The sequence below is a fragment of the Tachysurus vachellii genome, chromosome 16 (genome assembly GCF_030014155.1).
Source record: "Tachysurus vachellii isolate PV-2020 chromosome 16, HZAU_Pvac_v1, whole genome shotgun sequence".
In the NCBI taxonomy this organism is placed as follows: Eukaryota; Metazoa; Chordata; class Actinopteri; order Siluriformes; family Bagridae; genus Tachysurus; species Tachysurus vachellii.
In genome coordinates, this window is record NC_083475.1 from 12121824 (window position 1) to 12410181 (window position 288358).

General features: G+C 37.4%; 7 protein-coding genes and 1 non-coding gene across 13 annotated transcripts; 4 read left to right on the forward strand and 4 right to left on the reverse strand.

Annotated features, from left to right (window-relative positions):
• Positions 1-25500: 25500 nt before the first annotated feature.
• LOC132859275 (rho GTPase-activating protein 8-like) lies at positions 25501-38807 on the forward strand. The gene is made up of 13 exons (XM_060889967.1): positions 25501-25807; positions 28728-28810; positions 31022-31150; positions 31441-31528; positions 31630-31761; positions 32065-32151; positions 32234-32332; positions 33100-33210; positions 33426-33499; positions 33770-33847; positions 35640-35768; positions 36233-36336; positions 37474-38807. The coding sequence occupies exons 2-13, from the start codon at positions 28762-28764 to the stop codon at positions 37669-37671; spliced, it is 1278 nt and encodes a 425-aa protein (XP_060745950.1). The 5' UTR covers positions 25501-25807; positions 28728-28761; the 3' UTR covers positions 37672-38807.
• A 183-nt stretch (positions 38808-38990) lies between these two features.
• Positions 38991-103266, reverse strand: phf21b (PHD finger protein 21B). 3 transcript variants are annotated; one of them, XM_060889960.1, is made up of 14 exons: positions 102812-103266; positions 101943-102008; positions 58782-59015; positions 49497-49589; positions 47609-47935; positions 46472-46606; positions 46135-46186; positions 45967-46040; positions 45117-45171; positions 44346-44368; positions 43002-43160; positions 42826-42892; positions 42629-42732; positions 38991-41902 (listed from the first exon to the last, which is right to left on the reverse strand). In XM_060889960.1, exons 1-14 carry the CDS (start codon positions 102863-102865, stop codon positions 41627-41629), a joined length of 1719 nt encoding a protein of 572 aa, XP_060745943.1. In that variant the 5' UTR covers positions 102866-103266; the 3' UTR covers positions 38991-41626. The 3 variants fall into 3 exon arrangements, with proteins under 3 accessions (XP_060745943.1, XP_060745944.1, XP_060745945.1); XM_060889961.1 differs by lacking the exon at positions 102812-103266 and adding an exon at positions 102296-102505; XM_060889962.1 differs by lacking the exons at positions 101943-102008; positions 102812-103266 and adding an exon at positions 85293-85513.
• A 12617-nt stretch (positions 103267-115883) lies between these two features.
• On the forward strand, positions 115884-125135 carry nup50 (nucleoporin 50). Of its 2 annotated transcripts, XM_060889584.1 has the most exons (8): positions 115884-116038; positions 116738-116813; positions 118952-119035; positions 119428-119623; positions 120723-121349; positions 122738-122825; positions 122935-123053; positions 123896-125135. In XM_060889584.1, the coding sequence occupies exons 2-8, from the start codon at positions 116745-116747 to the stop codon at positions 124093-124095; spliced, it is 1383 nt and encodes a 460-aa protein (XP_060745567.1). In that variant the 5' UTR covers positions 115884-116038; positions 116738-116744; the 3' UTR covers positions 124096-125135. The 2 variants fall into 2 exon arrangements, with proteins under 2 accessions (XP_060745567.1, XP_060745568.1); XM_060889585.1 differs by lacking the exon at positions 118952-119035.
• Positions 125136-130546: 5411 nt separating this feature from the next.
• kiaa0930 lies at positions 130547-161217 on the reverse strand. The gene is made up of 10 exons (XM_060889594.1): positions 160853-161217; positions 147399-147547; positions 138726-138830; positions 137929-138006; positions 136648-136749; positions 134200-134340; positions 133909-134097; positions 133413-133572; positions 132842-132997; positions 130547-131764 (listed from the first exon to the last, which is right to left on the reverse strand). Exons 1-10 carry the CDS (start codon positions 160995-160997, stop codon positions 131724-131726), a joined length of 1266 nt encoding a protein of 421 aa, XP_060745577.1. The 5' UTR covers positions 160998-161217; the 3' UTR covers positions 130547-131723.
• LOC132859335 (microfibril-associated glycoprotein 4-like) lies at positions 143643-146588 on the forward strand. 2 transcript variants are annotated; one of them, XM_060890055.1, is made up of 5 exons: positions 143643-143761; positions 143984-144172; positions 144742-144820; positions 145014-145196; positions 145298-146588. In XM_060890055.1, the coding sequence occupies exons 1-5, from the start codon at positions 143756-143758 to the stop codon at positions 145585-145587; spliced, it is 747 nt and encodes a 248-aa protein (XP_060746038.1). In that variant the 5' UTR covers positions 143643-143755; the 3' UTR covers positions 145588-146588. The 2 variants fall into 2 exon arrangements, with proteins under 2 accessions (XP_060746038.1, XP_060746037.1); XM_060890054.1 differs by having other exon boundaries at positions 144742-144838; positions 145298-146572.
• Positions 161218-162830: 1613 nt separating the features above from the next.
• On the reverse strand, positions 162831-162903 carry trnar-ccg (transfer RNA arginine (anticodon CCG)). The gene has a single exon. It is a non-coding gene; the product is annotated as a tRNA-Arg (tRNA).
• A 4132-nt stretch (positions 162904-167035) lies between these two features.
• LOC132859278 (stimulated by retinoic acid gene 8 protein-like) lies at positions 167036-175889 on the forward strand. The gene is made up of 8 exons (XM_060889969.1): positions 167036-167224; positions 168245-168320; positions 168526-168604; positions 168867-169019; positions 170672-170921; positions 171608-171669; positions 174390-174510; positions 175818-175889. Exons 1-8 carry the CDS (start codon positions 167036-167038, stop codon positions 175887-175889), a joined length of 1002 nt encoding a protein of 333 aa, XP_060745952.1.
• Positions 175890-176367: 478 nt separating this feature from the next.
• LOC132859251 (xylosyl- and glucuronyltransferase LARGE1) lies at positions 176368-237088 on the reverse strand. Of its 2 annotated transcripts, none has more exons than XM_060889919.1 (15): positions 236900-237088; positions 231959-232150; positions 213386-213678; positions 210492-210574; positions 207054-207177; positions 206699-206870; positions 198458-198562; positions 196252-196364; positions 193649-193774; positions 191197-191352; positions 184412-184575; positions 181266-181544; positions 180507-180653; positions 180225-180420; positions 176368-178568 (listed from the first exon to the last, which is right to left on the reverse strand). In XM_060889919.1, exons 2-15 carry the CDS (start codon positions 232062-232064, stop codon positions 178371-178373), a joined length of 2262 nt encoding a protein of 753 aa, XP_060745902.1. In that variant the 5' UTR covers positions 232065-232150; positions 236900-237088; the 3' UTR covers positions 176368-178370. The 2 variants fall into 2 exon arrangements, with proteins under 2 accessions (XP_060745902.1, XP_060745903.1); XM_060889920.1 differs by lacking the exon at positions 236900-237088 and adding an exon at positions 236469-236498.
• Between the last annotated feature and the right edge of the window lie 51270 nt (positions 237089-288358).

The following is a 288358-nucleotide window of genomic DNA, read 5'->3' on the forward strand; positions in this document are numbered from 1 at the left end:
TGGCTGAGACTCCGTTATAATTTAGCAAATGTGTCAAGTCCTTTTTAGATGTATTTGATCCAAGGTGAAGATTTTCAGCATTAAACTACATGCAATAACACTCTGGTGTGGGTGTGAAAAAAAAATACTTTCCAACACAGAGAATACTAAGAAATAAAGAATACTAGAAAACAATACAAAACAGAAATTATTTCTAGTTACTTTTTATTACTGAGACTGTTTGTTGTTTGTCTTTTACAGCGCCATGATCAGGATTTGGACAAACCCTTAAAAAAAAAAAAAAAAAAAAAAACAAGCTGGGGAAGTAATATGCATTAATTATTTAACTGAACACATTTATATGAAATGAGTCACTGAAGAGACAGTAAACATTACTGTGGGCAAACAAATGTGATATCATCATGATTGACAGCGATGTTGCGTCCTCATGTTTTTATTTGCTAACGAAAGCAGCACAATTTTTGCCTGAAAGTGGATAGATTATACGTCTGACAATATTAGGTTTCTGACAGTATTAACGCTGATATTATCTGATACTACAATTTATTTATGCTTGTCTGCAATATTACTCAGTACAGCACCTCTTTGCATATTAATACTGCATACTTTAAACAGGAGTTTTCTAATATTGTTCACCTCTCGCCTGTGGTGTACATATTTGAAATAATGTTGAACGTGTACATTATTTAACTTTTCTGTTATGGCACTTTATATGTAGATCTCCACAGAACACAAGCCTTTTAGACTTTTCTTTGAACTGTTCTATTGATGACGCCTTACCATTTATATGTAGTCTGATTTCACTGGTGGAATTGTATGGCTTTTTATAGCAGTGCATTCACTGTTATGCAATGCGCATTGTTGGCACCTTCCCTAATCTTATCCCAGTGGATCAGTCTGTGGATCATAGTGCTTCATTTTCAGTAAGAATGTGTAAAATAGATTATTGGCTGTTAACTAAAGGGCAAGGGCAAGAATATGAAAAGAAGAAGAGTTACAATGCCAACTGATCAAATCTCCAAATGTTGCCAAAGGTCCTTTTATGGAGGAGTAAATCATTTTGAGCACAGGGGACGCTGTTTAATTCAGTGGTTGTCCTTGACAATAGTGTATTTACTCCTGACAAGATAAGGGAAAGCCCACCAAGATGTGGACACACACACACAAACACAGTCATAATTAAATGCCCTCCAGGACCGTTGTGTCTAACCTTCATGACTAGCTGGTGAACTTGTCAGTGTAGACAGATTTTATTGCTAATATTTTCCTCTATACATTTAATCACACTGAATCACTGAGACATGGATATATGAAATGGATCCAGGATGATTTATAAAGGCTTTCTCATGATGGACATCATTTTCATAATGTAGGTCGCTCACATACAATCAATATGTCACACACAGCTGAGCTACTAGACAGGCATCTGGTTCAGCAGCAGGTCATACAGCATTCTTTGGTTATACATTAGGGTTTGTTTTTGCTTTTTGGTTTTCTGCACCAGTTTCTCACCAATCCAAGATATGGTCCGTATGATATGGAACAAAGTGAAAAATAATTCACAACCCAAGTCATTTCCTGGTATTGCCAGCATGTCAGTGTTAAACACTATAATATAGAATAAATCACATAACACATAACCACTAATAACAGCCTCTTTAATATTTTAATTATATATATGTATTGACCGTCAACAGATGATACAGTCACCAGTTTGACCAGACTGGTTACACAACAAGGGGGGCACGGTGGCTTAGTGGTTAGCATGTTCGCCTCACACCTCCAGGGTAGGGGGTTCGATTCCTGCCTCCGCCTTGTGTGTGTGGAGTTTGCATGTTCTCCCCGTGCCTCGGGGGTTTCCTCCGGGTGCTCCGGTTTCCTCCCCCGGTTCAAAGACATGCATGGTAGGTTGATTGGCATCTGTGGAAAATTTTAACTAGTGTGTAATTGCGTGAGTGAATGAGTGTGTGTATGCCCTGCGATGGGTTGGCACTCCGTCCAGGGTGTATCCTGCCTTGATGCCCAATGACACCTGAGATAGGCACAGGCTCTCTGTGACCCAAGGTAGTTCGGATAAGCGGTAGAAAATGAGTGAGTGAGAGTGGTTACACAACATGCTAGCTAGCTGAATATTTTATCAGTCAATGCTTCCTAATGGGCCACATACTGCAAATATTACAAGAGGTTTTAAGAACTAATACTTTATACAGTTATAAGGGTACTCTTCACAGAGCTACAAGGAACCTAAGCTAATTTCAAAAACATACTGTACACATAACACTTACAATATAGTGTCTTAAAATTGTCATACACATTCAAAAAAGAATTGGGGGGATGTGTTGTTACAGTGTTATAACACAAGCTTGTGTCAGACAAATAATTGTCACCTGATTCTATATCCCCTCTAGATGCATCTTGAAATTAGTCTTTATTCATTTTTTATGTATCTTTACGTCAGTTCTCATGCAGTGTTTTATGTTGCTATCATGTAGCTGCATGAATACTGCTGTTAAGTGTAACCTTTTCATGCTAACATATCAACCTGAAAGCCACTTCCATAATAACACATTGTGTAATGTGTCTGTGAATGTGTTTTCTCATCAGCCTTTGTAACAGTATTAGTTGTTCAGTCAGGTGCTATGCTGGAATTGAGGGTAGATATCTAACACCTATAAATTTTTCCAGGGTTACATATCTGCTGATCCTGTAAAACCTTTCAATCCTCATCAAGTGTCCAAATTCTTAAATAACAGTACATATGCTACTAGCATGTACGTCCTATAAACAAGCACATTGTTCTGAGTTTTTGATTAAATAGGTCCATAAGCCAGTGTTTTTTCACATACTGTTTCACATTGACCAGTGTTTTGCATTGGTTTTTAGTGACCCAATAACAAAACATATGTATTATTAATTCTAGCAGGATAAAGGTCAGTGGGGAACTGCTGGGGTTTTTAACATATAAGGGTAAAAGCTGACCTTTTATAGAGAAAAGGATGGTATGGCTTATTTGAACTGTTTACGCCAAAAGATGGCATTTAGTAATGCGTAGGATGTCATGGCCAAATGTCAGTTGTTTCCTTGTGTGAGTCTGGGAGAAAAACACATAAAGAGCAACACCTTGTCTTATAAAAGCAGAACATCCTTGAAATTCACTTGTTGCAATATGTTCATACGTCCCACGTGGCATTATTATCAAGTAAATGGGGCTTCAAAACGAGTTGTGATTCTGACGAGCAGCCAAAATGCTCGCGAATGTGGGCAGACAGATTTATATGAACGCCTTTGTGTCTGTTGACAGCAGTGACACAATGGTAAGCCTGCTCCGGCTCTCCTCCTGCTGCTAGCTTACAGTGATAAATTAGCACTGTAGAGACGCAGATTAAACTTCCTGTCTCTCCTCGCCCAGCTTGGTGGGAATATTTTCCTTTGATGTCCTTCAGCGAGGCTGAACTGAGGAGCACTAAGGCTCCGTAGCAAACAAGTGTGCCAAGTGATAATTACTTGACTAGTATATATGACAGCATTTTGTTTTGAGCTTAATTCTAAAGAAATCATGGTGTGTGTGTATAGCCCTATTTGGACGGGACTAGTTTTCCAAACGACGTTTGAGTTAGAATTTTTTTCAGCCGACGTCTGTCATTTAATGTATGGATTCGGACGGGACTAACATTTCTGTGTTTATTACGGAGGTAGGAGTGTATGTGTTTTACATGTGGGCGTTGCACAAGACCACATGTCCAGGATGCGTGGATTGCGTATGGTCATATGACCAATCAATAGTAAAATGGCGGCGAAAAAATAATAAAAAAAAAAACAAATGTAAAAAATGTTTAACATCATAAGGTTTTATATAGAACTTCTTATAAACCCACTGGAATAAATACGTTTTTATATAATTTTCACGTTATGTAATTGACTATAGAAATGAAAGTACTCTTACCTGAAACTGATATTACAGTAGCCAGTCTTAACAATTTACGTGATTTGGCTCTTCTTGTTGATTTCATTTTTTTATTTCTTTGCAGGGTAGCAAACACATTTACATCCATTATTGGTGTGCAGAAAGCAGAAACTTGAATACCGGTGCGCAAGGGTTAATACGGTAGTTCACGTTGACCAAAACAGACAAGAAAACGCGTTTTGGAAAAAACATTTTCGGCAATCACAGACATTCGCATTCAGGCGGGATTAGATTTCTCAGAGGAGCGCTGATTTTGCTGAAAAACTGTAGGTAATTTGCTCTGGAATTTTTACACAGGTCGTGTGAGAAAAAGACAGACATGGCAGATTCGGACGGGATTAAAATCACAAAGTACGTCTGTGAAACTGAAATTTCTCTAACGACCCCCTGTAAAACTAGTCCCGTCCGAATAGGGCTTATGAGTGACATACCAGTGGTTCAGCCACCTCAGCTATGCACAGTGATATCCACAATAATAACCAGTTTAATGTAAAAACCATCATACTTGTTTGTCCAGCACTTTCCACAGATGCTCAAGCTTACTGAAATCTGTGGAATTTAGAGGTCAAGTCAATACCTTAAACTCAAGGGCTTGTTCCTAAAACTATCCCTTTAACAATTTTTGCAGTGTGGCAGACAGTATTCTCCTGCTGCATTGAGGCCACTGCCATTAGGGAATATTGTTGACATAAAAGGGTGTACTTGGTCTACAGCAATGATTAGGTAGGTAGTACGAGGCAAAGTAACATCCACAAGAATACCATGACCCAGGTTTTCCCAACAGAACAGAGCATCACACTGCCTGCATCAGCTTGCCTTCTTCCTGTAATCCATCCTGGTGTCATATCTCCCCCAGGTAAGTGACCTTCCATGGACCACTTTTAGTAGGTACTAACCCCTGCATGCCAGGAAGCTCCAACAATCGACCTTTCATCAAAATGTGCTCTTCCATAATGTGGGCCCAGGCTTCATGCAATTCGGGTTAATAAAAATGAATAATAATGTAAATAAAAACCTCCAATCAAAAACAGCATTTATTTCTCACACTCAAACCAAAGCCCAAAACTCATTCATTCATTCATTCATTTTCTACCGCTTATCCGAACTACCTCGGGTCACTACCTCGGGTCACCTATCTCAGGCTTCATCGGGCATCAAGGCAGGATACACCCTGGACAGAGTGCCAACCCATCGCAGGGCACACACACACTCATTCACTCACACAATCACACACTACGGACAATTTTCCAGAGATGCCAATCAACCTACCATGCATGTCTTTGGACCGGGGGAGGAAACTGGAGTACCCGGAGGAAACCCCCGAGGCACGGGGAGAACATGCAAACTCCACACACACAAGGCGGAGGCGGGAATCGAACCCCCAACCCTGGAGGTGTGAGGCGAACGTGCTAACCACTAAGCCACCGTGCCCCCCCAGCCCCAAAACTCACTCCATTTGAAGCAGAATAAATGTTCATGCCTTTCACTGACAATAGGCTTTAAAAAGAATTTAGAAAAAGAGTTTAGGATATACAGTGGAAATTTAAGAGCGATGAAAAGATGGAAACATGGAAAAACAAGAGCATTTCTTATTTCTAAACTCATGCAAAAGCTGCAAAAGTAGAATTATGAATCTAATTAAAAATCTAATTGTGAGATGGAAATCTGTAAAGGATGAGGTTGTTAATTTGTTTTTCATAAATAGGCATCACTGAATATTTAACTTTTCTAATGAGCAAGCAGTGGGCAACAGTGGCAAGGAAAAACTCTCGCAGACGATATCTGGAAGAAACCTTGAGGGGAACCAGGCTAAGAAGTGAACCCATCCTCATATGGGTGACACTGGACAGTAAATAACGTAAATGTAAATAATGTCCTCTCTACAACAGTTTGTAATTGAGTGAAATTAAGCAACCGAGAGCTCCTGAGGAACTAATGGGTCAGTGCAATTTAAGAGTTCACCACAGACCCAACTGTACTTCCTTCCTGCCAAAGTTTTCAAATGATCGTTGAGGAAAATCCGACCATAAAGCTGAGTGACGCAAAAGTAGTTCAAAGAAGGCATGACAGTCTCCGGTCGGCCCCATCCACAGCAATCCCATGAGTCACTGGCTGTCCATGCTGATCAATCCCCAGCAGAGTGCGTGCAAGGAGACTCTAAATTCCTGAAACATTACATTTTAACATGGGTAACAACAAGAATTAAATCATTTTAATCTGCCTGTTACTATATAATGTTTCTTCTTTGTATTTATCAATTTTGTATCGTGACAGTTAGAAATTAGCATTGGGCTCATTTGTATGATCAGAGTTTTAGCAAATTGGAGTTGACACTTTCCTACTTTACCTTGACTTAAGTTTTTGTTTTTGTAATTTTCCCTTTTCCAGATTATTGATTTAAGTCAGTAACTGAATTTCAGTACTTTTACCACCTCCGGCTAAACGTTTGCAGTTGCTAATATTGTATGTTGCAATGCATAACTGTGCGGAAAGAAAGTGATAAAGAATTATAGCTCCTCGTCCCTATCTTTTCCTCCCACGAACAGCATTGACAGCTGTTCATGTCTAAACACAATGCTTTGTAAACCCTTTTTACTACACTGTAATACCACAAATAAATCTGAAGTTCTTTGTGGAGACTGACTCATGCATCATTCACAAGCATTCGCACGGTATGAAAGCTTTTGGGTGGTCTCACTGCCTCCATGAATGAATGTGAATAAATGTGAGGATCACACTGAGGATTACAGTGCCATTGAGGAATCTTTAAAGCCATGATTCAGGCTTGAGGTTCAGCAGTGTGTGTGGCTATCCATGATGCCCAGGGTAAAGTAGTAAGTGTTTCCTGCTTTGTATTCTCCTGCTTTGGGCAGACAGGAAGAATCCTGAACTCACATTTACCCTCCCACATTGTGCTCCTGACTTATTATTCCTGAATGTCAGCGGGTGAGACCTTAAACAAGTTAGGTCATGCGTGCAGTGTGCAGTTAACATGCATTTTAGCTATGAAATAAAACAGAAGGGTGAGATTTAAGGAATGGGAAATTTACTGTATACGTGAGGAAAACTCTGGGTTTACTGTGAATGATGTCAGCGATATTTACATACTTTTTCCACTGAGAAATTAAGACCATAATGTTTGTCTGAATTTACAGTTTGGCTACAGTTACATGAAAAATTTACAAGTTTACTTTTAAATGCACTTGTTCCCTAAAACACCTGCAGATGCACTTTGATTTCTTGGGCAATTGTTTTTAGATTCCTTCCAGTTTCACTTCAATTAATGCACCAAATATGAAGTAAATCCCCATTTCCACTAATTATAGTCATCCCGTCCTTCATTTGTCTTTGACCACTCTGCCAACACTGGAGGATGACAATGATACATTTTCATAAATTCTGAAACTTCTCAATCATGTCACATGAAAATCTAGGACCATATATGAAATTAACTCCGGGCTGGTTTGAATACATCAGACTGTTTACATCGTTATCCATGGCGTTATGACAAAAAAACTGATTTGTGTCACTTCAAAAAGTTAGTGTGAGAATGTGAAATTATGGATATGTGTTTAGAATTCTTAAAACTGCACATTGTTTTCTTGTAAACTAAATGAATAACCATTATGGCTAATGGCTATGATTTAAATAAAAATCAATTAAAATAAACATGTTTATTGTTTATTAAATAGATTAATTTTTGTACTGTTTTTGTATTCTTAGAACTCTGTGTGTGTGTGTGTGTGTGTGTGTGAGAGAGAGAGAGAGAGAGAGAGAGAGAGAGAGAGAGAGAGAGAGAGAGAGAATGAATAGGAGAAAGTCAGCGCAATATGAATATTACATTTCTTGACCTGGCTTTAATAAGAGTCCATGTTGACCTGCAGTTCAGTGTGTTTTTTCGTGTTAGGACAAGTGAGTAGCAGAGTTCAGCCTCTGCTGTGTGATAATAAATTAACATACTGAGGAGCAGAGAGAAATGTGTGCATTGTGTGCCTACTATCTAGTTATGGAAGTGACTGGATATTTACCAGGTCTGGAGTGAACAATTCTTTTGCCCCAAATCATGTTATTTATTAAGCACCCAGAGATAATATTAGGTTGCGTCATTGTGCTAAGCAATTGTCTTTAGTTTAAGAACCATCTCTTATTCTCCGGAAACTTAATGTTTAATGAAAGTTGATGGCCAGAGTGCTTTCAAACCAAACAATTTATTGCAACACTTAGTGGCAAGTGCGCAAATCACAGCACTGTCTCAATCGTCCACCTCAGAGGTTTCAGTCTGGCTTCCCGTCTCCCCAACTGAGCACATTACCATTCTGCACTTACTGAAAAACACAAACGCAACCAGTGTCAGGATTATGCCAAAGCCTATAATACTGGGCAGCATGGAGAGGCAAACTGTTTCAGTGCAGAAGGAAACATTTTTTGCTAATCACATTGCACAGTGCCCAGATTTATGCTGTGTCCTGGGGAGCTCATGGTGCTCAGATATAGCAGTGCTAGACAAAGTCAAACAGTACATTTTTTTAATCCAGCCTTGTAATTGGAGCAGTGAGAGAAAGGCTGGAGCAGTCAGATAAACAGATGTTCTCTCTTTTGCATGGAGATACACTCCAGCACGCACATTCCCACTGAATCAAAACACTTTTTCCAGGAAGACCAAGGCTTCAGCTCATATGATAGCATACCTTTAAGTTTCAGAACTGCAATTGGCTCAGAACAGGAAAATCACCTGTATGCCTCCAAGATTCACAATTTGTTAATATGTAAATCACACTAAGCCAAAACATGTTTACTATCACGCTTGCCAAGACTTAATTAAGTGTAATTTATGCACACCTGGGTAGCACAGTAATGCAGAAGTTAGCGTTAGCATTCATGTCTCACAGCATCAGGCTCCTGTTAGCTCCTGAGCTCAGATAACTGTGTGTTCTTCGGAGTTCACAGGTTTCAACTCACTTCCTAAAAACATACCTGTATGTGGACTGGCTATGCCAAATTGGCTCTGTGTGTATGATACCTGACAATGAAATGTTGTCCCAGCCATTATGCATTCCCACCTCATGCCCAGTGCTCCCTGGATGGCCTCCAGATCATCTGTGAAATTTATCAGGATAAAGTGGCTACTGAAGAACTGAATGAATTGATGTTTTGAATCCCAAACTGAGTTGACCGGAGAAATAGTTTTAATAAATGACTTACTCAAGTAAAAGTCTTTTAATTATCTATTGAAAATTAAATAATCTTTAAACTTAAAAAATAAAGTTGCAAAATCTTTACATATGTTAAAGCAGAATAAAGTATGAAAGCAAGAAAAGTATGAAAATGGTCACCTAATTAACAAAACTAGTAGTAATTTTCACAACCATTTACCTGACAAAAACTGATGTCAATGGACAAACATTAACAAAAGCTAAGTAATGACAGAGAATCTTTATGTAATTATGTAACAAAAGCTAAGTAATGACAGAGAATCTTTATGCAATTAAGTGTTGGCTTGCATGATAGCAGAACAAATAGCCCTTTAATAGGATATTTTTATAATAGCCATAAACTGATGGTTCAACTCTTGTTCAACAAATCAAGGTAAAGTGAGAGAATCCACTTCTCAGTTTCTTCGACCAAACTACAATCTCATATTTTAGACAACACACTAATTGCTCTGATTATACTACTTAGTTTATATGCTAACAGGGCATAAATCTAGAGATTTGTCTTTGTTCCTTTTCCACATATGCAGTATACAACCACCCTTATGCATGAAGCCATAGTCTTAAACTAGTTGGACTCATTTCCAAGTATGTTCCACACCCAGAGTGTGTGTTCACCCATAATGATTCAGTATTTATTAGGGAAGAGCTTGCAGACACACAGTGTGAGAGTGAACACGTTATATCTTTCAGAAAATCCAACTCCTAGTTATTAGCAAACAGGAAACAGAGGCCTATCCTTTCGTGCCATGCTCACATAGAAAGTGAAATTGGCAATGATTAGAAATAATGAAGCCTAATTGCTGCTTGGATTTATTTTCAGTGTATCCTTATTTAACATGAATGGCAGCATCTGTGAACACAACCCATATGACCAGGATCTGATGAGTTGTACCAAAAACAAACCTGACTGGAAAGGGTGAGAAAGTTGTTTGTTCACGAGCCCAGTAAACATACTGCCCAACCTGGCAGGGAGACTACAGTTGCTTCAGTGTCGAGCCTTCTGTTTACCTTCAATATTTCCACTCATTTTTATAAGTACTCTTTAGTTATTTTAGACAAGTAATGGTCACTCCTGAGCACTATTTCCCTCCACTTCCCAGTGTTAATGCAGGTCGTCCTCATGGCATTGTTTGATGCTAGAGGTGCTAAAACAATATGGCCTGTGTTATATTTTGTCAGTAATGTCCAATGCCAGTAATGAGGTCCCATATCCATGGCATCCAGCCATCATGCAGAACAAATGTCAAGCTGTTCATTTTCCGCTTGTGTGCTAGGAATTAAATCAGTGTGTGTGTGTGTGTGTGTGTGTGTGTGTGAGAGGGAGAAAGAGTTGATTGAGCCACTTTCATTAAGGATGATTCTTTAAAACCGGCAACCTGTTGCGGGAATGTAATACGAATGCAGAAATGTCATCATTCCACTTCTAAAAAATTCCCAGCTATCGTTTTGATTTACAAAATGTCATGCTCAAATTCTTAGTCCAGCTTACATCACACACTACTTTTTCACTGTCCTTTTACTCAAATGAGTTTGTACTCAAGTTGCAGAGCAATTCCTTCCTCTCACTTGTTATGCTTCATCTTTGCGTTCCGAATGCACTCCTCTACTCCATCCGGCAAAAGCCTAAGGGATGCATCGTAATTGAAGGGAGCTTTCAGAAGGCTTTCAGAGTCAAATGGGCTTGAATTTGTCTCCATTACAACTTCAAAGGAGCTGCATCCTTAATGTGAAGAAACAGTCCACCTGGGGGATTTACTGTTAGAGAGAAACAAAGTCAGAGGTCATCTTCTGAGATGATACAGGGGCAGAAAACTATATGAATGATGGACCACAAAGTTCAACAGATTCCTGTGCAATTGTTACTCTGGTATATAGACGTTTAGGGTTTCAATCAATTCCCCACTGTGAGACGTGTACTTGACTCTTCCTAAGGACATGCATTAAATATTCACACCAGTAATGCTAGTCGGCTTGACTTTGAGTAAAGGATTGAGTGGCACAGCTTAACCTTACAGAACGGCAAAACAAACCTTTCTGCTTCACCTTTCTCTTGCCCTATCTACAGGTCTGGAACTCAGACAAGTCGTTTGTTCAACTCTTTTCATTCATACTGATAGATTTTACTGATGGTATGTATTCACCCGAAAAAATGAGAAAAGTAGCCCTTTTTGTGATAAGGAAAATGAATTACAATTTAAAAAGGTTCCCTTTATTCATGGATGTGAGGAAGTGAGGTAGCAGACACGGCAGCTTCGTTCAGTCTCTATTGAAATGCTACACATTCTTTTAAATAAAGGTATATAACAATGGAGAACCATTCAGTGCTTCTGCACTGTGACAGCATCAGAGGAGAACAGCATGCCAATAAGCTTGGCTCTGAAGATCACCTCCAGAAGGTTATATAATTGGCACAGAATACTGTATGGTTTAATTTTTCATCAATTTATAGGTTTAATTAATGAATATTTTGTCTTCTTTGACCTTGTTGAAAAAATTCTGCAGGCTATAAAATAAATGGCAGCCATTTTTGAAACATGGCTACAGTCTGACTTTGAACCCCTTAAAGAAATACACCAGGTCTTTGCAACCTAATCTATATCCACCATGTGTGAAGTGTATTTGTGTTTATTATGGATAAGATTTTTGTCCAATTTTCTGTATTGTATAAAGAAAACAACAACAACACATTTTTGTAGAATGAATTCTGTAATTTGTTAATTACAGTCTATAATTGTATCTTTTCAATTTAGTTCAGCTTTAATATCATTATACCAGTACAGTACGCCATTAAAAAAATTCTCACTGTATCTCTCTGTTAGTACTAAAGATACACTACCAAACATAATGCAAGGCAATATTGATAAAAAAAAAATAAATAAATAAAAAAAGTGCAAGATAATACAGGCTACAATGCTGGAAGTAAGGTTGTACACATAAAGAAAAAAAAATTAAAGACAAAGATATATAGAAATACTGTTTTTGTGATTATGTGACCATGCTTTACCAAAATAGTCAAAGTAAACACTTAAATTATTCTAGTTTCCAAAGCTTTGGAAAGCAATTCTTTAGTTGCAAAAGTCAAAAAAAAATGAAAGAAGAAAAAAACTATACAGTATAAGACATCTTATCCTTAGATTAAAAAAGGTTGTAGTTTTGAATTTGTTCTTTGAAGTCATGTAATTTCTATACAGTGTGTACTGACTAATATGTTTCATACAAAACAGGTTTTCTGGTTGTTTCAGTACAGGGAAATTCTGTATAGAGTGATAATAGTCAGTATAGTGATAATCTCCCATATGCTATAGATGTAGTGGACAACCAGATGTGGTTTACACCATTCTGTATAAAGGCACTGAATGAGATTTTTAATCCGATTATAGCCTAAAGAGAAGCACATGGCTAGGGTTCGGAATACTTTTGTTCTTACGCACTGTAACAGAGCTAGAGGAAATGACTCCAAATCACACCACAGCTCATTGTAAATTAGCATATTATCCCTTTTTCCTTTGCCATATTTTTATTCTGAAGGTGTTTACACCAAAAGGTACAAATGCATTCATAATTCTGAACCATGTCATGCCCCCAAATTCACCTGAAGGCAACTCAAACAGCAGCTTCATATAAAACAGCAAAAGAAAATGCTGTTCATGTTTTTAGTTCTCCTGTTAATATTTCCATAATTAATAGTATGGTAATTAATTCGGAATTTGCAGTCTTTAGCGTGCCATTAAGCTTAGAGAATGCTATCCACATGTACATACATGTGGTCCACATGTACATGCTATCCACATGTACATACATATGGTTCCCACTTACAATTAAGATAATGTCTGGATTTTGTAGTTCTTATGAAAACCAGAGATACTCCTAGATTAGCTACTTCGAGGGAAGAGAACATCATGTGAAGCTGTACAGTAGGTAACAATTGTTCTCAGACACTGAGACACAATAGGTCAGATAGAGCATGGAGAAGGGTTTGGCAGGTTATGTCTTGAAACAAGCAAACCTACATGCCACAAGCCATTTGTCCAAACAAAAAAAAAACATGATATAGAAGAGTTGTGGTGTTAGGAAGAGGTAGAATGATTTGCAAAGGCTCAGAGCCAGTACAGGAAAAAGGGGTGGGAAAGCGTGGAGCATCTGCAACACAGCTGGAAGGAGATGGAAGTATTGGAGATGGAATTTGGTAGGATTTGTTTCATCATCAAAGCCACCTACGGTGTTCCTTCAATTCTTTTGAACCTTAACCAGTGGGTTGGTAAAGACCCATTATGTTCCCTCTGCCTGGCAACAGCAACATTAAGGCAAATCTTTAATGAATGCAAAATTTGCAATCTCCAGAGAATTTTACATGGATGCATAACCACATCTTTTGACAACTAGAAAGCATCTTGCTATGAAGAATTAACATCAATGCCCTTTCGACCAACCTGTGGCTAATCATACACCATGGTTTTTATACCAGCAGGGCAAATCCAAGAAGAGAATAAAGCCCGCAGATCTTACAGCTGAAGCACCACAATGAGGTTGGGACACACGTTACCCATAGATACTGTATTGGCTGCCTCATTAACCACCAGGCTGCTGAAGCGGATGGGGAGTCCAGGGCCCTCTGACAATCAAGTCAAACACTGAGACAGAGATGTATCCCTGGGTATAAAATTATATTAACAGGGCTGCAAGGTGACCCTCTGGCAGCAGGAAGAGGGAGTAAGAGAAGCAGACAGATGTCTGAGAAGTACATTAAGAAGTATGCAATGTCAGTTTTGAGCCTTCTACTCATGTTCAGGTTCTATCAAGAATACACTGAAGAAGAAGAAGATGATGATGATGATGATGATGATGATGATGATGATGATGATGATGATGATGATGAAGAAGACGACACTAGGTAGAACTGCTTTCAGTGTCAGCATAGTCTGTGAATTCTGACAGTTCCCTAAATCTCAGCTATATCACTCAGGTTATAAATGGTCTCAACTAGAGATGGATATGGGACTGTTTTTTTGTTTTTGTTTTTGTTTTTTAATCCCAGTCACACTGTTACTATTTTTGTTTCTATCTGCCTGTGACATTTACCAATGGATTTAGTTGCCTGTGTTTCTCAAAATATAACTAATTATTTAGATTATATCTAAATGTCTTTCAGGATCCTAGTCCCAGTGCACAGCTCAAGTCTCAGTCAGATGCCTAGAAAGACAATTATCTGTTTTTCATTCAATTATCATATCTGTGTGTATATTTTAATGCACTGTTCATGCTGAATAATGTGACTAATGTCCATGTACACAGACCAGGTACTAGCATAGAATTATATTACCAACCTCAAATAGTCTGATGAAGTGTGATGCAGGGTTATGTGACATTACCCATAGAAAGTATGGGTGGAAGGTAACTAAAAGCATTAGCAGCATCATGTTATCACATGCCTCATAAAGGTTCTCCTTGAGGTTTTCACCACCTAGGTGCTGCTGTGAGCATCAATGAGCTCTGCACAATTATTTCCATGGGCTTAATTTTATCAGTGTACCAAGGTCAGGTTTGTTGTGTCATTGCGATGATGGATTGTCCCTCTTTATGTGTTTACAATCTATTCCTAGTAGAGAAAACAAAATGCTTATTCTGTCAAATTCAGGCCGACTTAGAAAAATAAAACTGTACGTTATATTTGTGGCAGTAGGAGATTAAATACAATTAGTACCAGGACAACAACCTATCACTGTAAGCTCTTGAATGTCATTAGGACCTTCAGAAACGCAGAAAAAATCGATTACACCTTCTAATGCATGAAGGCTGGAGACGTGGTGCAGGACGTGCCTCTAAAGAGTGCTTCAAATTGGTTGGCTGAGGCCAGAAAGGGCACTTGTTTGACTTTTAGCAACAATAATTGCTTCCAGCAGAGGTCAGTGCATTCTTCTAACTGTTGTCAGAATACAAATGCAGCTGGATGGGTTATTATTGGTGTGACCATTCAACATGGGCTGGTGCTCATGTGACTAAAGTCGCATTCAGCCTAGGATGTGCCGCCCACCTCATTTTCATGATGCACCAAAGGATCAGGTGTGACTCAGGAGGGTTTATTGTGGATCAAAAGCTAAAGACAGAAATGACACATGACGTGTAGTGTGCCTCCCTAGTGAATGTGGAAACAATAACACAATGTAGTAGAATATTCTGACCTCCATTTTGTGACCAGACAAATGGCAGACAAAAACTGGACATTGTACTTGGCAGGATTTTCCAGGCAATTGCAAACAGGCACACATCATCGTGAGTAGACTGGGGTATAGCCAGGGATTTACTGAAGGGAAAAACTAAGAAATATCCTAAATAAAAATCACTGTGTGGTGTGAACAATTATTAAATTCTAAATTAGCTCTCCTTTTCTTTTTCCTGTGTTTTCATTGAATGTTTATTCAGTGTGGTAAATTATTTCAGAAAGTATAATTATTTTAATCCCACTCATTCCCCACTCCCATCTACAGCTCTCTATGCAAGGGAAGGTGCTTCACATGATCAAGATAAACACTGGTACTGCACCACAATTACCAAAGACATGCTATGTGCAAAATTTGCCTGGCAACACCGTAACTAATCATAATCCTAACTGGTATGCAGGATATGCCACAGTCTAATGATACAGAAGTGATAATCATTACAGTCATCAGAAATGACATAAAGCACATGATAGACATACAGTGATTATCAATCATGCTACTTGAAGTCCCTAGGTCATATGCTGAGGAAAGCATTTCAGTGTAAAATGACCCTTATTCTTGAAGGGAACAAATATGACTATTATGTAAATATGTAAACAAGTTCTTTCACCATATGCTGAAAAAAAGTTGTTGCACATACAACAGAACCATGGCTGTAAGTCTCTGCCATATGGCAACACAATATTGCTAACATGATATCCCATAATACTGATGATATTGTAAAAAAAAGTTAGGTCTTGTCACTCACAATAACAAATGACTGATTATAGTTTAAACGATTTTAAATATAAAGTAACTGCAACCATTTTTCTTCCTTATTTTTGCTAGCCTTTGGTTACAACCATAAAACTCTGCATGTATTTGAGTATAATAATAATAATAATAATAATAATAATAATAATAATAATAATAATAATAATAATAATAATAATGTTTTAGTTTTATCACCCATTCCCTACATGGTAAGATAAAAAGGCAGCATGATACTGACACTTGTGCACTTATACATGCAAGAGCACAGGTTTTTTTTTCTTTTTTCACCAGCCCAAAGAAAGACATCAACATGTGCAACGAGCTCACTAGTCCATCACAGAGGTGGTCTGCTGCAATGTTGACATCTACTGGCTGCTATGATATATTGCAGTCTCATGTTCAACACACATACACACTAAAAACACACAACCTCCCTCTCTACCTCTCTCCCAAACGTGTGGAGGGGGCTTGATTGTGTCACTAGGCAGAATGCTTCAGTCATGACTTCATTCTTTCCATTCACAAAGGACAAAAAACACACCTGCCATACCAGTCAAATAGCCCCAGGCAATGCAAGATATCATGTAATAATGAAGCGTGCAAAAACCCACTTTGGATTTGGCCCAATCTCCCCAACTCCCCCCAATACACCCCCACCCCCACCCCCACACAAACACACACACGCACACATGCTGGTAATACTCCAGATCTATTTATAGCTGCATTCTATTTATAGAATAAAATGACACCCAATAGTGGTGTGAAAGTGTGATAATGAGGAATGAATGCTATGTTTTTGTGCTTAAACATATTTCCTGACAAAAATGTATGTTTTTCCCTGGAAACTTTTTGGTTGATTATATTTTGGTTTGTAGACCTGTTTAATGTTCTCGACGTGACCATTACATTAGGCATGTCAGTAGGTGGAGTGGATGCAATATTGCTCCAAGTATAAATGAGTGAGTGAATGTGAGTGCATGGTGTGATGGACTGGTGTTCATTTCACACTGTACCCAGTGTTCCTGGTTCCAGATCCACCAACACCCTGATTAAGACAGAGAAAATACATGAATGGATTATGCATGGATTATAGAAATTAATTATACAAATAAATCACCTTAACTATGGTGAAAAACAGTGCAAGTTGCAGGATTTCCCAGACACAGTGATGCAAGAGTCAAGGATGCTATTGGGATTTGGTGATTTTTTCGCAATCCCTGTAAGTTAAAGCTGGCCTAATATGAACACCTAAGCAACATGGCAAAAACATATGATGAATTATCACTATGTGAATTCATTGAATCCAACTCTTTTCCAAAGTCTCAGAGCATAGACATCTCAGATTTATCCGGTATCAGGTTTTTCCCATCCTATTCTAATATTTTCCATATCCATGGTATTTATAATCGGCTATGTCACTGTCCCTGAGAGATCGGTGCCTTTTTCACACGGCATTTCTCACAGTGCCAAGAAGCTAACGTGCATATATGCCCTGCTTTGTGTCTATGAATAGCTTCAAATTCTTTACCACTGAGATATGTCATGTGACTTTATTTGAATAATAACTCAGATTAAGGCCCCAACAATATCATTTCTCAGAGAGTGCTGAGATAATCCAGCTGAAGAAAATTCTTGATAGTAGGAAAGAAATTTCCCTAGGGGGGTGGAGTGGGAGCTTTGTGACTCTTGGACCACTAAACGTCTTTTTTTAGCTGATTTAATCTGTGTATATTATGGTCCATTACAGAGTGAAGGAAGAACTTAATAGTTAGAAAAAATACTACTAGAGTTTGCATAGATTAGTTGACTTCTACATTCACTAGTTACTGCTGTGGGGTGATGTCAACTGGATGGAGACGGCATTGCAGACTGGAGATGGTAAAAATATATTCTGTATATAAATGTTACCCTGAAACTATTCTAGAGTATTTAAGGCAAATACTACAGTCAAATGTACAAGATTATATGGGGGAAAGTATTTTTTTCCTTTGCTTTAATCGATTATTAACACTTTTCAATTTGCTAGAAGTGGCAATGTGAGCACTCCTGCCCACTTTTAAAGAAATTCCTTCTACAATTATTTTTGTTGTCCTTTAAAGATAAATAAAATTGCAAATATATTCTTCTAATGTGGCACAATGAATTGTGTTGTGACCAGTGCACTATGAAGAAGTTCATTCAGAGACAGGTTACCATCCAATCCCACTAGTTTAAAGTCTGAGCAGCAGCACAAGATACCTTACAGAGAAATAGATCTGATGCTACTGAATCAGAAAAATATCTTAGATATTGCTGTAAACATTCTAAACACCTTCAGTTTCAAACTCCCTCAGTTTTTATTTTGACAATGGAAAAGGTAACTTTTTTAATTTGTGAAAATTTTATTTTACACCTTAGATTAGATTAGATTTAACTTTATTGTTATTAATCCAATAGACCAATAGTAAAAAAAAAAAAAACATCAAGTGATATTAGGTATAAAGTGCAAAGAGACAGTGAACAGTGGTGCAAGTGAACTGGAGTGGTGCAAGTGAACAAAGAGCAGACTGTGCCTTACCCTGCTAGTATGGCAGCAAATAGGAGAAGAGTGAGCAGGATGGGTTGAGAGATGTCCTTGATGATGCCTTTCACCCTTTGTAGACATCATCTGTGATAGATGCCTGCGATAATGGCTCTGATCAAGGTGTATGGTGTGAAGTGTCAACAAATCACTGGTGCCCAGCAGCCCATCATAACAGGGATTACCAAAACAAAACAGGAATATATAATCAATAAATGTATCTGTCTGTATTCCATTTCTTAATTTTTCTTGCAGGAGAATGTCAGACTAGCCTGTTTACTTCTTTCCCATTAATAGCTCACTACTTATTAAAAATGTTTTTCATTTTGCCAAGCCATTACATTTCTCTTCTCCTGCATTTGTTCCAAACAAGCAATTTCACAGTGCAGTAGAGCGGAGTGTGAGTGATTGGGTGTTCACAGCAGTAAATCCCAACTTGTTATGCCTTTCCAGTTTGGTACACTAGATGAGAATCATTGACATGCATTTGGATCTTCTTACTTTTTCCTGTCCAGCTTACTGTTTGAACAGATGATACTGTTACCTATGAATCGATGCAAAGCACACAACCCTATTTTTACCCCTGAAAGGAAACAACTTGCGTGCTTGGATTTTTTGATAGTGCTGTGAGACTGCTGACCTTAGTATTGAAAACTTTTCAGCAGATGAGTGCTATTTTCAGGTGTCCTGACATAGATATTTGTTTGGCTAAAGCATATGAATCGTCACTTCTGCTTTTTTTTAAATACATGCACTGTTAGTGTCTCAGTGACTCCGTTATATCTGATGAAAAAGCTTTACTTTGGTATGAAAATTAGCAAAGAGCAGTCAAGATGTTTTACAGCTGTTCGTCTTTTCAATAATACATTTCAATAATACCTTTGGCCACAATTCTGTTTTCAAACATCATAATCCTTATTCCCCTTAGTTGAGAAGAATATTATATAAATCAGATTTCATTTAAAAGTATAGTATAATGTGCCTAATTGTTATGAATGATATAAGGCTAGCTTTTGAAACTCACACTTCAAACAAATTCACCTTCTTCACTAAAGCCGTGACCTTAAAGCACAAGCAGATGTGCTGCGTAGGCTCGAAGCACAGCACAATAGGCAAAGCTCTCTGTACGTGACTGACAGGAAGTAGCTTCCTTGTACTGATTGGTTAAATGTTGGTGGTCCACATCGTTTATTTCTTCTTCTCCAGTTTACACAGCCTGGGATGACTCAGAAACTGGAGTATTGCCTCTGAGCAGATATTTTATTGACTGCAAGAATGTGAAGAGAACTTTACCAAATATTTTAAACAATATTTTGTCTTAAACATCACTGAACCCTATAAAAAAAGGTTTGAAACTCTTAAATGTAGTTGTCCTGTTTTTTTAGTGGACAGAACAATTCTCAAAATCGGTGACTCTCAGATAATGTTTCCTTATTCATTAGTATTGCGTGACTACATGGTTCTGTTTCTGTTTATATCAAGCCCTGAGAGAAAACCCAGGCTCTATGTTTCATCCTAACCCTAGAGCAGAAGCAGCAAGGGCCATTAAAGCAGAAGCTGCAGCTCTCCCACCATGATAGTGTTGCCTCACACAATAATTCATCTCTGGATTATTGCATTTGGAACAGGGATCACTGCGTGACTCCAGCGGCATTTTCTAGAAGGTGTGTTTCCCTTGGTACCCTCTCCTATCATTCCTTTAACAACTGGTTAAGAGCCAGGAAAAGATTAGCAACACCAACACTGCCAAGTTTGCGTGTGGGTGTTCTGTCAGCTAGTCTTTATTTGTGGTAGGCTGAAACATTGCTCTGTTTGTTTTATTAAATGTTGCCCCTACAGAATTAAAGCATTTATTTTATTTTCTCCTGTTACATTCTGTAGTTGTGTATTGTATCATTTTTGTGGTACTGTAGCTTTCTACATTTATCTCTATTACAGTGCCTTGCAGATGAATTCACCCTCTTTAAACTTTTCCATATTTTTGCTATGTTACAAAATGGAATTGAAATATTTAAACATAGATGAAACATATTTTTTGGGGGGCACAAACATCAGTACATTAAAAGAATAATAAACTTTTTTTGTTTGTGCAAGTGTACACCCTGCCTATGTCATTACTTGGTATCATTGGTTGTAATTAAAGCTGCAGATGTTCTGGGATATGTCTCTATTAGCTATACACACCTGAATATACACATCTGGATCCTGATATTTTTGCCTGTTTTTATTGGCAACATTGATCAAGCTCTGTTAGATTGAATGTAGACCACTGTTGAAAAGCAATTTTCAGATTTGATCAGATTTTCAGGCTGTGACTTTGTCATTTTAACACATTTAGGTTCTTGGTTTTGATCCAGTCCCATGTTTTTTTCTTATAGTTTTGCTTAGAATTTGGCTTGATGCATCTTGTCATTAATCCTGAACAGTTTCCCAGTCCATGCTAAAAAGCTGTCGTGATTACGCTGTGAAGGGAATGAGACTATTGGGATTCTGACAAATGTAGCGCTTTGCGCTAAGGTCAAGTTTTGCATTCACATTTATGGCATTTGGCAGTTTTGTCTTGGACTTATTAGACCACAGAACCTTTTTTTCATATTCGTCAATGTCATATCAACAGCAGAATTGATAGTAAACCCCAACTCCCAGAGTACACCCGGCCTACAATCACGGCCACAGTCATCATGATCTCTCTCACATTCGCCCAATTACTGATAGCATTCACCTGGACACACACACAGTATTAAAGGTGGGGTCGCCGATTTTTGAAAGCCAATGTTGACATTTGAAATCACCAAAACAAACACGCCCCTAAAACAAACGGGTCCCACCCCTGTATTGATAACTCCGCCCACACATACATACGTAACCCAGGCAACTAATGGAAAGAAATGTGTCTTTTGTCATAGCTAAAGGGAAGAACAATACGATTGCAGATAAACAAACAAGCAAAAATGACATACAAGCATAATCATGCAAAGGACAGCATATATTAGTTCTGTGAAACAAAGCAAAACCAACGTTACTCACCTATCGAGAAGGAAAAAAGCGCGTCTTAAGTAAAGTTGGCTGCATTTTCACAGATTGGAGTTTCCCGAGTCAATAACTCCTGAGCTAAACGCTGTTACTACACAAAACGCTGTTGTAGCTGCGTCTCTACATTACTACGATAGAAAAGATGTGTTATTTGTGTAGTAACAGTGTTTGTCTCAGGAGTTATTGACTCGGAAAACTCCAATCTGTGAATATGTGCCAACTTCCCGCTCCTTCAGTTCTCTTCAGCGCTGGAAAGCTGATCCTATATTAACACGGGTCCTACTTCTGGCCTTATCGTAAGCCTTTCTTCGCTTTCTTTCTTCGTTTTTATCCGCCATGTCAATGTTAAAACCGCTTTCTGCTGATGTCACACATGCGCACTGAACACTCTCTCCGCCACATATTGACAAGACCCGCCACTTTCTGCTCATTGGCTACACGTTTGTTTTGATTTTTGTTTTGATTCTCAGTTTGTGGTCCCGACTCATTTTTCTGAAGCATTTCTCAAAAACGGAGACCCTACCTTTAAAGCACCCTTACTATAGCTTAACACTGGACCGTATATGCTCTGAGTTTATTTTATTTTACTTCATTCATTGCTTTTCTAAGTCTCGCACTGTTGCACAAGGCTGCACACGTTGCACTTTATTTGGCTAAGACTTTAGCCCTTAGCTCTGTGTTGTTTTTGTAGCATCATGGTCCTGGAGAAACGTTGTTTCATTTCAGTGTGCACTGTGTCAGCTGTATATGGTTGAAATGACAATAAAAGCTTCTTTACTCTTGACTCTCCAAGCTGTTGTATTTAGATTTCTGTGTTGGTTTTGACATTTTTTATGGTTTGTGCCTATAGTCTTGCCTTGTTCATGTTGCTTGATTGCCTCACCATTGCCTATACAGTGACCCTGTTCTTGGATTCCATATTTGTTTTTATTGCCAAGTTTAATAAAGTCTTGAAGACCTACAGTCAACATAACAGTCAAACTTCAAATGGTATTTCATGTGTTTTTGTTTTTTTTTCAATAATAGCTTGCTTCTCTCCAAGCTCTATGTAGTGTCTGGGCTAGCACTGATTTGTAAACAACTTCTCCCATTTGAGTTGTGGGTTTTTCCAGCCTTATCAGAGTTGCCACCGGCTCCCTTGTGTAATGCCCTTCTTACAAAGTCACTGCCTTTTGGTATACTGAGGTACTGTACTTAAGAGGTTTTTGTTTTGTTTTTTTCTGTTTTTAACCTGTACATTACTTAAGTCTTTCTTTCAAATAATAATTTTAATTACTCTAATTTAATATATTTAATATATAATTTAATCTAGCTCTAATTTCTACTCACCACATTTTTAAATACAATATTTAAAAAGTACATTTCTCTACAATTATATATTTATAAAACCACAAGTTGACATATCAGTCTTAAAACTTAAAATTTAAAAGAATGAGACCTAATACCTACAACTGTAATTTATCTGCTGTTATGTACACTATCAAACCAGTTTGTATTGTAAGCACTACACTAATAGAAATCAACTTGTTTGTATGGTCAGAGTTATCAATCTATCATTTGACATCAATTTTAGTTAACCTTAGCTACGGCTTTCCCACATTCTTTGATTCTATGATGAAAAAGACAATCATATACCATATCATATATCTTATCCTCTCCACTGTTTCTCTCTTTTTATCCATCCCAAGGCACCCAGAAATTCTACCATCCCCGAATTTCTTCCATGCCATGAAGATTTTGGACCCCGACTGAGATGAGGCCAACCATGTGAGGATCCTGAGGCGTCTAAAGACTTACCAGCTCCAGTTGGACTCTGTATCCAGTTCTGTATTCGGACAAACTAAGAGGAGATACCAGCTACATGTGGTACTTAAGGACAACAAACTCCTCATCAATACAACATTTTTCAGACTGTATATTGAGTTTGCTATATTATAATCACACCCTACAGTGTCCTCCATATGAGGATGGGTTCTCCTATGAGTCTGGTTCCTCTCAAGGTTTCTTTCTTTACCATCCAATGGTGTTTTTCCTCACCAAAGTCGCCTCAGTCACCTCAGACTTGCTCACTGGGGATAAATACAAACATATTTAAATATATCTAATATTAATCTTGAGTTTTTGTATTATATTAATATTTATATTAACTTTTTTGCTTTATGTTTATGTTCTGTAAAGCTGCTTTGAGATAATGTCCATTGTTAAAAGTGGTATAGAAATAAATTTGAATTTGAATTACAATTTAACGCAGCTCGAATGTTTACCACAAGGTGTCAGTCTTTCCACACTTTGAGAATCTCTGTACCAAACAGATTATTACATTTATCCTCTAGTCCTTGATATATTAAGATGTTTAAAGATGGTCTGGTCATTCAACATTGTTTTTACAAACCTGAAAAGATTCCTTTAGTTCTACTGTGACCTCAGGTACTGACATAAACACAGTCTAAAAAAAAGGTACGCACTTCACAATTAGAAATGCAAAATCTATTTGTAGACATCTGTGAAGGAAATTGCACACTGGATTAAAATCTGTTTTATTGACAGCGGGTGGTATTCTGCTGTTGAGACTATTTTTGTCTATTTTTATCTATAAAACATTCTCTCAATCCTGCAGTAATTCTCTGTCATCCATCATTAGATGGTTTACCTGAGCCTGGGGCTGGTATTTAGGCTGGGAAAAGGTTAAAGACCAAAGACAAGAGCAAAGTTGAAAAGATCTGATTGACACTTGCAGCCAATTAGTAGCCATAGCCCAGGCAAGACTGTCTGACAAATCAAAGCAGCACTTCAGTGAGGTCAACTCAGAGATGGCAGAGAATAAAATATAATGCTTATTTCTTTTCTTCTTCTCTGGCTTTGTGTGTTAGTCATGGCTTTGGGATTTTGCCTATGAAAACAAGGAGAATGCAATTCATAGTAAATTTCACTGTCTGTTGCTGTGAATTTATCATAGCAATGGCACCCTTCATTAAAACTTACACAGGGACTTTTTAAGATTTCTAGTGTTAAACTCTAATTAGAAAAGGTTACATCTTTCTTTTTAATTCTTTGGTTTGACTTTCTGGATGAACCTTTCATAACACCATATAACATAGGATTTTCTTTCAAAATATTAGACTCATTATGTGCACTGTAATATTCTGCCTATTTGGAGCTCTAGGGCTTGTTATTTCCTAAACTTTCCAACAAAAGAACACATTAGGCAAAGGTTTTATGGGTCTACTTGTCTTCAGTTATTAAGGCATAAATTCAACAAATTCAGCTAATCTCTGCTGAAAAATCCAGCTTGTTCTCACCAGGTACCAGCCGATAAAACTCAAGGAGCTGCTCATATAGGCTATAAGTTATATTCAGACTTAATTATTACTTGAGTAATCTGATCTATAAATGGTATGTATGACTTTCTAATTGTCTTAGTGTTGTGTTGTAAAATAAGTGTCTATAAGATTGTATTAGTAATTGTAATGTAGAAGCTGTTTTCACTGCTTTTCAGACCCCACATTGAGAACCGCTGCTTAGCTTATCACTGCAGTTCTCATATGATAAATTTGTTTGTTTAGACAGAAAAATGTTAAAAAATGGAGGTGGGCCATTTAACAGTTTTTAACCAGTTTGCCCTGGTTATATACACACACGTGTGTGTGTGTGTGTGTGTGTGTGTGTGTGTGTGTGTGTTATATATAAGATCTGAGTGTGATAAACCTTATCTATGGCTGGGAGTGTATGATTTCCATAACACGCCCATTTCACTTCCGTTTGTGAACAATGTTGGATTTATTCAAGTAGGTATTTTTTCTAGTCTTGCTGTTCACCGGTGTAAACCTGCCAATGCTGAAGCTACTTCAGAAAGTATAATTTCTCCATACTCAGGGCTGCTGGAGCACTATTTTCACACCTTTTGTGATTAGGAGGTAGTTTGGATTTGCGCCCGAACTTAACTTCACTACTTTGAAGAATGTTTGAAAGTTGAACTGTGAAAGAACGCGACGGCAACAGCGCATGCGCAGTGCTAAGCTAGTCTCATACGAAAACTTGTTTTTGTGCACCTGATTCAACACTGACGGTAAAAAAAATTTTACTTTCTTTTTCTTTTTTTTTTTCAAAAGTTTTCAAACTTTTCAAAGGCTTCATGTGCAGGCGAGAACGATATAAGTGGAGTTAGAAAGTTTAGAATTACTTTAGTTCACCACACGACACCAAAAAAAACTTTAAAAATAGGTTTTTCTGAGGTGTATCGGCTCAGGTTTATCAATCGGCTCAGGTGTATCGGCTCAGATGTATCGGCTCTTCACTCCACATAACTGAGGTTTATTAGTTAAAGTTACTCAAGTTTACATCTAGAATATTTTAACTGACTTCAAGATTTATTTGGACAAATTTGAGCTATTCTTAAAACCTGACTGAATGCAGTAAGCTGAATGCTAGTCTAACTTTTCCTGATTTTTTTTCCTCCTTTTTCCCCCTTTTTTTTCTAATACAGGTTGAACATGTATTAGTGAGTGTAAATCAGTTAAACAGATAAAATGTACAGCAGAACTGCAAAGAATTGTGAAATTTGAGTTAAAGTGCCATCTAAAGTATTGTAGGGTTTTAACACTATGAAAATTGACTCTTAAAAATACACTGACTCCAAAAAAAAAAAAAAATCATTTAAACATCCATAAATAATGTGTTTTGGGCCCAGAAATTCAAGGGTTTAAAGTAGACCAGACTGCTAATTTTGTAAACTATTTTAAGGCATGTGTCCCAGTGAAACTATTTTAGATTTTCTTATCACAGTATACAGATATAGTGTTATTTTGTCACACCATGCCATATCTAAATTCCCCATCCTACAGGAACCTCACCTCACTGTCAGCTTTAATGGATCTGTCTGGGAATTTGGAAGATAGCGACAGCTCGTGCTTTCTGAAAGTTTTCTAAAAGGATGAAGGAAAGGACAGTAAATTTCGTCCTCAGATCGAACTACGTGTTTTTAGCTCTGATGTTTTTTTGTTGTTGTTGTTTTTGTAATGACGTTTGGGATTTGATTTGTTTTTGTATTTGAGCAGCACTATGAAACCCCAGCCGAAGAATGTGGATCGGGGTTTAATATCTTTGGTGAAACAAAGCACACGAAAAATGTAATGAGTCTAGAAATGTGCTGCAATTCATTAGGGATTGATATGAAATTGTTAGGGATGGTTAGCCCAAATTCAGTGGTGTTTAATATGAGAAAAATGTAATTTAATATAAAATAGTTTTAAGCAAGTGATAATGGTCATATTTTGGATTTTACCTTTAAATCTAAATTGCATTCTTTCTAGTCTATATTCAGTTCTTAATCCAGCAGTTGTATTGAACAGTTTCACTCTGCCATGTGATTTTCTATATTCTATAAAAGAGTTTCAGACACATCACATTCAAAATATATTTTTATGATCTGTTTCAGGAAAGGTCTTATCACCAGATAAAGTGCACACTTTATGCCATGAAACACTGCGGGTCAATACTGTATGTGTTTAAATTTCACATCCATACAGATGGAATTTAGGACAAGACCGATATATAACAATGTAAAATTTTAGATTGCAGTCACGTTTTTATTTTCATTAGCAGTGCGGCACAGAGCCGTGTCACATGCTTTCACAAACTGAGCAGCATTCCAGGCATTCCAGGTCATGCCTAAGTCTAGCAAATGTCCACGACTCATGACATCGGTTTTTTGGTTATCTTCTAAATATTATTGTGTGGTCACTGAATAATCTGATTTCTCTAAAGCCGAATGGCCAATAAAATGAGATCTCTCACAATATCAGGACAGATGTTGCTGAAAAACATAAGTGTTGGTTAAAAAATGAATAATATACACTTGGGCTCTGATCAGATCTAGCACTGAATTTACAAAGCACTGTTACCATCCCAACAAGTGCTCTGTATAGAGGTTTAGCTTAAAGAAAGCACTTATTTAACCAAAGTAAAGCACTAGGGAGATGGAGAGAAAAGGGAAGGAAGGAACCCAAAAGAAACACCTGGTGAAGCTTGTCCATAAGGTTAATTATTTGTAGATCAGTTTCTGGATTCAGTCACTCACTCACTCACACACACTCACACACTCTCTCTCTCTCTCTCTCTCTCTCTCTCTCTCTCTCTCTCTATCTATCGCTTATCCGAACTACCTTGGGTGTTTCTGGATACTTTATATTTAAATTATGTGTTAAAACAATAGATTCGGTGTGATTTAAGGGTAATTGCCTGGATGGTGGGGTGGGGTGCATTTGGAAATTTAACAGATGGACAGATTTTTCTGATCTATCATTTCTGATCTATCAGCCATTAGAACCACTAAAATATGAAGTGAATTATTATTTGAGAAAAATGAGAACGCCTAAAGATCTGAGACATTTTATGAAGGGCCAGTTTGTGATGGTGAGACGACTGGGTCAGAACATCTAAATAGCAGGTTCCTGGTATCCACTGGTTAGTACCTACCAAAAGTGGTCCAGAAAAGGACAACTGGTGAGGTCCTGCCTCATGCCTTGCAGTATTTAATGAATCACCACCATACCTCAGAAGTGTGTGTGTGTGAGTGTGTGTGAATTAGACACCCTGAAATAATATTAAATAAGAAAAATAACAGTGCCTATTTCATATGTACATATTTCCCCTCACTGTGAACATTAGAGTTGGTTATCTCTGTGCACATTTACTAGGATATTAGTTGACATGCCAATTACAGATTTCAAGAAAGATTGATTGTTTTTGATTGAGTGTTTGGCACAAATTAACACCAATGAAATATGTTCCACAAGCTTTTTAAATCAAAAGAGCATATAGATATATATATATTTTCTGTCAGTGTCAATGTTTAGGAGTAAAAGGATAATATTATTCTGCTGTGTGTCACAGCAGGTTTTTATTTGAGAAACTGTTTGTATTATTTTGTCAGATTAAAAGTTGCTTTTGGCTTGAGGCCAGCAAGTAAATCATTATTCTCTTTGCAGAATGTGACAGAGCTCAGCTGAAAACACCTTTACCATGATCTCAGCTAATGACCTGGAACAGCTGGCAGAGATAGGTGTCTCAGGTTTGAACTGTTTTATCATTACAATATATAGGGTTATTGTGTGTGTGTGTGTGTGTGTTTTAAATAGCGCAGTGGTTTAATGCATGTAACATACTCTATAAATAAGTATACATCAGCGGAAATTTTTTTTTTACACTTTATCTGTTAGATTATTTTAACTCACACAAGTGTAAAGTGGATTTGTAGTATATAAACCAGAAAAATGCACTGTTGTCTCACTTTACATGCGCAAATTACAGCAGTTTTTCCTAACTGAGCGGTCATGCTTGTAACATATGCGTAACGCATGTGTCCTACAGTATAGATTGCTTCCACAGTCGTGATGCGATTCGACCACATTGTATCCGGTGTGTATTCAGTGTAACCTTCAAGCTTGGAGGTATCCCCTTTCTGTCTACAAAGCGCCCCTGACGTTTGGGGTCAGTAAACTCTCTCATGATTCAGCCATGACCTTCCTCAGATGTCTGCAAAGGAATTAGTAATCCAAAATGGCAGTAGTGACTCTTACTCCTGCCTGAGTCAGTTGTTGACTTCATGCTAAGGAAGGAAGTAGGTTGTGTGAAGGATCAAACAGTAAACAGGCCCATTTCTCCGAAACCATGTGCTGAATTCGGCATGCACCATGATGAGGAGTTATATTTACCATCTTGGGAGAGGAACAGTTCACTTTTCAGATAATGATGACTTTTAAAAAATTGTGTGTGTGTGCCAGCGGTGCTCAGATAATTAAACATACAGAAGCCAGTACATACTTTTAGCTTGGAGTCAGTGTGTTTGCTCAGCAATCCAGCAGCTTCCCGAAAACATTTTTACTACCACAAAAAATTTGCAAATATTAACGACTGAAAAATAAGACATACTTTTATTAAATAAAATGTTGACATACAGTGTATAATAGACTTTGTTTCAGATGAACAGCAGGTGTCTTGTTTTGTCCCCAGAAGAGGGTGCTGTAGTAAAATATAATGTCATGCCTTCCCCAAAACTCTTTTTTTTTTTTTTTTATTCTGTTTAAACAAAACCTTTTGTGTTACAGGCAGCGGAAGAAGTAATCTAGTGTTTCTGTCTCCTTCAGTACAGTCAAAGCATAGTCAGAAATGTCAGAGATGTGATTTCATCTTATCTCACAGGCCACCGACCGCCACTGGCCATTTCCTTTTTTTTTTCTTCTTTTTTTAAAAAAAAAAAATAAAAACAGAGACTATATTTATAGCCTGCTTCCTTCCCCAGTCGTTCCAAAAGTAAATACTGATTCAACACAAATAAAAGCAACTGTCAAGTTTCTGAAGCTTAACTACTAGGACTCCATGTGAATTAAAGAGATGTAAACAGCAGAAATATTATCACTTTATGGTTGTAATAGTTATGTCTAGAAAATAAAATGTATTAAAGTTATCTAAACCTTAAGTGTACAGATCCGGCTGCATTTTTTCCCCCTCTTATTAAAAAGCTCAGATCTGATTATTATTCATATTGAAAATGCCCTTGACAGGCTCTAAGCTCCTTTTTTACTAAACCACTGCTGCATGTCTTGTATTGGTTTTGTTCCAGGACTCACAGACAGATAAATTGACACCAGTTAGACCACTACTACAGTTAGCTGTAATTTCTCCTCACACACTTAATGGAATACATTAGTTTATGTCCGTAAACTGGGGGGCACGGTGGCTTAGAGGTTAGCACGTTCGCCTCACACCTCCAGGGTCGGGGTTCGATTCCCGCCTCCACCTTGTGTGTGTGGAGTTTGCATGTTCTCCCCGTGCCTCGGGGGTTTCCTCCGGGTACTCCGGTTTCCTCCCCCGGTCCAAAGACATGCATGGTAGGTTGATTGGCATCTCTGGAAAAATTGTCCCTAGTGTGTGATTGCGTGAGTGTGTGTGAGTGTGTGTGTGCCCTGTGATGGGTTGGCACTCCGTCCAGGGTGTATCCTGCCTTGATGCCCAATGACGCACAGGCTCCCCGTGACCCGAGGTAGTTCAGATAAGCGGTAGAAGATGAATGAATGAATGAATGAATGTCTGTAAACTCAGGTTGTTTGTAATGTGCATTTGTCCTTTTGGGAAGTTACTATACAGGATGCAGTAATATTTGACCAGACAAAAAGTCAAATCTAAGAATATCTTCAGATGATATTACAAGCTAAGGGAGAGTTGCTTCATTCTTTTTATTCATTTATTCATTTATTTATTTATTTATTTATTTATTTTTAAGAGTTGCAGAAGGAGGAGGAGGAGGATGAGGGGAAATTTTGCCCTTTAGCGCCACCTAGTGCCGATGCTTGTCAAGACGCATCACATCCCTATTATGATGTGGCGAGGCACGGCATCCTCCAAGTTACAGGTAACAACTTGTTTTGTTTAAGTTTATTTCTATTGCACTGTTTCCACACGTGCATAACGTCCCAGACATCATGGCCACTCCTTGTTTCTTTTAATGATGAAGGTCAGGGCATTAATGTTTTAAACCGCATGCATCACTATGACTTCTCAGCGGATAAAATGTCTGATGGATGAAGATGTTTGAAAGAAAATGTTTTATTAAGAATCTGAATGCATCAGAGATGACTAAGTTCCATATAACAAAATGTTATAAACAGTAACCATATTTTTGTAACCATTTGTGTGTGTTAGGTGATGATAATTATGGCAGAAAGCTGATCATTTTTAGCAGTAGCTGCATGCCTCCATCACATCAGCTCAATCATCATCGTCTTCTGGAGTGAGTGCGATTAGAGTTCAATTTAACACTATTTGGGTTTTCATTTGTATCTTTATATCTCTGTTGAAAACCGTCATTTTTTTGTACGGTTTTATTTTCAGGTATATCAAGTATACGTTGGATCAGTATGTTGAGATTGACTACACTGTAGTGTACTTTCATTACGGCTTACGCAGCATCAACAAACCCTCCCTGAGCTGGCTTCGAAATGCCTACAGGGAATTCGACAGAAAGTGAGTAACTTAAATGTCTTCACCCACCCGTCTGACTAACTGGTCCCTAGTGGTGTTTTTTTCTCTAACTGTAACACCAGACCAGCTTCACAGAGCACGTCTGAGCAAAGAGTTATGAGTTAATCATTTATTTCCCATAATGAGGAAAATTAGGGGAAATTTCTAAGCGTGGAAATAACTGTCTATTTTAAGAGATTTTGCTAGGAGAGTTATTTTTATTGGGGGTTTCCTTGTTACCATTTTGGTTTTAGTTCTTTCTGTTGCTAAAATGTTTGTCTTTATTTTCCTGTGCATCTATTCCAGGTATAAGAAGAATCTTAAAGCCCTCTATGTCGTCCACCCCACAAATTTTATACGGATCCTATGGAACGTTTTCAAACCTCTTATAAGGTAGAAAGAAATGATATTAACCATCAGGCTTTTCTAATTGTATCCGTGGTGTTTACGTGTCTTTTATCTTCTTTCACCTTAGCCACAAGTTTGGTAAGAAGCTAACTTATGTGAACTACCTGGCAGAGCTAAGAGAACACGTCAACTATGAGCAGCTCATCATCCCACAAGCCGTATTAAGGTCTGATGTAATACGTTAATCAGAAAATAGATTAAAAAAAAAAAAACATGTTTTTACATCTGTTATGTAAAAGTGCACAATGTGTAACGCCTTTTGTCTTTTTACACACTCATGAATATACCGAATATTTATACAATCAGACTCACAGTAGAAAGTTCCTGCTGTAAATCTGGAACAAAAATCTAAGTTGAGTCAGATATTTTTAAACTCTTTTTCGCATGTTGTAATGATAAATACGGTTAAAGCGCCGGGCCCAGTTAAAATGATACTAGCCGATTGTGGGGGTCTGTGAGCTCATGCATGTGGAAGAGGGTGGATAATGCTTGATACAGCATGAGTAGCAGTTAGAAAACTTTAGTTTTGTAGTTTGAAAGTAACACAAGGACAGAGAATGCAGTGCACATTGCTTTGTTCAGCTGTGTTCAGACAATCTGTATTTTAAAGCAATGCTTCATTTTACTCAGCACTTCATTTATCAGCGCTAATCTTTTAATAAAAAAATCAATGAAAATGCTTCCCTTTCTGACCTAAAGTCTTAAGCTCTGTAGTTAATCTCTGATCTAATGAGCTGGCTAGATCATTTACATAAATGTAAAAAAAGTTCATGTTTAAAATTTGGTAACGGAGAAACATTGAATTTCTTTGTTTTTTTATAACTTAAGAGAGGATTTGCTTTAAAGACACGTTCTGTTCTTGTAGGTTTAAGTTGATGCTTAGCCTAAGATCAAAGTCATGACAATTCACTCTCCATTACCTGTTGTGATCAGGCATGACGAAGAGCTCCGGGCTGCTCAGAAAGGTGGATCAGCTCTTCCAGCGAAGGCTGCGCCCCCTAGACCTCCTCTGCCCACACAGCAGTTTGGCGTGAGCTTACAGTAGTGAGTAAATTCATCAGAGATTTATGTTGAGCAAGAAAATTTCACTGCTGTTAAGCTACATTGGACAGAGTGATTTGTAATCAAAAAGTGTTTACAGTATTTTCTTTCACACTCCGTACTGATTTCACCCGATATTTGTGTATTGTTACACAATTTTATTATCTGGTGTGTATGTGGATTACATGCAAGCATTTGTTATTTAATTTCTTTTTCAGCATTCGAGAGAGAAACAATGGTGTATTGATTCCTCCTGTGATGTCTCAAACCGTGTCCTACCTCAAACAGAAAGGTAAGTGCAGAGAAAATAGTGGCCAGCTAATTGGATTCTAAAAACTGGGTATTGGATTTATGTTGTTATTGTTTTGACATCTTCATTTCCCACCTGCATGCTCATATCATTATTCAGACAGATAGAAAAAAATGAACCCCCTTTCAATGGTTCGTTTCAGAACACAACTCTGTCTGTCTGTCTGTCTGTCTGTATCTCTCCCTCTCTCTCTCTCTCTCTCTCTCTCTCTCTCTCTCTCTCTCTCTCTCTCTCTCTCTCCCCCACCCCCAGGGCTGAAAACAGAAGGGATCTTCCGAAGGTCAGTTAGAGTACAGCTCATCAAGGACATCCAGAAACTCTATAACCAGGGTGAGCTCTTCCCCCCTCTCTCTCTCTCTCTTTCTCTCTCTCCTTCCCTCTCCCACCTCCCACAGCCATGAAAAGGAGATCAATAAGGTTCAGTCTCCTCTGATGATTCTCGATAGCATCCCAGGCAGCACGTCGCCTGCACAACTCCCCATTAAGATAGTGTCCGTTTCGACTTTCCACTTCATTAACTCCTCCAATTACCTGTGGAGATTTAACACAAAATTCTGTTAATACCCTTCTCAGCATTGAGGTTATGATTCTACATCTCTCTTTTATTGAGACAATGTAATTGTGTTTAATACAGAAAGAAGACAATAATGAGTCCCTTTTTAATATGTCCAGTAGTTATAAATAGCTAATCGTACAGCGATCCCTTCCAATACCGTATAAAAGAGTTCAGTCCCAGAGGAGAGCTCGATCAGTCAGCCGTATCCTTTCTCATATTTGCGCTTTTACTCATTCTCATTTGTGCTTTCATTGAGCCACCTTTTGTCCTTACAACAATACCTTTCTTGAAGCATATCTCTTCACAAAAAAGCTTACTTAGCACAATATATCACTGCTTAAATGAAGTGTTGATAAGCTGTGGCACTGTTTTGTAAGAAAAGAGGGAAGGAACGCATTCTTTAGGCCAAGCATAAATGGTGTTCTGTTTAATAAAGAACAAAAGGGAAGTGCTGGATATTGCTGGCTTTATGTATAGCAGCTGAGCAGTAATTGCAGTATGATTCATTATACCTGGATATTTCTAAAAGCATATTAAATATATTTCAAGTGAAATATTTGCGATATGTTCAGGGACTCAGGGATTGTGGTGCTAATTTTTCTGTCATATTGATATCAGAAAGGGACAGTGGTGTTGAAGAGAAAAACTTTAACCATAAGTAATAAATAATATTAATATGCATCAACGTAGATGTTATAAATATGCTTCCTTGTAGATATTGTAAATACACCCTGTTTAGTGGTTTGTAGGAAGTCGGTGCCAGTTTTGATTATTCTGTTTATTATTGTTTTTGGTTAGATAGGGAGTGAGGGAAGGACATGTATTTTCTTTTCTTTTCTTTTCTTTTCTTTTCTTTGTATCAGGTTAACTGAGTTGTATTTGTTGAGTTAGAGGGAGTTTTATTTATTATTTTGGCCGTCACCACCTAAAACAGAATAAAACCAAGAAGCGAAACTGTCGTGCCATGTTTCTTTTTCTCTTTTCTTATTTATAGAGTGATTTTTATTTTTACCTGTATGTTACGGTCTGACCTAGACCAGGTCGTAACGGAATTGGGTATATTTTTTCCAGCAGTGTTTAATGAGAAAGTCAATGTAACGTAAGTGACGACAACGCACGTTGGATGGAAAGTTCCTAAATACAACCCAGTTCCTTATAGTTATGGCAGAGGCTCAGCTATAGTATAAAAACTGAAGCTTTGGGAGATAATCTGTAGATCTGTGTATACATTTGAAGAAGTGAGAGAGCTGGAAAATCTAAAGCACTGTTGTGTCACTGTTTATTATACTGTATTATTTCATGGTTTGAAAGTTTAGTAAAAGTGATATGTATAGTATTATGTAGTAACATTATAGTTATGTGTTTCAAATATTTACTGACCACGTTCTCCTCAGTACATTAAAAGGTATTAAAGTTCTTGTCAGTGATGATTACAGATGTCATGGATAGAAATCAGGTCGAAAATCACTTCACTATTCTTTTAACAGAATGAGTCCATTGTATAATCCTTTTCTTTCCCTTCCTCCTCTCTCTCTCCCTTCTCTCTCTCTCTGTGTTTTGCCTCAGGCAAGCCGGTTAACTTTGAGCAGTACTCTGATGTTCATGTTCCTGCTGTGATTTTGAAGACATTTCTTCGTGAGCTTCCAGAGCCTCTCCTCACCTTCACATTATATAACCAGATACAGGATCTTATCAGTGAGTATTAGATCCAGGCCTTAATCTAAGCTCTTTCCTCTTTGTACTACATTTTAAATGACAATTAAGAGATGTAGTTGAGACACAGGGGACACTACAGATCATATCCATGCCACACAAGTACACCTGTTTGATTCAGAAACTGGTCCGTGTTCAACATTCAGTACATTTCAGGGTGCTCCAATTCTCCCAGAGGCTCGATTTAACCACTATTAATAATTAATTGGTCACTCAGACAACTAAATAGCAGATCTGTGGAATATGATGAAGGCAAGAGAATGGAGTTCAAGGAGATAAGTGTCTTTGTACCCTCTGGAGGTATCAGCAATATTCTGGGCTCATTTTACACTGCTAGAAATAACACCGGGCTTCTGTGTATTGTGAATGGTGAAATTATTTATTGATGTATGTTTCAATGGGATTCAATGTCTGGCTTTTGTAAAATAAGGCAGTGTTTTTCCCAGAGGTGGAGAGCAGCTTACGGGTTTCAAGGTGCAAAAGAATTGTGGAGTCGCTTCCAGAGTATAACTTCATCGTGGTGAAGTACCTCATCTGTTTCCTGCATATGGTAAGTGATACACTACAGGTTTGGCCTCATCTTGTGACTGCCAAACAAATAATAAACAAATAAATTGTGCTTCTGGTCTTACATCTAAATCCAGCAATAATAATCTTTCCCCCAAATCCTGAACTATAAATAGGTTTCTCTAGACTACAGGAATGGATATACAGTAGCGGGCTATTTGAATTGAGTCCGTGGCTGAGTTTTTACCTGCAGTCTTGTAATCTGTTAATAAACAGATAGTACTAGCTCATTCTGTACTCCAGGACTGGGGCTAGGAATCTATTCCTTAGCTTTAACCGTTCTGTTGTGAAAGACACCTAGTTTTTCACATATTCCACATATTTCTCTGCACACACGTAGAAGTCATCATTATTTTTAAATCCCTTATACAGATTTATAGTTCATGGCATTTGACATTCACTGTTTGTGACTTCATGTTAATGTGAAGCTGTTTGACCCCCCTGTACAGCAAAATAAAGTAATCTTCTTGCAGGCATTCCCAGGGGCATCGTTACTCACCATGACATGCAGATGTTTAATCAGAGAGAACAGAGTATAATTGCTTACAACAAACCCCTGCACATCTCGGGACTCTTAGCATAAAGCCACCCAAACCAGGCACGTACTATAGTCCTCTGAGCTGCTATTAGTAAAGGGATAATGTACAGGTTACACATTGTATAGACTAAAGTCTTTTACTGAAAGTGCCTGGGTAAAGATTATAGTTATACACAGTTCCAAGTCTGTATCTAATTGCATTATCATACACGATCAAACCGATTCTTGATCATAAATGGCTGTGTAACATGCACAAGCATAAAAGCTGCATATATTCAAAGAACCAGTACATTGTTTTCAAACTAATAAATGATGTGATGTGATCGTTCACTGAGTCTAAACATGATGAAAATCATATGCTCTGGCCTCAGTACAAGCTTAGTAATGTGCTTTTGTTAACAACAAGCTAGTTGGTTAACATTAGTGAATATTTTAGGATGCATGTACTTGCTATACTAATTTGTCTGTATTTATAATAGGAAGTGATTATTACCACAGGCTCTAAGTGATATGAATGTTTTGTTTACTGTACATCTATAGAGTGCGCTCAGTTTGTAAATCTAATCACTTCACACTCTGCAGGTGTCTCAGGAAAGCATCTTTAATAAAATGAGCTCCTCTAACCTGGCATGCGTGTTTGGGGTGAACCTGGTGTGGCCTCGTCATGGCGGTGTGTCTCTGAATGCCATCACACCACTCAACATGTTCACTGAGCTACTTATCGAGCACTACAATGCCATCTTTAGCTCCATTTGCCCTTCACAGCAGGTACTGCCCTGACTGCTTTACACACTCCACAGTGCTTCACACACTCCCACTACAGCTCACAGCAGGAAGCCAAACACCTGGCCTTATTATTATTGCTTGTGCCACTGATATGATGTATCGGCTCTCGGTGACCTGTGGAGTCATGGGGCAAAACGTTTACGCTCCGTAAGCTTATTGTGCTGCAGACCAAACCACTAAGGTTGCACATCGTGTATAATACTTTAACACTAAACCACACTGAAGGTCTTTTGTTATGCTGAATGTATTTACTTATGAGTGTCTCCTAAGTCAGATTTATGCACTGTAGACTGCTACCATCGATCTCTTTGGATTTATTAACGTTAAGACGCATTCTACTACAGGGCCTGCAAACACGTTAATGCTATATACTAGACATTAATATCTTTGCACATATTGCTTCTAAATAGCGTTAATCTTGCCGTTCATCACTCGAACGCTGATGTGCGAAGTACGTGTGGTTTAAAATGTGTCTTTCGACATGCACACCCACGATGACCGTGTAAACACACAAATCAAAGCAAATTTCCCCTAAATTACAACTGCACTCAGGATTACCATGGCAACCATTCGCTGCAGGCAGCAGAGATCACCTTGAAGGCATGAATCGCAGCAGCAGTGAGCTGTTATGAAATGACACTGTTCCATTTTTATGCTTCACTGATCTTTTGTATTAAATATTTGCATTTCACTAATGAGTTATGTAGACCTGATGTGTGTGACCTGATGCCAGATAATCACTGGAAGCTGACTGGGTTCTCAGAAGGAATCTATATCTCTCACCCTTCAATATTTAGTTCATTTTAGTAACACCATCTGCAGTGATATGTCTGTACTGAGGTGAAAGATTCTTTAAACCCTCCTGAAGCCACACAGCCACACAATATGATGCTTGATAAAAAGTTAAATTTGTATATAGGTTTAAAAGTTGATTTTCCTGTAGGGTTTGTTACAAGGCTAAGTGCAATTAGCAACAGCAATGCTAATCTAATTCACTTGTAGCTTATCTGTATATATTTGTCTTTGGTTTTATGCAAAATGAATATAACTGTACAAGTGTCTGGATTGTCAGGGTTTCTGATGATGTGGATTTAGGAAAAGAGAAATATTTAATAAAGCTTCTCATAACAGTTCTTGCATCATTTTTATTTTTTTATTTATTTATTTTTTAGAAATGCTGAAGATTTTTTGTTTCCCTGTTTTGCACCTGAACCTAATGAAAAGGACAGGAGCATAGTAGACACCTGCATTTAAAAAATGTAAATGCACTGTAATAAATGCTTTGTACACACACTTACACAACATACAACACATTTAACAAATACTCCAATTCTCCATGTTTATTATTGATTCAGATTTCAATAAGAACTTGGTACAAAAAAGTGTGACTACTCTTTACCATTTACCAACTTCCATCGATCAACTTTGAATGCATCATAAAGAAAAAAAACTACATTGGCATATGTAAGACAAACACTTTCCTATACATACTATCCACTGGACAGTCCCCTTCCATAATAACAAAGAAAACAACACTATTCTGACAGTCCGAAGACCTCCATCTAACAGTAGCCTTGTTGCCTTTTCAAGTTCAGTTTTATCTTTGCTACCTTTTCCTCATAGCATACAGACACATCACACATTGCAAGCTAAATGCATAATTGGCAAACAATAAAAAATTGTCATGTTCTTTTTGTCTTTTTCTTTCTCACGTTCATTGATAAAAGAATATAAAAAAGTTTCATCTTGTTCAACGTAGTGTCGAGTGTATTAAAATAGATCTGTATAAGCACGGCACAGTTTGTCCCGGAGAATATTCTGGAATATGGGGGAGAGTGGACTGTGAGGGAGGTGGGGACATGTCTCGTATGATGCATGAAGGGCAGAACTCCACTGAACAGAGCTCAGATACGGGCGTTTGCTTTTTTTTTTTCTTTTTCTTTTTTCTTTTTTTTTATTTTATTGTCGACTTTTCTGTTTGCAGGGTGGTTTGATTCTAATCTATATAATGTAGCCTCTGCAGTTTCCTGTGGTCGTCGGTATGATGTGGGGGTCTCACGGACGAGTCGGTGATATGCTTGCAATTACTTACATTCTGATCTGGATGGTGCACACTGGTCTGATTTAACTGTGTAATTTACAGTAATGCTACAGACCATGCTAGGAATCCATGATATGCACTTAAATAATGTTTCCACATCCATAGATCCACATACCTGTTAAGCCCTTACCTAATGATAATAGATAATGATACTGGATGTCTTGTGTTGAGTTGTTTGTCTTTTTATATCTGCCATGGTTATTTAGGAATCTTTGATCTTTGATGGTGATTATAGCTGAACGTAGTTCGAGACCATGTGACCTGCGATTTCTGCTCCACTGGACCGTGATCAGGCTCAGACCCTGCTGACCGGGGTTGAACGCTGATCATTAGCTAAAGACATAAAGCAAAGGCAGGTCAGCTTTTCCTCTGCACGGGCCGTGCCTCACAGGCCGGGTCAGAACTGCGCACCTTAAGAAATCTTTTAGACGAACAGGAAGACAGACTAGCAAAGGTGACACAAAATTGTCCTTTCAAAAAATGAATTCCAGGTAAGTTTTCTCATTTTAATATGATATATTTAATAAACCCTGGCGTTATCTAACCTTGTTCTTGAGGCAGTGTTCATTTAGATCATCTCACAGATTAAGAAAATTAAATAACCAAACAGACACAACTCCAGTCAGATGTGTCCTTGCAAAAATATGTTCAATTGTACATAATGTCAATGTGGCGATTAGGAAATAAGGCATCATTAAAGCAAAAACTACAAATACAGACAAGACAGATAGTAAAGACAATGGTGAAAGATGGGAACGCTCCCAGCTTAAAAACGTAAGGGTTTTTTTGGCATATCTTATATACTGGAGAAAGAAAAGAAAGGGTTTGACAATAGGTGCACATACTCATTGGATCTTGAATGGCCCTTCCTAATGTCCACTTTTGTTGTCATTGCAACAGAAACGGAAAGAAACATCATTGATGAGGCTCTGATTGGAGTAACAATACAGAAGAAAAACCAGAAGGACCTGTTATAACAATACAACATATGTACAACAATCCCCTCTCTCCAATACTTCCATTCACAATTATGAACAGGCATCCGCATGAAAATACTAAATTTTCCACTAGAAATGCTAAATTCTGTAGTCATCTTAAATACTTTGTTCCTTTATCTCAACTCTATTAATACTGAAAAAAAAGTTATTCTCTTTTTTTTTTCCTTTTTTTTTTTTCCTTTTTTTGTGTGTTTGTTTGAAGGCTCTTATGCTCATCGGTACATACACAACAAAAACCACTTTCCCATCTCCTTTTCACCTGAATTTGTATGGCGACTGTTGTTCTGAGGAGAATGAGAACGATTTATTTTCTGACTCCAATAGATCACTGTACAGTCCTCTGTCTCATATGTCTCAATTAACTACCGCTACTCTAATGTTTGCTCTCTCGCTATATGTAGAACAAGTATCCCCCCTTTTAAAAAAGAAAACTGTAATTTAAAAAAAAAAAAAAAAAAGGCTTTAGCCGCATAAAATACTTCATATCTGTATTCATGACGGCATGGTGATCTGCTCGTTTCTCATAAATACATTAAGGCCAAGAACATTTAGTAAATTAAAAACAATAAGTTAAAGAAAACAAAAAACTCTCTTAAGCACTGTAGGTGTTGGGTTTAAAAAATACTTAAGAAATAAGAATATACTGTAGTTAGTATTGATTTTGTTTCCTTTATATTTTCTGATATTTTTTCCTTAAGACAATACAGCTCTTGGGGGAAAACCCACGTTGGCCAGAATTCAGTTTCCAGCTTCCTTTGTGAGTATCTCTTATTAAGCTCAGGAAGGGCTGTGTGGTAAAAGAAAACGCACGCATGTTGTTATGAATAAAGTGTTTTTGCCTGCGATGGGCTCAGTTGTTGCCCTGTGAGTGCAGCATACTCTTGTGCAGCAGTGTAGACGACCCTGCAGGGGATGCTGTGGAGCTGCTGGTGCTGCTGGTGGAGCTTGGTTTGATCCAGGGCAGAGAGAGCAGGGCTGCTCCGCCTGAAGTGGTGGTGGTGGCTGTCATGGTGACCTGGATCATGTGATCACGCTGGATGAGGCGGATTAGGGCTCGGAGACGCTCCAGAGACGCCTGAGTCTCTCTCTGCTGACTCAACAGACGCTCCTTCATGTCTCTGCATTTCTGTAGAGATACACACTGGTTTGTTTACCAGCACTTCATCACAACCTCACAGCATGTTCAACAGATGTGACTACACACGTTTTTTATTAATATCATCTCATTAACATCAACCTCTAGCTGCTACGATGTGTCCATAGCCCCTTGGGTGTGTGAGTCACATTATTTAAAAGTTAAGATTTTGTTGTAAGCACACTTCAATAGAGTACAGATCATTAAGCTTAACTTGTTAACAACTGTACAAATTATAATGAATCCTGTCCATGCATTCACATGTTTAATAACGATCTAGTTACAGATAGAAGATTGATGAAGAAGTGCACACAAAAATGGCTACCTAGTCCCTATCTACAGGTATAAAAATAACACCGTATGCACCCTGTGTATTGCAATACAGTACATTATATAACATACTTCACACATAAGCACAACCTTGGAATGGAATTATTTAAACATCCGCTGTCTGACAGGCCATATACATGGACATAAAATGTAGGAATAAAACATGATGGTATTCACTGTACAGGAAGACAGTCCTATAATATCACAACCCAAAGTATTTTATTCCATTTATTTTATAAGTGGAATATATATACCAGCAATTTAAAATATATATTAATGAAGCACACATTGCTAGATAGAAACATTTATTTCTTTGCCTCTGTGTGTCCCAGTAAAATGCATGGTTTCTGTGCCTCAACAGTTTAAGCAATGGAACATGAACCGTACCAAGAGTGATTTGTTAAGTCTCTGATCTTCTTCTTTCAGGTGTGCACACTCTTTCTTCAGTTCACTGTTCCTCCTCATCAGTCTTCTCTTCTCCTCTTCTCTCACTAAATACACACACACATAAACAGGCATTACACATCATCAGCTACAAACAGACTCTGTATGTAGAGCATCGATGCACATGTAGAGGATCATACCTGTTTTGTGTGTAACATAAGATTGAACAAAATTATGTGGCCAGGATAAATTTTCTTTATTCAGCACCTACATAAAAAAAAGAGAAAGAAACCCTTCAAATTTATGCACATGGCTTTTATAGATGGTTAGTTTCTATAACAGCTGGGTCATATTTTGAATGTGCTGGGAGACTGACCTTCTTCTGGCACTTAGGGCACATCCACACGCCTTTGGGTGGGGATTTGAGCGGAGGGTTTAAACAGTCTAGGTGGTAAGCGCGGGTGCAGCTATGGCACTGCTGAAGGTTCCCTTCCTCTTTGCACATAGCACAATGATCATCATGCTCCAGCTCCTCCTGCAGAAACCATGCACAGAACGTCACACTTTTTACATCCCTGTTATCAACATCCTGCTCGGTACATCTGTATTGCTTCGGGGTTTTTTTTAAAGATAAGCTAGGTGCCGTATCATCCTGACACCTTATTTTAATTCATTTAATCTGGGCTCTAGATAGGGAATGTTTCTTCACATCAGATATAACAGTTCTTTCAGATACACACACTTTCTCATTTATCGGAATCAGAATACATATTAAATTAAGTGGGGTTAGCTCTGTTATTTTAGGACTGGCACGTGCTACAGAGCTGACGACAGTATAGGAATGAATTTAATACACACTTATCCAGAGTGACTAACATTTATGTTATTTAGTGAACTGAGCTTTTGAGGGTTACAGGCCTTGATCGATGACCTTCTAACGGCAGCATATATCAATATCCATCTTCTACTAGGCATAAATCTCACTGCAACAATACTACAAAGAAGTTAACGATAACAGTAACATGAAAAAAAATTGAATAAGCAAATTAACACTAATTTAATATCTTTTTTTAAAAAAATTATTAGGAAAGTAACAAAATTTTCACAAATGTTCATTCAACCAATTGTCCAATTAAGATACACGTCCAAAGATTCAGTTATTGTCCACAGCAAATATCAGTTTGGCGTGTTTTTTAATAGTTAAAAAGGCTTGTTGGAACATTGCAGACTTAATCGTTTTTTTTTTACTCCTGTCAGCCAAGAACAGAATCTGAGGTGATTGTGAACACAGTATTAGACCTGAAAAACATTGCCTGATCTGGCAACCCTGCCATAGTCTGAGTCAACGAGATCACATTTCCTCACCCTTTTGATGTTTTACCTGTCTCTACATATTATTCATAATGCTCCTGCCACTTGATATTCTGAATAACTGCATGAATGAGCAGGTAGACCGGTGTTCCTAATAAAGTGGACAGTGAGTGTAGATTTAGTGTTTTTTCTGTTAGTCAGTATAAAATTACATGCATAATAATTAAATGCATTCATTTATATCCTTACACTTTGTAAGTGATGTAATGTAGCCTTAAATGTGTACAGCACAGCATTTTTTAATTAAAATGTTTTCAAGAACAATAAACAGCCGAATTACAGATCATAACACAAAGCCTTTTGCTCCTCCTCCTCTCCCACATAGAGAATCATGAGAGTGGCTACGTACCTTCCAACACAGATCCTCAGAGTCTGGCGTGCGAATAGGAAGCAGAGAATTAGTTAGTAGCTTGCAGAATGAAGAGACAGGGTTATTCATGGGTTAGATTACACTTATAGCCATGCAACAAAGCTGAGCACACAGAACTAAAGCTTCAGGCACTTCTTTTTATTCCACTGTCTCTATTGGTTTTGAACACCACAGCATGTTTTAGCGAGTTTCCTGTGTAAAGAATCACATTCTCCTGCTCAAAAGAGCTTTCAGTAGAGAACCTTCAATGATTATTTTAAAGTTTTGAAGTCCTGTACTAAAAGATCTATATGTAGTATAGATGTGTATAGTAATAGTGTGTTCTGTTTGTACTGCCCATGGCAACGCAAGCACCTTTATGACCTCAATGATTCAGAAAAGAAAAGCTTAGAGTCTGATAATTAGGTGAGTAGTGAGAATTAAAATGAGTAGTGCAGTGCAACAAGAAACAGTGCTGTGTGTGTGATTGCCTTAAGAAATAAATATCACACTTACACTAGGTGCTCCATTAAAAGCATGAAGAACTAGTTTGATATGTAACCACCATGGCACTGCAGACTTGCACATACAGGTTTTGGATATTCACTCTATATTACACGAGCTCAGATTCTATTTGTGTGTGTGTGTGTGTGTGTGTGTGTGTGTGTGTGTGTGTGTGTGTGTGTGGTAACACATTGCATGAGTGTTCCTCTTCAAATGTCATTTTGTGAGCTCTACCCCAGCTGTTGTGTTAATGGGAAGAGAACTTACCTCTGGCTGACAGGAAGAGGGGGCTGTTCAGGTAATTTGATGCAAGCCTTTTGCGCTGGAAAGCAATAACAGAGAAATATTTTCACAGAGATCATTAGCATAAAATGTATGCAAAATGTCTAATACATTTAAAGAAAACAGGACCTGCTTATTTATGTTAATAGATAATTGGTCTTGAGTAGAGGACATTTGTGTTTACTACTGTAAACCTTATATACAGAATGACATTTCAACATATTTTGTTTTCCTTGTTACCCCTATTCGAAGTGACTCAAGGCTCTAAAAGCATTTTTCCACCACACAAAATACACAACGTTTTACCACCGAAACATTTTTGGATCAAGTTTTGTTTGGTTTTTTTGTTACCTGCTCGACATCGGTACAACAGGAATGAATTATATAGAGAAAAGCACATCACCGTATACACAAACAAACCAGAATTAAATATATAATCTGGATTGTAGGGGCTGCTTTTACAGCTAAAACCAGTATTGACACAAAACACAATACTAGCATACAAGAAAAACACTTCAGATGGTGAATCTTATATATTTCATGTACTGTATATATATACACACTGTATATATTCTGAACACTACAGTCTTTCCTAAACTGAAAATCATCTAGGCATGATTAAAACCTAAATAAAATCAACTCTACTTCTTTGAAGTTAAATATGTTTATGGTAAAAGTTCTATGCAGAAAGGCAGAAAAGACATCAACGTTTCCCAGTCATTTCACAGATTGCCTTCTTTTTATTAAAAGATAAATATTAGCCCTAACCCTAACTATTTGTCAGTTGTCAATGTTTTGCATAAAGGTATGTGGTGTAGGTGAGTTTGAGAGCTACCTCTGGATCAAACAGACTATATGCAGGGTTAGCTGTACTTCTTCTCTTCCTCTCCTGTCGTTTGGTCTGGATTTCTGTCGTAGCAGCAAAAACAGAACAGTTATTGTAGAAGTTTCTAACAGGAATCAGTTACGCTCAGGAAGCAAGATCCCGTGTGCAGCAACTCACCTTCCAAGTGTTCTGTAGTGACGAGGCCGAGCGCTACCATGAAGGCAATTTTCTACAAGGAAGAGAGAAGGACAGTGAGGAACCTAAAAATCACGGCAACAATGCCTCATAGCTAATGATTTGTGCCCATAAATAAAAAGATTTTTATCTTAGGTGTGTTACATAAAAGGCACACTTCTGCAACGGTCCCCAGGACATACTGAGAATCCGATTGTGTAAATATGTTTTCCGACAAGTATTTCCTGGAGGTATCTATGGTTATTTCTTAACACCGAATATTTCTTTTTGTCTGTCAGTCCTTGTTACAGATGTATTGGACTATATAGAGTGAGCATACCTCTGGCTCTTCCTCCTTTTTATTGGGCTTGTGTGAGGGGGAGGGGGCAGGACTGGGCTCCTGAGAGGGTATCTCAGCCTGGGGGCCTGGAGAACCCTGAGAGCTGCTAGGGATCTGTGGCTGGATTATAATCACCTACAAAAGCATAAAATTCGCAAATATTCAAACAAAATTTGCAATGGTGTGTAAACTCATCAGGGATATTTCATTGACAATAAAACAAGTATATTAATAACAGAAAACCTGACTGCTCCATTATTGTTAAATTAGCTTTTAACTCTTCATACAATTTCATTAACACCATGACTTAAAACTGATAAATCTGTTCTTAATCTTTACTCATCTTTACTATATAATCTATGAAGGATGTTACTGCCTTATCTATAGGAGGTAGGAGAAAATTGTAGCCTATGAGAATTGAATGTGGCCAGTGGTCATGCGGACCACCACTCTCTCAACGACAACGTAATGAGCCTCACAAATCTTCCTTGTGTCAGCCATAAGCCATTTTTCATCCCAGCCTGAGATTAATTGCTGCTGCAAAACTCATACGCAGGGATGAGACCCTACTCTGAGACACTTCAAGATTCTAAAAAATTACTTGTCACACTCTAGTGCCCAGGAAGGTTAAGTTGCACAATGAGGGAACGATTTCCCAAAAGTATCAGAGTGTAAAGATCATAAGTATTAAAAATAGTTTCAATCCACACTACAGCATTCTGCCTTTTAGAAGTGTTTGCACAATGCTGCGTTTCTAAACTGTAGAGATTTCAGCTACTTTCTACCTTACAGGTTCAGAAATATGATTATCATAGATGATATATCTGTCTTGGGCTTGTTAGATGCCAGCTCTGTTATAACACTGACTGATTACAAGACCATGTAGTTGGTAGGATGTTGTTTAGGATGTAAAGGCAAACTATAAATAAATATACATACAATATAAATGTGTTTTAAGGGAATGTTTAAATCCTGCACCAAACATATTGATGCATGTACATAAGATATAAGACTACTCTCCACAGTCTGTTTCCTATTCATTTGAAAGGAAGAACAACTGAGCTTTTGGATTAAATGTCTGATAGCTTTCACAGTAGCTGTAAACTGTGCTGATAGCTGATCAGGCTACTGTCTGACCTTGCTGTCTGGGCTGAAGATCAGAGGTTGCACTTTCACTGCTTCGCTCATGGCTGCCACTCCATTGGCTGCGGGTGAGGTGGCGGAAATGATGGCGTACGCGACACCAGGGCTGGCTGTGGCTGTGGAGACACTGGGCACGGGCAGGGGAGGTGGCGTGATCTCACCCTGGCTGCTGGACATCCTCTCTGGACTGAAGGTACCAAGTCCCTGGCGTTTGGGGCTGACCACAGCAGTACCACGTGCCAGGCTCAGCGGCTGGCTGGACTGCTGCTCCTGGCATGGGCTGTGGGGAAGGCTGTCCGGGATTAGAGTCTTTGGCCTAACCTGTTTTCAGCAGAGATTGTGAAGAGAAGGGTCGCTGTCAATCTTGTGTGCGTATCAGTCACACCAGTGCTGTAATCAATTGTATGTGTGTGTGTGTAAACAGACTATAAACAAATCCCTACATATTTTGTTTTATCAGCTTCCACTTAGTGTCTGTGGTTTTGACTGCGTGTGTGAGTTCATGACTCAGGAGTATGGCCTTATCTTGAGCCTGTGCTGCCCCCCTGTGGTCTTCTTGAGACATGAACAAACAAGCTTCATTTGTGTCCTTATCAAACACCATTATTGACATTGATCCATTAAGACAACCAGTGGAAACAAATGAGCTCAACTTGTGTAGGGATTAATTGTGTCCAAAGTCTGAATGGACGGTCTTGCATGACTGGGAGGCTGAGTTTTAAAGATTTATTAGCTATGTGATTAATAATCAGATAATAATCTCCAGCATTTTGTCCTGTACTATAACGGACACTAATCTGTATTTGAGCAGTGAGCTTGTGTGTTATACACCACTGCTGAGCTGCTGTGACTGTTTATCTGTGTTACATATAAACATGTTCTCTACATACAACAGTTCAGTCTGCCAGTGTTCATATTACAGGGCACAAATCTGTATCATTCGATCTTTTTAGATCAGATTGCTGCACATGGCGCTAGATTAAATACACACCATGTTAATATACCCGGTCAGATCTGAGCTCATGTTTCACTCTGCATACATGAGTTCTTTCTAGAATAACTACTTACAGCCAAAAAAAAAAAAAACATTCGTTTTTCATCTGTAATAATCTAACCTTGTCTCTATTGTAAAACGTACTGTACTAGAAAAGTAAAAATATCATTTCACCAATCCAACAGTTAGAATTTTCTTAATATAAAAAGAAAATACAACTAAAAGACCCCTTTAATACCAGTTTGTCAGCATACTTTCTTTTCCCTTTTTTTTCTCATTTATGTACCAACTTAATAATAAACAAAAATATTTATTGTGTTCTGAAAGTGACATTAAATCACTTGGAATCAGTCACTTTTTTTGTGAATAGTGAGAATAAATAAATAATAATTAAAAAAAACAGATTCTGAGATTCGGAAAAAGTTTGAGATTCTGATATGGTCATGTGATTTTCAGTTCATATTTTCAATTTAAAATACATTAAATTATTATTACATTGTGGTCATCAAAGTCTCTTCAAATACAAATTCATATTTTATTTTACCCAAAAACAAAAATGAAAGCAGATCAAATCACTAGGTCAAAGTTCTAATAAAAGAACTCTGACTCGAGCAGACTAAGCTTCTACTGTAGACATTAAGGTTGGGGTGGATCTGAAAGTAAAACAGCAACACTCAGGTGCTTGTGAGAAATAGTTTGCCAAATGTGCACACATAGTTTATGAAGTGTTCGTTTAAAACTAAGTGTAATTATAGCAAGCCCTCAGGTGATCTGGCTAAGGCTGATTTCTGGTGTAGTTTGTCAGACAGTGGATGCAGTCTGTTTTTATGTGACAGGTGAGACCTGAGGAAGAACAGGATTGTGTGATTTTCTGTTTGCGTGTGTTACCTGAGGTAGCACAGTGGACGACTGCCCCGCCAGCCGATGCAGAGAGCTGACCTGAGGCACCTTGATGGGCACTGCTGTGAGTGTTCCCAGCATCTGTGATGGAGGAAAGATGTGCTGTTGTTAGACTTTCTGTAAACAAACTATATGTTTTGAGTAGTTCTGTTAAAGGCTGACAGGAAGAAACTGTTACGACTGGACTGGCAAATTTCATTTCACCACCCACCAAACACAGCCTCAGAATCACATTCCCTTCATTTGTGTACATTTTGCTCTCCAAGCACCTCCAGAGAGGGTGAAGGACTGGATCAATGCTAATAAGTAAGCGAGTAAGAGCAGGAAACATGAATGCATTCTTTAAACTCTCTGCCATGAAAGACGCTCAAAACCAAACGCCCACTTGTTTTCCCCGCTTCAGGAAGTGCTCTCCCCTGAGAAAGTGTACTGAAACACAGGAAACGGTCGAGTTCATTATTCTGCTGTTTTCAAAAGACTATACACAGTGACCCAACACTCAAGGACTTTACTATTCATAGAAAAGCTGCATGTTTTTTTTCTTTTGCTGATTATGGATTTTTAATACATATTGGAGTATGTAACTGAGTATAGGAGAAACATAATAGCTATACCTAGCTTTGACATCCGTTTGGAGGTTGGTGCTGGAAGAAATGTACACTGGTTGTTTTATTAGCAGAGATTTGACCACGCGAAATGGCGAGGAATTTAAATCTTTATGTAATATTTGTTGAATTTGTTTTTATATTCTTAAAACTGTCAATGTAATGACCTGCTCAGAGGTAATGCTCTGGTGTATGTTGCAGCTCAGTAAACTAGAGGGAAAAGAAAAAGATGACATGAACCTCCATCCATCGAGTCAGGACAAAGAATAATATCTACCTGCCTGTCAAGCATGCTGCTTGGCAGTTTAGAGAGTTTGTGCTCCAGTCTAGGTAACACTGAAGTAATGGACTGTATTTGTTTTTAGTTTGAAAACAATCAGCTTCAGCTACGTTCTGCATCAGAGCTTTCACTCACTCTCTCTCTCATTTTCTACCGCTTATCCGAACTACCTCGGTTCACGAGGAGCCTGTGCCTATCTCAGGCGTCATCGGCCATCAAGGCAGGATACACCCTGGACGGAGTGCCAACCCATCACTGGGCACACACACACACTCTCATTCACTCACGCAATCACACACTATGGACAATTTTCCAGAGATGCCAATCAACCTACCATGCATGTCTTTGGACCGGTGGAGGAAACCCCCGAGGCACGGGGAGAACATGCAAACTCCACACACACAAGGCAGATGCGGGAATCGAACCCCCAACCCTGGAGGTGTGAGGTGAACGTGCTAACCACTAAGCCACCGTGCCCCAGCTTTCATCCATGGAATATAAATTATAGTAGTTTGTACACGTTTCTGCCCAAAAACTTCAAAAGCATGAAGGTGGCAATCTGATTGGCTCCACACACTTCAATGTGCCAGTTTCAAATGGGAAGACATTCTGTCACCAACATATTTCACATTTTCATCTTTTTAGAAAACCAAACAGGCATTTAAAAAAATAATAATTCATAGCTGGTTGGCTCAGCAAAGGAGGAAAGGACAAATACATCTGATCCTCAATGGTGGGTTTAAAATGAGTGTTTTTAATAAAATAATAATTTTGTTACTCACTCACTGGACTGTCATGACATGGAAAAAGAATGATCTGCATTCAATTCTCAATGTTTGACACATTTTTAACATTGAATCCTTGTATGTTTCAGCGTGTGAAAGATATCACTAGTGCTGACATGGCATTCTCTTACAGGAGATTTCCCTTGCCTAGTGACTAATGATCTCCAGTGAGGGAAATGAGGTTTTGTGTGTGTGTGTGTGTGTGTGTGTGTGTGTGTGTGTGTGAGAGAGAGAGAGAGAGAGAGAGAGAGAGAGAGAGAGAGTGAGAGTGAGAGAGAGAGAGAGAGAGAGAGAGAGAGAGAGAGATGAGGGAGGGCCAAACAGCCTATAACCCTACAGTAATAATTACTATTTTTTAATTAATACACCATGGGTGGCCTTTCTCTACATTTCAAAGTCATCAACTTGCATAACACAACACCAGGATTTCTTTTTTAAATTCAAAACACAAATTCAGACTATGCTTTACATAAACGCACATGTTGGCCTCAGTGTTATATCAATATACGCTCAGAATGACAGTAAAAAACATCTGATATATATATATATATATATATATATATATATATATATATATATATATATATATATATAGATATAGATAGATAGATAGATAGATAGATAGATAGATAGATAGATAGATGGATAGATAGATATAGATATAGATATATACAAATATATATAAAACCTTTGTTTGTGAGCTTTTGCTTACAGAAACTGCACTTAAGGACACGGTAGCACAGCATGTTTTGTTCGGAAACAGCATCCCATTTCAGCAGTAAAGCTTTCTCCATCTTTGTGTTATTTCCTCCACTGCCAGTTTAAACAATGCTGGTGGACAGGAGCTGATTAGCAGATTAGTAGAGACAACAAACTGCCAGTGCAAGCTGTGAAACATGACACTGCAGTGGGTCTTAAGATGCTGAGGCGAGCCAGCAGACACAGTGCAAATACACGTTCACAAACAGAGACGTAAGAGGAACAGCAGATGTGAGGTGCAGAAGCCTTTCTTTGAGAAATGTATTCGTTTAGCTTTACCAGTAGCAGTGTATCTGAAGGACAGTATTGCAAGCACACTTTCAGCATAATCTGTAACACTGAAAAATGGCACATACAGTAGTAACATTTGGTTATGGAGTTGTTGAGCTAGCTAATTCCTTTTGTATACAAAAATTACACCAAGTCCTTGAGCACACCTGAAACTACATGTACAGTTGTTGGCATGTATGAATGGCTCTTTGACAGGGGCTTCACAATGAAATATAAGGAACAGAATTATGTTTGACCAGTCAATCTGCCCTTCAAGGTCAGCCTTTCATGAGCAGAGAAGAAATACTGCTTTCACGGCCCAGCACACTACGACACTCTCACTCACACTGATAATTTACCTTCAAGCCTAATGTATTGTGTTAAAATATAATATGTGAATCACGGCCCAGCTCTTTACTAAGTTCCTCACGGTGCAGTCTCTGATTACTGATTCTTATGTCTTTTGAAAAACCTATATTTGGAAATGGATTAAATATATTTAGCTTTTTTTTTTTTTTTTTTTTTTTAAGCAAATCTTTCTCAAGATTACAGTTTTGTGTAAAATGATTGGCAAGGCTCGTGCTCTTCTTGAAGCACAGGGAGCTTTGTACTTTCTGTGTCCTCAACAAAGAGAACAAATCAGAAAAGTTGGAGCTCCCCTCCTTTTAAAAACATAATCATTCACACTCGCGCTATAAAATCCCTTCTTTCTATTGTGCCAGAGAAAGTCTAGCGAAAGTGGGGGGAGGGGGTTAAAGGCCTGTTCCCATGGTAACGGCGGGGATGAAAATTCTCCCTTGGTGAGGGCATTCATTTCTGTAATTGTTGCCCCCTGCTCCCCTAAACCTTAGCATCCTTTTCTTAGGCCTCCTCTTGAGTAAGAATATCATAACCTACAAGTTGCTTTATTCCTGTATTTTATTGTAATGAATAAAAAGCAGTGGGGCTGCTGAGGTAGTCCTGGGAGATGTGTGTGTTCCCCACCCCCCAAGCCCCTCTCTAAACTGTCTTCAATCTGAGTGAAGATGTTTGTGTGTGATAGCCAGACAGGGCAGAAAATATATGTCTGGCTCAGTTCCATGCTGGTATGTGGTATTTTTGTAAAACCTATCCAGCTTTGAGCCCTGACACTTCATCCACTGGACCCAAATTCACTGGCTATTTTGAAGAAGACAGATAAAGAAAGGGGAAAAAGAGGATAAGAAGGATAGTTTAAGTGTTTCTTTCAGCTCTGCCTGTCTCATGTCTCCTCCTTCTTGGCTGTCAAGAGGAGAAAAAGAGAAACATTTAGCCTTTATTTTTCCTCTTCCATGCTGAATTGAGAAACCTTTTCAGTAGGCATGCATTTGGCTTTCAGATGCTGACATTTCAGTCTGGCCTTCAGTGTTTCCTTACTTACCCCAAAATACACAGCATAGCTTTAGCCTTTCCTGGTGTAGGATGCTCTTCAAATATTCCAACCCACACAATCAGACTTTTTATTGTTTGTTTGTTTAGATACAGTTTTAAATCATTCGCTTTGTAGCACATAATCCTACATTGTATATTACTATTAATCTGGGTCAGCTAGTGATGCTGAGTTATGTCATGAGCTGTGAAAAAAATTGAGATTAAACCCGAGGACAGAGGTTTGTTTCGTCTGAAAATGAAGAAATGAAGCCAAGGACAGCTGTTTGTCTCCTGTATCTCTGCCATGTTGTCTCATGTTTTCATCACAAGCTCAGAGAAATATGGACGCAGCAGGGAATCAGAAAGGAGAAGAAATTGGAGAGTGAGTGAGAGGAATCAGAGTGCGCACTTTAACGGACACATTTCACTTGTAACCAGGCATTCTCTCATTTCACTTTCGGGATGAAAGGCTCTCTCGACACAGATCCACTGCTATCGCTACCTCGCTACAAACCTATTGTTCTGATTCACTGGGATCATTTTAGAGAAATGAAATGGTAGCTGACATTAAAATAAAAAAGTTTATAATGTGTAGTATGCAAACAGGAATTGCTGCAAAAAAGCCAAATCAAACAACTTCAGACAATAAGCCAAATGAACAGAGCGGAGTGTACACAACCTCCCTTTAGTAATCAGTGTAAAATGAAATAGCATCCCTGTGAAAAATCCCTAAAAATCCATAATGAGCTATGGTGTAAAATACATCATGACAGAATCTCAGCCAGATAAACCATATCTCATTTCTACAGGTTTCCCTCCATGAACATTTTCAGCATTAGAAACTCAATGACATCTTCTGTCAGCAGCAGTTGATGCTCAGCAGCAGCGATGCTGCTACTAAATCTGTTGTGTACAATGGCGCTGATGGCCACTTGGGGGAGATATGAACGACCAAAACTCAATTTTCCACTAAAAGCCTGCATGCTTACACCCTTCCTGGCTTTAGAAGGTGGGTTTGAATGGTAATCACATTGAGTGATGGAAGTTGCCTTAACTGGAGTAAGGACACAGTGTACAGCCTGCTTTTCTGAGTAAATGATTCATTCCATGTGCCCTTAACAGAGAAAAGTATGAAAAAATAATCACTCTATTATAGCTCATGGCACAAAGCTGGTCACAATGCAATACGGACATCTTCTAAATCTAAACACTGCAGCCATCACAGGACGTGTAAGTCATCTGTGTTGTAACTGGACAATTCAAGTAGCTCTGGTTGTACCACTTATATAAAGTAGTCCATTGAGTAGTGTCTATTGAAGCAAGTGCCTACTAGTGGGGCAAACAGACACAGAGGTGGGCATGGTGCCCTTCTCATTCAGTTACTACAAGGCCAGCATTTTAAAGTGGCACCCCAAGGAGACTTTAGCCGTCGCTGCCTGTTTGGTAACTGATGCAGAAAAGCTCAGGTACCACTGCCTCCCAGCTGTGTTTACACACATCCACAGTGACAAGAGAAATCACATGAAAGCCTGCTGAATATGCATGTGTACATATATGCACAAACCTATGTATGTGGATGTGAAAGGAGGCTAATTGAGCAGCAGTGTGATACGTTTTCTGTCAGTGTAATTAAAACTATTCAGCGAAGTGCAGGAAATGGCATCCAATTTTAATGCCATGAGTTGTGCTTGTGTGCTTTGCCATGTGTGTGTCATTCTCAAAGTTGGCTGGCCAACAGACTTGTGTTAGCCTTCTCAAGCTTCAGAAGCTAAACCAATAAAATATTTACCTCTGTTTGGCTCCACAGAATTCCATTTGCTAAAAGTTTTATTGTCTGTTCTAATTCTGTGTATTACCAGTAGGTCAGACACAGATTTTCCTAACCATGACAATGAGTGCCTAATTGATCTCTGAAACTTTGAGTGCATGTTTCTGCAATTCTTTTTTTTTTTTTTTTTGCTAATCTCAATATAATAAGGAAATCTGTACATTTTTAGCCTGCTATTTCTTAATCTTCCTGGAAACAATAAACTTGAGATCATTTCCAATTACTTTCCTGATCCTTCCTAAATTCTGAGAAATTATGTGAGAAACTGAAGGTCATTTGATGGACGTTTGTGTGTGTGTATGTGTGTGTGTGTGTGTATGTGTGTGTGTGTGTGTATGTGTGTGTGTGTATGTGTGTGTGTGTGTCTTTGTGTGTGTGTGTGTGTGTTTGTGTGTATTTGTGTGTGTGTTTGTGTGTGTGTGTGTTTGTGTGTATGTGTGTGTGTGTGTGTGTGTGTTTGTGTGTGTTTGTGTGTGTCTTTGTGTGTGTATGTGTGTGTTTGTGTGTATTTGTGTGTGTGTGTGTGTTTCTAGCTGATTGTAGCTGTTATTTTTAGTTACTTTTGCCTAGAATATAGAACATGTGTGTGTGCGTAATGTAGCTATTGGCTATTGTATCTGGTTATATTTATTTGTTTGTGATTGCTACCATTATTTCTCTGTCACTGTGGCTTATTTAATTCCAATTCGAGGCCCAGAGCTTTGTACTAACAACTGCACCACTGGACCCAAAACAATTTGTAACTATGTTACATAGTGTAGTAATAATAATTATTAATAGTGTAACCGTAGTAATAATAATTATTAATAGTGTAACCGCAATAATAATAATTATTAATAGTGTAATCGTAATAATAATAATTATTAATAGTGTAACCGTAATAATAATAATTATTAATAGTGTAACCGTAATAATAATAATTATTAATAGTGTAACCGTAATAATAATAATTATTAATAATGTAACCGTAATAATAATAATTATTAATAGTGTAACCGTAATAATAATAATTATTAATAGTGTAACCGTAATAATAATAATTATTAATAGTGTAACCGTAATAATTGAAGTTACATGTGCTACAACACAGCCATTGCAAAAAATGAATAACAAATCACTATAAGCAAAGTTATTCTGCTGTCCTTGTCACTTACATTCCTACACTTCCATTTACACAACAGTCAGTTCAGACCATTCAGACTTTTTTGTTTGAAAAGCATTCTAGATTTATGTTATTTGTGATAAAAGCTTTTTTTTTCAGCTGATTTGAATTATTGCGTTGACCACAGGTTGCTAAGCAACATCTAGGTCAAATTACTCCAAGAAACATTAACAAATATAAAATATGATGATGATGATGATGATGATTATTATTATTATTATTAGTATTCTTCTTCTTCTTCTTCTTCTTCTTCTTATTATTATTATTATTATTATGCATGCTTATTCACTGACAGTTTGAAATCTAAAGCCTAAACGTGTCTAAAGCCTAGATTCATAGATTAATACAGAAAATCTGCCAGTATCGTATTACTTTATTTTTTATTTGTATACTCTGTAAAAAAAAAAAAATTCCCAATATCATCTAAAGAAAAAAGTACCCATTATTTGGAACATATGTAAGCTGTAGTCAGTGGTGTGTAGAATCAAGAGATCATATATGTGATACAATTTGTTGGTTGTAATTCCTTCTTTTTCATCATTCATATTAATCCAAAGAGGGAAAAAAGAAATACAGATTAAAAGACTAAGATATTGTTGACTATATTTGCACTGAACTGTTCAGAGTTTGTTTACAGTCTGCTGTTTTGGCAGATGTCACTTTGCGTGTTCTTGTTTCAGTGCTGACCTGAATCAGCCTGCTGTCACCACAAAGCAGCTCTAAAAGTCCCATACGAATTCTTCAAAACACTTGTGCACAGAAACAATGCACCAAATGTGTGCATTCATGCAGTGTCCCACTCCATGCACTTGCGACTCATTATTGATCTCCAAATTAAAAGCCAGGTGGCCTGGACCCAAACCATCAGCCATTACTACTCCTCCAACAAAAACAACCTGGAATTGGCCTGGATTCTTAAAATATGTGTTTTTGAGGTAAAATTGCACTAGCTTGACCCCAGCTTACTAACTAGCTCTGAGCCTTGGCAACTGGGAAAAGTTAAAAGCTGCATTGTGCTAACTCACTAAACACCACAACCACAAAGAGCTGTAAAAATCATCCTGCTGCCTGACCTCTCTCCCTGTTCCCTTTCACTCAATCTGACAGATCTGAGGGGGAAGGGAAGGCCAAGAGACTTGGACAGGGAGACGTAGAGAGACAGGGTATAGGAGGGGGTGATTATTCAGACGAATACCCCCCAGGAAAGGAGTGATGCACTGAGGAAACACTGCTCTTGATGTGAGACTGTTAGGCATCTCTGCTGGATACGTTAAAATAAAAAGCATTCATCTGCAGTCATTTTCACCAGGTCTATAGGCTACAAACCAAAATAATAATAATAATAATTATAATAACAATTGCCATCTGCTCCCTTTGTTAGGATATTCAACTACTGTAATAGTATGGTGTCTTCAGGTTGAATGAGTTTTCCTTAAGAGACAAGCATTAAAATTTGATATATGTTATACATACATGACGCATGCGATGTGAACACGAGGTGTTCGTATAGGTCTTAAAATAGCTTCGCAGAGTAAGGTGCAATTTTTCTAAGGTGTGGTTTCTCTCTTGCTGTGGGTGAGTACAGTTTTAAATCGTGCTTTGAAAACACTTACTCTTTAAAGGACTACAGACGAGACAGCTCCTAGTATTTCCAAAATCAATTGACGGGCTATTCCTGAATGTTTCTACAGTCTAAGGGCAGGGCTACAGAAGTAAAAGCTAGCTATATAATTGATGAAGTTACAATCCATGAATATAATCAATGATGTTTTGTTGTAGCTGTGGGGACTAGGATAAATGGAAGTTGTCTTTTCTACCATCTCATTTAGATTTCATTTTAAAACTAACTGTTATATATCGTTTTACCAGGAGCTTGTAATTCACAGAGGAGGAAATGAGCCTTGGATCCTCCCATGGTTTCTTCTGTTAGAGACCCAAATATTCCATGAAGTTAAGATCATTGTACTGTACATTGCAGAGCGTGTCTTCAATGTAAGTTGTCTTATCTCATACAACTTTTGTTAACGGCTTTAATTAGTTTAAAAAAACACATTAGAGATGCAACTAGGTTAACAGTGAATGAAAGTTTTGGCCTGAAACGCTGAATGTGCCTGATGTTTGACAGCATGCAACTCTTCTGTAACTTTTTTAAGCACCCTTGTGTGTTATGTAGTATTTATGTGTGTGGGGGTTACCTGTGAATGGCACAGCTCCCCCGGTCTGTGTGCTCGGTTGGCCGTTTGAAGGTTGATGGGGGACGTCTGCAGCGTGTCAGAGTTCGCCGCCTTTTGTCCATTAATGTGTGCGGTCACCATGGAAACAGGTGCCTTGGTTGGCACCACAGAGATGGCGATGCTCTGGCTGGGAGGCTTGATGAGGGAGAGCGGCTTGGCCGGCGTCCCCACAGGACAACTTCTTACAGCTAGCTTCTGTCACACACAAAAAGAGGGAGAGAGAGAGAGAGAGAGAGAGAGAGAGAGAGGGCGGTTATGGAAGAAAGGAAAAAGTAACACCCCTGAGTCTCCATATCTGCAACACAACCAAAGGAACAAACAAGAGGCAAGGGTAGAATTAATCTACACTACAGAATTATTTAACTGTTTTACTTCTTAATGCATCAGCTGACATTCTTCAGAAATCTTACAATGCAATATTATGAGTTTACAAGTTAGCATTTGCAATATGAGACCATTTAAGTTTCATAAACAGTTTGAAGAAATAAACATTTGACACATTCAGCAATACCACAGTTTCTAATTTTAAACACATATGAGGTGTGAATTTAAATAAACAGTTCATTCATTTAACAGCGGAGATTATTATAAGAATTTAGGACTCCAACCATTTGAAATGTAAATTCTGGCCTATTTGTATTTGTTTATTTATTCAGCCACTTCAGCCACTTTTCTCTGCCTGTTGTGGAAAACGGAAAATGAAATAGATCGTTCGGCCCTTTTGCTTTGACCTTGAAAACAAAACCAGCACAAACTACATGCATAGTCTGTTGCTTCCCTGAAAGCTTACTTGTCTCACAAGCTACAGATCTCTCCTAATCGTGTCCTTCTCTCCTCCGTATCTCTTTCTTGCTCCGTATGTCTTTCACTCCACCCACTACACTAAATGAACAAAAAAAAAAACAATCCCAACCTGAGATAAGTACAATTCACACTCCCACCACTGAAAGAGAAGGCACACTAAATATTTTATATTCCATTCCACTGCCTGTCTTTCTCTCTTCGCCTTTTATCGTTTTTCTATGAACTGTGTGGACAGGGGGAGGGGAAAAGGGGGCTTTCATATTTAGCCATTTCAACATGGGAGGCCATTTCACTCACTCTCCTGCTCCCCTTTCACTTGGCCAGCCTTGGAAAAATACCCTTAAAGTAAATGAGCATATTCTGCATGTCCTTCGAATGCTGCCTCTCTTTCTGTTGATAATAACACACACTGTCTGAGTTACAAATAAAAAGAGCTTCAGTAATGATGAGGAAGTCACGTTAGGTGTAATGATATTCCGTGGTACATGCGCAATCCAATAGACTCTTCATGTTATTTTAAATGTGTCGCTCCTTTAAAGATATATCATGTTTCTCATGCACTACTCTGCACCAAATTACATCAGGCTCTGAGGCTGGGCTGGGAAAATACTCTGTTTGCATTGAAGCAGAGCAAAAATAAATAAACAAATAGACCAAATTGATTAGATTCAGCTTGCATTTTCTAGTTTTTTGTTTTTTTTTCTGCAGTGTCTGTGCAGCAGGGAGGCTATGCTCAATGCCTTCACAGCTTGGTGGACTCACAATTACCTAGGCTGAGTGCAGAGGGTCTTGTACACGCACACACACACACACACACACACACACACACACACACACACACACACACACACACACACACACACACACACACACACACACACAGACAGCACCGTTCAGTGAAAGAAAATATCAGAATGCTTGAGATTCATTTAGAAGCCTCTGCTTTCCCCCCTGCATGCCTAATCAGGAAAGCAGCCTCTGTTGTGTGTTATAGAGGAGGATCAGGCAGCCTGGGCGGCCCGGTGCACTCTGAATTTAAGGGATCAGGGAACTCGGGCAGTAGAAAGGGGATGTGAGTGGGGGGTGATGAGACTCTGGATGTGACGAGGGAAAGTGATGGTGGAAGTGATGGTGTAGGGGTATTATATGGAGCCGTACAGATCTTCAGATCTCAGAGGAAACTAAATTCTTGCTTTGTGCAAGAATCTGCACTAATCAGCATGACCTACAAGAAGAATAAATCTGAAAGTAACACACCAGGGTACTTTCCTTCCCTCTCCCCTTTCTCAGCTCATTCAACCTCTCATTCTGGCATTCACATTCTGATGCAGTTAAAAGAGGATTGGAAATTAAATGATAAATTACTTTCGGACACGGAAGCCTGTTTGTTATGGTCCTAATTGTGTGTAATGCTATTTTCAATACTATATATATATATATATATATATATATATATATATATATATATATATATATATATATATATATATATATTTTGTTTTGTTTTTTCTTCTTTCTTTTGCATTCAGTAGCTGATTTTAAATTAACAACCATCTGTTTCTTTTCTGTTGAAGATTCTTTTTTTTATATAGTAATAGATAACAATAGAATTGTGGATTATATAAAAAAACGAACATGGACAAAAGAATAAATGTATAAACATTATTTATATTTAAGATATTCATGCACCGGAAGAATATCTCTGCTCTTTGGAGACTGTCTCTGATTCTAGAAACTATTCATAGGGAGATGGTGAACTCTTGACAGAGATGAGCAGTCATTTTCATGCTTCTCTCTAATACTGTACCCAGCTGTGAGCTTGATTTATACACACTCTCCACCTCTTACAGCCTTCTCTAAGTCTGTGCACTGAAGTAGATCTTGCCCTATAATCCTATCACTTTGAATAACAGAATCGACTCCTCTCGTTTTCCTACAACTCTTCACTTCAGATCATTTTCTCCAGTCATGTTGCCTTCTGCTACACCTTAATGAATGCTTATGCACTAGAAACTGTGAGTTCTTTAAAGGACAGCTCCAAGAAAACCTAGCTTTGCTTCCCTACACACTGTAGGGAAGCAAAGTTAGTAGATGGCTAACCACCAGAAGTATATTAACCCAGAATCAGGGCACAGATGAATGAAGATAGAAGGTAGATAAACGTTTTAACAGGGTCTATTAAAAACACTTAATGTCTAAGTGTGTCCTATAAGCAGAAAAATGCCTGCTGTTTGTTGAGTTACGGTGTCAGTAAAAGACTCATTTACTTGGTGTTATTTATTAATGCCCTCACAATGTGTGTGGTAAGTCGTCGTTGTTTCAGTGAATCAATGTAATCCACAGGCAACCTCAGCACCAGCTTGTATCTGGCCTAATGTCCCCATGAGTTCATCCCAGCGCACCTCTGATTGTCTCAAAGGTCACCCATTTCAGTAGCCCTAACTAATACACTAATACACTTGTACACTCTTATGCACCGACATTCTAAACACACAATGTGACTATATGAGATGCAAAAGGGCTAATCCTTCGCTCCATCCTTTTCAGTTGCTTTTGAAGGTGGCCATGTTTAACTTTCATACGATGTGCACTTCACTGTCCTGCTACACTACGAGCTGCAAGCCACGCTGTTTTCTTCATCCATGATCATAGGTGTGTTTGCAAAGGAGAGGCTTAATTGGTCATATTAAGCCATTAGAAGCCCTTCAGTGTGCATAAAGCTGAAAAAGGCCTCGGTTAATGTATACAAAGTGTGAAGTGCAACACCAGACAATAATAACACTGCCTCTGAGGCTATAATTGCCCAGCAGAGCTGTCAGCTTTAAAGTTGATGCAAAACAACAAGTAAATTGCTGTCTTTCGGGAGAACAAATGGCAAAGCTAGATTCTAAGTCAAACATGTCATCATTATTATACTGATGTGGCCGTACAAATAAATCAATCATTTATGCTTGAAATAATTGTACAATACAGTTGGGGTCCCTTAGAGACTAAGCTGGATTAATACAAGTCCACAAAGAGAACAATAACATTCAAAAATCTCATTTTTCTGAGCTATGTGCTGGTGTAACACTTCTTGACAAACCCACTACATAAAAGGACGACTTCCCAGCATGAATGTGGCAGTTGGACCCAATCAAAATGCACACCGCAGGCAGGTGTTGTTATGGTGATCAGTGTGAGGAACAGGCAGTCAGAGTGTGTGTTTGTGTGGAAAGGGGAAGAAAGGGTTACTGTCAATTTCTCTCATAACCCTGTCATTGCTGTGTGTACTTGCAGTATACCAAGAAACGGTGATGATGGATGTCTCTTATTAGGAGAGTGCTTAGGCTAAATTTGGTAACAGCAGTTAGAATTGGTGCCTTAAGGGATCTCAATTCAAAACATGAATCAACCAAACTCCCTATTCCCCTTCTTCAACGGCAATGATGCTGTTGCCTTTTCATTTCGGGGGCTAATGATTAACAGACTGTGTTGATTTAACGGAAGAGGAATACCTCTTCAATGTCAGCCAAATCTGCTGAAAGTGCTCATGCTAACTTCTCTTTGAGTGCCTGATGATTCATTCAAGTTATCCCTGACTCCCATCAGAAGGCGTCAAAAAGCCTGAATATCAGTATTAGCTTGCCATTGAACTCAGAGGTCTGGTTTGAAATGGTCCTTTAAAGTGCATAACATCCCTGATCCTTTAGCCACTCAAAAGTTCGTGGTGACACTGGCAGCATAGATGAGTGATGGCTCAGTAAGGCAGTTCACAGGGTCTTGAGGTGTGTGTAGAATAACTAATACAGCAAGATGAAAAGACAAATTTTCATATGAAGTAAAAATAACTAAAGATTATCTAAAGAAAAAAATGGTGAAAATGCTTAATAATAATAATAATAATAATAATAATAATAATAATAATAATAACAACAACAACAACAATAATAATAATAATATTTTTCCAAGTACCCCAATATAAAATCAATATACTACTCTTACAAGTTCAGTTGTTCAGTTATTTAAATGAATGTAATTGATTAAATGTAGAGGAAAAGTCCATTACCTCAGGTTTGCAGTAATGGACAGAATGGTGAATGATACTCATGACCTTCTCATATTGGTATTAAGGCTGGGGTGAATTTTAACTCAGCCACCCAAGACTCAATACCAAAACTCGCTGCAGTACACAGCATCCTTCACTGCCTCATAGTGACGTGTGTATGAATCATGTCACCTATCAATAACTGCCACAGAAAAGACACGTTATCAGCAAGGCCTCAACATGTCAATCAAATACCACAGGCTACTAGGATGATATGCAAAGTACAGTGCATACCCAGTTTGTCTCTAGTGGAAGCCATCTCTACTGAAGGCACTCTAAAGCAAGGCCTTAAATCAATGTGCTTCCATAAGGGAGCGAGATAATCCAGTTGTGTGTGTGTGTGTATATGTGTGTGTGTGTGTGTGTGTGTGTGTGTGTGTGTGTGTGTGTGTGTGGCTTTGAATGGGCACCAAGATCCATATGCCAAACTCTGGGCTCTAGGCCAGCCTCCCATGCACCCTGGGGTCTGGATGCCAGGGTTTCTTATGGTGGAAATTAATCAACACATGATATAATGTAGCCATAAACAAAACAAAAAAAGTCTGACAATAAGAGAGTTTTTGTGCCATCTTTCACAACTTAAAGAGTATGTTGGTGAAGGGGCCAAAACAAAAGAAGGGTGTTGTATTTAGGTCTGGCATTTAACAGACGCCATATTTCCAGGAAACCTTATCCCAAGTAGGGTGAAGCTGAAACTGCATGCGTAACAACAAGCGCGCCCATCTGGTGTAGGAATAAACCTGACAAGCAACCTTGTATCACAAAAGCCATTTGCTGAGCTGACATCTTATTCCACACGAACGCTTATACGTCTTAATCAAATTTCTGTTAAAAATATTCAAAAACAACTGCATGCATTTGAAAAAACATGTGTTTACACTGGGCTGTAGTGTTTTTATATTATTATAATTGGTGTTGTTGTTGTTGTTGTTATTATTATTATCATCATCAGCACTGCTGCTATGGTAACAATCATTAATCCACCCTGAATCCAGACACACAAAAAAGCTGCACTGGCCAAGAAAATAAAAGACAACAACAGTTTATCTTGAGCATTATGAGTCAATAAAAGAGTGATTATAATTAATATAGTTTCTTTGGCATTGCTTAGATACACATCACACAGATCCTTCATTACAGCACTTCAGAAATAGCAAATGCCTCCTCTGTCCACTAAAGCTTCTGATGCACCCGTCTATGGTAAAAGCTAAATTAAATCCCGACTGCTGATTTCTTTCTACAGAAAACAATTTGATAGTGTGGCCACTGCCTGTCACGCCATCTGTAGACAATAAATCCATTTAAATGCAAATTATACATGCCTGAGGTCTAATTTTCCTTCCTCTGACTATGAACTCATTGGAATGCACCACATTAACGTGTGAGAAAAGGTGTTTTGTTGTTTGGTGAAAGTGGTGCACTAGCAGAACTTTTGGCACAATCAAAATTAATATGTGCTTTTGTTTAATTGTGAGTTAATTCACTGCATTTTGCTGGGATTGTGCTCAAGAGTACAAAGAAATGCTTTTTCGCTGTCTGGCACAAAGCTAGAACAGTTTGTCTCGCTGAAAACTGCTGTCTCTTGCTCAAAAGTGACGATCATATACAAGAAAACATGAGCCGTAGCCCAGAGTAAAGAAAGAATATTCGAACAGGCTAATGGAGTAATCCTCACATTTAAGGATGAATAGTTTCTAGTTATTTTCAGGAAATCTGCAGGGAGTTATTAAATGAGATTACTTGCTTCTTGTCCCATTAATTTCCATGCAAAAGTTCATTATGTTCCAAAGCAAAGCGAATCATGACAAAAATCATGTTGGAAATGGAAACATTCATTATTTTGGGCGTTATTTAACTTTCATAGATAATTACATTTGTTTTTGGGTGTTGTTTAATGAACTTTTTATTATAATTTATTTATTTATTTATCTATCTATCTATCTATTTATTTATTTATTTATTTATTTATTTATTTATTTTTGCCACGATGGGTGGGGGGGTCCTTTCTTTCTTTTGTTGGGGGGTGGGGGTGAGGAGGAGTTAGTAGTGCAATGCCATTAAAGAATGTTAACAGACTTTTACTGCTTTTCCAGCATCTTTAACTCAACAGACCAATATGTGTAAGCAGCATGCTTCAGGCAGGAGGAGAGGAGAATAAAAATGTATCATGTTGTTGCACATTATTCTCATCTCATCCCAGACACTAGTTTCTTAGACTAGAATGATTCAATCTCATGCCTCTAATTCTCCTCACTTCTCAGTGAGATATTCCCCTCTGTTTGTTACGGTCAAATCGTCACATCTCGTATCTGTCGAGCACAGGAGCTTCCATCGCGCGTGCGTGTGTGTGTGCGTGTGTGTGTGCGCGCATGTGGATGTGCAGAGAATGCAAACCATTACTAAAGCGTTTGAAATATAAATAACAAATGTCAATGAGCCAAAATTAAAATTTCAACAGTCCATTAAGCCTTCATGTATTTTTAGCAAACAACTAATAAGCAATAAAACCCGTGCTTTATGTTTAAACCAGTGTCCTTGCATATAAGAACAGAATGCTATAACACTGTTGTCCTTAACTGCTGCATATATTTCTCAAAGCACTTAATGCATGTTCAGTGTAGGACAAGCCAATGTAGTCACTGTGAAGCCTTCCCTGCCGCTTAGTCAGAGCTTCATTACAAGAGACCCCGCCTGCTTCCTGTCATCTCCCATCATCTTCAAGCATAGGAGAGACCACAAAACCAGGAAGTACCACAGTGCACCAGGTGCTGTAAATCCCATGACACACTCAGAGAGGGCTTACTGCTCTAAGAATATATTAACTACTTTAAATCCTCTACAGTGTTGTGCGTTTAAGACAATCACATGCTATATAGGTTTATATTTAGAAACCAGTCGAGGGAAAATGGCACAAAGTTGCATTACTGCTTTTCAAATATAATATCCAAAACTATTCATACCCTAGTTGATTACCTGTGTCTGTATTTCATGACATAACATTACCTGTGAATGGAGGAAGAGGCTAGGATAGAGACTAATGACTGGCATGAGCAGCAAAAACCTACTCATTAATGATTTTTTTGTGACGTAAAATAAAAACAACATGGAAATAGTTTGAACATTAGGATGAATTAATTGAACATTAAGATGTGTGTGATGATGTCAGTCGTCTCCCTCACAGGGTGAAGAATGAGAAAGAGTGAGTTTGTTTGGCTGCAGCAGTAATGACAAGCAATCAAAATGAAGTGTAGCAATCACATATTGTCGCGAAATATATAATAAATGCTGAGTGCAAACGTTTTAAAATAATGTTTAAATATAACTAAAATACAACAAGCTCAAAACTCAAAAGCACAGAAGTAACCCTACCTAGCTAGTGCTTCCTATTATAATAACAACCAAGGCAAATAATATTAACTTTTAATGAAAGAATTTACTGATAATTGCCTTTTAATTAATAATTGCATTTTTATTAATGAATACACTTTTTAAACTGGACTTGTTACTGTATTTGGTTGTATCACAGTGTTTGGTTGCAAAGCAGTTTAAAATGAACCAATAAGACAAATCAGTCCAGCACTTTTATATGTGTTGAGCTGTACAGGACTCTTTATTTGTGTACAGCAGAAAATCCTTGCAATGCAAAAACAGGCATGATGCCAGTGTCATAAATCTTGGGATATGCTGAAACTTGAATGAGTTCAATAAAGACATCAGCAATCCTGCAACAAATTCATAATGTATCTGCACTGAAGGGTGGAGGGTTCCAAATGAACTGAACTGGTCCCTGTGGGCCTGTGGATGTAAGGAGCCTAGAAACGACAGACACGTGCCTATGAAAACATAATCAGGGCTGAACTTGACTTAACTCAGAACAGCTCATAGGAGGTCAGCACCCTCTGTGGCACTGGAAATTGCATCTGGCCAAGCCAGGGTCCACAGACATCCTTTAATGCATGCAAACAAGGTCTGAAGAGCCCTCAGTGTCATCAAACATTCAGCAGCTCTACCTAGTGCATTTTACATTCCTTCCTTTCTCACACAACGCTACACTTTCGCTTCATCCTCCAACTGCTCATCAGGGGCCCAAAAACAAAGACGTAGAAAGAATTGAGGAGCGGAATTTGGAAGCTTTGTCACGGTAATGATTGACAGCAGGATTGTTCCGCTGCTGTACTTTGAGCACTGCATGTGACTGCCAGTATCGACTTAAATTTCTAGCAGGCAAGGTACATTCAAGTCATATTTCCCTGAGCACACAGCTCCTACTCCTTCACTTTTATCCACCCCTCGCTGTCTCCTCTATCCATCTCTCTTTGCCAATACATTAAATGTAGCCTTCAGGCAAATATGAAGAGAGCGTGTGGATGAAGTCTGACTGGATCTCTGAAAAGTCGTTCTCTTTTGGCACCATGTTATTCGATGTACAGCCAGGGCTAATAAAACTGCATCGAGTGTCAAGTTATTTTCCAATATGACATTATATTAAGCAGCTAAAGCCCTCGTCAAAAATATGTTTTTTTTCCTTATCAAAGCCTCAGAACTGTATCATCATCGCAGCAAAAATAAATTGCTGCCCCTTTTATCTGCACAGCCTGTAAAATAAGTGGGAATGGTTCTGTTGCTCTGACTGTGCAGGGGCTTTTACTATCACACTGCAATAGGAGTGACTCTGAAGGGAGCGATATGGAATCTGCAGCCTCTGACATAATGAGGACGTTTATTTGCTCACCTCCGTCCTCGGCAGTCCCGGCCCGGGGAGAATGCAGCCCGCTGGAGCCTATTGACTCACCATGGCAACAATCAGCGACCACAGAAAGGTCAAATTCTCTATATGAAGTAAATGGCATGAGGAGAGTTATAGAGCGATGGAGACACTGATCATTCTTATTGTTGCCTCATAAAGGGAGATAATAATAAAAAGAGAAATGGCAGAGACTGTGCACAGGTCATTACATGTGTATTAATTGTTGTCTGGATAATGTCTATCATTACTGATTCACAGAAGTTCTATCACTCTTCTCTCTCATCTGTTGTGTTTCAATAGTCCTCTTTTTCTTTTCCAACCGAATGCCTGAGCCATGTTTTATGTGTGGTCGCAGTGCAGCAGTATTTCTACTACAAGCCCTGAGGCCTGAGGCTTTTGGGATGGATCTGTGGGCCTGAAGCAATGTAATAATCCCCAGCGTGGTCCAGGCAAATGCCAATATTTTGTTTGTTAACTTGTTTGTTCAGCAAAGACGAAGGGCATCTGCTGAGAATTACGGTAGCTCAGTGCCTAATGCTATATCGCCATCTCCATTGAAATGAAGACTTTTATCATTCCGAAAGCTTTTATTATGGTTTGAATTCATCAGACTCGTGGTAGCTGATTATACATCTAATTTTACAGCACCCTCAGGATACCGTGATCAATACTCACAACTGTCACTTCCACACGCTGAGACGGAACAAGACGAGGGGTTTACAGTAGAAGTCATTAGTAAAAGCTAGGTGAAAGCCCATCCTTTAGATGTACGGACATAAGATTTTGTCTGCTGCTGAACCTTGTAACTCATCCAGTGTTCTAAAAAAAAACGTCAGAGCGTGACTTTCTCGATAGCAGTAAAAGACTTCTGCCAGAGTCTTTTATTGCTGTGTTGTACTGCACGGATCGTCTGCCTCTATCCACTCTATATCGCTGTGTTATGGCTCCTGTGGGAGCAGGGCCTTGAAGGCTTGGGGGAACTGGAAGGACAGGAGAGTTGGTGGAGAATGAGGGTGAGAGAGGTAGAGAGAGAGAGAGGTAGAGAGAGAGAGAGGTAGAGAGAGAGAGAGAGAGAGAGGGAGGGGATCTGGGGGAAATGGGACAGCTGGCACACTCTGATAGGAGGGGGAGGGGAGTTGAGGGGGTTGCCTATGCAAGCAGCAGGCTTTGGGACGCGAGAGAGAGAGAAAGGGAGGGAGAGATCGCTTTTTGTGGTGGAGAGAGGCCAGCAGATGGACTCCTTCAAACAATAGCGCAGGGACAGATGCAGCTACAAAGATGCAGCCACACAGAGGCTAGTGCTTCCCTTACACTTGAGTGTACCAGCACCCAGCAGGACATGATGGAGGTGCTGCAACTCCACACAAACAGCCATTCTTTCTCTAAGAGAGGCATTATTCCTTTAAGAGAGCCAGGAAGGTGGAGCTACTATGCAACGGGGCACCACAAAGAAACAAACAAAAGCGCATGGGTTGTAACTTTCTTATGCCACCCCTAGAGCCCTCATTTATTAACAAAGCCCCACGGACAGCCGGTAAATCCCCAACTAGCTCTTAATCCTGAGCTCCAGCCATCATCTGTCATGAATAAACAACCAGATCAGCAGGCAGTCTGAATTACCTCTAAGCATTAGGCAGTTTCGGTATTACTACAACAGCGGTCAATCTACTTAGGATATCTGGAGGTGTGAATCTTTTCTATTTATTTATTTATTTTTCCCCTCTTTTTAAACAAACCTCGGTAAAGACTTGAGTGAGAATGATAAATTAAGTATCCTCGACAAACAGCCCATTTTTGCTTAAGCAATAGAAAGACATGTCCCATAAAGAGTCATAAAAGGCTTTTTTTTCATAGAAATTATAAAACTTCCTGTGTAAACCCTGAGGTTAGTGGAAACAAAAGGATCCCCTTGCTTCTGTTCCCTGTGCCGGAGGCAGTTAGCTGGTGCCTCCTTTCATTGTAATAGGACAGGTTGGAAGAAGGAGAGACCGAAACCAGCAGCAAACATTAAACGAATGATGTGACAGCTACGCTGCGGACTGAATGTGGCTGAAGTGGACAGTTGAAGTTACACCGCTGCTTGAATTGCTTCTGTATCATCATGCTTTGTATCATCAAATTTTACTTGATGATACTGCTCCTTGGTCAGCTATTTATAGATATATAGAGTGTGTCAAAGTTTCTGAACATGCAACATAATACAATAATAGATATTTCACTGTAATATTCAGAAACAAAAGTCTTCACATTCGAGCAAATTGGAAAGGCTTCCTGCCATATGGCTGGGACACACCAAAATATCCAGACTTGTTTTTTGGGTTCAAGTCTGAGCAAAACTGATACTTTTTGGTTTGCTTGCTGTTTAGCTTGTTTTGGTTTCACACTGCAAATACTGACAAAAAAATAAAAATGGAGAGCAAAAAACATTGTCGGAGTGGTGTGTAGGACTGAAAGCATATTCATAAAACTCACTATTCATATTTGTTAAAAATGTAACAGAAATAAATAAACCTCTACAAAATCAACAGAGCATGGACAACAGAGTGCTCAATAAATTACAAGATAATTGCATATATTTATTTTCTCTTTTTGGTTTGTTAGTTGAAAAATACAGAACACGTGGCATTTCTGCAGTGGTTCACTTAAGTTTAGGATCTGACATGTAAAGAAAAACTCTGCCAAACCCCAAATACAGCATGTTATTCAACTTACTTTGATTCAGAATCACATCATTGTATATTTTATTGTACTATTGAACTTTTTGTTTAGAATTTGTTCAGAACCACAATGAAACCAACTTACTCATGAGGGTTAATCATGCCATGGTGAACCAAACCACACCAAGAGAAAAAAGCACCAGGGTTCCAGGCATCCTGGGAGGATGTGGTAGCCTAGTGGCTAATGTGATGGACTACCAATTGGAAGGTCATGAGCTCAAATCCCAGGTCTACCAAGTTGCTACCACTAGGCCCCTGATCAAGGCCCTTAACCCTCAACTGCTCAGCTGTATAAATAAATGTATACACTTCCATTCAATACTGCACATGACAGATGACAGCACCCTTATATATATATAAGGGTGCTGTCATCTGTCATGTGCAGTACTGAATGGAAGTGTATATATATATATATATATATATATATATATATATATATATATATATAATATATATATATATATAAGGGTGTGTATATTATATATATATATATATATATATATATATATATATATATATATATATATATATATACACTTCCAGGGTGCTGTCATCTGTCATGTATATATATATATATATATATATATATATATATATATATATATATATATATATATATACACACACACACATTTAATTAGTCTGAGCTTGTATCTGATGAGAAGCTTGTAAAATTTTGACAGATGGAAAAATTGGGCCTTGCCTCACTGAACCTAGGAGACGAGACCATACGACATGGTGCCCCAATTGGATTCTCAGTCTTAATTAACCACAAGTCTCCTATGCAGCCTTACATTATCAACAAAGAAGTCTAATGGCTCCCGTAGTAGATGCTTATTCTTTTTTTTTTGTATAGTCTTCACTTTCATTGAAGCACACCTGAGCTAATTGATAACTGTCCAGCTTTTCCCATGTTTGTACTGGGCTCTTCAACAACACCTGCAGTTTTGTTTGGGTGCTGGCAACATCTCTGTGCAACACATTTGGGATGCTGGCAGAGGAGGAAGTGAAATAGTCTTGCTTTTCTCATCAATAGTCTTCCTATTATTAATGTCTGATGGTGAGTTGCCGTGTGGTCTCTCACCCTCTAGAGCGTGACGGCAGCTTTCAATATCAGAGCTCTGAACAGAGCCCATCGGCAAATATTGACACGGAGGATTTGAATGTTCATTTCATTCCTGGCAGAACGGGCGTGATGTGCTTGGATCTGCTGAAGAGGCAGCACATTAGATGAGGGACAGTGTCTGATTCTCACTGTGTTGCAGGGGCTTGCCAGGACCGTGGAGAGGTTATTGGTATCGCAATGTGTAGGTGCAGAAAGAATACACCCCACCCAATTCCCACCCCCACCACCGACCCGCCGCATGCGCACACTACTGGAAAATCATTATTCTGTTGTCTCAGTCCCTCCTGTTGAAACCTGTCCTTCACCGGAGCTTCTGTCAACAATGCATATATGCCACTTTCCAATGAGGAGTATTATTCATAGACATACATACACATATCTCTCTCCTCTGTCACTATTCCTTTTTCTTAGTACATTTCATACAACCATTACCTTGACACAAGGTTAAAGTATTGTGTATAACTATTGCTCTTCATGCTCAATGGTCTATACCTTGTGGGCATAATTTGTTGCTCCATGGGTCACATCTTGGTTACATCCTCGACAGTCTATGTGGCTTTCACCAAACTGACACCAATCTCACAGCAAACACGTAGACATAAGTGAAAGCACACAAGTAGTTTGAGTTTAATCTCTGCCTTCCAGGTAACATGGCCCAACTTTTGCTCACAAACCGACTTCCTAAAGGCTCATCCAGATGCTCTTCTCTCCCTTAACAGGAGGCCTGTAATGCACATGAAAACACCAACTCTTTCTATGCTGCATTATTGCTCATTCACAATCGCTTCAAATGAGATCTCTGAGTCAATAGAATGATTCAATATTTAATTTGCTCATAGCAGGTGGCGATTTAGTACCAGGCATGGCCACCTCTTTCTCAGTGACAAACAGGCACATGGAAGAACAAGGGCCTTCGTGTTGCAGCTTGCCCGGGACAAGGTGAACAGACACTCAATACAAACCAAGGGGGCCACAGAAGCTCCCACAAAGGCTATTAATTGTTGTCAGACAACAGGAACAGAGGAAATCGACATGGAGAAGGACGGGAGGGGCGAGAAAGAGAGAAGGAATTCATAGACGATACAACTAGACAGGCCCTGAGCTTCAGTGAACTAGAGCCATCGTACTTCTCTGCATGCACTCTAGCACGCTCCAGAGAATCGTTTAACAACTTCACTTTGTGCCTTTAGATGACTCTCTATTTATCGTCCTCCTTAGCTGTGCCTAATGACGCCTTTGGGAGGAAACAAAGAAAGGTGTTTCACACTTCAGACGGTCATTACACTGCTCACAAATGATCTCAATAATGCAACAGCAAAGCTTTCTAGGACACACGAGTTTAAACTGACAAAATTACAAACCTGAGGGATTGTGTGTGCAGCAGAACTATATGAATATAAGCTTCTGAAAGCAAAGTCAGTTTAATCATTTACCATCCCTGTTAACCAGCGGGTACAATGACGTGATTCCTAGCATAAAAGAGTAGTGAATCATGCTGCCTAGCGGTGCTAATTCTGTGAAAAATACAAAACCTATATAAGGACATTAGACCTGAAGATGTAGCCACTTAAAATGAGCCAATTCACTAAAACAGTGAGATCCTGGCTTACATGCAAGTTTAGATTTTAAAGCAGGACATGCAAAACATCCTGAAGTTTAACTGCATTCAAAGCTGTAGCTTTTTCTGGAACGCCAAATATCCAGAACCTGAAGTCTAAATCTGGTTGTGTTCTTACATATATTGTGCTCTTATAGTCCTACATCAAAAAAGCATTAGTTACTTTACTTACAATTCACAGAGCAGCCACCACCATTGAGCTCCCCAAAACCTCATTATGCCATCATGTTGTTAAAAGGTTGTCACACTGGGATGCTGAAATGAATCTGAAAAAAAAGCAGTCTGGCTGGCACTGTGCTGTCAGCATGCTAGTCCATAGACAACAACACAAAATGCAAATATATCCATTTACAGGACAACCTGGAACAGGAAACAAAAAAAAAATCGACCTCAATTACACAAACTGATTCACTGCAACAATTATGCGCATATCATGAAGCACACACTTTGTTTTAATTATGCTTTTTTTTTTTTTTTTTAGCTCATCTCGTCTCTCAAACATCTTTGGGTTCGGTTGGGGAATTGTCAAGGCTGGATATATAAACCTGCCACCAAACAAGAGTAGAAATTGACTCGCACCACATAATGAATTGTAGCTCCTGCTGAAATTACACTGACACGTAATGAATTGAAGACCTAATGAATTGCCTTTTTCCACCATTCCTTTGTCACACCTTTTGAAAGCAGCACAGAAGCCATTTACACATCTAACATTTTCCTGATCTACCGAACACTTCCCGTCATGTCAATTCCGTCAGAGACAGATTGCTAACTGGTTTTATAACCTTGCAGCATAATCGACAAATATCATTTTTGCTGCTAGAATATTCTATTTCGATCTCAGCTTCGTAAAATAGAGCTGGTATTTACATTCACTACTTGTTTTGTTGTGTCTCTTTTTCTTTGTCTCTCACTCTCCTCTTGTTTTATGTCTGTCATCACATTACAGACTGACATTTGTCATATTTAAAATCTATCTGTTCATGTACCGTGCTTTTCTCTCACACGCTTGTCTTTACAGCAATGTTTTATACCTGTTGCCATTGTAATCTCATGCCTACATACACATGGCAGTATCCTGGGAGTCATGTGAGAAAAATTGGAAAACGAATATATTGTCACTTGACTCAGGCCTAATGGAATGTGTGTATATTTACTGTGCGTGTGTGTGTGTTTGTGTGTGTGTGTTCATGTGAGAGAGAGAGAGCGGAGGAGGAGGAGGAGGAGAAAAGAGGGATAAATACGACAGCCTTCATTTTGTATGCATTGCTTTCCTCACTAGGGAAATTTATAAGCTGAAATGCTGATAGTTTCCAAATCAGTTAGATTGGAAACAGAGACCTACAGCATCAGAGAGATCACTCTCTTCAAAAGCTGTAGCGTCTTTCAGCAATGATACTGTCTACATCATTCTAAACATACAGCACCTCGGAGTTCAGCTCCAGCCGAGTTTATTTCTACCTGCATTAGTTCATATGATTGTTGCAATTGCTTCGACTTATCGGTGGACTTGATTACACAATTACACAGTGCTGTTGCAGTCACCGAGGACGTACGCTCCATCAGGCTCACTGGACTTATTCACTCTGTTGTCTCATCACATTGCGCTTTGACTCAGATAAAGTCTCACACCAATCAGAACCTCCTGAAGACTTTCTGTGTAAAAAAGATGTACCTGGTCGCTGCTTGTAAAAGGGGCAGCACTGGAACTTAATATTATTAAAGTATAAGGACTAAATATAGTCTATGAACCCCTTAAACTGTGCCAGCAGTTATCAGCAGAGCTCAATCAGTAACTAGTTAGGCAAGAAGGTTTAGCAACCAGAAAAAAAAGACTCCTTACTGTCTAATGTGTTTGACTAAACCTTTATGTCAGTGCTGCAACTAAAGCTTGTGCTTCCGAATGCCTATATACATCGTCTGAGCCACAGCCTCGCTGAGGGTGGAATGATTTTCACTAGACGGATTAACTAATGTGCACTGACTGAATGAGGAACAAGCAGGTACTCGAATGATATATTTTATGAGATTTAAGAAACAAATGTTGACCAAAAACCTGCTGATATTTTGTCGAAGTCAAAAACATTCCGTGCGACTCGTGCTACCCGAGTCATTTCAAATAATTCATAGTAGTACCTGAATAATCGGGTATAAAACTAAGTAACTAACGGGTTAGCAAACCTTAATTTCCGTTTTCAGCTCTGCAGACAGACTTCAGCTCCCATAAGGCACAGGAAACAAACAGACAGACTGCTTCCTCAGTTTTTCTTTTTCATCTCAAAACCTCCAACTGCACTGTAAAGCTCAGCTGTGTGTCTGCGCTCTTAAAACGATCGCACAGGCCGCTGTCTGCAGGGAACACATTTGTAACATTTGGTAAAACGTGCCAGGGCTTTTTCCTGATGAAACCCAACACATGTCTCGGGGGATCCCCGTCTCCCTGCTTGGGAAACTTTTCCAGAGTCTCATAAGGAGGAAAAAACACAGTACATCTCCCAGGTTCATCGTAAATCGTGTCAGCGAGGAGAGAAGAGCTGCCGTAGGTGAGGTGTTATTAGAAAAACTGTAGGCTTGATGTGACATGGATGAAATATGAAAAGGAACCAGGAAGCACAGAGTCGTCCCCCTGTGACAGCCTTTCTGCATGCTACCTAATGCAGCCACAGCATCTAGCATGCCCTAACATGCTCCATGCCAATTAGTGAGTGCAGGAAACTGTGAAAACCCAACCATAGGTGCCTTATTACTGTTCTAATGTTCTCTCAGCCTAGGAAGCTTGTTCCTGTCTATATATATATATATATATATACACTGAGTTTAAAAAAATCATCTTATAACGTATATCAAAAGCTGAATACTTCTTCATTCTTTCCCAAGAAAAAACATATGTTTTGCTTTCACTGCAAGTTGTTCTGATCTTTCTAAATGAACTCCTGCAGTCCTGTCACTCTTCGATGTTAGGCCTCTGGGTGACTGTGCATATTCTGAGCACCTCTATTTTCATCTTCCCGTGGGAGCAGACGAGACGAGACGCCTGTCTCCAGGTTCATGCATCCCACTTCATCTCCAGCCATTTGCACCAGGCCTAAATTGCCATTTCATTAGGAGAGAGCAAATGAAATCTTTTCTCTTTTTTTTTTTTTTTTTTTGCATGCGTGTGCGTAAGGTTTTGCTTGTTATGACAGCCTGGATAACAAATCACAAAAGCAATATCTGCTTGTCGTCTTCTGTCCGCTCAAATACTGTCTGTGTAATCAATGTGGAGAGATGAAGAAACCTTTCTCTGAGGAGTGACATCTATTAAAATAGCGTGACGACCCGTACTGTAGACCCCGTGCTTGTCAGTTCAATATGGCACACTGTCAGAGAGGCCTGTATTAAAAGCAAGCTTTTTCACACTGTTTTTTATAATTCATATGTAAGTGGCTTCTTGTAGTCTTTCATCATTTTCTGCACAATTTCAGAGTACAAAATGTACCAAATACTCCTCCAATTTTCCTAGTGCATTTGCTAGCATCCATTTCCAGTAGAATGACAATTTTTAAAAAATCAATCTCGCTCTGTATTTGATTTATCTTTTACGAAAGACTTTTTGAAAGCGTCCTCTCAATGCCGTGTGTCATTGTAAATGAGAAATAAATTCACAGCACATGAGTGGATTTCTAACACCTCAAACACCTTGAGTCTGTCACAAAGATAAAAATACAAATTGTTCTTCTTTTCATTCTTTATTTTTAAATTCCTTTTTTTGAACATAATCAGTGTAAATGAGAGATCAAAACATTTTCTACTGACTCCAATTTCTCTTTTCAATACTTTCCTTTATAACGAGTTTAAGCTCGAGTGCTCCTTCTTTTGGGAATACTCGCTTTGTGATTGTATATTACTCACAGCCTTCATGGAACATGTCACTGGCTTCACCCCCTCTTTCATTCTCATTTCATCTGGGTCACAGAGGGCTGCCTGGCTCCTCCTGGGTAAAGGAGAACCCTGATATTCTTCTCCTCTCACAGCATGGGGACTAACAGTCATCTCGGCTCACAGCTACCCCTGCCTGTAGTGCATGTTCTGCAGTATTGTAGGATTGAAAGGAGTGTGCCGGAAAGGTGGCGTATTTATAATTTGGGTGTAATGAGTTGTGTTTGATAATGCCTGCTGCCTGGAGTAATTGTTCCTGGGATTAATTACTTTCATTTATCTACAAAAATTGTTTTCTTTCTGAACAAAACTGCAGGCTGGAACACTGCAAAAACACTAGGGAATAAAGCCAGAAAGAGACTTGCTATAATAGTGTATCACGTTTAATCTAGTTAACATTTAAAGGAACTTGGGGTCATGCTGTCCATGAAAATAGAAATCCTGATAATAACAGAGTGGAACAGAATTATTCTGTTTTTTTTTATCCACAGCGCACTAAGCTCATGTTAGAACAGCCACATCAACCTGTGGACAGCCATCCCAAAATAATGTCGTGAACGTTTGAGCTACAGGTCTTTATAACATTAGAGGTTTCATGTTTTTTTACTACACCTATGCAGATGTGGACAAATCAATAAGCCTGGGCACATGGAATAAGCTAGAGAAAACCAGCAGGTTGTGTAGGATGCAAATAAAGCAGTCACCAGCATTTTCTGTTCTCATATTAAAAAAAACCCAACAACTTTATACTGACTTTCACAAAATGTCTTCGTTTGTTACACATAATACACTTTATTGATGCGCGAGACAGTTTAATACTGTGACTACCGACCTGCTGCACTACACACATCAGCTATGACGCTTCACAGCACTAAGTATTTCTATGTAATGGATTTTTCAGCTTACACCAACAGCTGAATATGTATTTGACATCAGGAACAGGAAAGAATGTAGAAACGAGGACAGAATCGAGAAAAATACAAGGAACCATTTTATGTGGTGCGAGACAAAAAAGACGTAGACAGAAAGTCAAACACTCGCTGCTTACTTGTGCTGCTTAAGGACACAAATATGATGTCTGTAGAACAAGAGCATTATCGGGAGACTCGTTCCTTCCAAATACACAAGCGTTCTTCTAAGATATTATTTAAGCACTTGATTAACTTGACAAATTTGCAAGTTAAATCATGGTAGCGAACACTTTTAGGCTAGATAAACAGAAACCAAAGAACTATGGAGGAGGCAAACACACAACAGATATTATTCTTAACCAATGGAGCAGCTAATACATTTAATTTAGCTAAACCTATTTAAACAGTCCTGTGATGGTTTCACCTAAACTGACAGTTTAACAGGCAATAGTAAGTATACAAATGGCATGTGTTCAGTGCAATAAAATAAAAACTGAATCTGCTTTGAGGATCTGAGCAGGTTAATGGTGCAGAAGAAATGCTGATCAATAAGAACAGTTACAGATAAATTCATTCATTCAAATTTTGATCTGAAATTTCATTGATGATTGTCTAGTTGCTCCCAGAGTCTGAAGTGTTCACTGCTCGTAGCTTGTGAAAACCTAGATTAAAAACTAATCCATATGCTAGCAGTGAGGGTTCATATCATTACCATGTAGGCGCTGTTAGCCTTGCCTCTGTCAAAGTGACAAATACGGAGGGTCTCCATCTCTGGGACACGATGCAGTGAGTTCATTCACATGATGAATGCTTTCAACTTTATTTAGACGTGTTTGGGGAAAAAAAAAATAAAGATGCTGCATCCTGTGTTCCCTCGCCTTCTTGGTTCAGGCTCCTCTCCTGCTCAGCCAGGTCACACAATGAAAACAATAGCCAATTAAAATGATACGGCACTTTTCATTAAAGAGGAGCTAAGCAAGGTGGAAACAATGGCCAGAGAGCAAAGCCAGACAAATGGATCATCAAGATTAAAGACACTAATAGAACTAATGTGGTTTAAAACAAGAGTCTGAATAAACCACAGTGTAGCACTGTTTAATAAGACCCAATTAAATTGAAAATTATTATAGAAAATCTGTGCAGTACCATCAGCGCCTAATTGTTTTATTATGCTCTACTAGCGCATGCTCTTAAGGATATATTAACTAAATTAGAACATTAGCCACGAGCCGAGATTTTTCCATAAGCATTTTATTTATACATACTGTGTTCCTTTTTTTTAAATGAACCTAATTAAATATTTGTATGAAAATGGACAAGGCTACTTTAAGCCAACTTTCTTTATTTCTTTATTCCATTTCTTTAGATGCATTGAATACAGTGTCTTCTGAAATTATTGGCACCAATTATTGGCATGAGAATGATTACAAATGAATATAGAAACAGCAGAACGTATACGATGATTGAATAACATACAATATGTGATATTTTTAAGCTACGCAGGCTTTGTATGGTTTTATAAAAACTTTGTTATAAATCGTGCAGTTTTCTTTACAATACGCTGGCTATAAATGATTAGCTCTCTTACATGTAATGTTTATTGACTGCTCAGGAATGTGTTTCTCTCTGTATCTTATAACAAGCTTAGAAACATCACTGTACCCCTTAGACCCTGAGGGGTGTGTGTGTGTGTGTGTGTGTGTGTGTGTGTGTGTGTGTGTGTGTGTGTGTGTGTGTGTGTCTTTGACAGCACAAACTTTGATTAACGCTATTTTCTAACTGCCATCAGCTCTTTTTTATGTTATGTCTTTTGGCTTTTCCTACAGAAACAGATGACAAATTCATAACCATTTGTTTATTCAATTTCTATTTACTTTATTTTTTACCTTCAATCAAAAACGTATCTTGATGTATTGCTGTTTTGCTAAGACCTGGAACAGACAAAGACAAAAACCACCACATGGCTAGGGAAGTGTGAAGCAGCACTTTATCTCTTTCTCTGAGGCAACATGGGAAGTCCATTTATTTTTAATTGCTTTTTTTCCATCTCTTTCTATCTTTGTTTACATTCCTGGTGCTTTTGATAAGTGAAGCAATAATGGAAATTTAATTTGAGTACTTTTACAGTGGTAAAACGTCAACGTCTGAAAAGTTATCATTGCAGAAACAAATGAAATTGCCCTGAATAAAAGAAAGAAATAAAGAAAGAAATGATAAATGTGGCATGACGTGCGATATTTTTGAATTATTGATTTTTTTCATCTCGGAACATGCTCAAAATTCAGATATATTCAGTTCTTCTGATGTTTTACATTGTAGAGTACGTGATGTTGATGAAAAGGCTCTGAAGCCACTATGACCCTGACCAGGATAAAGCAGTTACTGAAGATGAATGGATGGATAAATTATGATGAAATATTAAAGGCTTAAGTAAAAACAGTGAATATCTTACAAATGCATCGCTATTTATTCTGATTCACATTAAATACAAATACGAATAATAATAGATTCCCATCGAAAATATCAACTCCGGGAGTGAAAATAAAAAACAGGAGACTAGTGCATATTTGTGCCAGATTCGTTCTCTCTTCCTATAGCTGTGGCAAATGATTTCAGGAGTTTAAATTGATTTAAAAGATTTTTTTGATCAATGACTCTAGAAACCTGTCTTGTTGGAACAGGTCTGGATTAGTCAGATCATTTACAAATTCAGTAAAAACACAGCATGAACAGGGGATATACAGGCTGTAAACACTGCTTCATTGCAATGTGTATGCGTGGAGCTCGTGTGTACTGTAACATGACGGCACGTGTCAGAATTCTGCTCAATAATCAGAGGCTTTTGGTTTAACTCACACTGCCCCTTGCCAGTTGGTTGTTTTTACACGCATGTAATTCAAATGAATGCTAATGCCCGGCACTAGACATCTGCAGTCTGCCACCGCTGTGCTAAGTCGGCCATCATAAGCAGCAAATCTCTTCATTCCAGCACATGCACTCCAGTTTTTTAGGCCTGCCATCCAGCAACCTTGCATGAAAGCGAGAGAGTGCATAATTTCGAAAACTGTTTTGAATTTGACCTCCATCTTGACGCTACATGTAGTCATAATCACCTAGTCACCTCTGCCAGGGAAAAACAATGTTTCTATGTACTACACTCAAAAAGCTTCCTGTCCACAGGCAGGCACTGAGTCTAATATTATTCAGCTGTTTGAGTTGTTCTAGACTTACGTATTTGTGTACAGCATTGCTTTAGAATAATAAAAGAACATGAAGAATATTGTGCTTTCATAAATTCGGCTGTAATTTTAAATATGATTAATAATAAGATGATCTGCAATTCTTCTCTTGGTGATTCTTGTTTCATTTCTTGTGACTGAAAAGTTTAAACGTAACCTTTCTGTTTCCAGAGATGTCAAAATCCTAAGTCTTAAGTCTTCTACAGCCAGACATTTATTGCAAAGTGTGAACATTTAGAAAAATGTTTAGAGAACATTTAGTCAACGTTCAATCGTAAAAAGATAGTGGGGTTTCGCCTTTAAGTATGTAAACATTATGAAAATTTAGATATTGGAAATACATTAAGCATTTGCACGATGAATAAAAAAAACATCTAAAAATAGTATTCCTTTGGATCATCAAGTGATCATACTGAGGCAATTCAGTTCCTGCTTTATCCTGATCAGGATCTGTAAGCTATTTCGGGAATAGTGGAAGCGAAGTGGGAACACACTATAGATGTGATGTTAGCTCATCACAGACAAAGAAGGTAACCGGAGCTCAGGGAATCTTGAAGCTGCCCACTGCAACACTGCCAACTGCACCACCCTGCAACCCTAAATCTTAATGTAGCTCTAAATCAAAAATCCAGAGGATTCCTGAGGGACCTATTTTAAACATCCCAGTTAACCTGGACGAGAACTCATTCCTATGTGCCATGCTAATAATCAATTGTTAAATAAGTTCTGCACAATGCTGCTTTGAGTTTATATTCTACCTTGGATAAGAAAATCATTTCTTTCAGCCATCATGAGTTAACTATCCATCTACTACTTAGATTTGAGTAATCTGCTACAGGGAGAGTAGCCATTCATGCCTGCTTGGCTGTTTAAACATGGCTCAAAAATATAGGACCACAAAAGTAGCCTTGCTGCATTAGGCTGACATTTTTAAAGATGGCAGTTGACCGGGACAAGGACGTCGGCACAGTGCCATACAAATAGTTTCCTGCGAGGAGAAAGGTATGGATGTGCTCTTTTAATTTTTGTTCTGACTTATATTTTCCTTCATCTTTCTCTACTCTCCCACCCACTAGCAGTAAATACCTTTCACCCATCACCCATCACTGTGACCTTGTCAGGAAAAACAAATTAAGGGGCCATTCATTATGAAGTGGGATGCTTTGTTAGTGCCCATGTGCCTGAATGACAAGTGCAAGGACGGCTCTCTCACTCCATCTTTCTCTGGCTTAACTCGGCCCCTTCAATCATCCTATAGGCATCTTCAGAGGAAGGTCAAACAAAGCACATACATTCACTTTTAATATATCTTTTTAAAGTCAAATATAGCAGTATTACGCACAGTACATTGTAATCTCACAGTTTTATCAGGAACAAATTCAATTCTTGAAATGATTTTTCCTTCCCAGGCAACTAAGTTAACCAGTGGATGTCCATGCAAAGAATAGTAACAGGCTGAATTCATGTTTATTGATGAAGGTAAATCCTCATCTCTGATATTTGGTCACATATGAAAAAGAAAAACTGCCAAAGGTGTGAAGAAAGCCTTAGTGTGTCTGTGTGTGTCTTAGTGTGAATGAACTACTTTATTATCCTTGCTCTATGTCGTCTTCTAATTTAAAGACTTTATTCACAGTAGTGTATAACCGGATCCAACCTTGCCTTCTTGTATAAAATATATTGTCAAATAGGAAACAAACAAAATGCAAACAACTCCCCAAACACGCCAAGACACTTATTTGCTTGTTTGTGAAAACAAAGATTTGATCACACAGAGAGCGCTGCTGTGACTATTGATTATCGTGGCGTCCGATAAGGAAGTGTGTCTGTTAGTTAAATGTGTCTAATTATGATGTTTTAAGACACTAAACAGAGCATTAGCCTTAGCTGGGAAATCCTGAGCACTGATGCAGTTGGATGCATAAGAGAAATAGGAAAGGAGAATGCTGAGGTCCACAGAGAGCAATGCAACCTGCACTAATGAAAACTATCACTTCCCTTTCAGTTTCTGTCACCCTCTTGCTCCCTTCCTGTAAATCTGGATGAAGCGTTATTGCAATATAAAGATGAATAACTCAAGATGGTCATCTCTCATGCATTTTTAATCAAAAATTATTCACTGCTGATGGTTGATTTAAGAGTGCATTTAGTTCTGAGGGTTTTTTTTCCCAGATTCTGTCGGCTGCTTCACTCGATGAACGTACGTGTAAACGTACGTAACGTACGTGTATAGGATCTACTCATGTTTTATTTTCTGTTCACAATATTTCAAAATACAGTAAATTTGAGCTCAGCCATTGTGCACTGTTTCATGACATGCTGTCAGGGTTTGAAATGTACTTGTCAAGTTCTCAATAGCTAGTGAGATTCCAGACTGAATGTGCAGCAGTAAGAATTCAATGGGTTTTAAATAACCATTGCAGATCTTGTTTTTTTTTAGCTTGTCTCCTCCAACACTCACTATCCAGCCCTTCCACGTCAGGCCACATTCCCATCGAGGAGCAATAGGAAGCTAAACACCTGAGTGCACTCACACAAAAACTCCTTACGTAAAACATCCCTGACAAGAGCCCTGGGCAGTCTGGATTTGTTTAAAAAGATTCAAGCTTGCCAAACTTGCTAAGGCTACAAACCTTGTAACACTAAACCAAGATTGCTTCCTGGTTTATCGGTTTTTCTGGAAGGGTGTCATCTAAGTGCTGTATGTTGATAATATATGATACACCGAACTGTTCAGATTTATTTAAGAGGTTCATCAATTTAGGTCCATCTAACTGGGTACTATGGGTGTGATTTTAAGCACAAAGGTCACCTTCCTGTGTGCCAATTTCCAGTGTGTAATTTGGACAAGCTCAATAGGCATCAAATAAAATAATACGTTTTATGCTCTCTGAAAAGTAGAGATGTTAAAGGAAGCGCACTCTGGAGTGGCAGTTTATTTACTGTGACACTCACTCTCTCGCCGAGGTTAAAGCAGAACCATAGCATGCCTATTAATAGCACGGCTGCCTCCTCTCCAATTCTAGGAGACTGCATACGAACCATGCCATCTTCTGGCTGCTAAGCTGTAGCGTGGAAAGGGAAAGCAGGTCTGGCAGCATAAGTGCATCCTATAGCGCCAGGTCACGGTCCACACGCTCCAAACGTGTCTCAAACAAAATCTGTGCAAACTCACGTGGTTCCACTTTAACATTTAATATAGCATATATATGCAATTCTGTTATAACAAAAAGTTCTGTAATTTCAAAGACTATGTGCTGTTAGAGGCCTGAATTGTTACATTCAATAAAAACTAAAGTACTTACAACGTAATATGATGAGATGGCTTGGGTCCATGGAAAGCCATGGGAGCATCAGATGTTTTGTCGAATAGTCGGTTATATCCGTTCCAGCAGCATGGGGAAATTCCTTGGAAAGTTCCAGATGAAATTGCATCTATTGCCCCACCTGCATCCTGGCTCTTCTCCCTTATTTTTACCATCTTTCCTCCACGCATGGGTCTGGGTAATTATCTTCCTCGCTTACATACAGTTTGATAGCCAAGTGATTTTCACCCAATGCATTCTCTCTAATCTTAGAAACGCCTCATCAAAAAAATTCTCCTTCCTTCTCCTCACACTTTCCTTTCTGCCAACAACATGTGACTCACAGGAAACCAGTGAGGTCACATTAACTCTGATGGGAACAATGATGAATAAAAAGAAAGAAACACATTCTGAGAATAGTGATTCATGTGATAATACTCACGTCTAACATGCTGTTAGTGAGTCATATAGAGAAATTATGAGCTATAGTTCTGAATTCATACTTAAAGCAATCGGTGTGTTTATGAAATAAGTACCTCATTACTCCAGAACATTGTTATAAGATTCATTTTATTTGAGTACCGCTATAGAATTAGACTCGGATTTGATTATCCTTGTAGAATTAAAGAAAGAGCATGCTAATAAGCTGCAGCTCTCCTGGCCATTAAACTTTTACCTAGTGACATTTTAAAATGGCAAATGCTATGTGCATATCAAACTGTTCCTCAAAGTAATAATCAACCTCGTGTGTTTTTCTGTTGCCTAAAAATCTTTCTGGCCTTTCATGCCATATTATTGGCTTCTCTGACTTAATCTCATCCATGTGAAGGACAAAGAAAGAATTTTTCATTTTGTGTTTTTCAGGCTAGTCCTGATTTATATATCCATGCATAGCTTTGGTGAAAAGGGCAAGACGTTCAGTCTGTGGCACTCTGTGCGCTCTCGTATTATTGGTTATTCTTGCGCCTCATTACTTCATCCCAGCAAGTGCGCACCAGGTGCCTGAGCATAAGTCTACGGAAAAAACGATGAAGGCTTCAAAGCCGTTTACGTTTCCCTCCGTGTACTATAGTGAAGAACTGTTAGTGCTGCGTATCCACCCTAAACATCAAAGTTGTTTCTGCGCTAGGACAAAGATGTTTGTGCCTTTGAAGTTCCCTATGAAGTCAAGTGTAGTGCTGTCTGATGGCGGGTGTGGTCCAATCTTTCTGGAGGCTTCTCCATCTTAGTATGAAATCTACATCAAAGGAATATTGCCTTCATGCTGGCCATAAGATTTCTGCTTACCAAAGATTGTTTCAGGAATAGTAGCAGCAAATGTGACTGTGCCTCTTTAGAAAATCTTTGTCATGCATTAGAACAATTCTAGTGATTTTTTTTTAGATAAAGTGAATAGATGTATTATTGAAAAACAGACCAAAAGATATTGAATTAAAAATATTTCTCTACAGCATTTCAATTAACTACAACAGAATACGTAACTAGGCTGAATTAAATAACATGTTACTCTACAGGGTTTTTTTTTACCGCTTCCACACACTGTTGTGCAGAAATATATCAGTGTAGTGTGGATTAATGGTCTAATCACTGGGACATGGATTTCAAGCCCTGATTTATTCAAATTTTGTTGACTCAAACTCAGAGTAAAGTTCAATATCCAATATAGACTCTTTTTTTTTTTAAATCAACTTTCAGCACATTTGATGTGAACCAAATCTGAATGGAAAGACTTGCTATACAACAGATGTTTAAAGTATATAATGTATTCTTCTGGGCCAAAATAAATAGTTTTTATGAGCAGTTATATACATAACTAGCTTTATAAATAATATATCACTTATAAGCTACTTGATTCAAACAATTTCATTAACTGTCATTGCCACAGCACGCTTCATAACACAGACCAACTAACTGATAATACAATTTCTTACCATTTTTTTTTATTTATTTTTTATTATTTAAAAAATAATTGATTATTTTAATAATTATAAAATATCTATACTTTATTTATATTTGAGGTTTATCATTTTATGAATATTATTATTAGTTACATAATTATTATTACATTTTATCATTAGTAGTATGTGGACAAATTCTGTCCACAGCCCACAGATTTAATACACAGTGCATCATCTGAATCTAACGTATCTAAAATAACAGAACATTATCTGGAGGATCCAAAAAAGATCTCATTGTCCTCTAACAGCTGTGCAGATGTCCGATCCTGATAGATATTCTGTACAGCTGACTGACAGTGATAATTGTGTGACACTTTATCACATCCTTCCCAGAAATAAAAGGTATTATTCATATCAAGTGTGGTTCAAATTCAAATTTATTTGTATAGCGCGTTTAACAATGAACATTGTCTCAAAGCAACTTTACAGAACATAAACATAAAACAAAACGTTAATATAAAGATAATATAATACAAAAGTTTAAGATTAGTATTAGACTTATATTTAAATGTGTTTGTATTTATCTCCAATGAGCAAGCCTGGGGTGACTGAAGCGACTGTGGCGAGGAAAAACTCCCTTGTGAAGGATCTATGTTGCTACACAAACTAATTCCTTTCCACTCGATTCTGAACCCTAATGTAGTGTTTCTTAGGCCATTTTTCATGGCACTGTTTATGTCGCTGTAGCTCTGATTAGGAAGGATTTTAAAAGATTATATTTTGGGCGCAAAACTAAAAACGCATTATCTGCATTAAAGCAGCGATGCCTTGAGCGATGGGAGAGATTGGGGAGGAAAATCAGATGGCAGAGGGATGCCAGGATTAGATGAACAGAGGCGCAGCCCTGACAGCTCATCAGAGCTTAACAGAGACCTGATCCCCACCAACACCTCCTTCAGGCCACAAATATCAAAGATCCCAAATCGAAATCTTTAGTCTACCAGACTCCCCTACCAATAGTGCACCAAAGCTAAACGTTTAAGAAAAAACATACACATTCAAGTTACCTTAATGGGCCAACTTCATATAAAATAAGAACAATGATCATGGTTAAAATCTGGCTACTCTGTACCCACTGAAAACCTGTTGCCATTTTTTTCCATTGACCAAATGTGCTGTGTATGCTTCCTGAACCCAGCTCTATGGGAGGCAGCTTTATTTGGCACCGGCTGCTGTGATGTAACAGCCTGGCAAGACAGGAAGTTGTTTTGGCCACAACCAGGAACTCTTTGTCTCCAACATATTATACCTCAGGATATAAATAATCAGGGCATCATGGGATGTGCTTGTCCTCCCGTGTCTGCCATTGCATGCTTTGCCATGGTCTCATCTTGGTGGTGGTACATGATTCATTCAGAGCTCTTGGCAAATCAGGACGACTCCCTCTGGACCTTTTGGTAAACAAGGTCAGTGTAGCACTGGTGCTGCTAGAAATCACCCTCTGCTTTTCATCAGGGACAGGTTTTCTTCTTTGATTCATGACTAGGTAATAGACGACTATAGTGTCCAAGTCCATCTTAGTTCTCAGTTCTTACACAGACCTTCTTCGGCCTACCTAGTAGTCTCAAATCGTATTGCTGTTAATTCTACCATGTCAATTATCCATAAGCATTAACTCTATCTGGATAGTTGGAAGTTAATTTATTTAATTTACATATCATATGTAGTGTTGGGAGACTGAAATATCCCACGGATGTAGCACATAGGGTTAGTACACAGCTCTAGCTCTATTTAGCTGTTTCTGTCTTCTATGGAACCATATTTCTGTTTAATATGACACAGTACGACAACTTTGAAGCGCTAAAGCGTCAAAAGCTCGTTATATAGACTGGACAGTGAAAGCCAGAATTCAGGACTGCAGTGCAGTTTAGCACAGAGAGACTGTGGAAGATTGGATTAATGATTGAGTTGTAGGTCGTGGCAATGAACTAAGCGATCACAGTACGACAGACTTGAATCTGAGGAAAGATGCAGGAATGATACCCTGGAGCTTATCACATTGCTACCTAATAAACCTTCTCAGCAATAGTTTCCTCAGAACAACCACGGCATTCCACGCTAAGTGAGTATAGGAGAGGTTGAATCAGCTCTTTTGTAGAAAAAAAGACCTCAGAGACCAAAGCAAAAGGTATTATGTAGCTTTAGGGGACTATATGTTGTGGGTAAATGCCTGCACAAGTGTGAAATTACAAAACTATAATGCAGTGTTTCATGTACCTTCTGCACCTTTTCGTTTCTACTCCGAGATGAGACGGCAGGTGCAGCTGACCTAATAAAAGATACCAGACTGCCTCGCAAACACTACAGGTCCTGTTCATGTGGAGCACAAACTTTGTATTTGTGTCTGAGGGGGAAAAAAAGGCTCCAGCAAGTCCAATCAATTTTTAAAGAAGCTTTGAAGTCACTCTCCAGTTAAGCACATACAGGATGCTACTTTCTGTTCTTAGCCTTTCTAAAACAAGCAAAATAAAGTCTTAGAAGTTAATGCAAATGAGATGTGTGCCTGCAACATGATAAACCCAACTCTCCTCGCTAACATCATTCCAAGCACAGAACATCCAGTTCAGAATCGCTACAAAGCTTGAATCTAGCTCAGTAAAAACATAACAGAGAGAGTGATTGAGTTTCTCTTATCAGAACATAAATATTGCCCCACATTTAGACCCTTAATAATCAAAACAGGAAATACACCATTAACCTGAATAAGATATCTTTCTTTAGCCCTCTCATCTCTTCTTTTGCTAAATGAAAGAAATGAAATACACATTTCCATGATGTCTGTACAGCAGAGCATTCTATTGTTTGTGGTAGAGGAAAAAATCCTTGACAACTACTTCCTCACCCACACACTCTGAAAGGAAAGAAGTGCAGGGAGAGAGAGAGAGAGAGAGAGAGAGAGAGAGAGAGAGAGAGAGAGAGAGAGGGAGGCAGAGAGAGAGTCAGAGAGAGAGAGTCAGAGAGAGAGAGAGAGAGAGAGAGAGTAAATAAAAGTACACTTGAATGACATTAACGCACTCCACTCTCTCACAGCCTAATTTACTTCTGAGAGGCTTCAACTGTGATCAACTGACCAAATCAAATGCTGAGATGCAATATATATATATATATATATTTGCCTGTTGTACAGCCATAACAAATGAACATTTTGGAAGCATAATAGTTCATTTTATAACTTCATATTCCATCAAAAGTGCTGATTTTGAAACTTGCCTGAGTCGTAGTGAGACCAGATCCTGACAGTCATTAACTTAGCATGAAGATATTAAGGCCTCACTTGAAGCAGGCACTGCTTCTTTTAATTACAGCATGAGGATTTCTCTCTTCTTCCGTAATTGTTTCTTTTTTTTCCCTCAACATCATCCTTCTGCCTTGTTCCTAAACTCTCTGTACATCATGATATTCCAGCAAAACGTGGCCATTCCACTCATGATTATATTTCAATTCAATTGTGCAAGAAATGGATTCCTACCGTTCTGGTCCTCAGAGAGAAAGAGGGAGGGAAGAGAAAGAAGAAGAAAAAAAGAGGTTCCCTTTTGGGAATGAAGGGAAAGAGAAAAGAGAGAGGGAATTGCTGACAGACAGATGAAGTCATCTTTGAAAGTGTTGGCCTGCTCTAATAAAGTAATCCTATAGTTCAACTAACGTGATCTAATCTTGTTACCTTGTTACTCTCCACCCAGCAAAGAAAGCCACCGTCATACAAGGGTTCAAACAATAGAGTGTTGATTCAGGCGTTGGTCTTAAATCAATTTTCGATTTCAGATGTTCACAACGCTACAAAATTACCCCATTTCACTCTGATGAAAGCTTTTGTGTTTCTCGGTGTCAGCTAAATTAAAAAAGGTAAAACTCGACAGTCTCTCACAAAAAAAAGTCAAAAACAGAATCAAATTAGCATCCATAAAATTATCCTTGTGGTCTCAAAGAATGAACAGACAACTTTGTGTATTATAAAGTCACTGGCACAGGTGTCCTTTCACGTATCATTATGCTGTGTCGGCTCTGCTGGCTCTTGTCACGGTGTTACATGCACTACAGTAGTACAGCATTTTCATTTCAGGCCACAATCTGCTGAGCTCAGTGCAGCTACTGCCCGACATCAGCAGGTGAAGTAGGGTACCGGCACAGCAAGCCGTGCATTGAGATCCTGTCTAATTCAATCAGAACTGTAGTGCTTCTAACAGACCCCTTTAATTAAACATGTCTCACACACAGACGCTGTAATGTACAGGGCTTTATTATCTCCCTGCGACAGAAATATGACTTTTGTGAGAGTTCCTTCCATCTTATTAAGGAGGAATTCAGGGTAGTAGTAAGGGGAGAGAAGAAAAATGAATAGCTAATCAGAGAGAAAAGTCAGAGAGATCAATTTGATTAAAGGATTAAGTCAAAAATGGTGAAGGTGTGAAAGTTGTTTTGTGCCGTCGTTAAGAAGGCAACGTTCTTCCGAATGACGCCGCCTTCATTACTGTCAACACAATCTCAGGAACAAATAGGAACCAGCAGGAGAGCAGAATGAGAGAGATGAGGAAATGAGAGCTCCGTGTTTGAGGATAAAGTGTGTTGGCGTGCTGACGGTGCGAGAGTGCTCAATGCTCATGTTAGGGGCTAATCTGCTGACCGCAGGCATCCTATTGGTCTCTGACGGTCAGTGGGCTGCAGGAGCACTGGGTTATCAGCTCAGTACGTGGCTCCAAAATACGATCAAGGAGAAGTCAATATGGTCGCCGTAATCCCACCGCTGTGGCCTTTACTGGCAGGTGATCAGAGCAGCTCCTGATTCTCATCTAAAAACAACACGGATTTAAGTGCTCAGGCACTGCTTTGGTAACAGGACAGAAGATGAGGCTTGTCTTTGAAATGCTTGTGTGTGTGTGTGTGTGTGTGTGTGTGTGTGTGTGTGTGTGTGTGTGTGTGTGTGTGAGTGTGTGTGTTTGCTTGCTTTTGTTGCTACTGTGTTGTGAAGTTTAGGAATAACACCAAGGTTTGTGTGTTCCTGTTCACTGACTGATAAAGCTATCCTTTTGCAAGCTACTTCACTTGTGTACCTCCTTTACTCCTGACCATATGTGCATACAGGAGCAGTCTGTGCTGGCAGAAAATGTGCTAATACTACATAAAGCCTTGAAAAGGAAAAATGGTATTCATCGATTCAGCTGAACTCAGTCATTCTGCTGATGGCATGGTAAATTGGAAGAGAGAAAGGCAGAGCAGAGTTATGCTGTTGAAAATAACTAAAAGAGTGACTGACTTGCTTTGTGTGTGTGGAACCCGCTGTGAGAGAATTCGTTGCTACGAGACTCGGGGTAAGAAAAAGAGGCTTGAGTAAGTTCATTAACTCCAGGCTTCTGAATAAGCCTGTTCTCCATGGGCTCTCTGGTCACCAATCTTTTGTTCCCGTCAGCCTTGGTAATTACTATAATATGTTAACCCATTCAACCAGAACACCTTAAAAGACTCTCAGAAATGGCTGAATTCAGTCCAGGGATCATTATTGCTTTATACTGCACTGATTCAGCATTTTCGAATCTGGCTATCATTTAAGTGCAGAACTGAAAGTGTAAGTGTTCAGTAACACTCCACACACAAAAACTCCAGTTTAGCTCTCTGGTGAATCTGTCATGGGGGAACGTGTGAACTTTAAGCTTAATATCAGCCGCAGTTACCATAGGATACTGCTACTTAATTAAATGTGGAGGATCTTTTGCAAATATCAATTTTGCCAATATAATCGTACATGCACAGATTTTTGTGCAAGTAGAAATCTGAAACAAGCAGTGAAATGTTCTATTCTATTCAATATGACTACTGAGAAAACATCATATTTGTAGCCTAGTTTTGTGTGTTTACTCAAGCTTCAATGCTCGGCTTCAAATGGAAGACAAATATAAAGTAGAAGGTACTCCGGGACAAATTTAAAAATTATTATGGCAATTTCCAAAGCCGTTTGAATATGAAAATCAAAGCCTTTTCTGTCCCTCTAGAGGATAGTTTCTAGCCTAAAGTGAGTGGGGAAATATCTGAATTGTTTGAAGCGTATGCTTACCTCGCTTGCTTGATAACTTAAGGCAGAAAAAGGAAATATTATAAAAAGATTATGCTAATCACACAGCCTCTATACAGCTAAAACATTTCATTATGTGCAGTCTGAAAAACTGTCTACTGCATCAGTATTTTATCTTTTATCCAAATCGTACTGTAACTTTCGCTCCTGTAGTGTGGCTCACTACTGTTACTTCTGCACACTAATATGGTCCACAGAAATGTAATTAATCTTTATGATTTTCTCCTGACAAGCCCGAAGAATTTGAAATCATATTGGATGAGGATGTACCATTGTAAATAACAAGCAATCCACAGATGTCTAGTTATTGCCAGCAACAGCTGTTCTTTCTAGATGAGTTGTTTTGCACTAATGCTCAGCTTTAGTCGGTTTTTAATACTCTTCTCTCTTTCTCTGTTACTTTCCTCTTTTATTTCCAAGATGTCGAGACACAAAAAATCTTGGCCAAGCCTAGATCATCTTAATATTAAGAAGGTTAGCCTTGCCGTCTCGCTGTTTCCTGTGACAGAAATGGCACATCACTGCATCCTGCTCTGCTTCACTGTGTTACGTTTGTTCCTACTGCGAGAACGAGTGTCAGACGTCTAAACTGCAGAAATGTCCTCTCGGTTTCAAATTGTCCTCTCAGTTCCGATTTGGAGCACAGCCCTACACCAAACAGCCGTTTCAGATCCAACCTATTAAGGCACTGGAGAGAAAATGTTTTCTAAATGACATATTGTAATGTTAATGTGATCACAGTACGACGCTTAACATTAGTTAAAGCCCTTTTTATGCGCTAATATTCTCTATGCATGAAGTTGTTTGACTATTAAAACTTTATAAATGAGCAATGAAGACTAATGCGTTGCGGTCCTATTAGCCAGACCGGGTGTTTGCAATAACCATTAGCTTTGACAGCTAAACAATATCACTGATATCACTTGAAGAGCTGTTCTGTTGAGCGTATTTATTGTATTAAATAAAAGTGCTTAATATAACAGCTCTATAAATAACAAACAGATAAATGCACAGAAATAGCACAAGTGTTTACCTTTTCGGGAAATCCAGATTCTAGAAATATGCACATTAGACACGTCTCCAGAACCCGTCACACACCGTTCTCTGGTATCCTGCTTTTTTATTTCCTATTACTAGGAATTCCTTAACAGTTTGCTTGTCAATATCAAGTTTCCAATCAGACATTTCAGAATCAGAATTTTATCAAAGTTAATATAAAGTTCAGAGTGGCTTGTCTAAAAGTAGTCATATGATACATATACATATCTGTTTAGTCATTTGTTCTAACAAAGCTTGACATTGGTAATTGAAATGGTAGAAATACAGCCAAGACATGAAAGCAAGTTCAAGTAATGAAGGGTTGTCATGTGGAACTGAGCTGAAGAACAGAGGTGGAAGGCACTCAGAGGTAAACTTTAATTTGTTTGTTGTTTATTTCCAGCAATTGATAGCTTTAAGCTATTAGAGCTTGTCATCAAAGTTTCTTGTCGTTCTCTTAAAGCCCTATCCTCAGGTAATGATGATGATTAATGTTGGACGTCAAGCTGCAGAAACAAAGGGCTGTCCATTAAACTACCCACATGAGGCTTTCCATACGAATGGAAATAGTAGGTTGTGGTACTAATAAAGCTTCCCCTGAAAATAAAAACAAGCACTGGTTACAGAGTTAGCACTAACTCCCTTTTATGAAGGAAACTAACAAGCTGATAACATTAGCAATCTGCAGCACAGGTTATCTAAGGCTCACACTGAAGCGAACAGGATTTATCAGCATTGTGCCTTGTTTTTAAATGGTTTCTTAACAGATATACATTTCTGTTTGCATGGCTTGCTTGATAGAGAGAAAAAGAGAAAAAGAGAAAGAGCGTTTAGGCTGGCATGGCAGTAGACATGGGTTAATTCACTGTACCCTTTCTCTCCCTCTATTGGCTTGCTAGCAAAGCCACATCAGCACTTTTAATATGATTCCTTGGAAATGCCTGCTGCACAATAATAACCAGGCGCTTGGCAGCTCAGAGAGAAAAGAAGAGAGCAGATCTGTCGTCATTAGAAAAAGAACACTGTGCTAAAGAACAGGTGCCTCGCAACGTGTTTATGACACTGTTCCATAATTAGCTCCTTAAAACTGAGAAAAACACGGCTTTCCAACACATCAGATTCTGGCAACATCTATGTGCACGTGTCTTTCGTTTTGTGACTGCAGTGACCTTTCTGTGGTACTGAAGACATCCTGAAAGTGTCTTTATAGCCTTGCTAATGACTGCCATTTTCTAATATACCAATATGGACACGTGTGTACCCTACAGCGTGTGAAGAAAGTAGAGAACAATGTTGGAGAGAAACATAACACCAGTCTTCCATCTAACATCCAAACCTGCTTTTCTGCTGGCTTGCCCTGAAGAAGTAATGGCAAAGCTCTCACACTGCTCTATTAATTAACTTCAGGAACTGTTTCACATGGCCTTCCCAGGACAGTGATTAAAGGAAATGGCAGACAAAGATGGGATTGGCATGGCTAGGAGAGCTTGGGAACAAAAAGCACTCAGATTTACAGACCTGGGAGAGTTCAGGAAAAGCCTTCCACCATCCACCACACTACATCTCACAGGGTGACATTTGGATGCCCTTTACTGGTTCATGCCTCCCTCTGCACGCATTCAAACTCATATCTAATTCCCAAAGCCGAACACACACATATGTGTGAAATTAAACCAGACCTGAGCATGCCAAACCCTTGCTTGTGTTTTAGTGAAATTCTTAAACAAGTATTTACTTGTACAAACTTCCTTTGATGTTTAAGGCATCTTACTAACATTTAAAAGCTGTAGATTTGGACACACGGTACAACACACACTCAGACATAAGTTTATTTGTTTTGGAGTTTTCTAGCATGTACACTCTTATGATGAATCATGCATTGCATCAGCCTTCTTTTGCTCCAGAGCCCCAAAACCCAAAGAAAGACGGTCTAGAGCCAGCAATAATGAATCTGCAGTTCACAGTATAAAAAAGAATCAGATACAGTTGTGGATTCACTGCCTTTGTGTTCAAAACATGAAGCTGGGAGAATGATGCGGTGGCTTTAACATCCATGCTCCATAAATAAAAACCCTGACATGGCTCTAATGTGAAGAAAAATACAAAAGCCTTCTAATGGGGTGTTTTATGGTTGAAAAACAAAAAGTTCATTGCAAAGTGTAGCATCCTGACATTCTGTGAACCACACAGTTATTTTATTACATACTGTCTACATGTAGTGGACCACTTCCACCCATAATTCCATTACAGCAGATGCAGACACACAAGGATAAAAGGGTACTTTTTTCTGCGAGTCTCTCTTAACTTGCACAGAATCCAATTATCTAGCCAAATTTACACTGACAGATCAGAATAGCAAAACAAGCTAGTGAACTCCAATAACAATTCTTCACAGTAGATTTAAAATGCTGCTTTACGCTTCTTGTCCTCACCATTTAAGGCATAATGATGTTTTAATAACATGCTTCTACTCATTTAAACAGGTCACTAGTACAAACAGTAAACTTTGTCTCAGACCCCCTTCCCCGTGCCTATTCTGAAAAGGTAGCTTGAGAGAGACGCGTTTGTGTTTGCAGACGCTGCCTGATTTCTGTAACCTTTCACCCAGCCCAAGCTGCCACTCACACACAGCATCTGGAAGGGACTCTCAGCTCCCACAGGACTGGGGACCATATTATTCACAGTGCTCGCTCCAATCCACCCCTCCCCAAACTACTAACAGCCTTCCAAAATCCTACCTTTTATCTGAATCTGAAAGAGTTGAACAAGAGGTGAAAATGTAGTACTTGTTCTATTTTGGGATCTATGTTTAATCCTTAACCAAAGCCTGACAACTTTTTAAAAAAATTGTAATATGAAAAAATTGCTGACAAATATCTCAAATTCATTTAAGCAACAATATAATGACTTTGGGTATCTACATGCACCCGACATGCATTGCTTTAGCCCTCAGGCACAATCCCATGACTTAACCCAATACTGTGCAAAATGGCCCCAATCAGCCAGGTGTGATTGCCATAGTCCTGATTTGGCAAGAGGAACCGAGGAGTCACTAAAATTCATCCCTGCTCTTTCCTGTACTCAAATCAGACCAAATCTGTCAGAGCAGCCAATCACATGCTTGCATGTACCAGACCAAATTCAACTTAGAATATATATATCTACGAAAATGACCCCTGACAGAATGCTGAAATATGCCAACTGCTGTGTTTAGACATTCATTTGAATGAATGATTTTTAACAGACTATATATACAGTGTATAATGTAACTGTTATGAATCCACTGTTATAATGAGCCATGAGAAAGAAACCTTAAGAGAAACCAGATTCAAATGAGAATGCACTGTCTCCTGTGGGACACCGGAGTGAGATTAGAAAACAGTCCTATTCTGTTTAAGTTGTCAAAGTTGTTTTGAAAGAACATTCCAAATTTGTATGTGTGTATGATTGTGAATATGTGTGTGTGTGTGTGTGTGTGTGTGTGTGTGTGTGTGTGTGTGTGTGTGTGTGTGTGTGTGTGTGTTGCCCTTCAAGCTTTATAAAGGCCCCTCTCTCCATTCTCATCTGTCCTAGTTTGCTTTGTTTTGTCTTTTACTCTCTTACTATAATGCTCTCACACACATTCCCTGACTGCTTTGTTTAGTTTTGCAGTAAAACTACACAAAAGCAAACAGAGAGACTTTAAAAGCATGACCACAATATGAGCAGCTGTCCTAGTAAAGTAAAGACATTTATATAAGCGGACGCCTCTTATTAACTAAAGTAACATTACCCCTATTCTGAAATACACTGAAAAACACACAACATTTCTCAACAGGGAATCACATTACAGCTTCACAGCCAAAACCTTATCGCCCAAAGAGAAAAAGTTTAAAGTGAAGACGTGAATGAAATCCATCTGAGTTCAACACTGTTGGGAACTTTATTTCTCTGATGCAACAAACTGCAAGAATTCCATATTTTAACCTTCATCTTCTGTTCGCTATTTAATTGTGCTGTTTCCCGTAACTCTATCTCCTTATGTATTAGTGCAATAGGACTGTAACATTTATTTAATCTTATCTTCATCTCAATGATGATCAGTATATACAATCTTGATAGGATAGCAGGTGTGTGTGTGTTGTGTGTGTTGTGTGTGTTTGTGTGTGTGTGTGTGTGTGTGTGTGTGTGTGTGTGTACACAGCTGAAAGAATGAATAAGAGATGGAGAGAATGGGATCTTTTTGTTTCTGAATTACAAATAAACGCCATGTTTTGAGCTAAGATGATCAAAGTGAAATAAGAAACTTGACTTTCAGCTTTTACTGACACTCAATCATGTCATGTATGCAGTGTAAATCTGATTAAGATCTATATTTATTCATCTAAATTTATTAAAATAACTGTACCAGGTGCTTAAGTGCAAAATGCAATTTTTTTAATTAAAAAATATACTGCTGAAAGGAGTTATTCTGACAAATATTCATTTATCAGATTCATCTTCAGTGCTCCCTTTATCCTGGTCAGGGTCACAGTGTCTAACAATTAATATGCATGAACTAATTTTAAATAGCAAATTATTTTCAGACTCTGAAATTAACCTTTAATCTTATAAAAAGTAACAACTTCTCTATTCCAGATGTAGCAGTCTTTTTCCTTTAGTTAACAGACTGGAACATTTGCATGCATGTACAAACATTCACACACACACACACACACACACACACACACACACACACACACACAAACACACACACACAGAGGTATTAGTGGTTATTTAGAGAATCAGCCTTTTTTCTGCTGACTGCATTTCATTTTTGGAGTGAATCTGAAATTAATGGCTACCTGCTGTATGTAAAATAGTTACGCTCTTAAACTGTTTAGGTAAGCACCACTGATCTAAATGTTTCAGGCTGAATTATTTAATAGGTAGGTACTGAGTAGTAATAGTGTTTTATTATAATACTATACTACATACATAATTTACTAGTCAACATTTTATTCCTAGTCAAAAACTTACTTCATCTCATTATATTTCATGTCCATTTTTATGGTAGTTTTTTTTTCTATTGATGCCAGGTCTATCTCCAATGCTTATCAGCCACTACATCGCACTGTACTGAAACAATGCAAGTCAAGACTATTTATATAGCACATTTATAAAACTTTCATGAACAAGGGTGCTGTACAAAAGCCAAAAAATAAATAGAATCATGCTGTAGTAGTAATAATAATAAAATACAAGAGATTAAGAAGTGAGGAGTATAACAGATTAAAAAGGAAGGAGGGACAAACAGCTTATTAGGTGTTTAGGGTACAATTAAGGCTAGCTTTGGGATTTGCTTTTACACAATCACATTTGTGGGAAAACAACTTTTTTTGGTGCTTTTTTTTTTTTTTTATAAATTAATATAAGATAACTTAAAGGCTGTTTAAAAATTCAAGAACCAATGAGAGAAAAAAACAATTTGATTTTTTTTTTAGGACTTTTAACAAATGAAATTGTTATAAACTAGCCATACAGAAATATTTACATTTTAAATTGATTAGTTGATTATGTTGATAAATATCCATAATGAGAAAGCCAGAAGCATCTGTGGTTCTATAACTGTATACTATATGGCCAAAAAGTGCATTTTGAGCTTATAAGCAACTTATGAATATGAGCATCAGAGTTATTTCTGAATGCCTTCGTGGTTTCAAAACTACATGCTATTCTTCATTTTGAATTTATTATTAGCACCATATGCCTTCCCTACATGTTGACCCTTACCCTGGACCCATCTTCTCAGTTGCTGCATAACAGTTTTGTAGATTTTGCTCAGATATGTTCAGATCAACATATTTGCTCAACACAATCCCAAGATGACTGCTGATTTTTAAGACTCTGTAAAATATATGGGTTTAACTGAATGTACAAAAGCTGAAGTACACCATTCTTATTGCTACTTATACAGCGGATACAAACATGTGTTGAAGAATAAACTAGTCACTAGGTCGTAAAATGACCCGTGACCTTGAAAAAAAATGACACTTATATGTGTATGACACACACACTATGGAGGTTTTATATTCATGGGTGAAACTCCAGAATCTGTAACTATTATTATAGGTGAAAGGAAAATAATGGATGGGAATAAGGAGTGCATTCATGCTAGCATACTAAACAGTACGACACAATACCACAGACACACTACTTAGGGCGGTAGTGTGCACTTTTAGAACGTAGCCATAGTAACACTGTATAGTCGAAAACAACTTCCTTCCTGTGTTATAAATATGGGAGAGCCGATAAAAGCTCTCGCACTGTGCTGACTCGCCTTTTCTCTCCATCCCTCTCTCTCTCTCTCTCTCTCTCTCTCTCTCTCTTCCTTTAGCGCCCTTCCCCCTCCTCCTCCAAAAACAGCATCAAAGCCATCAAAATGGTAATGTTGGGTATGAATGAGACCCCCATCCCCCCACACCGCCAAACTCTCTGCTGCAGACTTTTTTTTTGCTCCATGTTAGGAAGAAAACCAACACCGCCACCTCCCCCCCTCTTTTCTCACAAAATGGAAGCTTCCACTATCAAACTGAAACGCTAAAGAAAAAAAACAAGGTACAGCAAAAAGAGACCAAAACACTTCACATACGTCTATAAACTATAAACACACATGAATTTTGGATCTTTCATTAATGATGTTTTGAGTTCGGTATGTCATACACGATTAAATATTGCAGAGGACGGAGGGGGAAAAAGACGAGGCGCTGTTCCAAGTGCTGAAAAACTGCATTCCGTAGGAAACGCGATCGATTAAACTTAGTGGGAAAGAAAACGCTTCACACAACTACACAATTAAACACACATACACACCATTAAACGAGTGCTAATCGAGGGTTGTGTTTAACTTTATCCGAATGTTGACGAAGGCCAAGGTTAACTTTATAAAAGCGGAGGGAGGATAGTCACTTGTGTTGAAGCGCTATTATGGCATCTGTTCGTGGTGCTGAAACAGAGCTCCTGCTTTCAGGCCTGGACAGCTCCACTGTCCATCCGTCAAACAACACCAACAACAGCTATGACTGAAAAGAAATCTTCGTTAATCGTATAACTAACTGTGCTGTTGGATTCGGGATGGTAAAAAAAAAAAAAGAAGTGAAAGTCGAGCTCGAATCAAACGCTACCACGTCGTCATGTGACCAAGGAGGAGAAATGATAAGCTCAAGACCGGCGATAAAAGTGTACAATAAGTACATTTAGGATGTTTAAACTTCATGTTTTACAAACACCACTAATTATTTGTAATACTTTCAGGAATGGTGCGTGAAAAAGTGAACGTTTGATACTTAAAAAGCGACATTTCGAGCAAACTACCAGGCTACTCTCCAGAAACAAGAAACATGTCGACCTGCTCAAAATGGACGCTAAAATTCACATTTCATGTACTTGAAGTAGCCCATACACATTTCTTCCACAATCATTTCTTCTCTTCTAAGCCAACACCACAGTCAATACTGACACTTTTTTAACATTGTGGTGTTTCTGTACACGGAATAAAAAGGCGTGCCTGAGTTTGGTCGCGACATGAAGAAATTCAGTGAAAACTATGGAGGAAATATGAATTGTTCTTACTTGTTTTTCGCTTAGGGCTGTTACTCTGCTTTGCCTTTCGTGTAGTTGTTTCTTAAGATCTCCGTCCTACAATTGAACAGAATGACAAACAATATAAACGGGAAAAATGACAAAAAAAAGGCAAGTGGAACAAAAAGTTAAAATGATATTTTAGCGTGACGTTTTCCAGCAAAGTCACACTAAGGACGTCTGCAGCTGAAAGCCTTGTAACTCTACATGAGCTAACGGCTAACGCAAACAAGGCGAGATTTTAACGGCGATAAAGTTTAACTCACACACACATACACATACACGCACTCCCCTGCCTGCTCTTTATACACATAAGCTGTGGAGATATGGACGTTTTGATTTACCTGCAGCTCTCGCTTCATCTGTGCAACTAGTTTCTAAAACGGAGAAAAGAAACGAAAGATGGTCGAACCGAAAGAGAGGGGGAAAAAAGTGTGTTGAAGTTACAGTGTGTCAGGGAGGAACAAAGCCGTGAGCCGTGGCTCACACAGCGACTCATAAATATTCAAGTCTCGTGCTGATCTGGCTACACAAAAAACACCGCATTATTAGACTAACAGCTAGCCTTAAAGCTAGCTACTACATACGACTGTTGCTTTGAAGAAGAAAAAAACACGACCCCAAGATAACTGTGCATAAAAAGTACATTAACAACCTCAAGTCAAAACTACATGTTATGGCGACACCAGGCACTATAAAGTGTAATGTTAGGGCCACTTGTTTTCTTATTGGACAAAATGTAACCAAACACTCGTTTAATTCAACTGCACACTCGGTCGGAAAAGCCAGTGAGGGTGGAATAACTAACACACATACACACACACACTCAGACACACACACACACTGCGATGTTTCAGTACCTGATGACATTGGATTTCTACTTTCAACGCCTCTTGAAGGCCTTGTAGTTCCATGTTCCGACTTCAAAATCACTTTCCTTCCACTTTCGATGCGTTGAGAAGTTTCCGTACACCGAGCTGGGTTTTTTGGTGTTAAAAAAGCCACATGAACAGTGGGAAAGAAGAACTCCTCGCGCTCCCAAAAGCAAGTTCTCGCTTCTTTACTGGGAAACAAGACTCATCGCTCACTTCACGCCACTACACAAAGTGCTCCGAACGCTGCGCAAACACCTCGCCAATCGGACACAAACACTCCACCAGTGATGATTTGAAGACGTGTTAGATATGTTTTGTCGATATCTTTTCTCTTTCGCTATTTTAGAATTGAAATCAGAGGGACTATATTTTTGTCCGAGTCCGCGGCTGGATTTCACTTTGCCTGGGGAAAAAAAGTTGCGCTTCGGTTGTCAATGCTAATTCGGAAGTTCCCGGATGGAGCAGTGAAAGAAGAGCGGAACTCTCTCCCCCCTTCTCTGTCACACACACACACACGCACACACACACACACACATATTTGTCTTGCAATCCTTGTAAGGACCTTATAATGAATACTATGAACCCTTTGGATCTTCTAATAAAAGCTGTGGTTTGTATAAGTCACCCAAATGTCCCCACAAAGTCAAAACTGTCAAATATTCCTTTCTTTGTGGGGACATAAATACACCCCCCCACCACCACCACCACCACCAAAACACACACACACTAGCATACATTCCAGTCATGCGCAATATTCAGGTGAACCATACAAAATAATGTTACAAGGACAACTCTATAGGGAATATTTTATTTTTCATTTCACGTTTATGGTGTGTTAACACTCTATGCCCAAAGTTTGCCTTTCTGTGACTTTCAAGGACTGGACTATTATTTATCCCTGTTTTGATTAATCAAACTTGAAAAACAAACATTAAAAATATACACCACTTTATCCTTTTGTGAATTTTGATTTGGGTTTAGGCCCATCTGCTTAAGCAGCTTTATCATTCCACCAGCTAATACATGTCAAGCAAAAGTGGTCTGAGTGAATAAGCTAGGCATCACACATCAATATGGGCAGTAAGTGACACACAATGGCCTTTCTGAGCAGGATTAGGTTTGTGGGGAGACATCCCCCTCCCTCGCTACAGCCCACTGTCCTTGGGGCTGTTCATCACTTTTGTCCTGAGTGTTCCCCACCTCCAACCTAAATTAACACCACCCCCTCCTTCAATTATTAAGATGCTAATATATGCACCACTATGCCTTAACTTTACTAGCACACAGTTACATCACAATTCTGGGGGTTGAACACTATTTTTACAACCGTATGTAGTCACTAAAACTTTCTCATTTTTTAATTCTGTGTGTTGTTAAATTTGTTTTAACAATAAGCTACATGTCTTTTGGTTTCATTTGTATATTAGGATTATGTTGAGTTTGAGTTACATAAGCTTTTTTACTATTACTATTTATACTACTGTTGTAATCTACATGAATCGTTGTTGTAATTATAGTGTTTATATAAATAATCCATCTGAATTTATTACTTAATGTGTATCAACAGCTTTATGACCTATAGTAAGGAAGAGAGTATTATTATTATTATTATTATTATTATTATTATTATTATTATTATTATTATTATTACCAAAACTAAATCCACATATCATGTACTGCTCTTCTTATACTTCTATCACTCTCTCACTCCCTGTACTTCGTGTTGAGTCTGTATTTTGCTTATATAAGTTTACTTATTTTGGCACATTATTTAGTAGGATATGTGATTTTGCACGCTATTGTCTCACTCCTCCCACCTCCGCCTACCGCCCGCCTTCGGTCACCGTGGTCGAGTGCTCCAGCCAATCAGGAGTTGCGGCCGCTTCATGACGCGTACAAACCGTAGCTGATGAGAACCAATCAGCTCCTGTGTAACGGCTGGCCAAATAAGGAACTTGATACGAAGCCGTTGTAACCTCAGCAATTGTGTGTTTTCTAACAAAAGCCCCCAGAGTTGAAAAGACACTTGCTGTAATTAAGTGTGTTTAACTCTACACAAATAAACACCGGAAGGGTTTATTCAGCACTGTCTTCATTTAACACTGATTTTGCCAGAATGATTCCACAACTCATCACAACCCAAACAATAAACTAGTAATGTGAAATATAAACACAAATGAGTTTAGAGGAACATGGATTTTTCAAACCGTTTACATTCAAATGTAAGTTAACTGTGCAAAAATAAATATACAGATCAGTACATAACATTATTTTTAAACACAATCCAGTAATTTAAATCTAGGGCTGTTATTAAAATGTGTATAATATTCATTTAGGAATTTAAAATGGAAATTGGATGATTAAATATGCTAAATAATATAACAAATAACAAAAGAAAATGTCAGATCTAGTCAGTCCAATCTAATATCCACGTCAATGCATCCTAAAACAAACTCCAGCACCACGGAGAGCTCCTGAAACCAGTTCCTGTTGTCACTGGAACTGTAGTAACATCTTACAGGTAAAATAACTTTGACCGATTATATATAATAAATCACCAATCTATTTTAATCCTAGCTTACATTTTGTAATCAACATGTGCAGAATCCTGGCATAATATTGCAGAGGTTTTGGAAAGGAAGCCATGACTCGTCAGTGTCAGACAGACTTCCACCCCCATCATGCACAAGGAGGCCTGCTTTTCTGTTGCTGCTTTGCTGCTACATCAGCTGCTACTTTCATTTCACGGCTCAGCAGTGAAACTCTCGAGCTACTCTCAGCAGATGAGCAGCTTTTTTATTTTTTTAGTGCCTACTGTAAGACCATTATCTCTTGGGAGATCACAGGAAAAAAGTTAATATCTGAAATATTATCTCGCCATTTAAAGTAAGCCTTTTATCTCATGGGAATAACAACCAAAGATTTGAATTCCACCTGCTATACCATGCCCTAAGTCAAAGAAAGTTAAATTCATGCAATTTTATTTCTGGGTTGCAAAAGGAATAAACCTTGAATCAAGTGAACTCAAATCGAGGTGGGTCATTGTTAAACCCGGAATGATAGATTAAGCAGGAATTTAATCAGTCTTCCTGTGTGGGGTAAGTCTTGAACTGGCCATAAATCAAATTAATTTGCTTCCTTGCTTCAGTCAAAAAGAAAAAATATAACGCTCTCTTTTTTTTTTTTTATATCAGCAACATTTATAATGATTTAATATAGGTAAGCTGATCCTTTTGGACTTTGTTCTCAAAAACCAAACATGTCACGACCAAAAAAATTAGGATAAATATTCAAATTCATAACCTAAAAAAAGTGGTGTGTACATAATGTATTGACAAGAATCTACAAACTTTATTATCTTAGATAACAATCCGATAGAGAAATATGTTTAAAATATTGAATATTACACAGCTCTATAGTATGTAAGGTCTAAGACCTCACTCTTATACAACCAATATTCCCCCTACTGGAGTAACAGTATGTAAGTCTATTACCTCAGGGACACAGTGACCTTCAAAAGCTTCATCCTTTGACTGGCCTTGTAAGTCAGAACAACCCCAAAAGTTACCAATTACATTTGACATTTAAAATTCAGATATACAAATGGCAAATAAGTCGTTCTCACCTTCCACTCTTTAAACACATTTCCTTGTGGTTTAATTTTATTTTTACTGACTGTTTATCAACACCAGACTTTTTTACGGCACCCTTAATCAATATCTCGTCTCCTTGTTCAATTACAATATATTACTAAGTCAACAATATCATCATTGTTAAATTGATTGCTGTATTCATTCCTGTACTACAAATGTATTAGTGCATACATTATTTGTAGTATAAAACATAAGTTTTATAGGATGAAGAGTTACTGCTGATTCTTTTCAGAGACCTTTCCTCAGAATCTAATGGCTGATTGAGCGAATAACACTGTTTCCTGGAATAGAGCAGTCTCTGTCACTTGTGCTCTGCTGTTACTGTACGCATCATCCATGGCGAGCATGGCTGAGGCGCCCTGGGCTGTGCTTAGCGTATATTATAATCTGCCAAGCTTTCTGCTTCCTCCAGGCTGCTGGGTGAGTAAGCATGTCAGCTAGCCAAGTGGAAAACAGCAGAGACAAAAAAAGAAAGAGACAGGAGGGGAGGTCTGAGGAAGAGAGGTATTGGGACCTACTATAAACCCTGCTATTCCTTAACTTCACAAAATCTGGCATGAAACCTGCTTTGATAAATAGACAAATCAGCATGCTTTGGTGAAGTGTTAACAGCAGTCATCCCTCTTACCAGACACCATTTGAACCAGTCCTGATTATTCTGGAACGCCAAAAAGAAAACCGAGAATTTCTCAGACCTAGCAGTCCACAAGACTCTGACCAAGCTAAAGATTGTGTAAGATCCGCACATAAAGATAGTCAGTGATCATGGTTCTAGCTAGTTTTTGAAAAACTCCGCAAGCCATGGCACTTGCACACATTGGCCTCATTCATCACACAGGACACAAACAAACTGATTTGTTAATAGTCTGCAGGAGCAATTACACAAGAAATGTAATGAAAATGTTCATTTTCCCCAGCATATGTTGTGCCCTAGTAGGTGTAATCATTGATTGGTCAGCAGGGTGTTAAGAAAATGGTTACCAGTTGACATTTTTCTATTAAACTGACCAAAGAAAGAAATAAACTAATTAACTAAATAAACTATTAATGTTCACAAAACATTTTACTTTATATGTGTGTTTAAATGTAATACATGCATTTAATAATAGAAAACACTACCACTACTTGCTACACTACACCCATCAATTAAATATGCATTCCAGACATTGGTAGAAGCTATTTTTTCTTTTAATAACAGCAGAAAAGATTGCAAAATAAAAAAAATAAAATAAAATCTTATACTCCCTATACACAATATGTATAAATGGAATAAAACAGTCATCGGACTTGATAAAAAAATAGTGGTGAAGTGGTACAAGCTATTTTTATTACGTAAATAAAATGAACTTTTCAGATAGCAAACTTGTATTATGAATCACCAACAAGTAGCTAATAGAATGCTGAGAAGAAATGAAAAAAAATGACAGATGAGAAAAATAGAGTACCGACCCACAATAGACGTAGAAACCTACCCACAATCATATCCACAGCACGAATCTGACTACTCACATAATTAGTATTAAGACTTTTGGGCAAATAAGTGGACCTTGGTGGATAAATTTCATTAACTATTTGTTAGGATTAGATTTTTAGGCTTATGAAACAAGACTTGGCAAGCCCAACGTGGCCTGTGTGATAGCTAATAAATTTAATCCTATCTTACATAAACTTCCATCCCCACTTACCTTTTTTTTAGAAGAGGAAAATGTCACTAAATATATCATAAGGTTTTCTGTCTTCAAAATTGCTGAACATTTAGTAAAGCTACGTTTCAAAACCATGCTAATTTTGCTTTTCTGTCTTTTCTCTCGGAATATGATACGCATTTGGATTTGCAATGAGGTGGCATAAAAAAATCTTTTGTTTTGCGCTCTCTTTTGTGTAGGTGGAAAAAAGTGAAATTCACCTTTTAAGTCAGTTCCTAGGATTAATAATAAACATCAAAGCCAGATCATATGGCGTACTGGGATTAATTGTTACACATCCAAAATGCCTGTTTCAGTTACAGAATCGAAAGTACCAATTCTTCACTGTCTGTAAAACCTAAAGCAAGCTTCTGGCATGCAGAGTGTCTGAGTGTTTACGGTCATGCACTTACTGTAATAAATGGAGATAAGTGGAGTACTAAGCCTCAGAGCCAAATGATTATGAAATGTAGCCTCAGTAGTAATCTCAACCCAAGGAAAAATAGTGGCTTTATTTTGCAGCAGGACAACATTTCACTAGCCGAGCCATCTGATAAATGCATGCGTGCCTCCTTGTTTCTTTGTCATTTTGAACACAAGATGCACTGAATACACACTGTGGATTAACTTTGTGCATTTCAACCTTAAGATCACTTCAGACAGTGATGCAGTTTTTTTTTTATCCTATAACTAGAGGTGCTCAATCACTAAAGTGGTGTTCTGTCGTTTTAGTTGCCTCAGTGAATAAGAGCATTGGCATGGAATATTGCACAAAGCCCGAGGTATACATGAGCCAAGCAAGCCTCACTCTGCGTTAATGAAAATACATTAGACTGCTTTCAATATCAATAGGCACTCGGAGCTGACTGTAAACATTACTCACATGAACATCACATGAAGTATCACTGTGTGCCATAATGAAAGGTCATGTGCTGTGTGAGCTTGAAGTTACTTTACTTTTATTAATAGGCAATCAGCACGACACTCTTTCAGTCATTTGTTGCTCTTCTTAGAAGTCGGAACAATATTTCTGCAATTAAATGTAATTTAGAATTCTGTTACATTCCACTCAGACTGTATTTATTGTTTGAAGTAGAAATGGATGGTTTTATTTCAGGTCACCTTGGTACCCAGACTGAGATGATGTTGAATGGGGAAACAAAAAAAAATAATTCACTTGCATATTTATCTTGTTTACAATTTTTTTTTTAACCCATTTTTCACCCAAATTGGTCATCTGTCAAGTTCCACCCACAAGTTTCCCTCCTTCACTGTCAGAAACAAAGGTACTAAACTGAAGTAGTACCTTCATTGATACATGTTTTACATCTTTTGCCCTATAAGATGCATGCAGTGTAGATATATCAGTTGGCCCTAAGTCCAGTACAGTACCTTAAAGAATTTTAAAGGTTCACTATATTTAAATATTATGTAAAATATCTGTAACTATGGTGCACAAATGCAGCTTGGTGACATCAACCCAGTGACAAAGAATGGTACAATGATTTGTTACCTTGATTTATGAGACCCAACCTGAGAGAGAAGAAATCTAACATGTGCTTCATGAGAGACACATGAAGCCGAATGCTGATGCTGCTCACACTTCTGTTCATTTCGGCTTTTACTTAGCTGGAAATGGTGCCACTGCTTTATCCCACATACACAAAAGAGTGAATTAATTCCTTATCATGAAGATGAACTCTCTGCTCTGCTCTGCACAGTTGCAGGATTACCATTTTGCCTACTCAAGTGGAAGAACAAACAAACACTCGTTTATAGGCCATCAGGCTCGTGAGGCATTAGTCATCAGTAGATGAGGAGGATGTTCAGAGAACAAGCAACACTCCAGGGACTGCTGTCAAATCAAGATCTGAGATCAGGTTTAGTGGATTCCAGAGGATAAAATATATCTGGAGTAAAAACTAATGAACAAACGCCCTGGATGTGTACATTGTGCAGCATAGTGGATTTATGTCTATAGTAAAAACAGGTTGTGTAAGTAAGTAGGTCGTGCATTTTACAATGATTGTGGTTGCTGAAGCAGACATGTAACTAGTGAATATTAGTAGTGCCAGGATATGCACGAATACACACTAACATACAGTACATGAGTATATAATTCTGGATCACACTCTGCCTTCCTGCACTCCCAAAAATCATAATACAACCAGCTACCATTAAATTATTACAATTTCGCCACAATGTGCTGAACATGTTTGATTCATTCATTATAACAGCAGCTCTTCCCACTGCACGGCTTATATTAATGTACTAGTTCTAATAAATTATCGTTTCTATAGTAACAGCTTATACAGGGACTCATATGGTTGACTTAAAGAGAGATGTCTTACTAACTTAAAGAGAGAGAAAAGGGAAAATCTGTTGAAGGAAATGTAAGTTTTAGTGTTCATAGATGTTATAAAGCAAGCAACAGGAAGAGTTGGTTTCTTTCACAAGATGTTCCACAACATTAAATGTTTCATCTCATCTTTGTTGTAAGCAGTGGTGTAAGAGGAATAAAACATTGAGAAGGAGCAGGAACAGAAATCACACCCGTATCACAGTTTGTGAAAAGCTGTAAGACACAGTTGAGACTTTTTGTGCATGCTCAACTATGTTAGCTATCTATCAGCTAGCTTAATCATCCTGTTCAATAAATAAATGCTGACATTCTTTTATCTCGTACCATTCAAAGCTTTATTCATCACTAAGTGACTCACACTGATCTCTCCCAGAATGAGTTTTCCCTGTATTATGGGAAAAAAATATTTCTTTTTTAAAAATCACCTTTTGAGTTCAGAAGTGCTTCGGATGTAAATTTTGTTTCTAGAAGTAATACAAAAATGTTAAAATATGATTGAAAAGAAAACAATATTTGCAATATTCTTCATTTCTGCTACTTTTGACTTTTTTCTGGCTATTTTCTTCATCTCCATTCCTCATCAGTACACAGCTACCTATAATTTTCCACAACATGATCACATCTGATGGGGTTGATTGGGAAAGTCTGAAAGTCAATATCAATATCAATCTTCAATATTTGAATTACAACTGCGGATTACTTTGCAGACAGTAGACAATGACAAATAGCTCCTTTAAGACTAAAAACACCACTTGTTATACCAACAACATTAACGTCATGCTTGTAAAGGTAATGTTCGGGGTGAGATAGTCACCATGTCCATGTTAACCCTGCTGAATGCAATCTATTTTAGAGACAGAAACAGTATTTAACGCCTTCAATTAGTTACACTCATACTGTAGTACAGCTTTCTTGTCACCAGACTTTATTATAGCCATTTTAGTACCAAAAGCAGCCACTAGAAGGCATTTGACTGATTTTTGACTGACTACATTAAGACATTTAAGAGAACATGCTGTCTCCAGATTTATCCCATACTTAACTAATTAGAGAAGTCTCTCTATAAGCACACTAATAGATCCATCATATTAACCCATGGAACAAAAATAACAAACAAACAAACACACAAAGAAACAAACAAAATCAGAACTTCAAACTTTTATGTCATTCAATTAACACAGACGAGCTTAAAAGCAAAATAAATTTTATACAAGTAAATTATTTGATTGTTTCCATCCAACTGGTCTTTGAAAATCATTTTGGGGGGGAAAAAAGAAAAAGAAACTCTGTTTTGGAACTGAATTCAAAAATGAGATGTGTGAGTAACCACCAAGCTGCCAAAGATAAAAGGCAAAATAAAGGAAAATATGAATAAACAGCCTTTTGGTCTCACATGTAATTCAGCAGTGTAAGATTATCTGATACAGCTCTTATCATCAATGAGAAAGTAAAGCTCACAACTTGAAAGATTCAAAAGTCCAGAATATTGCAGACGGTTGGTTCTAAAGAACATTTACATTGATATAATTTCAAAGTTTTTACTCTTAATATCATAATGTTCAAGTATTTGGCCATTTATGTTACTCATAATAAAAAAAGAACAGCTGTGAACACATTAAACATTTATCACTGTAAATAAGCCTTCTTTTGTTTTCGACTGTAAAATTGTGTGTGTGTGTGTGTGTGTGTGTGTGTGTGTGTGTGTGTGTGTGTGTGTGTGTGTGTGTGTGTGTGTGTGTAAACTTTTGCATTGTTGACACCCATATAAAATCTATAGCTTTTTAACCATAATGCTAATGTTTGATTAGCATGCAGAAGCTAGCCTAGATTACTAAACAAACGTCTACACTAATAATCTGTATCCTGTACAATGTTTTATAATAGACTGTTTTGTTTTTAGCAAAATGACTGTACTTCTCATTAATTGCCTTATGAAAGAGCTTCAAGGAGTGTGAAAATGATCATAGAGGCTGATCTACACATTTCCCCCTTTGATTATTAAAAGAAAGGAACAATCACGTTTCTATAATGTTTATCATATTAATTATTGGTATTAAATATGGAAAACAAACTGAAACATTTTCAGTGCCAAAGTGCACACACAGAGATAAGGTACATACATTCTGCTTCATTAAGAACGGGCAATTAAATTTCCTCTTAATGTGTCCATTCACTCCTGTAATTACTCCATATGACAGTTAACTAATTGGGCATAATTAGGGTTTCACTTATCTGTGGTGCCTGATTGACATTTAAGCATGTCTTGTGAACAGATCTGCAATTAGAAATGCAGGCAGAAAAAATTATAATCATGGTTCTGTGATTTAATTAATATTAATAAAAAAAAATGAACATGGATGAAGATGTTGCTCCAGTTTCAACTGGATGTGATGGGGAATGAAATTCTGATTTTATTGTCAGTCATAGAAGTAGTTCCCTGTTTAGAATGATAACATCCACAGAAACATGAGCCTGTTCAAATAGGGGCGTAATCGTTGATGGAAAATTCGTGATCAATAGCACCAGTGAGACAGAACAAGTGGACATCTATAGTAGAGTTTTAGGTGAAAAATCTGAAATCAATCTCCTTATATGTAAAGAACATTACAGCTGCAGCTTCTGGGTAATTGTGTGTAAGGTAAAAGAGACTATTAGACTATTACTAATAAGAGACTGCCCATACCCCACATTTTGTCATTCTCCTATTCTTAATGATTCAGGAGTTCAGCTTTGTCGTCCACTGTGTGAATGGAGTCACGCCTCCAATTTGCCACTTTGTTGAAACAGTCTCCATTTTGCTTCATCTGCTCTCTTTTATACAGTGAAACACAATGAAAAATCTCACTGGGGTCACATCAGCCTACATCAGCAAAAAAATGACGTTTATAACTAATAGCAGTGTTTTTCTTAAAATATGTTTAAGACAATGAGATATTGAAAATGTGTTACATCTCTCACGGATGACATCATTCTGCACACAGCATTTAAAAAGATTTATTATATAACATACTGTACACACACACACACATATAAAACATATATATTTAATATATCCATATACATATATATGAATGTATATAATATTCAACACGATTGGGGTACAGTGATATTATTATTATTCTGCTCTCTTTTTTAAATTGATGATTGTTTTTATTTAAAAAATTAGTAATTTAGGATTATAATACTTTTTTTTTAAACTATACTTATCACAAGTCATATTTAAACAGACAGAACAATGTTTTTTCTGTGAACATTTTCTAAAAGTGAGAAACCAGTGTGGGTATATAGATGATTCCTGTGAGAAAAATCCACATGGAAAAATAAAAACCAAACTTTCTGAATGTGAATTATATGTAAATTAAGTGTCAGTTTATTCACATAGTTCATGTGACTATGATGTGATTTCTGAAGGGGTACGTAATATGATAAATACTCATGCTCCTGTGTGCCCATGTTATCTTTTCATTACTTTCTTTTTTATTCTTTCTTTTGTGCTTTATGGAAGACTTGAGCCCTCTCTTCTTTCCTCTGTGCACATTCCTAGCCAGCTGGTCAGACCTCTCCTGTGGTCATCCATGGCCCGGCGCTCACTTCTTACTTTCTACAGCACCTGTTCCAGAGTTGGCACAGCACCAAGGGATCCTGAACATTTGGAACACAGCCATTTGTTATTTAGCGCTATGGCATTTTCGGTGAGATCCCCAAATGTGTTTATAAACCAGACCAGAGGTGAAGTAAAGCCCCACAAACAGGCTGAAAAAAGGAAACTAGTCTACCTCTGCTGTCTGTGTTCAGGTTGCCCTGTAAAAACTATATGTATTTTAAACAGATGTGCAGTAGGATGGAATGTTTTCATTCTATCCTGGCTTGTTAAATGATAGTTTGTACAACCTGAGTTTGTAAATTCATCTTAAAGACACTGCAATATTCCTACTTAAGAATTTTTGCATTTTACCACTATTGTGAAAGCTAACTACTGATAAAGCATATGCACTTTTCCATTATATATTTATATATACGTACATATAATCACACTTAGGTTAAAGTAAGGATGTTTGCATTTAAAACAAACACTGTCTTACTTTCCTCCATAATCAAACAGTAATAGTGAACTAAGATAAAACCATCTATGTTAGCGAGTGGTTTTTATACAGTTTAGTGAAATAATAACAGCCTAATTTGTAACTAGTAGTTTGACAAAACATGTGGATTATATATTAAGTGCTGTTTGGTTGTGAAGGTGCTATTACATACTACGCTTTCAGAAATAGTCACATGAACTATGTGAATTATCAGACACTCCATACTTTGCTGGTTCACATATTAGTTGTGTCAGTCAGCTGTATGGCCTGGTCTTTATCAGCAATCAGGTCTGTGCTGAGCTCAGAGTTTACAATGACCCATTAGTTCCTCAGGAGCTCTTGGTTGCACTATTATAAACTGTTGTAGATAGGATATTATTTACTTTTACACTATTTACTGTAGAGTGTCACCCAAATGAGGATGGGCTCTTTAATGAGCCTGGTTCCTCTCAAGGTTTCTTCCTCATATCGTCTCAGGGAGTTTTCCTTGCCGCCATCGCCTTCGGCTTGGTCATTATGGAAAGGAATAGATATCGTATTTGAAAGTTTAAGTTAAAACTTTTAAATTCATTTAAAACTTTAATTGTATATATTCATTTATTTATTTTTATCCTTCTTCTTCTTCTTCTTCTTCTTCTTCTTATTATTATTATTATTATATTTTTTTCTCTCTCTCTTCTGTTTCCATACTTCTGTAAAGCTGCTTTTAGACAATGGGAAATAGTTAAAAGCGCTATACAAAATAAACTGAATTGAATTTAATATCTTCCACATTCAGATATGGTATATTAGAACTATTTTCCAACAGCTGCAATATGTGCATTTTAACCGCCCTTAATATGGAATAGTAGAATTTTCCCCAAATACTTTTTTCCCCCAAAAACAAACTTATTGATTATGATGTAAAACATAATTGCAAACTAACATAATTTTCGAATTAACTATTTAATATAATTATTAATTATTTAATTTAATTATTATTATTTTGGCGAATTAATTCTCACTCTCACTCATTTTCTACTGCTTATCCGAACTACCTCGGGTCACGGGGCGAATTAATTATTTAATTGTTTAATTATGTGTTATTTCATATTTCCGGGCCCAGTAGCGTGAAGTTCGTTTTATTTGTAAACAAACAAACAAACAAACAAACAAACAAACATTGCCGCCATTTTGAATGTAGGCCATATTGAACGTTATCCAGAACGCTGGATAAGTACTAAAACTTCATTTCCCAGCATTCCCGGCCTTCTTTGCGCATGCGCACTTCTTCTTCACGACGCGCGAATATCTCGTTTTTCTAAAATGGTGGCGTGTGGCTGTGGAAACCGCCGGCTGTTGTTTTAAGACCTGTAATACCACTAAAACTTAGTCCCCGGGTTCTAAACTGCAAGAATATTGATTAAAGTTCTCGCGAATTGTCAGAAAAGGTGTGTATTTGACTTTACGTTCAGTGTTTACAGATACAATATTTCACTTGTTAGTAAGGTTACTGTTTATGTAGCATGTCGCTATAGCTAACATGCTAACATGCTAGTCAGAGAGATAGAATGGAATAACCGGTGGCATTTAATTTGACATTTCCCCCTAAATTACAACAGACGGTACAGATAAAAACACATCACAAAAACACTCGAAATCTAAAATTTTATTATTTATAAATAAATAATAAGGAACAATAAAGAATAATGTTCACAGCTTACCGGTCTTGTAAGTCGGATAGCTTAGCATAGTTAGCTAGCATGCTAAGTGTCTGTGTTAGCTAGCTGTAAAGTGTGAACGAGGAAGTGAATCGAGTAGATCATAAACACATTAACGTAAGTCATTAACACAATTGTGTCAACACAGTGTCATTTTTATGCCCTTTTGCACATCCCTGGTGTTCAGTTGCTCCACTTCTTTAAACTGACTTAAAGATTAGTTTCATTTTAAGGCTTTCTTTCTTTCTATTTAACTGCAGTAGTTAAAATTATCTGAATTATAGTCGTTTGTCCTCAGACTGGTTAATGTGCGAACAATATTCCCTTTAGCATAAAATAACCAGTGCAGTTTAGGATGTTGTTTAAACACCACGTGTTTTAGTGTTGTTTAAATGCCTTTTTATTGGTGTGTTTGAAATCTTGGAGAAGATCTGTGATGGCAAAGCGGATTGCTGAGAAAGAGCTGACAGACAGGAACTGGGATCAGGAAGATGAAGGAGAAGAGGTAAGATCACTGTCATTGTGTTTATTTCTAACAGAACAGAAGTTGTATTAAACAGGTTGTTGAGCTAAGATGTGAGCGATGCACTTTAACTTAATTCATTCCCTTGCTGTTAACACATCTTTTGCTTGTCTGACAATCACACTTAAACAAGTGATTAAAGTGAAACCGGCACGACTGAGAGATCATGAATGTGTAGTTAGAGATCAGGTACAGGCAGGAGGAAGGCTTTAAAATAATTTGTTCAATATATAATTTTTGGTAAAGCTGCTGCACATGCAGAACTCCTGAAAGCTCCTGATTTGTTTGTTTATTTTTCTGATCATTTTTCTTTAGGTTTAGTTTGAATCCTTCCAGAATCTGAGCTGTAATCTTTTTTATAGTATAGTTGCAGTTTGACCAGATCAACAAGGTTGTGTCGGTTATAGAGATTCTATTCGGTTCTGCCATCTTCTGGGGAAAAATAACGTAAATAAAGGATTTTTATTGTTAAAGATTGGTTATGTCAGCTCTGTACCCTTTGTCTTTGCTCCGTCTTGAATTATTTAGAATGAAAAACTAGCATAGACCTTTTATGGTTAAATAAGATCTAAACAGAGAGAGGAAAAAAACCAATATCTTTCTGAATTATAAATGTTCGTGTCCTTGTCTCAAATAATAGTGTATTTCCTCGTTTGCAACACAAGGTGCTATTTGTTATGAGAACAGGAAATAATCTCTCAGATTAGTTGTGTTAAAGTCAAGCGTATAAAAAGAATCATTTGTTCCAGCTCTGTTGTGCAGATCAGACTTTACAGTTCAACACAGAAGTCATACATTCATTCATTCATTTATTTATTATTTAAGTGCTTTCTTACTATAAGTGAGTACATATATTATGCAAAATATTAGTATTAGATATTAATATTATTATTAAATGATTAGTAATTCTAGATGGTTATAAACATGTAGTACCAGTATATACATTCAAGTAATGTGTAATAAACATACACATGTTGAGCAAACACAAATGGAACAGAGACAAAGCAAGTAGTGTTACAGAACAACCTGCTGCTGTTTGGTCAAGTTCAGAACAACATGCTCATTTTCTCTAGTGTGTATTTATGCTGTTATCAAAGAACCAAACATATTTCTTTCTGTATAGCTTATAGCAACAAATAAACAACACTGAGCATCTCTCTGTGGTTGCGGGTGGGTAATTATTTTTATATCATTCTGAATAAGAAACGCACGCTTCATGAGCTAGTTTCTGTCATGAATATCCACTGCACAACAGAGACAATGATCATTATGTAAATAGCAATTTTGCAAATGTTATGACCGTTATGGTTTCAGCACAGAGCAAAAGTAAAAGTAAAAACTAAGGCTATATAAATGTGATGTAAACTTTAACTGCAGACACACAAAACACATTCGATTGCCGTATACCAGTACAAGCATTTGCAGAAGACATTTCTATAATTTTCATAGTCAATTAATCCTCTTACAATCACTTGTTAATAAAATATAGGTCTTGCTTTTAGTCTTCACCAACATGTACAACTGCATGCTTCACACCTAGCATTTTATGGAATGCCAAAGCGGAGGCTTAGTGAAAGCATTGTGCTTTTAACACTAGTCTGGATTATTCTTAGTCACATATTCGCCTGTAAGTGTGTCACAAACACAGTGTCACATTACAGTGGTAAGAAACCTTTGTCACTACAGTGACTGACTTGAATAATTAGAAATGTCAGTGCTAGACATTAAACAATAACAGTTATTGAAAACAATCTTTGAAAATTTTACATGTTCTGTATTTATATTGCAACCTGTAGGGCAGAAACAAGCACGGTTACTTAGAAGAAAGGGAGGAGTTTATTACACGTTAAGGAGGTCTAGACTAAATCTGTATACAGAACAGAACTTAAGCCGGATAGATTTACTGCTAACTCCACAGACTGCTGTTGGTTAATCTTTCTCTGTATTTTTATTGTAATGTGTTCAACATGTCAGCACTGACAGTTCTCGAAACTCCAGCCAGTTATCAAACATTTTTAATTTAATTATCTTTTTTTGCCATATTACACAGCTCTGTGAGATGATAACTTTTGTTTTTATATATATGAATATTATTATTCTCTCCAATTTCTCTCCATTAGGCAGGAATGTTTTCAGTTGCAAGTGAGGAAGTGATGAAAAATCGTGCCATTAAGAAAGCCAAGCGTCGAAATCTTGGCGCAGAGGTAATCAAGATGCTGTGTTTCTGAGACTGATTTAGAGTCTGGGTGTGTATTGTACATTGTACATCTTTAGATAATGGCTGAATAATAAACCAGGAAATAAAGATAAGGTGTAGTAGTGATTTTGCACACTACTGATGGGTCAAGCACAAAAACAGTCAGTGTTTCCAGCTGGAGTTTTGTGTGTATTTAGTAATGTGTGTATTCAGTAATTATTTTCAATAATAAATAATTATTTTTATTTAAACAGGTAAAGAAACGTGTACCATAGTGATATCAGTGTGCTGAAGTCTGTGTTAGTATATGTAATATGTTTAGAGCTGAATGTCGTTCGTTCGGGGCATAGGACTGGAATATAATATTAATTATAAATGAATTTTGTGCTTTTGCCTCAGGGAGAGAGTGCAGGAGCCTTTAAAACCTTTAAGGGTTTTTCTCTGACTGCATCAGCTCCAGCGGCTGGAGCAACCTTCTCCACATTTGGGAATGGGGCTGGATTTAAACCCCTCTCTTCCTTGACCAATGGCAGCGCACCATCTGTCATCCCTTTTAGGGGTTTCAACTCCACTGCCACTGTCAAGACAAACACCGGTGAGGACTTTGTTTGTTTTAACTGATGGTAAAACTTGCACTTTAGTGCATTTTCCGACCATGTAACACATTTTCTCCTGTAGAATTATTCTGCATCCAACATTATTTGTTATTTGGCAATAGAAAGGTCAAAGTCCCCTTGATAGCAAAACTGTTTAATTACATTTCTTACTAGTGAGGCATTGAGTTAGAGAGCTCATTTGTTGAAATTCATTAATGACTTGAATTATCTGACCATATCTGAGTCCAAACAAAAGCATTTTTCTGTTACCTGCACATTTACCCTGTTACCCTTAAAAAGTTTTGGGTCAGCAAATAAATGAAAACACTAAAGAATCCTGTTGAGATTATAAATCCATTTGTTCTATTATATAACTATTATATAACTGCTTCACATCTGACCAGGAGTTTAGACTAAATTAATGCTGTGCGTGATGTTAAAGCATGTGAAATGAATTAGCAATGTTCATTTCTCTATAATTAATACAATATAATTCTGGTTCCCATGATAGTGGCTATATATGTTGTTTCTGAACTCATACTAGTTCTGTCTCTTTTGGTTACCAGGTGTTCCATATATTTCCCTCTGTTAGTAATCGTTAAATAGACATTTGCCTTTTTTTTTTTTAATGTGACATCATTGATATGTCCATTTTGCAACTTCCTCAAGAAAACGTAATGTTGTGACATTGTGAGTGTCTTCTTGGCTATATGGTTCACTTTTTGTCTGAATTATTCAGAAAGTGTTGATGTTGTTTAGAGAAGTGAATATCTCTATCTAAACGTCATTTCTGAATCTGGAAATCTGTCATAGTTAAGGGAAGAGCATTTTGGGCTAATGGAGCTGAATGAACAGTTGGACATGTGTGTTTAAACTGCTATTAAACCAAGCTGAGTGGGTCACAGTGAGGTGATTTTTATGAAAAAAGGCCTTTTCATGTTGGGGAAGCAATGTAAAAAGTCCATCAGAGAGACTGAGAGGAAGATAGGACCAGCATTTACTCCTACTCCCTCTGCCCCCTCCTTGTTCTCCTGCTGTGTGTAAATGCATCACCATTATTCAGTGCACTCATGCTCACTGTGCCTCCTCTTCCCTCAGGCACTTCATCATCCAATGGGTCAGCCTCCTCCTCCTCCTCCTTAGATAGTGGTGACATCATGGCCAACGGCTCCGCCCCCAGCCTGCCCGCGATCTCTGGAGGAGGCAGCAGCAGTAAGGAGTACAACCGGCAGCTCACAGCTCTCAACTGCTCTGTGCGTGACTGGATCACCAAGCATGTGAATGACAACCCGCTGTGCGACCTCAACCCCATCTTCCGCGACTATGAGCGGCACCTTGCCACCATCGAGCGCAAGTACGGTAGTGGTGCAGCAGCGGAAGAGCAGCAGCCAGGAAAACAGGCAAACACCAAAACCAACACAACATCGTCCTCCACCAGCAGTAATGTTACACCAGCCGCTCCTGCTTTGTTCTCCTTCACCAAGAACAAGGACAGTGCTGCTCCTGAGAAAAGCTCCTCCATTCCTGCAGGCGTTTCATTCAACTTTGGCCAGAAGGTGGACAGCTCCGTGCTGAGCTCTCTCAAGTCTGCAGGGGCTTCAGGGTTTCCGTTTTCGCTCAGCACCACCGCCATTCTGTTTGATTCAGAGAGCACCGGCACGTCTACAGGCAACTTCTCTTTCACTGCGGCCAAGACCGAGGCAGCCAGCAACAGCCAGGCAGCAGGTACACACTTTGACAAATGGGGTCCTTCAGGTGCTGGGCAAAACTATACAATGCCAGCTGTCAGTGAAGTGAAATACATCATGCTTCTCGCACAAAGCCCAGACAGAGCCTTGATTTTACAGTAGAGATTTATACTGAAGCCTTACATAGATGTTCAAGAAACGAGATCTATTTATCTATTTATTTTTCTATATAGAAAAGAGATCTATTTTCCAGATAGTTGTGTGGTTTTTTTTTGTTTTTTTCATTATCAGTAAGTCATCAGTAAGTGGAGTAAATCAGCACATTCTAATTGAATTTAATAAGAAGTTACAGTTTACTTAATGTTTAAAATTCTTCTAAAACTTAGATAATGAAAATATTTTTATGTATGTCTACTACTTGTCATAGTATTTAAAATTAATGTGATAGCTTTGAAACGAGGCCAACATAAGCTGTTGATAAAACATATACAGATATATATTTATTTTTATTTATTTATTTAATTTTACTTATTTCGTTTTTTTGTGCCTCGAACACGTATGAAACTGACAGGTGTAACAGATCTTGCGCATGAGCAGGTGTACAGAAGGGTGGAATTGTTGTGACTACAAATGAATACAAAGATATTCTGAATGATCATCTTCATCCTGTGAAAACACACGTTTGTCCTGATGGAAGTGGTGATCCTGTCACCATACACAAGGTCTCACTGAATGGATTAATGGGAGTTAAAATAATATAGATCATGTATCCTTTATAGTCACAAGCTCTCAACCTAATTGAACACTTATAGGAGATCTTAGGCTGATTGTAGGAAACAGGGTATAGCATGTCTATATCTTTTGGAAGGATGTTGTTGCAGTACTAGAGACTTGTAGAGCTTGTGCGAAGGTTGTTATTGTTGCTTTTGTGGTAGTCCAACAATTTACTATGATAGAAAATGCTGTTTTTTCCTTTAATTTGTCACCTATCTATGAATGACATAAAATATATAAAAGTTCTACCAATTTCACAACCACATTTGTGACAATAGTATCAGAAACCAAAAAGGGACTGGTGCATCCCTAGCAACAGATTATTATGTATGTCACTGATTATTATTATTAAAGGGAGCTGACAGAACCAACCAATCTTTCATACAAATAAGTAAATAATGGGTTTCTTATTAATGGTTATTTACTTTTTCGTTCAGATACCGGTCATTGACCCCATGGCAGTGAATGAAGCTTTACTAATGATAGACATTTTGTCAAAGTAAAATTATACTTCACCTTTAACCTAAAGTAATAATTATCTCCCAACACAGTATGACGTTTTGATAAATTAATGAAGGCATACCAAGAAAAGTCCAGCAAAATGAAAACTCTTCTCTTTATGTAATATTTATATATCTTTCTCCGTTGCAGATCAGAATGGAGCTGATGAAGAAACAGATGAGCCACCGGTACCCGTAGTCAGAGAAATCAAGGAAAAAGATGCCTTCTACTCTAAAAAGTAACCTAAAATTCACTTCCCTCTTTAAAATGAACCATTCAAGATGAATTTGTTCATTTTTTTACACATTATATTTCTCCGATATTTACGTTTTATCTACATATTTCAGGTGCAAACTGTTCTATAAAAAGGAAAACGAGTTCAAGGAGAAAGGAGTTGGTACAATGCATTTGAAACTGGTTTCAGACAGCAAGCTGCAGCTCCTGGTGCGCGCAGACACAAACCTGGGTAAAACACCACTGCTCACATAAACACTAAATCCTCTTTTTTAAATTAGAGCACTAGAACAATGGTTATGAAACAGTTTCTTCACATCAAAGATAAAAATGGTCCCAGGACTTTTTTGTTTTCCTTCATGAAGCCAAATTCGGCAGCAGGTTCTCTCATGTTGTTAGAGTAGGTCAGACTGAATGGCACAGATTAATTAAAGTGAGGTCTGTGAGTCCTAAAAAGAAACTGACCAAGAAGCCAGCAGTATAATAATGAAAAAAAGATATTTGTTCATAACTGAGGGAATAAGGCACAGTGTTCTGAGCATGTGTGTGAGGGTGTTAACAGGATTGATCCAGTATTAAGAGACATTAAAAGTCATTCCCCCTGGTGGACATTAAAAGAAATGCAGTCACTTTTAACCTCTCAGATTCTTATTACACAATTATTTCTTTCTGTTTAAGAAATTCTGACCAACACTTAACCCAAGATTTTCCCAACAGGATGCATGCTAGGACAGTATGAGTGTTTATTTAGGGGCAAAAATGTCTTTCCCCATCGAACGCCTTGTAGATTAGAAACAAATGTTCCGTGTTTAGTTACCCAACTATAGTTTATTGAAACACTATTAAAGTCCACAGTTGAAGAAAAATCAAATCAAGCAGTATATTCAAAAGAAAACAATTTCTGATTAGTTTTTAATAGTTTTAATTGACAAGACAATTGCTAAAAATAGATTAAAAAAAATATGACTTGCATTATGCCAGTTACATCGTCACTGATCAGTCATTGATTATTTAAAACCAGGATGCTTTAATGAACATTCTTTCCCATGTCTAACTGGCCAAATTTCTCTCTAGGTAACATCCTGTTGAATATCATGGTTCACTCCTCCATGCCGTGCACACGGACAGGGAAAAACAACGTCATGGTGGTGTGTGTGCCAAATCCCCCAGTGGATGACAAGAACCCCAGCACCCCAGTACCGATGCTGATCCGTGTTAAAACAGCAGAGGACGCTGATGAACTGCACAAACTTCTGCAGGAGAAGAAAGCGTGAGCTCCCTCCTCCCTGTTACAGACTCTCCATCTCCCCTCCCAATACCTTACATGTCATGTATTGCCTGAATGTGGTTTGCACGGCTGTATGACCTCACACACACATCACACACACCTGACTCATATTTTTCCTTGTCCATTTGAGCAGTCTTGACAGTCTTGACACCCTTCGTGAGCGTTGGCAACAAATCGGTTCAGATACTGTGAAATCCTTTGTGTAAAATGCTGGCTGAATTTGATGGTTGTGTTTGATTTTGAACAGTACATACTGATAACACCCTAAAGTAAAGTGAAGATACAGGTTTTAAAAAGCTTGCATTCTGAACATTCCATCAGGGTTTCATTTTGCTGCTATTATTAAACAGATAAGGGTGAAGCTGAGGAACTCTTTTTATTCATCTATGAATGTGTGCAGATTGAATAAATTAGATTTAAATTGTGAATTGGAGTTCAGCTTTGTACTTGGACCTTCCTGCTAAAAGGGGAAGTTGATTTAGGGAGGAATTAAAAAGTATTTGACTGGCTTAATGCCTCCTCTTCCCAGAAAGAGAATAAACATGTGGGAAATTTATAAACTACAAAGAAACCTTTATTTTCTTAACGTTTTAACTATTTTTTTTGCCAGTTATTTGATTGGAGGCATGCAGGCAGTTCGATGTTAATGTTTTAACTTGTTTGAGGCCTGAATAAAGTATTTGTTTTTATGTTTTACTCAAGGTGTTTGCTGTAATTGGTATTTATTCTGAGCGAGGTCTCTGCTCACGTAGAGTGCTTTGTGTAAATGAGTCCTGTAAACTTCTCTCCATTAACACCAAAACAACATCTACAGCGTTAAGATTGCAAGTAAACGATCTTCCTAGTGCATCTGTCTTAAGTGGATTTAGGTTAAAGTTGTTTTTATGGTTTTAATTGATTGTTTTTTTGTTTTGTTTTTTTTTCTAAGTGACCTTTGTAACGCCTTAGAACACGAGGCATGCATTTAACAGCACCAAATACATTTTGTAGCTTTGTTAACTGGCAAATAAATCAAGCTGAAAAATACTTAAAGCTGTCCTTGTCACATAAGGTTGTGTTACTGTGCACCTGTAGCTTTTACTGCCCTTTTAAAAATGTGGTATGATACAAAACTTTTGGCACCCTCTGAAATGGACACTGTATTAGTAATGTATCAGTAACTGCAACATGTTCAACAGGTATTAGCACTTAATTTGTGTAAAAAAATTTTAGAGAGCTAATGTTCGCTTGCTGAATTTTATGCCTAAGGATTGGAATGCTGTGCTGAAGAGGCTCTATGTCGGCGTCTCTATTTTATACAACCGGAACTAACCACTAAATGCCTTGAGCAGCAAAATGCAATACATTGTTTTACCTCCAAGTTTTACTGAAAAAGTGAAACCTAGTGTTAATCATGCAATTCATGAAGTAGGATTACTTAAATGGAAATTTATCAGTGCTTAGTTTTGTGGTTCGGTATATTGTACATGTACCTGAATTATAATGCCTAAAGATTTGAATAAATTAATGTTATTAATTTAGTAGTCAATGTAGTTAACGTGGGCAAACAAAGCCTGAGATGAAGAACAATCTGGACTTTTGTCAAGACCTGGCTGGAATAAAAAAAAAACAACTATTCTTTGTTTCTTTCTTTCATTAACACTCATTATATAGACTAGGAATTTTCATATGGTCTTAAAAAAATTTTTTTTAAGCCTTAGGAAGCTGTTGTATTTTATTATTTGCATGTAGAGATCCTTTGAACTCAGCCACTGAAGATGCCAACTATGATCCAAATACTAATCATTAAAACAGTTTTTGTTTAGAAGCAGATCTCTAATAAGGAAATCTGTAGCTAAACTAATTGTTTGCTGTTTTGTTTTTCATACATATAAAAAAAATTGTACAAACTCTTACAGATCATTCTGACTCCAAATATAATAACACTTTTCTATTTATATATATATAATCAGATAAATCTAATTAAACACTAAATAAACGTATTGTGGAACACTATATGCTGCTGGACTCGGTGAACCTCAGACTCCTGGTGTATTTGTTCTGTATATTGTCAGATTTTCAGACCTTCCGGTTGTTGATTTGAATTTCCATGATACAGTTTGAAATCTAATCGAGATCTAGTCCGCCATGCAGTGGTTTTCTCCATGCTGGATTCCAGTTTGTTATTGGAAGTGCAGGAACTTGTGATTCATGAGTTATGACAACACTGTTGGCTCAGTCATGTAACAGCACAGTGAGATAGCGGAGGTTGCACGTACTGGAATTTCCCACAAGCATCACAGCCGAAAAATCAATTCCATTTTATTTGCATTGCACATTAACACCAGATGTGCAGTGTCGAAGAATTCCTGATATAGATTTAAGCCAGAAGCAACAGCAGCAAGGAAAATCCTGCCACTGAGATTATGTGAAGAAGAAATTTTGATAATAAGCAGACTCCAAAGAAACCTTTACACTTTCACAATTGTATATTTAAGTACATAAATCGCAGTGTTGAAATGATGTTGAAATAAATATTTAGTATGAGCATATTTTTAGTAAGAGTCCTGTGGTCAATGATTATGATTACAGCAGCAGTTCTGAACGAAAGCTCTTTGCTAAATGGAATATGAAGCACACAATTAGCAGACAGAATCATAACACAAAACCTTTTATTTGGAGTGGGGTTTTTTTGGGAAATTATTACCCATAATTTACCAGGAGCAGAGTTTTGGAGCATGGTTCCTTAAAAAATTCACTTTCCCAGGAATTACATTCTACAAATCAAAGACCTTGATTATTATTAATGTGAAAATTAAACAATCAAACTGCAAATGTATGCAGCATTAGTTTTAGAACTTCATCTGCATCCATCAGTCTCTGTCCAGCTAACAGTGATGGTATTTACTGCTATTACAAACATTAAATTAAACCTATTAAACCTATATAAATTCACACATTGTTTACCCGAGACTTTATAATAACTATATATCTGTATACCATATTAACAGCACAGCAAAGAACAATTAATTCTGTGCTTGATTGCATGGTTTAGCAAATATAATACACAAGTGGGTGAAGCTGAAGGAACAACCTCCCCGTGATTGCATTCATAAACAATGAACAGGTTTATTTTAAAAATAAATATTATCCTGAATGTGTGCCATGATAGAGCTGAGGAAGAAGGCAACTAGTGATGATAATTTCTTATCATAAAGGTTTTTTTTTTTAATAAAACCCTGAAATTAAACCAAATGCAAATAAAGTGTTTATTAGGTTTGCACAGTTGAGGAAAAATGTAAGGTGTCGTGTTTAACCCAATAATCACAGAAATGCTGTACTGAGATGCTATACCCATGGGCTTGATAGCATCTGGAAAGAAACTTCATTCATTTCTTAAATCTTCATTACATTTGCTTACATAGTGTTAACTGTCTTGAAAATAATTCATCCAGCATAAAACTAAAATGACATATATGATATATAAGGACATGTCTACAAGTGTTTATTGCTCTTTATTTGAGTTTAAAGCTCTTTTTTACCACCAAATACAGTCTGCATGTTAGAAAAGTGTCAGCTTTTTATACACACTATATATGTGTGTATATATATATATATATATATATATATATATATATATATATATATATATATATATATATATATATATTTTATCGCTTACCTTGGTATTTTCATATGCATACAGTTGCTGGAGCAGGTTCTCCATTGGAAACAAACACGTCTAAAACATGGATTAAACATGGGATCAGAAATCTGTCACATTCACAAGAAACAAGTAAACGATTTGATATCAAACTGTATAGTTTGATAGATATGTCAGTATGAGATATTCGTAAAAGTTCACAATCTTCACAGTTAATGCTAATTAGCTAAATAGTCTGTAACCTTAATGGATTCTCTACAAGCGTTCTTTAATATTTAGATAGATAGTAAATATTATGAACAGTTCTAAGTGTGAATGAGAATAACTAAATCCAGTCACATTAGCTAATATTAGCCAGCTAGCTAGTCCACGGATGATTTGGGAATATGATTTAAAAAGCCTTCTAAGATTCTAAATTTTGAACATTACTAACTTCTTTAACATTCTTTCACAAATCTAAAAACAAGCTAATTTTAGCTAACAATATGTAATTTTAGCTAACAAAATGTCAGCAGAACTTAATTGTTAATATGATGGTAATAATAGATAATAAAAATGTTAGCTTGTCAGAAACTTCACTTTTAGCACTTGCTAGTGAACAACAGCATGTTAATTCAACTAACGTCTGAAAATAATATTGTCGGACATAATATGAACAACCGATCGAACGATATAGTTAACTAAACTAATGCCAAACAGAACGTTCTGAAACAATATTTTACTATAAACACATAAATCACTTTTTAAGTTAAAAAAAAAAAGTATAAAAAATTAATTTCTTTAGGACAATTTGTAATTGGAGCCTGGTCTTGTTAAGGAGACAAAACTATTTGAATGGGTACATAGAGTGGTAATAGAGTGGTAATAGATCAGTGATAGAGTGGTGATAGAGTGGTGATATCAGTTTATTAAAGTTTGACTTAGAAGTGAAACTGAAGTGAGGACGCAATCTACTCTGTGTGAAATAAAGCACTGAGCAGTGCGAGGATTATGGGTTCTAATATCACACAACATACAGGTGTCTAACTTCTAGCTTTTGTAAACACACGTCTGATATAAAAGGAAGTAGTGATTAACATGAGGAAAATGTGCAAGCGATGGCCACATCAGTCTGGTGACTTACAGTAAGAGTTCACATTGTGGCATAAAGTCAGAATCTAAAGACCATCTGGTGTAACTTTAAATGACAAAAACATAATAATAATAATAATAATAATAATAATAATAATAATAATAATAATTATTATTATTATTATTATTATTATTATTATTATTATTATTATTATTATTAAAAAGAAGAAGTAGAGAAGGATTCAGAGCTCAACTGTATAAGTTCAGAATTTCTGGGATTTAAACACAACCTACCAGTTCAGTAGCTCATTGTTTTAGTTGTGACCCTTTTGCGTTTCCTCAGCTAGTGATATTAAACTCTTCATATATTTAACAAGTGTTTAAATCAAGATTTAAACAAACAATTTTTTTTGACTCTCTATCAATTATAAAACTTTTGAATTCTTTTTTAAATAGTGTGGCAGTCCAATACAATAAAAAAAAAGGAAAGAACTGCACGTTCCTGCAGGCCGATAAAATTAGACGATATAATTAAAGCTAGTCAGTATCGTGCTCAGTATTTGCATATGCAGCAATTTTACACCTCTAATTTTATTAAGGGCCATGCGTTCATTCTAGTGTGTGTGATGGGAAAAAAAATCAAATGCAGAATAAGATACCTGATATAAAGTTGCGTGAGCACAGACAGATTTCTCTGATGTGTTAAAATGGTTCACCGCTGTGTGCCGTACTCCTGAATTTGTAGCTTGTTCACGTTCTTGTCTTTCCCATATGTACATACAGTAGTTCATAAATTTTTTTGTAATTTATATTTCAATAAGAGGTAAAGAAAATGTACAATTATTAACATAAATATAGGATAAACATGCACGTGTAGCTTTTAAAAACTTATTACAAAAACATGGTTAAAGCGATTAAAGAACTGTGTATGTACCACAAGACCTCCTCGAAGCGCTTACTATTTGGTTGACATGGGCTTCTACAGCCTTCCAGAAGATAATAAATACAAAGAAACACAAATACAGTAAGTGACATAAAAAATGCAGATAAATAATCAGGCTGCCTTTCAGATATCAAATGGTTACTGAAGCCATCTTTAAGAGGCCACTAGGAATACATTCAGCTCACATAATCCAACATAATACTGACAGTCCTGGTTTGTTCCTCATTTGCTCTATAAACACTTCATTGTCAGTGATTTTAAAGCCAACTAATTAACAGAAATGTATTGAAAAGACAATCACCAGACCTTTAAATACTCAAACACGTTACAAAGGAAAGACAGAACAGAAAGGAGCAGAGATTCAGCTCACGTTGAGAGAATCCCTAAAGCCTTCAAACGTTCATGGATTAGAACCGAACACACAAGACAAAGTGTGTGAATGTCCTGAACTTCAAGTTGAAAAAAAAAAAGTTGAAGGGATTTTTCATTATTTCGGCTTAATAACTTATTTCAGGACTTTTATGACAGTTATGCCAAGTTATAATCATTATGTAACATATTAGCTTTATATAACACCTGTATAAAGTGTGTTAAATATAAACACTATGTGGTGTTTATATAACACCACATATAACAGCTTTATATATTTTAACACTATATAGATATATAGAGAATAGAATTCTACGCCATACAATCTATCAGTAAGACTAATTTAATAAATAATAGCTTGTTATTGTTTTTCTGTATGCTGCAGAGAGAAAGCCAGACAGACACATACAGTTATATGATGATAGTAGTTCATTTAAAAGCCTTCAGGTTATGGTCAGGATAACATGATAACTCAAAATAAGCATAAATTATGAGATCATTTAAAATAACATCATACTATAATGAAACAGGATATTAAGTGAAAATAATGATGTAATATAACAAGTTATTAAATAGAAATTACAACACAGCACCTTTAACTTTTTTTCCCCACAACTTGAGTTTCAGGTCTTCTGTAGAACAAGGTACTATGGGTGTTTCTGTAATGTATAGTTTTACATGTACAAACAGCTCGACTGTGTTTCTATTATATTGTCCTCAGGGAAACCTTTCAGCTTCAGCATTATTTTGTGGCACTCGAACACCTCACATCCACTAACAAATATCACAAGGATACCACCGATCTCCAAACATACAACTGAACAAATACGTCATGTCTGTTTTTACCGAAAGAACGAACAAAAAGAAAATCTATTAGTGCGGCTTTTTTCCTTTTTCGTATGTGAACCAGAAGGTTGAACTTAAGACACATCCAGCATTTCCATTTCTAGACTCTGTGCTGGGAAATAGGCCATAAAACAGAGTCTAGACTTTAATGTAGCTGGTTAGGAGGTGTTAAGGCCTAGGGATGAAGCAAGGTGAGGGGTTGGGGGGAGAGGATTAAGGGGCATGTTTGACTTTGGAACAAAGCACTACGCACAATTTAACAACATTGAAAGACCCAGCAGAGTCTGTTAACACAAGGCTGAGAGGGTCGTAGTTGGTAGATTCACTGAGTATTCTAAGCAGCAGTGTATTTACAACAGAACAGACATTCTTTTGCATGTGTTTTTGTTTTTTGTTTTTTCTCTTTGATTCGTTTCCCTTTCGCTCGCAGGTGGGACATTAGCCAGTCCTGCCTACCGAGCCTGAGCTGATCAGATGGAATGAGGCATTTCAGACGGTGTTCAGTCACTCAGGCTGTTTTGCGCTCATGTCCACATACAGACGGTCACAGAAAACAGGTGGAAGAGGCACTTCTTGAATGGCTGGTTTTTTAATAAGTCCTTAGTTCTCACGTTTCTTCTCCTCTCCTTTAGTCAGTGGTGTTTTTTTTTTGGTTCTCTGTATGGATGCTAGATGGCGCTGTTGTCTGAGGGCCTGATGTGGAGAGGCACTTAGTCACAAGTTCTAAGGAAGTCATTGGCCACTAGATCATCAGAATAGGCTTTTGTCTCACCTCCAGAATATCTGTTGAAGAAATTCCAAAATTGTAAAAAAAAAAAAAAAAAAAAAAAAAAAAAATCAATATTTTTATACAACAGCTGGAATTTTAAATAATTTAATTTCAAAATAATTTAAAATGGCCAATAGAACAACAACTTGATCTATGAGTTTTCGATATACTGTGGACTACTATAATTAGAGTTGGGAACCGAGAACCGGTTCTTATTCAGAACCGGTTCTGTTTTTTAACAGGAACCGGAACCGCACGGAATTATTAAGTTTCGGTTCCAAACGCGGTTCCGATGCGATGACAGGCAAAGCGCTGTGAGCGGTCACTTTATATAGCCATGTCTTACCTCATGTATATTCATTGTTTTACACTGTTTACAGTCACACAACCAAATTAACGCAGCTTACCACATAAATCAGTCAGTCGCGCTGCTGTGCTGAGGTACACTTTGTGTTAAACATGTCTAAAAAAAAGTCTAAAGTTTGGATTTATTTCCAAAGCTACAACAATGAAGCAAATCTCCCCCCTATGAGAGGGTTTTCTCCACAGCTGGAGATACAATAAGCCAGGAAAGGTCTCGTCTTCTCCCAGAGAAAGCAGACATGTTAATGTTTCTTCAGAAAAATTGCTAACTGTTTTGCTAAGTTGTAATTCTGGATGTTAAATTTGATGTTGGATTTATTTCAATTTAAATTGATATGAATTGAAATGCTCTGTTTAAAATATTTAAAGAGTGATTAATAAACACAAATGGAATTGTTTAAGTATTTTTCACATTTCTTTTATTATGGAATCGGAATCAGAACCGGGAATCATAAGGCAGAACTGGAACCGGAATCGGAACCGTAAAATTTCCCTAACTATAATACTGTCATAATGGTATACCAGGATGTTTTATTATCATAGCAAGATCACCAGATCCCCCAAAAAGCTTTCATTGTGTTTCTTGTGCTTAAATGTAACTTTTCGATTTTATTTCTTATGTCAGTCAGCAGGTGTCATGAGAAAGTAAGCGCTGCCCACCAGTGAAATCAGTATGTGTGAGCTGATTGTGAGTATTGTGAGTATGATGTGAGGTGTTTGTGTTGTACCTGTAGTTATCCGGTGTAGAGGAAGAGTGATGTAGGTGAGATGTGAGTACAGAAGGAAGTAGTCCTCTGTCCTGTTCAGCTTCAGCCAGGAGCCCACGAGTGAGCGGCCAGTTCCCGAAAGAGAGCGTGAGCGAAGGTTTGTGGTGTTACACAGGTCTACACACACACACACACACACACACACACACACACACACACACAAAGTCATCAATTTTACCATCCATCTTTAAATGGTTGGTCATAGCAAGTATGCAAGTTATTAAAGGTTTTTAACTTATCTCTTAATCAAGAGTCATATAAGGTACGTTTTAAGAACATGCTAGGTTTTAAAAAATTGTATTCAACCTCATTGTTCTGACTCTTTGTCCCTCTCTGTTCTGATGAAATGTTGGACAAACAAAGACACCTTAACAATAACCATAACAATAACAAGACAAAGACACCTTAAAACAGCTCATCATGACAAGCTATGAAACTTGCTTGCGAATCTTTTTTTTACAAATATTAGATCCTGCAAAACTCCTGCCCTTCAGCCCAGCATAAAGTCTTGAGGATTGCCATTTGGCCTCACCTTCATCATCCTCATCCCTGAAGAACTCCTCGCTGTCGTTGGCAGAGTGGGATTTCTTCATCTCGGCTATGCGGTTTCGGGGCACTTTGCGGCGCAGAGAGGGAGAAAAGAAGGAGGGTCTGTTTCTCTCAGGGGTCGGGGGGGTGCTGAACGACGTCACCTACAGAAGCAAAAGTTTAAAGAATGTTTAATAAAAATGATTGAAAACCCCAAATATATCAATTTAGATCAGAAAATATAAATTATGTTTGAAAATGTTTTTTAAGCTACTAGAATGGTTTTCCTGCACCTTGACTCTTATAAACTACAAATTGTAGCACAACCATTGAGATATTAACTATGATTAAAATCTGGTGAGGACATAAGTACTGAGAAAGATACTGTTGTAAATAGAAATTCATGTATTTAGATTAGATTTAAATAATGTGGACAAACTAGAATCAGCCATGCCAAAGGAATTTAGAAATCACAAGTTTGTTATGTGTGTTGTACCGACCCTCTCATGCAGGGGCGAGTCCTGGTCCTCCTCGGTGCCACAGGGTGACGTGTCTCCAGTAGGCACTCGACTCACAGCCATCTCAGCGTGCCCTTTCCCCTGAGGGCCCTTCATCCGCACAAACTCCATGTTGTTGTATTTGTAGAAGCCGAAGGACATCCGTTGGGCCATTTTAGCAGCCACACTCACCTTAAACATGCAAAGTGAGACAGGAAATCATCTTTCAATCATCGATCAATTTCAGGTTAAAAAAAAAAGTGGTTAGTCTTTGTGTCAATGAATTTGTCCTACCCTGTTGTCGTAAACCTTTTTGAGGGCCTCGTAGCGGATGGAGCCCTGGAAGATAACTCCTTGGAAGGTGGTGGATTTGTCACTGGCCACCAGCTCCACACACACCATCTCTCCTTCTCCAACAGTCATATCACTGAACACCTGCGTGTCACATTCACAATGTACAGTATAGATGTTGCTCTGACAGAGATGTGTGCACACTAGATTACCTTTTTCTCCTGCCATCATATGCACACTGAGATTAGTTTGTTCACTGGCTTGTAACTAAAGTACACAAGTTAAAACAGGTACATGTTGTAGATATAGAATTATAAACTGTAGCTCATATGTTGCTAGACACAATGAGAATTATTTTAGTGGTGAGTCACTGATGGGCTGATAGGGAACGTATAGAGAGACTTTAGCTGCAGCTAATATACTGTTAGCGGTATACGTACTGTACATGCAAGTACATGGTCAAAAGTATGTGCACACCTGATCATCACACCCATATGTGCTTGGTAAACAATTTGCTCCAAAGTTTGTCTCTCCCTTTGCTGCTGCCTCCCTCCAACAGCCTCCACTTTTATGGTAAGTGTTTAGTTAATTAATCAATTAATTAAAATGGGTATAGTTTATTAATCCCATACAGATGTGTGCTTTCAAATTTAAGGCAACTCAGGTGTCACATTTATGGCTTTTGCAACAGGCCTTGATCAGGGGCCCAGCATTGGTGGTGCTGGGATTTGAGCTCACAACCTTCCACTTAGCATAGATCAATATCTATATTTCTGGAGACACTGTTCTCAATTTTTTAAATAATAAATATAACTAGAATGTACATTTCCTGAAGAAAATGTGAATGGTGCTTGCACGTGGCAAGTTCCCCTCATCGTGCTGATTGTTTTGATATGTCACATGTCCATGTTGTGCCAATTTTCTTTTCACGTAACATCACATGGCGTCATCAGAATACCGGTGAGCAAGTGCCCCTCATTGTTCTGAGTGTTTTGATATGTCACATGTCCATGTTGTGCAAATTTTTGATTTTCCCATTCATTTCTATGGGATTTTTTTTGCCCGCATTTTCGTCCACTGTGCGAACATCGTTTGTTGGATCGCTTAGCATAGCACACCTCTCCTCAATGAGCCGGTCGATTTGACACCTCATTCATGGGTCTAGGACAAAGGCTGCGGGACAACTTTTGGCCGAACTTTTGTCGGGCACAATAACAAGAATGTTGCTTTGCAAGCACCATTAACTAGAACGTACATTTCCTGAAGAAAATGTGAATGGTGCTTGCACGTGGCAAATCCCGGAGGCTAGTCGAGATGAGCATGTGACGTCATCTAAATACTCTTGAGGGAGTTTTCCTCATTGTGCTGAGTGTTTTGATATGTCACATGTCCATGTTGTGCTAATTTTTTATTTTCACGTGACATCATCAAAGTACAAGTGAGGGCGGGGCTGCGGCACAACCGGAAGGCCAGTCGGTACACCAATTTAAAAGTTTGTTCAGAGTATCACCCTAAAGGAGCTGGCCGAGTTTGGTGTAGATAGTTCGAAAGCTTGCTGAGTTATAAACCTCCAAAGTTTATAATGGGAGTCTATGGGAAAAAAGGCCAATTTGAGACCCGGTACCGGAAGTACTGGTACTCGGATCGCTTATAAAAGTCATAGCACACCTCTAGTCAATGAGCCGGTCGATTTGACACCTCATTCATGGGTCTAGGACAAAAGCTGCGGGACAAGTTACGCGCCGAAGTTTTGTCCGGCACAATAGTAATAATGTTGCTTTGCAAGCACCATTAATAACTTTAATTTCCACAGCTGTGCTCTTATACATAGATCATATACATACATGCTCTTATACATACATCAGCATGTGTGACTATCCTCTTAAATGGGTTTAATCCAAACTTCAATAATTCTGGTCTGTAAATGTCAACTTGGACCTAATGACAGTTAAATAAAAATGTGTGAGTGATAAAATCTTCAGAAATGAAAACGTCTACAGCTGCAATAAATTGTGTTATTATTTTGCGTGTACAAAGACTGTGCCTAATATTGTTGAATTATGTTTGTAAAATAAGCCTGAACTGAGGAGGTACACATTTATATACGTGTAAATTATTTATATACCTTTATACACGTGTATACAAAAGTACAGCATATAGATATACAGTACATTATATCTTTACATGCATGGAAAGGTTGATTGATGCTCTTCTGCCTGATCCTAAAGATAATAAAGCTTCAAATCCAGCACCTTGACTCACGAACATCCTATTTCATAGGAACATGAATTAACCAGCTGCTCAATCTTTTGCCCTGAATAATTTAGCCTTTTCCCTGGCAGGGAGACAGGAGTAATTCTAAAGCTCTGTCAAAGGTGATTAAGGTGGATTAAAGTAACTTCAGCACAGTATCAAAAGATCTTTCTAGGTTTGAATAGATGAGCTGGTTACCTCCTCAAAGTTGTCGATCATAAAGAAGATGTTCGGGTAGCTCATTTTGGACTCCTCACCCTTGCTGTCCATCGGGTGCTTGCTGGGAGAAGCGAACACTTGCTATGTAGTAAAGAGAAGATAATGGGTTAACAGCACAGCATCAGACTCATCATCAGAACAAGATCTCAGTCTCTTCATCTGTAACGTGTAATGGGTTTGGAAACCCTCCTATTTCTATCACTCCACAATATTTGTTGATAAAGGAATGGCTCAATTACAAAAATTGAATCAATTCATTTAATATGTAAAAATGTAGATGTGTAGCATAGATGAAGCAGTTAACGGGAGTGATTTTATATAATCATCACTAGGGTTTAATATACAATGGAGTCACTTTTGCGACCCAAAGTGGATTATTCTCCAATGTCATCACACCCAGAGTTTAATTCTTCTTATATCTTCTTATAACTTTTAAATGTTTACAGCTACATTTCATGTTGTATAAGATCCATGTGTCAAGTTAGTTCTGGTTATTGCACAGGTTATATCAGCTATCCACAATTATTCTTTCACCTGCCTCCAAAAAAAAAAAAAAAAAAGAAGAAAAAAAAAAAAACGTTTTCCCAGTGAGTGTGTTATTATGGGAGAAAAGATAAGTAAAAGTTAACTAAAACAACAAAACAAGCAATCTTCAACAATTTAGCTGAGAACTATGAACATAAACAAGTAACTGATTCTATTAGTTTGTTGACTGTTTTTTTCTTTGATTTCAAAATCACAAAACATATAATGAAAACCATTTGACTTGTTTACTGGCTTTCTGTTGCAAATTTTTTTTTTTTTGGATAACCACATGCTTTTATTTTTTTGGTATGTTGATTGTTTTACTGAATTAAAGAATGAATTCTTTAATTGCTTTAATGGGTTTGTCTGCTGTGCCAGGAGGTGCTGCCCCACTGCTGCTGGCAATGCTGCTGAATTTACAGCTTCGTATTACTCAGAACATTGTGGGTTAGAGTGTTATCACACCAAGAGGCCAGTAAACAGGCAAGTGAGGTAATTATCTGAAAACAAATTACGAAAAGGTCTCGGCTGATCAGACAAGCACTGGATTGATTCTAAGATCCTACATTTGTGGCCTGAGGCGTCTGATCCTGCTGTTTAATTATTAATCCACTGATTCACTTAACCCAGCTGCATTCATTCATGCGTACAAAATGTGGCCGATAAAGAGATCTGTACATCACGGTAACCGCATTCTGATTTCTACACAAGTACTAGCACGTCGGTTTGCATTACCTGTGACTTCTTTCTGTGGATGTGGATGTCTCCTGCATCTGTGCGTGTGCACACAGCACACGTCACCACGTAGTCCAGCTGGTGGAGAAAACATTGTGCAACATTAAACGTGCTGCTCCATAATGAAGCACCCTGAGTGAGTGAGGCTGTCTGACAGGGATGGAAGAATTCAGAAATAACAGCATGCATTATTTCCCTAAAGCATTTTAATAACCTCCCATACATAGGTACAGAAATACCTGTACAAACACAGTCTGAGATTGTAGGTATAAAATGCTAAATATTTGACCACACGTTTGCAGACTTTACACAGGACTGTGTGGTGTAGTTATCACTCATTGTCTGTTGTGTATTTTACTATTTCACACTGTTAGTATTGAGTGTTCCTGTCACTCAAGGTGGACAGGTTTATGTTTTCATAGCAAATGTTACATCTAAAGAATAGGTACAAGTTTTAATGTAAACCGATCTATAATACAACTGACCCTTGTCTCTAGATTTAACGTGGCACAAAATATTGTATTGAAATTCACAGTATGTGTGTATGTATGTATGTACATGTATGTAAGATGACATAGATTTGCTCACAAACAGCCAACTATTGTTGCATTAAAAACACACACAAAAAAGTATATCAGCACAAAAAAACTAAGTATATAATTTCTACAGTATACACACACATTTTTAACATCATTTACACAGTTTTTTTTATTTTATTACATAAAAGTAACACAGTATCTCAGAAAAGTATATTATAACATGTTATATCATCATTTTATATCATATCATCATCATACCTTTTGTAAGATGAGGTTCAGGTATACACTCTCCTCCCAGTCTATATCAGGGTCGCCAAGTCCAGGGAGCTTTTTTGAGTCTCTTCTGTACACCTCGACCTCCACCTGGAAACCAGAATGAGATTTAAATTCATCCAGTGTAGCATCTTGATGCAATCGCATTAAGATTCTGTTCAATATGCTACATGATTCAAACCACTTTAGTGACTAACTCCTCAATCATATGCTGGCTGAGAGAAGTTGCAAATGATGACTATGAAACAAAATCTATTTTTTCAAAATAGAGAAATCCAGATGGCAATTATGTTGTCCTATATCTGTGATATTCTGTATTCAGCTCAGGCTTTTGTTCCCCTTGAGTGAAAGTGTGACGTCGATCCATATGAGCATGTGGACCCTAATGCGACGTGTACAGGCCAAGTGCACAAGCTGAAAGCAAAACAAAGTGTTATTTATGAGCTGCAGATGTCATCATCTAATTTACCTGGCACTGCAAACACAGCCCTGCTGACTGGCTCTGAGCCATCCGTCTCATCACTTACAGGACAGACCGTCCTTTTGTTGCTTTAATACGGTCTATTCTTTCATGACGGAAGGCTGTGTTCTTTCTCGCTCTGAACCTGAGCACACATTTAGGGTATTCTGTCTTTCGGACTCTCAGCTGTGCTGCTTCACAAAACACAGGAGGCATGCAAGTGAAGGGCATGATACATGCTGGGCTGTTGATGGTTGTCATGGTGATAAAAGAGAGGTGAACTGGGTGGTATGGTGTGGAGCAGAGGGACAACCTGGGGCAACTTTAACCTTTATAGCTGGTTAGTAAAGACAAGGTTAGGTTAGAGAAATAGTTGTATAGATGTATAAATGTATGTGTGGTGCAGAGGCATTGTTCTCCAAAGCTTTTATTTTTATTATTATTTTAGATGGGAACTTTGACAACTGAGCCACAAATGTGTAAATGTATTTACAGACCTGCAATACTACTACTACTACTACTGAAAATAAAATAACAAAATAACAGATGATTTTTAATTATAGAAATAATTCTACGATCTAATATCAGTCCAGATATTTGCACCCAACCCAGACGAACATCTCGCCAAATCCCACATTCTGTATTTGCAGCATGATTCCCTTCTCCTTTGAGAAAACAGAAAGCCTCACTGGTAGCCAAAGATAAAAACAAGCCTACAAAGTAATTCCTAAGGTATACTGTGAACAATGCTGCTGACATTCATAGCTTCTCCCCAAGGTGCACTGCACAAAAACCCGATCCAGGCAGAGAGAAACGAATGGATAAACAAAAGAACCAATGAGACCATAAACTAGACTATAGATATTACTGATGAGAACAGAGTACATTTGACATTCTATCATGATCTGTTTCAGACAGATTTTCTCAGTCTGACTGACCCAGGATCAATTTGAGGAAATTAGACCAATGTGTGCTGATTGCTGGGAAAGGCTCGGAGTACCACTCCCACACTGTGATGATTGCCATGGCCTTAATAAGGAGAAAGAAAGTAGTTGGCCATGCGGAGAAGCTGGCATTTCAGAGGAGCCTCCGAGCCTCTCCCTATCCAGCAACATGCCGCAATGCCACAATGACCGAGTGCCTTTTATCTAGTGTCTAATAACGCTGTGCTCAAAACAAATTCACACCACAAAATCAAACCACTGTGTTGTTGCATTCAGCTCATTCATCTGAGCTGTCTAGTCAGAGAGGTCTACAAATCTTTGGATCAGACTTTCAAAATGTAAAACAAATGGCTGCAGAATAATCACATCCTTCAGTGTCACCCAAATGAGGATGAAGTTCCCTTTTGAGTCTGGTTCCTCTCAAGGATTGTTCCTCTTCTTTCTAAGGGAGTTTTTCCTCACCACTAATACTTAAATATAAGTATTAATTTTTGTATTATATTAATGTTCTTATAATATTAAATTTTCTTGTATATAGTCTTCATTTTCTTATGTTCAGTAAAACTACTTTGAGATAATGTGCATTGTTAAAAGCACTATACAAATAAATTTGAATTGAACTGAATAGAATAATGACCCATGTGTGAAAAACACTTAAAAACCAAAAGCTCAATAACAAAACCAATAAACACAGTGAGCAAATCAGAAATATTACCTCAACATGAACTGTTGGTCCTTATTGAACAGCCCATGCTTATAGCTGATTGGACACAGCGTATGACATCGCAAGGAACATGAACTGCAATCTTACAAACTGTATGATATAACAACAAGGAGTTTTTGGCTTCCTTTAGATAACCTTTCACATTGACATACATTAACTATGCACACAACTGACAGCCTAAATATAAATAAATACCTAATTTGCACTTCCCAAAAATAGATCGTGCCAAACTCTCATCAGTTCCTCATTGCGACAGTCTCACATGCATCAACAGATTTGTAATAAAGACTTTACTTATTCCATTATTAAAAATATAATCATACTGGACATGATTTAAACATTATACAGCAGTTTACTATAATGATTCATAATCTGGTATCTATCTGGTATCATCTAGTAGAGGATGAGTTGTAAGTCTGGTTCCTCTCAATGTTTTTTCTTCATGTCAGGGAGTTTTCTTTGTCTTTGGTTTGTAATTGACATCAGGATTTCTGTAAAGCTGCTGTCCAAATAAAAAATGGAAGAGAACTGATTTGTCATCTCTGTCATTCAGTTAGATCGTTCCTATAGCCATAATGACCCCTGTAACATTTTTGTATTAACAGCTCTTATATCCTCTTCTATCCGTGATGAGAACCGATATGACAGCGAGATTTTTTTCCCTCTGCAACACTAAATCAGACTAATAACAAATGCAAGTGCTTCATTAGTAAATGCACCTGGCTGCCTTTTCCATTAAAAACCCTATTTAATAATGGAAGACTGTGAAAGAGAGCCTTTGAATTGCAACACTAAAGAGACAAAACAGACAGACAGGAAGAACTTCATTAATGCACCTGTGTGCTATGTTTAATTTAAATGCAAATTCAGGCACAGAGAGACAGAGAGAGAGAGAGAGAGAGAGAGAGAGAGAGAGAGAGAGAGAGAGAGAGAGAGAAGGAAAGAGTACACTGATAATACAAAGGACAAAGAAAGGAGGAAAAAAGGGCAGAGACAGCATGAGCATAGGTCAGAGATGGACAAAGCAAAAGTATCTCTTGCCTCTATGTCATCTTTTCAGGTAATTGAATTAATGTCTGCTCTTCAGAGAGCAGAAGAAAAAACAAAGCTGTAGGATCAGGGCTGGAGCTCAGCTCTGACAGCTTTCAGGGGTATTTGCGTCATATAAATGGCATCACTAGCTTAGTGAGTGCTAGAAAACTGCATAGGGATTTTTCATGTATGCAGTTAAGATGAATTGTCTACATGTAAGAGAAGTGACTCAGAACTAGGATGCATGGGCATTTCAAACAAAGGTATTGGGGAAATTAAACTGATTAAGCATTTATGAGACACTGCTTGCAGTATGCATACTCCTCAAGATACTGAATACTGAACTAGAATTAAAACCCAGATACTGGTCCTTATCTGGGCCAAATTGCAGAAAAGATCAATTCAATGTAAATTAATTGGAGTAAAAAGAAAATAGTTTGACATGAAAATGGAGAAAACTTTTCCAATTGTGTGTCAGAGGATGTATCAGCACACTAGCGAGAACATGGCACATAGCTTGAGACACAGCAGATCAGTCACTTCTCAGTAACCCAGTGTTGGCTCTAATAATGGTTTCCATGCATCCAGTCATTACACCTCTCCCTCCCTTTATGCAGTGACATTATATCTGAATGATTAGTATTACAGCTCTAATTTATAGATTTATTTTGTCTTGCTTTTTTTTCTTTCTTAATCTTTTTTCACATTAATGTTCCTTCCATTAATATCATTAATATGAAATGATCATTGTTTTCATAAATTGGTTGTTTTTTTTCTGAGAATGAATCATGTAAATGAGCGATTAGTGAATAAATCATTTCGTATCTAACTTGATAAATAAGGCCGAATGTGTGTAAATCCTTAATCATTAATTATTAAGTAGATTTAGGTCTGTGTTGGTAACAGAATCTCCTTATTTGGGTAATTATTAAACCACATTGAAGCAGGGGATGATGGTGCAGACGTTGCATTGAAAACACACGTTGGTCAGTAGTTTATATCGGATTATAAATTATTTAGGCTAGGAATGTTTTACTTTAATTAACTCAGGAGCAAAGTGCCGCCCCAGGTGAGTGGGGGAAAAGGACATGTGTGTATTTCAGTGCTTGCAGGACTGATGTGCTCACACATGTGGTAGTTTTTTTGCACACTAATTTCACTGCTCATTTTTATTGACGTTTTTAAGCGATGTTTTTCTTTTGGTAGTCCTCGTACAGTATGTTTAAAAAAAAATAATTATGCACTGATGTGAGTTTGCAGAGTTTTCCGGTCTTATGGCCAAACACCCAGATATAATGAAGCAGTGTATAAGTGAGCAGAGGTCAGTAAGGTCTATCGGGTTGCTGGATGAGTTTAAGGTTAGCCTGAGCTTTAAGAACTGATTAATTGTTTTGTCAACAAATTTTTTACTGGTACTGGGAATGTTACCATGGTACCTCAGTTAACTGTCACTGATGTAATTTGAACAAATCATAGCTCCAAGAGTATGAGAGATTAGGATTAAGATTAAGAGATTACAAGATTATCCATGATTATGTGTATTATAAGGACTTAGTTTCAGTGGAAAAAGCTTTCCTGAAAAAATTAATTTAATGTCAGGAAATCCATTATAAGGTGAACAGTATTTTCAGTTCTGCTGCATGTTATTATATATAATGTATTCAGTCTGTGCAATCCAGATTAGGAATTTGGAAATTCCAAGAGTGGCTAAAGTGGAAAAACAAAAATTGCACAATAATAAAAGTGAATATTGACTGAGCAGAGGTCACATCACTATGCAATGCTGTGAAAAGCTCCGGCTAAACAACAGCAAATATTTTACATTTCACAGGTTGTTTTGAGATCATCTATCCCAATGAGGGTAAGAGTTTTTCATATTATACTGTACAGGATGGATTGTGAGACATGCTAAAAAATCCCTAAAATTCAGCAAAGTATTTCGGTGCAGTATGAACTGATGGAATGAAGAAGGCTAGTGTTATGATTTGTGTCTTGCTTATCAAACCCCTTTGAATTCAGGTTGATTTCAGAATGTTAAGATTTGTCATTTAATAATTCTTTTTTCATGCAACATTTGTTCAAGATCCTATTAGTGGTTTTGTGGATGAGTGTGAGGGTTCAGTCTAAAAGCCTGATGTTCCAGCCTCTAGACTGTGCAGACATTTATAATGACAGTTCTTGGACTAGTGGAGTATACATGATCTATCCCGCTGGACCCAACTCTGGTCGCTATGTGTACTGTGACATGGACACTGATGGAGGAAAATGGACTGTGAGTAACAATGACTTATTGGTTATTGATTTCCCCAGGAAGAATTTTTTATTTTTTTTTTTACAGTGCATTGTGTGGGATAATAAGGATACATTGGCTTGCTATTTCACAGTGCAATCAATATCAGTGGGAATAGAATAAGACAAAATGAAATTAAATATTTTTCAGAGTACAAAAGCGTAAGCAGATATTTTTATTTGCTACTGATTATTTTGTTCATTGGTATACATATAATTTCTCTATTTTGTTTTATGTGTTGTAATGTTGTAACCTAACATTCATTCTAATGTGCGACGAAGCAACAGGATATGACAAGAAAATTGGTATTTTCTCAGTTCTATGCAAATTAGGTATGATGAAGTAAAGCAACAAATACAAACGACCGATTTGAAAATAAATGGGATCAGTCCTGTGTGTGTGTGTGTTCCGATGTTCCCTCATTTGCCTCTCAAAATTTTAGTTCTAATGTCCAGGTAGTTCCCACTTCAATAAGCAGTGACATACATAATTTTGACTTCTAAACTTTGTAACTACTAGTGAATATTTTAGACTATTGTTTATTCCCTCAGGTGTTCCAGAGAAGAATGGATGGTACTGTGAACTTCTACAGAGGATGGGATCAGTACAAGACTGGTTTTGGGCATGCAGGTGGAGAATACTGGCTGGGTAATGTGCTGACTGAAGTAAAATAAATAAATAAATTGATAAATAAATAAACTAACAATTCTGCTTTATAAATCATCACATGAATCATTGACCTGTAGCTTCATAAAGCTTTGGACAAATTATTTTATAGTCCATCACAATATAGTATCTTATTGTTATCAATGCATGATTTTAGGACTTGAGACAATCCATCTTCTCACGCTAAAGAAGAACTATGAGCTACGAGTAGACTTAGAGGACTTTCAAGGAACTAAGGTCTATGCAAAATACAAATCCTTTGGCATTTCTCCAATGGCTATTAATGCAGAACTGGATGGCTACAAACTGCACGTGTCTGATTTTGAAGATGGTGGTGCAGGTACAGTAAGTCATGAGCTGATGAGTTCATTGGAGAACACAAAGTGTATGATAATGATAAATCATCATATGTTTGCATTGCATTATCCTTGTGCTTTGTAGGGGATTCCTTGTCATACCACAGCGGATCAAAGTTCTCAACCTTCGACAAAGATCAGGATTCATATGAAGGAAATTGTGCTGTTTCCTATGTGGGAGCATTCTGGTACAACTCCTGCTACAGCTCCAACTTGAATGGACTCTATTCATGGGGTCAAGACTTGCAAATTGGTCTAAACTGGAGGGCTTGGAAAGGCTTTAACTCGGTAAAGAGTGTCTCGATGATGATGAGACCGGTAAATCTGGCTAAACTCCATGTCACAAAGAGGAAGAAGAAATCCCTGCTGTACTAACTAGGGATCCATAAATAAGTACAAGCATGAGTAAGAATATATAGTTTTTGGTACTTGTCAGTACCTAGAACACCAAGCTCACACCTTAGCTTAGAATTTTACTACTGCACTATTCTACCATGTAACACTATAGTTATAGTTTCCATCACTGCTAACATCATTGTGAGATTTCACAATGTAATTGGTTTACATTAATCTTGTCATTTCAAACTTATTTAAATGTAGTTTAAGCAATGAAAACACTTTTTTTTTTCAAACTATACATATATGAAACTATACATAATATGTTTTCTTAACCCCTGTGTGCTGATTGGGTCAAATTGACACGTTTTATATTTTTATTAAAAGTGTTCTTCTGTTTATGATTTCAAGGGCTATTTTGACCCCAACAGTACCAAATAGTCCACAGAGTGAACATAACACAAGGTTAAATCTGACCGACTACATATTCCTTATTTCCAGTGTACAGGTATGAATAACCTATTGAGTCAGGGGCATCATGGAATTTTATGTTTCCCCAGTTTACATAGTGTCCATGGAATGCAGACGTGTTCATGCACTCATGTTACTTGGATCATTCTTTACGATGTTAGCTACCTTATTTATGTATTTATAAGTACATTAGCTAGCTTGGATAAAGCAGTACTGTATAGGAGAATTAAAGGATTTGTTTCACTTCCTAAACAAGCTTCTGTACAGTTTTAAATAAGGTATGTTATGTTTTACTGCTTTCATTGCAAAATTCATTCATTCATTCAAGATTTTTGCTCCTAGTAATGAATTCCTCTAAAAATAAATAATAATAAACCCTGAATACAAATAAAAAAAAAAAATCAATAAATCTGATCACTGTCATTTCATGTTCAGTCGTGTATCATCTTATATGCTACATAACTTGATTCCAAGAAGATTCCAATTAGGACTGATTTTTTTTTTTTTTTGGTAATAATATTCTGTATGTACTTTATCATGCTGATCTTCATACCTATCGATGTTATTCCATCTATTAATAGACTAATCGGATAAGACGTACTTTTTTCTTTATTAAAGAGGAATACTGAATATGCAAGAGAAAATAAGACAGGTCTCTTAAAATGAAAAACTTGAATATCTTTTTAAAATAAAATTTGAAGAAAAATAAACATTTTTATTGCTGAAAATGCATTCAATAATAACTGTGAAAACTAAACTCATTAAGTGCATTTAATAGGCATGTTACATTCTCTGGTGGAATGTCGAATGGCAATAATGTCTTAAAGCCACTCTGCAATATTTGCAGCTGTGTGTGTGTGTGAGACAGAGAGTGAGATTATACTGTAAACATGAATGTCATTAGGGACATCATAACTAGCCACCATATTGATTTACGGGCTTAAAGAGACACTACTTCAATCAAAATACATTTTTCATTTCAACTAGTAATCATAATGATTTAGTTTACATGTGAAAGCTAACGTTCCTTTGTGTCGACTATGCTCAGTGGACTTGATGAGAGTGTTTTTGGAACTTGTACAGTTGTATCGCGCCAGTTCAGGCTTACAGGAGACACACTCATTCCTCAGTTTTTCATTTTGCAGCATCTGTATTTACATCAGATTACATCCAGGGTTTAGCGGGTTGTGCGTCAGTAATAACGGTACGCGGGGAAACGCTGTGCTCCGTGTGTTGTTACAGTAAATGGACTAAACAAAGCTTTCCTAAACAAACCTCAATTACTCAAGGAATCATTTCAGCCCTACTTTATAATATACCTTACTTTGCAATCTTTAATTACAAGTGTCACTGGAGGGCAGTATGAAGCTTTTTCTTACCTTTTTCCCTTCTGTGTTGTCAGCGCTGACGTACGCGAGCTTCCGCCGCACATAGAACAGCATGTCGTCCTGACGTGGTGACCACTTCTCCATGAAGTATGTGGAGAACATCCATGTCCAAAACACAATTCGGTCATCTTTAAAACATCCTTGGAAACACAAAGAAACACAAGAAATAGCAACGCTATAAGTTTTCCTTAGTATTTTGACATTTTACTTTTACGGCATTTGGCACACACCCTTATCCATCCTTATACATCAAAGCACATATATTAACTAAGATTCAGGGAAAAGACTGAAAGAGAGAAAATACGCTCACTGAAGAACAATAAATAAATAATAATCACATGACACACTGCAAATCTGGCACGCGTGGCAAATTTGAAACATTGTGACTGGTGGCAGTCAGTAAGAGCATGGAGACTGGAAAGTGGGCTCAATTGTGACATTTTATTTTTGTAAAAAATATATATATAAATAAATAAAATAATAGTCTAAGCACTTCCTTTATGCTGAGGAGTGATTGTTGTGGTGCCATCAGTAAAACTACTCCAGTCCGCACCCATTTAAGTCGGAAGTAGCCAGAACCTTAGTTCCCTTTATAATTTGAGACAGTTCTTGTTTTTTTAACATACAATAAAAGGAAACCATATAGCTGCATGTATTTACCAAATTTGAAGCTACAGTCATGTGAATTATTGGATGAATTCACTCTCATTGCAAAAACTTCAGTCTTTAGAGACAAGTTTGTTACTGTGTTAAATCCACTTAGTGAAGTGTACTGTATCTCTCACCTTTCTGTTGAAAAGATCACTTATGCAACAAACCTAACTGCTTCACAGAATTAATGCAGTGAATCACCTCACACTGTTGTATGAAACTCTCTCCCATGACCCTCTTAAAAAAAACATTTGAAAACCCATAACATTAGTGTTAAAGCTTGACGTTAATAATCACTGTCCCATCTTTTTAAATCTGAACTCGCAAGATGATTCATGAATTTAAACTAGATGTGTTCATGGCTCATCTAAATAATCCACTAGATAGATCCACTAGCATAATAATCCAATAAATGTACTGTATTTAAGGCCTGCACGTGAAATAACAGGTTGAGATCCAGTGTATGTATGAAATGAAAGCATTTGTGCATTTCTGCATATGTCTCCCTATTAGACAGACAGACAGACAGACAGACAGACAGACAGACAGACAGACAGACAGAAAGAAAGAAAGAAAGAAAGAAAGCTCTCAGGGATATCCTAAAAAAACTTGCTGACAAAACAGGAACCAAAAGGAAACTAAACAAGGAAGTGAAATCCTGATTCTTAGGAATTCACCCACACAAACAATTCACTTCCTGGGATCAGTGAGACTGAGACAGCAAGCAACTGCCTTAAAGATAAAAGATGTTGATGAGAAAAAACAAATAAAAACAAACTCAGAAATCACAGTAAAGCATGGACTGATTTGAGAGCAAACACATTTTGTGGAATGGAATGTACATAATTATAAAAAAAAAACCTGACATTAATACTACTGACTTTGACTTGTACGGACAATACGGGAACGTTAGACTGCCTTTTAAAGAATAAATACCATGCTAGGAACTTTTCTGACAAATTGTTGAAGCCTCATACAATCTGCTTAACAAACAATAACTACAAGATGTTATATTTATATACATGTAAATTTATTTTTATGAACATTTTGATAGAATGATAATGGGCTGTATGCTTAGTATAGCATGAACTGAAGTTTTTGATGCTGTCGATGTGTTCTTCAGTCTCTAAAGAGTCTGGAATGAAGTCCCTGGAAGTCAGTCATCTAGTACAGCATAGGATATAGTGCACCTACTCATACTAAAGCCTAACCCTACCGCATGTGTGGTGACAGAACCACATCATCTGAAATATCTTCAAATAAACCCTGTGTTGCTATTTCACAATAGAAACTGATATGGTGAAGCTTTCTAAGGTAAGGTAAGGTATTCAACACACGACATTGTTTAGAACAGAGGTGTTTGCACTTTTCCCTGGAACAGTAAGCAAATTCGCCACATGCTGCAAACATCATGACTGATGGCAATCAATAAGAGCATCAAAATGTATATAAAATGTGCTAACTACCTGGACCCAAAAAAAAATGTGCTAACTCCCTGGACCCAAAGAAAAATGTGCTAACTCCCTGGACCCAATTTTGACATTTTATAATTTAACTTTTTGTTCTCTCGGGTGATGCATAGTGTTACAGAGTTCAGCTGAAGGTGCTTACAGAGATCTAAGCAAGAGTGGTTTCAGTATAACATCAAATCATCTTTGGAGAAGAAGTTTATTTCAGGATGCGGGATCGGCTTCTTCTACACAAAAATAAAGCATCCTACATTGTACAAAGGTACAAATCAATGCTGCCTTTAACATTGCAGGAGCCTCTCGAGAGATCTGAGATGGTAAAAGCGTAATGCATGCGTGCACACACACACACACACACACACACACTTTCATAACATCTAAATGATTGATGTGAAATGTCAATTTAAGAGACTGAAGAACACTGACAGCTTAGGAGACGAGAGCAGAAAAATCAAACGGTCTCCATAAAACAGTGGAACATTTGAAAAGACATTCAACATTAAAATAGAATAAAAATGGATGATTCACCCAGAACATAAAGTTCTCCATATTCTGCTCTTAAGTGAGAGGGGGAGAGAGAGCGACGATCAATACTTTTTCATGTCTCATTAAAAGAAGCGTTTTGTTGCTGTGGCTATGACCGTGGCTGTGGGGAGATGAGACGACCTCTGGATGAGTTCCAGCTAGGCTTGATAGAGTGACCTTGGTTTGGGTAAATGTTAGCGGAAGCTTGAGGCACATAGTTGTGTTTATGACTGTGCAACACTAAAACTTTATGTAGTATATACTCCTAGACTGCTTCAGAAATAGAATGATGTCTGTATGTGCTTGTAATTGTTTGTACTTGAGTTTGGTGTTACAGTTTTAAAAGTTTTAATACTGTTGTCTCTGCTAATTATTATGATAAGTAAGACATCACATAAGGCTTATACAGGCCATCCACAGTGTGAATGAGTCACGGTCACTCCAGCAAAGATACAATATCGAACTCCTGTAATTACCACCCATCAATTCTTCAAAGAAAAGGGAGGGGGTGTGAGAGAGAGAGAGAGAGAGAGAGAGAGAGAGAGAGAGAGAGAGAGAGAGAGAATAAAATTAAGACTGGACTCAGACAGCATGCTAGGAGAACAAAGAGGACATCACTGAAGTACACTCACAATAATGAGATTATAACAGAGGCCTTTACTTGAGTGCCAGAGAGAGCAAGAGAGAGAGAGAGAGAGAGAGAGAGAGAGAGAGAGAGAGAGAGAGAGAGAGAGAGAGAGAGAGAGAGAGAGAGAGAGAGAGAGAGAGAGAGAGAGAGAGAGAGAGAGAGAGAGAGAGAGAGAGAGAGAGAGAGAGAGAGAGAGAGAGAGAGAGAGAGAGAGAGAGAGAGAGAGAGAGAGAGAGAGAGAGAGAGAGAGAGAGAGAGAGAGAGAGAAAGAGAGAGAGAGAGAGAGAGACACTAACACTGTTCAGAAACTGTTCAGGAGAACAGAAGGAACACAGTAATTTGGCAGCACAGCATGTAACCATCTGAGATATGCACCAAAACACACACAGCCCTGAATCACCTTTGAACAGAGTATTGTTAAGTATATTTATATCTTTTTTGCTATAATTTCCTTTCCTACTTGATTACTATTTCCATCCAGGGTGTATTCCCAACTCACACACTGTGTTGACCTACTCAGGGTCTTAGTGAATCCAGGAAGTCTATCCAGGAAACACCGGGTGTGTAACAGGAATGCAGTATACCCCAGGGCTAAGTTAAACCATTTTTTTAATTTATTACCAATTTTCCAATGTCCAATGCACACTGTGTTTATCTACAGTCATATGCATGTTTATTTAGCTTTATTAAATACATATCACATATAAGGAATAATTAGAAATCTTTCATTATTGTGGTTCTATCAGAGTGATGAGTTCATATGGAATCCATGCCTTAGCATTAGCAGGGCAGAAAGTCACAGGGTGATTCAAGGCCACTCAGTACTTTAAAACATTAGTCTTCATCATCCTCCCCTCAGTGTACTATTCCCAGCGTGTGTGCTGCAGTGAGCCGCTGAGGTCAGACAGCTCTGCCAACGATGAGAGCAGAAATAAAGGAGTAGTAAGCTTTCTCTGTCTCTTGCGTTTCTCCTCTAAAACACGACAGGGCAGATTTTCAGAACACAGATTAAATACACAGTTTGGTCCGATGTCTGTGAGTGCTAGTGAAAATACTTCTGTTCTTCATTCCATTTGAAATCAATACAACAATGTTCATTACAAATTATTTTACTGACCAGTAAAAAGTAGAATCTTTCAAATATTTCCATGAATTTCAGAGTTCATTGAGTGCACAGCTTACAGGCAAGCTGGCATGGACAAGTTTGTGCAAAACCTTATGATCGATTTCAGATCAAATCCACCAGAGCGCCGTATGATCACGCATTTCACTATTAGAGATTAAGCATGAGGAAAATCTGACCTTCTGCACAAAGCAGTTAACACTAGAATCTTAAACATGAAGAATATTTACTTTATGTTTAAAATGCTTCAGAAGCAAAGGATAGTGAACTTTTACTGTATGTGATGAACATAGCAAGCTCCATCTTCCAATAATTATTTACTGGGATTTTTTGGGAGAAGATGTGGTGAAAACAAAGGCTAACAATCATAAATCACAACTGTAGAGACTGGAGATTGATGAAAGCCAAAACAGGTTTGGCCTGTTTACAAAGCAGCTTACTAGCTGATGTTGCTGTTTCTAATCAACTATGGGGTTTTAAGCACAGAACACAAATAAGTGGAATGTCTGATTCATTTGTCTGATTCATTTGACCTGACAAACAACAATTAAGTTAACACTTTGGACTATGAGTATGATTTTTCACAGGAATGCATTTAACAATATCTCTTACAGCCTGCTCTCACGGCCGATTCAGTAGACGTATTAGCCATCGGTGTTAAGGAAATGATTCTACTGACTACAAAGCAGGAAATAAAACACAAGTCTAAACTCATCACAAACACACACGGCTGATACAAAAATAGTAGCGTTCACACCTTAAGAGTGAGTATACAAGATCGTGAGTGATAAACATCATGACTAAAGAACAACAAGGAACTTGTGACAGGAAGTCGCAGAAGTGTGACTGCAAGCCACGCAACAGACAGATTTTTTTTTAAGCTAATCTTGCCTTTTTAATAATAAGAACATGGAAGAAAAACTAAAAGACTAGAGCCAGAATGATGTATTGCACCAGACAGACATGTTGACTGAAGTACTGGTCTAATAATAGCTCCGAACCTCATTTAAAATACACATGTTCTGGTTTTTTTGGGCTTCTTGGAGACTTAAACCTCATTTATCAAGTTAGGACTTAAAACTCATTTCCATAGCTGAGACAGCAGAGCTGGTGACGTAATCACGTTTGCCACCAAATCCAGTATGGGCACATGAATGTACTTCTTTTCTCTGGGAATTGAATTCTTTTTTTGGGCCTCAAGTGGTATTTTGTGCATTTTTAAATGTATTAAAGAGGTCAGTAGCAGTCAGAAGGGAAAACAAGTTCCTTCAGCTGACAAACTGCAATACACAAGAAAGGAGGTACAGTTGTGTTCAAAATGATTCAACCCCCACTGAAATTGATTGTTTTGGTCGGTTTGACATTGATTATGATCATTCAGTCATCCTGCTTACAATTAAATCAAAGAGGCACATGTAGGTCAGACAAATATAACATAACATTTATAATGAAATAACCACAAATGTCTTTTCTGAGCTCACATCATTATCAGTTTTATTCAACCCCCAAGTGACATTCAATCTTAGTACTTAGTACAACATCCTTTTACAGTTATAACAGCTTTTAAACGTGAAGCATAGCTTGACACAAGTGTCTTGCAGCGATCTACGGGTATTTTCGCCCATTCATCATGGGCAAAAGCCTCCAGTTCAGTCACATTCTTAGGCTTGCGCACTGCAACTGCTTTCTTTAAGTCCCACCAGAGGTTCTCAATCGGATTTAAGTCTGGTGACTGCGATGGCCACTTCAAAATGTTCCAGCCTTTAATCTGCAACCATGCTCTAGTGGACTTGGAGGTATGCTTGGGATCATTGTCCTGTTGAAAGGTCCAACGTCTTCCAAGCCTCAGGTTTGTGACGGACTGCATCACATTGTCATCCAATATCTTCTGGTACTGAAGAGAATTCATGGTACCTTGCACACGCTGAAGCTTCCCAGTACCTGCAGAAGCAAAACAGCCCCAAAGCATGATTGACCCCCCGCCATGCTTCACAGTAGGCAAGGTGTTCTTTTCTTCATAGGCCTTGTTCTTCCTCCTCCAAACATAGCGTTGATCCATGGGCCCAAACAGTTCTAATTTTGTTTCATCAGTCCACAGAACACTATCCCAAAACTTCTGTGGTTTGTCCACATGACTTTTGGCATACTGCAGTCGACTCTTCTTATTCTTTGGGGACAGCAAGGGGGTGCGCCTGGGAGTTCTGGCATGGAGGCCTTCATTACGCAGGGTGCGCCGTATTGTCTGAGCAGAAACTTCAGTACCCACATCTGACAAATCTTTTCTCAGTTCCTCAGCAGTCACACGGGGACTTTTCTCCACTCTACGCTTCAGGTAGCGCACAGCAGTCGAAGTCAGCATCTTCTTTCTGCCACGACCAGGTAGCGTTTCAACAGTGCCCTTTGCCTTGAATTTGCGAATGATGCTTCCTATGGTGTCTCTTGGTATGTTTAACATCTTTGCAATCTTCTTATAGCCATTGCCCTTCCTGTGAAGAGTAATCACCTGTTCTCTTGTCTTCCTGGACCATTCTCTTGACCTCACCATGTTTGTAACCACACCAGTAAATGTCTAGAAGGAGCTGAGTATCACAGTCATTTTAAAGCTGCCTAATTGGTGCTTATTAGGCTTTATTGCTGCTCCCTGATATCCACAGGTGTTTTCAATACCTGATTGAAAACACTTCATTGAACCTCTGTTCTTCAGAGTGGTAGTCTTTAAGGGGTTGAATAATTATGTCAATGAAGAATTCACAAAAGAAACATTTACTACTGTATTACAAAACTAATTGATGTCATTTTAGTTGCATATGGTTCTTTAAGAAGTCCTTGTAGGATTTCATTCTGAATACAATTACAAATGTACACTAAATTCCCTAAAACCATTTACAGCATTGGGGGTTGAATAATTTTGAACACAACTGTATATAGAGAACTTCATCCTAGGTGAGTGTGAATGTAATATAATAAAGAGAGAGACTCACTGCAGGTGTTGGTTTGGTTCTAGATGAATATGGAGCTACATGAAAGTACATGTTCATGTCAATCTGAGGCACAACAAAAAAAATGGTGAGCTGACGAATGTTTTCAGAAACGACAAACCTACATGAATCTACTGATGCTTCTATATTTGCCTATTTGTATCAAAAGGCATGTTATTTTAGATGTGATCTTAACTTTGCACAGCATTAATATGAGTATGTGAGTTTTAAAAACCTGCCGATAGGAAGCTGGGCTATTCGGAAGAAAGAATTAGTCGTCAATATAATAACATAAAGAATTTTTCATGAAATGCTTTTCGCTAAGCTCACGAGATAGCAGTCTGAACAAGTGCAACCTTTTGTTTAGTTTGTGTGTAGAGATAGCAGCAAATAAGGATTTCGCTTTTATGTTGTGAGCTAATTTTGATGTGTTTCTGATATTGCTGTTGTGTTGTGATTTTTTTTTTTGTTAAGAAGATTTGCACTTCTGGGTAATCGTTTTTTTAATTTTTTAATTTTTTTTTATTTTACCGTCCCTTGCTGCTGTTGATTCCTGAGTAAAGGTCATAGAGGAGAAGCTCACACTAACCAGCAACTGCACTGTTACTTGCTCAGCGGTGCAGCTCACAAACCATCTGATGCACTTTCCTCTGCATAACCTTTACCCTGGTACACTTCATAGTCATGTTCAGTCCAACTTCCATTAGGTTGTCTAAAAATCCAATGACCCAATGAGTAAAGGTGCACTGGCAGCTTGATTAAAGCACAAAACCAGAACAAACTAGGTTCACACAGTGCTAATAGCTTGACTCGGACAGGGTCATTTGCCATGTTTCCATTAGACTGTTATATAAACTGAACTCAGTTGAACTGAACGAAATCACAATAACAAGCAACAGAATGCAACAACTCCACCTGTAATTTATACATTATATAGTATCATATATTAATTTGATAATCATGACTAGATCATTCTATGAATCATTTCCTTTTTCGGTGCCTGGTAAAGTACAGTTTGGCTGGTAAATGACTCCCTGTGTTGAAAGCCAGAAGGACCTCTCAGTAGGAGAGAAGGACCTAGTCCTGTAAAACCATATGGCTATCTAAAGCCAAACAGTGCCAGAAATGTATCAGGCTCAATGACAGCACTCACAACAGGCAAAGACTACTAAACCACAGAGCTAAAAACAACATTTTAGAAGTTAAACACTTTAGGGAAATGGCTTGTAAGTAAAAAACAAACTAATTAACTCAATATCTTACTATAAGTGCTGCTGACTTAAGTCCAAAAAGTAATGTCAGTTATTGCGCTGAGAAAGTTCCTCATATTCAGAGTCAGATTAAGCTGATACTTCTCTTTTATTAATTTAAACTGCTCTGCTGTAAAGAACGCGTCCACATTTCTGTTTCATGCATTCGTCACCCTGCAGCATCACATTTTCTAGTTTTCACTGAAACTCTGCCCCAATAAACTTCATTAGGTCTTATACAGTGGTAACACACATATGGGACAAGCACAGGTGTTGGATAACATGAGGAGAGTCAGGGGTCACATATGATATGTCCCATGGTGCTTTGCATCAGTGGCACGTTGTGTCCTTGTTCTACATTTGTAACTTGTTTACCAGAGACTAAAATACTGATGTGTGTGTCTTTGTGGCTCCAGTAGATTATGAATCTAGACCTGTTTTTTTCTGATTAGGAATAATAGTAAGCCGGTGAGTTTCACAATGTTGACATTTAAACCCAATGAAAACAAAAATGTCCTATATTCTCTACATCATAGATTATTACAGGTACAGATTCTTAAGAGTGTGGAACAGTGTGCTGTTTAATAAGTGTTCAAGTGCACGCTGCACAATATCGCTTCTTAGTCACTGAAGTGAGTTACCACACAGACAGAGCCATTCTCTCAGTCCAGCCTCCTGAAGAGACTGTGGTGTTTTGTACAGAATGCCTGACGTACAACCAGCCCTGTGTGCTGAGCCTCTGTACAAACATACCAGCTGAATACAAGAGCTGGCAACTACAGTCAAAACAACAAATAAACAATAATGCTTGGAAAAATGAAATATGTAAGTTTGGTTCGGAAAGCTTATTCCAAACTGCATTCCGAATAAACGTTACATGTAAGCAAGATCCAGACACACCTTGGTCCAGTATACAAACCCTCTTCCTTAGCCAGAGACCATGTTTTTGGTGCAGAATCAGAGAACTATAATTCCATTAGGATGCAGCATAAACCTGTCTTTTTTTCAGGCATTTAATTGGATAATAGAATTTAATCCTAACTGGATTAGAAATAAATATATTTTCATATAAACCTTGGCCAATGTTACTAAACTGTATGAAACAGAATGTACAGAAAGAATTTGTTGGAAAGTTCTTATTACTTGTGGTTGTTAAGACACGCTCACGCTTCCCATTTTAAAGTGACTTTTAAAACATGTGGTGGAAGCCCAACAAAACTTGGCGGAAAAAAAAACTGTACACCAAGGAAGAAAAAGGCTTCGTGTGTATTTTGTTATCAAAAACAAAAAATAAATAAATAAATAAATAAATCAACAATTTGCAAACTATTTAACAAAATAATTGATTATGTAATTTTAATTTTTATTAAATACTAAATATAGAGATCTGTATATATATATATATATATATATATATATATATATATATATATATATATATATATATATATATACACACAAGTTAATAAAACAAACAAAAAAAAAAACACAGTTTGTCATGTAGGAGAAACAATAGGGCACAAACATCTAAAGACTCAAATGGTGACAGATTTACTGTCTATTACCAGTAGCAACTGGTAATAAATGTGTATATAAATATATGTAGTCCACCATACAAGTTTATTTAAGGTGTATTATATGTAAGGTGTATTATATAAATTCAGTACACACAGACTGAAGTAGTTTAAGTCTTTGGTACTTTTAATTGTGATGATTTTGGTTCACATTTAACAAAAACCCACCAATTCACTATCTCAAAAAAATTTAATGTGGTGACATCAGCTAATCAACTTGAAACACCTACAAAGGTTTCCTGAGCCATCAAAATGGATTCTCAAATTGTTTCACTAGGCTACACAATCATGGGGAAGTCTGCTGATCTGACAGTTGTCCACAAGACAAACACTGACACTCTTCACAAGTTGGGTAAGCCACAAACATTCATTGCCACAGAAGCTGGCTGTTCATAGAGTGCTGTATTCAAGCATGTTAACAGAAAGTTGAGTGGAAGAAAAAGATGCACAACCAACCGAGAGAATTTGGGTGAACTTTACAAGGAATGGACTGAGGCTGGGGTCAAGGCATCAAGAGCCACCACAGACGTGTCAAGGAATTTGGCTACAGTTGCTACAGTGTGTAATGAATTTATATAATACACGAGTTTCACTATTTGAGTTAAACTTTGATACACATTTATATATATTAAAATAATAAATAAATATATATATATATATATATATATATATATATATATATATATATATATATATATATATATATCAAACAGCTGCATTCAACAGTTTATAAATAATTCAACAATGCATTCAAAATAAACAAGTAGTTGAAGGGGTGATTTTATGAAAGAAACCATAGTTTTTATCCTCTCCTGATAATGTCTCTGTTGATGAATGATCTCATGTTTTCACTGTTGACAGACAGGCAGAAAATCACTGGCTAACATTTTGGATATGAACTGCGGTGTCTGTTCACACAAACATGTTACTAGAGTCTAGCTACAGTATCTCTAGTTAATCCCGTTGTGTTCCTGAATTTGCTGTTGTGTTTTTGTTTGTTGGGTTTTTAGTTTGATTATTAGTTGTAATCAGTTCCCCAGTTCAGATGTTCCCCATCTGATCTCCCTTCTTTTGTGTCATTAAGGCAGCTTGTGTCTCTGACTCTGGACTGTCTGTATAACATTTCCTTGCATAATATAGCATAAAAATGAAGAAGTGCTCATGCCTCAGCTGCATGATAAAAAGATACTTGGCCTACAAAAAAACGACTTTGCGAACAAGCGCCACTCCACTGGGACACATGCTGAAGATGGTCCATTTTTAAAGGTTTATTCATATGCTTGTGCCTTACAACACTGAAAAGGACTTCAGATTAAATGTTCCTTTCATATGATAATTTATCCTTCAATGTCATATTACACACCTGGTCTGTGAAGTGGGATGCAAATACAATAAAAATGGTAAATAGGTTCGCAGGCTGGATGCACATTTTATAGCCTTCTTTGTTGTATTAATAAGATCTAATGACAATATTGTGAGCTCAAAGCATCAGACAACAAAAATTACACAACTTACTTTTCCAATTATTAATAATTTCTTATTTACTAATTATCCCTTCTAGTCCTCGTCTGTCTCTGCTATAACCTCTTACACCATGGCTGATACACAGTGAGCTAAAATACCATGACATCATTAAATAAAGAACTATAGGGCATTTATTTATTACGAATAAGTAACTAAAGTAAACTGTATACTTTCTGCTTCAAGCACAGATGTTGCTGGATGGTATTAAGGTATCAGAAGCAGGATATGGTTAAGAAGGCACTCTCAGGATTGGCAGGCACTTATTTCAAGGGATTTCAGTACAGCGTAACAGATATTGCGTCATCAGGTGGGCGTGGCCTATTTGATAATCTAACCCTAACCCTAACCGTAGTTTTTGGTTTATTTGTTTTCTAAAAGTATGACTGTTTTGTCCTTTGTAGTATGCTGGTTTTTCTGAACGAAGGCGTTTTTCCAAGACCTCCGGAAACACGGCCACTTTACGTCATAACGAAACCCCTGGAATTTAGTGAATGCCCTCAGGATCTTGTGATTGAGTATGCATTTGAATCATAATGTGACAAAGAGGCATCAGTTATATGACAGGATTATGATTAAGAAGCCTCAGATGGCTGTCATATCATCAGTATTACAATACTGACCTGTATGTTCTGACTGATAGTGAAATGTATACGTCACGAAGCATCAGACATGATCTGACTGAGGAGGCATCATCAGAAATAAGAATTTGATTAAGGAGGCATCAGCAGTATGACATTAGTAAGGAAGAGGTGGAGTGAATATCTGATCTGCAGGTATGAGAAATATAAGGTCATGATATGAAAGAAGCAGCCAGGACATGATCATGATGGAGAATATCATATTTGGAGGATCATATCAGCTATATGATATGACAGTAGAAGGAGGTTGAACAAGGAGAGTGGTATAATCACATCTTTAATATGACAAAGTTTAAGAGTTTGAGGAAGGCCTGAATGAAGATGCATCCACAGCAGTATGATCTGACAGAGCAGTAAGAGAAATTATACGGCATAATAGAGCCATGTGATATATGATAAGATAGAGCAATTTGATATATATTATATATAACATGACATATAACGACATGACAACATGACATGACATGATATACTCTATGATATATAATATATGACATGACACGATATACTCTATGATATATAATATACGACATGACAACATGACATGACACTATGATATATGATATATGACATGACATACTCTACGATATATGATAAAATAGAGCAATTTTATATATATCATATGACATGACATAACATGACATAACATACTCTATGATATATGATACGATAGAGCAATTTGATTTATATTATATATGACATGACATACTCTATGATATATGATACATGACATGACATACTCTATGATACATGACATGACATGATATACTCTATGATAAATGACATATTATATACTCTATGATACATGACATGACATACTATATGACACATGACATGACATACTATTATGACACATGACATGACATACTATATGACACATGACATGACATGATATACTCTATGATAAATGACATGACATTATATACTCTATGATACATGACATGACATACTATATGACACATGACATGACATACTATATGACACATGACATGACATGATATACTCTATGATAAATGACATGATATATGATATGATACATGACATGACATACTCTATGATACATGACACACTGAGTAAGGACTCACCGAGCCCGCTGATCTCCTGCCGAACATTTAGTCGGTTCCGTTCGTCTGCGATGGCCTTTAGCATGTGCTGCAGAGACTGGTCCGGTTCTCCGTTCTCATCCACCGCTGCTCCCGCCGCCTTACAGTAACTCTGGAAGGACGCCATGCCCAAACTGATCTCATGACAGTCTATACAGCCACAGAAAACACAACCAAAGCGACCTGGATTAATCACAGCAGATATCCTGTTAATCTCAGTTGTGATAAGGACGTTACACGCCTGCTGTCATATCACGGATGCGGGATGACACTTCAGTTTTATAGCGCGCTGTAAACCACAAGCGTCCTCTTCTCACATCCGACTTCTTCAACACAAAAGCTCAGTTGACAGCATGTTTTTCCCAACCGTATTGCAATAAACCCGCCTCCTCTGTCGCGATTGGTTAATAGCGTCATGTCTGATGCTCTTGATTGGGTAGACGCATGACGAACAATACCCAATAACCAATCGGAAAGCTTCTTTACCGTACTAGCCAATCAGAATGTAGGAGCGGTCTCTATCAAAAAACTGGTATGTTACAAAATCATAGACGACTGGGAAACACCCGACTTCCTGTAACGCAGGGCAACGGAGACACCTTTAAAGGGGACGTGTCTCTTAAAAGTGCAGATAAAATAATAATAATAATAATAAAGATCCCCCCCCCCCCCCGCCAGTTTTAGTACTCAGACTAAATCCAAAAACGCGTGCCTATAGGGCACATGTAGATATAGATACAACTAGATATACTGTATAGCCAAAAGTTTGTGCACCACAACCATATATGCATAAGAATAGAATGTTTTTTTTTTTTGTTGTTGTTTTTTGACTGAAAATAATCAGTTTTGATAATATTAGATAATGACCAGCTAATAGGAGATCAATCTCTCATTATATCATTATTTTTCAGTTTGTTATTAGTTATTTTAGGCTTTAAATTGATGCTCATGTGCTTATACATTTACTGAGCCCTTTGGCAAAGCAGACTGTGCAGTGGTCTTTTACCCCAGACCCTTTATATTTCTTTGTAAAAATGAGTCACAGAGGATGGGTTTGCTGAGAGCAAGGCAAGAAGAAGAGAACAAACAAGGTCTAAGGCAACACCAGTGAAAAAAAGATATTCAGACAGTAAGAAACCTAAATTGCTTTTCATTACTAGTTAAACTTGCACTGAAGAAACATTTGAGAACATGTGACTCTGATACCTAAAGCAAAATTAGATAGATGAGATAACCATGGTGAAATATCCGGTCCCTTTAGTCTGGCAGGGAACCAACCCAACCACTGAGGGGTTCAATTTCAGTGCTGGTCTCAAGCCTGTGTTAAATGGCATAGTTGCATCAGGAGGGGCGGCATAAAACCTGTGTCAAAATCAAATATGAGGATTATTATAATATGTAAATGATCTACTGTGGTGACCCAGAACAGGGAGCAGCTGAAGGACAACGACCACTATGGTGAAATTTCAAGTTTGGTCAGTACAGCTGCCAAAGCTCTACCAAAATAGCATCTTGGGTAGCTATTAAGTTATACTCCAACTTCCTTGCTGCATAAATAAATGAACAGGTCAATCAAATCTAGAATAGAAACAGTTGTGAAATAGTCAAGCCCACATACTGGCTACAGTAACCTATCCTCCATTTGTTAGATTAACTCAGTGTGTGTTCTGTCAAATAGATACCCTGTGCTAGAAAAAACCCACCTGTTTTTAGAGTTTGGCTGCCTCCTGGTGGGTAATTTTTTTTAGAGTATTCTAAAGCAATGTATCACTGTTTGCCATTATATGTTTTTTTTCTGTGTAAATTCATTACTATAAATTACTACTGAGCAATATTATGACTAAATCACAGATTGCTCAGTGTAAAGGTACTTGCTTAAGAGCACAGCAGTGGCTCTCTGGCACTCCTAGCCATATTACAAGACAACTTTGGAATACCAAGTAATTCCCAACAAAGTGTACAACCCAGGTGGGACTCGAACCCACAATCCCCAGCTCCGGAGGCTGATGCCTTATCCATTAGGCCACTGGGTCTTTCCTGCTTAGGTAAGTAAAACTGTTTACTCATAGGGGCATTTATATTTAAATGACTCACATCACAGCAAGGGATCAATAGAACTGTCTACCAGGGGCTGGGAGGTGGAGAAGGCCTTTTGGCTTAAAAAAGGTTTGCATTAGCACACGGTTTAATAATATAGACATTGTCCTTTTATTACATTACAGCACTCTCACTCTATATTAAGTCTTTCTGCTGTACTGCACCGGGGACATGGATTTTCTGTAAGAGTTATGGATAATGCAGCTTTTTTTTAAAAAAAAAATCTTATCTACAGCTCCACAATAAAACTGCATTGCCTTATTTCAAAAAGGAGCCTGGTGTCAAATCTAATGATTTAGTGATTTTCTGGCCAGATACTGTGACTGCCTTGCATCAGTATGGCTCTCCAGGTCAACTCGCTGACATTGTGTAAAGCCTGAGTTGCACTCACACTCGACCTGAACGAGTTCTATTGCAGGTTTGAAAAAGCCCAATTCTCACCTCCTGTAACCCCGACTCTGCCACACCTAAAATTCAGTTCTGTGAGGTTGATGTGTGCCAGGTCTTCAGGCAGAACAAGAGAAGAAAAGTACCAGGCCCAGACAGCGTTTCACCAGCCTGTCTGAAAACCTGTGCTGATCAGTTGACCCCCATCTTCACACGGATCTTCAACAGATCACTGGATCTGTGTGAAGTCCCCTCATGCTTCAAAAGCTCCACCATCATTGCCGTCCAAAAGAAACCCAAAATTACTGGACTAAATGACTACCGGCCTGTGGCTCTAACGTCTATGGTCATGAAATCATTTGGTTCTGGCTTATCTGAAGGACATCACTGGACCCTTACTAGACCCTCTGCAGTTTGCCTACAGAGCAAACAGGTCTTTGAATGATGCAATCAATATGGGACTGCATTATGTTCTGCAGCATCTGGACAGACCGGGGACTTATGTGAGGATCCTGTTTGTGGACTTCAGCTCTGCCTTTAACACCATCATCCCATCACTCCTCCAGCCCAAATAAAAAAAAATAATTGGGGGAAACTCAAATCCAGCACCTGCACTATCAGCACTGGCGCCCCTCAGGGTTGTGTCCTCTCCCCACTGCTCTTCTCCCTGCACACAAATGACTGCACCTCTAATGACCCCTCTGTCAAGCTCCTGAAGTTTGCAGACGACACCACACTGATCGGCCTCATTCAGGACGGTTGACGAGTCTGCTTACAGACTGGAGGTTGAACGGCTGTCTGGCGCAGTCTTAACAACCTGGTCCTGAACACGCTCAAGACAGTGGAGATGATCGTGGACTTCAGGAGACCAGAATGACCAGACACAAAAACAGTTTCTTCCCTCAGGCAATCCATCTGATGAACACTTGATATACACGGAACATACAACACTATTCTTACATTATTTACTTAAAACACATACTTACTTATTTATATATCAATTGCACATTTTTTCCACTGTACATACAAACTGTCTTGTCAAAGTCATTATGTTACACTGTGGAGCTTCTGTCACTAAAACAAATTCCTCGTATGTGAAAACATAAGTGGCAATAAAGATCTTTCTGATTCTGATTCTGACACTATGACTGTTAACTCCCCACTGTTTCCAATGCTAAATCCCTGGCTATTGTATCTCACCTGTGCATTTTATTGTTCTTTTTTCTTGGCTATATTACACATTGTTAAAGTGAGTTATTCCACTCACACCCTGCTTTCTAAAGCATATGTTGAAAGATTTGTAATAATAATAATAATAATAATAATAATAATAATAATAATAATTATATATATATATATATATATATATACATATATATATATATATATATATATATGTATATATATATATATATATATATATATATATATATATATATATATATATATATATATATATATACATATATATATATATAGTAAACAACTGCAGTTATTTTGTGACGCCATGAACAAAGACTTCTTCTTGTTATATGATTTATTCCTTTATTCTAAAATCTTCCTAGTTCATATGACATGGTTTAATAATTGCAAATAATTATGATCAATTAATTCAAATTAGTCTATAATTTCACTTTTCTACTATCCGAATATAACTTTTACCTCAGGTGATGTCTTTCAAATATATCAGTACAGTATTAAAAATAAAATAAACAAAACAAAGAAAAAACCCATAAAACTAAGACTAGTACTAGTTTGAAACATAAAGACACCATATTAGGAGGTGGGCATTCAGCACAGACCAATTAATCCGTCTTTACTTTGTACAACACACCATATAAGAATTTATTTGTACTGATGGGATTCTGTTATTTGTGTAAGATTAGGTACAGAGTCTGAACTGAGGTCTACAAAGAGGTCTTACCTACAAAAAGGTAAGATAACAGTATGTACTTATACCCAGTACCGTTTAGCCTGCTAGCTAAGTGTTAGCTAATTGGCAGATAGGTGTTAGCTAGCTAGTTACATTAACTACAGGTTTCTTAGGGTTAACTAGTTCATTTAAACAATAAAACAAATACACAATTCTGCTGTACAGGGGCTTTATATAACGAATAAATGAATTTTGCCAATATTTTATTGCTATATTCTGACTCATGAGTGTTCAATTAGCTAAAGAACTGAGCCGAAGCTAACGACTAGCTACTCTCTGACACAACTGTGTTAAATTTTAATGATGAAAATTTTTTATATATTTATATATTTTAATATATAAATGTAAGACTTGTTTCGATAACACTATCCATGAATAAAACAATGTATTAAATGGACTACTTCGGTATAACGTTTTTTCAACGGATATTGGAATTGATGATTCTATGTAGTGATTTAGAGAGTCGTTTGAAAAAGAATCGGTTCTTTGCGTTGTTTACTTTAGCTGACCGTGATGAGTCGACTCGAAGAGAAGAGAAATGGTTTACTTACATGAAGAATGCAATTGCAGTGCAAGTTAATACAATTTATTCATGGAAAACTCTTAGAAACGTTTTAAAAACATTGCCTATTGTTAGCAAACCTCTATAAAGTGTTACATATTCAATGCCCTAAGTCTTTATGTTATAATTGTGTCATGAGTATGTTGTTATATTTAAATGAAAAAGGTTTTTATTAAACAATTTACACTGATTTAAACAAGCCCTACACTGATAAAATGATCAATACTTAATATGACAAAAACAAACAAACAAACAAACAAAGGGGAAAAAAATATTAAATTTTTCTATATAATTATTAGAAATATTTAATGGGTTTAAGTGTTGTACTAAAATACTTTATGTAATAAGACACATGTGGCTGAAGCCCATAGTGTATATTTTACTTACTGGTATAAATGTAATATTATTTTGCAAGTGCTCACAAATTTAAGCTGAATCTTATTTGAACCGATTACACAGTAGAAATAAGGGTTAGTCAGTTTTCTTGTTTTTTGACAGTTCAGTAATTATGAAGGCAGATACAAGCACATTTTCTCTCTGGAACAGTTTAAGGTGTTAGTGGCCATTAAATCATAATAACAACATTCAGAAGATGTAGAACATATGGAAATGAAAGGGGCACGAATGAATAATATAAAAGGTTTTAATTAAAATACAGAAACAGGTGAAACTTTTAGGGCAAATATATAAAAGGACACAGGAAACATCACAGGAAGTGATCAATGTGTCACTGTGAGCCTGCACAACATGTCTAATAACCTGTGGAGAGGAGCGTATGTTGCCTCCAGGTGGGGCATTGATTCATGGCAACCAAAATTTAGGAAGCCGCAAAGAAAAGTAATGTTACAAACTCACAAATTGGTAAGTTTTTTTGGGAACTAACAGAATAGGTTGAACCAAATGATCAGACTCACTAAAATGCGTCAAAATTCACATCATTGATTTTTTTGCTTATCACAAATTTAGGATTGAAATTTAGTCTAGCACTGCAGTCTCCAAATTAGCACATTTATTATTATAATTCTTCTTCTTCTTCTTCTTCTTCTTCTTCTTCTTCTTATTATTATTATTATTTGCATTTGATTATTAATATCGATATATAATACACACTGTCCCTAAACCACTGAAAGTGAGCAGAAGCTTAAACTCTGCTGTTGTGTTCAAGACAAGACAGAAAGAGAGAAGTATGTCCTGTATTGGTCAAGAGAAGCAGAAGGATGAAGGTGAGCAGCAGACGGTGAGAAGGAGAACGCTGCAGACTGGACATCGAGACACGCTTGCGGGTCTTTTCGAGGAACTGAAAAACATGGTGTGTCCATCCAGTCAATCAAATCATAACTGTGAGGCTTCTTATAATCAGAGAAGTCCTGCCAAGGTAAGGTTGGTTAATACCGACTACATTTAGGTCATACACTTAAGTTAACTGACTAGTTTTGGCACAAAAAGAAATCCTAGTTTGATATCATGCTTTTATCATAGGGCATGTGTCATATAGTTAATATAACTAGGACAGGAAAACCACATTATTATCTTGTAAAGGAATAAAACATAAAGGGTTGTGTTGTTATGTATATTTTATTCTTCTTACACTTTAGGCATCTGTCAGTGATTAATGTTCTTTTATGAATGACCCATTATATTTTTAACCATGTCTAGTTACATTTAATGTTGTTATAAGGTAGGTCCTGTTGTAGCTTAGGTGTTATAGTTGTTTCCTCAATTGTCTCTCTCTTGAAATTACTTCTGCTAAAGTAATAATAACTAAATGAAATAAAATAACCATCCTGTCGTGTTAGAGAGAAGTATGAAAGCGCAGAGTCCTCTGTTCTGAAGACTTTCCTGTGGTGGAAAACCTACAGACTTCCTTTCATAAACGTTAACTAAACATCTCCTTTAAGAAAGCATTTCCATATCACTGGTTGAATGGCATGATAATTTATTTTATTAGTACTGAAATATTTGAAAACAACTGCATTAATATCCATAAAAACATCACAAACCCGGTGATTTGAAATACAGCTGCCGCTACTGTCTGAGTTGACTCGTGAGATCTGAGAATCACTCCTGTGGTATAAAAGATAACCAGAGTAAATGATAAACATTTTGCCATAGATCATCCAGTGGTAGTATAAAAATTAAACCTCTAATATTCTAATAAATATATAAGAGTTTCATGTTTCATGTTTTTTTACTATAGAGACATTTTGGATTTTACCTGTGAAAAATCTACAGGATTTTATAAGAATTAACTAAACACAATATAACCAGACACACTTCCCAACACATGTAATGTTTCTGAGTTGAAGGTCTGTAACTTTGATTTCATTCTCAAGTTTGACTGAGAATAAACGTTTGACGAAGATGATGATGATGATTATGGGGGTGGTTTTTGCAGTGGAAAATCCTAGATCATGCCATGGGATTTCTTCTGGAGAAAGAGGCTTACCTCAGCAAACTCCTTGCACTGAAAGGTAACACACATGTCTTACTATCCCTATGGAATGACACATAAAAGTAGCTGTTTAATTCTACGCCAAACCTCACTTTAAATTTGTTGGATGCATTTATCTTTCACAGAGTCAATTACATTGTCACTTATATATTTAGATATTATATATTTAGACTTACTATTAATTATAGACATATGTATTATGACTAAATGTCTCACTTTTCTAGAAGTTTATCTTGATGATGATGGAGGACTGAAGAGTTTGGAAGACATGCGAGAACAGTACAGGAGTCTCTATTCCAGACAGTCGTAAGGATGCCTATGGTAGATTAAATACCACTAGATGGCATTAAAAGCTTACAGTACCAATGCCACTGTACCGTCGTAAATCTACAGATCTGTTAAGACTGCCATTAAAAATTAGAGGACATTTTATAACACTCATAATGCGTTAGACTGTGTACTTTGAGTTTAGTTTGTTTGCTCCATAATTTAAGTTTCATCATATCCAGTTTTGCAGTGGTTATTCATTGTTTTTGAATACTGTTTTTTTTTTCTTTCAATTAAGCACATTGCACATCAGTAGCCACAGCTGTACAGCTTGTGTTCCTGTTGTAGCTGAGGACCACGAGAGCAGTGAGGTCGACTCGACTGGTGAAGATACAGACGCTCAGTCCCAGTCATCTGGGACGTCTGTCCCTAATATCCAAGAATTTGAGGGGTGAGTTAATTAGATAGATAGATAGATTCTGCCAATGCTTCTAATGTAAATTTGAAGTTTATTTATCATTTGCACAAAATGTCACTAACATTTTACATTGGAATGTAAAGGGAACTGTACATCAAAATACTTGTGACGCTGTACAGCTGTGCAATACTGCATAACAGAAGATTAGGAAGAGTGGCAAGATGATCAAATACATTATATATACAAAATAGGCAGAATTTTGTAAAAGATAGATAGATAGATAGATAGATAGATAGATAGATAGATAGATAGATAGATAGAAAGAAAGAATATGAGTCATCAAAGCCACTTCAGTGCACCTTGGCACAGATCCTACAAATTGTCTCCGTGGCTCGTAATCTGCCTTAGGCGTTTAGTTGAGTTGAGACTGTATGTCATAGCATTTGATTTATGTCATTTTAACTCTCATCAAAACAACCAGAGTCTTCATAACCTGCGAATTGGGACATTGTCAACCAGAGACCACTCCCATCAGGACACAAATGTTATATATACGACACAGATGATGATCAGTCATATTAACTTTGTATTGATTTGCAGTGACATGTTCCTCTAAAGGGATAAGTGACCCGAAACCATGCAAGCCAAATCCTACAGGATAACTGAGCTAAAATAAAATAAAACATAAATTAGATGAGTATGAAGTGAGAATCAGTAGGTCATAACACTCCACAGAGTAAGTTACATTTATTTATTAGAATTATGAAAATCTCTTTACCAAAGGAGACCTGATGGGGAGAAACAGTTGGACTTGGTGTCACATTCTATTCTAATAATCAAACATATTATTATTCTTATTTTGTTAGTATAAAATCATTGACTTTTGTAAAATGTGAACCAGGGTTTTTGTGTTATAATAGTGATACGTTAGAATAAAACAACTACATCAACCTAACAACTATTTGTACAGCAGCAATTTGTATTTATTTATTTATTTATTTATTTTTATTTATTTAGTGTTTTTTTAATATTGACTGCAGTCATTGTATGTTTAATTCTGCTATATTTTATATAAAAGGTGTACGCAGCTGTAGCTTGTTAGAAATCATTTTATTTAAACCAGGAACTATTTTAATCTATTTTTAAATCTTTTATTCCAGTCCTTAATAACTCAGTTATTTTCATCACTGTATTCTAACAGTCGGAACATATATTATCAAGAAATCGTCTATATATAGAGTAGATGACATTTGGAATGATCTTAAACTGATATTTATATGATCCTGAACATGCAAGTGGCCTCTAAATGTATAACCTAATATACATTAGGGAAAAAAGTGTTCTTGTTGATTATAAACATCATGCTATGTCTGATGTAAAATTCACGTGCAGCATTTAAACACAAGCCCCACCGTTGTGTTTTCACTCTAACACTAGATCACTGTCTGCTCTAGCATTCATGGGAAAATAATTGATGATTAATATCTTTCTATTTGGTTGTGTAAACATTTTGTAAACACTAATCTATACAGCTTTTTCTCTGTTTGGTGATGATTTTTTCCAGTTCTAATGACATTTCACAGCCCATCACATATGTTAATAAAATGGGCTCAATTCTTAACCTGAAACGATTCCACAAAATAACAGGGCACACAATGTTGCTGAGAGAGACACTCTTTGTGCAGATATCTCTTTTTCTACAGCGAGACTATTGAGCTCCTTTTGCGCAGTGGAGTGCTTTCTCCAGATCAGACGGGTCTTCCTGTAGTGTCCGAGGCCATCTCTGGCTTGTGGAGCTCTCTTCCTCCAGAGCGTAGAGAGGAAGCACAGCAACACGCTCTAGGCCAGAGATCTGCCTCCTGGGAAAGCCAAACTGAGATCAGTGCCTCACATCTCACCAGCTTAGATCCATCTGCGTCTTACACTGTTGAGGAGGTAAGGATTGACACTGCAAATGTGGGCGTGTTTTGAAAGTCATTTGCACTGCCTTTAAATTTCCAATTTCCTGCCTTAGTTACAAATGGCTATTGATGGCCCTCTGTTTCTCAGACAACAGTTCATTCTCTGTTCTTTCAAACCCCTGAGCCAGACTTCCTTTAGCACTATTAATTTTGTTAATGTGTCAATAGCAGAGTCTGCTAGCTACATAAACAGGATCCTTCCTCAAGGCCCCATCCAATATGAAAGTTGTTTATCACTGTCTACAGGACATCAGACACAAGAGCACAACAGGAAGTCGAAAGCTTGTGCAATTTCCAGCTCGTTGTATCACACGAGCTTGTGATTGCGGCCATCACTTCATCCCTCTTTCTAAGAAAGATTTCTATGTTGGAGTACACTCTGATAATGTCATAGGAGAAAAGTGTCCACTTCTGAAAACACAAGACGTTTTTGATTTATGAGAGTCTAACATCCTAAACAGATGCAGTTGAGATTTCTCTTTTCACCAGCAGCTCCTCAGTACTGAAAACTGTCAATGGAATATTCACAGACTGAAAGAAATGAGATGGGGAAAAAAGCCTAACTCAATACTTACAGAGCTCAGTGAGTGTCTCTTCAGGCTTTATAAGAACTCCAGGATTTGATATTTCCCTCTTCTGTGTTCATGTTATTACCTGTAGGATCTACTACAGGATGCCTATGATGTGGTGCAGAGAGATATGGATACTGCTTCAGTAAACAGGTAATGCACACATCATACACAAGTACTGCACATTTCTACATAAGCAAGAGTTTATTTTACAATAAAAAAACTCCAAATTTTACTTTAATACTGAGTGTTAATTATTTGAAAAAGTACCCTATAACTAGTTGCCTATATTGGTACAACAATCCTCATATAACTGCTGCTATTGTATTGAGTGTTCATTCTAGTATTTTTGCACATGTACTATAGAATATACAAGAATGTATTCTGGCCAGCGTGGCTTTTGTCTAGTGTCTTTTGTGTATTGTCTTGTCTTGTAGTGTCTTGCCTTTTGTGTATTGGCTTTTGTGTATTGTCTTTTGTGTATTGTCTTTTGTGTATTGTCTTTTGTGTATTGTCTTGTCTTTTGTGTATTGTCCTTTGTGTATTGTCCTTTGTGTATTGTCTTTTGTGTATTGTCTTTTGTGTATTGTCTTGTAGTGTTTTGTATCGTTTGTTTGCACTGTCTTTCTGTCTTCTGTCCTGCACTGTCTTGTCTGTCCTTTTTGTCTTGTCCTGCACTGTTTACACCAGGTTATACAGATACACTTTATGTATCTAGGACTAACTTACTAAGTCCTTATAGCTCTGTCTTTGTTCTATGTAGCTTCATAATCCTGGAGAAACGTTGTCTCATTTCACTGTGTACTGTAACAGCTATGTGGTTAAAATGACAATAAAAGCTTCTTGACTCGACTTACAGGCATAAATTAAATGGTTTGACCAATCTTATACTTCATTTGAACTTATTCCATCATAAGAAACATTAGATAAACTTGTTACACATACGTATCCCCCTGATAATACCACTTGTGTCCACTGTTATTATTAGTCACAGACAAAACTAAAGTGATCTGTAGGACTATGTGTTTATTTCAGAAACCACAGAAGTTGAAATTCTTTGTTTTTTGTATTTCAAAATTTTTTGAAATTGTCTTTGTTTTTTCATACAGGTGAAAACATGTACATACATGTACAGGTGTAAACATTTTCATACATTTTTATTCATTTTTTTAATCAGATTCATCAGATTACTGATGTTGAGCTTCATTTAACATTTCTTAAACCACCTGAAATCCATATACAATCCAAACTAGCCCTTACTCAGTAATAATGATTACAGGCTGAATTCTAAATGGCTTTTTCTGCCTAGGTACGCTCACTACCACGCTCACTCATTTAGCCAAAAGGCTAAAACATTTAAATACACTTTAACAAGGCAGAGAGCAGAACATGAGTAACCACAAGGAGTAAACAGGGAAATGGAGATTTTTCTTTGTCTGTGATTATGGAAATTTTATGAACATTTAGAGTAGTATTAAAACAGTGAAATTTGTTCTGGCAGCCCTAATGGAAATGCATTAAGCCTAGTGTTTTTTTTTTTATAATGGACGAAAGTGCAAGTGCTCATACGGGAAAAATGAAGCCTATGGGGGGAAAAAATCTAAATGCATCTTTTTATAATCACATCATGACGCACTGAATTGAAATGAAGGACGATGTGCGTAAAGATTCCTAGCCATTACCAGAGTATAGGATATTATGGTACAAGCTTTAGAACAGACATGATATTTCTGCCAGTAGATCAGCAGCACATGGATAATGTAAGATTTGCATCATAGTAAGTAAGCAGAAATATTTAGAAAATAACACACAGAGAAAAAAGAATAGTCAAACGTGCCATGAACTAGTTGACGCTCTTAAAGCACAGTTTTTCACTTTACTGTGATAACAACAAGCAGATTAACTAAGCAGGAATATACTGTTTTAGGAAAACAATGACAGGGTATTGAATATAGTATTTAGGGACAGAGGAACCAAAAGCAGAGATAATACTCATTGAGGGAGGAACTTAAAGTGTTGTCTAGTTTCAAAAGAGAAAATATTGCCAGAGAAACATCTCCAGAGAAGGACAGAGAGAGGAGGAGATTACAGAGGCAGGTAGATGAGTGGATTGGCAGGGGGAGAATAGTCTCCTCACGTAGCACTCTAATCCAGGATGTCTGCTGCGTCTCGATTGAAGCAATCAATCACAGTCAGGGGGGGCGCTCCCTGTAGAACAGGCATGGGGCACGCACACACACACACACACACACACACACACACACACAGGATTAGACTCGAAATACAAAGAAATAGACTTTAGCATACATAAACATAGATAAGCCTTCACACATAATAAAAAGGTAGATATGAACATGTAGGAAGACAGATATTCAGAAATGTAACCAATTTCACACGAATGACATGGCAAAAAAAAGTGATAGTCAATTATTCATGTGAATGAAGACCAATTTTAGATTAAGATTAGAAATGTTCGAAAAACGAAAACAGTTGCACTGCATTTCATAGACGTTGCCTCATCATTAATATTTCCAAGCCCAAAATAAACAGACTAAAATGAAACTCTATGAAATTTCTACACGTATTTTGCTACTACATTAAAGCAGTATTGTCCCACTATGAATTGTAATATCGTGCTAGAACATTAACGGTATATTATATATATTAGATATAAAATATTCTGTTGTGAGAGATTGTGAGAGAGATTTCCTTTAACGTTTATGCCTCGTCAATGCGCTGATATTTACACGTGCACTTTCATCGCAGCAATCATTCAAAGTTCTGTCTGCCATCTACAGTTTTTTCTGTGGTGCAAATGCCATTTCAAAAGCTAGTTAGAATAAGATTTACCTTTGCTGTTGTCAATCCCACAGGCCTGCAGTACTGCAGAGCTGTGACTATGAGAAGCTGAAGCAAATCTACAAGGACATCTCAGGCTTCATCTGGAACCACGTGGCTCAGGATCAGGAGCTTCCACAGTTAGAAAGAGCTGAGGTAATTATACTCAGTCCAATGTTTTTTTTTACTTTTTATTATTTACAGAGCTGATGGGATTGTTTGCTGAATTGTTTTGTCCAGTTTATTCATTCAAATTCAACTTCAGGTTCAGATTTTAGCTTTTAATCCTGCTCATGTAAAATGCAGGCAGATGTTGTGTCATGTCTGTGATGCCATTGTACGCATGCTGCACTGTCGATAGCCAAGTTAAAATGTTGAAAGGAATTAAGATAAAGTAAGATAGCCAGCAGACCATAAATGAATGAATTAATCAGTACAAAGGGAACAAAAAGTTACACAACCACTAAACCTGATTTCTGACTTTTATCAGGTGTTATAGATGCAAACTCGTCTCTCAGTGATTGAGAATAGAGGAAAGTTTTCCTCAAAATTAGAACAAATCTTAGTCACTCAGATATTTCCACAGAAACCACAAACTATAATCCTTATACACACACCTTAGCTGCGTAAACGTACGAAGGTGATGCGGAAAACTAAGCTTCATGCTGATCGATATTTCTTTGTTAAACAACTGATTTATATAAGATTATGATATGTAGCCGTTATTTAAGGAACTTCAGCACAGCCTCTGTAATGTTTCATTAAAGCTGGCCATAATAAAGAACAACAAACAAAAAACTTGAAGAGGTTTATATTTATATTTGTACTATTATATAAATGGGTACTACTTTGCCTCAGTGAGCATATAATATTTGATCACGGCACGTTTAGCAAGGAGAAACACACATGCTTTCCTAAGGACAAACTAAATAAAATGTAAGCATGTGAATCATTTCTATGAGCCAGAAAAAAGAAGTGTAGAAATGAACGAATGGGACATTCACCCAGTTTAAAAAACAGCCTTTATGGTAACATATTCAAATACAATAGTTTTCGTTGTATATCACAGCCATGACATGGAACCTTTGAGCAGAGAGGCTTAAGAGCCCAACAGTGGCAGATTGACAGTGGGCTCACAAGCACAAGCCAGTTTACTACAGTGTACAGAGTTTATTATTTACCCATAATACCACAGTGCGATTACAGTTACAGTCTCAAATGAGGTGTTGAAAATTTTTCTTTAACAGCAGTTCAGCTGCAGGGCAAATCTCAGGTACGTTAAGGCACTCTAACAAGTTACCGTTTCTATAGCAACAGCTCATTCACAGCCGGTTGTATGACAGACAGGGGACGTAACACTAATAATTAACTGTTTAAAAATGCATGGAATGTTAAACATTTTTACATTAAAGAAAGATTTCTTTTCTTTTTTTCACGTTTATCCTACAATCAACAAGTTTCAGGACCTGCCTCAAGCATCTGAGTATGAAGAGCATCTCCTGATGTGTTCAGAAAGCTTCGATGACGATTTCTAGCTGTTCCTGGAGCCTTCATAGCGGCTGCTTTCCAGTTGATTTGACAGTGAATTCTGTGATGTTACGTTCGAGGTGTTGCATCATCAGTATGTTCAAATGAAATGTATTTAAAAAAAAAACGTGCAAAACAACATTGTGTTCAATCTCGGCTAATCGTCATATATTTAATGACGATGTTTCAGTAAGCTGCGAGAGTTCCAAAGTTCTGTTCATAAATTTTAAATAAACGTGCAAAATGAGGCCAGATTAGTCAGTAACCACATCTCTGTTAGTAACACTCGTCTGTGAATAAACCTAGATGGTGATGTGTTTGCTGAGTGCAGTCAGTGTCTGAATTACAAGCAGTAATTTTAGTGTGCAGTTTTATATTTTTCGTTATGCTAAAGCATCTTGTGCTGAGGTTTCAAGAAACTCGAATATATCAGGAAGAAAATGGCAAATATTACACACAAAGAGCAAAAGGAAACGTTTTGCACAATATTTTTTATTCAAGTAGCAGAAAATCTCTCAGTCTTGGACATTTAGACTTCAGTCTCTCTCTCTCTCACACACACACACACACACACACAGTCTGGACACATTGAAAACCGAAGTAAACAGTATATTAGATTACTTTTTCCAGCAGCCATGCTAGTATCTCAGACTTGCCAACTTTTACACATTAGTGTAGGAGCTCTGCAGAGTATACCAGTAAAACTTAGCACTCAAAACCGTGCCAAAGAAAAGTCCCCCCTCCCACCAGACCTGCCAAACGTAAAAAGGAAGATGACGAAGGTTCTGCATTCATCTCATCTTGACATGGCATCGTCGCTTTCTGTCAGACTTTACAAAGTGCAACTTGACCTAGCAAACATTAACCTCAGTTAACTCTATTGATTAGGGATGCACCAAAATGTTTTTCCAAAAAACAAACAAAAAAAAAACTTTTGCGTTCTCCCCAAGACAAAACAGTCTGAAAATGTTGACCTAAAATAAAAGACATGAAACAGACTTATAGTGAAAGCTCAAACGTTGTACTGTACAAATATACTCATGTTAATGGTAATTCTAAAGGAATTAAAAATGCAGTTTGTTTCCTTTTTTGATTTCCTCTCCTACACCAGTTAGCAGAAATGTCTTCGATTAGTCTGAGCAGCAGATTCACATTCAGTCATATTGAAACATTTCCCTGTTTTTTCCACTACATATATACAAATGATCTGTAAACCAATAAGAGCCATCACCAGCTCACTAAAAGCACTCAGCAGCTACTGTCTGATGTTAATATAAACGTCCATGTTCTTGGTCAATCCCATCATTATTCTTGATTTTTTTGAGATTTCTGGTTGTGTGAATTGGGTTTGTTTCATTCAAACACAACACAAATAAAGGAATTTCCACATCCAGAGATTTACCCAGACCTTAAATTTAGGTTTACAGGAAAAAGTTGAAACTAACCTTGGAACATGGTGCACAATTATTGTACATCATATACACAGTTGCCTTTGGTCTACATTTAAAACTTAAACCCAAGTTTCCAAACCTTCTATGTTTAACGCACGAGTTAGTGCAGTTCTAATAGCTGCAAGAAATATATGTATAATACGTATGAAGAACAATGGCAGCAAAACATTAAAATCACAATGAGCACAGAAATATGAAAACATATTAAAATGCTGAAAAAACACATGGGTTATTTAGGGCTTTCATCTGTGTCAGGATTGTCAATGCTGAGAGCCTGACGTCGTCCATAAACACAAGCCCTGTTGAGCTCTAATAGGAAACGTGATTCTACAAAGGTGCTATGAAATCTAAGACATCTCAGCTATTCTTTTCTCTCCATCACTACGTTATATTCTGTAAAATATGTAAACATCATATTATTAATACTTGAACAACCTAATTTCTCCAGTGATCACTTTCTTGACAAAAATGACTGGGGATCCCTTTCTGAGTCTCTGTGTTACTTACAGTAGACTGAAAGCTAGTGTGTTATTAGACTGAGATCCAGTACTGCTAAACACTGCCCTATGACCAAAAGAACACAAACAAGCTAAATTCAGCTTCTAGGCAATAAGTAGAGGGAGTTCGTTAAACCACTGCTATTTTTCAGCAGTGGCGTTTCCTCTGCTCATATTCAGTACTGACTGCTCACTGGAACACAAATCAGCCTGGTACAATTCTTCTGCTCACCCAATGGTTTATAAAATCTCAATTCCAGTTCATACAGGAGGTCAGTCAGGGAATCTGGTGGATTGATTTCATTCGGAACAACAGCATGACATCCGACAGATGACACACTGCACTTCCGCTGTTTCCAAAGCAGTGACTAAATGTCATCATGACAGCATCCTGAATGATGGAATGGAAGAACACACTGCTCTGACTTACGCCGAGTGTCCGTTATCACGCTGTTGGGTCCGTGACCGACCCACTGCACCGCTTTCCTATGTGATATCTAATTATACCACCTGAAAAGTGAGAAATATGAAGGTGACGTTGCTAGCTGTTGTTGTCTGCAGTCATGTATTTAAGCGCAGCGAATCCGTAGCGGCGGGACATGTTCTGCTGAAACTCCTCTTTAAGAGTCTTGAGACAAACACGGTACTGTTTATTGGAGCGGAACTTGGTGATGTCGAAGCTCGGTGCGTGAGGCATGTGGATCATGTAGGCATTGGGTAGAACCACAAACTCGTATTCCTGTTGGAAAGAACAATAAAAGAATCGATTCAGAAATGTATTAGGAGACCCGGCTATTGAAATATTTAAATCAGTTGTATGCTCATCGAAAATATCTCTCAGGCTCTGCTGCATTATTGTATTACCATTAATGTATTAGTTCGTTAATGAGGACAGAATTGCAGCTGCATTAATAGAGATAGAGACGTCTGTAAATCAGTGCGGATAAGGGCACCTGCCAAAAGCTATAAATGTCACACCGGTAATTTAAAAAAAGACAGATTCATACTTTTAATCTGTTCAGAATGTTCTCAAATTATAATCTCTAATTTTTTATTTCTTAAACTATGTGTTTAACATCATTTGATATAAAGATTTGTGCAAAAACTCACATTTTGTGACATTTTAAACTGACATACTGTATTGTGAATGAATCACAATATAAGATCAGAAACGTATTGAAATATACCTAAAATTATAATTTTTTTAACGCCATTAACCTATATTCATTTTAGCATTAAAGGTAAATGCAGGAATAATAAACACCTAGTATTAGTTTATAGTACCACATCACACTGCTGCTTCTGTTCAAAACGCCATGATGGATGGAAATGCAATTTGAAAAAATGCTTAATTATCTCCCTCATTTCTAATTATTTTGACCTGAACAACAATTTGCTTTGGGATTTTCTCAGCAAATTATATATCAGAAGTCAAACCTGTTAAAATGTTCCACAGAAACCAAAACTATTTTGTTCATCATCAATATGAACGAGCTAACTTAGGATTTTTATGTGTACATTTATGTATATTACACATCCTTACCCAGAGCGACTCACATTTATCTTATTTCTACCTATAACTGAGCACTCGAGGGTTAAGGACGTGGCTCAACAGTGGCAGCAGTTCAGTGCTGGGATTTGAATCAACATCCTTGCAGTCAATAGTCCAACCTCATAACCTCTGAGCCACCACTATGTTACTGTATTAGCCTCTAATCACATCCATGGTGATGGTTTAAATGCATCACTAATTAAGATAATGTCTTTTATGTCAAATTTTCTATCTATAATTTCAGCATCAGCCACTCAATAAGAGCAAACCATGAAAAAAAAACAAACAAACACATTTAGTTTTTCTTCTACATCACTGTTTACTGTAATGAATTGCAGTGATTTGGTGTTTCCCAGATGAGCATGGCTTTCTCTTTAGCCTGGTTGCTCTCAAGGTTTCTTCCTTGTGTTAGTGTTACTTTCTCATTAGGGTTTGAAATCTACATCTACATTCTGTACACTTTGTGAACAACGTCTACTGTTAAAAATTCAATTATTACATGAAGGCTTTCACTGGCCTATAAGAAGAAATAAAAGAATTGAATAGTGAGAAAAATAAAATGGCTTTAAATTGAACACTAAATGTAAATAATTAGAAGTTAGAAGTTGCCCTTCTCTAATTTCCCCATTAGAGAGATTTACAAAAACCTTCTTGTTCTTGTCTCTTTTGTGTAGAATGGTTTATTTATTGAAAAGCCAAAGTATCATTTTATCAGAAGGAAAGGTAGAACTTTTCACAGCTCAAAGTCATTTGGTGGCTTAAATTTCTGAAGGCTCAAATTGCCAGATTAGACAGAAAGCTTCATTCTTAATCATAATTTTTACTTCATCTTTGCTGGTTTACCTGTGCATCTAACTCCATAATGTGAGCCACTTTGTTCCAGCCGAATCCCACAAATCTGCGGTCATATTCTGGACTGTCCCTCCTCACCATCACATATGGCTCAAAATCAGATTCCCACTGCACTCTGTACGGCGTTGTGGCTGTCCGCCATTTTGCGAAGTTGGTTGGAGCATGACCCTTTGTCCATACATGGTACCTGTGAAAAAAACAAAGATGTAAACCTCTTGCCTACATGAGCTCACTGACACATCTGACATATTTTGCAAAGAAACTTAGGGCAACCTGAAGGTAAAGAGGGTGCCCATGTCCAGCTGGGACAGAAGCTCAGCCTTGGATTTAGGAAAGGACAGCCGATATCGCAGTGTCTCAAATGCAGGCACCACCAGAGCTTTTTTAGTGTGAGCCATGTCCAGCTGTACTACAGATCTCCTGCAGGAAAGACATTATACATTGACTTTTAATAAACAAGGCTGACAGGTCATACAATAACATTTGTCAATTTCCTCTTGATGAAAAGCTTAAACATTTCTAGACTATTTTTAGTCATGCGTGTGTCCAAGGCAATTTAGGAAGCCTTTAAAGGACTAAAGAAGTACATAGATCTTGATTATCAGACCTGCCAACCCTGAGGTGGAATGACAGTGGAGTCCTGCTGGAAAACCAACAAACAAAACAAATCTCTGTCTCTTTTGTCAAAAAATGAAAAGTGCCATTTTGAACCTTTTCATTCGATTTTTTCATTTGGTGGCTTGTATTTCATGGCATTCCTAATAAATGTAATGAGTATATGTTAATGACAGGTGTCTAATATTAATATCCAAAGTTATAGTTCGGGTTTACCTTGATCAGACAGTTGGGAACATGTACGCATCTGTGCATCATTCTCATGAATCATGCCAAACAGCACATGTGCTATTTTTATACGCTGGTGTACCCTGATGTTAAAATGCAGAATGTGAAATATGTGAAGGCTGACAGGTCTGGATTATCCTGCTGAGGTGTGTTTGGAGTAGAAGCACAATAGAAGCTGACTTGACTAACCTGAGGTATTCGTAGAGTCCGTACATTGGCAGGAAGTCGATGTCAGACAGGAACATATAAGGTGTGCTGACTTGTTTCATGGCAACATTGCGCAACAGGTTGACAGGGTAGAACTGACCCTCTTTGTAGACGATATGGTATCCCACATTGCTTCTGCTCATGAGTACCTCAGAACCCTGGGCATAACGCAGGAATTGCTGTGCCTCAGCATCAGACAGGTAGAGAGCCAGACTGATGGGTCCTTCCCAGTGTTTACAGATGGCCTCTAGCATCTGCAGCCTGACAAACACAGACATCTTCTTTCATCAAATCTACTAACAGGCTTTCATGAGGTATTGACCAAAAGCTTCTGACATGGACATCCATATTACTGAGGTCACACCACATCGTTAATCATTCTGGCTTGTAGTCCTCTTTGATTTATCTGAGAAAGGTTATACTTCCTTGATTGTCAGACTGGTTGTTTATAGGCAGGGGAGACAGATTTAGATTCATTGCTCCATGTAAAAGATAAAAATTTTACCCTCTTGATATGTTTAGTCAGACAAACCTAGGAACACACAACAACATTCTCACCATACCAAGTATATGAGAATGGGGGTTGATTCAACGATTTGAATTGTAATACGATCTGTCCATGTTTGTTTTTACCCATAACTACAGTAACCTCAGTTTTTTCTGCACAGGGGACATGAAGGACACCCTTTAGCTACTGTTGTAAACACTGTATTACCTTGTTATCTCTTCTGTCACTCCTAGCATGTTCCTAAGCGCAGCATCCACAGTTTTATCATATGGTGAAACTCTAACACTCCTAATAAGGACAGCCTGTCACCAAGAGACGGACGGAAATTTCAAATACTGACAGCGTCCATTTTGTAAGCTTCAGAATATGGATTTCTCTCTACAGTCCTCTCGAGGTCCTCTCAAGATAACAGTCACTGTAACTGTCTGTATAACCTGTCAACTACTTCATTTCCTTTCTCCAGGCCAGTTTTTGCACAGCACGCTGCAAATCTGAAGTAGGTCCTAACACTTGACATCAGAAATCAGTGGCTTCTTCAGTATTCAGTGACTTACGGATACGTCTGAGAACCGGGCACGAGCTGAAGGACTCTCGGTACAGGAACTGGATAAGAATTGAGTGATTATTAAAATGTTAGAGGGAACAAAAAAAAAAAGAGACTTGTTCATAATGCCCCTGCACTTGACTTTAAATGCTTAGAATTAAGTGATTAAATTTAAAAATCTACTCTAACGTGGAGACTTAATAATGTGTTACTGAGACTGACAGAATAGGGTTTGAATTGTAATAATACGGTTCTGGCTGAGAAAAAAGGCTGATGATTCATTCACTACATCTCATTTGAGGCCAGTCTCAGTGATTCAAACTGGAACTTGTCTGTTAATCTGTTGCATCTTCATCCAGTAAAGACAACCATTTGGACTTTGCAGAAATGACCTTCACGTGACCGTTATTTACCACCCAATCTCAACCAGAAATGACTGAAGCTGTTCAGTGTCATTATGGACCAGAGCAAACTGAGTGCTTTCTCATTACTGAAGTGAAGTGTTGCTGAACGATACAAAAGAATGTGAGAGCAGGAAGTGTTCATGCAACATGGATATTTAAAATCAGCCTCAAATATCAGGAGGGTTTAGAGGGTTTATTTGTTCAGCTGAAGCCTGTAATAAATGAGTAAAAACAATCTTTCCTCAGACTGTGCTTAGAACAGCAAATGCCTTGTTTACTGAGAGCACACACCACTCACTAGTGTTTCTCACACACCCACTGTGTTAAATTACTGAGAGGCTCCGTGCTCCTTCTGCCCCTAACCACAAAATAATCAGAAAGAGCAGTCAGCAAAGTAGATACTGGCCACCAATCCTGTATGTGCACTTGATTTTTTAGGTTTCCTGTCCTCATTCAGAAGCATGATCGTGAACATGATTTAAATCAACATGTTAACGCTAATAAGCAAGAGAAAATATTATGATGCACATGCACCCATCAACAAAACCAACACAATTTGTAGCAAAACAGGAAGAAAGACATTGGGAATATTTGTTTTTCTCTTTCTTCCCGTTCACTATTGATGTATAAAAATGCTCGACACATTTAGCTACCTGGTAACACAATTTTAGACACAGTTTCTGTTGTCAGTGCAGATATATAGTAAATCCAATAGGACTGTTATGGAGTCCTGATGATTCTGTTTTCTAGCTTGGGCCAGTGCTGGACTAATGCAGTGCATTATGGTCATCTGATAAACAGTCAGAGATGTTACTGGTCTGAATAGAGTGACTTTGTTTCCTGTCATTTGTCACTGCATGACGCAGCATGATGAATTTTTTAATAAGGAATTAGGGCGTTAATAATCTAATATGAAATAAGTACTCATTAGTAAAAAAGACTTTAATTGTTACAATATTTGTATAAATTTCTATTTAATATAGACGCTTTAATCAGTGTCTTACTGTATGAAGTAAAACAGGTTCAATCAATATTTTTCCCTACTAAGCAACTAAAATGTTAGTTTAATTAGAATAGAAGACTTTATTTCTTCACATATCCCCATATTTGGAGGTTGGGGTCAAAATGCAGAGTCAGCCATAATACAGCGCTCCTGGACCAGAGAGGGATAAGGGCCTTGCTCAAGCACCCAACAGAGGAAGCTTGGCAGTGCTGGGGCTTGAACCCCAATCCTCTGATCAAGAGCCCAGAGCCTTAACTACATGAGCCGAACTCATAGTCGAACTCGATAACAACATAGTGGATGAGTCTAGTTTTTCTTCTTACTAATTTCAGACACAATTCCAACCTCTAATCAGTTCATCTGTTACATCATATGGTGGTGGAGGCAAGAGTTATAATCATAGTTATTACAATTATATTTTATTTTGTTCATCTGTAAACATATATCAGTAAAATGGTGTTGCCATGTTGATGTTAAATGCAGTGTTTACACTTTAAATTGTTAAAACATGTCTCAGCTCTAGATTTGTGTGTTGAAAGTCTGAACAGAATCATTAAGCCGACACACAAAGTTCACATAAGTCGACTTTCAAAATTCAAATAAAACACATGAAACAATATTACAAGTAAATCTATATCATTTTTCCTATAATGCCTCTCATATATTCACCTGTCCATGGAGAGCTGAGCCACGAGCGTAACGTCAGTCTGGTCTGCACTGGCCTCGTACTCGTAGTGCAGGAAGTAGAGGTGTGTGCGATGCACAGTGAAGCGCTCTCTCCGGAACTCATAACATGGGTCATCCTCATCAAGCTCCAGTAGAGTCTTCTGGAGCTGAAACCCAAACACAGCGGTCAGATTTAGCTTTAACAGTTACAGAGACACTGCGGTTCTTATACAGCATATTCTTACAAGAAGAGATAGATAAACTACAGGGAATGTTATTGAAATATAGGGTTTTTCCCACCTTTCAACTACATATAAAAATCTGTTGTGTTTTGTCGTCACCTGACGTTATTTGTTCACAGAAGTTGATGAGGACCACAGAATTATTATTTAGGCTCTGATAGCGAAATACATAAAAATGAAGAATGCTGCACTTTCTATTTGCCATAACCATAAATCCCAGGAGTACACCATTGGGTATGCCACTGGTAGGCATTACAATTTCCAGAATGAACAAGCATGTATAACTGTAATTATATGTGTAATGGAGCTATAAACAAAACAAATGTAGGTATTAAAATGAGTAATATGTTTTAAAAAAGACAATTGTAACGTCTGCATTTCATCTGCTGAAATACTTTAAACCGAAACCTCACGTGGAGCTGAGGAACGCTTGGCCAGCTAATTCCTGAGTGACTTCATTAGTCCAAGTATCCCATTAATGTGGTTTAAATAGCTTCTCAAACTCAGCAAAATCGACTGAACAGCATGCGTCTGCAGTTAAGACGGACCCATGAAATTGATTAGTGCAACAAATGCTGCATCAAAACCTTCTTGGGAAATGTCAAGCTGAGAGTGATTTGATTAATGAAGGATGCCAGTGATGTACTGAATTTGCTGTGTGTTGCTGCTCTGAAGGGCTAATCAGCCTGGAGAACCATAAAGCTTAGCAAAGAAAACGTCACGCTCTTATATGTAAATGAAGGAAAAAATAGATCAAATAATACACAGGGCAACACGGCGGAGCAGTGACTTGCATTCACAACACCAGGGTCTGATCCTGAGCCATCAGGTTATGTGGTTTTCCTCCTAACTATTTTTGGTCACTTCCCAATTTCCACCTACAGCCAGATATCCCTATCATATGACTGCTACCAGTCAGCGAGGGTGAAGTGAGGGGGTTTCCAAGACATGTGCAGCCAACTAAGCACAAATTTTTAAATGGCTGGTCATGCTGTGTCACATGACAACATGACACAGAGAAAGCTCTTGCTGTCCTCTTCTGCATACATGAGCTCACAAGCAGCCCGGATTGTCTAGTGTCACCGTGATTGACAGAGGAGGGAAAGTATGTGTGTATATCTGCCTTGCACAAAGTTTCCCAGATTAGACTCCAGATCCAGCAGTTATTAAAGACAATTGTAAATATTAAACATGCATTACATTAAAAGCAGACAAATATTGCATGTGACTGTCATTTTCCCTGGAAAAAAAGGACATTCTAACAAAGTTTCTAGCAATATTATGCACAGTGCCTTAGTAAGGAGTTGATTTTTCCATGCAAAAGATAATTCTGTTCTTTTATCTACTGTTAATAAAAATGTGTTCATGCATAACATACACACTGTTTGCGTATAATAATTGCACAAACATATTTCTGTTGTAGTTTAACACACTGTGCTTAAATGAAACAATATTGCATGAGCAAGAGTGTTTAAGTAAACAGTTATATTCTTGACAATATCTATCATTTGACATGTATGATGATGTCACTAAAACTACTGCTAGAACCGTTTTGAGCTTGGGATTAAAATGCAATATGTCCCAGTGTAGTTATACTGAATATTTAACACTGTTGGAATGCCACTCATCCAGTCACATTAGTAGACTGGACATGTACATGTTAATATAGTATATAATATTGAATATAATATACAATAAGTCTACTGCTTCATTGTCGGTGATGTTACATATTGTGTGTTAAGATCAAACATAAAAAAAGGATGCATTTTACCCTACAATGACCAAATTTTACCCGGATTCACACGGCCTGAATTTAGCCACGATTTAATCATCTGAGACAGATTTTGAAAATCCTAAAAGTTTTCTAGAATCCTAGGATAAAATCTGTAGTCTTTGATGGCTGGTTTGACTTGGTCACTGACATCCGAATAATGGCCTTTAATATTTATATATTTTTTTCCTCCGATGAAGTTCTGGCAGTGTCAGAAGTTTTCAGACACTTACCTGCAGTGTGACATCTCCATATGATGAGCGCCAACCAATGAGAACCAATAGAACCGCTGAACCGGCCGTGACTTGCTCAACACATGGTGATGCTGTTTTTTTTCTGTTTTTATAATCGAGGATTGTTATAAACAAAATTAATGCTACATATTTTTGTTTGCAGCTAACTGTCATTTTAGCGAGAGAACGAAGGTCTGAACATGTCACGGATTGATGACGTAAAACCCCAGACAAGACATTTGTGTGCGTCCGATTTTGACATTTTCCATACAGTCTGACACGATGGCAACTGAGATCCTACAGTGTGACATGGGGACCATGTTCATACAGTCTGACAAGCAACAATCGCAAAGGATTATGAAAAATATGAAAATGTATAGCCTGGCTTTACAACATTCCCGAATCCAAAATCAGGATTTTTAAATGGTTAATAGATCATTCTGATTATATAAAGTGGTGTTGAGGTCAAATTTGTCAACACACACACGCGCGCGCACACACACGCACGCACGCGCACACACACACACACGACAGGTTTGGCAGCTACTAAATGAACAACAATGCAAATCAAGACTCAGCCACTAAAAGCTAACCGGAGTCTATCTGCTACACTGTCAGGACATGGACACTTTCCAAACTGCATGTTCAGATCAGAGATATTTTTAATAAAGGTAAAAATATAGAGATATTCTTTGGTCATTGTCAGAGTGAATTAGACCATAAACAAACTAGCAATTTATTTATTTATTTACATATTTATTTATAAAAGTTTTAAAATTGACATGACTGACTATGCCTTGCTTAAAACAATGGTGCATGGACAGATGATAATGAATCGAATTTATTATAACCATTAGGAAATCCCAGACAGATGGAGGACTAAAACACCACACCAGATGGCTGAATCTCTCATGTTAAATCAGGTTAGATAAAACCAGTGATAAGTGCCATGCTCGATAAGGAGAACTGTAACGCTGTGTGAGAGCCAAATGCCATGCTGGAACTGGCTGATGAGCAATGACAGATCTAGAATCTAATCTAATCTAATCTAATCAATATCATCAGATCATAATCTAACACTAACACGAAATGCTCATTTCAATAATGGATGTAAATATCCATTAATTAGAATAGATTAGATTAAATATTGTTTAAACAGAATGGATTAGATTAAATAATGTTTTTAACAGAATAGATTAGATTAAATATTGTTTAAACAGAATAGATTAGATTAAATATTGTTTTTAACAGAATAGATTAGATTAAATATTGTTTAAACAGAATAGATTAGATTAAATATTGTTTTTAACAGAATAGATTAGATTAAATATTGTTTTTAACAGAATAGATTAGATTAAATATTGTTTTTAACAAAATAGATTAGATTAAATATTGTTTAAACAGAATAGATTAGATTAAATATTGTTTTTAACAAAATAGATTAGATTAAATATTGTTTAAACAGAATAGATTAGATTAAATATTGTTTTTAACAGAATAGATTAGATTAAATATTGTTTTTAACAGAATAGATTAGATTAAATATTGTTTTTAACAAAATAGATTAGATTAAATAATGTTTTTAACAGAATAGATTAGATTAAATATTGTTTAAACAGAATAGATTAGATTAAATATTGTTTTTAACAGAATAGATTAGATTAAATATTGTTTAAACAGAATAGATTAGATTAAATATTGTTTAAACAGAATAGATTAGATTAAATATAGTTTTTAACAGAATAGATTAGATTAAATATTGTTTTTAACAGAATAGATTAGATTAAATATTATTTAAAAAGAATAGATTAGATTAAATACTGTTTAAACAGAATAGATTAGATTAAATATTGTTTTTAACAGAATAGATTACATTAAATATTATTTAAAAAGAATAGATTAGATTAAATAATGTTTAAACAGAATAGATTAGATTAAATATTGATTGAATCGAATAGATTTCATTGTCATTTTAACAAGGCTGTCTGCATCCCTCTCAACGTGTAATGAACGGAGAGACTCTGATCAGGAATCGCATGATCATTAAAAACCGAGGATTAAAGTTTATTTTCTAAAATTCAGACCGAAACAACAGCTAATCGCTTCAGAGACGGTCAATGATATAAAGGCCCTAATTACATTTGTGCTGCCGTGCAGGTTGTAAAATTGAGAGATGTAATAACGTCATTTCCCCTGGTTAGCATTACTGATGATTACCTTCTTAAAACAGTGGTTATTGTGATCAATATTATGGATTTAACCAAGTAATGTGTCTGTGTATTTATGTTAACTAATATAAAATCAATACTGTTATAAAGTCATTATAATAGTCATCTCCAGTAGAGGAAGGGTATTTATTTATTTATTTATTTATTTTAACTGTTTGGAGTTCGACTTGCCGATTCGCCTCAAATGTGCCATTTGGCCACAGTTCAGCTCTGCTCCTGCTGATGAGTCAATGTTCCTGCAATGGCTTTTCTGAAATCTCTCAAATGTCTCCACTGATCTACTTCCACAAGGCTGATACTTTAAACTCAGCCATGACGGCTTTGTTATTGTGTAATTCAGTACCAGGTAATTGTTAGCCTTTGATTATGGAGTGAATTAGTGTTGGACTGACATTTATTCCAAAAAATTAAAATGCAAATAATGATTTAAGAAAAGGTGAAATGTGACAACTTCATTCGGTGTCACATTTGTATTATGTTTGTGTTTAATAAGACACGTACAGCTCTCGGTCTACCTCCTAAAGTCTTAATCAGTGTGTAAATTATGTCTGCTGAATCTACCATGAAGCTACAGGAGGAAACGTCTATGAATTAATTGCTAATTAATTACTTTCTTTATGCTATTTCAACAATTTAACTGTTACATCCAAAATCTAATAATGAACTAAGACTAAAACAATTTCTCATTAATTCAGATACTAAATACAAGCATGATGATTCTATGAAACAATGAACTGAATGTTACACACATAGTGCTAACATTTCTTATTTATTTATTTATTTATTTAATGTAATTAATTTTTTATTTTTTATTTTTATCAGCAAGAAATCCTGAGGCCTTCTCTGATTGCCCTGAAGGCCCTTTTCTCATGCAGCATCAGTGAATGCTGTGTCTTCGAATCAGGGAGTAAATGCAGCAACATAATCTGTATCATACTCCCGTGATCCTTCCACACACACTCACAACGTGTCTTACAAATAGTGTCTCATTATAAAGAGCACCTGCTGTTCTTGCTATGAGGGAAGAGAATGACCCAGAATGAGCGTGCACAGTCATATGAAAGACCCATCTGTGTTCCTCACCCACAGAGGCATCTGTCATCTCACAGAGAGAGAGAGAGAGAGAGAGAGAGAGAGAGAGAGAGAGAGAGAGATAGAGAGAACAAGTCACTCCATCATCTCACCTCTTACTGTATCCTATGAATTTTTTTCTTTCTTTCTATTGAATCAGTCGACTTAAATACATGAACTCAGTGTGCAGGAGTGGAGTGGGGAGGATGGATAATTTACTCATCCTCACTGGGTTCTCACTAGGGGAAAAACACAAAGGTCTGGATATTTCCTTTATTCTGTCTGCTAACTCTCAGGAGAACTGAATGTCATAATGATGTTTTGATGCAGGATTTTCAGATTTCTGTAAATCCTCCTCTACACATTGTTGCCATACAGCAACGTACGAATACTAGGACCTTTTTCTGATTATACTAATTGCTTGATTAGCTGAAGTCCCATTGTGTTTAAATCTGCCTTTAGATTATTGATAAATAACTTTTCAAAGTGCTCTTTTGAACTTTATCCAACTGGTACAACAACAAAGAAATGAATACTATAGAATGACTAAACAGTGAACAATTGCTCAGGAACAGCTCTATCTTTTATCTACCTTTTATTTTTATATATTTTTATTTATATATTTTTGCTGCTGTAACAGAGAAATTTTCCCATTGTGGGATGAATAAAGGTATATCTTATCTTATCTTATCTTATCTTATCTTATCTTATCTTATCTTATCTTATCTTATCTTATCTTATCTTATCTTATCTTATCTTATCTTATCTTATCTTATCTTATCTTATCTTATCTTATCTTATCTTATCTTATCCCTGCTCATTCATGCCATTATTCACTCAACCGAGCATGTGGCCACAGTGCAGAACATAAAATCATTCATATCCATGCAACAGCTTGAGTTCATCTTCACATCATACTGTAGAATATGTGAGTTTAGTGACTCTAGGCATGGTGTGGTTGTTTGTGCTGGTTTTTATTCGAGTTAATGGTGTGAAAAACAAAAAGAAATTCCAGCTGTTGAGTGGAAATGTTCCAATCATGATGAACAGAAAAGCATCGCACAACACATCAAACCTCAAGGTGGATAATTTCACTTGGTCACCTCAGCTTCCTGTTCCCAGCTGACAGGAGTGAACCCCATATAGTATTCTACAGTTGTAGCTCATCCACATCTGAGATCTTTTTTTAGTCTTTTGTACTCTGTGTGTATTTACACTTCTTGTTTATTCGGTTTGTACCTACATTCTCACTATTGTGGTCGGTTTCACTCGGACAGCCGAATAACTCCCTCCTCAGCAGGTTGCCGTCGTACTCCAGAAAGGTCAGATAAAGGTTCCTGAAAAACTCCACATGCTTGTTCTTCACCCGCAGCTTCTTAGGAGAGTTCCAGTGGATCACCTGGACAAATATGATAATGAAATGTAAATACAATTCCCATTAAAAGGATTTCAGAAACAATTTTAACATGTCCCATTGTGTCATATGACATTTTAACTGCACTCTGCTGTATTACACAGAAATTGCAGTTTTTTTGTTTTTACAATAATTTCTCCTAACGCAGAGTTTGTGCGGGTAAAGGCCAACACATCTCACTAGTGAGACACCTAATGCTAGATAGAATATCTTTACAAATGCTATAAAACAAACTTGGAGGAGAAACTGAACAGCCCTCCTCTTGGAAGAGAAACTGAACAGCCCTGCTCTTCTAGGAGAAACTGAACAGCCCTGCTCTTCTAGGAGAAACTGAACAGCCCTGCTCTTCTAGGAGAAACTGAACAGCCCTGCTCTTCTAGGAGAAACTGAACAGCCCTGCTCTTGGAGGAGAAACTGAACAGCCCTGCTCTTGGAGGAGAAACTGAACAGCCCTGCTCTTCTAGGAGAAACTGAACAGCCCTCCTCTTGGAGGAGAAACTGAACAGCCCTGCTCTTGGAGGAGAAACTGAACAGCCCTGCTCTTGGAGGAGAAACTGAACAGCCCTGCTCTTGGAGGAGAAACTGAACAGCCCTGCTCTTCTAGGAGAAACTGAACAGCCCTGCTCTTGGAGGAGAAACTGAACAGCCCTGCTCTTCTAGGAGAAACTGAACAGCCCTGCTCTTGGAGGAGAAACTGAACAGCCCTGCTCTTCTAGGAGAAACTGAACAGCCCTGCTCTTGGAGGAGAAACTGAACAGCCCTGCTCTTGGAGGAGAAACTGAACAGCCCTGCTCTTCTAGGAGAAACTGAACAGTCCTGCTCTTCTAGGAGAAACTGAACAGCCCTGCTCTTCTAGGAGAAACTGAACAGCCCTCCTCTTGGAGGAGAAACTGAACAGCCCTGCTCTTGGAGGAGAAACTGAACAGCCCTGCTCTTCTAGGAGAAACTGAACAGCCCTGCTCTTGGAGGAGAAACTGAACAGCCCTGCTCTTGGAGGAGAAACTGAACAGCCCTGCTCTTCTAGGAGAAACTGAACAGCCCTGCTCTTGGAGGAGAAACTGAACAGCCCTGCTCTTCTAGGAGAAACTGAACAGCCCTGCTCTTGGAGGAGAAACTGAACAGCCCTGCTCTTGGAGGAGAAACTGAACAGCCCTGCTCTTGGAGGAGAAACTGAACAGCCCTGCTCTTGGAGGAGAAACTGAACAGTCCTGCTCTTCTAGGAGAAACTGAACAGCCCTGCTCTTGGAGGAGAAACTGAACAGCCCTGCTCTTGGAGGAGAAACTGAACAGCCCTGCTCTTCTAGGAGAAACTGAACAGCCCTGCTCTTGGAGGAGAAACTGAACAGCCCTGCTCTTCTAGGAGAAACTGAACAGTCCTGCTCTTGGAGGAGAAACTGAACAGCCCTGCTCTTGGAGGAGAAACTGAACAGTCCTGCTCTTCTAGGAGAAACTGAACAGCCCTGCTCTTGGAGGAGAAACTGAACAGCCCTGCTCTTGGAGGAGAAACTGAACAGTCCTGCTCTTCTAGGAGAAACTGAACAGTCCTGCTCTTCTAGGAGAAACTGAACAGCCCTGCTCTTGGAGGAGAAACTGAACAGCCCTGCTCTTGGAGGAGAAACTGAACAGCCCTGCTCTTCTAGGAGAAACTGAACAGTCCTGCTCTTGGAGGAGAAACTGAACAGCCCTGCTCTTGGAGGAGAAACTGAACAGCCCTGCTCTGTATACACAAACTTTTACACCTGCAAGTGGCTAGTGTGACTGTGATTGACATGGAAAAAAGGGAAAGCTTCTCACACAGACAGCAGGGCCAATTATTCTGTCCTGAGCTCCTGTTGTGGCTGCCTGTGGCACCGTCCAGATTTGCCCTTTATCGCTGGTGCAAGCACTCGTAATATTGCACCAGTCAGAAGATGAATTTAGTCGTCAGAATCTAGTGTGCTGTTGCTCTATTAGGGAGTCATGAGGAGCAAATCATTGTTACACAGTAAATGATAAGGTGAGTTTAAGAGCCACAGAGGAGCAGAAGTTAGGACAGAGCAGAAGGTACAGGCAGTCACACCTCAGTCTCTCTCTCTCTCACACACACACACACACACACACACACACACTATAAAAGCAGATGGTGACAGTCAGCAGGAGAAAATCTTACATAGTCCAGCACTGACTCTTCTAAACTGCCTCTCCTTCATCAGCATGATGCAAGCTTTCATTTTCTCCACTACATATGTACTAGGTCTAGAATCTCTCTACGTTTTCAGTCTCGCCTTCTCTTCTTCCTCACCTTGAGGTCGGACACGTCTCTGTAGCACTTCTCAGAGCGCGTGTGATCCGACAGCTGGACATTCCAGAAGCAGGGCAGCTGGTGCACCAGGAAGGGGTTCTGTTTGATCACAGCGTTAAAGATGTCCTGCAAAGCACAAGACCGACATCTCACATTCCATTACATCAGCTACAAACAGACCTTGCAGCTCTCATGCCTCCTACTCACTCCACAGAAAAAAAAAGCAGGAATAAACAGTGATTTTGCAAGATTAACTGCCCCGTTGTGTTTAGAAAGTATCACGATCTCACATTTTAAACCATATTTCCATGATAAGGAGGTGTGGAGTTACTGACTACAGCTATTACATTCATTCACCTAAGAGCATGGAAAGTTAAAGTTTGTTTGTAAAAGCTATTACTGTGAAATGAACAGTATTAGGGAGGTGACAGTAAATCATTTTGATTCACGAATCAATGGTTTTCAATTTGACTTCAAAACAGATATTTGGAAATTAAGAACATTTCCAATACACTAAACAGTAATTTGCGTGAGTGATTCAAGCGATTTAAGAAATATCATAATGCACTGAAAGCATTCCTAATAGACTTCCATAATCATTTTTTGCCATATTTGTGTGTTATGCCTGGCTAAGCAGTGCGGCAAAGCGGAAGCGTGCTAGACCCACACTCCAGAACACGATGGCTCAACACCACGAGCAGCTAAAACCAATGAAACTGTCCTGTCTAACAGGGTTTTAGTGTAATGATGTGTCTAGTCTCAGACGTGTGTGTAGAGTGAGTAGAAGTTGTTCGGTGGAGACTACAAAGCACCTCTGTACAAAAAAAAACAGTGCTGTAAATGTAATGATGTCACTGAGGTCATGGTTAGCATGTGAATGCTGGCTGAGTCACTTGCTCTGTAGACACTGATCATAGCACAAACAGCCCATGTGTGAAAGGTGTATGGGAAAAATTCTAATGAATGAAATCATTGTTTTGTCTAATGCCAACATTGAAGTATTTTACCACAGCATGTTGTATTCTCGAATCAGACGAAGCGGATTATTTTTCCAGAACCGCAGCTCTGACTGTTCTCCTGACATAACATTAACAATAGCTGCACATTAACACACTCATTCTAATATGTTACTGTTTCTATAGTAACAGCTCGTTCACGTGGATTCACATGGATATCTTGGATGCTCCGCATAAAATAAGGCTAAGAATACGTTTAAAAATATGTACTGTTGTTTTAAAATATGCTGAGCATTTCTGTTACATGATGTTGATTTAACATTTACGGAGTGTGTCTCAGGTGTCAGCTAAGGGGGGAAAAATGGCTAAGTCTTCAGGACAGAGGAGTTTATGCTTTTTTCCGTTTCTCTGTCACTGGACAAGCTGCATTTTTGTCCTATTAAATAAAAAAAATAAATATAAAGTCAAAATCGTTGCCTGAACCTACTGTAACTTAAGTTCTACAACATCTATACTCTTGAACACTATTAAACAAAAAGTCTATCCTATATGCAGACAGTCGTGTTTGATCTCATTCCTGCAATCCTGCCAGAGAGACAGATCAAGGATTTAACATGCTATGGTAAATAAAAGTGATGCATTTGATATCAAAATATGGCCACATTTACTGGTAAAGATGTGTTTCAATGTCTTCTTAATTTGTAGAAATGTACAGAAAGATCTTTTATGCTGAGGTCAGTGGTGGCAGAATCATTATATATGGGCATCAGAGAATGAAGAAGAATGACATAAGCGGAGATAACAGCAAGTAGAGCAAGAGAGAACATCAATAGCTGAAGGACAAGGGCAGAATCTCTCTCCAGGTCCTTAAGCCACTCATGTTCTCAAAAGCTCTCTCTGAGGTGCTTAAAGATGGCATTTCACACAGAGCGAGAGAGAGCGAAAGAGAGAGAGAAAGAGAGCGAGAGAGAGCAAGAGAGAGAGAGAGAGAGAGAGAGAGAGAGAGAGAGAGAGAGAGAGAGAGAGAGCGAGAGAGAGAGAGAGCGAGAGAGAGAGAGAGAGCGAGAGGGAGAGAGAGAGAGAGAGAGAGAGAGAGAGAGAGAGAGAGAGAGAGAGAGAGAGAGAGAGAGAGAGAGAGAGAGAGAGAGAGAGAGAGAGAGAGAGAGAGAGAGAGAGAGAGAGAGAGAGAGAGAGAGGAGATCTCACCCTAAGCATGGATGATAAAGAAAAAACAAACCCTTAAGCCCTGGGATTGATTTTGCAGGAGAGGACAGATGCAGAGAGATACTTTAAAGCTAACTGTTTGAAGTGTGGCACTTGAAATAAAATTTGGATAGATGGTTCTGTGGATCAGACGTGCTGGACCCCGAGCTGCTGAAGCTGAACATACAGTAGGTCAAATCACACTCAGTCTCCGTCTGGAGTTCAAGAAGATGCTGTGGTAAGGAAGCTTTGCAATTTTTTTATGTTTAAGTGGAGCGTGTTGTTTGTATTGTAACTGTAATTTTCACTGCATGCAGCAGGGGGCTCTAAAGACTACAACTGCTCATTTAAATATTTATAACGAATATTTATTAAGGGAAAAAAACACAACCTGAGCAATACCTGATACATTGATCTACAATAATGTTGTGTATGTGTATGGACCTGATCAGCTAGTGATGTAGACAGCATGCTCATCAGCTCTCTCTCTGCTGTCAGTCTCCACATCTGCTCCCATCTCAGCTTCCTCAAGCGATCCAACAGCAGGAGAATTACACCTGTAACACACACACACACACACACACACACACACACACACACACACACACACACACACACATACACTGGACTAGGCCATATACATCACTATGATTAGCCCCAAATGATGTCCTTTCAATAATTATGACCTTGATAATGTCATCACCCATAAAGCCTAGCAATACCATGCCATCAGTCAGCTGCTAGCCACATGGTTAGAGTAAAAAGTCACATTAGGAGGCCCTCATCACGCACTGATGAGTGTCTGATTACTTTAAGCAGAATGGATGTGTTGCTGAACGCGGTGTGACAGTCGAGTGAATAATGCGACTGAAGAGTAATGAGGGTTATGCCATTTCTCTGGAGTGGCAGTGATCGTGCTGGATCGAATGCATCACAGAATTATTTCATGGTTAACTAACTGCAAGTGCACAGTGCATACCGGTGTGCAGAACGCACCAGTGAAGTATTTTCAAACAGTATTTAATACAGAAACAAAAGAATAATCCTAGAAATTCTTTTCTCACTCGCTATTCTCCATCAGTGCTCAGCTTCATACTAATGAGAAATCCAACATGAAGGTTTAGAGAAAGTAAACGCTGGACTACAGAAAAATGACTCACCTCAGAGAAAGTTATCTATCTATTAGATGATGAGAGTGATGGTGTTAATAATGGCATTAACATGATATTTGAGGCTTTGGCGATCGAACTGTTTGAGCAGTGTGTACAAGTGAGGGAGTGATGGAGCTCTATAGAGTAAAGGAATAAAACGCTGCTGCACCAGTCTCTTGGTGGAGATGAAGCAAGTACAAAAATCCCGATTGTACCACAATGTGCAGGTAGTTGAACAAAAGAAGGGAACCATCAATCAGAAAAATGATGGGGAAAAAAAAAAGAAGAAAAAAAAAATTCCTCATAAAATAAATCTTGGATGAGACTGAAGTTAAAGATTAATGTGCTGGTGCAGTTTTTCTTTTAATGACTTATAATTCATCATTGCGTTTTAATGCCAAAAAACATGATTTCTCAACAGTGTTCCGTCTCCATGAAACACATGACAACTACAGAAGATAACTGGCAGACTTTTCCAAAACACTTAGAGTTCTGTTAGTGTCCTCCCTCGGGGAAAGAGCTTAACACACTAACATTTTACACTTAACTGACTTTTATACCATCTGCTTAGAAGCTGCAGAACAATTACTAAAAGAAAGCTACAGGCAATGTTGCCCTAAACACACATTATTTCCTGAATACTGCTGCAGAAACCTTACAAGGAAATGTTGAAATATTTGTAATCTATGGTTTATATCTATAAACCCAAAGGACTTGTGCCGCTTGTCTTCGCTACCAGAGTCAATAGAAAGTGCTCTAATAGCAACACTGTTAAAGCCTCTTTGGTTTTGCAGAGGAAAAGGACTTAAGGGAAAATGTAACGGAAGCAAAGAAACCTATTCCGGAGATCGAATCTAATCTGTTTCTTTAGGCACTCGATCAAGCAGACTTTTTATCATTCTCCTTCAGCCTAGTGTGTAGAGGGAGTTTTTTTTTCCACATAGTTCACACAAATAAATTTATCCATGTTTTTACGTCAAATACATTTAAAATCTGGTGGAAATCGATTTTTGCCACAAAGGAATGATATGCATGCAGCTCAGGCTATTAACAATGTTATAGTTATTTTATACTACAGGTAAAATGTAGGGGTTTAATCATATATCATATTGTTTATGATCATTCTGTTCATTACAGAACTCTTGAACTGATACGTGTGCGTACTAAACAACATTCCTGTTTATCTCGATCAGGGTACAGTACAGAGAGAGTAACATGACGCTGACAGAACAACTTGCTAACAGCATAATGTGGACTAAAAAACTTGTGCAAGGGAACTAAGCTTTCATTTATCTTTAATTGTTTAATTGGTTCGTTATATGCTGGTAAGAGTCTGAACGGATCACATAACACTTTGCAAACACTGTGCTATTATTGTACTTTTAAAATGTTGGAAATGGAAATCTGAGACACATTCATCAAGATCATATTTTTGAAATCTCAGCCAAATAGATTTTTGTGCATCGTGGCAATTCTACTAGAATTACAGTCTCACTAACCAGTGTTGAAGCCTCGACCTAGAGCTGGCCAAGGTCGATGGTTCTTCCACAGGTTCCCCAAATACCAGTCACTCTGATTCTCCACCAGACCAAGCACCTGCTGACCTGAGAGAGAGAGATAGAGAGAGATAGGTGAAGAAGAAGAAGAAGAGAGAGTGAAAGAGAGAGTGAGAGACAGTGAGTAAGAGAGAGAGAGAGAAAGAGAGACAGAGAGTGAGAAAAAGAGAGTGCGAGACAGCGAGTAAGAGAGAGAGAGAGAGAGAGAGAGAGATAGGGAGAGAGAATGAGAGAGAGATAGGGAGAGAGAGAGAGAGAGAGAAAGAGAGACAGAGAGTGAGAAAAAGAGTGAGAGACAGCGAGTAAGAGAGAGAGAGAGAGAGAGAGAGAGAGAGAGAGAGAGAGAGAGAGATAGGGAGAGAGAGAGAGAGAGATATAGGTGAAGAACAAGAAGAAGAGAGAGAGATAGAGTGAGAAAGAGAGAGTGAGAGACAGCGAGTAAGAGAGAGAGAGAGACAGAGAGAGAGAAGAAGAAGAGAAAGTGTCAGAGTGTAAAAAAAGAAAGCGTGTGAGACAGACAGAGACAGACAGATTGAGAGAGTGAGAGAGAGAGAATAATTACTTGCAGTCTATCTTCCAAGTTCTTTATTAATCTATTTATGGGTAACTGAAAGCCTTCACCTTCATGACGTCCTTGTCTGATTGGCCAAATGAAATAAAGTGACTGCTCATTTGCATAAAGTTTTTTTTTAGTACCACACAGCGAGACAGATCTTCAGCTGCAAGAGAGACACGCACTCTAATATTTTCTAACCTGCACGGTCAGGAGCTTGGCCTGATAACTGCAGCTAATGCAGGTCTGTCTTTAACTGTAATACAGCGGATTTGTGCTTTATTTAACCCAGTAATGTCACACGATATTGTTAACGGTGTAATCCATGTCCTCCAATGTGCCATCATGCTTATTTTAAACCACTATGCTATGAGTTAGACACTTTATCAGCACAGTAATATAACAGCAAAGTAAAGTTACTGCTCCACTGCAAAGGCAAGCGGAAGATTCTCCTGCTTTCTTAGTGCAGTTTGACTGAATTCTCTACAACAATGCATTATTATCTTGTAGCTTTAAAAGAAATCAATGCTTAGGATTGGACTGGGTCAGAATAATGTCATCTGGGTCAGAATAATGTCATCAATTATTCTGGGTCAGAATAATGTCATCATTTTATGTATTATGTATTTCTGAGAATGAGCATGAGCACATGTCCTGAAGTCCTTCTGTTCATCTGTGCAAGAACAACTTTTAAAGACTGAAATATGAAGCACTTTGCCTGCACAGTTGATGAAGGACATCATCAAAACACTGCAGAGAAGGAACTCATTATTCAAAGCTATTTACAAAAATAAGCTATTGGAAAACAGACACTACTTGCCACAGATCAGAAAGGATGAGAGGTGAAGCAATAAAATAAAACGGTGTCTGATTACAGTACAAATATCACAGATGGTGTCTTAGCAGGAAATGAGGCAAAGGGAACACATTTGCCTTTAGGGGGATGACTATGGAGAGCAATAATGCAAGTGTGTGTGTGTGTGTGTGTGTGTGTGTGTGTGTGTGTGTGTGTGTGTGTGTGTGTTAGTAAGATACTGTTTGAAATTAAGAAATAATTGTCCTGAAAGGGACAAGAGAGCAATAATTGTGTGTGTGTGTGTGTGTGTGTGTGTGTGTGTGTGTGTGTCTGTGCATCCCCCAAAGGCAACACCCACAGTGCAAGTTTAATGAAGGCCACGAGCTAGATTAATGAGTGCCGATCCATAACACACACCGCAAGTCATATAAGTCACACAAGTCATAGTAACACCACAGGATGACCAGGAGCAAAGAATAAATAAGAAAACAGAACTTTCCACATTAATATGAACACATCATTTTGTGGTATTCACATGCCATTGTTTTATAAATGGCATCTACACCATATTACAGAGCGCCAAGTCTACAGTAAATCATGAAAACATTCAACTTACTGATAGAGAAGAGACAAACAGAGAGAATGTGAAAATAAATCTAAAAAGAAATATATAAAAAGAAAAAAGAAGCAGAATTATGGAGCCAGAACAACAACAACAACAAAAAGATTCTTTTGTATAACATTGAATAAAATTGGGAGCTTTATATTTACATCTACCTTAAAAACATTTCATAGCATCTTACCCACATAATCAGAGGCTTAACACAATCTTTACACACAATCAGTTGAATTAAGATGTGACGGCACTCGCTGCCACGGTCGTGTTTAGCCGTAAACTTTTGATGAACTCTATTAATCCTTATCAGAGGTGCTGTCGTTATCAGCGGGATGGGCAGCAGATTTATTCATACACAAACCCAGTTAAGTCCGATTAAATGGAAACCTATCACGCATGCATGTAATTAAATGGGGTAGAAGATTCTAATCAAATTTTCAGCAGAATCTCTAATGCTGGAGCAGATAAATAAGCAGCACCATGAGCACCACATGAAAACACACTCGCATTCAATTATATCTGTCATGATTTTACAGTTAAACTGAGAATAAAAATGCAAATTAAGATTTGAATGTAGATTAGATTTCAGACAGTTTGTCTTTGTTTTTATTCCTTTACAGCTGCAATAAATAAAGAAATCTTAAATTTTGCTTCTTTCTAGAAATAAATGCTTAATATAATGTCCCAATGTGCCAAACATGATTATTTCAAGCTTGAAATAGTACAATATCTAAAAACAGGCTTCAATAATCTTATATTTGGTTTGTTGTAATCTTTTAATAGGGAATATATGATACTTTTAACTATATTCAAGATATTTTCACTTGCTAAGATGCTGTTTCAGATTCGGTCAACATTTAATGTAGACTTCATGTATATTTATATTTTATACTAATACTAAGCTCACTGCTGGAGAAAAGCTGCACACATGCATGCCCCTCTATATATAATATGTATTGTATCACTTGCTCTGCCTCTTTATTACATATGCTACCTGTATATATGTTAAATGCACATTCTCACCTATTCAGGCTACGTTTTCAAGAAAACAAGACGACAGCCTGACGAGCTGTTTTTTTGCTCTGCACTCGTCCCACACGGTTGTGTATTTCCCCGTTTGTGTAGTCTTGCATATGGTTAGGAGTTGCACCATGGTCCTTGAGAAGCTACCGCTCTTTCCAATGTACACGCTATTTGAATTCTTTCACTCCAACCTAACTATGTCTTAATGGACCTTGCTTTGTGCAACTTAGTTCCGATGACAAGATATTATAATGCTATAGTGTACAAAAACATCTATATAACTTATTGATGATGGTCAGGAATCCACATACAGCACTTGAGTACATTCCATTAAGTTAAAATGAATGGTAGTTATGCCTTCATTGATGGATACCAAAAAATCCTTGGATCTATAGAATCTATTGAATATAAAGAAACTAAAGCTAGACTAAGTAATAACTAACCATATAAAACTGTATCTGGCTTTCCTGTAGTACTCCTTTGTCATTTTAGCAGCGTACATTGCAAACATGCCAAGTGCACTCCATAATACACTGCATGTTCAACTCCCTTCATGCAGTTGAGTGGAATTTTGAGTTTTTGTTTGGAGATAGAAGCCTGAAAAGAACCCCCTAGAGAACAGACCCTACTTTATCTTATGCGTTTACCACAGAAACTAAAAGCCGAGGAAGGTAAAAGAGAGTAGGAGCTAAATTCACATCTGCTAACAGTCACACACTTCAGAGAATATTACAGAACTGCCTCAAACTAAAACTGCTTTCAGAAATATCAATTGAAGCCCAAAAAAGAGACAGTGAAGTGAAATTTAGCAAAAAGGAAAGCGGGGATGATGATGGGAGTGAACGGAAGAGACAGAGCAAATGTATGCAATAAAAACTGAGGAAATAAGTGGTGGAGAATAGGGAAGGAGAAAGGGAGAGAGAACGAGTTCAGGAACGTGACGCCGCATGATAAATTCTATTCATGAGGCGATTTCATTCGGAACACTGCCATTTTCCCGGAGACAAAGGTGGTGAGCTGTCTTTACTGGGAGCTTGAGAGTCATGAGAGGAACTGAAAGATATGAAGGCACTGTGTTAGTGTGTGATTGTGAGTGTGTGTGTGAGGGTGTGTGGCAATCCAGTTTCTCTCCCACTGAGCTTCCACTTGACACACTGCCACACTCACAGTGCTACCAAACATCATTTAACTGCTGCCACTGCTGATTCGCAGCCTGGGCTCATGGTGAAAGTCTGACGACTGAAAAATACTGATAATAATTCAAATAGAACTAAACTTTCCCTGTACGCCATCATGATTTAATCAATTTTCACTTCATCACATAAAATCTACAAACCCTAGCTTTAAAAGACATCTAGCATTTTGCAAACCAAAATATGTAATCATTTACACGGCATGTTGTCTAATGCCATTTTGTTCGATAATGCAATGTTGAATCAGTGGCTGGTTTAGATATTAAATCTGAGGCCAGAAACAAATTCGACTACATCAGTTACTCACCGTTAATATTTTCATGTCTGTAATGCCGTGACTCTTCCTAATGGCAAGTGGGTAAACAGAAAAGCTAGTCTTTCCATACGTTTGGTTTATTGTTCTTGTAATACCATGACGGCATCAACGGCTATTTTCAATAGCCAATATATTATCAATTATATAATATTTTCAATTCAATATATTGGCAGGACCAATGTAGGTAAGAGCGATGTAGTATTTTACAGTGTTTCAAATGTGCATTGAACATATGAGGTCTTTCACTTTCCTTGGTGAGATATGTGTCTAGTCTAGACAACTACACAACTAAACACTAGACATCGTTGTCATAACTAAAGATCATAACCATCCACTCTTTCCTTAAGACAATGCTCTTTATAAATGCATTTGGAAGAAATTGAAAAAGTGAATTATCGAGAAAATAATCCAGTTCTTCCTTGTCTGTTACACTCGCTCATGTATTTTAACTGCCTCTTCTCAATCACTGATGATGGAGAGTTATGGATGTGACAGTGATCACTGATTACCAGCTAATAAAACTAATCTTCCCTACTCAACAGTCTGAGCCAGAATGAAATCAGCCCCATGTTCGACTTCATACGTGTTTGTTTTTTAAATAAATAATAAATAACCGCTAGTGCTGTTGTATTTGGTTCCACCAAAACCCTAACACCCAGTAGGATGACAGTTATTGTAAAGGTTATTTTTATTTATGATCTTTTTGTAAGAGAAGAATAAGAGTACATTTATACCATCTAGTCTGCGGTGTTTTGTAAAACCATTAAATATGTCTCACAATTTTCACACAAAACTATTTCATACTGTTTCTTTTAGAGACCACGCGGGCTTATCAGAAGAAGACGACAATCTAAGCCAGCATGTTCTAGCTATGTGTGCACATTGTAAATGCAGCTCTCCTTTCCATTCACTGTTGCCTTTGACTCATACTAGTTACAGACAGAGTGAGCAGCACTGAAGAATTCCTGATTCCCCAGCTGATCATTCAGAACAAAACCTAACCTGTAGCAACATTACGCAACACTAGCATCACTCATCAAAGCAGCATCACGTTAAACCGTATTCTCTTATTCCGATCACGTCACAAGTTCAAGTTAAAAATTTATCCGATATTTCCCAAAATGTCGCGGGTCACAGGTCATGTACTGTATGGGGCTGTGACTTATTTGATTCACATTATGTCAAAACACATCTTTGTGCTTGTGAATCTGACACAAATGTGCTCTTCTACTGACACTAGTAAGAAAAACATTTCAAAACATTTTACATTCACTGAAGTTCAGGTCTAAACAACCTAGTGTGGATCCTTCCAGAATGTAGCCGTAATATTTATTTTATTTATTTTTTTATTATGCATGTTTTCCACAACCACCATTTATTTACTGAGCATGAACCTTCATTACTGTATTTTACCCAATGGTCATAGTAAAGGCTCTTAATATGATAATAAGATTTAATGATTGAGGAGGACGAGGGTCTTGTAATAATTTGTAAAAATCGCTTGTTATAATAATGTAGGGAAAATTTTGGTTAAGGTGTATGACTACCAATTGGAAAGTTGTGAGTTTGAAATCCCAGGTCTCCCGGTCTGGTAGGAATATCCTGATCATGGAGAGGAATGGATGGGTACCATAAAGAGGAATCCAGTTCATACTACTATAATCATGACAGTGCATTGCCTACTACGCAGAATAAAATGCATACCTACCCACACACAGTAATCACAGACCAGTTTTAGCTCAAAGCATGAGCATAATCCAGAAACTGCATAACATTTCTCTGGCTTTATGGAATAAAGGTGGAGAACCGGAGAAGAATCCAACATATATGGTGTCACAAGATGTTCAATGACTCAAATCAAATCAAATTTGTTTTTTTAAGAACCAAACTCATACTGATACTTTTCTAGAGCGTTTTTTTTTTTTGTTGTAATAGCTTGCTCATCAAGATGCTGTTAGTTTAGGTGTGTTCTCGATCGATCCCTGGGGTCACCTAGTAACACGTGTATGTATACTGAAGTCTCATGATACTTTAATGGCACATGGGTGTACTCCATTTAATTAATTATGTGAATGTTAGCAACTCATGGCACCACAACTAATTTAAGCAGCCGAACACTTACAAATATGTAGAACTTAAAACTCAGCTCCATTTTGATTGAATTTTCTCCAACTTAAACATTATTGGCTATTTTATATACATTCATTTTATATACATAAAAAAGTACATACAATTTTTTATTCATACAAGTTCCGATTGAGGCCGTTTCAGTTCCAGGGTTGTAACAGTACAAAATATGGTGAATACTTGTGCAAGGCCACCTATTAAACTACACTGGATCACTGGGGTCTTCTGATTTTATTTAGTACACATCTCTACACACAAAGCAATTTTAGGGGTATTTGTATACTAAAGGATTGACTTTGTCTATAAAGTAACATAATGATGAGGCTTATCATATCATATGAAATCCATCAGGACAGAGACTTTTCCATTCCAACAAGTTTTAATAACAAGATACGCTTCAAAAGCAACTCAGCATAATATGTTTTGTGCTCACTAGCGGCTGTGCTGTTATTGTTGTCAAATGTGTGTTAGAAGATCCCCTTGATAGTGTTTTAAACACAGCTGTATAACTAGATTTATTTGGTTGTAATGATGCAGGTGTTAATATTAATAAACTGAAATAAAACCAAGAAAACAGTTTATGGTTTCTGTTATTATTAATGATCATGGTGAATAAATGCCTCATTTGTTAGAGAGCCCTGCAGAATGGGGAAACTCCAGTGTGCTGCTAAGTCCCATGAATGGAAATGTAGGTTGTAGACCGGGTTAAAAAGTGGTAGCTACTGTAATGTAATAATGTTTAGTTAGCTAGTTAGTTAGCTAATTAAGTGCATCAAAACAGACTAAAGGAAAATAAATGAATGTATAAGTTCATGTGGAGGGGACTGCATCACTGCAGGATGTGGTAGCCTAGTGGTTAAGGTTCAATCAGAAGGTTGGGAGTTCGAATCCCACATCCACCAAGCTGCAACTGCTGGGCCCCTGAGCAAGGCCCTTAACACTCAATTGCTCAGTTGTATAAAATGAGAAAATGTAAGTCGCTCTGTAAATGTACTGTAGTAAGATAAAATTATACAGAAAGATACAGAACGATGGTGGTAGTTCTTGTTCTGGCTTCATAGTTTTTAACACAGCCAGCATTCTGTGAGGAACTTCTGTCATCAGTGGACACCTACTGTAGGAAAATCTTTCTACCTTCACAAATCGTTCTGCCAGATCACAACTCGGTATGCATTATGTCAGTTTGTCGAATTATTTCTTAGCTTATAAAAAATGAAGGGGAAATTCTCCTTGAATTAAAGCTGAAAGTCTACAAATAAATGCCATCTTAATTGCTTCTTTTCAACTCCACTGTGGTGGGGTACGAAGGCAAAATGACAAAAACTGTGTCACTGTCCAAATTCTTATGGACATCTTATGGACTGCAAGCGGATAAAACAAAAGACAATAAAATAACAGCAGATGGAGAAGATAAATTGATCAAGTCAACGTAATTCATTTTGAACTTGACCAGTGATGTGAAAAATACAGTGTAGTTAGCTACTGATGCAATACTGGGATCTGCAATGTGCTGAATTTTCAGTTCAGTGTGCTGAATTTTCAGTTCAGTGTGCTGAATACCTCTGAATTTGTGAAAGACAGCCCACAGCTCAGCGATGTCTGTGGCGAAGGTGATGTCAGTATCAAGAACGATGACTTTTTGTAGGTCTGATGGCAGAGTCTTAGTCAGTACCAGCTTCATCAGTCCATAGATACCTGAGTAATGTTTGTTTGGAATCCACGATACCTCAGACTAAGACGCACACACACGCGCGCACACACACACACACACACACACCCACACACACAATATGTATTCAATGCAGAGCTAACAGCTAACATTTTCCTTCAAATTTTTTTTTTATTAAATTCGTACAGGTGAATAAAATTAAAATACACTTTAAATGTCTTCACGAGTATCAAAGGACGGACTCACCTTCAATTCGTCTGCATCGTAAAAGTCCACACGGACAGCTGGCACCATCCAAGTGTGGAAGAGGGAGGCCAGGATCTGCTTGGCGATAGAGTCTGTGATGAAGTGGAAGTGAAGAGGGTTCCGTCTGTCACACAAACAACACCATTAATGCTTTTTATTACTGGCCTCAGTATTGTAAAATATTATTTAGCATTTTGGCAAAAAAATAAATAAATAAATAAATTCTCTAAAGTCTTAATTTTTGTGGGCAACATCAAATAAAATGAACAGTAAATTTTACTGATATTAGCTAGCTCTATGTCATGAATAAACTATAAAGTTTCAGCATGCTCGGACTACAAATTCTAAAGGTCACCTCAGGAAGATATTTTCATATTCTTTTCAAATAAAGCAACTTATTGTAGTATTGTATTTGAAATATTATACTGTTACATGAAAGCATATATGATCATACTGTGCTCTTAACAGGCTCAACAATGTCTTGCTCTACTGATTGTGTTTCAATATTAGCTTAAATAAAGTTAATGTTTCAGAGCAAACAGCAAGATGAAACCTACCAGTATATGAACTTACAGAAGAATAAGGGTTCGATCTACGTTTGGCAACTGTGGCTTATTATCTCAGAATTTTAATAATGGAAATTTGAAATAAGATTAACTAAGTGTGCGAGTTGTTATACAGAAAATAAAGTGAAAATGAACATTTCAGTAGATTAGAGTTTTAAATAGCTGGAATAGCTGGAATGTCAAACTATATATATATATATATATATATATATATATATATATATATATATATATATATATATATATATATATATACACATATATATATACACATATATATGTGTATATATATATATATATATATATATATATATATATATATATATATATATATATATTTATTTAAAAATATTTCTTATTTAAACTACTATATACTACTAGACAGGTCTAGTAGTTTATGGTCTTTGCCCTAAAGGTGTCCTTATTTGTACTACTATACATCTGATATTGTACTTAGTGTTTCAGAAGCTCTGTCCAGTTGTCAGCAAACACATGCCGCAGTTATCTTGAGCAGATATCAGCATGTGAAAATATGTAATACATTTCTATGTTTTTGTCCTTTTAAAAGCTTAGTTTGGATCCATGTTGTTGTTTTCTGTGGCAGCCACAACTTAACACAAAGGCTAGGGGCAAGCGGGCATGTCATTTCCGTGCCCATTTCCAGCATAATAGGGAGGCAGATTTAATATTGGTTAGTTCATTTATTTAACATGGAAAATGAATTCACTTCCCAGTACAGTCCAGATCCTGGCTGGGAAAATACATACACACACATACTGGCACTGCCTTAGTGATTTACCAAGTATCTTCTGAAACCTGGCATGAGGCATCCCTGGGCTTTACACTGTTCAGGTCTACCAGGTTGCTTTAATGATGATAATCAGTTTATTATTTAGTTTCAGCAGTGTCTTTCAGGTTAGGGAGGAATAGACACTTCCAAAAGCAGGCCGATCCTAAACACACAGAGCAGAGTCACTCGGCTTTGTCACATGCACTCTGAGTGGAATAAGCAAGGAAAAAGAAAGAACACTTTTACCTCTGCAGTGCAATATGGACTGGGACAGTATGACTAATTTGATAAATCTGTCCTGCTACAAACTTGACAAGATTGGCAAGTTTACTGAGCAGAGTTCTACTAAGTAACTAAATACGTTCATCTTCTCTCGGCTTAGATAATAAATTGATTTTATGACAAACTAAAGGTTGGTTAATGTTTAGAAATGTATGTAATATTAGAGAATATGTCTCAAAGTTAGACTAGAAAATTCACTGTGCATACGATACAAATTCATATAGACATAGGAGGCACTGTCTGTTTCCTTTTTTCCCCTCTTTATTGTCTTCAGAATGCTTGCCAGGATGGTTTGCAGGGCATCTGGTTGAGACTAGAGTGTGACCCAGGACTGGGATTCAGAAGGATGCATTAAAAAATGCATGAGGTTTGTATTTGATGTGGAACAAACCAGCAGTCACAGCAGTTGGGACCAAAGAAAGATCCCAATCATTAACCTGGACAAACAGAATCATGCTGATTTAAATTAAGCTACAAGTTGTATTAAATATTTTTTAATTTAATGAGTTAATGAATTTTTAACTTTAGTTTAATGAATAAAAAAAAAAAAAACAGTCCTGTGGACATCTCTAGTTGAGATTGCTTTTGAACTTGAGTGATGTGGCTGGGGTTGAGGAACTGTCAGGACGAGAAGGCACTTTATTTGGTGACACTGCTGGGTTTTTCAGTGGTTTCCAGTGTTTGCAGAGGTATAATGGTCCAGTTCATATTTAATCCACTTTTCTCTAGAGATTTGGATATTTGGAGCTCTAAACAGATATTGATTGTGGCACTGTAAACGAAAAAGGAGGCTCGGCAGGAGCATCAGTTGGAATGAAAACAACTGCTTAATCCAGCCTTTCTACTTTGTTCTCAACCCAAAGGTCATAGTTTGCTTCTGCTGTGTTTGCCTTCTAAGGAAGCATCTAACATTTCATCTGCTTTTTTCACCAGTTCTTTCCTCGATGTGTACATGAGATAAACGGAATGATACTTTCCAAATTTACAGACATCTACGGCCTTGCCAAAGACAATGTTGGCAGTGTTTCGGTGTTACTAGGCAGTATTTGTCGAAACACTTTAAAAAGCACTGCAGATCACATCTTCACCTTCAGATTCAAGCGTTCAAGCAATCCTTAGATTCTTTATTTTCCTGTACACACAGTAGACGTTTTCCCTGAAGAGCATCATTCTCACCTTGAAGAATTCAGCTGTTTAAATACAGTAAACAATACTGTGCTATACACCATAAATGCTACAGACAAAGCAAAGTGTTACTATTGCATGAGGGTTCAAACTTTTATTTACCGACCCACAAGCCAATTTATCCACATACCGTGTACAAAATCTGCATATGCACTTGATTTCTGCCTGAAGTAAATCACCAATGGCAGAAAATGTGCATAGAAGATACGTGTGACCTGTGAAATCAGCACATCACCTCACATGAACAGAGAAGGATAAAAAATGTGCACTTCACAAAATTATCTAAATACTGCAGATGCTTCAGAGACGCCATTAACATTTTCTCTGCTCCACTTCATAATTGTTTAATTGCTGTGAGTGTAATAGCTGTAAATTGCAGACAAACTCATTAAGAGATTCTTTCCACTCAAATGATTCTTCATTTCATTGTATCCAATGTATACTGTGTATATAGTTACCATGCAGGAAGTAGCATGTAAATGAGTGTTTGTGTAAACCTTGTATCAGTAAGAGAAGAAACAAAGTAAATATCACAGCCATGACCAGATGATCGTTAATAATTTTATACTCATTTATGCATTTGTTTTGTCCATGTATGATGGATGATTCACTTACCGATGAAAAAGCACAGACTTGACCAGCGTCACCACGTCTCGGCTCGCGTTGTACCCCGCGCACACGATGGCAACATGAATGGTCTGGGGAATGAGAGAAATCACTAATGAGGTCAAGCAGAGCCCAAAATACTAATGAATGGTGACACTGATGAGGATTTTGCAGCAAAACCTGCTATAATTGGAGCTTGACATTTAACGCTTGCCATTTGGAGCTTGGCACTTGGATCATTAGTGGTTTATTGCACTTTTCCAGGGCGCCGGTTATTTGCTTGTGCCTCACATTGTGCAGATTTACGGTGTTAGCCCCAGAGCCACAGGTGCAGCATCAGATATCAGCATGAAAACTGTATGTATGTCTATTTGGAAATCTTCCCCAATCCTCCTCAAACCCTTGCACACCCCCAACCGCGGCTATTCCAGGGCTGAGCTGTGCATAGTAAAGGATTACACTCTCCCCCTCTGTACACAGAGTGCTGAAATTGATCCTGACTGACAGGTAAAGGCCATTTGGTCTACCTTTCTGACTCATGGAGCCTTTTCCACCAGTGGGTCAGTGTAACCAAGCTTATCCAATCAGCTCATCCAAAAGCTTGAGGGAGGAAGAAATGAGAAGTAGAGACAAGGAGCGTCTTTAAAATTGCATGGTTTATGTATCTGGGCAAGTCATTTCTCTGATTTTAGCTCTTTTCAAGAGTTAACACCTGCTTTTAGTTTGAAACTGACCTGAAGGAAGATCACAGATCAAGCAATTATGCTGATGAAAGACTACAAACTTTTATCAGGAAATTTTGCACAGAGTGAAGAAAAAAAAAGCTTTTATTGCTCTCTAATTAGTTCCACTTAATTGGCCTGAAACAGCAGAAAACAGCAGCATCACAAAGTTTCATAACTATTAGACCGATAAGGCATAGAAGACTTTTTCTTTGTGCTCTGTATTCTTAAAATGTTATGTTTATTTCTATCCCGCGTTAGAAGGATAATATAGAGGAGCGTCCCCAAATTTCACTATACATGGATTCAATTTTAGCTTTTATAAAAATGTCAAATATTTTATAAATGGTTTATAAAATATATTTTTACAAATAGTGCATGTTTTACTTGAGCTATAAAGAAATGATAATCTAGTAAACCCTTTTGTAACAGTCTCTGTTTGTGACAGAATCTTCACATTTTAACCCTAACAATACCAATTTTTTTTTTTGTTTTATTAGTGTGCAGTGTATTACATACACATAGCATCATTTGCTTAAATAAATCTTCATTTTTTTCGAAAGTTCCAACACAAAAACTGTTTGTAAGAATGCTATTAATAAAATCTATTATGTAAAAAAATGAAAATAAATAAATCTCACCCTGTCCATATGTAGGGTTTTGCCTTATGATATAATCGTGAGTCATTTTTCTTTTCTTTTATGTTTAAACAGTCTAATGTACAACATATGGGATAGTAGTTTAATGTCTTAATGTCTCCACTGTGTGTGTTTATCCTGTGTGTGTCTTGCCCATCAGTTATCTCTCTATTCATGTTTTTTCTAGTGATAAAGGTTTTACTCACACCCAGGGAAAGTCACTTATCACTTCTATACGCTCTTGTTTTTTTTTTTTTCCTCTGTTGCATCTGTCAGCCACGTTATGACTTTGTCTGCACCTATATCCTCGCCACGTCTCCTGCCTCAACAAACTGCATTCAAGCAATAATTTACAACAGCCAAAGCACAGCATTTGTTACACAGCTGTTCAATATTTGGACAATGACTGGCTCAGCTCTGGCACATCAGCAGCCTCCAGAGATTCAATCCTGTGGGTGACATCTAAGAAGAGTAATAACCTTGGAGATGCATCTTAGATCAATTAAATAGCCAGGCAGAGTATTAACCGTTGATATGGCTGACAAACAGGTCAACTACTATATTCAAATAAACATCAACATAATCAGTGACTGCTGACACTCTACTGCTTTGATTACTAAGACATAGAAGAGAAGCTCCAAACCTCCATTGTGGCATTTACATTTACGGCATTTGGCAAAAGTTCTTATTCAGAGCGACTTCAATTTTTATACAACTTAGAAATTGAGGGTTAAGGGCCTTGCTCAGGGGCCCAGCAGTGGCAGCTTGGTGGACCTGGGATTCAAACTCCTGACTATCTGATTGGTAATCTGATTGGTAACACATTAACCACTAGACCACCATGTCCCTTTACAAATGTCTGTTTCTGTGTCCTAAACTAAGTGCTATTTATTTTAAAAAAAAATACACATTAACACACTACACACTAACTAATGAAGTCCTCCAGTAATAGAACCGAACAGAAGCCTTTATTTGTCACATATACATTTCTCCCCACTTTGGAGGTTGAGGTCAGAGCACAGGGTCAGGCATGATACCGCGCCAATGGAGCAGAGAGTGTTAAGGGCCTTGCTCAAGGGCCCAACAGAAGCAGCTTAGCAGTGCTGGGGCTTGAACCTGATCCTCTGATCAAGATTTCGAAGCCTTAACTGCTTGAGCCACCACTGCCCAGTAATGCAGCTCAGCCACAAGCAGCGTGTTGGCAACCTATTTTAGGGTACCATTTCTTATGCCCAAACTGAATAGTGAGTCTTGTTTATTTTGGTGTGAGTTGTGCCATGATAACCAATTGCTAGAATTGTTTTGGTTTGGTCTACAGGACATTGGATGAAGTGCAATGTGGCTTGTTCCCTAAGATGTAATGGCTAAAATGAAATGTATATTAAAGAACTGAAAAAAATGAATGAATACTGTGTCATAATTATCAATTACTTGATTGCTATACAGAATGTCCCCATTTTCCATAGTCAAGCTCTTCCTAGATTCGTGGCTATGCAATCATATTATTCAAAAGAATAGGATTATTTTTCAACCTCATTCCTACCTCACATTTGTCTACAGCCGGTTGCTGGACACAGCTGGATCCGTTGGATTTAGAGAGCGCTTTCTGAGCTTCACTATCACCTGTACCCTCTTCAGTGGAGTGAAGCTGGGACTGGTTGCCATGGTGCCCGCTGATGCGGTGCTGGGAATGCTGGTTGCCGCGGGTAGGACTCCTGGGCAGCTGGCTAATCTCTCTTCTGAGCGCTCGGTTTTCCTCTTCTACCTCTCGAACTCGAAGCTCCAGGGCCAGTGTGGAGGACTGAGGATCCAGTGGGGAGAGAGGCAGCGGCTTCACTGAGGATGAGAAGACAGAGTCAGCCTCAAGCTACAATTCACATTCGGAAACACAACACAGACCCTGTCATTCCACGTGGGAATATGTTCTTATGGAGATGAATAAGAAATAAGCAATTTAAATAGGCTTGGTACGTTTCTTGAAATTGCATGATGTCGGTTGTCAGACATCCTCTGGGTTTTTTGGCTCTCACATATATCAGATCTTTCTTGCCTGCAGTTTTTAGGTTCTAATAAACTCTAATAAATTTTTTAGCAGAGTTTGGATTAAGATGAAATGGAAGCGGTCCACGTGATGTCCTTTTCTGAATCACTCTTCCAGAACAGACTTGCAAGCATATGGTGTTGCTAAATAAACACAGTCTAAATATTTACTAGAACAATTTCTCAAGAGGTGTTACTATAAATGTCTCTATAGGACTAACATATGTTTCCATTAAATCCTTTTGAGTTGTGTGTTATGAAGCCAAAAGCTGCATCTCTCTTCATTAACAAATAAATACAATTTTAAACAGAAGTTAAAACAGTTTTATGGTTTTTATATCATAGCACTGTTGATTTCTCAAATCTGATTGGTCAGAAGTTGTTCATTAACTTTCTACAACAGTGGATTTGACAGAAGTGGCAGCAGGGTTCAAATCACAGGTTTTTATCATTCCCTTGTTCTAAAAAGATTTAATAAATTCATTAGCAAAAGTCATTCAGTAGGGAAGCACATGCTCCACATAATCTAAGACTATGTAGATTTTAAAACAGTAAACAGAGGTTTTAGCTTTTTAGCTTTTAGTAAACAGACCTTTCTTAATATTTATCGAAGATCAGTAAGTTTGTTTGCCGTACAAAAGTCTTCAGGACACAAGTCAGCAATTTTTTTTAAAAATTTTATTGGACCAACATTGTATTACTGCTGTAACACAAGTGATAACAGTATTTAACTTCTCAGACATTCCACAACATTACAACATATACAAAGAAATAAATACATTTCAGACAAAATGCTGTGTTAAAAAAAAGAGTTTGATGTTGTGTTTTATTCCTCACCAATTACACGTCTTATTGGAACTTATTGGAAGGATCCTAACGTCTGCTACACAACAGTGAGAGATGCGACATTAAGAACATGTCACCTTTATGATGTTTCAGCAGCACAGCTAACAGACTAACACCAGTGAAAAGATTAGTCTGAGAAGAAAACTTTTCAGAGTGCAGTATGGCTCACATGGGATTTCCAATCAGCAGTCAGGACAGCGTGGAGATGTACGGCAAGCCTCAAGCAACATAAAATGTCAATTTTCTGACTACTGATGAGACAAACAATACTGACCAGAGAAACTGGGGGGAAATCTAATTTCCTTACATCACATTACTGTGTACAATAGCAAGAGATGACAAAAAAACCAGCAGCTCTTAAGCGCCCATGAGACATTCTACAAAAGAGATCTATGGGAAGTTCTTTTGTGTAGCCATGTAAAAGCATGAAATGACTCTTTATATCAAGCTGACTCAAACAACAACAAATGTTATAGTTTGATGCGGCATGAGTTACTATCATAGTCAGTTTCAATCCTGCAGTGACAAAAAAAAAAAAAGCAAAACTAGCTTGATTCACAACAGTGACTTATTCAGACTGTGTATGATGGCGGGAAAAACTAGCCGAGTCGTTCTGGATGTTGTAAAGCAAAGAATACAACCGGTTATCTGGTGTGAATTCTAGATGAAGTGCAAATGTGGAGTTGTAGCATATTACAGGAAATGGTTAGAAATGGAATTCTTACAAATACTTAGTGAGTGAGTGACGTGACATACAGCTAAGTATGGTGACCCATACTCCGAATTTGTTCTCTGCATTTAACCCATCCAAAGTGCACACACACAGCAGTGAACACACACACACACCATGAACACACACCTGGAGCAGTGGGCAGCCATTTATGCTGCGGCACCCGGGGAGCAGTTGGGGGTTTCGGTGCCTTGCTCAAGGGCACCTCAGTCGTGGTATTGCCGGCCCGAGAATCAAACCCACAACCTTAGGGTTAGAAGTCAAACTCTCTAACCATCAGGCCACGACTTCCCCAATAAGATGAATAAATCAAGGCAGTGGAAGACATTTAGTCTTCAATTCAATTCATTATATTTTATATGTGTAGCTCACAAGCTTCTTCATGCCTTGGGATTCTGTGCTATTTTTTGTTTATGTGCTGGTCCAGACTGCCTTACACGTGTTAGCGTTTCTCCTTCATTAGCCTGCTTAAGCTATTTCAGGCTTGTGAATTCAGGCTAGCTGCTGCATCTGGGAGAACATGAAAAACCTGCACTACATTGCGCTGGCTAGGTTACTAAAGAGAAACCACCAAAAACAAGTACTCCAGCACTGGACAGAAAAAAAAAAAACTCACAGTATGGATGCCACAGCATCTACCCCAGGCTGAGCTTTATTTGCTGAAGGGATTGTGGGTTTAATCCTGCTGAATTGCCAGGAGCTGTGTTTGGGAAAAACATTTGTTCGGTAGCTGTTGCATCTACCGGACAACATCTGCGACAAAGCTCATTCATTGAACTGTAAAATCACTTCACCATGGGATTAAGTGTGTTAAACATACATGCAACATTTTTTCATTCATTGTAGTATCTGTTGAGCAAAATCAGCCTACTGAGGGAAAAAAAAATGTTTTATCTCCTCATGGCATGCTTTTCCTCACTATATGGTTAAGTGAGTTTTGTTATTTACTAAAACAGGATGTTTCTAAGAGATACATATTATGTTGTACTAGTCACAACCATGCACCTGGATTTCATTTTATTTCAGTCAAGAATACTGAGCAACAATGCCGCAACGTAACTGCTGCACTTTCCAGGTACAAGTGATCACCTAGTCTAAACTGGAAAAGTACTCCATGGCCTAGAACATGGCACATCCAAAATGTATTTTTAATGCTGTCAGACCAGAACCTGCATGAAACATAAATTATTTGACTCTCGGCTCACTGGCGGTAACGGCCGCACTTCTAGCACACTTGCATTCGCACAAGTAAAAATGTTCAACGTAAAAATCTATTTGTCTGATCTGAGCGCTTGGTGCTTCGCCCACGTCAGAGTCTCACATGATCACTTTCTTTAATCCCCAAACTCCCATGATCCAGAACAACTCCATTATGTACATCATCCACCCGAAACAAAGCTCTCTACATTATTAAAATACGCTGAAGGCTGCTGACAGCTCTGTGGCTCTGTCTGTCATCTGAAATGTTTCATTGATGGAAGATGGTGTGGAAACACACAGGAAAACACAAATCAGATACTGATCCTATATTCATATTCGGTAAATGAGATAAACAAGATGACTATCTGCCAGCTTCGGCTGCCAAGTTTTGCTAAATATGAGACGCAAAAGCAGTTGGGTCTCCGTATCACTAGCATTTTTTTTTTTTAATAGCAAGATGATAATGATAAAGGAGGACAACATGGTGGCTGAAAGAAATCAGGATTTTTAGTTGCTGCAATTTAAGATTATTTCAAATCATCCCAAATTCATATTTTTATCAATTATATACTGTATATTCATATGCTTACCTCAAATGTTTTATGCCTTTTATGAAAACAATACTTTTCCAGAGTAAACACCTTAACCAGACAATATCCTGTAAAATAACTGACGTGTACTTCCAGGTCATACTGAGATGTACTGTAGTAGGTATTTTTCCCGTTTGTATTCATGACGGTTTAATTTCTACACTTTGTGTGTTAACAATTAAGTTAACCATAAAAAATCTGAAAAATTAATTTGCAATTTTCATGTATGAGAGGAAAAGAAAAAAAAGAGCTCTTTGCTTGTTCAATCATATACAGACATGTATACAGACCCAGTTGTGTGCCTGTATTATGTCAGTCAACATAAAAAAGTTCGAAAAACACGTCAAACCCAAACCCCATGAGCAAGCCAACGTTTCAGACATTTTGATATTCCAGAAATCTCACAACATGCACTGAGTTTGGCATATCTAAAACTGCTGCATATGAATTAAGAGTAAGAGCATTCTGCATGCACAATGTCACTCTTGACATTGTGCATGCAGAATGCTCTTACTCTTCAACAGGTACAAGTTTCAAGGGAAATCGGTCCACTCGATTAGCATGCAGCGGACCTAACTTTATGCCTGCATGATTATCTTTTAAATATTTTACATTTTTAAATGGGAATAGAGATTGATTTAATTATTTGCTGTTTTCTATTCATAAAAGGTCAGTTTGGATTTAGTCAAGACAAGTCAACTAAGAAGCTTTTTATTGTCATTTCAACCATATACTGTATAGCTGACAAAGTACACAGTGAAACAAAACAAAACATAAAACTACACAGAGCTAAGGACTTAAGTTCTAGGCACATAAAGTGCAACATGTGCAACCTAGTGCAATAGTGCAAGACAAGGACAGTGCAAACAGAAAATAATAAACACTACAAGACAGAATACACAAAGTACACCATATAGTGCTGACCAGTGTGTATGCTGTATTATAAAGTACATTGTGCAACAATTGTAAACATATACAAACTACACCCCTCACACACACACTTCACTCTCCTGCCATCTGGAAATTGGTTCCGTAGCATTCGGGCGCTCACACCCAGACTGTGCAATAGTTTCTTCCCTCAAGCCATCAGGCTTCTCAACAAACAGAACTGAACTATACCAAACACACACACTCACACCCAACTGTGTGAACTCACTCAACTGATGTTTTTGCATGGCACATTTCAATACCTCATTTAACTAATGCTACTACATAAGTGTGGGGTTGTCCACTATGCCGTTGGCTTTGCGGATGCAGCTTGTGTTATTAATGTTTGTGATGGAGAGAAGAGAGGTCCAATGATCTCCTCACTATCTGCTGCAGGGTCTTACGATCCAAGACAGTGCAGTTCCCAAACGAGACAGAGATGCAGCTCCTTAGGATGCTCTATAGAACATGGTCAGAATGGAGGGAGGAGATGGGCTTTCCTCAGCCTTCATAGGAAGTAGAGGCGCTGCTGGGGTTTCTTTCTGATGTAGCTGATGTTGAGTAACCAGGGGAGGATCTCCGCCACATGAACACCAAGGAATTTGGTGCTCTTGACGATCTCCAACTTCAAGGTCAGGTGTTGAGGGATGATTGTGTTGAATGCTGAATTAAAGTCTATGAACAACATTCATATATATGTATCTTTATTGTCCTGGTGGGTGAGGGCCAGATGAAGATTTGTGGCAATGGCATCGTCCGTGGAGGGATTTGGATGATGTGCAAACTGCAGGGGGTCCAGTGAAGGTGGTAGATGATTCATGATGTGCCTCAGGTTAAGTCTCTCGAAGTACTTCATCACGATGGGTGTGAGTGCGACGGCACAATAGTCATTAATGCAGGACACTGTAGACTTCTTTGGCCTTGGGACAATGGTGGTTGTATTGAGGCACGTAGGAACAACAGTGCTACTCAGGGAAATGCTAAAGATGTCAGTGAAGACATCCGCTAGCTGTTCTGCACATACCTGTTAGAGCACTCAACCAGGAATGTTTTCTAATACAGCAGGATTCTGTGGGTTAACTCTAAATAGAGTTCTCCTCACATCAACCTTGGTTAGATGGAGAACCTGGTCATTGGGGGAAGGATTATCTTTCTAGCCGCTATGTTGTTATGTGCCTCTAACCGAGCATAGAAATCATTCAGTGCATCTGGTAGGGAGGCATCACTCTGTCACAGGCAGGTGAAATTGTCCTGTAGTCCGTGATCACCTGGATGCTCTGCCACATGTGCCGGGTATCTCCGCTGTCCAGGAAATTTCTGTGGATTCTTTAGGCGTGTGCAAGAGTCTCTAGATTTCAACAGCGCACGCACCTTTGCAGTCATGCACGGTTTCTGGTTGGAGTGTGTGATGATGGTCTTGGAGACAGTCACGTCATCATTGAACTTGCTGATGTAGCTGGTCACTGATGTCGTGTACAAGTTGAAAATCGCTGTTGGTTGCAGCCTTCCTGCTTATGTTTCAGTCAGTGCACTCAAAACAGTCCTGAAGAGCAGTCCTAAAGAGCAGAGGTGGCCAGATTTTCACCTGCTTCAGAACCGGTTTAGAGCATCTGACGAGTGGTCTGTATGCTGGAAAAAGCATAACAGAGATGTGGTGTGTAGCAGAGATGGTGGCCCAGGTCCCGCACGATACATGCCGAGGATGTTTGTGTAAACAAGATCAGTTTGCCTGATTGAAATCTTCAACGATAATAAACAGTCCGTTGGGGTGAACATTTTGCAGATTGGGGTGAACATTTTGCAGATTGTAAATAGCTCCATAGAGCTTACATTGTGCCTCCATAGCATTAGCGCTGGGTGGAATGTACACTTCGACAATAAAAACCGAGGTAAATTCCCATGGTAAATAAACCGGTCGGCATCTAACAATCACACACTTTACTAGTGATGAGCAGTAATTAGAAACAAGCACAGAGCTCTTCCATAATTCCGTATTGATGTAAACACGCACCACAAACGCAAGCCTTACTGCACAGAGCTGCATTTCTGGCGGCACGAAACAAAGTGAGCCCGTCTAGCTGAATGGCGGCGTCCAGAAGTCTATCGCTGAGCCACAGCTCCGTGAAAACAAAGATGCAGCAGTCTCTAAACTCTCGCCGTTGTCCACTCAAGGCGGATTAGCAAAAATGAGGTTAAAAGTGTTATATTACTTTATATATAGGTAATATAACAATACTATAGTCAAGCTACAGTATTAAAGCCTGTTTTAATTAGAAAGCAGTATAAGTATAATTATAAGGATATAAAACTTTCAGCATTATTAGGATCTTTAGCCAAGAACTCTAAAATATGGTGGACAAGATCACAAACTGTGATAAAATACTATGCTTTGATATGAAATATTACAATCAGCACATGCACATTATCATGCGCTATGAAAAAGCTTGTAGTTCAATAAACTACATACAGTAAGCAAATAAACCAAACATGCTGTAATCCATCTGAAAGAAGGCAAAGTAAACAAAAGGGATGGACAATCTGCTCTGTTTGATATGGCTTCTGCAAAAGAAAAAGAAAAAGCTTTATAATTTGCTTATTTACTTTTTCTTTTTTTTTCCTTTTATCTTCCTGGATGGAAAAGCTGGACGTAATTTACACCCTTGTGATATTTCGAAGGCCTCCCTTTTGTGTGAGCAGCATGAAAGAAGCTGGACTTGTAAGAAACACACAGCATTAATGAGATCAGCCGTGGAGCCAAGAGTCAGCTATTAGCATACGATACTGCTGCAATGCATTTGAACAGTCAGATCCATTGAACCAGCCAAGGTCCTACTGCGTCAGTTGGCAATAACCAATCAATCACTCCAACACCTTCACGTTCTCCCTACTCAATGATACGAGAAGCAAACACAAAGACTTGGCTTGGTGATAGGGCATCACCATGGAAACAGGCAAACACACTGCATACTAAAATGAATGCTGGCTGCTGTGAGCTCCAGACCCAGTGTGGGGGACCGAAGCTCCAGTAGAGACACAGGCAGTGACTTTGATGATCACAAGGAGACAGAAATGACCTTAAAGAAACAGCATGTAACTCTGGGGGATTTAAAGACCTCTGTAATGGAAATGTGTTTTCGGAATCTTACAATGGTACATTTTGTAATCAGCTATGCTGCACATTGCTCCTCTGCGTAAGCTAATCTGATAATAAAGAGAAGCAACTGAATAAACATTCAAAGAGCATTCGAGTACTCTGAGGTGGTAACACTATCCAGTTGTTTTTTTTTTTTGTATAAGTCTGTTGAGTATTGCAGAAATAGAATGAACAAGAAAAGCCTAATGAGCGTTTCAATTCATAGGTAGTTAGCTGAATTGGCAAACAATAATTAACACAATCATTTCTATCAATTGTTTTACCCCCTGCAGACACGAGGAGCCTCGGGAGCACAGACAAACATGATATTGGGGAACTAGCTGGCTAGAAAACAATAGTCAAGATACGACAAGACCGAGAGGGCCTTCCTGTAGTAAATAATTAAAATGTTCTACTGTTGTATGAGAGAAGCCTGCATGGATGAGCAGGTCTGCAACATGTGCCAAGAATGCGAACTAATCAGTCAACAATATTCTGAGGTTTTGTGCAGGAAGTTCTCAAAGGGGTCAGTAAGTCCAAGACAGGAGCAGGCAAACTTCAATATATGTGAGCCTGACCTGATGAATATAATCAAGCAGGATATCAGAATGTATATTTGAATATCTGCTGAATAGAATCTGGATATCTGAAACTCTCTTAGACTCGGTTTTAACATGTGTTTCTCAGGTTATCAGCTCACAAGCGGTTAGGAGTGTGAATGGTGTCAAATGAATCCTGTGATCTAATTCACTCAGATCACATGTGAAGGTCTACTGAGGTGCATTACAGTTCTGAATGGTGTCTCTGACAGCTTCAGAAGACCACCAAGTCTTGAGTGTTGTCAGGTTTGTGGTTTGTCCAGTCACTCAGCTTGCTTTTTTTGTGCACAACTTGGCCATTTTGCTTGGTTGCTATATTTAGTTCATCTTAAATCTCATGGCTATTCTTTATTCATGACTACATTTTACTACCTTGGTCCAACTGGCCTTTTTAATAAAAAAGGTGTTTGTAATACTCCTTCATTAAAATACAATTACAAGTTTATGTACAAGATACAAGTTTATGAAAAAATATGTTTAAGTTTATGATATTTAGTCATTTGCCAGTTTCCACCCATGAGCTTGTTCTCTCTCATCACATCACAGCTAGCACATGAAGATAGACACTGCATATTTGTTGCTCATGTTATGTCACAGGGTAGTTAGTGTGTCCAGCTGTGCTAACATACATAAACACCACACACCCCTGATTGCTTAGCGTCGCTCTGATTGACAGAATAGAAAGAGAACGAGGTCAGTTTTGTGAGCTCGGACGTCCGTCTAAAGACAGCTGTGGCATTAACAGAATGCTGTGAATTTCTGTTAGATCCTGCAGGATCCCAGGATGTTACTTTTGAATAATTCAGGTCGTTTTTCAATGATAGATTTGACTTTGGACGAAGGAAAAACTGCACAGACTTCCACAGTGTGGAAGAAGAATACCGGTCATGACTAGCATAACTTCTAAATAGATGACCAGAGACAATATCGAGTGTGAACAGGGCCTGAGACTATTAAAGGTATAGAAGGAAAAAGTAGGTGGCCAAGCACTCAAGCACACTAAAAAGAGACCAAATTAGTTTAAATGCAGTGTTGTATAGATTATGTGATATCTAAGTTTCAAATTTTATAAGTTTTATACCCTACCTCAGGTTGATTCCTGTAGTGTACATTTTAAGCATTTCATAAAGACTAATTACAGACTGCTGTTTCAGTACAGATTAAGCACAGCAAGAGCCAAGAGAGTTGGTCAAGTATGCCACATAAACATGGTCAAATTATGTTTTCTATACACATATAATATTAATGAACTAGAAATGAAAGATGCCAGTGCCAATGTTTATTGTTTAATATCAATTTTTCAAAATTAATTATGATTGAAGTAAGATAAAGAAAACAATTCCCATTAAATCCCATTAAAAATTTTCTTAGGAAACATAAGTGACCAAAGTGTCCTGAGGATGAATGTAATAAGTCGTCACCTTCTAATGTGTGTGAACCGGAGAGTTAGCAGAGCGCAGTGTGGTTGGAGTGAGATTTTTTAATTAGCAGTCAAGACAGTGTGGTGATGTACAGCATGCCTTGAGCAACACAAATGTTATTTCCTTACTGTTGAAGAAACAAGCTATAAAGACCAGAGAACCAAACTGGAAACATCTGCATGTGTATGTGTGTTAAAAAAAATTAATTAAAAAAAAAATAATAAAAAAAGGAGACAAAAAATAGCTCTCATAGAAAGTAACGAGTTCTTTGTGAGTCATTCTGAACAGCAACAGTGTGAATGTTTTCACTGGACAGACTGAACAGCCAAGAATTCTCATCTCCCTTCTGTCTGAGGTGGGCTTGGGGAATCTGAGTCAAGAAAAACTGAGTCATGATTTCATTCTGATGTTTTTCTTTCGGAAATAAAAGTCAGAGTGAAAGCATGGTGAAGTGCTTAAGCTGGATGGATGGATAGATGGATGGATGCCTGGATGGGTGGATGGATGGATAAGTAATGTTATTAATTCCAGAAAAAAAGTTTTGAAGAACAGCACAGAGCCACCATCATTTTAATTTAATTTATTCATAGCCCCATGTAGGTAAAGTTCTTTTGAATATAACACTGAACAGTTCCTGTAAAAATAACCATGAACTTCCATCACTTATAAATTAAAACTCCAAACGCTTCTTCTCAACTAAGTGCTGTTAAACATATATCCAAACACACACTGATGAACCGTCTGCTGCTTCTCTAGACCAATATCTTCTCCTGAGGATAATAAATATCCATTCTAGAGAGCTTGTCAAACTATAAAACTAACACAAGAAAATAACATTATTTTTTCTATTTGTTTGCATATGCAAAATTTGTGTCCAGAATACAACGAGACAAGTGTTAAAAGATGGGAATTTTGGATTTCAAGGACATTTGACTCAAGGGCAGTTTCTACAATAACAAATCTAAACAGGTGGCAGGACAAAGCCGCTGCTTGTCCACATCCAACCTGTAACACAATGTGGGCTTGACAAAGCTGCTTTGCTTCAGCTTCCGAAGGGATTTTGGGCTTAAACCTGTTGAACTGGCAGCAGTCGTGTTCCATAAAAACATTTTGACCGTAGTTGTGGCTTCTGCAAAATCGCTTCGCTTTAGGGTTAAGACGTTTAAAATATAAGCCAATGAATTCCTTCACTCGAGCGGGACGAGTAAAGGCAGCCTTGTGAAAATACATGATAGTCTTGCCACAATAAAGTATTTTAGAATTTTGTATGCTTCATCTTTTTACGCATTTCTGAATGTAAACATCCTAGAAGATAGCGCCACTCCAGGACAGATAACAGTCTCAGCAATCAATGGGGTATGAAAAACTCAATTTATTTTAAAGCTGTAGAACCAGAACCTGCCTTAAATATTTCCTTGTTATGTCTGATTACACCCATGAAACTGGAATTTTAGGGGAAGTGAAGCATTTGACTTTTGACTTGTTGCCAGTGATGTTCGCACTTATAGCATACTCATGTATTATTTATAAGACCTGAATGATGGAGAATAGATGTAGACTTTCAAAATGAGCTCTCTATAACATCTCAAATATTTTATAATGGCTACTGATACATGTTCTTCTGTCTCTCGGCTGATATATTATAGCGTCTGAGAAAATATCCTTTTGCCCTTTTTGTCAGCTTAGGGGTGGGGTTATATGAAAAAATATAATTTAAGTAAAATTTTCCTGAATTTTAAAATGCTTGAAATTGCTGATATTGAGCTCAGTTTGAAAAAAATCTGAAATATCTAAAAAAAACAAAACAAAAAAAAAACAGTTAATGTTTTTATCACCCTGAACATCTCACTCTTTCTCCATTACCAGCTGTACGTTTAAAAAAATGCTCTAGGTAATGTGAATTACACTATTACCAACTCTGAGGTCTGGCACAGAATCCTGCTTTGGCATCTGGAGAGATTAGACACCAGAAGTCAATGGATTTTTCCGGTATTTACCAGAAATATATACAAACATTTATTTAGTCAGTCAAACAGGAAGCTGTTCTAAATGCACTGAGACCTTAAACAATGTCAGACAAGAGATACCCTGGAGGCAACAAAGGAATCCTTCTGACTCAAAAAACACACTTGCAGCATTAATCGATTACATTAAATACTCTGATAATTCAGCATTCAAAAAAGCATTTAATAAAATAAATAAAAAATGTTTTATTTTAATTAAATAAAAAAAAAATAAAATACAAACAACTAGTTTTTATTGCTTTATTTCTACTCAAGAACACATTCCAGGATACAAAAGCTGGGAAAAAGTCCTCAGGTATTTCACACTGATGTAAAGGACATTTTTAGTCAGTGATATTTTGAAAGGCCTCCCTTAGGCATGTGATTGCGGGTTGCCCAGCAGTCGATGAGCAGCGTGACAGACACAGCAGTGAATATCTAAAAGAACGAACAGCATTAATGAGATCAGCCTTGGAGCCAAGAGTCAGCTATTAGCATACGATACTGCTGCAACACATTTGAACAGTCAGATCCATTGAAGTCCTACTGCATCAATTTGCACTAGCCAATCAATCTCTCCAACACCTTCACGTTCTCTCTACTCCATGATACCAACAAAACATAATGATAGGGCATCGCTATGGAAACATCAAAATAGAGTGCAAACCAAAATGAAGGAAGCAGTGATTCAGTCTTGATTTGCCTCTGGCCACAGCAGTAAATATTCATGAGGTGAATGCAAATATGATGAGAGATCTCTGGTGTCACAGCTTCGACAAACAGGTCAAAGGTTTTTTTCTGTGCTCACGAAGAAACTGGAATTAGTCTTGGTGCTGTATGCTGGAGGCGGAAACCATAGTTTTTTAAAAAACAAATTATATAGTGAAAAATTCTAACCTTCAAGAACATCAAAGTGCACTCAAACCCTGGAGCTTACTGTATAAACCCACATCACGTTTCCTGTTTTTATCTGTTAATATGATCAATAGCTACATATACAAACAACTTAACCAGCCATCAACAACATGTCTGATAACCGAGTTGAACAAAAATGCGCTGCACATAAACACCTAAGATGGAGTAAAGAAAATTGAGACCAATCCGTTTGTTAAATAGAAGAATAATCACAATGAAGAAATGTTTTATTTGGATTTCTTTCACAGCTGGAATCTTTGCATACACTGGACACAATGAGTAACAGTGCAGTGCAGAAGACTGTGGGGAAAAGTTTAATGCTCATCTTTAATTGTTAATATACACTCACTTTATAAGGAACCAACGTATACCGCATTTATGCATCACGTGGCAGAATGTGAAATATAAAATGTACATGTAAAAAAAAACTCTTGGGGGGTATTTTTTATTTTTGTTAAATAAAAAAGCTGCAGCAAAATCAAGCATTTTTGGCCACATCAATCACAAAGAAACAGCCAAAAAGAGGAATCTCAAAGTAACTGGTCCGTGTGGTCAACAATTCTAACTCGTTCTTGTATCATTTGTAATGCAATTGACTACTTAATAGTTCTGTGCTTGAATGATGTAATCTGCCAAATATATAAATGTTCTACATTTCCTTGCAATTTAAGAGCTGTTTTTGCTCTGTGCCAACGGCTATAACTAACAAAGCTTGGTATTTGCTTGAGCCTAACTGTAATTCATCAGTGTTTCCAGGTTTTTGTGGTATTTGTGCTTTACAGTACTTTGCCAGTGTGACTTAGGTATTTATGATGTGAAAAAAAAAAAACAGTTGCACGTGGTAATAAGCACCGAATTTAAACATATAATCATTGTGAACCCTCAATTCTCATCTTACGCTAGTACTGAGACATGCTAATCACAGTAGCTGTACAAGCAAGCACTTCTGTAGAAATCTTTAATGGACTCACTGTAAAACTGTAGCATATGAATTAATAATACATGTCAAATAGATCTAAGTATTCTGTTACTCATTATGACTGCATCTCAAGCTACATGTTTTAAACACACAAAAAAACAGTGCGTTCACGTACGCCACCGCTAGCAAACATAAATCATACTCTTGAGGAGTGGTTTTCAAAGGGGAGTGTGAGGAGCCTCAGGGGTCTGTGAAGTATTTAATAAAGGGGTCTGCAATTTGCAAACAAAAAATTTTTAGTGCTAGAATTCACAACCCATCATTATCAAAGTTGTATTTCTTATTGATCACTTGATTTTAAATGAGATTATTCCATTAGCTTTACAACAAGTAGGGTTATCAATAATGCTAACGGTTCTGTAGGAGGAATATTTCAGGAAAAATGCTCCAATAAAACAGCTAGAATATTAATGTGTGTTTGACTAATGACTCTAATATCTGAACAGTTCATAAAAAAATCTGCACTGAGGGGTCCATCAATTTAATTTTACAGCTAAAAGGATCCCTGGATGTAAAAAGTCTGAGAATTCCTGTTCTAAATGACATTATTCTCCAGAACCTTCTCTAAATCAAAAATCATCGTTAATGATTTGTTTTGCTTGAACAAATGAACCAATTGTAACCGATCCGTTGTAAGATTTTGGTTAAATTGTGCAAGGTGTTTGTTAAACTTTTAACAGGGTAACACGTATAATAACATATAACATATAGCGTGAGTTTTTATAATAGAATTTAAAATGTGCACAATTGCTTAATTGGTAGTATGCAGATTAAGTTTTTTTACTTAAAATAATTTTTACTCCAAATTTAAAAGTGACCTCTTCATTTAAAATCAGAATCTAAGGGAAAATTAGCTTTTACATTCATGGCATTTGCTAGACTCCCTGATCCAGAGTGACTGTCAGAAATGCTGTGAAATCTCTATTGATAAAAACATCCTGATATTGTTTCACAAAGCCACAGGCTATAAATACAATATCAATCTAAAAAGCAAAAATAGTAAAAAACGCAAATAGACAACAAAATATCTTTTTAGTGTTAGTTTATAAAATTCCTTTTTTTATTTTCAACAAATACGAGTGAAGCAATTTCCTGCTCAACATTTGGAATATTCCAGATATTTATAGAATGAGGTCAGGAGTCTAAAATGACTTTTGTTGACAATGACAAATGACAATGTTTTGATCGTTAGATGTTAAATGGATTCACACAAGTGAAAGCAGTTATATGATATTTAAAGTATTTTAATGAACACAAGGGAAAGAATAGTTATAGTAGATAAGGAAGGCAGAAATGCTGTTTTCTGAGTGCAATAGAAGGTTTTCAGTCTATGTATCTGAAACACAGCTATAGGTTGTTGTGCTGCACATTAAAATCATACCCCAGTCATAAAATCAAGCTAGAGCTACGTTATTATCCTAATAATGGTGCTAGGAATCAGCACACAAACATGCAAAGAAACATGCACCATGCTTTCAACACCTTTTGTCCTGATCAGACAAATATCTGCACAATATCTTTACACATTACTGAGACTGACAGTCTGTTATCTTAATCTGGGAACATTTACATTTTTTAAACATTTTACGGCTAAGTCATTTCTTCTAAATTATTTTTCAATGATATGACACAGGGGGGCACGGTGGCTTAGTGGTTAGCACGTTCGCCTCACACCTCCAGGGTCGGGGGTTCGATTCCCGCCTTCACCTTGTGTGTGTGGAGTTTGCATGTTCTCCCCGTGCCTCGGGGGTTTCCTCCGGGTGCTCCGGTTTCCTCCCCCGGTCCAAAGACATGCATGGTAGGTTGATTGGCATCTCTGGAAAATTGTCCCTAGTGTGTGATTGCGTGAGTGAATGAGTGTGTGTGTGTGTGTGCCCTGCGATGGGTTGGCACTCCGCCCAGGGTGTATCCTGCCTTGATGCCCCCAGGCTCCCCGTGACCCGAGGTAGTTTGGATAAGCGGTAGAAGATGAATGAATGAATGATATGACACACATTCTAACTGCTATACCGATCACGTGACCTGAAAAGACACATGCTACAGGCTCCCAATATAACCACAAATTGGGACAGGGTAGTGAATGAAATGGAAAAGAGCGAATCACTGACCAGGGAGAAATAGAGCTAACCCAATTACACTAGCATGTGGTGAGACCAACTGTAATTTGCTGTTTGAACAAAAAAGAACAAAATGGCTTGATGGTACATTGGAAGTGCTAGGCTACAAAAAGCAGAAACTGTTATTCAGTGGCTAAGGCTCTGACAAGGACTGGCTAATGGTACGACCAGTGGGGCTAAAGGTCAGACTAAGTGCTTGACCAGTTGGTGCTAAGGGTTGAACTTGTGGGGACTAAGGGCCTGACCAGTGGGGGCTTAAGGTCAGACTACAGGGGGTTAAGGATTGGTCTAGTGGGGGCTAAAAGTCAGACTAATGAGGGCTAAAGGCCCGACCAGTCGGGGCTGGAGCAAGGTCCTTAAAGAGGGAGCTAAATGAGTAAAAGAGATAAAATGCAAATTCTTCACTATTGTTCATTCCCATCAGTTGTAAAACCTTTCTGATAAAAAAAAAAAAAAAAAAAAAAAAAAAAAAAAAACATCTATGAGGCAAATAAAAGTCCTGAAAATAAACCAAAGTTTCTATATTTACAATAAAATGCTTGTTTGCACTGTAGGAAGTACAGTGCAAACAAGCATTTTATTGTAAATATAGAAACTAATGCAGATGTATGCGTTGGACTGGCATAGGAATACACTACATTTGTCTTACTTGACATCAATAAACTTTGCAAAGCTGCAATCAAGAGTCATTAACAAATGCATTTACACTTCACTGAGCAAATAGTGCATTTCCAGTGTTTTAGACAGAAAGGTTTTCTGACCATCACCTGAAATGGCCTCACTAGTTATTACTTGTAAGCAAAAATGTGAGCGTTGATCAAATTAAAAAGCAACCCTGGAATTTGACTTAAATCTTAAAAAGTACTCATGAAATATTATGAGCCAGACATAAAATTGTTCCAGATCATTGAGTAATAAATGCAGCGTTATACTGATGATACATATCAGCTGTGTCCAAAATCCCAATTCTCATTATATTTAAGACTTCATAAACTTTTTTAGCAACGGTCACTAAAAATGTTCACTTAAATGTTCCACTGTACAATACTTTATAGTTTAGAAAGCCTTGTAACATGTTCCAAATGTCATTTTGTTTGAGTGAGACTTTAAATATAATCTTCATCATTAGAGAAATGTCATTTATTTATTTATTTATCGAGTTTCTTGTTTCTTTTTTACTTTTTACTTTATACCATCATAAAAATGCTGAAATTCTCAGATAACGATGCCATTATAAAACTGGATAGATAACAGGAAAAACTGGTGGCTCTGTCATGCTGTAAATCTGCCCAAATCAGTAGAAAGTTATTCTGACTTATCAGCTTTAGCCTATGATGAAACTTTTCTGTCCTGACGGACTGTACTAAAAGGACCCCGTCCCAGCATCAGGACACGGGAACTCACAGAATCCTACACAATGACTTTCACAGTAAATGGATCTCAAACATTTTGAACACAAATGGGAGATTATGGATTAACGCGTTAGACAACACTCTCTAACTCCAACATCAAAACACCGACTGAGGGAAATATTTTTTGGAAGAATTGTGTTGATTCCTCTAGTACAGTTCCAGCGACTACATCAGCCATAGTGTCTTAACACCTTATTAAAACACCTTATAATAGTTATTTTTTTCCTTTAAACTGTCACCCACCCATACAGTTTACTATTTAAACCTCCTAAAGCAAAAGTGCCACATACATGAAAGTCAGTTTACAAGTTGTGGTTATTACATAAAGCACTATTTAAGATGTTCGAGTTCACTGAGCCAAAATCAGAAGCTTAATAAATAATTCACATAACTAATAACGTGGTGGCAGGGAAATTTCTCTTTGGGCCACAAAGTCATTAAAACCTACTGGACGAAATCATTTGGAGGAAGTAATCAATATTGACCAGGGTACAGTGACTCAATTCATCATAGTGAGAAAATAAACAACCGAAATGAGTCTGTGATGAACTTTGATGCCATTTTCCAATGATGTGAAAGAAATATATGAGGACGGAGGATTCATCTATGCTTCAAGGAGTGCAGAAGAGTTCGTGCACAAGTAAAAATCACTTAGACAACTGAAGCGACTGCACTGATATGATTAACGTGATTATTGCTGCTGTAGCAAGTGTTTACAGCAACCATCTGAAAGGGCACAATTTGGCATTGTGCGGTGTTTGTCATATTAATGCATTAGGCAGAAACAAATAATATCCTGGCTTTTTTATGCTTTAGTCTCTTTCTGCAGTTTAAGCTATTATTATTGTTGTGGTATTATAAAACACTATGGTCATGTTTATTTTTCATACAAAAGGAAGATAATTGCCATTTTCTCATTATCGGCGTGGGCCAGAAAATTAATGCCTCAAAATGATGCTTCCGTATTTTTTAGCCATCTTTTATTGACAGCACTGAAAATTAGTCGATATTTTATCTAGCGTCAGGTACAAGACAGTTCTATGCCTCGCTAATGGCTTGTGGATCAGATAACACAATATCCAAATTCTCTAGAAGATATTTAACTCAAAGTTAACTTGCGATTGATGAAAGTGATAAGAATCGTCTCTGCTGCTTTGAATACTGCTCTGCTGAGAACTGGCATTAGTATTAATATAGATTTTACCTGTGACGTTTGCAGCAGACAGATATAGCCAGGTGAGTGCTGGAATAAAAAGCAAGGCAATGGATGCAGCCAGGAACTTCCTGCGCCCACGACACATTCCCAGCATCCTCTGATGCCAGAGAGGAGGCGTTCAGGAGGCTGAGAGACCTCTGTGTAGGCGGTAGATGTTCACCAGGTAGTGCATGGCACTGTCTAAAACAGAAAGAGGGTTAATGAAGGTAGAACTGCAAAGGAAAAGCTTTCCTGTCAATGTAGAACACCACACTAAATGATTAAGGAGGCAAAAAGACAGGAATAGTACATATAAAGTTGTGAATTATTCCATTTTTCTGCTCGGTTATGTGTTGTTTTAAAGAGTACAGTATGATGTATTTGAAGAAAAAAATAAAAATGCACCTTACACTAATCTGTACTCTGTTTGTTATCACTTCATTTAGCTGCTGTGGACCGACACTGAAGGCACAATTGTGGGCAGCACAAAAGGAAAAGGAATGAATTGGGGTTTGACTCAGCTGTTCTACATAACTGCAAGAGGAGTCTATTAACACGAATAAGTGATCCATATTACTGTCAGAATAAAATATTCTGGACCGGCTAAACTGCAGGTGACGTGGCCTTACAAGCACAATCTGTCATCTGTGTTGCGCTCTAGTTCTGAAGGGTGACTGACACCAAGGCCATTGAAAAGATGAAAGAAAAGGATGAGAATGAATGGAAGAAAATGAATGCGAGAAAATGAATTTCCTTCAATAATGAAGGAAAAAGAAAGTGCATAAGAAGGAAGAAAGAACTTGGAAGGAAAGGATAATGAATTAATGGAACAATACACAGACCAGTTTTTTTTACATTTGCTGTAGTGTAATAATACTAATGTAAGTAGAATTGGAATCAATAAACACTGTATACACTGAACACTGAAACTGTGATCATGGGTTGATGGTTTACCGTAGGTGGAGTTTGTGTGAAAAGCTTAAATAATTAAATTTATAATTGGACTTTTGAAAGGGACTATATTAAAAGTCATCATTTGATTGGTTGGAGTGGACAAGATCTCGAAGAGATGTGTGCGTTGTGTTTTTTTAACGGTCTTTCTGGAAACAAAGCCGTCGTTTTGCTCTACTTCCCTCCTGAAAGAAGGAAGACGTCGTGTTCACAGCTGTGACAATGAGCGCTTATGAGGCTCAGCTGTACACTGGATTCTCCAAATGATGTAAAGTTCACGATATAGACTTATATATAACTTGCATGACTCTTAAATGAACAATCTACGGTTGAATGGCAGTCTGTGTGTGTATTGGCACAGACTAACATTTTTATAGGTTTAAACATGACACTGAATGACACGTACTGTAAGTGATTTACATGTCAGTCAGATGCCCTCTTGGGTGATCCTTGGCCAATAAAAGCTGCTATGGAGTCCAAACCTTCTGTTGTCAGTCTGAACTATTGTCTATGTGAGACTATGATTTACGAGGGAAAAGCTTAGATTGTTTAGGCAGTATATTGGCAATATATTAACAATAAATATATTATTGGATGTTTTTTAAATAATTGTCATTGTCTCAATTATATATGATCACAGTGTTCAGTGCGACTTCATTAAAGGTCCATCAAACTCATAGAAAATACAAAACCTTTCAAAATATTATTATTTTTCCCAGCAATGTGCTATTAGTCTAACATTTTTATATCACAGAATATCATCAGGCCATTTTACACCATGAAAAAAACAAATAACAGAATAATAAACATCAATAGTGATCTGGCAAATGAAGCATTATGCTTTATAACAAAGTTCTTTAAATCTATAAAACTAAAATTCTTATTAGATAGTGTAAAGCCTTATTGCTATGGCAACATCACCAGTCCTTATTTTCCCTGAAACGTTTCACAGCTTGCGAAACTGAAACAGTGTCAGACCAAGTGAGAAACTGTCACTGTCTCTGTCCCTCCTCACTATGCTGCCTTCCCCTAATAAAATACATGACAAATAGGTCTATATACTGTATACTGATCCTTCAAATCACTGTTATGAACAAAACACACCGGTGTAGGAGGTGAGAGACGATCTCATACTGCCGCCAAACCAGTGCCAAGCAACTGAAACTTTTATACATCTCCAGCTCAGAGATGCTACCTCATATTAACCAAACAAAGAGCTTAAAGCTGATTTATACTCCTGCATATACCTGTATAAGTGTATCTACATTTTGGCACTGAGAGGCGGGTTACGGGTAAACAAAATCTGATGAATTCATTGTGTGGCTCTCCAAATAAAAGCTGTCTGGTTGAGCAAAAGCGTATATTCAGCAGTTGTGTTGTGGACAAAACTCAAACAAAAACTAATGCAAAGGCAATATGTAGCAGAATAAGTTAAAAGCAATTCTTTAAAATATTTCAGTTTTGGTTTTGGGTGGTTATGTTAGACCTTGCTATAAAAAGACCCATCGTTGTCTAAATGTCATCAAAGGAACAATTCTCATAACAATCTGTGGTCATGTAATGCTAATGTCATCCCAATGTAATTAGTCCAGAGTCAAGTTTAAATTAAGTGCAGACAGACAATACAAAAACAACACAGGACAAGTACACAAGGTAGTGTGTGCATACTGTACATTATATTGTACATTGTGCAAAAATATAGGAATCTGAACAAAGAGGGTTCTAGTAAATTATATATATATATGTATATTGTGTAATAGCAGCAGTATTAACATTCGTCAATGCAAAATAACATTTACTAATGCTTATAAAACATAACTAAAATAATTAGCAGGTGAAAAAGGCAACAGGCTACAATTCAATGTAATTACAATTAAATTTCAGTCTCCTTAAACAGAGAGGAAAATTTTCCTTGCTATTCCGCTGATGTGTTGGTTTTGTCTAAGAAAGTCTTTCTCAAAGGTCAGGGGTCAGTCTATAGTTATAGTCCATTACTGAGCACTATGTAATTAAGTGCCATTTCACCCCAAAATCAATTCACAGTAAAAACATCATGCCTGGATTATTGCTCCATGATTGCAAACTGATAACATCAAGTGACTTTAACAGGGAAATCAATACATCACTCTGCTTGTTTATGGCAACATCTCAGTTCGTTTAAAGCTGCATCGAGAAAGATAATGGCATCCATAATTTCTGCAGGTCTAAACAATAAAAAGCACCTTCCTATGGGTGTGTATACATGTTGATTTGTAAATACATAAAGTATTCAGCTTAACGTTCTGCGCTAAGCCTGTAAGCTATCCACAAGCAGAAAGTTTCTGATATAAGGCAATTCTCAGTATTTTGTGCATTTAGAAATTGTAAGTTATCAAATTTGGGGTTCTACCTCTAATATCTTCTCACCACCAAGTAGTTATTTACATTTGCTTTTCTGGCATTTAGCAAACACACTTATCCAGAGTGACTTACAATTTATTTCAATTTATACTACTGAGCAATTGAGGGTTAAAGGCCTTTCTCAGGGTCCCAGCAGTGACAGCTTGGTGGCCCTGGGATTTGAACTCATGACCTTCTGGTCAGTAATCCAAAACCGTAACCACTAGGTTACCACTACCACTACCACATCCCTAAAGTCCACAGCCCAGGAGTTATGACAGTAACAGTCACAACAGAGTAATAAATACCCAATAACCATCACTGATTGAGAAAGTGTTTAAATTAATGTTTCTTCTTTGTCTGAGCTACAATTAGCTTGACAACATACAATGGCTCAAACAAAATAAATGATAACATGATAAAAAGCTTTTAAATTTCTATCTTTGCAAAACTGCTTTGCAAAAATATCCGTTGTTAAAAGTGGCATACAAATAAAATTAAACTGCATTGAATTTTCATAATATGACAAGCTAAAAATTGTCCATTGTGACAAATACAAACTAGAAACATTAGTTTTTACCAATAAAGTCTTTGCTTTCTGTGGCTTTTCTTCAGATTTTGAGTTCATTACAACAGGTTCATGATAGAAGTTCACCATTGATTTCTTTACAAATTAATGGAACTTATATTAATATATATACATAAACACACACATATATATATATATATATATATATATATATATATATATATACACACACATATACACAAACACATTTAAATACATCTAATTAGAGTTTTTATATTATTAATCTTTATATTATTCTTTATAATAACTTTTTGCTTTATGTTCATCTTTATGTGTAAAGGTGTTTTGAGACAAAGTCCATTATTAAAAGTGCATTATTAATAGAAATAAATTTGAATTGAACTGAATATTGCTTTAACTATAAAGACAATTTGTGTGCTGCTATGTTTAAGTGCTAATGAGAATCACAGCCAAACATTTAATAGTCTAGCTGTTATTTTAGTTTTTTTTTTATTCACCCTCCACATAAAGCTGCTGTAGTGTATTAGTTCAGTAATAACAACAGATCAACTTTCCCTTTCTTTCTACCTGCACTAACACCTCAATAACATCAGGGCACTGAGTGGAAGAACAGCTGTTAAACTGTAAACACAAACCGACCTTATTTTGATGGAGTAAATCAAAACACTTCCTTCTTCACGCGCTGCAGTTTTTTTTAACGCAGCCGGAAGTGACGTAGTTGAGCGCATAGTCGAAACCCATGCTTCACTTGCAGTCACTGTATTTGTTATGGTCGTTTTGACCATTTTTGACATGACATATTACATTTTTTTTCTCGACTGGACAAGATTTGACTAAGCAACGCGACCCAATAAACGTGCAAACTTACCGAGTGTCAGAGCACGACAGCGTATCATGTTTACATGTTCGGCTAGCATAACAAGCTAAGCTAACAAATAATAAAGTAGCATGTTGCTAACTGACACTTCTGACATACATCACTCTGATCATGGGGGGGAAACCATTTCTGAAACGTGCTGCTAAGCTAATACAACTATAAGAGCTATTGTCTGCCGTGATGCTTTGCTTACCATTTTAAACAGTGCGCTATCTTCGAGTTTGACACAACAACAGTCTTGTGTAATAATATCGACACTCATTATCCACGTGGCGCACGCGCGCAAAACAATAATCCTCGAGTGCGCTAATTTTGCGTTGTACTTCCACTGATCCTTTACTACTAGGCAGATTGCTCCAGTCCTGCTAACTGAACTGTCCAATAGCAACATCCTAAACCCGCATCCCCTTCTCTTCTTTCCCTCCCTCCGGGCCGCTTCCAATAAAACCTGGAAAAACACCAGGATCTGGAACTGCACGTGGACATCCTTTGTCTGGATATTTTCTGTGGGAAACCATTTACAGCATGCACACAAAAACTGAACTATATAACTAAAATTAAATAACAGAGATTTAAAAATAAGAATGTTGAGATAATAAATAAAAGCTATGACATACTGCTACTGTTAAAAATGAAGATTGACACCTGACAACTCATCTCGAGTCAAGTTAAGACAAGAAGCTTTTATTGTCATTTTAACCACATATAGCTGTTACAGTACACAGTGAAATGAGAGCTACATAGAACAAAGGCAGAGCTATAAGGACTTAGTAAGTTAGTCCTAGATACATAAGTGTATCTGTGCAACCTGGTGCAAACAGAGCAGCACAAGACAGAAAGACAGTGCAGGACAAGACAGAAAGACAGTGCAGGACAAGACAAACAAGACAGTGCAGGACAAGACAAACAAGACAGAAAGACAGTGCAGGACAAAAGACAGAAAGACAGTGCAGGATAAGACAAAAAGTCAAACTAGACAGTGCAGGACAAGACAAAAAGACAGTGCAGGACAAGACAAAAAGACAGTGCAGGACAAAAACAGTGCAAATAAAAAATACAAGACATTTCACAAAAGACAATAAACAAAAACAGCACAGACCAGTGTAAATACGGTATGTTCAATCAATGTTACATGCGCAGAAATACTGGAATGAACACATTAGTATTATAGCAGCAGTTACATGAGGTATTGTAAAGTAATTGTGCAAAACAGCAATCAACTGAAATGTGAGACAGCATGTGCAAAGAGCAAAAACAGTGTGCAAAACAGCATGTAAACAGTTTGATGTATAAATATAGGAAAAGTGTGTATTTGGTGTAGGTCTGTGCAGTCCTTACAGTTGATGTGCGTGTGTGTTGTGCTCAGAACAGTTCAGTTATTAAGGAGTCTGATGGCTTGTGGAAAGAAATCTCATTCCACATGTACTTCTTCTATGCTGTTATAATATCCTGTACCCTTCTGGAAAAGCTTTCTACTAGATTTTGGAGTGTGGTTGTGGGGATTTGTTCATTCAGCCACAAGAGCATTATTGAGTCAGGCACTGATGTCAAGGGAGGAGACCTACCATGTAGCTCAGTTCATCCTTGAGGTGTTCAGTAGGATTGAGGTCAGGGCTCTGTGGAGCCACTCGAATTCTTCAACACCATCCCTTGCAAAGCATGTGTTCAGGGAGCTCTGCATACAAAGACATTCTAGACAATTGTGTGTTTTCAACTTTGTGGCAACAATTTTGGGAAGACCCACACAAGTTTTTGGCCATATAGAGTATCTGGTGTAAATGGGCTTGCATATTTTACCTAAAGCACAACAAATTAAGGCAATCTTTATTTTACCTCACCGCAATGCATCCATAACTGTAAAAATACCAGTTATAAAGGTTATAGACTTTTTTATCAATGGTACTCAATGCATTTTTATTTACATTTACATTTACAGCATTTGGCAGACACCCTTATCCAGAGCAACATACAACAGTGTTTTTAAATCTCTACCAATGAATACATTAACACTGGTCACTAGGTTACAGACTTAGGATACCATCAACCTAAAACTCTGTTTAGGTCTTTTTATATATAAAATAGACACATACAGTATACACATACAACAAACAGGGAAAAGTGCTAGTTCAAGTATTTCAGGAGGTGCAGTATGTCTTCAAAGGGCAGTCTCTGTGGAATATGATGCCTTAAAGCTGACTGGTCGGGATCTTGGAGGTTGTTCTGTGAGAGATAGATTGACAGTTGATTATTCACAAAGCATTCAAGAATTTTTGAAATAAAATTGATACCAGTCTATAGTTACTGATGTCTGATCTGATCCAGGGCAGGTTTCTTCAGGATGGGAATAACCCTTGCTTTCTTGAAGGTAGTTGGTACATGACCAGATGTTAGGGATCTATTGATGATTGTGGTGATGAAGGGCAGAAGATCTTGTGAGATGGTCTGGAGCATAGTGGAAGGGAGTGGATCCAGTTGACAGGTGGTACTGTAGGATTGCAATACTGGATGAGTTGTAAAACCTCTTCTGCAGCTAGGGTTGAGAAATGTGACAGCAAAGGAGTAGTGGAGTCCTGGCTGTGAAATGTAGGTGGAGTTGGAGCAGAAGTTAAGGTCTGGCAGATTTTCTCAATCTTCTCATTGTGAAAGAAAGCAAAGTCTTCAGCAGTCAGGGAGGATGAAGCAGGTGGGCCGGGGGTTGATTAGAGAACAGAAGATGTGGAGCTTATGACGGTCATGTGCAGAAGCTTCAAGCTTTTCCTTGTAGAAGGAAGTTTTGGCAGAAGTCACATGTAAAGAGAATCCAGTAAGAGGCATGATCAGTGATGTCTTCCATTTTCTCTCTGCTGATCTTAGTTCTCTTTGATTGCTGGGCAACACATCTGACAGCCAAAGAGCAGAACTTTGTCAGATGTCTTCTTGGGTTTAGTGGACAGAGGACAGAGTTGGTTCAATGCTTGTGGGGTTTCCTCCTGAGGGCCTAAAGACAACTGCTCAGGGGATACGCAAAATAAATTTTAGTTAAAATTGATCTATAATTAATAATTAAAACACCAACCATCAAATGTTGGATATCACTTTTAATTTTCTCGACTGTCGCTTCATCTGAAAGCTCACATAGTCATGGCAAGTGTAAAACATTTATAATCAATGTAGTACAACTGGTGTTCATGAATGGCAGGAAAGGGGACATTGTGCATGTGTTCCCTATGTGCTTGGTCATGGGATTTAACACACAACGTTTTTATCTGTAGCCCAGCTCTGCACTTCCCTGCCCTGCCCTGCTCGGCTCTGCCCTGCCTGTGTAGCTCTCTTCTGCCCTGTCCAACTCTGTCCTGCCCTTCCCAGCTCTGCCCTACCTGCCTAGCTCTGCCTTGCCCTGTCCAGCTCTGTCTTGCCCTGCCTTTCAGGGGTTTTTGTTAAGAGCTATAATTTTTCACATTCACTTTCACTCATCACTCTATCTTGGTCAGGGTCATAGTCAATCATACCTAGTGGCCATTCCACCTAATGCCATGTTTTTGGGAGTTGGGACACAACAAGACAACCAGAGGAAACCCATGTGGACACAGGGAGAACAAGCACACAGACAGTAACTCAAGCTTAGGATCAAGCCTGGGAGCCCTGGAGCTGTGAGGCAGCAATGCCACCCACTGCACCACTAAGCTGCCCAGCACAGAATGGTACCATTCTATTAGCAGAAGTCATGATAAATCCACAGATTAAACCATTTAATGTGCATGTTATTCAAAATCCTATCTTACTTCAGAGCTACAAATATGGTCCTGCTGATCATTATTCATGACTGTAACTTCAAATTCCTCTCTTGTAACTGGATCTTTTAAATCCTTTCCCAGTTCTGGCCACAAACCTAATGCTATCAGTCTACTGTTATATGGGGCTTTAATATCTGATTATAAACACTTAACAACAGTCGGCTAGGTTTGCTAGACAACTCTAATGCTTATAATGTGTATAATCTCCTTAGCAATCATGTCCTCAGCAGAATGAGGCTGTGCAGCAGTGTGTGACATCTTTCAGTCACTGAGCTTAAACACATAGTGGCAGATTAGAGATGGCGGACAGTCACTCTGCCCATCAGTGGGGAATACCAAAGCAGAAACCTTGTCTGTTGTTCAGCCCAAAAATGTGTGGCATTTGTAATCCTTTTACTTTTACATGTTTGATTTGCATGTGTCTGCAGTGGATAAAACTGGATTCCAAATGGATAAGTATAAATGTACTTATATGCACATGTTTGCAATGTAGGCCGAATATTTATTTCACATTTAAAATATATTATCGCTGCTGTAATGTATGTATCATTAAATAATAATAGAACCTCCTTCTGTACCTACTGTAAATCTGAGCATGGATGATTCATAGGACACGTCATATCCTGAGGATCTATTGCTGGTGGGCGTTATAAGTGAGAAATGAAATTACACAGATATTCATAGTTCCAGACAATCCTAGCATTCTATTTCACACCTTCTAACCAGCAGGGTCAATGAGAATCACCAGGATAGTGTAGGTAGTTAAAATGTATGTACTATTCATTTATAATAAACATTTATCAGCATAGAGACTGGTATGTAGGAGTTGCACAGAGATGGCTCCAAATTCAAAAAGACCAGGCCTCTGTGTTCATTGTGCTCGGCTGACTTCCAAAAACTGCCAAACTTGTGCAATAATAATGAAGTGAATATTAAATAATGAATTAAATTATTATTTTACTGTGATTTGGACAACTAACAACTAACCTTGTGTTTCCAGCTTACCCAGAGGTCAGTTATTTTCAGTAAGAACCGATACATTTTAGTAACAGCTAAGCAACATGACCAAAGCTGAACAACGTTAAATTCATGCATATACAGTAAGCAGTAACATGTAAGTGCTGGTGGTAAACACTTACAAACCATTATGCACAGCACTGAGGCATTTTATACACAAGCATTTTCATCCAGTATGTTTTCTGAGAAGACATGTTTCTGTTTTTTGTTTACATTCTATAGAAAGCTTGTATGCCTATTATCAGTTGGGTGGATATGCCATTAGCTATGGTAAATAAAAATAACGGTGCTCTGCAACTAAGCGTAGAGAGATTTGAGCAACACCAAAATTCATTACCAGCATCAATTCAGAATAATATATGGGACTTATGATTTACACGCGGGGGCACGGTGGCTTAGTGGTTAGCACGTTCGCCTCACACCTCCAGGGTCGGGGTTCGATTCCCGCCTCCACCTTGTGTGTGTGGAGTTTGCATGTTCTCCCCGTGCCTCGGGGGTTTCCTCCGGGTACTCCGGTTTCCTCCCCCGGTCCAAAGACATGCATGGTAGGTTGATTGGCATCTCTGGAAAAATTGTCCCTAGTGTGTGATTGTGTGAGTGACCCGAGATAGTTCGGATAAGCGGTAGAAGATGAATGAATGAATGAATGAATGAATGATTTACACGCCTTTTTACCACTATTATCATACCACTTTCTAATATTTTATCTATTTTTAAAATTTGTTTTGATTTTGTTCCATAAATGTGTCGAACATGTGCTACATGTGTGATAGTAGCCTGTTTCTTTGATACAGTACACAATCATAAGGTTAATGTTAGGGTTAGGTTCAGTAATAGCAGTAGCATGTATTTTTTTTTACAATTTCATTCATCTACAAACTCACCTTCACTTATTTGAATTCTTAGAATGTTGTCATGAGCTCAGGTTTTCTTACTCTGATCTTGGTCTGCAAACTTCATTTCGTGTTTAACTAATATTTCACAGCACTTATACTGTGGCACATAGCTATTAACCCAGGAGTGCCTAATTTTGCTCCTGCACGTCTATGGAGCCCTTCACAGTTGGATGATTTCTCTGCTTTAACACACCTCATTCAGCTCAGCCAGTAATGACTGGCTTTAACAAATCTGTAGGAGTAGAAACATCAGCAAACTGTTCTGGGAAATACAGGTGCTTTCCTAATTTAACCTGCAGCACAAAGCAAATTTCAAGTGTTTTGTTAATTTAGTTAATGCTCTTCTGCATTACATCTGCACTGCACTTTAGAATATTGAATAATGTCAAGAGCATCAAGAATGAAGTGTTGATAGGCCATTAAACAGTTTTTCTGTCTTTCAAAGTTATAAACAAGTACCTTCATATATATGTGTGTATATATATATATATATATATATATATATATATATATATATATATATATATATATATATATATATATATGTACATGTACCGATTAGGAGGTTTGTTGTCTTCAAAAACCACAGGTAGTTGGCATCTCATCTATGAATGTCCGAAATCTTGAAGTGGAACACAATTTTAGCTGGTACAATCTGGATAAATAGAAAAAGAAAAAAAGTAAAGAGGAATTAGTGTAGCTGTTGTTCGTAATATTAACCAGGACTAGATGATAATGTGCATTTGATCAGATCTACTGGAGCACAAGTTTATGGGATGTATTATGTTTATCCCTGGCTAAAGAGATATGTCTTTAATCTACATTTAAACTGTGAGTGTGTGTCTGAGCCTGAACACTGCCAGGTCTCATGGCATGCTCTTTAGTATTACTGCTGATCGTCCTGGAATTTTCACATACAACAGTTTCAATTCTGAGTTTACACAGAATGGTGTAAAAAATAAAAGAGTGAAGGAGTGACAGTCCTGTGGGTAGAAATCTATTTTGGGGATAAAAGAGGTCTGAGGAAAATGGCCAGATTGGTTTGAACAGGCAGGAAAAATACTGTAACACTCAAACAATCACTCTTTACACCATGCTCAGCATGCACCTACTTAAATTTTGTTGTAGACCAAGTGTTGTACACGCCTTCATGGCAACCCTTTAATGGCAGTGACCTCTTCCAGCGGGATAAAGCACCCTTCAGAACTGCTAACATAGTTCAGGAATGGATTGAAGACCATGAAAAAGAGTTCAGTGTGTTGATTTGGCCTCCAAATCACCCAGATCTGAATCTGATCAAGGGTCTGGGGATGTGCTGGAAAAACAAGTTCCGATGCATCGAGGATCTGTTGCTAATGCCTTGGTGGCAGTTATAATAGCACACCTTCAAAAGTCATGTGAAGTCCATGCCTTTATGGTTTAAAACTGTTTTGGTGGCACAAGGGAGATTGACACAATATTAGGCATTGGTGTATATACCCTGTATATAAAATATAACATTGATTAAAGAATAAGCCTAGTGTTTTTGTGAAAACAGAACACCACTGTACCCAGTGTTCTTGCATCTTAGGGCTAGGTTTATCATTTGCAGGGAAGGCAGCAGAATATGTCTGCACTGACTATAGCATCTGCTGTTAATATGGACTTCTGTCTGCTTGAACAAACAATATGTGACCTTTTTTATTATAAGGGTCTATCTGAGTTAAAATTGAATGACAGATATAATCTTATAATATTAAGGTCCCTGCTGCACCTACAAAACGTGACTACCATCTGTGACTAGCATTTTAAGAGGAACATATCACAGGTTAAAAGTCATAGACCATAGATTAATAAATAAATAAAGATTTATTTCACAGATGGTGTGACTCATTCTGAAATAATCAACGCTGTACAGAGGACTTTGAAGGGGAAATGCTCACATCAACCATTCTAAAGGGTCATTTCAAAAGTATGTCTTGAATAAAAAAAACAATTACTGGAAAAAATTATTCATTAATAAAGGGATCAACTCATGGAAACTTTGCTTCTGGGATTAAAATAAAAAATGTCAGCTGCAACCACTGAGTTTCCTTATAAATGAAGCTCATGAAGTTTATGTATGAGACTTTTTCACATTATACTGACAATCATACTAAAATGTTCAGAAAAAAGGTTCCATGTTTCTGAATGTGGGTTCCATGTTTCCATTGTCACATCAGTTTAACTTTGCATTTATTAGATAAAACAGTCTAAGTGAACTGTAATTAGTAAACAAAGTCCATGTCAATGTACAGAGTTTTTCACTTCTAAATTAGTGTGGCTCATGAATTTGTGCTGCTTGGGTTGATTTGGTGCAATCGATTTTTAAGGAAATATGTACATCACAGTCCATTCTGAATAGCTGTCACCTTAGACCCTAAAGAAGGAGGTCTTTATTCAGTAAGGAAGCTTAAGAATGGATTATAGACAGAGAAATCCTGATTATTTCCAGTGTTATTTCGTGGTACAATTTTTTGGTTTTCTACATCTTCTTTCCTGCACTTCTACACTTCACAGTGAAGAAGGCAGCTTGAGTAGGAGATTCCTGGCTTCTCCACAATGCTTGGTAACCCAAAATTGAGACAGATTTTAAGGGTTTTCTAGTGTCAACTACTAGCTCCAACGTGAGGATATTTTGACTTACCATGTTTAGATTTATACTACCACTTTTTATTTTATGCTGTGTAGTGAGACAGATTTATATGATGTAATTGATATGAAATTAATCTTTGACACTGAGTGACAGCCCAGCTGTTCTGCTCTGAGCACTTACTCCCTGATCAGTGTTTGTACCTGTTTGTAAACATTAGCCTCATTTTGTCCTATTAGTGTGATGCACAGGCACGGTAGCACATTTGCTTTACACCTCTATTGGGGGTTTGAGTCTGCCTTGGGAGTGGAGTTTACAGAGGTTCCCGTCTGGGTACTTCAGTTTCCCTGATGTACTCTGGTTTCCTCCCCCAGTCCAAAGACATGCATTGTAGTCTGATTGGCATCTCTATTTTCTGTAGTGTGTGGCTTGTCCTCTGAGTGTGGGAATGTGCTCTATGTTGGGTCCCCTGGGATAGGCTCAGGCTCCCTTTGACCATGTGTGGGATAAGCAGTACAGAGGATGGATGGATGGATGTCCTATTAGTCTATGATCTTATACCCCTGTTTGCTTTAGAGCCTTTTTCTTCTTATTTTCCCTGTAGCTTTTCAGTACTCCATATAAGATCTCTTGTTATAAGTGCAGCCTCACATTTGGATTTATGATTGTAGAGTTAACATTCCAGAATGTCAACCATAATTCAAGAATCATTTTTGATAAAGAGACTCAGTTATTAGGTCTTGCCTCTGGGTTCCATGTATTACATTTTCCGAATAATGCAGGGAAGGTTTGCCAACATACTTTCTATAAACATGACACTGAGATCATTTGAAACCCATCACAGAGATTAGTGTAATAGCTACTACAGATGCCTCCCCATCTGTAGGCTTTTATTTAACCTCCTATCTACAGCACAAACATCCTGTATACACTTTATCTCCCAATTTCTTCATGATTTGCTTGAAATAATGTCATTGTAATAATTATATTAAAGGTGTATCATGGGCCAGCCCCGTATTAGCAAGGCTTACTTCTTTCTGGGCCACTGACTGCAAGCTTTTTTGCTGTAATAGCACATCTATACTTCATTCAAGCAATTGTGTGAGTTAACCAAGCATTATTAGGTCTGGTATTTAAGAGCCATCTGTTCCTGTAGCAGGTGTGAGTGTTGCTAAATGAAACATATAATAATCTAGAAGCTTTAACCTATGTTAACACTAGCATGCGAGTTATACATAACACTTTAAAGTACAAAAAACCCCACAAAAAATAACAATGTGATAGGCTTTGTAATAGCATTATTAGCAGATTAGCTAAAGCTAATCACAAAAGGCACAGCAGTCTCTGCTACTTACTTACAAACACACACACACAATATATACATATATATATATATATATATATATATATATATATATATATATATGTATATATAAATATATACATATATATATATATATTTTATGAGACACTATACAGTATAATTCAAAATAAAATGACCGAAGTAATAACTTTGTGACTATTTCTAGTGGTTATAGAAATGTGTAAATTCTTCAGCCTTTTGGAGATTTCATGCATTCATTGTTTTATTTTGAAGATAAAAATTAAATTGTTCAACTAATGTTAGCTGTTGTTTATACCTGGCATTAAAAACATTTTAGTTGAAATGTTGGCTTTGTAAAGCATAATTCAGAATTCGGAATTCTTATTCATATTAGTATAGTACTTCTATAACTTATATAACATGATAATATGTGTGTTTGTACTTTTGTAGTCTGTTGTAGAATATCATTACCTGACAAGACGACAGAATACAGCAAAAGTGCAATATAAATACATGTGGTTATTTTTCCCACCACTCACTGAGACTGAGTGCCAGTTCCTGCACGTCTATTTATTACAGCAAATCAATGCAGCATCTTTACAGCCACTTCAATAAATGCACTAAGTTCCCGAGTTGCATTTCATTTGTTTTATATGGCCTGTGCTTTACAGGAAAAGGTTTGAGCTGTTTGGTTTAATGTAGTGTTTTATGCTGTTGTTCTAAAACTCTAGACACGCCATAATAAAGACAAATTTATAAGCCAGATGCAGCCTTACAGTGTTTCAAATTCAGGCCTGTCATAGGAAATCATGTACTGAAAGTAAGCACCCCTGTATGTTGTACAAGTATAGCTCTTTACATGCACACACGATGATGCTGGTTACAAAAACAACCTGAAGTAAAATTAGGAACTGTTCTAACAGCAAATGAGCAAGCTGTTATATATTATAACAGCTTTTACTGCGTGCCTATAGAACAGTTTACTTGCCAAAGCTACACTGGTTGTCCATGGATTCTGTTATATAATATATTATGCAAATGCTCCAGAAACTCTATGATACAGTCAGTATTTGGGTGATATGTGCATGTCTCCAATCTGAAAAGCTGCACAGGATAGAGCAACAATTTTCATAGGTTAATAGGGGTTAATAGATTCAATTTATTTGTTAATATTTAGTAGCTACTATATCCTGGTCAACATTGTGGTGGATTTGAAGCCTACTGTATCTGTGGAACACTGTGTACAAAAAAGTCTTGAACATTTGCACACATGCACTTTATAAAGTACTGTGTTGTATACTTAGTTCTGTGTTTTATGTCGCACCATGGACCTGGAGGATCATTGTTTAATTGTATTGCGTACTGCACCAGCTGTAAATGGTTGAAATGACAATGAAAGGTTCTTGACTTTTTGGCTTGACAAGGAAGAAATACACCCTGGATGGGATGCCAGTCTATGTCAAGGCACTATGCACACAAGCTCACACACATCTTCACACTTTGGTGCAAATTAATGTAACCAGTTCATCTACTGGTATGTTTTTGGGAGTTTGAAGAAAACAGGAGAATTTTCACAGTAACTGGAAATTCTGAAGCTATGTTGCTACCCCCCCCAGATAATAAATAATAATCATAAAATCACCACAGATTGTCAATATTATTATTGTTATTGTTTTTTTTAATAATGCTACTATCAAAGCTGCTACAGTTTTAATTATAATAATGAACCCAAATTACTACTCACGGTTTACTAACTCATGGTTTAATAAAACAGTTAGAATAACATCAATGTCACAATGCAGGACAAAGGCGAGTAAGGATCCAAATGCAGATTAGTTTAATTATTCAAAACACAAGAAAGCAGCTGAACAAACAGGGCTAACAGGAACAGGCACTCCAACATCCAACATGCAATAACAACCAACACCAGGGAAGTGAACAAACAGAGTATATATAGCTGACAGGAACCAATGACAAAGCAGAGACAATCAGAGACAAAGACAACACACCTGAGGAGATGAATGAGTTCAATCAGTGTCCGTGGGAACAAACGAGTGGGTGGAGCAAACAATTAACAATAGGGAAAGACAGCAGACAGAAACAGGGCAGAAACACAGACAGACTCATTGCAATCAACTTGACCTACGTACAATTTTAATATAACTACTATAAGTCCTGTTGTATATGTAATGTATAAATTGTATGCTAAAGATTTTAGGCTGTCTGTTAGCACCACGAACATAGAGCGTCTTATATAACTTGTCCATCTGGTATTTTATTTTTGCTAAGTTTATTTACCGCATATAGAGTAGAAGCTTTGAATAGGTTGCTCATAAAAAGAAGTGGAGGCTCATTTAAAATTTATTTAAAGTCAAGGTCTTAAAGCTTTACAGCTGTGTTGTTAAGAAATCTTAAATGGAATACCACTAAACATCTTTCGGTATTCAGTATTGCTTTATAAATGCAGTAACCTTTAGAAATCATTTGTATGTCTGTGTTTGTGGCTTTTCTAGCTAATTTATATCAAAAAACTCCATCAAATGGGTTGGTTTATATTCGCTAGAGAACAAAAACACAGAGATCAATACAGTTTCATCGGTAATTGCTACCCATTGCAGTTTACAAAGCAGTTTGGATTTTTCTGCCAAGAGCTTCGGAAAAAGTAACTTGCAAGATAATCCGGTAAGCACCGGTCTCTGTGAAAGAGGAAATGAGATGCATTTATCCCTATTTTCTAACCTTGCTGTTGATATTATTGAGACCCTGAAGGGTGAAATGACTGTTGTGTAATTCAAAAAGACGGCACATTGTGATTCGGAGAGCAGTTGGGTAAAGTAACTTGAAGCTAGCACTTCTAGCACTTCCAAGACCAGATATGAAATTCACACAATAGTGCAATTCCTATACAATTTCTGTATTTTTTAAAATAGAAGTTAAGCTATAGATTCATCAGTGGATAGCTATGTGTCTGACAGCAAAGTTATACATATAGATCAGCATGCAGGAGGTACTTAACTGGACCCTAAAATATTTAAGCTCCACAATGTTGTCTGTGATCAACACTTGAGCTCAGCATTGCAAGCTCATAAGCTATGCTATTCAACTAATCATTTAGTATTCTGTTTAGAAGTTTTAACTTTATTAAATGTAAACAAAAAAAATCTAAAACCAAAGTTTTTATGAGTATATAAAGAAGTTAAATACAAGTATTAAAAATTAATGTTACACAGGGTTTGTATTGGAATTTATACCACAACATGGTTAAATGCTTGAATCTGTTTGGTCAGAAGATTTATATTATTTTTGTGTAACAGCACAGCTCAGAAAGTGACTGTAACACAAATGATAGGTTAATATAATGATTGCTATTATATGTCGGTGTTTTTGTAGATTAAGAGCATTCTGAACTAGTGGCATTAACTGTCTTAAGAGTTTGTATAAATTCTTCAATATAGTTCTCCTATTGGTGGCTTTTGACGAGCAAACAAAGGCAAAGTGTAAGTGTGGACGTTGTGTATGATGTATCAAAACATTTTTATTGTAAGATACAGTCTATTGCAAAGTCTGGGAGAGAGAATTAAAAGGATTATGGGGTGCATCGTACCTGAACACCACATTAGATGGTCTTCAGTTGGTCTTGACTCTGTCTCACTTTAAGGTGATTATAAATTTATGTCTTATGTAATCTATGTCTATAGTGTAGATTACTCCATTTCCCCATAGTTCATCCACTGATATTTTTTAACAACAGAGACAGAGAGCCAATTGGAAGACAGAGTGAATTTAGCATCTCCAACAAAGGGATCTCTGAACAAATCCAACAAATCTCTGAAATTCAGAAGTTTTTTTCTTCTGCGTGTCAGGGTGTTAATTAGGTACACAGGTCTATCAGAGGCTGATTGCTTCCTCTAGATGATTTAGTTCAACGGTTTTAATTGACGCTTTTAACTACTCTAAGAAGATTGAAATTCTTTAGAAGCATCTTTGTTAATTATGATTAAAGCTCAAGTTTGGCCTTGAGGTCATGTTTCAAAGGATTCTGTTGCTTTAGATACAGGCAAATGGATGCAAGCCAATTATTTGACTCAGTAGTTCATGTGCCCCCATTAACTTAAATATGGAACTTTGCGACTTAAGGTTTCAGAGACCAGTATTAGAGGCACAAAATGTACAAGAAGCAGAAAAAATCCTGATATAACTGCTGCTAAGTTTTCATTCTAGTATTTTTACACATGTAATGTAGAATATGTAGTATGTACTCTAGTCGGCGCTGCTTTTGTGTATTGTCTTTTGTGTATTGTCTTGTTTGTTTGCACTGAATTATGTCTTGCACAGATGCACATAATGCACTAACTTAGTTAAGTCCTTAGCTCTGTCTTTGTTCAGTGTAGCACCCTGGTCCTGGAGAAACGTTGTCTCATTTCACTGCGTCAGCTATATATGGTTGAAATGACAATAAAAGCTTCTTGACTTGACTTGACTTCAAAAAAGCGTAATGTTGCTGTAATACAGTATGGTGCCATCAGGTATGGTGACAGGTACATAACTTTGAATAATTGATCTGAAGATTTTTTTGCTTTATATATTACCTTTCTTATTACCTTTAAATTTAATTCTAGTCATGAATCCACCGTATTCAGCTTTACAGTTTGTTTACATAATATATAATGTTAAGGGCTTAAAACTGAACCTAACCTGCCCAAAGAGAGCACTTTGAACTGATATGGTTTGCAAGTGATTTATTGAAGCTGTCAAACAACATAACAGATGCCTCAGTAGGTGACACACCAAGTGAGGACCAACATATGCCACTGTCATCATTTGATGACACTAAAATAAACTAGATTTTGAGGGGGAAAAACATCTTTGGATTTGCATGTACAATACCAAAATTTATAGATGCATTAAAATATGTCTTCATTTTCTTCAGATTTCTTTTTTTTTTTTTTTTTTTTTGAATTTTTTGAAGTGAAAATAGTGAAATGTATACCCATGTGATAATTCTGAAACAAGGCTCATTTTATAAAGCAAGTTTTATTTAAAATACTAAACCACCTCTCTGCTTATTTGAAAGTTTTATAAACATTTCTCCAAGGTGAACCTCCCACATGAAGCTGGTTTAGAAAATTCATTTAGAATACAGTTACACAAATATTAATGCAAAATTGCTTTATTTAAAACTTTACTTGGTCACTGCATAAATGCATATTTGTCAACTCATGTGTTAATATCTTCAGTGTATATCTTTTGTGTTTGTTTCTATGAGCAGGTGTGACCAGTGGTACTGTTGAAAATTGAGACCTAAACAATTCCATCGCCCCAGTTCTAATCCTTCTGGGCAGGATTTTCACTAGATGTCGGAAGGAGCTGTGGGGTCTTGTGCCCATTCAGCCACAAGGGCATTAGTGAGGTCAGGCACTGGTGATGGATGAGGAGGACTGGCACACAGTCAGAGTTCCAATTCATCGCAAAGGTGTTCAGCGAGGTTGAGGTCTTTATCAGTCTTGTTATGTGCACAGGAGCATTGACATTCTGCAGCCGGTTTGGCTTTAACGGCTTAGTTCCAGTAAAGGGCAAATCTCAATGCTTCATGATAAAAAAAAAACAAAAAAAACATTCTAGACAATTGTGTGCTTCAAAATTTGTTTCAATAGTTTGGGAAATGTCTACATATAAATGTCTACATTTGTGTGTGATTTTATATATATGTTATCATTCACTTAAAAGGAATGAGAATGACAAGAGTGGCCACACTATGACTGAGATGATCATGACCTACACCAGGTACAGTAAAAAGGTTAAAGGCAAGCTGTAATTTTGTCTAATGAATCCATTTTAATAATACTCATTACTTACACTTTGGCACATTGAAAAGTTAAGACAGTATTTTTCATGTGTGTATAATTAGATAAAAGTAAGTGTATACATCTTAGTGTTATATAATTGAAAACATGTACGTTTAAACGATTAATACACCATTTAGAGCTGCATGATAGTGGGCATTTAAATGAGTGGATAGTAAAATCATATCAACTAAAAATCATATCCTACAGCTATAAAAGCACCATTTCTAAACTCTAGCAGTTTCTAGAATGGGATCTTCACAAGGAATTTCAGATAAATTTAAATAAAATTAAATTAAAAAAAAAAAAAACTGCATTGAGATACACAGTTCATGGCATTCCTATTTATACCAATCAAAAAGGAGTTATTACCCAACCGTATGTCTTCACTAAGTTTATGATACCTTACCCAACAAAAACAACAACAACAAAAACAACAACAAACCCACCAGTATTTAAACTTTGAAATTTTGATTCTGATTTTCTGTTAAGCTGCTTTGAAACAATGTTCTTTTTTAAAAATGCTTCACAAATAAAATTGAAATTGAATCAGTTTGCAGTGTAAATTATAATACAATACAATACAATATAATATATGCCTGCATTGTGAAAAAATACCTGCTGCCTTTTTTTATTTGTCTTTACTGACTGAGCTAACAACATGATAGGGTTTCCAAAACATAGTTACAGTAATCAGCATGAGACATTTGGTGTAATGAACCTAAATGTCTAGAATGCACAAAAATGTTTAGAACAGAAATTCACTATACTGAAAAGCAAATAAAGCCCTAAAGGAGTGTGATAAGCATCCTCATTACACTGCCAAACTGCACAAAGAAGCTGGAAGTTTGAGAATCATAGACACCTTCTCATGTTACTATGCACCAAGCAAATGGTCTGTGAAACACCATTAATGGCAATAAACCGCACACATCTGTGCTCAGTGCATTCTTCACTTCTTTCCTCTGCTAAATGCATCTGTCTGCACAACACGTCTCTTCCCAATTAAACACTAATTCCTTCCTACACAAGCCCATCTGCTAAGAGATCCAGGTATTTGTTCAGCTGAAATTATTTACTGATGTTAATAATGCATCTATGATAAATGAGTAAGTATTGACATGTCTTAATGAAATGCACATAATGTTTGTGCTTCATATATAGTTCCAATTCGGTTTGGTTAGGTATGTGATTAGAATTTGTACTATTTTATAAAACATGGAACCATTTTATAGAAAGAAATTTAACCACACATCCTCACCTGTTTCAATGCACACAATTTCTTCATTAAATCAGTGAGACACTAACAACACACATTAAATTGGACCTCCATGTGGCTCCCAATTTAATATTTAATCAGTAAACTAATGATATAAAGAAGAGGATTTTATACAGAGAAGCCATGATGGGAAGAAATAGATGTAAAGTCCTTCCTCATAGGATATTTTAATTTTTAATTGGAATGGTGTCTAAGAGTAATAGAGTTCAGAGACCTCTGTATGGCACAGAAATACATGGCCTCCAATTTCTCCCCTTCTGCTTTTGCTCTAAAATCTGTTCCCTGCACTGGCTGTCTTTGCAGACTTCACTGATTTTTAATTGGTATATTTCCAGGACCAGATATCTGGGGACTGTAAAAGCCTAGACTTTTGGATGGAATTATGACTATTTGCTCCTAGTTTTGTTTGAACGAAGAGGGATGTGCTATTATAAGTTCTTATAACAATAACAGTTATAATATTCAGAAAAATAATAATAATTTAAAAAGGTTTCCACCTGTTTTTGTATGTACCAGTGATAGACACTTTAGCTTGTTGTTTCGGCTTTCTGCTCCAGAGACAATGAGGGAAAACATTCAACATGACTTTCTTCAGAGGGAATATGCTGTATGCAGAAGGAACCAAGAATGGCAGCTCTCTTTGGAACTGAAAATTCATTCCCCGCTATGTGTTGTGTTCAGTCACATTCTATATGAGGATAGATGTGAAAGCCAGGCTTACAAACAACCAATGGAAATCACAAAAGGGTTTATTTGTGGTGAAATACAATGTTGTATAAGCTACATTATGAGCTACATATGCTTTCTAAATGTCCTTTTCTGCATTATAAATAAATGTTTATCCTATACCATCTATTTCTTGACAGTGTGGAATGGTATAATTTGTGTATTGGTGAATTCTGTGTACTTATCAAACACAGACTAATTAGATTTCTACTTTTTCAAACTAATTGCCCTGTTGTTATGATCAGTATGTTGTATACAATGAACTATTATCATGTTTATTCTGTTAATACACGTGAACATCTTTACAGTCTGAAAAATGCTGGCATTGCATTTACCAGTAAAAATCACATTGTGTAAGAAGCCACTTTAATCAACACAACAACTATTGCAGCAACTTGACAGAATTTGAAATAAATCCTGAAATGATTTTTTTTCTCTCTTTTTCCACTTATGGGATTAACCAGATTTTTAAATGCTAGAATACTAACTACTTGTAACTGAGATGTGTTAGATCTGAAGGTGGTACTTCTCAGACGGTTGTGAGTTCAGATCCCAGGTACACCATGCTACCACTGAAACCCTTAATTGCTCAGTTGTGTCCAGTGTTGTATAAAGTACTAGAAAGCAATACTTGAGTAAAAGTACAAGTATCGTACTAGAAAAAGACTTTGGTAGAAGTGAAAGTCACCTTTTAGAATATTGCTCAAGTAAAAGTCTTAAAGTGTCTGATATTTACTGTACTTAAGTATCAAAAGTAATTTTCTGATATTTAATGTACTTAAGTATTTGAAGTAAAAGTAAAAAGTAAAATTTCAGTGATTTTCGGTAGGCATAAGAGGCACTTCATCGGGTAGGAAGAATCTTTCATTCCAATGTACAGGAACATTTCTTGCAAATATGGCCACGGGTGTAAAATGTTATCTTTTTCACCCTGTTCACCGAGTTCACCACTATCGTCGGGGTGGTCGTCTACGACAGAGGTGGCTAAACCGCGGCTCCCGAGCCGTTTGCCCAGTTTCATGCGGTTCTTACGTTCATATAGAAGTTTGTGTGTCTTTTTATTGTGCGTGTTCGCTTTGCTTGAGTTCAATACGGTATTTTCGTCAAACGCGCATGTGAGTGGGATGAAAATACCTCAAAGTTTCCCAGTAGGAGCAAGATCATTTGAGTAAACAATTTGTGTCAAGTTTGCTCTCAAAATGGCAGGGAAAAAAGGTGATGATCATGTGTGCTCATGTGTATGATGTGGCTCTTTGTGGTAACACAGTAAAAAATTTGTCTCTGTTGTGGCTCAGGTTCAGTTGTGCTTCCGCCTCCTTTTGGCAACATTACGCTGAAATAGAGCGTGCGGAGCTGCGTAATGCAATCTAGGAGCAGTGATTCGCCAAAACTCCCTTATTGCAGTCGCAATTTTATTATTTTTTTTTATTTTGTTTGTTTTTTTTTATTTTATTTTGTAGTAACGAGTAACGAAGATGCTTAGTGGAAATATAGCGGAGTAAAAGTATACATGTTATCTAGAAAATGTAGTGGAGTAAAAGTGAAAGTTGATATAAATTTAAATAGCGAAGTAAAGTACAGATACGTGACATTTCTACTTAAGTACGGTAACGAAGTATATGTACTCCGTTACATTACAACACTGGTTGTATCAAATGAGATAAAACGTTTGTTGCTCTGGATAAGGCTGTCTGCTCAATGCCATAAATGTAAGATGCAAAAAGGAAGCAAATCAGTTCATGGAATCCTGTAATTTTTTATAACTATACAAAGTAGAAAATGCTTATTTTTTTAATGTAATTTGGTTTCCAAACTTGAATGGTTAAAATTGTTACTCATATTTACTGCTAATTATTTTGTGGATTTACTTCTTAATGCTTTACCTCTGTGGGGGCTGTATAATATATTCACAAGAGGAGGAATGCCAGTTATACATATTCTAGGTGTAGATGCTTATTCATATGCACTGCAAAGAATGAGTGTCATAAACTCAGTCACTCATCTCTCACTACTAAGTTCTTTTATGTCTATTCCAAATATTAAATATTTTAATCCAATACATCCCTGGGGTGGTGGGGTGCTGGTGGATGGTTCTTTAATTTCACCCCAAAGCTGAATGCTAATCTATTTATGTTGCAATGTGAGTGCCTCCGTTTTATATTGTGTGCGCCTGAAAAGAAGCAATTCTTTCTCCCTGGTTTTCATAAAAGAAGATTCATTTCTTGGATATTTACATGCTTCATCCAGTTTTGTTCTGAATGACTGCTGAAAGACAAGCAAACACAATAGAGAGAGCGTAGATGTCTGCTTCTTTTGTACTCAGCAGCCATAGTATGACAGTTAAAAAATAATATAATTTCCCAGAGTTAATTAAACAATTTACACCACAACCTGAGTTGAGACTCATCTGATAATTCTGTAGTATAATTAAGACTGAACTTACTGACGTAAGTTGTGATGTGCTGATCTAGGATCAGTTTGTGTCTATATACTGTATATATAAAGGTGTGCTGCTGTAGATAAAGTAGCACACATAATATATAAGACATCCATTGCCAGGATAAATGCTACATTTCAGTGTTACTTTAGGGATTAACAGGTCATGAATTTAAAATGTGATGAAGGAATTTTGAAACCATTTAAAATATTTTGAGAAAGGAACAAAATTATTCCATATTACATGGATTTTATTGTGGTGAGAAGTGTGATCCCATCAGTTAAAAATGACCAGTCTTCTAAATCTAAATAAATACTTAAACAAGTGCATTTTATTATTATTATTATTATTATTATTATTATTATTATTATTACTTATTTATTTTTTTTTATGCTTTGCAGTACGTACAGTATATGACCATTAAACATTGTCAGTTTTAAATTTCCTGTTGTTTTTTCTTTATCTCCTACTACAGCATGTTAAGACATTTAAAAAACTTTTTTTTTTTTTTTTTTTTTTTAAAGAAAAATGCTTAAATAAATCTCAATTAACTTAATACCTGATAAAAAATATGGCATTTTGGTGTGAAAAGAAAATCTGAAAGGGTGTTGATGTTTGTTGAACGGCTCAGCTTAATGGATATACCTGCACTGGCTGATTTGTTTGCTTTATCTCATCATATATATTAATAATTGTGTTTGTTTTATATTTTGCAGTGGTTCATTTTTACCACACATGACTTGTTGGATTAGTCCATTGCCAAAGGTTTGATTTTGAACATTTTAAACCATCTGCTAACATTTATCTAGAATAAAGCAACTTCTAATTGACTACACACCAGTAACTCTAACACAAAACAAACTTTGGGTGGCAAACGTTGGGTGGGTGGCAAATCAACAGCAGTGATAAACATCCCACTGTCACAAGTACACCCTGTTAATGTGTTTGTTTAACAATGCTCTAATACTTCTGAGCAAATCATTTTAGATTTGAACATCATTTCACAGCACATTTCAACATGTCACATATGAATTTTGCATGAAGTTTGTTGTGCATATGTAACAGAGCTCCAGTGAGTATGTAGCTAAATAAGGATAGATGAGGTAGCCTGGGCATCTGTATCACCTCATTACTCTTATGGCTTTCACATTATTCCAGTGTCACATTCATGCTGGAAAATCAGCCTGTGCATCACTTACATTGGAGCTCCACACCTTAACTATTTTTCACCACCAGGGAATGATCAGCATGACGAATATCATCTTTCCTCTTCAAGATCCCATTGTGTACCAGAAGAAATCAGTCTTCTGAATTTAAATGCATCTTGGCTTGTTAAAAAAACACAAGAGAGAGTGAGCCAGCAGGTCATGCTTCAACATAGGCATGCTCTCTGGCGTGGTGTGGCTTCACACAGGGTAATTATTATGGCATTATTAGATTTGACATTCAGAATAAGACACACAGAGTCACCAGGTAGAGATCAACATAAAAAGAGCAGCTTAAAAAGACACACGAAAGTGAAACTTGGTGCCACCAATGGCCAGTTTGAGGCTTTTAATCAGACATCCAAATTCAATAATACCAAATTCAATAATCGGCTACATTAAAAATGGGGATACATCTAAAATGTCATTTATATTTCAAGCATATTTATTTTTAAATTCATACATTTCTTTAAAGCTGATTTAGTATCCATTGTTAAAAGCCCTATCCAAATAAAATTTTATTGAAATTGCCATATTTGTTGTACTGTTTAGATTTACTGTAAGTCTAAATGCACACCCTGGATTCATTCCATTTCCAAACTATTAAAATCCTTCACTTTACATTCACAGCTTGACTAATCAGTTCTTCCTGTAGCCTTTTCACTATTTCCTTAGACATTTGTTGCCTTGATAATTTATCACTCTACCCAAGTAATTGCTCTTTAGAAAGATGTGTCAATCTAATCTCTGTAATGTATCACACAACTGCAATTTGAAACTATCCAATCTGCAATTCCTTTATTCCTTTGGGGACAGGATGTGAAATGGCTGCACTCTTCCATATTATGTTAATGGAAGGAAGGAGATAACAGATTAATCAGCTTCACTGTTTAGTAGGTGTATGGTTTTATGAAGATTGAATGCAAGCACTTGTCAACGTAAGTGCCTCCTATTTTAACAAGGTCCTGAAAACCATTTGGGAGAAAAACAGACAATACTAATGTGACAATGTTTAACAAACGAAACATCAGGAGACAACGTATACGAGCGCACAAAGGATTTAAAGACGTAACAAGACATCGATGATGGAGAAAACAAGCCAAATGAACCAAGAACAAAGAGACAGAAATGTATACACAAAGTAAGAAAGATGGAAAGCAGTGAACACAAAGGTTAAACAAAAATAAAAATCGAAGTGAATATAACAGAACAAACACGGGGAAGAGGAGTGAGAAGGGTGTATCAAGGCTGTGCACATTACCTGATGGTTAGAAGAGTATTTTCCAATCTTTCGCCTCTTTTTTAATTACACATATGAATGCTGAAAAAACGACTATATCAAGATCAATTAAATTATTTACATACAAAAATGTGAGAATGTGAACTCCAACAATGCAGTTAGCTCTGATTGAGACAATTCAGACGTCAGCGGTCTTGTGAAATGATTGTAAGTCACTGATATGTCAAAATGTAATTCTCTAAAATGATTTACATGTGCTTCTGGTACTAGCAAGACATGAGTAGCAAATTAATCCAAAAGCGAACCTAAACAGCTAGCACTTAACTCCCAACAAATATGCAATTGTAATTGGGTACAATACAGACGGCTATTAAAAGAAGACAAAACATGGAAGTCTACATGTGTTTGACAATGTCCTTGAAATCAGACATCAGACATTCAGACATCAAAGTTAGATTGTTAGCTTTGATTGTTTGTTTGTTCATTTTTTCTTGTTGGTTTAATATAATTCTTAAGATCTTAATGTCTAATGCGAATATCTACTAACTAATTTAAATGGCTTTTGTTAATATTAAATACATGTTAAATCTGTTTTTAAACATTTTTTAATTGTAAAATTAAAAGAATTACAGATATAGAATTACTGATATAGAATTTAACATTCATTTAAAAGCTTGTTATGTACTTTTATTTTATTTTAAAATTTGCTATGCGCTTTTACTCCCATAAACATTTTAATTGAAAATAGTGAAACATCAAATTTTACTTCTTCCAAACTTCACTTCTGTTTGGCTGACAGGAAGTTCCACTGAGATGATGGGGAAATTTTTAGCTCTTCTCATATCAGACCAAGAAAGATTAATAGACTCTTCCAATTATTTCAGAAAATGGAGGCACCAGAGATGAGAGTCCGGAGGCAATATGCTATAAACGAATAAACACAGGCTATGATAAATCACTTCACTGATGTGCACTTAGACCAAACCTATTTGATGTTCATTTCTTTGTCTCAGCATCCAGAATGAGCCTGATACCAGCTCTCATATCCAGTTTTTACACTGGGTATAATATTCAATAAAAACAATCATGGATAAGAGCCTGCAAATCACCACTGTCCACTTCTGTTTTAAATCCATATTCAATGTTTTGACTGTGCTCCAAAGATTAACATCTATATCCATCACCAGAGCTTCACCCTGCACTCAAAGTACATTTACAGCATTTGGCAGACGCTTTTATCCAGAGTGACTTACATTTATCACATTTATACAGCTGAGCAATTGAGGGTTAAAGGCCTTGCTCAGGGGTCCAGGAGTGGCAGCTTGGTAGCCCTGGGATTCAAACTCACAACCTTCCGGTCAGTGGTCCAACACTTCCCCAAAAGTAAAAAAAGCATCTCTTGAATATCACTCTTATGAATATTTTTTTTAACTAGTAATGTTAGTCGGTCTTTTCTGTGTGTAGTTTTAATACATATTCAGAGGAGCCAAAAGTAAACAAATCCTGAAGCTGGAAGATAATATCTCCAAGACAACAGAGCAGGAGTAGATAACCAATCCAGGAAACATAATTTCCCCCAGAATACCAAAGCTAACATTATTTGGTGGTTTAATGTTTCCCAAACTGTTCAAACAATTCACCTTCATGTAGAACTGAAATCACATAGTGCTATATCATTTTATTATATTTACATATTAATAAACATGAAATAGATGGATCTGGATAAATGGATCCAAACAAAGTTTCCATGTTTATTTATATGAATATTCATACTCTAACGCACCTTTTCCTCTGTTCTCAAGGACTTCACTTCTTGTTTCTATGTTAACATGGCTCTGCACAATTTGCATTACAGAAGGGTTGTAAATATGGAATGGGCTGGGTCAGTGGGCTAATAGCATAAATGCGTTCCAATTTGAAAGGAGATTATGTGTATTATCCTCAATAATTGCGCTCTTCTCTTCCTGCCCTGTGATCACCACACTTCAAAAGTGGATCCTATGACACAGAAGGTCACGTAGAGCTTCCATGTCATGACTCCATGCCTTCATAACACTACTTCAAATACAAATACTGCATACTACTGTATATCTGCTGTGTTATATATCAGGTTAAGGTACACATCAGGAAGACTTGCTGGAGCCTGCTTAGGTCAGAGAAAGTGTTTGTTCTACACTTCAACTAAATGTGAAATGCACACTCTGCTCTACATTCTCGGAAATATGGCCCTTTAATAACAATGAAATTGAAGTTGCCCTTCGCACAAAGGCACTCGTCTAGAGTTTTTTCTTGAATCACATTAAGCCTGACAGCATAAAATGGTTTATATGCAGTATAGATTATCTCAAATGAAAATATAAAATGTATTTTTCATCATTTTCCATTCAAAATGGTAAATGGCACTTAAATCACAACTCAAAATAATTTCTTAGATTTCTACTCAATATGCATGTGTAGGCACATTGACTTTAACATTATTTCAAACTTTTTTTGGACCTTTGATGATTGAATTCAATAATTCTAATCCTTTCAGAATTAGAATGATTTCAGAATGATTTTATTCAATCAAAAGCATGGCTGATTGTGACTCCCACATGGTATCTCCAGCTGTCAAATTCAATGACATTTTGATAATATAGTGACAGAAAAAGGGGGCACGGTGGCTTAGTGGTTAATACGTTCGCCTCACACCTCCAGGGTTTGGGGTTCGATTCCCGCCTCCGCCTTGTGTGTGTGGAGTTTGCATGTTCTCCCCGTGCCTCAGGGGTTTCCTCCGGGTACTCCAGTTTCCTCCCCCGGTCCAAAGACATGCATGGTAGGTTGATTGGCATCTCTGGAAAATTGTCCGTAGTGTGTGAGTGTGTGAGTGAATGAGTGTGTGTGCCCTGCGATGGGTTGGCACTCTGTCCAGGGTGTATCCTGCCTTGATGCCCGATGACACCTGAGATAGGCACAGGCTCCCCGTGACCCGAGGTAGTTCGGATAAGCGGTAGAAGATGAGTGAGTGAGTGAGTGAGTGAGTGACAGAAAAATCTTTCATCCCAATACCAATTCCAGATAAGTCACAACTGAACTCAGAGCATCTGAGGAGAGTACTGTGGGTTTTTCCCATAAAATTAATCTCTCATTATGTCTAGGTCTCTTGAGATGCTACACTACCAGAGTTTAACTTCCCTTTGGGAGATATGCGATAAGAAGAGTCAAGATGTGATGCTGGCTAGCTCAGATGCCATTGCTGAAAGCCTGGTACAAACACTTTACACCACCTTCTGCTATTATCTGAAAGGTCTCCTGTGCACAGGTCTGTGAGGCCCTAGATTGTTGCTACTTTTTTGTACAAAACAAACAGGGCCCTGAAGTACAACCTGACATTTTGGCTCAGCACATGTTTTTCCTTGCAAAGAAGGAGATTCTAATGACAGATGCCTCCCAGCATGGCAGGAGAATCATGTGGACAAAAGCATCTTGATGTCACAGTATTAAATTGACTTGATTTTCATCCTTAATTGGAAAGAACTTTATAGTATGTAATTATTTTGTGCAATTGTTTGTCAAGACTTTATGATGTCTTGATGCATGGCCTTCACTCGTTCTAAAGAAACTGTCCTTTCAGAATTAAACAAAAGTAAAAGTAAAATGGTCATCTGGGTCAGTGAGGTTGTTATGTCAAACCCATGAGGTAATGACTTTGCTATTAGTATATGGCAAAGAAACAACTGAAAGAACTCTTCTAGTTCAGAAATGTCTCCAACCAAAGATGTAAAACTGTATTACCTACCATTAGTATTTGGCAAGATTTTGCTATCTACTTTCCAGCTGAGTTGTATTTTCTGAAAGTAAAAAAAGTACATATTCATTGTATTTACTGACCCATAAAACATGCTTGCAAAGACTAGTGCAGCCCATCTTCATAATAACACAAAAGATTTACAGTAGCATAGCAGAGCTTCTCTGCAAAACCCTGATGCTAAAGCTATAACATGCTGCTATGACTAACTGTAACTTTAACGCAAGTGAAAAACGGCTTCCCCACAACCCACCACGTGGTAAACAATAAGTAATATCTCTTCTTTGAAGCCATCTGGGATGTTGTCATTTGATGGAGTAATGGATGGATTTAGAAAACTTATCAGCAGAGTGCAGGCGAGATGAAGTGTGTGACTGGGCCGTTTAAGTGCTGCTGCTGTTGTTAAAAGCAAAGAAAGACGTCTGCCAGGCCGTTGGGAAGCCAACAGGGTATTTGGCAAGGAAATGACAAGGCCCAGCTGCCCATGCCTGCAACCACCAGAGTATATTAATGTCCACCCAATAGAATATATAAATTTATTCAGAGTTAAACGATGCAAAACAGACAGTAGGTGTGTTCATGAAGTGATAAAGCAGTTTTTTTGCTAGTATTTCACTTCCTATATATTGTTTTTAACATGTTTTCGCTTCAAAATTATGTTTAAGGGATGGGCACCTGTTCTTATGACCTAATTTATATGCAATCTAACCCAATCACATCTTAAGTGTTCTACTTCATGCAATATTTCATGAGTTTAAGTCGTTATTTTAAAATATGTGCAAATCCCAAAATTGATTTCATCTACACAATGAAACATAGGTGTATATATACTAGTCTAGAAAGTAATATAAATAAATAACCTAAAGTTTACCTTATTTGTCTAATGCAAACATTATAGTGTCATGATTTAGTTTTGTAGTACAGCCATGTACAGTATCTCTCTGCACATAAATATCAGTTTATTGAATGGCAACATTGGGTTACAGGTCTTGCATTCTGCATCTATTGACATCTAACAGACACTTTAGGAGCTGCAGGAATTCAGTGGAATGGGTTCAAAGAGAATCTTTTATCTCTCATATCTCTCTTTTTGAACAGCATCTTCTTTCTGAATATGTATGTCTTTTATCTTTCTCTTGGTTATGCTCTTGATGCTGCTTTTAAAGACCTTTTGCCTATTCCCATGGACCTCTTTGAAGTGGGCAGGAGATATTGCATGTAGTCTGAAATTTAAGCTTGTGACACGTCTACAATGACCTGTGCATATAGAGATTTAGGCTGAATGACACTGTGCTAATAGATAGTGTTAAACGGTATCTAGGTGAAAAGTATGCTGATTAAAAGCATACTGCAGTGAACCCTGTAACAAATCAGCAATAGCAGCCTCAAGTGAGTCATGATTTTCACTGACAGTCATAGTTATTGGAAGACCCTGAGCTTAAATTTGGAAAGGCAATTTTCGAACATCAGTGATTCAGCTGATCTATTTGATGCCTAAGCCTACATCCTGCTTTCATGTGCTTGAGCTGGCACTTTGATTCAGAAAACTGAAACAATTAAAAAACATCAGTGAATCATGGTACTACAGTCATGTTTTAATAATACACACGTTAATGGTTCAGCACCATTTTCACTGGACTTACATACATGTCTTCCCCTGAGGCAACACTAAAGAATTATAAGCAATGAAACGCTCTAACTCAATTATTTTACAAATACATCTAAGTTTATTTTCCAATAATTTAATTTAATGTAGCAAATCATTAGTTATCATTTAGAATTTTAACATTGACAAATGTTTCAATTCAGACCAATAGTGCAGTTGTCGACCTCTATTAAATATCTATTAGTGTACATGTGTATACACATCTTACCTCTATGGCCCATTCCAGTATGTAATTAAACTGTGGGAACAAATAATACCGCCTTGTGTTCATTCATTAGTACTAAAGCATAACACATTCTTTTCTCAAATAGATACTACATGTTCATGATTATATCTTGCATAATGGACTACTAAGGAACTTTGTGTTACTGAAAAACTCTGTGACTTTTGAACTTGATTTGCATACTGATTCACAAAGCTTGAAACTGATTAAGATCTATGGTGGGTTATGGATGGGCTTTTTTCCAATATTTCTGGTCTTAGCTTTTGGACTATTGTATTCTGAAATATTTTGAAAGCTAGTGTTTAGGTAAAGTTTTCTTGGTTCACCCTTGTTGTGTTTTTCAGTCAGGCTTATGTGGGATTTTTTGTGTCTTTTTGGATAAAAAGCAATTGCAAAGCAATTTGGCTTTATAGTTTAGTACAAAACTATATCATAAGCATCAGAGACAACAATATAAGATTGCAATGTGTTGTAAGATTTAACTAACCAATTATGATTTTAGCTAATTCAGTGCACCAAAAATATTTCATAAAGATGGTTTCTGATGTAAAAATCTCTTGAATATTATAAACTTGAGCACAGATATTGCTAAGAAACACCTTAGTAGAGGAATGTTGTATTATAGTTAGATATAGTTTTGTCCCAGAACAACAGAAACAGTGTCTTGGTCCAAATAAATGCATTGTGTCTGTCTCACAGAAATAAAAGAGCTGTGATGCATGACTGAGGTGCCTCGATTCCCTGACGTCTCCCTCTGCCCAGCATTGCTGGCTCCTATCATCCTGAGACAGAAGCTTTAATTAAATGGCTGTCTTTATGAGCAGAGTGGGTCTGCAGAGCCCTAATGGACTGGTTCAATCTTCACATTCAGCTATGGAGGAGGACGATTCCCCAACAAGCCACGCGTCATCAGAAATAGACAGAAAGCAGCCATGCAGAAAAATCTCTCGGGACCAAACTGCATAGCTCCCAGTGATGGATAAATATACTCTTTTATGTTTGTTATGCTTTGGAGAAATAGTGCTATAATTTATCTGTGAAATGGAAATATACTTTTTCTAAGCTGATATTCATTTGGACTAGTTTTCTTTCCTTTTATGTCTATAAAATGCATTGTTGTAGCCTTTTCCCAGTGCAAGAGGGAATGCTGCCTCACAACGTCTTTAGTCTTGGCAAACATTTATTTCTTCCATACTCAGCTGAGTTGTGTGATGTGTATTGGAGACAGCATAACTCTGTTGATTGGTAAAGATTTGATGGATGGGGAACCCTGTTATGCCGTTCTCGTAATAAAAAAAACACACACACATTTCCAAACATATTCTTTATTTAAGATTACTTTAACTGTTAGAGAAAGAACATTAGGTTATACTTTGCTTTAACAATTATACACTTTTGTGTTGTAGTCTGAGTAGTAGTCTGTTGTGGGTAGCTACACTCATAAAGGAAGGGTGAATCTGGTTTATAAGCAAAAATTTAACTCACCCCGGTTACAAACGTTATTTTAATCATCATCACTGTAACAGAAGAGGTGTTTTTGGCAACATTAGTGAAATGGCAATATTGGTTGATGCTGGTTTGTGCCATCAAAAGCTTTATTTGCATATTTGCTTCAATTTCAGCTTTAGAGGTTTTGGGAACAGACAACATAGTGAATAACGGGACTAAATGGCTTTTAGTCATAGGCCTTTCTGCAGTTTAATGCAAGCAATGCATGGGGTGAATTAGTCCATTTGAGCAGTAGAGCGAAATTTAGTGCTTGAAAGTTCAGTGATCTGTTACCAATTGTAGAGTACATCATATATTTCAAGAGTCACAGGAAATAAACTGTGGATTGCTAGTCATTTTCTAAATTTAAAAATAGTCACCAACAATTTCAGTCCAGAGTTTTATGGCTGGTAAACTGGGGCATTTGTCAAGTGGGTGACTCTAATGTTAATTACAAAAGGATAATGTGTGACGAAGAGCCCTGAAGCTTCAAGCATCCACTCACCACTAAAGATAACAAAGAATTAGAGTAAAATATATGGGATAATCAATGTAAACAGACAATGAGCAAGACAGAGATAAGTAAAGCATTTTTAAAAAATTTGGGCTAGAAATATATACTGTAGAAATATAAAGGTTATTTGTACTTTACATATATTATTTCTGAAAACAACAAGTGATTTATTATTTTCACATTTTCATTTTCTGTGGGAAACTAATTATGAAGTTAAATTCAAGTTAAGAAAAATTTTATTAAAGAGATAAACCATTGTTAAATTATATGTTCAGTTTTAATATGAGATGGTCCCACATCAGCATCAACAACTGGAGCATAATCAAAATTCATATCCATGGAAGGAAATGTAACTTAATGTTACAAATGTTACCTATGACATTTGTTATTTTCTCAAATTTCCCAAAACCAGACGTGTCAAACCGTCAAACTGGAGGTGAAAACAAATGTTACATTTTTGTCCTAAAGCTACAGGTTGAAAATATGCCATTCTTCTACCCATAAAGAGTGTAACTATATCCAAATTTGAAATATAAGATAAAGAGAAATTCAACAGCACCTCCCAATAATCACAATATTCACACAACCTTATTTTTAATAATAATAATAATAATAATAATAATAATAATAATAATAATAATTATTATTATTATTATTATTATTATTATTATTATTATTATTATTATTGTTGTTGTTGTTATTATTATTATTATTGTTATTATTATTGTTATTATTATTATTATTATTGTATTTTGCCAGTATTTTTTTTTTTATAAACAATTGGCTATTTTTAATTCATGGTGTGTACTATTGAATTCATCACAATGATAATGATGATGATGATTATCATCATAGTCTCATCATCACAGTGTGTTGTCCTAAATATATCATCATCATCATCATCATCATCATCATCATCATCTAAGATAAGTACTGTGCTGTAATGAAAGGTAATGCACACCACATAGTAATGTAATATAAAATAGTATAGTGAGTAATTAATATGACTTAACTACTGCAACTAACCTCCAGTCACAAAGACAAAGTATGAAATGTGTCTCCGTAAGAACAAAGATTTTACACCACATATACACCCCTATGCACCTGGTTATCAAGAACCTGATAATTTTGCCATGGCCATTCCAACACTTCCAAGATAAATGAGGCCATTTCAGAAGCAGAGGAATTTTAGAGTGGAGAAGGACAGCAGAGGCATTAGGAGATTGATGATCGCATATCCAGGCCACAGCTCAGATAATAGCCTGATAATCCTCTACTCAACAATTCCCAAGATGACTTCTTTGTCACAAAGTCATCCAAATTTCCTCCTCCATAAGTGCCCTTTTCTGACTCAGACTTTTATATCTGGCATGTGATTGTTGTGTATCAGAACAGAGACATTCATAAGAGTCTAATAATAGACTATTTGTGGGTTGTTGTAGGTTTGTTCACAGTACTGCTAAGTGTACACTAAATGTATTCATTTTGAGTGTTGTGACTTTCAAACTTTGTGCATTTTTTTGTTATATTGTTCTCATTGCCTTTTCTGTCTGTTGAGATTTATACAGTACATACTAAGATAAATAAAGCATGCTAAGCATTCTACCTTTTGTATACCATTTGCATACGTAGGCACAATGAAAAGCATACATAAACCGTCAAATTAACCTCAGACACCAAAGACATAGCTTCCATGATATTATGCATTGTTTTCTTTTAACTAGATCCAAATATTCATTAGCCAAATGACAGTACTCACCAGACAGCTTTACTAGCAGCGAGTCTTTTAGACATTATTGGTCTTAGGACCGAGGGACCTTTATTATTCTCCCAAACCAAATGTAACACTAATTTCCAGGAAAATGAATCTAATGTGTCCAAACAAATAAGCAAAACACACCAAGGACTATTGCAGTTGTGAAAAAGTTGTGACTGCTAATGTTTCACAATGGGTTACTGCTTTATAATGAGTTTTCCAAAGTGGCAATTATTATGAAGACCTTTTTTTAAATGTTTTAAGAATAGGTGCTGTGGAAATGTTCCCATGTCCTGTCCCAGTGGTCCATTGCTGTCATTAATCACACACCATTGTAGATCTGTAGCACAGCCAGACTCACACTCACCTGCTGATCTACAAGGTCACCCTACTACATTAAGCAGGAGGGACCAAGAAGGGCACTTATATTGACAGGTATGCTGTCGTTGTTTTGCTCTTTTCAAAATCACAAGCCAAACTGTAACACAGCTTGAAGTGCTAATATTCAAGCCTCTTCATCAAAAGACAACAGTGCTTCACCTCTCAACCTTAGTTTTTTGTACTATATTGATGTAAATATGCCCTTGATTTACTGTGCATTCAAGTATCACTGCAGAATCACTGATTTTTGAATTGTGCAGTATGAAAAAGGATAGGATCAGTCCATAAAAAAATCACAGCTGCTATTGTGACTGATTGTGCCCATTGGGTTTATTCAGCACTGATATGCAACCTTGCTTGCTCCTGTAGTATATACAATGCCTACAGGACTACATTCTCTCTCCACACACATCTCTGTACACGCAATATCAGAATATCACTCAGTCATAAAAAAATCAAAATGAAATATTATGACTCACTCTTGTGAAAATTAGGATTCTGAGGTAATAGAAAAGATGGACTGGCTTTACTTTATTCTAATGGACAGTGAAGGACGCTCATATACTGTAGAGGGTGTCTACGAGGAAGCTTGTTTGTTACTATGAATCAACAAGGCATTAGCTTGCTCAAGGTTATAAAATGCATATGAGAGCGCCAGAGGTATAAATACTGTTCAGGTCACTGACACACACAGGCTAGGCTGCTGAAAGTTTTATCATCTACTGAATATGTAAAAAAAAGGAACAGGAGTTGATATGACTCTTAGTGAACTGTAAGGAGACAAAGCTAGAGATGACCTCAGGAACATGGAAATATTCCCTGGAGGAACATACTGCAAACCAGTATATGATGAAGTGGGTTTCTTGTGGGTTCTTCTGATATCAGCTTTATTATAATCTATTTTAAAAATTTAATACATTTTTGCTTGAATGAGATCTTTACAGGAATTGACTGAAAGCCCCTATTAGTACTCCATTCACTTAAATATAAATATACATAAATATATCTGGCAATTTTGTACCTACACAATTAAGAGACTTCATGCTGAGTGTCCATGTTGCATAATACAGTGTAGGCTGACTGTGATATTATATGGCAGAGCTACAATTTAATATCTCTCAATAGCTCAACAAGGAAACTATTAGAATTGAGTTATATCATCATGCAATAATAATATAACGAGTGAACTACCATTCATGGTTTTTGTGGTTTTAGGAAACCAAACATGATAAAAAGAAAAGTGTCATGTCATGTCGTGCTTCGACATGGTAGTTAATGGCTCATATGAAAATGAACTGACCTGGCTTTCTGTTTTTACCTACCCGACTTAGAGGCAAAATATTCATAAAATTATTCAAAAAACAAAACAAAATAAAAAAAAAACAATTATTTCCTTACACACAAATGTTTATATCTTTAAAGAATATAGTGAAATAAAACCCATTTCTGCTCTGTTAGATGCCCCAACTGCTTGGTCATAAGCATCTTAAAAATATAAAAAATCTTCTCTTCAACCATTACAATTCTGTTCCCCAGTGAAGGTAAAAACATTCCATACTTTAAGCTGAAAGTGTCCTGAATACATTTATATCAGATTTGTGGCAAAAAAATAATTCATATGTTTATACTGAATGGAAATGTCTGATAGGTCGATTTGCATTCCTTTGATGGAGTAAAACATCAGGGTATTGATAAAAACACTTTAAATACAAAACAAATAAATAAAAAATGGTTCTGTTCCCTGTAATTTTGGATAACATGCACTTATGTTGGACAATGTGTGCTTAAGCTATTGACTTTTTGTTTCTCCTACAAAGGCATATTGGGGAAATATAGATGATCGTGTAAATTTTTTTTTCAAACTTCTTAATCATGCTTGATTGAATGATGTTACAGTTGTATAAACAAATTGCACTGTAAATATATTATAGAAGCCCAACTTCAGATTTATCAAATTTATTACTGGTTTCTTTATACCATGTTGCCTGTTTTTCTTATAATCATTAGTTGTATTGTTGTGCATGGTTACATAAAATACAGTATCTGAAATGCACAATATCACCTTAAAATAGTTGTTTAGATCAAATAATCTGATGCGAGTGCCAAAAATGAAAGTTCATGTTATATCTATTTATTGTTTAAAGACAGAGGGGCTTAGCTCTGCTTGTACATTTATACCAGCCTCCCCTGTACATCCAGTCTCTGTTTAAGTCTGGAGGCTATTAAGATATCTGCAGGGTGTGTTTTGGCACCAGGTCAACATGAATTCACACATTTATTTTTATAGTGCACCTCCTGGGGAGTGAAGCTTCGGACTAATGTCCAAACCGAGAAACATTTCTGCTCTATGGCACGTACTGCAAGAAGTGCCAGGGACCCTAGAACTGATTTACTGACTATTAAAACCCTCTTTACAGCTGAAGGTAGATTTAAAATGTAGGAGTCATTTAGGAACTCAGTCTAGCTCACAGAGAATGTACCTCTGGCTCTGATGAAATTACAGATCACTTTTTTATATTATAAAACTACTGAACTATAAATGAGAAGTGAGTTGCTTTTACTGTGCAATAACACCTGTATGTTGAGTGAAGGTATCTCTTTTATAGAATCAACGGAAAAAATCAGATAGCCTATGTTTCTGGTAGGACACCAAGGAATGAAACATGGTTATGTGTGCACAGCTGTGCTGATGCCTTAGAGCTGTTATCATCAGACAGAGATGGGCTAGAGTCAAATATATTGCCCCAACTGAGCCTTTTTAGTGCCGACATAAAACCTGGCTCATGTTCACTGGTGTCCTTGTCCACTTTTTACGAAGGGCATAACACAAAGGGTCTGAGGCAGCAGGCATGTAGCTTTGAAGGTAGCTTAAAACCACTCTAGGCAGGGGTTGGGTGCAGTATACAGTATATTTAACATATTTACAAAATAAGGTGCCTAAATTAAAGTTGTGGTACAATCTACATTCATATTTAATTTCTTTATGTGTAAGAAAGTCTTGCCAAGGATGATGAGTGGTTGATGAGGGCCCTGACTGAACTGAAATAAAATTAGATGGAAATGGCGATAATAAAAGGGCAGTTATTGTGTTTTTAATGGTGGGGCATGGAGAAATATTCCAAAACCTTTTAAAATACAAGCTAGAACACACAACACTGTTGACAAAAGCAGATCCTTGATTCTAATTAAGTAACTTTTGCTCAATATTCCAATAACGTTCTTCATCATTGGTCAAATATGCAGCTGACAGAGTGAACCACTGCTAGAGTGACAAGAGACATGAAAAACACCAAAGCTCAGGTGGAAGAAAGGATGTAAACAAAATATGACTACAGTCTCATTCTGTAATCAGCAAATTAGGCATGCAACCAAATATGAATACATTGTTCAAAATGAATGGATAACGTTTTCTAAAAAGATAAATAAACATATGATGCAAATTAGAAATGAAAATTTTTACAAAAAATCATGTGCTTGCTGTAATCAAGTTGATGGTATCTGTTATATTAATGACATATTTATTCATGTTCCAGCAGCCAGTGTGTTTGTGTTTCTAGGGACATATTGACATTTAATTAAACAAATATATATATGTATATATATATATATATATATATATATATATATATATATATATATATATATATATATATATATATATATATATATATAAATATATGTATATGTATATATATATAAATATATGTACCCCCATAAAGAAAAGGCATAGGATATCCAGAATCTATTCTTATAACCTATTATAAGCTTTGCCATGCGTACACAAGAATAGCAGAGAATGTAGAATTCTTCTTCATACAGTAGTTAAAAAAAGAATATATCCATAAAGCATGACTGTAAGCTATATTTGTTGGTAAGCAGATTGACCATGCTGAATGATCATTGCATCAATGAGCCACTGAGTAAAGGAGCCCAAAGGGGATTTTATCGAAAGAGTCTAAGTGGATGAATCCAGCCACATAGTTGGTCGATTAGACATCGTGAAGGGACTGTCAGTGACCCATGTACATAGCAGAACTGATTTGATTGATGCTCCATTTGGTTGATGCTACAGTAAAATGACTAAAGATACCTGATGAATTGAACAAGGGATGTTCATCAGTTTCCTCTGTCAGAGACAATGCTGTCACTGACTAAACATTTGACACATAAAGTGTTAGATTTTCATTAGAAAACTGCTTTATTTTGACAGGGTCTTGAAATTGTGTTTCACTGTGTTTCTGTGTTTCCCTTTGATTAGTGCTTCTATTTAAATCCTGCTTCTTCTTTGTTTGGTTTCTACATTCTCTAAGTTCTGGTTTCTCTGTTGTCTGTTGTGTGCTACTGTACATGCTCTTCATTGTTCTTCAAGTTTGTGCTTTGCTTATTTATTTGCGTATTTTGCTTGCATCTCTGTCCACCACTCCATCACAGCATGTTTCTCTTTGTAGAACCACCATTGTTTGTAGAACTTAAGTGTACTTACAGCCCTTAAATTATTGTTGCAATTCCCTCTGTTTCTTCAAATTCAAATTTTTATTGTCACAATCATACATAGTGTGAAATTTTCATGTTTTTTTTCACTTTATGTGTCATAAAAGTAAGAATGAATGTATAAAAAAAAATTGAAGCTTCCTGTACAAGCACTTGCTTCACGTTATGTGTGTGATGTATATTTCTGCTCTTGTACTTCTGTTGATTATTTTGAACATAATGTTTGGATTGCATGTTGTCCCCTTTTAGATAAAATCTTTTGCCAAAATGAGTAACTGTGGCCACCATGTATCACTGCATAAATCACGCTATAAATCAAAATTGACTAAGTAAAGTAGAAGTCTTCATTTTAGCTTATTTATGAATGAGTTCAAGATGACTGTGTAGTTTGACAGGCCAGATATGAGCTCTGGATTATGTGCATCAGTCACTCTATGAGCTTCTTCTTCACCGGTATAACCAGATTTCTGTTGGCTGTTTAATTTCCTTATGAAAATGAGAACTGTCAAAATCTCACTCTTTTAAAATTGAAGTCATCTGAAGCGAAATAAAGCACTGAAATAGGAAACCCACTCTACTACAGTGTTCTGGCATGCATCTTGTGGTGGGCTATTAAGGGTTCAAATCCCATGCCAGCATTGCAGCCTATTTGGAAGTGATGATGCCTATGCAGGGCACATTTAAATCGGTATTACCCATAATAGCAGTTTGTAGGGTTGTTCCAAACTGAAGTGATTGAAAGAATTTAAACGGTTCAGTGGTTGTACAAAGTGGATGTCTTGTATATAGTTTATCCTGTTTATTGTCAGTTCTATTCTCTGCTAGCCTAACAGCATTGCATACGTGTGTAATATAAGCCAGCACCTTCTTCAGAGAAATCTATGATAAGGTTTTGCCAATTAGAGGAAAACATTTTTTTATTTTTTGAATCATATTTCTTTTATTCTTATGGTAAGGGACGCAGTGACAGCAGGTTGAGAAGGTCAGTCCAGACTTCTCTATCAGCAGCAGATTCCAGGTCCTCCTGAGGGATCACCAGATGTTCCTAAACCATTTACTGTATAAGATATATTATCTACAGCAGGTCCTGGTTTGCTGCAGGGAATGTTTCCACAAGAGGTTTGCATGTGATACAGCTTTAGTCGATCAGCTGAACCTCAACTGGCTTTGCTTTGTTCAGATGAGCAGTGGCCCTTCTTTGAGACTCTCCTCAAGCCCCTGATCTTTTCTAGCAGACCAAATAAGCAATAATGCAGAGGAATCTAATTTCTCAGAACTTATTCTTTTCATCACTATGCACAGACAACAGGTAAGGAAAAGGAAGGCGATTTCTATCCTTAAACTGATCTTCTGTTTCGACACCACAGACCAGTACAGTGACTATAACACTGCTGCCACTGACATGATCCATTTGCCATCCCACACTCTCTTTTTCCATGAAATGTTAAATGTTAGTGATTCACTTCAGATGGTGACATATCTGCAAATAATATGGATGCTACCTCTATTAGCTTTCTTTGTATGTTAGATGCAGTGTCTGCAATAATTATATTCCAAAACCACAAAATCTTTACGGAAAGCAATGGTATTCATTTTCCCTTTTTGAATATGTGAAAGTGTGGTGTCATCTCACTGTCTTCCCTATTATCTATATGTTTTTACATACTGTATGCCATTTATATCTTGCCTTTTAGCTGATGAATTGAAGTACCTCTGCTAAATTTTTACATTTACATTTTCAGCATTTGGCAGACACCCTTATCCAGAGCGACGTACAAAAGTGCTTTTAAGTCTCTATTGATGAATACATTAAAACAGGTTCACAAGGTTTCAATGGATAGTAATCCAGTGGAGGGAGCGCAGCAGTGGGGTTGTATGAGAAGTCAGGCAGGTTTAAAACAAGTCATGCAGCTGAATTTTGGATCATTTGCAGAGGACAAATTGCGTCCATAGTTTGACCTGTTGCAGTAGTCCATTTGTCCATGGACAAATCAAATTCCTTCATAAAATGAGAATGAAATCTGGAGCCATATACAGTATTTATAGCTCTATAAATTTGTGGTGTAGTGTTGTGTAGTGCATTTTAGATAAAACTTATGCATCAACCCCTTGGAATTTTGACCTCTACTTTGAAGAGCCCAAAGCTTCAAAGCAGACCTCGACCCTACATCTACATTGTAGCTGAACGCTACAATAATTAACATATATTTTTTTAACATTTTCAATAACATGCCCTATTCACCTTTTTCTGTTGAGTCTAAAGAACATAGGTTTGTTCTATGTTGTGTTAACTAAAAATAAACTAAGCAGAGCTTAAGTATTCTTATTAATGATTATTTACCAATTTTTACCTACTTTACAATTTAATGCCAAATGTAACTGTCCCTTTAATCTAATTTCCTCTACTAATAAAGAATTGAATGCAACATAATTTGTTGAACATATTTTTCCACAAAACGATGGAAAATATTTGTAGTATTTGTGTTGTTTTTGCATGTTTTATAAGTTCATATATCTTTTGTAGATGACAGTGTTCCAATACTTTCCTGCCCACACATTCATCTGTGATAAATTAATATTAATAAGCTCTTTAGTAATTTATTATCAGAGAAAAATGCATAGTGGTTTCAGAACAAAGCACACATTGATGTTTTCATGCACTGCCATCAGGTAAATTATCAGTGATTAAATAAACATGTATTCAATTATAATTTTATTTAAGAAAATTTCAAAAGATGTAAAACACAACATTAAAAATGGCAAGATTTACTGAATCTACTAGGATTTAAAGTGTATTGGTTTATCTGTAAACAATGATGTGTTACATATGCCAGTGTCTACTTTACTCCTTTTTTCTGTCGTTAGATTTAGCCATTCAGTGTATATAAAGTATATACACTTTGGTTTGTCTTTGTGAAATCTTGTATTTGTATCTTCTGCAATTCTAAACGATATCTTTAATTGAGTGAATTGAGTGCCATATAAGGGCTATAGAAAGATGTGTGCAGATATGTCCTCTCTGACAAAATAGAATAGGGCCATGCACTGAGCCTTGTGGGATACCAGGAGACAAACATGGATCTATTTTAGGTCATCTGTTAGTAGTGTACCTCTCAGTAGGTAGCAAACCATTGCCACTAAATCCAAGGCATATGAAGAATGTGCAATCCTTAATGGTTTGACCTTATTGGTATTGGCATTGAAGAGTCAGTGCTTATCTTATCTTATCAACTGTTGATTTTTCCATATTTTAAAGCAATAGTTATATTCCTGAAAAGTGTAATGTGCCATGCTCTTGCAAAATTCACTGTAGAACCATTTCAAACTAAGAAGTGGAATTTTGCATGGCAATCGTAGACAGGTGGAGTGATACACACAGTGAAACATCTGTTACGCCCCGTCTAGGGGTGATGGCGAAACATGAAAGGGAATGAGAAACCAGGGGTAACTGAAATACAATAGTTTAATGAGAACCCAGTGTACAGGTGGGGGTGTGTCTTCAGGAGCCGACAAGGCCAAAATAACAAACAAAAACAGCTAATTATTTCACCCTCTAACTTCCCTACTAAACAAAAAAGAAAATACAAGTCACTTCCCTAACTCCCTGACCAAAAACACAATCAGAAAAAGGTACAAACAAAATGGCATCGGTCTCCCTACCTCCCCAAGAATACTATGTACAACTATATACAGATAAGCAGACAAGTCCAAACAAGGGCAATCCAGAATCAAAGTCAAAAGAACAGGCAGGAGTCAGTATTAACAGGAAATGCTAAGCATACAAATATAACGACCAATTCACAAAACTAGTTAACAGCAAACAAATAACCACAGCAAATGAGCCAAAAAAAGCTAAACAGGAAGTGGTGGTGGAGGCTTTTATAGGCCACAGGGAGTCAGCTGACCAGCGGGGCATGGCACCAGGTAAACCTCAGGAACCAATCAGGGTTTATCCTGCACAGAAACACAGACACATCCCCAAAACAGAAGACAAATAGAAAAGTACGTAACACATCCCAGTGCTATTATAGGGAATCCAGGCATGTAAGAACCCTGCTCAACCAGTAGTAGTGGACGAGTTGCTGAATAAGAAAACATTTGTGACAGAAATGATGAAAGCGTAGTCTGGAAAGATTTGGAAAGGTGGTAGAATTTCTGGATGCATGAAACTGCAGAATGTCTTCTGTAAAGAGCGGTGCATATAAAAGCATATTATTAAGATGGATAGAAAACAAGAATGGTGTGTTGTACAGTAGTAGAATAAAAGATTTTGCAGCTTTTAGCAGCAGTTAATTTAAGGGGTAAAAGGGAATGAAGAAGCCAAGGTTAAATTCTATGAAGCTTGCTTGGATCAGGTGCTTTCAACATGTTCCTGTAGAAAGATGCCTAGTCATTGGTCACATCATAGATGACAAGCATGATATCAGAGGAATTCAAAATCTAGTTGCGTCTAGTTTTGATTCTCTCTCTGCTGAGAGAATGAGTGAGGTCTTGAAAGGAACAAGACTTAAGAGCATGTCTATCTTTTCTATTAAGAAGATATTACAGTGAAAAGGATGTACATAGTTATTTCTGGGACAGAAGCAAACTTGTGTGTTTCTTGTTGAACATTCATTCATTCATTCTTCTTCTACCGCTTATCCGAACTACCTCGGGTCACGGGGAGCCTGTGCCTATCTCAGGCGTCATCGGGCATCAAGGCAGGATACACCCTGGACGGAGTGCCAACCCATCGCAGGGCACACACACACACTCTCATTCACTCACGCAATCACACACTACGGACAATTTTCCAGAAATGCCAATCAACCTACCATGCATGTCTTTGGACCGGGGGGAGGAAACCGGAGTACCCGGAGGAAACCCCCGAGGCACGGGGAGAACATGCAAACTCCACACACACAAGGTGGAGGCAGGAATCGAACCCCGACCCTGGAGGTGTGAGGCGAACGTGCTAACCACTAAGCCACCGTGCCCCCTCTTGTTGAACATTGTATTTTAAATATTGTAATACTGGGTTGTCATTTACAAATAAAAACTTTGTTCAAAATGAACAACTATACATTCAAATTAAAAATACCAATATGGAATCCATTTATTTCTATATTTGAGGGCTAAGCAGACAGAATGAAGAGAACTTTCTGAATTTCATATAAATACTGTGGTCTGTGTATGCGAGCTAGGTCATGTCTGGCTATTGCTGTTGATGACACATTTGAGGCAGATTAGGGCTAGAATTGATCCTCTTTCTCTTACGTGTCACAATAGCCACAGTTTGTACCAATCTAATCCTATATTACTGTCACGGATCGCTTCAAATCTAATAACCTTGCTATTACCACTGATAAGGCCATTCATCCAGTGACATTCAAATACCTCATTTAGACTGATATAGATTGTTACATAAATTTTTAAATGAATCATTTTACAGTCTTTAAGTAAACTCAGTCAACCACTGTGAGCTATTCAAAGTGAACAAATGAACAATTTTCAGCAATTCCAATGAAAATAAGGAAATTCTTGCATGATTATCGCCCATAACAAGCCTCTGTCTCAAGTAATGTTAAGTTAAAATCCAGACTTGCAAATACCTTAAATAAATGACTGTTTCTTTGTTAAAAAAATCAAACAGCTTTGTCACGCATATGCAAAACCAGATGGACAAACTGTTGCTTTGCCAGTTATGAACACTATTTACATTTAAACTGCTTATAAGATGCCGGTTTAGAAGACGATTTACGTTAGGATTACACTATATCTTTCTTGCACAATATTGACATGAATTTGCAACTGCATACAATTTTTTGTGTCATGGATAAATTGCATATGAATCAGATGATATAGGAATTGCACAGTATGAAAAGTTATCAATATAGTGTAAGCACCTCTTTACAAAACATTACTGATGTTTTTGAAAACGTTTATGGAAAGCTTTATGAAAACATACTTGCAAGGATATTAAATTTAACCCAGTAAATTAAGTAAAATATACACTTTGTTTTTTAGCCTTATATTTACAAGAATTGACTAATACAATTTAATACAAACTAAAGCATTTCATTAAAAAACTTTTTTTTTGCAACAAATCAAAGATTTGTTTTTGTCATATTTACTGAACCAATTAATCATTTTCTTTAGTTTACAGTAGTGCAATCTTGAGATGACACAGGAATCAACAAGCCTGAATGGCCTCTGCACTTAAAAATATAGTTGTGTATCCACACAGCTGGGAAACTACTGGAGAGAACACATGATGAATTAATCTAAGCCAGTCTTTAATCTTGTCCTCAAAGTGCTGGCGTGGCTACAGGTTTTGCTTCCAACCAAACAAGATCCTGATTCACACACATGATTCCACTTGTTTAATCAGTTCATCTGCTTCTCTATCAAGTTTGCCTCTTAATTGGGTGGAATGAAATCCTGAAGCCACACTGGGCCTTTTTGGATAAGACTGAAAACCTCTGATTCAAATGAACCAAATGTTGTTCCTTTAACCCTGTATGCTTAGTTAACCATTCAGTTCTGAGTTTTGTACGCTGGGTCAATTTTCAGCTTAATTGTGGGTTATTATTATTATTATTATTATTATTATTATTATTATTATTATTATTGTTACCTTGCAAGAATGTCATTTATTTATTATAATTGATTAAGCTAACAGTCACATTTTTTAATTTACCCCTATATTTGATAATACAAATAAACCATACAATAAACACCTTCCCAGTGTTCAGGAGAACATACCAGACTATGCTGTCTTGGTGGTGCATCTTCAGGGGATATGCAGGAAATAGTATCAGGTGATGAGCTGCTATACATGACAAGATTCCCTCAGACATCCTGAAATCTGTGCATGAGAAACTAAGAAAGGAAAAGTGTGTCATCACTGCACTGTAGCGGCTTCATTAAAAACAACTTGAGGGTATAATCTCTCTGAAAGAATAAATATACAGGTAAATACCAGAGGACTAAGCCCTGAGCTTGTGAATAGTCTGCATGAAGCAGATGAAGATGCAGATGTAGGACCATCATTTTAAGTAGAAAGCAAAACATCACCATAAAGCTAATTAATTCTCTCTTCAAAGAAAGTGGCAAAGTCATCAGGTGTAGAAAGAATATTATGGAGCTTGCACCAGATACAGATGCTTTCTGATTTCAGAAGGATGTTTTGACAGATGTCATGGGGGGACTTCAAGATAGAAGTCAAGAAGTGATATGAGAGATCAGCATAGAGTTATTATATATTTCTCTCTTATAGCAGCCTTTACTTTTTTCTGATTTCTGTGTAACACGTCTGATAGGTAGGTGAGGCAGGGTTACATCGATGTGATGGGAGGGAGGTCAGTTGAAGGTGAGATCCAGAGTGTTTCCTCTCATGTGTGTTGGGTCTATTTTTTAAAGGTCAGGTCAACATAATTCATATGTTTACTTGCATGCCTGAAAAAAGTATGTATTTTCATTTCTCAGAGTTTGTATAATTCACTTTGTTTTCCCTAATATGCGTTTCATATTCTATATGGATTTCCTTCTACATTTTTATACAGAAACTAAACTAAGCAAAAATGAATCCCTCTATCATCCCCACTCTCTCCTATTATGGGTCAAAGAAGGCTTTCAAACTAAAAGCATCAAATTCTGTTGCTGTACCTTCATTAGCAGCCCAACCCCTTCCTTACATGAATTTTAAACAAATTCAGTGCCTTCTCCAGGTTAGTCACCACAACTGGCATAAAACAGAAAGCATTTCTACTTTCGTAAGTATATTTTCACTCCTGTTTAATGGTTTTCATGGTGCTGGTGACACAAATAATACTCTTTTCCATGGCCATGTGTGGGCTGTGACAAGCCAGGGTCTAGTTTTTTTTTTTTTTAACATATATTATTTCTAGGTTCACAATTACAAATATTGGTCAATGACAAACCTATTTGCAAACTGCATTAACAGTGAGAAGAAATAATTATTCAGATACAAACTTTTGATATTTAATATACTTCTACTGACTATATTCACTTTACAAACTGTCTTTTGACTTATAAATATCGAACACGCTATATTCATAAGCATAAGCATAAACAAAGATAGAAGTAAAAAAAAAAATTTGGTAAGGAAAATTATTCACACAACAAAAGTTAACAACATTAGTACTCTGATGCAAAGTCATTGTTGCCGATTACAGCTTTAGGATGTCTACTGTATTGTGAGAAGTAATTAGGTTTTTGCAGCATTATGGTTCAATTGTGGCTCAATTCTTCTTGGAAAATTGTCTTCAATTCCCCAAGGTTACAAGAGTCACTCTGATGGACTTGGAAAATCCTCTTATAAATAAAGTCAAGACATTTGCACAGCCATGTAAGACTAAGCCATAGATTTATAATTTTTATTTTGTCTTTGATAGTGTTAGTGTAGACAAACGTAGACATGCATATCTGTGCTAATGGAGATACCGGTAGTACAGTATTTTAATAATTTTGCTATATTTAATTACTTATTATTCTCTGTAATTTAGTTCATTATGGCGATTAGTTTTGTTTTGAACAATGTTGTACATTTTATAACGGTAGACAACTCGTAAATCATGGTATCATTGACACATGAACAGTACACATATACTGTATTCTAAAGAATTTACCTTATTAGTTTCCTCTTTTGGTGAAAAATAATTAGTGCATTTAGCAAAAAGTAATATCTAAACACAATTTGGTTAGACAACAGACATTAAGTAATAGTCAGGAGAAATACAAGTTGAAAAACATATTCTTGAGTACAGTAAAGTATTTCTACTTGCTACTGTAAATCATTGCTCTATGCAATAGATAAATAGATATAAATCATGAAAATATAAAGCTGGTTTTATTCAAGTCTTCTTACTATAAGTCACTCACTGTAATGCGTTAAACTGACCCCTCCCCTCTTTCACACATACCTCTTTTCACATGATTGATTATGCCCATAGCACTGTTTCATTCTTACTCACACATTACTACAGTGAACATCAGCTCTGGGTTTTAAAGCTTAAGTCAAAGCCACATCTGTTCTCAGTCAAAATGAAGGAGTAGCAGTGGAAGTGGATTTTGACATACCTCGGGATGCACAGTAATGTAGTAGTGATTCCCCAAAACTGTGGAAGGTGTGTATCCTTAACTTTACCCGTCCTAAAATCTGTAATTAAAATCCTTAAATACTAAAATCCTAACAAGAGATTAGCAGTGTCCCTTCCATCTAAGGAGAAAACCAGGGTTTTACCCTTTAATTAGTCATATAGTGACAGATTTAAAGGTTCTGTTTGGTTCACATGAAAGTGATAATACTGTTGTATGCCAGATATGCACCAGATTATGTAAAATGTAAATGATTAAAAAATTGGTTTACGACACTCATCTACAAAACACAGCAATACAGAAGCATGTAGAGGGATGAAAAATCCTGCCTGGGTATTTGATAAAGCACATCTAAGATGTAGGGTTAAAGGGAATTGATCCCTTAATTAAGATTGATCCAGTTCCACAGGACTGAAGAGAAATTGTCTATAAATCTCTGTTTTCTTTCCCTGAACTTGATCTGAGCCATTGTTTTCTTTTGTCACCTCCTCAGCTAGAATCTACTTGGTGTTACCTTCATCCTAATCATTGTTTACAAGTTATATCACTGCTACATACAGTATAATCACTGTTTGACCTCTGAGCTTTGTGAAGTCTTAATATTGATTGACTAGTTGTTCTGACAATGTCTTTTTCCTGGTAAATTCTGAGTTCCATTTCTTGATTTAAGACTGTAACTATTGATGGGGCTATTATAACACTTTGATTAAATATTTACTGTACAAAATCTTGAACAATTTATCCAATTTGATAAATATGTGTTATCTCTTCTTGAATGCTTAGATCTTAGGGCTTTAAACCATTCCTGCTTTCTTTAGCCAACTCAGAAATGCAGTGTATTGATTTGATCTCACTTAACTAGGTATATGGATGATTGCTTTCCTGACTTACTGAGTGGTCAGTGAAGAGTAATGACCATAAAATGTACACCCAAGCCTGTAGACGACTCAGCAAAACAAAACTCTCCATCACAACACATCTGCTTTAGGTATATGGGAAAAACCTTGCAGGAGAAATAGCATTCTGTCCTGACAGACATAACCAGCAAAGTCACTGGTAAGCAATCCCCTAGTCCACCCTACAGCTTGAACTGCTGAAGACCCAGCTATGTTATTTAGCTGGTCTATGTTGCTTTGATACAAAAGTTTGCAGTCAGTATAACACACTTAGGGGCTTTTCCACACTTAGAGGCTCTTAAACGTCATTGTGGTGAGTCGTCAAGGCCAATGTGGCTGGCAAGTGATTTCCAATTAGCAGTCAGTACAGTGTGGTAGAGCAATGCATGCCTTGAAGAACACAGATGTTATTCAATCAATTGAAAGGCTCAGACTGGTTATCCCAACTGAGGCACTAATATGAAGGAAAGGTGGTTTGTCCTGTGCTCTATAAATGTCTTAGTGAATAAACTCCTAAACTCACTTAACTCCCACAAGAAAAAGAAAAGAAAAGGCAGTTTTTTTTTAACAAAACATTTCTGAGCTTCCTAAACTTCCAACCCTCACAACATACTGTAGGGCACTCTAGACACAGGGACATGGAAGAACAGCTCAGAGAGGGTAGTGTGGTGAAAAAACTGCATAGTTATATTTAAAGTGAAGGTGCAGTGAAAATAGTGCAGCAAATTCAAGTGATCAGCAAGCAAACTTGTATTGAAGGCCGGCACCTCAGTGTCTGCTTCCAGCGACTCCTAACTGGAGGGTCTTATGGCGTCCAGCCAGCGGGACGGTGAGGGTGTCCTCCTAGGGGGGTGGCACAGGCTTAGCAGGCACTCAGGGTGTCGATCATCCAGAAGAAGCTGTGGGTAAAGTAACAGAGGTAGACAGCACATTAATTCCATCTGTTGGCTCACCACCTACCACTATCTAGCTGCTGAACTGGGCTCTCCACTGTGCTCTCCTCCTGGAGGGTGAATGCCACAGCGGCAGTCCTGATTAGCCCGCACCTTTTTGGCGGGAGTTTTTCCACCCTGCCTTGCACTCAGCCCCAGAGGAGCTGACCTTAGTGCTGAAGTTTGGGGAGCTGCTGTCAGCATAGCTGGATGTGGTGTTTTCTCCTTACGGCCGGATTTTCCAGGGCAAAGAATGGATTTTCCACATATAATCTCACCATGCTTTTAATACAATGTTTTCTCACACAGATATGACTTGACTACTATTAGAAGATCATAATAAAAGATACCAAAGTTAATGTTAGGGTTGTGGGAGGGTTAATACTTTTTGTTATATATCATTTGTATGAAATCAAAAGTAATCCAAATATGTCTAACTAGGCACAAATTTTCCATAAGATAAAGTAGTTTTAATAAAACTAGCAAGGGGATACTGTCCTCTTCTCTGTAAAAGGAGGATTAGGTGTTTTCCATCAATAACTAAAACTTAAGTTTCAGCATTTCTGTGTCCTCCACACACTTTGCTTTCTACTTATTTCTCTCCTATTCTCTCTCATCCATCACTGTGATCTGTTTATCTTCTTGCTGTTGACATAGGAGCTTGTGGCAGTTACTTTCCAGATTGTCCTGTACCGCTACCTTTGATGCTGAAAGTGATTCCACCACTCACATCACCTATGATTAATGACTCACTGGGATTCTGCCAGTGTGGATTTATCTGTTTAGTTTTTTTTATCTATTTGTTCTTTTTTATGTAAATTCAATATTGATATACTGTATAACAAGCACTTTTGAGTTTTAGTTTATCAGACACCATTAATCAATATGCAGTTTAACAGTATACATAGTCTGTCTTGCAAAACCATAATTGATCCAGCTGTGGGACTCCTAAAAGGACTGCCTTGAAAAAAGGATTCCTACTCTGATGAGCTGTTATTGTCACACAGAATGTCCGAATCATTATTGTTTTTGAGACAACACAAGCAAGGAACCATAGACATGAATGTAGGTATGAGTGTAATGCATTATAAATAAGCATGGTGTGATACTTATATGCCTGTGCACATTTTAATTTATCAGTTGTATCAACCATTATGTAGTCTTGAATCTTGAGAAAGTCTGTTCATTTTAATATCTTGATTGTTTACTGTATTTTAATTGTTAAATCAGACTTAACAATTCATTAGTAAAGGTAAAACTAAAAGCACCATATCTATTATTTGTAAAATGTGTTATTTGCTTCACTTTCTTTAACACAAGAGGTCTTATTAGGATTGACAAGCAAGATTACAACACATTAACTTATTATAGCTTATTGGTAATGGACAGCTTTAAGTTTTGCATAAAGGACTGATGGGTGTGCATTTTGTTATGTAAATGTGTAAGATCCATTAAAGAATACAATTACTCTCTCCCCATCAATCACAATAACCCTGGCAAATCATGGGCATATGTGATATGGTCTGCTAGTTTAATGTGTCTTGGAAGAAGCACATAATAGCCTTAGTTCTCCCTGTTGGTTATCACGTGATAGGGGAGCCCAAACAGGAGGATAGGAAGAATTTTGTTTCTTACTTTAAAACCTGTTCTGCATGTGCAAGGCAAAGAAGAACAGTGGTGATCATATGAGTCTAGCTCATTGGTGGTGCATGTGCTGTTACAGTGTTACAGCCATCCTCAATCTCCCCAAGCTCACACTATAGGAATTATGGGAGAATATTAAACCGCATGGTCATAACAGAAAAATTTTGATTTTGTGTTTGATTTTCTACTTTTTATTTTTGTTTTTTTTGTTACACTACATCTTACACTAATGAGATCATATTGAGAAAGTAGCCTGGCCCAAGATATTGAATATAGAAAATGTATGAAATAATGATGTCAAGTGTATGGAGTACATGGTGGAATAGCAGTCATCTCTGGACTAAAGCAAGATTCTGCAGGAGCTCATTCCTGTATTTTATTTTTTAGGATGCAGTCAAAATAGCTGAGCCATTTCACATCTTTTTAGTTGGTACAAGTGAATGACATTCTCTGAAGATTTCACATGCTATCTTTCAGAACAAAATTTTGAGAGGAGCATCAGTCATTTCCATTAAATTCCTGTCTCAGTTCCACTCTTGATTTTTGCAAAGATAACTCTGTAGTTTCACTAGGGAACCGAGGCTGAAAAATAATTGATTCTGACTGGGTTGGTTGTGCAATGGAATTAAAGTGTGACTGTTGTCAAAAATCTATATAGCATCAGTACACATTTCTGCCTCAGAGTCCTTCTCTTTTTTTTCTGATTGCATTGTTATAAACACTGGAACAAAACTAAACACTGCTCACACTTGTAGACCTCAAACCCGAGAGGTACCATGGGCGGGGATTAATATGCAAATCATGTTCATAAACAAATAAATCTTGAATGTATCTACACATGCAGCATACCAAAACAACATGAAGAAACTCGACTATTAGACTACAAACACCATTTCCACTGAAATAAAGCTTAATTCCAACACCAAGCAATGGACAGACACAAAAAAATTGTTAACATTTTGTACGTACGAAATCTGACCCTAAAAATCAGCCATTACATGACACAAACACAATCTTAGTTTTGTTTATTTGGTCTAAAATTATCGCTGTTTTCATTTCTGAAAGTACTGTGTTGTTGTTGAAGCACAGATGTGGCACGTGCCAAATTACTGTATATACTGTATGTAGGTGTGGGGAGATTTCAAAAGAAACCCTAAAATAGTTATATTTGGATGGAACAAACACCTATAGTGACATATAAATCAATTAAATTAAGTTGATATTTTGGTAACAGAGTGAACCCAGATACAGAGGTGTGCCAACATGTGCACAGGAGAGTATGCCTAAACATCCCTCTACAAAAACTTCTCTCTAATATGCCTGATATAATTAATGGAAAGATAGGGTTTTTTAACACAATTAGGGTTTTAGGCTTTCAATGCATGCAAAGAGATATACTGTCTAAAATTGTAAAATTTATCAGGCAGATATTTTATTTTTATTTTTGCTGTGTTTCATCTTCTCTTACTTTGACCTGGCAGTACATATAGTATATGAATCTACTTATTTTAATTAGTTCAACAGCAATCTCATCTTTACCTGTTACCTTCATTTTGGTATTTTTTATTCAAATACACCTTGTTTTTGAGATATAATCATTTTAAATTGAGCATGTTATTTTCTAAAGTGAGGCTCAGAAATAGGCCAATAAATTCCTTACCTATCTGTCGAGATTATTGATTTCTTAACTCTGTTATTTTCCTCTCTACCAGCTGGCAAAGATGGCCACCTAATTTGTCCATCTCAGTCAGAGTTTTGGCTGCTGGTAGTTGGTCAGTCCAAACTTCTCTGTACTGATGACAGTGTGTGCACGCTTGTGCATAGATGGACCTTTTCTACCTAGAGCCTCTGACGTCTTGACTTTACAAGTATTGAATAAACATGCAATAATTGCATTTTATACGGTCTCTGAGTGGCTCTTGCAGGACAGGATATGTGCCTTTAGTGCAATCCTGAACACCTCCAATGTACTACTGACTTGCTTTTTGCAGCTATGCCACTGAAATATAGCCAAGTGGGTTAAGTTCATTAAGATTGCTAGGGCTGTGTTTTATTGCTCTTGGGTGCCCTTTCTGGTACAATTCCAGCTGCCTATAAACATATTCAAGTAAGTAGATATATTTGCAAGAAGCTGTTTTATTCATGAATAATAATAAATGTTGCCCTGAACATGGGTTGCATATCCTGGTGACAGGTCTTGATCTCAGGTTACCCTCTGTAAAGTTTCAGGGCCTTTTGTCTCTGTATACAAGCAAGTTTCTTTCCACCTTCCCAAAACCATTGACTACTGGTTTGACTACTCTAAATTCCCTTAGGTGTGAATGGATGTGTGAATTTGTGTACATGGTGTCATGATACAATGGACTGCCATCCCATCTTGAGACACTGGCCTCAGATCTATTGCGACCTGGCCAAGATAATGAA

Bases quoted from the DNA above. Each gene is read 5' to 3' on its own strand.
- kiaa0930 (XM_060889594.1), bottom strand. From the start codon at position 160,997: ATGGCGTCCTTCCAGAGTTACTGTAAGGCGGCGGGAGCAGCGGTGGAT. The intron at 136,750-137,928 runs GTAATGCAAACC...TTTACTACATAG, and splicing joins TCCACAGAAAGAAGTCACAG to CAAGTGTTCGCTTCTCCCAG. The intron at 131,765-132,841 runs GTACAACACAAA...TTTCTTCAACAG, and splicing joins TCTACACCGGATAACTACAG to ATATTCTGGAGGTGAGACAA.
- LOC132859275 (XM_060889967.1), top strand. From the start codon at position 28,762: ATGATCTCAGCTAATGACCTGGAACAGCTGGCAGAGATAGGTGTCTCA. The intron at 32,152-32,233 runs GTAGAAAGAAAT...CTTTCACCTTAG, and splicing joins GTTTTCAAACCTCTTATAAG to CCACAAGTTTGGTAAGAAGC. The intron at 36,337-37,473 runs GTAAGTGATACA...CACACTCTGCAG, and splicing joins TCATCTGTTTCCTGCATATG to GTGTCTCAGGAAAGCATCTT.
- phf21b (XM_060889960.1), bottom strand. From the start codon at position 102,865: ATGGAACTACAAGGCCTTCAAGAGGCGTTGAAAGTAGAAATCCAATGT. The intron at 46,607-47,608 runs GTCAGACAGTAG...ATGCTTTTGTAG, and splicing joins TCTTCAGCCCAGACAGCAAG to GTGATTATAATCCAGCCACA. The intron at 41,903-42,628 runs GTACGGTTCATG...GTATCTCTACAG, and splicing joins GACTTAACAAATCACTCTTG to AAATGCAGAGACATGAAGGA.
- LOC132859278 (XM_060889969.1), top strand. From the start codon at position 167,036: ATGTCCTGTATTGGTCAAGAGAAGCAGAAGGATGAAGGTGAGCAGCAG. The intron at 168,321-168,525 runs GTAACACACATG...TCACTTTTCTAG, and splicing joins CAAACTCCTTGCACTGAAAG to AAGTTTATCTTGATGATGAT. The intron at 174,511-175,817 runs GTAATTATACTC...AACAAGTTTCAG, and splicing joins CACAGTTAGAAAGAGCTGAG to GACCTGCCTCAAGCATCTGA.
- LOC132859335 (XM_060890054.1), top strand. The intron at 144,173-144,741 runs GTGAGTAACAAT...TTATTCCCTCAG, and splicing joins CTGATGGAGGAAAATGGACT to GTGTTCCAGAGAAGAATGGA. The intron at 144,839-145,013 runs GTAATGTGCTGA...GCATGATTTTAG, and splicing joins AGGTGGAGAATACTGGCTGG to GACTTGAGACAATCCATCTT.
- nup50 (XM_060889584.1), top strand. From the start codon at position 116,745: ATGGCAAAGCGGATTGCTGAGAAAGAGCTGACAGACAGGAACTGGGAT. The intron at 116,814-118,951 runs GTAAGATCACTG...TCTCTCCATTAG, and splicing joins AGGAAGATGAAGGAGAAGAG to GCAGGAATGTTTTCAGTTGC. The intron at 122,826-122,934 runs GTAACCTAAAAT...TACATATTTCAG, and splicing joins GATGCCTTCTACTCTAAAAA to GTGCAAACTGTTCTATAAAA.
- LOC132859251 (XM_060889919.1), bottom strand. From the start codon at position 232,064: ATGCTGGGAATGTGTCGTGGGCGCAGGAAGTTCCTGGCTGCATCCATT. The intron at 184,576-191,196 runs GTAGGTACAAAC...TTTGGGTTTCAG, and splicing joins CCGACCACAATAGTGAGAAT to CTCCAGAAGACTCTACTGGA. The intron at 178,569-180,224 runs GTAAACCAGCAA...TCTTTCCAACAG, and splicing joins TTATGGAGTTAGATGCACAG to GAATACGAGTTTGTGGTTCT.